A 265,296-nucleotide genomic window follows, 5' to 3' on the forward strand; every position below is an offset into this window, starting at 1 on the left:
ACTAAAAATACAAAAATTAGCCGGGCATGGTAGCATGCATCTGTAATCCCAGCTACTCAGAGGAGGCTGAGGAAGGAGAATCACTTACCTGGGAGGCGGAGGTTGCAGTGAGCAGAGATTGCACCGCTGCACTCCAGTCTGGGCAACACAGCAAGACTCCGTCTCAAAAATAAATAAATAATATGGTGTGGGTTTTTTGTTTTGTTTGTTTGTTTGTTTCAAGACGGAGTTTTGCTCTTGTTGCCCAGGCTGGAGTGCAATGGCACAATCTCGGCTCACCACAACCTCCACCTCCCAGGTTCAAGCGATTCTCCTGCCTCAGCCTCCCAAGTATCTGGGATTACAGGCATGCGCCACCACACCCGGCTAATTTTTGTATTATTAGTAGAGATGGGGTTTCACCATGTTGGCCAGGCTGGTCTCAAACTCCTGACCTCAAGATCCGCCCGCCTCGGCCTCCCAAAGTGCTGGGATTACAGGTGTGAGCCACTGTGCCCGGCCATAAATAAATAAATAATATGTTTTAAATGTTCTCTTAGCCTTAGTGTCATCTTCTTAGAAACCTACGTGCCATGAGAGCCAAATATAGGCTAAAACGCAAAAGAAGAAAGATAGGGCAGAGGTGCAGCTTGTGTACCCATGGAAGCCTAAGGAGTGCCAGCAGCTGGGGACACTGGCATAACCGTTGGACTGCATGCTACTGTCTACAGCTTGTCTTTCAATGGATCCAGAACACCCATCGCCATCTGATCACCAAGAGCACCTCTAAGAGATCCCCCTTGGTCACCAAAGCAGTCCCTTTGGTCCTCTGCCCTGGACCTGGGACAGCCTGGACTAGTTCTGTTCTCAGTGGTGGCTGAGTGTAACACATATACACTAAATCATCTCCTCTGTTGTCGCAGCCAAAGAATCAAAAAAAAAATTTAAAAAGGGGAGGGGATGACAAGTAAAAGAAGAAACACAAGGAGGAAAATAAGGTACTAGAAATGGCGCCAGGATGCAGAATATAAACTGTGCTACTTGATGGAGGTGGGACTCAAATTTGTTTCTAAGTTTTCTAGCAGTGAAGGCAAAGAAGAGGAGGGATATTAACATGATTCCGTGTCCAGGAGCTAGAAATGAAATCAGTTGTTTAGGAAGACCCACTCCTGAGCACATAAGGCTGTTGGTCTCCTAATTTCTCTGGAATAGTACACACCCATTGTCAACAAGATTCCTAAAAGTTAGGGCAGGCACAAGCTATGGTGTGCTCGTAAATGTCTAACAACCAGCTCATGGGGTGGATGCGGTGATGTGCAGTGTCTGCCAGTTTCTGTGGTGTAAATACTCCCACCATAGCCAATTTCAAGCTACTTATGTGAAGTCACTGAACACTAGGTAAAATAACCTCAAGAGTATAAAATAGCAAAATGTAGAAAAATCATTAGGAAGTGGGGAGATTTGAACACTTATTGTCTTTTTAAATATAATCCAATTGTAAGCTTATATAATTTGCTTTTTGGGTTTTTGTTTTTTTTTTTTAGACAGGCTCTCACTCTGTCACCCAAGCTGGAGCACAATGTTGCTGTCACAGCTCACTGCATCTTCATCCTCCTGGGTTCAAGTGATCCTCCCACCTCAGCCTCCCAAAGTGCTGGGATGACAGGTGTGAGCCACCACACCCAGTCTATAATTTGATTTTTAATGCTGCTGGCTCATGAAACGCCTGAAGATTGAACGATTGGATCTCGGTATCTACTATCAACTCCAGCACACCAACTTAGAGGCTGTGGCCAAATCCAAAGTCCCCACGTGTCCCAAGGTCCCATGGTTGGATGCGGAGATCCCAACTGGGTGGCAAGGAAGGTGACAGAAGTCATCTGTCACACAGATGGAGATGGTGCTGTACATGGTACTAAGGTAGGTGTCCCTGGCTGTGCAGTAACAAGGAGCTAGCTGGCTGCTCCGTGGGCCTTCAGGGAGCGACAGACCGGCAAACCCTAAGGGTTAAGTCAGGGGCTCCCAGCTGAACACATGCTTCAGAAATGCCCTCAGCCACAGGAAGTTTCTCTGTGTGTCTGGATACAGACTCACAGGATCCAGGGCAGGCAGGGACTTCTGAGGACAGGTCAGTGAGTCCCTAATGCATGCGTGCTGTCTATGGTAGCTCTTTGCTTGAAAACTTCCACTGCCGGGGACCTCACTGCTTTGCCATCATTCATTCTCCGAGCGCATTTCTCGAGTGCCCACTTGCACCAGGCACTGTGTTAGCACTGACCAGACAGTGGTGATCCTCCATACAGGGAAACTTAAAGTCTTGTCCAGCTGTTACAGAATGCCACGGGGGGCTGTAGAGTCAGACCAACCCAGGCCTTCTCTCAGTTCCACCTCCTCCTAGCTATGCAACCCTGGGAAATTGCTCACCTTCTGAGTCTGTTTCTTCACCTGTGGAAGGAGGCTGATAGACCCTGCTGCAAAGTAATGTTTGAAATGTCTGGTACAGGACAGGTGCAGTGGCTCACACCTGCAATCCCAGCACTTTGGGAGGCCAAGGCAGGCAGATCACCTGAGATCAGGAGTTCGAGACCAGCCTGGCCAACATGGTGAATCCCTGTCTCTACTGAAAAGACACAAAATTAGCCAGGCGTGGTGGCGCCTATAGTTCCAGCTATTCGGGAGGCTGAGGCAGGAGAATCACTTGAACTCAGGAGGTGGAGGTTGCAGTGAGCCGAGATGGCACCACTGCACTCCAGCCTGGATGATACAGCAAGACTCTGTCTCAAAAAAAATAATAAAAGAAATGTCTGGTACAGAGCCTGGGTCACAGTGAATGCTTGCAGGGGGCTTGCTCTGCCCTTCAAAGCCACACAAAGTGTGATTCCTTCTGTACATGAGATCCCTCCAAAAAGTGGAAGTAGCCCTCTTAATAATAGTAATAATAATAACACAGAGAGATCGAATTCTGTGTGCCAGGGACTGTTCTTGAGGCTCTGTGTTAAAACACTGAATGATTTCAGCGACCCTGAAAGATGGCTACTATCATTATGCAAATGAAAAAATGAAGGCCCAGAGAGGTTGAGTAACTTCTCAAAGTCACACAGCAAGGAATTAAGTGGTGGCCTCAGGACTTATATGCAGGGGAAGCAGACTCCAGCCCAACATCCCCTCCTCCTGAAGCAGGGTCAGGTACTGCACCCACCCAGTTTCTGTCCCCTTCCCCCTGCTGCAGAACAGGACTCACTGCTTCACACAGGGTTCTACCACCCCGGTGTGGAAACTGCACGGCTGGTGGTCCCTGCCCATTGCTGGGCTCACTCCACCATGGCTCCCAACCCCTAGGTCCTGGAAAGATGCCTCCCCACTCTCCACTCTGAAAACATTTTCACTGGCTGAAGGCAAAAAAATGTTCTAGTAAAGTTATCAACTTTTCTTTGTTGGAAAACACTGCTTTTTAAACTGGCATATGTTGCTTGCTTTTTTTTTAATGTCCTTCCTTTTATGACATGATGCCTCGAACTGGCAAAATAAACAGGCTGTCACCTCAAGTTGTCCTGAGATTGAGAAAGGTGGATTTTTACAAATCCGTGAAAGCCCAAAGGCCAGGGGCTCGGCTGTCCCCATTGGGCTGGGACTCTCCTCAAAAGTCCGCTAGGGTCCCGGCGCCACCCCAGTGGGATGGTCTCATGGAGGACCCCTGCCTCTTTGGTGTCTGCTTCGGGGTGGCTCAGCCTCACCTCCCTCCCAAGAATTCCAGAGAAAATTACTCCCATCCACCACCACTGGCCCATTTGCAAAAAGGCTCTGGTGGCTCCACTGACCCACCGAGGACAGAACCCTTGCTCCCCGGATGCGCCCTGAGGGCCCAGTTGACAGGTTGGCCCAGAGAAGCCCCACTGTCCCTGGCAGGGGGAGCAGAAGTAGGGCTTCACCCTGTAAGGAGGGCAGTGTGGGGGTGATCCTGAGAACTTGGCCTAAAAACCTGTATACCCAGAGCTGGGGGCAAGGGCAGGAGGAGGAGACCGAGGGAGGTGCTGCTGCCAGGACCCAGGCAGCGGGGCCAGGGGCCAGCATGAGGACAGCTCTGGGACCCACAGGAGTCGGGGATAAAGCCCACGGAGGACCTTTCTTTCCGCCCTGAGGGATCCAACATAATTCCTCTCTGTCCCTCTCATACCAACCCCCCGGACACCCTCAGACATGTGCACACACACTCCTCCTCACACACACATACACACACACACACTCTCACTCATATTCACTCTCACACTCATCCACACACCCACACTCATCCACACGCTCATAACACACCCTCACGCATATATTCACACACACTGACATGCTCCTACACCCACAGCACACACACGCTCATGCTCACATACTCACTGACACACACACACACTAGCATGCACTAGAACACACTCACTGACACTCACTAGCACACATGCTCAGTGGCACACTCACAGTAGCACACACACATATCCACTCTCATATTCACACTCATAGCACACCCTCGTGCATATATTCACACGCACTGACACGCTCATGCACCCAAAGCACATACATGCTCACACTCACACACTCGCTGACACACACACTAGCACACACACATACACACTCACTGGCACACTCACACTAGCACACACATATCCACTCTCATATTCACACTCATAGCACACCCTCATGCCCATATATTCACACACTGATGCACTGATACACCCACAGCACACACACTTGCACTGACACACATACACTAGCACACACACTCACACTAGCACACATTTGCTGACATACACTAGTGCACACACACATTCACTCTCATAGCACACCCTCACACATATATTCACACACACTGACGCACTCATACACTTACAACACACATGCTCACACTCACGCACTCACTGCCACACTCACACTAGCACACACACACACTGACACACAGTCTCACATTCTCACACTCTTACTATTTTTTTTTTTTTTGTAAATGATCTTCAGTAAATCTTTTTTTTTTTTTTTTTGAGACGGAGTCTCACTCAGTTGCCCAGGCTGGAGTGCAGTGATGCGATCTCGGCTCACTGCAATCTCTGTTTCCAAGGTTCAAGTGATTCTCCTGCCTCAGCCTCCTGAGTAGCTGGGATTATAGGCGTCCACCACCATGCCCGGGTAATTTTTGTATTTTTTAGTAGAGATGGGATTTCAGTATGTTGGCCAGGCTGGTCTCAAACTCCTGACTTCAAGTGATCCACCTGCCTCGGCCTCCCAAGGTGCTGGGATCACAGGTGTGAGCCACCGCACCAGGCCAACACTGTCATTTAGTCACACACACTGACACATTCTTACAGTCATATAATCACACATTCTCACTCATATGCACACTCTCGTGCTAACACACAGCCATATTCATTCACCCACTCTCATGACATTCTCACGCATATATTCACACACACTCCACACTCATACTGACACACACTGACACCCACGGCACACATCCCCTTGCTCACACACACCCACACCCTCACACCCACAATCAGGTACACACTGTCCACACTCACACTGACACACTCACACTCAGGCACCCACGGCACACACCCCCATGCTCACACACACACACCCCCTCACCCCCACAATCAGGTACACACTCTCCACACTCACACTAACACACAGACACCCACAGCACACCCAAGCTCGCACACACTCCCACCCACACCCTTGCACCCACAATCATGTCTACACTCTCCGCACTCACATTCACATACACACACACACACACACTCCAAAATCTTTCCACCAAGACATCTTGGGCACACCCCCACAGCTACGCCAGCTATGCCCCAAACTCCCCCCTCCCGGGTCTAATCTGGCTCAGGGAACTGGCTTTCCTGTGGCTCAGACTCAGCCCTGCTGGGGTAACGCTGAACCCTGATTTGACATTTCAGTCACCGCCTGCGTCAGGTCTGGCCCGGGAACAAAGGGACGTCAACAGGGAATGGAGCTGCGCCATCAGCCAGGGCCCCATCCCTGCGTGTCCACAGATGCCTTCCCTGGGGCTGCGGCGGCCACGTGACAGCTCAGGCTGCTGCGGTCAGTGAGAAACGCAGGAGCCACAGGCCTGCTCCTTCTTGCACAGGGGGAAACACCAAGGCCACTTGGCAAATGCCACGTCAGCTCTACACAAATGCCAGCGTCATGAGATGGTGTAAGGTCATGCCTAGTCGGACTCTAGAGAAACAGCACCACCAAAACTTCCGTTCCGCAGAAAGAGACACCGAAGCTGGGCTGTGTTCTGGTGCCCTGCCAGCTGCCTGTCCTCGCTCAGCTCCAGAGCAGGTACTGCTGCAGCCTCTGCACCTGGCCAAGGAGCCGAGGGAAGAACGAAGTCTCAGAGCTCAGCTGCATCCTCCCATCCCATCCTGGCAGCAGCCCCTCCCATCCCATCCTGGCAGCACCCCTCCCTTCCCATCCTGGCAGCACCCCCTCCCATCCCCTCCTGGCAGCACCCCCTCCCATCCCATCCTGGAAGCACCCCCCAGTGCAGGGACTGGGACCGCTCCCATTTTGCAGATAAGGAAACAGACTCAGCGAGGTGGGGTCAGTTGTCCAGTAATCAGCCTGCAGGTGGTAGAGCCCGGAGCTGAGCACGGGCCAGCCCAGCCCAGTGCCCAAGCTGCTCAACACCATGCCTATGGATGAGAGAGTAGACACTCAATTAATATTTGTGGGATGAATTTTTTGAAGTTTCTGGGTGATTCAGAAGAAATTTCCATCCCAGATGGTAAATGGTCCCACCCAAGCTCCCAGTGGACACTGGACTTTCCCACAAAAATGGGGCCCATCCACCCCGCCCCATCCTGATTCCTAATAAAACAGCAAACATGCAGTACTGGCTTCCTCTATGCCAGGCAGGGTCCTGGATGCTTTCTGTGACAGAACTCACCAAATCTCCATTCCAGCCCTGTAGTGTAGGAATTGTTATTATCCCCATTCGACAGATGGGGAAACTGAGGCATAGCACAATTAAGTAGCACAGCCAATAGGAGGCAGGGCTGGGCTTTAGAGCCAGGCAGGGCAGCTCCGCCCTCCACCCTGGGTGGTGACCCCTGGCATTGCCCCCTGGCACATCCCTGAGGCTGCCAGCGGCCAGGGCAGCAGCATTGTTGAGCAGTGTGATTTTTATCTTGACAAGTGGCCCTTTCACAATTGCTATTTCCCCTCCACAGCCCAGGGCGGAAATGAGAAGGGGAGAAAGAGAAAGAGGGGGCAGCGGAACCTGATGGATGTGCCAGGCAGGATCACACCTTGAAACCAAAAATCCATTCTCTTTTGTCCACATAAACAATGCATGCAGGCAGTGGGCCGGAAGCAAAGGCACACCCCAGCCACCCCCAACCAGAGCTTGGCACACCTCTGGTGCCCATGCGGCCACCCTCCTTCCTAGGGACTGTGGGGGCAGGGGAGGGGCAGGTGCACACAGGTTCTAAGCAGATGGTAACGTCAGGGAGGCGTGGAGCAGGTAGCGTGACAGCCCAGAGGACAGGCCTCAGGGAAGACGCCCAAGCGCCCCAGAAGGACAGGCTGGGAGACACCTTTCAAACCAGCAGGCCACAGCCTTCCCACCTGCAAACAACCAGGAACGAGTATCAGGAAAAACCTTTCATATGCAGCCTCAAGTCACCAAGAAACCCCGCCTGCCCCTCCCAGGCTACAAGATTCAGGGAACCTGGGGACCTGGAGGTGTGGGGACCAACATCCACGTCAATTTGACACTGAAGCCTTGTCTGTGCTCCTCCTACATGCAATGCCTAAGGAACACAGAGGTCTTTAAGGGCTCCCAGAAATGAGCTAGATAGCTGGGCGCGGTGGCTCACGTCTGCAATCCCAGCACTTTGGGAGGCCAAGGCGGGTGGATCACTTGAGGCCAGGAGTTCGAGATCAACCTGGCCAACATGACAAAGCCCCATCTCTACAGATATTACAAAAATTAACTAGGCATAGTGGGGGGAGCCTATAATCCCAGCTTACTCAGGAGGCTGAGGCAGGAGAATCGCTTGAACCTGGAGGTGGAGGTTGCGGTGAGCTGAGATCACATTACTGCACTCGAGCCTGGGCAACAGAGTGAGACTCCATCTCAAAAAAAAAAAAAGAAAAAAAAGAGCTAGACACACACATTAAGTCTGACACCAGGCAGGCCGTCTCACCAAAAGGACTGGTAGGTAGTGTCTGATGAGCTGGCACAATGATGATGATAACATAAATAGAAAGTTCACATTTATCAACCATTTGCTACGGGCCAGGCACTTACATGGGTTATCGCATGTAATCCTACAACAACCCTACGATGATGTAGGCACTTCTGTAAAAACCTGCCTTTTACAGATGAGAGAATGAGGCCCAGGGTGGTTAAGAGATGTGTCCAAGAGCACACAGCGGTGAGTGACGGAGCAGGAAGCTGAACCAGGCAACCTAGCTCCAGAGGATGAATGAGTGCCAGCAGGGACGGGAATTTGGAGGGCTGGTGGTGGGGACCAACCAGGGCACGGAGCAGATGGAATCTGGATGGAGGGGCAGTGCCCCTGCCCCAGCCCTGAGACCTGCCATTTAGGAACCCTAAGGATCCATGTCTCTGCTAATACAACCAAGCCAGAGGTTGTTCTAAGTGGGCAAAGTCAGCCCAGGCCGGGGTGGGTTGAGGGGGGTGGGAGTGGAGGCAGCCTGGGAATGGAATAGCTGGGAAGAGCTGTTGGGCAGTGAGGCAGGAGTCACGATCCCAGCTCAGCCCCCTGCCTGCGTATTGAGGGCAGGAAAACAGAGCATAGAGCGCTCCTAGCCCAGTGCCTGGGTAAACAGCAGCGGCCACCAGTCCCACTAAGGGACCACACGCCGTCTCCCATGCTGACTAATCCTTGCTGTCTTTGAGCCACCAGTGTGGCCATCGTTTGCTGTGTTGGGCAACTCCACATCTTCTAATGCCTGCTCTGGTAACCTGTGGCTCCCCCAAAACTATGGCTGGGCCCATAAATCCTCACCCAGCACCTCCAAGATGTCAGCCAGCCCCTGGGACACCCCGCTGAATTTACGAGCTCCAAAGTCCAGATTTGCTCTGATGAGGGAAGCAAAGGATCATGTTGCCCATCAGGGACCTGGTGCTCAGAAGCCATAAACCACACTGGTGACAGCGCCATGACAGGTCGAGGGCCCTCAGCGGGTCATTTGCACGCTGGTTAATGGCCATGATGATGAGGCAGTAGCTGCTTGAGAACCCCTTGTGGGCCACTAATGAAGCTTTAAATCTGTCACGGGAGGTTAAGGGAGGAGGTGCCCAGTTTATCGTCTTTTTGGGGTGCTTAATCCCAGCTCTTGTCTTTTTTCCGTCTTAACTCCTTTTTGTTTGTCCTACCTTGGGAGGCGCAATCTCCTCACGGCCCTCTGAACACACACGACGAATTCTAACTTGAGGGCACTGAGGAGTGACAGCCACTGCATTTCCCAATCTTTCTTTTTTTTTTTTTTTTTTTTTTTTTTGAGACGGAGTCTCGCGCTGTTGCCCAGGCTGGAGTGCAGTGGCCGTATCTCAGCTCAGTGCAAGCTCCGCCTCCCGGGTTCACGCCATTCTCCGGCCTCAGCCTCCCGAGTAGCTGGGACTACAGGCGCTGCCACCTCGCCCGGCTATTTTTTGTATTTCTTAGTAGAGACGGGGTTTCACCGTGTTAGCCAGGATGGTCTCGATCTCCTGACCTCGTGATCCGCCCATCTCGGCCTCCCAAAGTGCTGGGATTACAGGCTTGAGCCACCGCGCCCGGCCCCAATCTTTCTTATTGTCTTTGGAACAATAGTCTGCTGTGTTCCAAAGCACACAGGCTCATCTCAGATGGGGCAAAACAGAAGGAATGGGGAAGTCTGCGGGGAGCAGCGGCTGAGGGGGCAGAGGAGAGAAGGCCGCCTCGGGGCAGTGCCCACCTGGAAGCAACGATGGGGAAGTCAAGGGCGCTCATGTCCTCACTGGTCCTGCCAGTCTTAGCATGGCCTCAGCCACCACTCCCTTGACTCCTCTCTCCCTGGACCCAAACCTCAAGCCCACGGGACTAAATAGCCATTGGAGAAAAGAGCTGGGACTAACTTTCTTGCCTTGTCCTGGGGCAAAAACTATCGGAGTCTTAACCAAGGAAATTACCAACAGCTAGTATTCTTACTTGATCTAAGACTCTGTGGGCGTGGGTGTGGATGTGGGTATGTGAGAGAGAAAGAGAGAAACAGACAGAGCTAGACAAAAAGAGAGAGGCAGAACTGCGGGCAAAAGAGGGGTATAAGAGGAACTATTTATTGGCACAGGAAAGAAAGATCTAGCATCTCTTGGCAGGCTGTGAATACCCTTTAATTAAGTAATAAATTTGTAACCAGGGAAATAAGCATCAGTAGGGAAATACTCGGTTTAATTACCCATTCATCTGTTTGGCTCTGCCAGGGCGCTGCTGGGCCACCGTTGCCAAGACACACCAGCTCGTGGGCACTCAGGACTGAGGCTGCCCAAGCACACATTCCAGTTTGGTTCCAGCTCCTTCCGTGCTGACAGAGAGAAAGAGAAACAGAGGCTGATCGAAACAGGGGTAGAGAGACAGCAACGGCCCAGAGGAGCAGCTATAATTCCATCAAAGGGCTCTGGGGACCCTGACAACCACCAGACACAACCAGAGTGGTTTGTCACCAGAGCCCCAGTAGAATTGACTCAGAAGGCATTGTTGCAGATTTTTCCAACATGAAGCCAAAATACAGAGGCTGAGTGTATTCAAAATGCTGCTCTCAGAGCCACGCGTTACTGCGAAGGAGCAAACCCGGGAGGGTTGATCCCATGTTCACCTCCTATAGCCATTGCAGTGAGCAGTGTAGCCAGCCACACACTGTCTGCACCTCCACCAGGGACTCAGAGCCCCACAGAGGACAAGGCAGGGTCCAGGGAGACAGCCTAGAAATCAGGAGCAAAGATCCTTTGGGATTCTGTTTCTGCATCCAGGGCACAGCTGAAAGACTGGAGGCTCTAGGCCTAATTACAGAGCTTGGGGTCCTGGGTCAGTGCCACAGGAGCCACTCCCAAGGCCCTCCCAAGGGGCCGTGCAGAAGGAGAAGCTGGGAGGAGCTGAGAGGAAGGGAAGACCCCCTGAGCAACGTGAGACTAAGGCGCATCAGACCCACACTGTCTCGTAGGTCTCTGGGGTCTGTGGCTTTGGGTTCTGCAGCATTTCTAGAATCCAAGAGAAGAGAAAAGTGAGGAGGCTTTGGGAGACCAGAGAGGGTCCTTTGCATCTCTAAGGTGCCCAGGGGTGACAGAGGAGGTGCTCCCTGACCTCCACCAGGGATCCCAAGCCTCAGTCCCTTGTTTCCAGGGCTTTCTCCCCGCATGGAGGATGGAGGGAGGTGTGCTTAATGGGGTGGACCACACCTTGCTTGCTTTAGTCTCTGATTGCTAAAATCCACTCCTATAAACAGCTCTCATCCAGCAGGCTCCTTGTGATGTGTCAAGAGTAAACGAATCTGAAACAGCAAAGGAGATCGCCTTCCAAATAGTCTTGTCTTTAAAAATTAAGGCAAAGAAAGCATTTGCCGAAGGACGTTTCCAGTTTGGCCAAATGCAGGTCTTTGGAAAAATATCTTAAGACATTTCACCAAACCCAGAGCAAAGCCAGCAGGGCCCCGCTCTGGTCATTACGAGTTCTTTGCAGCTTGTTTCTTGCTGGAAGAAAGAAACATTTTCTTCTATCTGCAGGCTGAGCTCTTCTGAGCCAGCTTGATTTCTGCAGCTGTTATGCACAACTCTTCGCCTTTACAACCTGACAGGCATTTGGAGACAGTGCTGGCAGGCAGCAGGAATGTGAGGGCCCCCGCTCCAGTCCGAGCCCTCAAGGACCCTGGCCCAGTCTCTTTGGCCCAGACATCCACCACCGTGCCCAGGGACGGCGTGCTCACAGGACATGAGTCGACATTCGCCCAAGCTGGGCATGGCCAGGCTGGCAAAGGGTTGCCTATCTGGGTCAGGTCTGTAGGGGAGAAGTATCTACGGGAGAAGACCAAATACCACGTGGTATCCAAGCTCTGACAGGCAGGGAGTCAGGGCAGATGGCAGGGGCACTGGGAGAGGGTATGCGGGCTCCTGGGGCCTCCGAGAAGAGCCTTAATGAGCAGGCAGGGCTGAGAGGAAGTGTGACTTGGTGGATGAGCAATGGGGCTTTGGCAGCCGATAGGGCTGGATTCAAATCCCCACCTTGCCACTCACAGCAGCGTGGTGTGGAACCTGTAGTGTAAACCTCTGGGCCTTTGCTCCCTTGTCTGGAGGGCAAGGACAACCACAGTGCCCAGTCATAGGGCTCTCACACGCCGAAAATGAGCTCCTGTGTGTGACGTTTTCTCTGTGTGAGTGGAGTGGCTCTTTGGGCCCCTGCTTGGTGTGTGTTTGTCTGTTTGCCTTTTGAGACAGGGTCTCACTCTGTTGTCCAGGCTGAGGCTGGAGTGCAGTGATGTGATCATGGCTCGCTGCAGCCTCAACCTCCCAGGCTCAAGTGATCCTCCCACCTCAGCCTCCCAAGTAGCTAGAACTACAGGCATGCACCACCACGCCTGGCTAATTTTTTTACTTTTTATAGAGATGAGGTCTCACTATGTTACCCAGGCTGATCTCAAAATCCCAGCCTCAAGCCATCCTCCTGCCTTCTCCTCCCAAAGCACTGGGGCTATAGGTATGAGCCACCATATCTGACCCCTCTCCATCTTTTCTACGTTTCCTGATCCTCCCACCCCATCATATTTAGTCCCTCCTCTGTCACAATTGTTTCTGGACTTGCCACTCCCCTGCGCTTCATTCCATCCCACACAGGACTGCCCGTCCAGGAGACCCCACTGCAGCTCCTCTGGCAGTCAAGGCCATCAGCTTCTATGTTCACCCCTTCACCCACAGCGCTGGAGGTCACCTGTTGGGAATGGGCTCTCTGGAGCCCTCCAAGCGATCCCGTAAACAGGTAAACAATTCCGCCGCGGTGGCTCAAGCCTGTAATCCCAGCACTTTGGGAGGCCGAGACGGGCGGATCACGAGGTCAGGAGATCGAGACCATCCTGGCTAACACAGTGAAACCCCATCTCTACTAAAAATACAAAAACTTAGCCGGGCGAGGTGGCGGGCGCCTGTAGTCCCAGCTACTCGGGAGGCTGAGGCAGAATGGCGTGAACCCGGGAGGCGGAGCTTGCAGTGAGCTGAGACCCGGCCACTGCACTCCAGCCTGGGTGACAGAGCGAGACCCCGTCTCAAAAAAAAAAAAAAAACAAAAACAATTCCCGGGAATGTGTCCTCTGAAACTGCCTCCTCCCCCTCAGTAATGTGATCCTAAAGGTCTGTCCCACGCCTTTGTTCTCCAACAGCGTGGCCAATTGAGAAATGGGGAGGACTTGAGGCCAAGGAAGGATCTAATTACCAACACCTTATGCTCATAAGCCACGACCCTACTTCACCTTCCACACTTCCTGCAAAAAATGAGAGTTGGAGGGGGGTGTTGAGACCCAGGGGATATCTTTCTATATGGTTTGGATGTTTGTTTGTTCACCCCAAATCTCACGCTGAAATGTGATTCCTAATGTCGGGGGTGGGGCCTGGTGGGAGATGACTGAACCACAGGGGCAGATCCTTCATGAATGGGTTATCGACATCCCCTTGGTGGTAAGTGAGTTCTTGCTCCATGAGTTCACATGAGTTCCGGTTGTTTAAAAGTCTGGAACCGCCCCCCCCTCACTCTTTTGCTCCCACTCTCATGCCCACTCCCCCTTCATCTTCCACCGCGATTGTAAGCTTCCTGAAGTCCTCACCAGAAGCTGAGCAGATGTTGGCACCATGTTTCTTATATAGCCTGCAGAACCGTGAGCCAATTAAACCTCTTTTTATAAATGACCCAGCCTCAAGTATTCATTTACAGCGATGCAAAAACAGCTGGCAGTGGCTCACGCCTGTAATCCTAGCACTTTGGAGGGTCAAGGTGGACAGATTGCCTGAGCCACAGGAGTTCGAGACCAGCTTGGGTAACACTGCAAAACCCCGTCTCTACTAAAAATACAAAAAAAAAAAAAATTAGCTGGGCATGGTGGCGGGCACGTGTAATCTCAGTTACTCAGGAGGCTGAGGCAGGAGAATTGCTTGAACCTGGGAGGCAGAGGTTGCAGTGAGCTAAGATCGCACCACGACACTCCAGCCTGAGTGACAGAGCAAGAGTTTGTCTCAAAAAAAAAAAACAAAAAAAAACCACACACACAGCCTAGCCCCCTTTCCCCAAGAGCACCCACACACACTTTTGTTATTACTTCTGCCTTGTGCACCTGTCAACACTTCCCAAAACAACAAACATAGAGCACTGGGGACTAAAACATCCACGTGCCCCAGCACATTTATTTCCAGATGCCCTAGTGTGACTCTGCTCACAAAAGGGACCTTTTTTCAGCTGCCAAAGCGAGTCTTGGGGTGGGATCATGAGCCCACTCCTAGGCAGAGTAATGTGTTCCTCTACAGGTCAACACTGAGAGTTAAAAACTAGCCCTGGATCTAACAAATTGTGCTGAAGGTGCAGTTTGATTTTTGTCTCGTTTCGTTCCCATGGCCCGACAACGGCAAGCTGCAGGTACGTCTGTTCTGAAGAGCAGCCTCCCGCCCTTGGTCACCCTGCCTCGTGTCTCTCAGATGTTTAGTGCCACGGACTGGGAATGCTACCCTTGGGCCAAGGCTTCTGGCTCCTCTCACTAAAGGCCTCAATTTAACTTAATGGACTAAATAGGGAACCATTTCTATATGATTAATTCATTAGGGTCCTACTCGGAAGGATAATAATATAATAACGTAAGTAAGACTGCAAGGCCTAGCTACCAGTCTATAAAAAGAACACCAAGAATAGCACAATTAGGAAGACATTCAAGACGGAGGAAGCTTGGAGCAGTGGACTCAGCTCTGACTAATGCCAAGATTGGTTCATGGGGTTCAAATTCAGGGTCCAGCTGGCCTGCCTTAGAGAGTTACCTGACTTTTTTTTTTTTTTTTTTTTTTAAGACAGTTTTGCTCTTAATGCCCGGGCTGGAGTGCAATGGCTCGATCTCGGCTCACCACATCCTCCGCCTGCCAGGTTCAAGTGATTCTCCTGCCTCATCCTCCCAAGTAGCTGGGATTACAGGCATGAGCCACCACACCCAGCTGATTTTGTATTCTTAGTAGAGATGGGTTTCCTCCATGTTGGTCAGGCTGGTCTTGAACTCCCGACCTCAGGCAATCCACCTGCCTCAGCCTCCCAAAGTGCTGGGATCACAGGTGTGAGCCACCACGCCCGGCCAAGAATTATCTAATTTCTCTGAGCTGTTGCCTTCTTCTGAAAGACAGAAGAATTGATGTGTATTTGTCAGAGTGTTGTGAAAATTCGATAAATGCAATATATGAAAATTACCCAGCACAAAACAGGCTCAAAACACCTGGAAAATATTGCTTAAGAAATTCCAGACGGGGCGCAGTAGCTCACACCTGCAATCCCAGCACTCTGGGAGGCTAAGGAGGGCGGATCACCTGATGTCAGAAGTTTGAGACCAGCCTTACTAACAAGGCAAAACTCTGTCTCTACTAAAAATACAGAAATGGTGATGCATACCTGTAGGCCCAGCTACTGAGGAGGCTGAGGCAGGAGAATCTCTTGAACCCAGGAGGGAGAGGTTGCAGTGAGCCAAAATCACATCACTGCACTCCAGCCTGGGCAACAGAGTGAGACTCTGTCTTTAAAAAAAAAAAAAGAAAGAAAGAAAGAAAGAAAGAAAGAAAAAAAAAAAAAAAGAAATTCCAGTGCAGTAGCTGGTACTAAAGATGGAAATAAATGCAAAGAGGTTTTTCTAATGTGGTCCATTCTGTTTTATTGGCAAATGTCTTCTTTTCCTCTGTACTTTTTTTTTTTTTTTTTTTTTTTTTTTCTTAATGGAGGGTCGCTCTGTCTTTCAGGCTGGAGTGCAGTGGCCGGATCTCAGCTCACGGAAAGCTCCGCCTCCCGGGTTTACGCCATTCTCCTGCCTCAGCCTCCCGAGTAGCTGGGACTACAGGCGCCCGCCACCTCGCCCGGCTAGTTTTTTGTATTTTTTTAGTAGAGACGGGGTTTCACCGTGTTAGCCAGGATGGTCTCGATCTCCCGACCTCGTGATCCGCCCGTCTCGGCCTCCCAAAGTGCTGGGATTACAGGCTTGAGCCACCGCGCCCGGCCTTCCTCTGTACTTTTAATCTGCACACTCACAAGTCCTTTGAAAGAAAGTGCATGAAAATTTAAAACATGTAAATTAAAATCCCAACAGGAATCATCTTCATTGATTACAGATGGATAAATAGTTGTTATTTACAGATGAGTCAAGGTGATCCTAATTGGTGGGTCTGCTGGTTGGTATTTGATTTGTGGGCATTGGCATGTCATTTGAAAGTATCTCGATGCCTCCTCTCTACGCCTTACCCAAGCCTCTTATCTCCTCCATACTGCTCCTACTCTCTCCCCACCCCTCAAAAACACTCTTGGCCACTTCACTACTCAATGTCTCCCACCTTGGGTCCCTCAACTGTCCTGGAGCTAATGACCCAATTCCTCAAGGCTTTGCTAAATAACCTCTTCATCTATCTAACCCTTTTTCCGTAAAGGGCCAGATAGTAAATATTTTAGGCCATCTGTCAACTCTGCCACTGTAAGCTGAAAGTAACCACAGACAATATGCAAATAAGTGTGGCTGTGTTCCAATAAAACGTTATTTACAGGCCGGACTTGGTGGCTCACGCCTGTAATTCCAGCACTTTAGGAGGCTGAGGCGGGCAGATCACGATGTCAAAAGATGGAAACCATTCTGACCAATATGATGAAACCCTGTCTCTACTAAAAATACAAAAATTATCTGGTTGCGGTGGCGTGAACCTGTAGTCCCAACTACACAGAAGGCTGAGGCAGGAGAATCACTTGAACTTGGGAGGTGGAGGTTGCAGTGAGCCAAGATCGCACCACTGCACTCCATCCTGGGCAACAGAGCAAGACTCCGTCAAGAAAAAAATAAATAAATAAATTAGCCAGGTGTGGTGGTGCACGCCTGTAATCCCAGCTACTCAGGAGGCTGAGGCAGAAGAATTACTTGAACAATAGAGGCAAAGGTTGCAGTGAGCTGAGATCGCGCCAGTGCACTCCTGCCTGGGCGACAGAGTGAGACCTTGTCTCAAAAAAAAAAAAAAAAAAATACAGATTACTGGGCCCCACTCCCAGAGCTTCTGATTCAGTAGGTCTGGGTGGAGGCCAGAGAATTCACATTTTTAACAAATTCCTGGGTGCTGCTGTTCCAAGGACCACACCATGGGAACCACTGGCTGCATGGGAAAAAAAAAAAAGAAAAAAAAAAAAAAAAAAAAACCTAAGAGTATACTGCCACCTAGTGGATAGTTCCTAGAAGTACCCTATGCCAAATACTGCTTTGATTTTAGCATATACAAAAAAATTGCATTATCTTTTGTCATGGAGAAGAATCAAATTCACAAAGCCAATTTGTCATTCACACACTTGGGATTCCATAACCACATTCCAAGCTTCTTTCAAGAAATGAGGTGTCACATTATTTACAATAACATGGCAGTGATTTTAAATCAAGTTAAACCAGAAACAGATTATTTTCCACTAGGGGAAAAACACTTTAAATAATCTAAATAGAATAAAACTGCTGCTGGCTCTGTTCTCTGGCCACTTTCCCATTGCCAGACGCACATACCTCTCCTGAGAAGCAAAATCCACACCGGGTCCGAGCTGAGGCAGCTGATGAAATTCAGCAGGATATGGGTCCAAATCAGCTCCTGTCAGACCCCAGAGTCTGTGATCTCTGGACACACAGAACTGTATCAGTGGTGAAGGACCCCATTCATAGGCAACTGTTAAATATTTGCTACACATGGTAGAAACCAAAGAAAGTGTCTTCTTAAAGCGGAGAGCTCCTGCTCACCTCTGGTTTTCATTTCTCACATCACATTTACACGAACCCAAATTTGTCACTGGTTTCCACCATGCATTCAAAATTTCCACAAAAGCACTTCTGTTTTCCTCCATGAAAACTGCATTCCGACATGCCGGAAGTGAAATTACCCACTCCTACCTATCTGTCCTAGCAAAAGACTTGGGTCTCTAACTCTACCTCTTACAAAGTAAAAGGGTGTTACAGTCACCAGTTGCAGATGACTTGGGAGCCCATGCTTAGCAAGCGCAGCATGGAGAAACACATTAGGGCCATGCTACAAAAGATGGCCTGGTACCAGGGGAACGGAAATGACAGGGACCGGAATGGTCTTTGAGGCCAAAAATTTATATTTGATCTCCAGATGTGATGCAGCTGACAGCTAATTAGTTTGACTTAGATCTACACAAATCCAACCCCCCTTTCTTCCACACATGCTGTGGGCATGCTGGTGTGAAAATGTGTCTGCCTGAGTTCGTGCTTTGATTGAGAATTCTCTGGAATGAACACAGTTGGAATCCCTGAGAACACTGAAGCCCCGGCACGTGGGACATTGGGGGAGATGCTCTTTCTCCTTTCAGCTTGACTCAAGAGCAGGTCATGAAGCGGCATTCTTTATTCAAGTGACTGATTCCATCCTAACAAGGCTGGCGTAAACTGCTCAGCTTCATGTTTCAGTGTGCGAGACCACCATTAACTGCAAACCTCAGCGGTCTAGAGCTACTGGATGTGAATTCTGCGGCCACTAATGAAAAAGCAATTGTGGTACATTAGCTGCGGAGCTGTTTGTGAGCAATGAGAAAGACACAGAGCAGGACAGGGGCCCTCCCTGGCAGGACACACTGAGGCAGACACAGGTCCTGCCTGTCCAGCTGCCATTCCTCCCTGCTTCCTTGCTGGTTAGGATGTTACCGCTATCGAGGACAGCAGAAGTACCAAGACCTTAGCTACCCCCAGAGGATCCGAGCTAACACTTATGGTGCCTTACTATGTGCGAGGTAATTTTAGAAGCACTTTTTTTTTTCTTTTTTTTTTTTTTGAGATGGAGTCTCGCTCTGTGACCCAGGCTGGAATGCAATGGCACAATCTCGGCTCACTGCAACCTCTGCTCCCTGGGTTCAAGCAGTTCTCCTGCTTCAGCCTCTCAAGTAGCTGGGCTTACAGGTGCTCGCCACCATGTCTGACTCATGTTTATATTTTTATTAGAGAGGGGTTTTCACCGTGTTGGTCAGGCTGGTCTTGAACTCCTGACCTCAGGTGATCCACCCACCTTGGCCTCCCAAAGTGCTGGGATTACAGGCATAGGCCGCCGCGCCGGGCCTAGAAGCACATATTAATATAATCATCACAACAACCCTAAGAGGTAGTACCATAACTACCCTCATTTTACAGATGAGGAACCCGAGGCTCAGAGACAGAAACAAATTGCTCGAGGACAAATAACTAGCAGGGGGAGAAGCTGGGATTTGATCCTAGAAGTTCAACTCTACAGCCCACGCTCTTAACCACTACACCATATAAGTCCGTAAGTTGTGCTTGGACTAAGCTATTCATGGCAATCCCAAATCCTGTTGACTGGTCTCGGGAAAGGCAGGATGTTTGACCTTCAGTCCCCAGTAGGGGAATTATACCTGTACCCCTTATCATGTCTTCATGGAAGACTAAGTGGATTTCCTGCCCCTCTGACTTTGGGCGTAGCCATATGACTTGCTCCATCCCATGGGATATTTCATAATGTCAAGCGGGGGTTTGAAATGTGCTTGTGGCCAGGTGCGGTGGCTCACGCCTGTAATCCCAGCACTTTGCAAGGCTGAGGTGGGTGGATCACTTGAGGTCAGGAGTTCAAGACCAGCCAGGCCAACATGATGAAACCCCGTCTCTGCCATATAAAAAATTAGCCAGGTGTGCTGATGCGTGCCTGTAATCCCAACTACTTGGGAGGCTGAGGCAGGAGAATCGCTTGAACCCGGGAGGCGGAGTTTGCAGTGAGCCAAGACTGTGCCACTATACTCCAGCTTGGGGGACAGAGTGAGACTGTCTCAAAAAATAAAGAAATGTGTTTGTGCCATTGGTGTACCCTCCTTGTGCTAATGGGCCCCAGAATGAGACCCACAGAGCCCACCCAAAATGGACCTGAAGCCTAGAGCCACAGGCAACTGAGCCCAGCCTGAATCAGCAAACCCCAGCCAACCCACTGGGTGTTTATTGCACATCGGCATGGGGCTGATACAGTTCATGATTCTGTTCTAGTCAATGACACCAGGAAAGATTTCCAGAATAAGCAGAGCCGCCAGAGAAACATTTATACTCCTACCCCTCTGCTCGCTACTGGGCACTGCTATGAGGACATAATGATTAGTGCTGGGTCACCGTCTGGTGACCACAGGCAACCAGGACAAAGGCAACGGGCTAATAGGCTCAGGATCCCCAAGCAGAAAAGACTGAGCCTAGGGCCATGATGATCTTGTCCAGCCACTGAGCAATCACCCACCTGTATATTTTTGTGAGAAAAACAATCTCCTCTGTTTCCAAGCCTTCGTTAGTTGAAATTTCTGCTGCTCACAGCCAAAGCCATTCCTTACTACTGTTGACTTTCCCAGGTATGGCAAAATCTTGTACAGATGCTAGATCTTTGTATCTGCCTCTTTTTTCTTTAGATTGGCTGGTTCCCCCACACCTTAGAATAGCAGGAAGGAAGTCACAAATTCTTGCTAATATAATTCGATCCATACCTGCTGCCACTTGCCCCAGAGGGAGTGATTTACAGTTGCCCGTGTGAGAAGCTGCATCCCCCCCAACCTAAAAACATCAACCCTTGAATTCAGAGCTGCTGCATTTCTACTTGAAGCTCAAGCTCAAGTTCTGTTTTCTCTGCTCATCTGGATCCACTCCAGCCACACTGACCTCCTTGCTGCTTCTCAAACACACCAGCCATATTCCTGTATCTTGTTCTATGTTTTCGTTTTGCCATAGCATTTAAAACCTTCGGGCATAGTATATCATTTACTTATTCACTGTTTCTTTTTTATTTGTCTGTCTTCCTGTGCTAGAACGTAAGCCAAAGACAGGAATCTTTGTTCTGTTCATTGATATAGCCCAGGTTCTAAACCACTTCCTAGCATATAATGGGTGCTCAATATAGCTTGTTAAATGAATAATTTAATTGATTTATTGATCTTTCTCTGCATGGGCAATCACATGTGCCTCTTGGGAATCTGTTTTGGCTGCTTTGTCTTTGCCTTCTCAAGGGGCCCCCTAGAAATCATACCCAAGTGAATTCTGCAAAGACCACACAGCCTACATATCAAGCAGACCTTCCAAACTCAGTGGAAGTCTTTTCACAGTATGGTTACAAACAGAAACCATAGCAGTTTTATTGAGACATAATTCACTTACTTTAAAACTTACGTTTCTAGGGGCTGGGCACAGTGGCTCACATCTGTAATCCCAGCACTTTGAGGCCAAGGCAGGCAGATCACAAGGTCAGGAGATCGAGACTATCCTGGCTAACACAATGAAACCTCGTCTCTACTAAAAATACAAAAAAATTAGCCAGGCGTGGTGGCGGGCACCTGTAGTCCCAGCTACTCGGGAGGCTGAGGCAGGAGAATGGCGTGAACCCAGGAGGCAGAGCTTGCAGTAAGCCAAGATCGCGCCACTGCACTCCAGCCTGGGCGACGGAGTGAGATTCCATTTCCAAAAAAAAAAAAAAAAATACTCACCCTTCTATAATGCACAGTTCAGTGGTTTTTACATATTCACAGGGTTGTTCAACCATCACCACAATATAATTCTAGAACATTTTCATTACCCCAAAAGGAAACCCCATGCCCATAAGAGGTCACTACCCCACCTCACCCAACCCCTGGCAACCACTAATGCACTTGTTATATTTTATGTATTTGCCTATTTTGGACATTTCATACAAATTGAATCTTACAGTTTGGAGTCTTTTGTGTCTGACTTCTTTCACTTATCAAAATGTTTTAAAAGTTCATGCATGTTGTAGCGTGAGTCAGTACTTCATTCTGTTTGTTTGTTTGTTTGTTTAGTTGGTTGGTTGGTTGGTTGGTTGGTTGGTTGTTTTGAGACGGAGTTTCACTCTTGTTGCCCCGGCTGGAGTGCAATGGCGCAATCTCAGCTCACCACAACCTTCACTTCCTGGGTTCAAGCGATTCTCCTGCCTCAGCCTCCTGAGTAGCTGGGATTACAGGCATGTGCCACCACGCCTGGCTAATTTTGTAAGTAGAGACAGGGTTTCTCCATGTTGGTCAGGCTGGTCTCTAAATGCTGACCTCAGGTGATCCACCCGCCTCAGCCTCCGAAAGTGCTACGATGACAGGCGTTAGCCACCGTGCCCAGCCAGTACCTCAGTATCTCATTCTTTTTTATGGCTAAATAATATTCTGTGACCCTGGTCACCAAAATCTGTGGAGATTTCTCCCCACCAACCACCAATCAATTCTGTGGCCACGCCAGCTGGATGTCCTAGAATGTGACCCAGTTCTGACAGTATGTACCTGGAGACAGCATCAGATCCCACAGGTAAGGGCTCAGTCCCACAAGACTGTCCCCACTTCACATACCAATTGCAAGTAATAGGTTGTCACCTACACTTCCGACCAACTGGCTATAAATTGGAGTTCCTACTACCCCCTCCCTGGGTTCAATTTCATTTGCCAGGACAAGTCACAGAACTTAGGGGAACACATTTGCCAGTTTATTATAACGGATGTGACAAAGGATAGAGATTAATGGCCAAATGGGGAAGGTAGTGAAAGGGCACAGAGTTGCCACGCCCTCTCTCAGGCGCCACCCTCCAGGAACCGCCATGTGTTCAGCTGTTGGGAAGCTCTCTGAACCCTGTCCTTTTGGGATTTTATGAAGGCTTCACTGTGTAGGCATGATTGATTAAATCATTGGCCACTGGTGATCAGCTCAATCTCAGCCCTTTGCCCCCCTCCCCTCCCTGAGGTCTAGGGGTGGGAGGAAGGAAAGAGGGACTAGGGGGAGGAGTTGAAAGTGCTAACCCTCTAATCAATCACTTGTTTAGTTCCCCCGGCAACCAGCCCCCATCTGAGGCTATCCAGGAGCCCACTAAGTCACTTCGCTAAAACAAAAGCTACTCCTATCACCCAGGAAATTCCAAAGGATTTAGGAGCTTTGTGTCAGATGCTTCTATCACTCAGAAAATTACAAAGGCGTTAGCAACTCTGTGGCAGGAACTGGGGTCAAAGACCAAATATTAAAACAAAAGATTCTCCTAGTGCCTCTTCTACATGGGTTTTAGTACCTCTGTCTCAGGAACCAGGGGCAGAGACCAGATAAATATCTTACAATATCAGCCAGGCACAGTGGCTCACACCTGTAAAACCCCAGCACTTTGGGAGGCCAAGGAAAGAAGATTACTTGAGGTCAGGAGTTCAAGACCAGCCTGGGCAACATGGTGAGACCCAGTCTCTAGCAAAAAATACAAAAATTAGCCAGGTATGATAGTGCACACCTGTAGTCTCAGCTACTCGGGAGGCTGAGGTGGGAGGATCACCTGAGCCCCAGAGGTTGAGGCTACAGTGAGCCATGATCATGCTACTGCACTCCAGCCTGAGAAACAGAGCAAGATTCTGTCAAGCAAGCAAGCAAGAAAGAGAAAGAAAGAAGAAAGAGAGAAAGAAAAGAAAAGAGAAGAAAGAGAAAAGAGAAAAGAAAAGAAAAAAGGAAAATCAACCCTACCAGCATCTTGGTTTAGGGCTTTTGCCCTCCAGAACAGTGAGACAACGCGTTTATGTTGTTTCGTCCACCAGTTTATTGTACTTTTTTTTCACATCGTAAGACCCCTTTATTTGAGACAAGGTCTCACTCCAGTGCCCAGGCTGGAGTGCAGTGATGTGATTAGGGCTCAATGCAGCCTCAACCTCCCGGGCTCAAGTCATCTTCCCACCTCAACCTCCTTAGTAGCTGGAACTACAGGTGCGTGTGCCACCATGCCCGGCTAATTTTTGTATTTTTGTAGTGATAGGGTTTTGCTTTGTTGCCCAGGCTGGTCTCGAACTCCTGAACTCAAGCGATCCTCCCACATCAGCCTCCCAAATTGCTGGGATTACAGGCATAAGCCACTGTGCCCAGCCTTGGTACCTTTCTACAGCAGTCCCAGGGAACTCCTATGTCACTTCCTGATGGAGGACCATCAGCACCATATTGCAAGAAGGGCACAGATGTTGGTGTGGCCATCCTCAGAAACTACAATCCTCCACAGCTCATCCTCTGGCCACAAGCGTTTATAGTCCTCCCATATGCAAACAAAATACATTCGCCCTCCCTCATTCAAAACCACCAGTCTCATCCCTTCTTTCAGCATCAGCTCAAAGTCCGGAATCTTTTTTTTTTCTTTTTTTTTTCTTTTTTTTGAGACAGAGTTTCACTCTTGTCAGCCAGGCTGGTGCGATCTCGGCTCACTGCAACCTTTGCCTCCCAAATTCAAGCGATTCTCCTGCCTCAGCCTCCAGAGTAGCTGGAATTCCAGGTGCGCGCCGCCACGCTCAGCTAATTTTGGTATTTTTAGTAGAGATAGGATTTCTCCATATTGCCCAGGCTGGTCTCAAACTCCTGACCTCAGTTGATCCGTCTGCCTCAGCCTCCCAAAGTGCTGGGATTACAGGTGTGAACCACCACGCCCAGCCCAGAATCTTGTCCTCTAAATCAAGTCCACCTGAAGTTGCGGCTTCAGAGAACAGTTAAAGAAGACGACTCCTCTCAATCTAAAGAGTTGTCAAAGAGACAAGTTATCTGCCCCTCCCTGCGCCTCCGGACAAGCCACACCATCGTGGGACGAGTCATTGAAGACATCACCTTTCAAAGTAATCATCATTCTCCTGAAGAACCTGAAGCCATCAACTCTAAAACGACATCAAGGATCTCTCCAATTTTATTCTTCCCTCATTTCCTCCTTCCTTACAGAATCAGACAGTCTCAAAGTTAGAAAGCAGTTTAAAGTTGAAGCTAGTCCTACACACAGCCTGGACAAACTTCACAGACAAAATGCTGAGCAAAGAAAGTCAGACTCAAAAGAGTAAATACTGTAGGATTCCATTCGTAGGAAGCTCAAAAACTGGCAAATGAATCCAAGGTGATAGAAGTCAGTACATATTTCTGGAATTTTCCACTTTAAAAAATGCCTGTAGTCTCAGCTACTCAGGAGGTTGAGGTGGGTGGATCACTTGAGCCCAGGAGTTCATGGCATTGGGCAACATGTTGAGACCCCATCTCTATGAAAAATAAAAGTAAAAAAAAATGCTTATAAAAGAGGTCAGGGCCAGGGGCAGTAGCACATGCCTATAATCCCAGCACTTTGGGAGGCCAAGGTGGATGGATCACCTGAGGTCACGAGTTTGAGACCAGCCTGGCCAAGATGGCAAAACCCCATCTCTACTAAAAATACAAAAAAGTAGCCAAGCGTGATGGTGTGCACCTATAATCCCAGCTACTCAGGAGGCTGAGGCAGGAGAATCACTTGAACCGGGAGGTGGAGGTTGCAGTGAGCCCAGATTGCACCACTACACTCCAGCCCGGGCAACAGAGCAAGACTGTTTAAAAAAAAAAAAAAGAGGCCGGGCGCGGTGGCTCAAGCCTGTAATCCCAGCACTTTGGGAGGCCGAGACGGGCGGATCACGAGGTGAGGAGATCGAGACCATCCTGGCGAACACGGTGAAACCCCGTCTCTACTAAAAAAAATACAAAAAACTAGCCGGGCGAGGTGGCGGGTGCCTGTGGTCCCAGCTACTCGGGAGGCTGAGGCAGGAGAATGGCGTAAGCCCGGGAGGCGGAGCTTGCAGTGAGCCGAGATCGCGCCACTGCACTCCAGCCTGGGCGACAGAGCGAGACTCCGTCTCAAAAAAAAAAAAAAAAAAAAAAAGAGTCAGAATAATGGTTACCTTTGAGGGGTGGTTTGACTGGGAGATGTCCTGAGGGATCCCTCTACAGTTTGAGCTAGTTGGTGGTTACACAGATTCACAAGTATGTAAAACAAATATAGACTCAAGAGTGTGTAGTTTATGGTTTGTAACTTTTATCTTAGTATTTTTAAAAGAGGTATAAGTAGTCCTGTGGTTCCCATACTAAAGTATTTCATAAACCAATAAGACTTCATACTTCCCTCCATCCCTCTCTTCAAAATCAGAGGAAGTAACTTTATACAATGACTATGGATTAATATTATAACTCAGAAAAATACCTTTTTCTTCCTAAGGCTCTCCCATAACAACACCTCTGGTAGAATGCTTGCTGCCTGGGTTTTTAAAATACAGAACTGGGGCCAGGCACAGTGGCTAATGCCTATAGTCCTAGCACTTTGGGAGGCTAGAGGAGGCAGATCACCTGAAGTCAGGGGTTCGATACCACCCTGGCCTACATGAAGAAACCCCATCTCTACTAAAAATACAAAAATTAGCCAGGCGTGGTGGCATCCCAGCTACTCGGGAGGCTGAGGCAGGAGAATCGCTTGAACCCAGGAGATGGAGGTTGCAGTGAGCTGATATCGCGTCACTGAACTCCAGCCTGGGTGACAGAGTGAGATTCCATCTCAAAAAAAAAAAAACCCAGAACTGGGCCAGGCAAGGTGGCTCAAGCCCATAATCCCAGCACTTTGGGAGGCCCAGGTGGAGGATGGCCTGAGCTCAGGAGTTCAAGACCAGGAAGACCCCGTCTCTAAGAAAAAAGAAAAAAAAAAGAAAAAACTTTGCTGAGCATGATGGTGCACGCCTGCAGTCCAGTCTGCTCGGGAGGATGAAGTGGAGGGGTCACTTGCGCCCAGAAGTTCAAGGTTATGGTGAGCCATGATTGTGCCAATGAACTCCAGCCTGAGTGACAGAGTGAGATGCTGTCTCAAACACACACAAAAAAGATTTGATTTTGAAACTATGCTTCTCCAATCCCATAAGAGGGTGATAAACCTTTGCTGTACTCACTTGGAGGAGCTGTTTAATTTTCCCCAGATTCCCAAGGAGAATGCTCCGTCACTAAACACAAGGGCCTCTGAGCAGCAGGAGAGGGCTAAGCTGGTCTTTATTCAAAGATTCCTACTATAGTAATAAGAATGAGAAATGGCTCACACCCGTAATACCAGCAATTTGGGAGGCCGAGGCAGGCGGATCACCTGAAGTCAGGAGTTCGAGACCAGCCTGGCTGTCATGGTGAAATGTTGGCCATCTCCTCTCTCTACTAAAAATACAAAAAATTAGCCGGGCATGGTGGGATATACCTGTAATCCAGCTACTCAGGAGGCTGAGGCAGGAGAATGCTTGAGCCCAGAAGGTGGAGGATGCAGTGAGCCAAGATCGGGCCTGGGCAACAGAGCAAGACTCCGTCTCAAAAACTCGAAAGAAAGAAAGAAAGAGAGAAAGAGAGAAAAGAAAGAAAGAGAAAGAGGAGAAAGAGAGAAAGAAGGAATGGCTGAAGGAAGGAAGGAAGGAAGGAAGGAAGGAAGGAAGGAAGGAAGGAAGGAAGGAAGGAAGGAAGAAAGAAAAGAAAGAAAGAAAGAAAAGAAAGAAAGAAAGAAAGAAAGAAAGAAAGAAAGAAAGAAAGAAAGAAAGAGAAAGAAAGAGAGAAAGAAAGAAAGAGAAAGAAAGAGAGAAAGAAAGAAAGAAAGAAAAGAAAGAAAGAAAGAAAGAAAGAAAGAAAGAAAGAAAGAAAGAAAGAAAGAAAAGAAAGAAAGAAAGAAAGAAAGAAAGAAAGAAAGAAAGAAAGGGAAGGAAGGAAGGAAGGAAGGAGGAAAGAGAATGCCAAGAGGGATTTGAAGATTATATTTTAAATGATGACCATATATGGTGGACAGGGGTCTGAAATTACTGGGTGTTTGCGTTTCTCTCTGCATCTCTCCCCAGTGGACCGTTTCCAACTGAAGAAACACACACATCTGCCCCCTGACTCACATACACTCATGCACCAGACAGAGGAGATGTCAGTATCTCCCAATTTCTTGTGGTCCCTCCAGCCTGTAGAGCTCCCAACAGCCTGTAGGTTTCCAAACAAAAACCCAACAACCCCATCCACAGGGACAAGATTGAATCCAAAGCTGGGTGCTTCATCTAAAAGGAACTTTTTTTTTTTTTTTTTGAGACAGAGCCTCACTCTGTTGCCCAGGCTAGAGTACAGAGGCATAATACCAGCTCACTGCAACCCCCACCTCCTGGGTTTAAGCGATCCTCCCACCTCAGCCTCCTGAGCAGCTGAGACTTCAGCCGTGTGCCAATAGACCCAGCTAATTTTTGTATTTTTACTAGAGACAGGGTTTCAACATGTTGACCAGGCTGGTCTCAAACTCCCAACCTCAAGTGATCCACCCACCTCCGCCTCCCAAAGTGCTAGGATTACGGGCATGAGCCACCGCGTCTGATCTTAAAATGTGAACAGTTTTTAAAGATATTTTGGATTGTTGTTTTTAACAAACTGACCTGAAGTGCTGCTTCTGTTCCAGCAAAAAGCCAAGGAGAACCTCCCGCCCTCAGATCCCTGGGTTCTGCAGGGAGTCGCCATTTCTCAGAAACTGGATTTTGACTCTAACTGCTTGAGACTGGGGAAGCCAACCAGGGAGCGTGTAAAATTAATCTTGCATAAGTGATGAGCTTATAACGAGAGCCCCAGGGGAATAAGGCTAGTACACTGCAAAGCATCACTTAGCTACTGCTACCTGGCCGAGTGTTGCAGGAGAAGAGATCCTGGGGAAGGGAGGCTTCAAAGCTCCTGGATGTCCTATTGTTTCAAACCATCAGATTAGCAGAAAGAAGTCTCCGCTAGTTCTCCTTGAGAAAACCGCCAACACTTTCACGAGCGGGGAGCAAGTTACATGGGAATTCTACCCCCCTTGATGATTTCTGAAAGTTCCATTTGGCATTACCTCGATTTGGAGGTGAGGAAAGAAGAGCAGATGGAATGCAGGAAATGTCCATGAGGATGACACTACTTACTGATTGTATTATGACTATATATGGCGTCTCAGCCTTTTGGCTAAGATCAAGCGATTATTACTAAAATGACTCAATCCACCGTGCCCAGTGGCTCACGCCTGTAATCCCAACACTTTGGGAGGCCGAGGCGAGCAGATTACAAGGTCAGAAGCTCAAGATCAGCCTGGCCAACATGGTGAAAGCCCGTCTCTACTAAAAATACAAAAAAAAAAATTAGCTGGGTGTGGTGGTGGGTACCTATAGTCCCAGCTACTCGGGAGGCTGGGGCAGGAGAATCTCTTGAACCCAGGAGGCAGAGGTTGCAGTGAGCCGAGATCGCACCACTGCACTCCAGCCTGGGTGACAGAGTGAGACTCTGTCTCAAAAACATAATAATAAAAAAATGAAAATAACAACTCATACCATGCCCACTTTGAAGCAGGCACTGGTCTGTACATGTCACACTCATCTGATGCTCACAATAACCCTCTGAGGTAGGTATTAATAACACGTTTTAAATCTGGGGAAAATGAGGCACAAAGTGGTTGGGTGATAATATGGACTGAATTGTGTCCCCCTAATTTATTTGTTGAAGTTTTAACCCCCAATGTGACTGTATTTGGAAACAGTGACTTTCAGGAGGTAATAATTAAGGTCAAGTGAGGTCACGAGGGTGGAGCCCTAATCTAATAGGACTGTTGTTGTTGTTGTTGTTGTTGTTGTTGTTGTTGTTTTGAGACAGAGTCTCCCTCTGTCGCTCAGGCTGGAGTACAGTGGCGTGATCTCAGCTCACTGCAACCTCCACCTCCCAGGTTCAAGTGATTCTCTTGCCTCAGCCTCATGAGTTAACTGGGATTACAGGTGCCCGCCACCACACCTGGCTACTTTTTGTGTTTTTAGTAGAGACAGGGTTTCACGATGTTCGTCAGGCTGGTCTTGAACTCCTGACCTCGTGATCTGTCCACCTCAGCCTCTCAAAGTGCTGGGATTACAGGCGTGAGCCACCATGCCCGGCCATGGACTGGTGTTCTTATAAGAGGAGGAAGAGACACCAGGAGTGTGAAAGCAGAGGAGAGGCCACGTGAGGACACAGGGAGGAGGCAGCCATCTGCAAGACAGGGAGAAGGATCTCACCAGAAACCAACCCTGCCCACACGTTGGTCTTGAACTTCCTGTTTTCCAGAACCGTGAAAACATGAATTTCTGTTTTTTGAGCCACTCAGTCTGTGGTATTCTGTTATAGCGCAAGTGGACTAACAGAGTGAGTTGCTGAAGATCTTTCACCCATCAAATGGAAGAGCTGGCATTTGAATCCAGGCCATTTGGCACCTGAGTCTGTGCTTTTAATTAGCTACTGGAGTGCTTCGGAGAAAGGAGAGAGTAAGAGCGAGAACTATTGGAGAACACGATGATGATCACAGGAGCCGCCAACATTCATGGACATTGACTCTGCACCAGCCCACCTCGAGAAGCACTTCCCATGGATTAGCCACTTACTCCCAACAACAATTCCATGAGGTTAGTATTATCATCGCCCCCATGTCACCAAGGCCTGAAGAGAATTCCAGTGGGGCACATTCCCTCCAGAGTCATCCCAGAACATGATGCTCTACTGCAAGCCATTCTAACGATGAGACCATTCGGTTGTGCTCAGCTCCACCACCTGGCCGAAAGCTGTGCAACTGCGCCTCCGAGTGAGAGAACCGTGTTGAGTCAAGTCGTAATAAAGCCCCCACATCTCTGAAGAGGTCTTTAAAATAAGTGGGCTAATGAGGAAGGCATCTTCACCAAGATGTCACACCTTGGAGAAAAAGGGTCCATGGGGAGGCAACCCTGCCCTGATGGGCAGGAGCAGGGCAGAGGGGAGCACCATGAGAAGAGCAGAATTAGCTGGGACTGTTGCAGTTGAGGGCGAACAGAGCCGCCCTTCTTCCCTTGGAATAAGCAATGGCTGACGAGGACCCAGCAGCAGTCAGGTGAGAGTCAAGGGTGGCCTAACATCGTCCCTGTCCCCAGCCACATCCACCTAGAGAGAGAGAGAATACCCCCATTTCCATTTCCACCACTCTCCTGTACCTCCCTGCAAATAGGCCTTGTTTCCTTGTGTAGGTGCCCAATTTTGTCAGTCCCATGGATAGGTTAGGAAGGACTGAAATAAAAGCTCTCCATTCTGTGGGCACAGCATTTTCCAAAGGGTTAGATGTGTCTCGCAGGTAGGCACACCTGAGTAGGCCCTTTGCAGTTCTTCCTCACTCTTGCCCATTCAGTGCCCAGGAGAAAGCCTCAACTTGGTGCTAACGTATCTTTTGTATACCTCTCATATTTGCTCATATTTGAACAGTGATCAGATTTGAGATCCAGAGCCTTCCACGGGGAGCAGCGTCTGCCCTCCTACCTTTGAGGAACTCCAGATCACATGTACAGAATCCCACGATTCACGGAGGCTTTGTTTCTATTTGTTCATTCTTTTTACTCTCTGTGCTTCACGTAGGATGGTTTCTGTGCTATATCTTCGTTAATCTCTTCTGTGATATGTCATCTGCAGTCAAATCCATGCCGTACATTTCCTATCTCAGAAATTGTGGTGTTCATGTCTAGAATCTCAGTGTGGGTCTTTTTTGTATCCCGTGTCTCTTTTTAACTTTTCGATCATATGGAGTACAGTGATCACTTTTAATTTCCTTGCTTCTAACATTTGTGTCAGTTCTTGGTTAGATGGATTGATTTTTCTTCACCTTATGGGTCCTATTTTCCTGTTTCTCTTATGAGATGCTGGGCATTGTGAATGTGACGTTCTTGGGTACTGAAGGTTTCTGTGTTTCTTTATAATTGTTCTTGGTCTTTGTTCTGGAATGCAGCTAAATTATTTGCAAACAGTTGGATTCTTTCAGGTCTTTGAAGATTTTTTGGGCAAGTCTCAAGCAGTGTTTAGCCTAGGGCTAATTATTTTCCACTGCTGAGGCAAGAACCTTCTCAGTATTCTACCCAATGCCCCGTGAATTGTGAACTTTTCCATTCTGGCTGGTGGGGAAAGCACTATTCCTGGCCATGAGTGCCAGGTACTATCCCCTCTAATCCTTTCAGGTGGTTCTTTCCCTCGCCTTTCGGAGTTCCTTGCATACCCATGCTGATCAGTACGCTGCCTGGTATGATGTCTAAAGACATCCCTGTAGCTCTCTTCTCCCCAGTGCTCTGTACTGCGAGCTCTTGCCTTGGTTCCTCTAGACTTTCAGCTCTAGCTCTTAACTAAGGGTGTCTACTGGGCTCCTCTGGGTTCTCTCCACACACCACAGCCTAAAAGTTCTCCAAAGATAGCAAGCTGGTGTGATCACAGCTGGCTTTCCCCCGGGTGTCACTCTTCTTCCATGTCTCATTTCCAGTATCTTGAAAACTGCTGTTTCATATATGCCATCCTTTTTTGTTTTTTTGTTTTTTGTTTTTTTGGTTGTTCCACTGGGAAGGTAAACCCATTCTCTGTTAGTCCATCTTGGTTTGATGCAGAAGTCTCCTATTTACTCTGTTTTTGTTGTTGTTGTTGTTGCTGTTGAGACCGAGTCTCACTCTTGTCACCCAGGCTGGAGTGCAGTGGTGCAATCTCAACTCACTGCAACCTCTGCCTTCCGGGTTCAAGCGATTCTCCTGCTTCAGCCTCCCGAGTAGCTGGGATTACAGGCGCGTGTCACCACACCTGGATAATTTTTGTATTTTCAGTAGATACAGGGTTTCACCATGCTGGCCAGGCTGGTCTCAAACTCCTGACCTCAGGTCATCCACCCGCGTCAGCCTCCCAACGTGCTGGGATTACAGGTGTGAGCCACTGTGCCCGGCCTTGTTTACTCAATCAGATTTTATAATCTTCTTTACATAGATCCTGCGCTTTCTCATTAAATTTGTGCCTGAATATCATTTTTGTTGCTCTTATAAGTGGACTATTTATTTCCCCCCCTTCTCCATTTCTAGGTACGTATTTCTAGAGTGGAGAAAAACTATTGTTTGCTATCATTTACATTTAATTTGTTGACATTTGCCCTGAAATTGAACCATCCTTGGGTAGGCTAGCACAAAAATAATTGCGGTTTCTGCTATTAAAAGTAGAGGCAAAGGCTGGGCATGGTGGCTCACGCCTGTAATCCCAGCACTTTGGGAGGCTGAGGCTGGCGGACAACCTGAGGTCAGGCGTTTGAGACAGGCCTGGTCAACATGGCGAAATCCCATCCCTATTAAAAATACAAAAATTAGCCAGGCGTGGTGGCGGATGCCTGTAATCCCAGCTACTTAGGAGGCTGAAACAGGAGAATCACTGGAACCCGGGAGGTGGAGGTTGCAGTGAGCCGAGATTGTGCCACTGCACTCCAGCCTGGGTGACACAGCGAGACTCCACCTCAAAAAAAAAAAAAGAAAGTAATAGCAAAAACCGTAATTACTTTTGCACCAACCTAATAAATTTATTCAACAGCAAGTAAGTGTAAAAGAAGTGAGCATCTAGGTGCAGAGGCTCAGCACTGCAAACCAAGCTCTGCTCCACTCTCCTCTTCATGCTGACTTTTGTCCTCATGCTTGCTACTTCATGACACAAAAGGGCTTCTACAACTCCAGGCCTCCTGGATGTGATCCAAGGAGGAAGGAAGGAGAAAGGGAGAAGTAGCCACCTCTTCCCATATCAGGAAAGAAAAGGTTTCTCAAGATAAATTTAGCTTGTGTCCTATTAGCCAGAATTATAACATCTAACCACCTATAATAGTCGACCTGGGGAACCAAGCGTTTACCTGGAAATATTACAACAAATTCACAAAAAAAATCTGGGTGCTGGTTGGTAATAAAGAATTAAATTAGGCAGAGGCAGGCAGATCACAAGGTCAGGAGTTTAAGACCAGCCTGACCAACATGGTGAAACCCCGGGCACAAATACAAAAATTACCAAAAAAATACAAAAATTAGCCGGGCGTGGTGGCGCGTGCCTGTAGTCCCAGCTGCTCAGGAGGCTGAGGCAGGAGAATCACTTGAACCTGGGAGGCGGAGGTTGCAGTGAACTGAGATCATGCCACTGCATTTCAGCCTGGGCAACAGTGCGAGACTGTCTCAAAAACAAATTAAACCAGGCAACTCATAGTCTACACACTACTCTTGCGTTCTTAGAACAAACTCTGCTGAGTCACAGTGAATTGTTCCTTTAAATACATTGCCATATTCTATTCAACAATATTTTTAAGGTGTTTTATAAGGCTATTGTGATATGCAGGATCAAAGAAGACGTAAGGTAGTGGAAATGGGAATAAAAAGATTGAAACATAGTCAAAGTATTTTCAGAGGCATCAAGGCTTTGTGATAGATCTGTGATTAAATGCACATAGAAATGGCAGGAGAGGAGCTGGGCTCAGTGGCTCACATCTGTAATCCCAGCACTTTGGGGAGGCCAAGGCAGGAAGACAGCTCGAGCCCAAGAGTTCGAGACCAGCCTGGGCAACATGGTGAGACTTCATCTCTACAGAAAAATAACCTTCTGTTATGTCCTTTTTCACGCTGCAGGTGGATATGAAAAATAAATAAATAAATGCCAGGAGAGGAAACAAAGGGAGAACAGAAATTTTTTCTAAAGTGCTGTTAATTTAAAGAGAATAATTAATCACCAGTGGCATCATATATTATGCTGTCTTTAAACACTAAAGTTGAAGTATTTGAATTTTTTTTGAGACAGAGTCTTGCTCTGTTACCCAGGTTGGAGTACAGTGGCGTGATTTTGGCTCACGGCAACCTCTGCCTCCCAGGTTCAAGCAATTCTCCCGCCTCAGCCTCCCAAAGTGCAGGGATTACAGGCACCCACCACCAAGCCCGGCTAATTTTTGTATTTTTAGTAGAGATGGGATTTCACCATGTTGGCCAGGCTGGTCTCGAACTCCTGATCTTAAGTGATCCACCTGCCTCAGCTTCCCAAAGCGCTGGGATTACAGGCATGAGCCACCGCACCCAGCCAATATTTGAAATTTTCTGAGCTTCAGATTTCTTTGAATTTAAAATGTCCCAATTAGATATTTAGCATTTCATTCAACATATAGAAAAAACAGCAATCTTTCTATCTGGAGTTTTATAAAAATACATCTATTGCAGTGATAATAGTATTGTGGTCATTTAAGTTTTTATCTTTCAGAGATACATACTAAAATATTTATAGATGAAATTACACACCTAGTATTTGCATCAAAATAAGAGTCATGAAGAAAGTAAATGGAAATAAAGATGAAGCAGGACTGGCCATGAGTTGATGATTGTTGAACAGAGTACTGGGTATATGGGATTCACCAAGGGTATTGGGTGTATGGAATTTCCCATAATAAAACGTTCTTTCAGTGTTTGTAGAATGGAAGCATATATGTGTATGAATAAATGTATACATACAAATATTTGTTTTAAATAATAGATTTAAAATGTTAGGAATTCTAATCCAAAGCATTTTATTGCTTTTTAAAAAGGGAACTGCACATGGTCAGTATCATGGGAGAATAGCTCCACTCCTCCCTGACCTCGGTCACAGGCCACCATGAGGAGAGACTGCTCTAGCCCTCCAGTGGCCACTGCCATCTTCCTCATCACTGTCCGTGGCTTTGGAGTCCATAACCCCAAGTGGCCCCTGAGTCTAGACTCTATCAAATTCCACAATGATAGCAACAATGACTGCATCTGATGTATGCTGCTGGCAATCTTAAGCCCAAAATGCTTCAAAGATTAAACAGCCATATACATTTAAAATACATAGAAAAATAATATAATTAGAATGTATACAAAGTAGATTATTACAAAACAACTTCACTACAAGAAATACATCTTATATCCAAACACAAAAATGTGGAAATATACATGAAAGGATATATGTTTAAGAAATCACATTTTTATTTCTAAATGCTGAGTGAGAAGGCATAGACTACTAAATTCTGGATTACTGATAAAATTTCAAAAAGAACTTGATTTTGCTATCAGAAATTTTTACCCCATTCTCAAGCTTCTATAAACAGTTCTTGAAGGGATTAGACAGCTGTTCCTCTTTCCAAATTCTGTTTAATTTCAGCTGTGTATTTCCCATAGAATCTTTCGGCTTTCTTGTTGAATTTGGCATTCCTTTCATTAATGTAGTCGATATCTGCATCATCGTTATAAGGACGTCTCCGGCTATATTTGTCTCGTTTTTCAATCCTGGAGAAAGAAGAAAATTTACAAAATTCAAAATTGCCTTCTCTTTTGATCTTAATAAAACGTGACCAAACAGGAATAAAATCTACATTTAGACTAGCACACATTGTGAAGGCTGGAGGAAACCAGGCCAGTTTTCATCACATTCAAGTTGAAACTGAATTAATGGCACAACTCAGAATATGAACTGTGAAATCCAGTAAATACAACAAATTCATCTTCAGAATGCTAGAGCAATCATCCCTTGTTGGGAACTTGACTGTACTGAAGAACCACTTAAAAGAAGATAACTATTGGCTGGGCATGGCGGCTGTAATCCCATGCCTGTAATCCCACTATTTTTGGAGGACAAGGCCTCCCAAAAGGTCCTCTGGGAGGATCACTTAAGCCCAGGAGCTCCAGACCAGGGCCTGGACAACATAGGGAGACTCCATCACTATAAAAAAAAAAAATGTAAATACATTTTCTAAAAAAGAAGATAACTATAACAATATTAAATAGGCCAGGCACAGTGGCTCATGCCTGTAACCCCAGCACTTTGGGAGGCCAAGGCAGGTGGATCACCTGAGGCCAGGAGTTTGAGACCAACCTGGTCAACATGGCAAAACCCTGTCTCTACTAAAAATACAAAAATTAGCCAGGAGTGGTGGCACACGCCTGTGGTCCCAGTTACTCAGGAGGCTGAGGCAAGAGAATCACTTGAACCCGGAAGGCAGAGGCTGTGGTGAGCCGAGATCATGACACTGCGCTCCAGCCTGGGCAAGAGTGAGACTCTCTCAAAAAAAAAAAAAAAATTATATTAAATAATAACCACAGCTAATACTGAGGGCATGATATGTGCCAGACACTTTTTTTTTTTTCCTGAGATAGGGTCTCGCTCTGTCGCCCAAGCTGGAGTGCAGTGCTGCAATCACAGTTCACTGCACCCTCCACTTCTTGGACTCAAGTGATCCTCCTGAGTGAGTCTCCCAAGTAGCTGGGACTACAGGCACACACCACCAAGCCCAGCTAATTCTTGTATTTTTTTTTTTTTTTTTTTTTTGTAAAGACAGGGTTTCGCTATGTTGCCCAGGCTGTTCTCAAACTTCTGGGCTCAAGCAACCCTTCTGCCTCAGCCTCCCAAAGTGTTAGGATTATAGGCAGGAGCCACCACACCCAGCCCGGACACTATTCTTAATACTTTACATGTATTAACTCTTAAAATATATTTTCATTCTGCTCTACCTAATAGTCACCTCTATCAGTATTAAGAAACACAAAACTAAGTGAAGAACATTTACTACAACATTCTTGCTTCTTCAAATCAAACAGGGGAGTGGTTGTTAAAGTAAAACACTTAAAGAAGGATCATTTTTTTACACCTTTCCTCTTCAATAGTAACAATTCAATTTCATCAATATTCTGCATCTCCATTCCAAATCAGATATATTCAACCCATACTTGCTATTCATCCCCAAACCACTATAGACAGGTCAAAAATTAGCAAGTATAATTTCTATCTTGTGAATTCATTCTAAGCACATCAGATTTAGGTGCATATTCCAAGTGCATTTTGTCATGAAGTATTTACAACGTCAGGCTGCTCTACTGAATGCTTACTGTTTTTCCAGATCTATGACCATCCTGTCAATTTCCTCTGTGGAAGGCACATGTGTTCCATGAAGAAGACTATTGGATGTTGGGAAAAACTCTTCTCCACTGAAAAGACAGCAAAATGAACTTATGGTAACACTATAAATGCTCCATTTTCTTTTTTTTTTTTTTTTTTTTTTTGAGACGGAGTCTCGCTCTGTCTCCTAAGCTGGAGTGCAGTGGCCCAATCTCGGCCCACTACAACCTCCGCCTCCTGGGTTCAAGCGATTCTCCTGCCTCAGCCTCCCGAGTAGCTGGGACTACAGGCGTCCGCCACCACTCCCGGCTAATTTTTGTGTTTTTAGTAGAGACAGGGTTTCACCATATTGGCCAGGCTGGTCTTGAACTCCTGACCTTGTGATCCGCCTGCCTCGGCCTCCCTAAGTGCTGGGATTACAACTCCTGACCTTGTGATCTGCCCACCTCGGCCTCCCAAAGTGCTGGCATTACAAGCTTGAGCCACTGCACCCAGCAAATGCTCCATTTTCAAATTTCAAACTAAACTACCATACACGATAAGAAAGAAAATATACACATGTATTTACTGTGAGATCCTACTTTAATTTTTTCTTTAAAAAAAATACAGGTTGGGTGCAGTGGCTCTCGTCTGTAATCTCAGCACTTTGGGAGGCCAAGGCAGGTGGATCGTTTGAGGTCAGGAGTTCAAGACCAGCCTGGCCAATACGGCAAAGCCCTGTCTCTACTAAAAATATAAAAATTAGCTGGGCGTGGTGACACACACCTGTAGTCCCAGCTACTCGGGGAGGCTGAGGCAGGAGAAGTACTTGAACCCGGGAGGTGGAGGCTGCAGTGACCCAAGATCGCCCCACTGTGCTCCAGCTTAGGCAACAAAGTGAGACTCCGTCTCAAAAAAAAAATTTTTGTAATTAAAATAATAAAAATAGGGTAATGTGGAGGCTGGGCACGGTGGCTCACGCCTGTAATCCCAGCACTTTGGGAGGCTGAGGCAGGTGGATCACCAGGTCAGGAGTTTGAGACCAGCCTAGCCAAGATGGCAAAATCCTGTCTCTACTAAAAATACAAAAATTAGCTGGGTGTGGTGGTGGGTGCCTGTAATCCCAGCTACTTGGGAGGCTGAGACAGGAGAATTGCTTGAACCTGGGAGGCTGAGGTTGCAGTGAGCCGAGATCACACCACTGCACTCCAGCCTGGGCAACAGTGCAAGACTCCATCTCAAAAAAAAAAAAAATAGGGCCATGTGCAGTGGCTTATACCAGTAATCCAGGCACTTTGGGAGGCTAAGGTGGGCACATCACCTGAGGTCACGAGTTCGAGACCAGCCTGGCCAATATGGTGAAACCCCATCTCTACTAAAAATATAAAAAAATTAGCCAGGCATGCTGGTGGGCACCTGTAATCCCAGCTACTTGGCAGGAGAATCACTTGAACCTGAGAGGTGGAGCATGCAGTGAGACGAGATTGTGCCACTGCACTCCAGCCTGGGCGACAGAGCAAGACTCTGTCTCAAAAAAAATAAAAATAAAAATAAAAAATAAAAAATTACAGAATTGAAAGGAACCTAAGTCATCAACTCCTCCAACACCTTCACTCTACAGATCAAAGAGCCAACAGGCAGAGAGGCTCCAGGACTTATCAGATGTCACAAAGTGCTAGGGACAGAGTTGGGATTAGAGCTCCATCCTGAGGTTATTTCCTTTTCCACTAAAGCAAACTGCCAAACTACAGCAGCCCACCACCTGTTTATGAAAAGAGGATTCATTTATGAATCCTCTGCAGCCGCTTTTGCACTGCAGCAGCACAGCTGAGTAGCTGTGACAGAGATTATCTGGCTCACAAAGCTGAAAATATTTACTATCTGGTCCTTCACAGAAAAAGTTTACCAACCCCAGCACTAAAGCATTCTGCCTCCTAAAATAATATCTCAGTAACTACAACAATCAGAGTGTTAACCAATCAACAACCAGTCTTAGAATGCCCAGTTAAGAAAAAAAACAAAAAACAAAACACAGGTGATTAATTTAATTGCTGTGAAGTAAGCAATAAACAGTGCTGTCAAAACAGAGACTAGGCCTGGCACAGTGCCTCACACCTGTAATCTCAACCCTGTGGGAGGCCAAAGAGAGCGGATCACTTGAGGCCAGGAATTTGAGACAGCCTGAGCAACACAGTGAGATCCCGTCTCTACAAAAAAATTAATTAGCCAGGAATCATGGCACATGCCTGTAATCCTAGCTACTGGGGAGGCTGATGTGGGAGGCTCCCTTAAGGCCGAAGTTTGAGGTTACAATGAATTATGATGGTGTCAATGCACTCCAGCTTAGGCAACAGAGCGAGACACTGTCTCTTTAAAAAATAAAATTAAATTAAAAAACCAGAAGGGCCAGGCAAGGAAGGGCCAGGCACAGTAGCTCACACCTGTAATCCCAGCACTTTGGGAGGCCGAGGTGGACGGATAACTTGAGGTCAGGAGTTCAAGACCAGCCTGGCCAACATGGTGAAACCCCATCTCAGCTAAAAATATAAAAATTAGTTGGGCATGGTGGCGGGCACCTGTAATCCCAGCTACTCGGGAGGCTGAGGCAGGAAAATCACTTGAACCCAGGAGGCAGAGGGTGCAGTGAGTTGAGACTGCACCATTCAGTGCACTCCAGCGTGGGCAAGACAGCAAGACTCCGTCTCAAAGGAAAAAAAAATCCAGAAAAAACAAGAGACCACCCTTAGACAGCTATTAATAACCCATACCTTAGCATTAAAGTATGTTTCTATTTATGTATACATACACACATACAAACACAAACACACAAATATATCCACATCAGCTCAGGATGAAAAAGGACTCACTGTTTTTCTCTCAGTCTCTCATATGTTTCCATGTCAGGTTTGATCTGCTTGGTCAACCGATGATACTGGCGTAACTGGGCAGCAGCATAATCTAAAAATATAAAATCAGAATCTGAGATAATATATTTCCTTGTTTGGACCTTCCTATTGAGAGAAAAATCTAAATTATCACAGGTAAGTATCGTTTATCCAAAATGCTTGGAATCGGAAGTGTTTCCGATTTTTTTCAGATTTTGGAATATCTGCATTATACTTAAATTCAAAATCTGAAATGCTCCAATCAGCATTTCCTTTAAGCATCACAGCATCATGTTGGCACTCAAACAGTTTTGGATTTTGCAACATTTTGGATTTCAGATTTTCAGACAAGGGACACTCAATCTGTGTGAAGTAATATATGCCCAAAACACTATTCTAAGCATAGCTTCTATCCTGAAGATGCTGACAAACAGACTTTGATAAATTTTACCATCAAGTATTTAAAAATCCAGCTAACTGAAGCACAGCCTTTTTTTTTAACTTCTGTCCTAAGAGACGTATTTGTACTTTTCTTGGTCTTTAGGCCTCATCAAGAATATCCCATGAAGCACAAGAGGCACATCCTTTCTTGAAACCAGAAACAATGAAGGAAATGACTAACAGCCCAGTCAATAAAGTTCAATAAAGGTCAATCTGACCTGAAAATCCCAGATCAGGGTTTTTCCTCTTCTTTTTCCTCTCCCATTTTTCTGCATCTTCTGCACTGATCTCCAGCAACTTCACTTTCTCATAGTCTTCTCCTCTTGATGCACATTCCTAAAAAGAAGAAAAAAGCTGACACCTACAATTATGATACAAGCAATAATTTCATCTACTTTACATCAAGAAAGATCCAATAAATATTAACCAATATTTTAATAGTATTTTTTTTAGTTGGAGTTTCACTGGCTCTGTCACCCAGGCTAGAGCTCAGTGGTGTGATCTCAGCTCACTGCAACCTCCACCTCCCAGGTTCAAGGGATTCTCATGTCTCAGCCTCCCAACTAGCTGGGACTACAGGCACATGCCTCCATGACCGGCTAATTTTTGTATTTTTAGTAGAGATGGGGTTTCGTCATGTTGGCCAGGCTGGTCTCAAATTCCCGACCTCAAGTGATCTGCCTGCCTCAGCCTCCCAAAGTGCTGGGATTACAGGCATGAGCCACTGCACCTGGCCACTGTAATAGTATTTAAAGGAAATTTGGGAATACACTATAGTATATAAGTGAGCACATGATACTTATTGAGTGTTAATCAGGTGTCAGACCTTGTTTTAAATGTTTTACATGCATTAACTCACTGAATTCATAATGAACTCAAATAATTATTGTTACAGTTCCTGTTTTATTGATGAGAAAACAGAGGTACAGAGAAGTCAAATAAACTCACCCAAAGTGTCGCAGTCGGTACTGAACAGAACCAGAATTTCAATTCTGGCAGCTTGGCCTAAGAGCCAGTGTATTCAACCACCATGTTGTAGTGTCTTGATACAACAGAATGAATGACTAAATCACTTATGAAGATAAAACAGTTCCTAACCTTTTTCTTTTCTTCTTCCTGTAGTTCCCACTCCAAACGAGCTTTTTTGGCTTCCCAATTTGCAGGTAATTTTAGTCTTTTATCTTCTTCCACAACTTCCTGGTGATTTAATTTACGAGCTTCATTCTAAAACCGTAACACAAGAAGTCTGTCAGCCAAAACATGAAAATAAATCCAGATACATTTTGCCTTCTTTGAGGAGGGTCAGGCAGGACATATTAATAAGGTGACCCCATTTTATCCTAAAAGCAACAGACAGCCATCATAGTATTTTAAGCCAGGGAATGGCCTAATAGGGTCTACATTTTTATGTAATCAAGAAAAATGTGTTGAGTTGCACTGGTTTGCTGTTCCAGAGCCCTGGGGGTTAAAATCAGCTTTGCCTCTATTGAGTTGTGTGGTCCCTTTTTATTGGATCAGAACAAGGTTTTGCAATATTGGGGACCATACTATAGTGGCACTTAAGTAGACTTTATTTGGCATTAATATTAAATCGGACAGGCACGGTGGCTCACGCCTGTAATCCTAGCACTTTGGGAGGCTGAGGCAGGTGGATCACCTGAGGTCAGGAGTTCAAGACCAGGCTAGCCAACATGGCGAAACCCCGTCTCTACTTAAAATTCAAAAATTAGCCGGGCATGGTGGCGCACACCTGTAATCCCAGCTACTCGGGAGGCTGAAGCAGGAGAATCACTTGAACCCAGGAGGCAGAGGTTGCAGTGAGCCAAGATTGCACCACTGCACTCCAGCCTGGGTGACAGAGCAAGACACCTCAAAAAACAAAATTACATCACATGATGTGAAAGACACTTTTTTTTTTTTTTTTTGAGACAGAATCTCACTCTGTCACTCAAGCTGGAGTATACTGGAGCATCTCAGTTCATTTCAACTTTCGCCTCCAGGGTTCAAACAATTCTCCTGCCTCAGCCTCCCAAGTAGCTGGGATTACAAGCATGTGCCACAATGCCTGGCTTATTTTTTGTATTTTTAGTAGAAACAAGGTTTTGCAGTTTGGCCAGGCTGGTCTCGAACTCCTGGCCTCAAATGATCTGCCCGCCTCAGCCTCCCAATGTGCTGGGATTACAGGCATGCACCACCACACCGGGCCTCAATTATCTTTTAATCCTAATTCAAGAAAAATGCCTCAATTTGGGTTAGAGGATTTAATACCTATCTTAATGCCTCTAATGCTTTCCAAGTTCCCCTCCTTTTAAAAATATTTTCAGTTTACATTGGCAAATGAAAAATGAAAGGAATTTGAAGTACCATTGAAGAGTCTTTTTTTTTTTTTTTTTTTTTGAAGCTTGGGGTAGCGGGGAGAGGTGTCTATTTTTAAATAAACCTAATTGTATAAAACAAAATGAGTATATCATCTTAAGGAAAACTTAAGTTAGACATTTCTTAGGTCATAAGCTGGTGGCAGTTTGTCCATGAAGCCCTGCCTCCTAATTTCCAAACATGTGTTCCTTACACAATCACTCTAAATATTTAAGCATGTCCTTTTAATTGTTTATTAGATTAACTTTCCCTAGGCAAAGAGAGATACTCCTCCCAACAACCATCCCTAGTATATTCTTGGCTCTGGAAAAGTCCTGCAATTAAAGACACCAAGAACACACATATGGTCAACAAAGTTGAGTCTCTTGCATAGAAGAAGAGAGCAAACCACGGGGAACTGTGGGCATTTGAGTGAAAGGGCGTTAGGAGGGGCTCGTTCCAGGATTTGGGTTTGTATCAGGTGACTAGGGGGAGGGTTAAGGATCTGGATTGAGTACTGTCAGAAAGCAGAGGCTTTCTACAATTAGGTATCTTAAATTTTTATATAGGAGGCAGAAGTAACGGAGACTAATGCTGTATTTGGTAATACCTATCACTGGTGTTAGCCAGAATAAAGAAATATGTGGTCATTCTTGTGCTTCAAGAAGTCTTCTTTGTTTTGTCTCACTACAACAGTCAGAGTGATTTTGGGGTTTTGTGAACTGATGGCCTGTCAGGTCACTCCATGCTGAAATAGGGGCTACTTTTCTCTTTCTCTGCTCCAACTGCAGCCAGCTATTTGCTGGACTCTTCTCCCTAATACAAATTTTCTTTGAATTTGTTCCCTTTGCTTGGATTCTCTTTCTCTAACTCCTTTAGTTGTCTGGCTTTCAAACAGTAGTTTAGGTGTCACCTATTACGAGGCACCCCCTGGAGACCCACAAACTGCATTCATCTCTCCTCCTCTGCACTTCCAGGGCACTTAAGACATCCGATTCCCTATCAACTGGCTGAACTACCACGCTGTAGACTTTCAAAGGTTTCCCATTATTTTTTTAATTTTCTTTTTATTCTTTTCCCCCAGAAGTCCTAGAGACAGATGATTATTTTCTCCCTTTTCAAACAGATTCTGATAGAAGATTATTTTTTAAATCAAGTGAACCAGGTCTCTTACTGACACAAGTTTCTTCCTGTCTCTAGCTCTACATATTTCCCTAGGTAAAATGAAGAATTTGTTAGAATCACAGAGCAGGGAGGTTGTTAGTAATGGAGACTCGCAAACCTAACCCAGATACATTAAATTGGATGTGGGTAGGAGGGGGGCTAGAGTGAACAGGTATATTTTCAAAAGTTCTCATAACGATCCCCATGTGCTGCCAGGGTTGAGTACCACCGAACAGAGCTTTCCTCTCAGATGATCCTGCTCTGTTGGTCTGTCAGACGCAGTGGTGTGGCTTCCTCGTCCCCTCTACAAAAGCGCAAAGGCTTGGCCAGGTGACGGATCTGAGCCGGCCTCCAAGACTACTCACCCGCAACAGGTGCAGCTCCCGGAATTTGCGCAGTCTCTGTTCGCGCTTCTGAGCGGCCAGCTCTGCCGCCGCAGTGAGGGACCCCTCTTCCGCGCTGTCCACCAGCACCTGCGGCAAAGAGAACTGGCTTCAGGCAGAGCCAGCTCGGCTTCTCCCAGGACGGCCCAGGCCGAGTCCCCGCCGGTCCCCACAGGCTGGGCCTAGGGCCTCCACCGCCGACTTGATCCCAGTGTCTGAGCCTCCCTGAAGCGAAACTAGACTTCGCCTCCACCTCTCTCCAGGCCGCTCCCCGGAACCCTCAACAACAAAACCCCCAGTGTAGAGTCGCTCGAACTCACCTCGGATGCAGCGACAGCCGCCATCACAACCTTTCTCTCTTCCCACTTCCGGCAACAACATATAGCACTTCCGTCAGCCTTCAGACAACCGGGCCGATGCGTACAAATGAACTACCATAAGCCCCGCCCCTTCCGGGCGGCCTCCGGAAGTTGGGACCCTTTTGGCTGTGAAACGTTTTGGATTGGGCAGGGTCTGGCGCAGCCGCGAGAAGCCGCGTGGGCAAGGACAGCGGGAGTTGAGTCGCCAAGGAAAGGGTTGGGAAGAGCTCAGAATCGGAGGACTAGAAAAAAATGACCAAAAGGAGTCTAATAGAAACTCCCCTACTCTGAACGCTGTTCCTGGAAACCGCCTTTTCAAAGACAGTGAGAGAAATCTAACATGGCTCACTCCAACTTGCTTCTAGCCTCGCAGGGCGGCTGTCTTCGCTCATTCCTGGGCATAAACCAAGCTCACCATGGGAGAATTTATAGTTTAACTTTTAAGCAAGGGTGAGCATAGCCCCTCCCTTAAACAGTCCCCCGCCTTGTTCGGGGGCTGAAACTGTCTTTATGAAATTAATGAAAGACCGGGAGGTTAGGAATATGAGGGGCGAATTCTGCTAAAATGTAGTAAACGATAACCAGCCATTGTTTCGGAGGACATCGGATGTGTAACTTCCCCAATTACTCCTGTAGGTAACGTCGTTATTGTAGAACCTAAGATTGGTCTTTTGAGGCATTTTTGAGACTTTCGCGTTCTGGTAACTAACTGACCCCACCCGGACTCGTGACTCATGACCCAACCGCTTCCTCTGCCCCACTCCTCCCCCAAGAGGCGGGCTCAGCTGTTGAGGAGTGTAGTCCACACCCCTATGATTGCATCTCCAACCAATCAGCAGCACCCATTCCCTGTTGCTCTGCCCACACCAAACCAGCTGAAAAACCCTAACCTCTGAGCTGACCCTTCAGGAAAACTTACTTGAGTGGTAACCCTTCTTCCCTGAGGCCAACCTCACATTAATACAACTCTATACTGCAGTAGCACTTCTCAGTGAATTGGTTTTGTCTGTAGTGGGCAGGAAGAACCTGTAGTGCCATTCATTCCTGTAAGTGGAAAGTTCTTTCCGTTTAGAGCTTAGCATGTTGTCACCTTCTCCAAGAAGCAGGTCTTGGCCAGGTGTGGTGGTTCATGGCTGCAATCCCAGCAAATTGCCGGGCCGAGGCGGGAAGATTGCTTGAGCCCAAGAGTTCAAGACCAGCCTGGACAACAAAGTGAGAATCAGTCTCTAAATTTAAAAATAATACAAATAAAAAGAATTTTTGTTTGTGTGTGTGTGTGTGGTTTTTGTTTGTTTGAGACGGAGTCTTGCCCTGTGACCCAGGCTGGAGTGCAATGGCACTGATCTCGGCTCACTGCAACCTCCGCCTCCCGGGTTCAGACAATTCTCCTGCCTCAGCTTCCCGAGTAGCTAGGATTGCGGGTGCCTGCCAACATGCCCAGCTACTTTTTGTATTTTTAGTAGAGACAGGGTTTCACCGTGTTGACCAGGCTGGTCTTGAACTCCTGACCTCGTGATCCGCCCACCTCAGCCTCCCAAAGTGCTGGGATTACAGACGTGAGCCACCGTGCCCAGACATAAAAATAAAGTTTTAAAAAAAGAGGCAGGTCTTCCCTGACTACCGTCTCACTTTTAGTACTGTCACTATTTTAATTCTTTCCAATTGCATAAGTTTTCTTTTTGTCTGTCCATTTTCTATTTTCCTCATCAGCGTTATTACTGGAGAACAGCAGGGTCCACCCATCTTGTTTACTCTTACATGCTCAGTGGAGAGGCAATGCCAGAATTACTAACAGTGCTAAAGTTATTAAGATAATTCAGTAAGGTACTGGATATAAGAGGAATATATGAAAATTATTTTTTTCTGCACTAACAACTACTAGTTAGATACAGAAATGAAAAAGTAATCCCTAAAATGAAAAGATATCTAGGTACAAAATGTAAATAGTAACATAAAAATAAAAAATACTTTGAAGTAAATGAAATCTGAATAAATGGCGGATAAGCTATTTTCTGGTTGGAAGACTTAATATCATAAAAACAATTATCACAAAGGAGTATCTCAAATGAGTTTATAAATGTCACATTATTCCCATCAGAATCTCAGTGGGTCATTGTTTTTGTTTTTTGGAACTGTAAAATAATGTGGCAAAAATCTTAAAAGTTCAACAACACACTGTGTTGTTAAGACCGAAGAAAGATGAATCCTACACATATTGCTGATAGGACTGAAGATTGATTCAATCCCTAGGGAAGGCAATTTGGCAGTACCTGTAAAACTTAAGGCATTTACTCTTTGACTCAGCTATCATAATTCTGGGAATTTATGTTACAGTTACACATGTGTGAAAGGAAAATAAATCTTGGGGCCCCAAAATCACTAAGCCAAAGGGAAAAGTCAAGCTGGGAACTGCCGGGGCCGGGCGCGGTGGCTCATGCCTATAATCCCAGCACTTTGGGAGGCCGAGGCGGGTGGATCCCGAGGTCAGGAAATGGAGACTATCCTGGCTGATATGGTGAAACCCCATCTCTACTAAAAATACAAAAACAAAATTAGCTGGGCGTGACGGTGGTCACCTGTAGTCCCAGCTACTCGGGAGGCTAAGGCAGGAGAACGGTGTAAACCCAGAGGCAGAGGTTGCAGTGAGCCGAGATCGCGACACTGCACTCCAGCCTGGGCGGCAGAGCAAGACTCCATCTCAAAAAAAATAGAATCGCTTAGGTTCAGAAGTTCGAGACCACCTTGGGCAACACAGTGAGACTCTGCCTCTACAAAAAATTAGAAAAATTAGCTGGACGTGATGGTGTACACCTGTAGTTCTAGCTGCTTGGCAGGCTGAAGTGGGAGGATTGCTTGAGCCCAGGAGTTTGAGGCTACAGTGAGCTGTGATCACGGCACCACACTTCAGCCTAGTCAACCAAACGAGAACCTGTCACAAAAATTAACAACAACAACAAAAAATACCAAGGAAGGGCTTGCCTTATGAGGAATTAAAACTTAATAAATGGCTTTAGTAATGAATACAATGTGATACACAGGAAATGACACATAAATCAGCAGAACAGAATAGAAAATTTATAATGAGATTCAGTGGAAAAGTGATGCTTCATAGAATAAATAGAGCTTGCATAATTGGCCTACATCTGCACAAGACAAAACCAGTTTCTTATCTAATAGAATATGGAAAAACAACATCACCACAAGTCCAGAAATGAAAAATTAAAACAGGCTGGGTACGGTGGCTCACGCCTGTAATCCCAGCGCATTGGGAGGCTGAGGCAGGCGGATCAAGAGGTCAGGAGATCGAGACCATCCTGGCTAATACAGTGAAACCTCGTCTCTACTAAAAATACAAAAAATTAGCCGGGCGTGGTGGCGGGCGCCCGTAGTCCCAGCTACTCGGGAGGCTGAGGCAGGAGAATGGCGTGAACCCAGGAGGTGGAGCTTGCAGTGAGCCAAGATTGTGCCACTGCACTCCAGCCTGGGTGACAGAGCGAGACTCCGTCTAAAAAAAAAAAAAAAAGAAAATTAAAACAATTAAATGTGGTTTTAGGCTGGGCGTGGTGGCTCACACCTGTAATCCCAGCATTTGGGGAGGCCAAGACAGGCGAATCACAAGGTCAGGAGATCGAGACCATCCTGGCTAACACAGTGGAACCCTGTCTCTACTAAAAATACAAAAAAATTAGCCAGGTGTGGTGGCGGGTGACTGTAGTTCCAGCTACTCGGGAGGCTGAGGCAGGAGAATGGCGTGAACCCAGGAGGCAGAGCTTGCAGTGAGCCCAGATCATGCCACTGCACTCCTGAGCGACAGAGCAAGATTCTGTATCAAAATAAAACAAAACAAAACAAAATTATATGTGGTTTTGTCACTCTTGGATTTTCCAGGAAATCCAATAGTTATTGGGGAAGAGTAGTGCTTGTATCCTTCTTATTTTACTGTTATTAAGAATCCTGGCTGGCACGGTGGCTCAAGCCCGTAATCCCAGCACTTGGGAGGCCAAGGCAGGAGAATCCTTTGAGCCCAGGAGTCCAAGACCAGCCCTGGCAACATAGCGAGACTTCATCTCTACAAAACAAAAAATTAGCCAAGCATGGTGGCCTGCCCCTGTAGTCCCAGCTACTCGGGAGGCTGAGGTGAGAGGATTGCTTGAGCCTGGGAGGTCAAAGCTGCAGTGAGCCCTGATTGCACCACTGCACTTCAGCCTGGGTGACACAGCAAGACCCTGTCTCGAAAAAAAAAAAATTCCTATTCATTCTTTTCTCCATTCCTGCCAGTAAAATTGAGCTCTATATTACCAATTTGTTTATACTGTAAATTAAAATCTGCAAGTCTGACCTTAAAAAAAAGTAAATGTTCATAATTAACTAAAGAAGTTTCTGGAAGTGATAAAAAAAAAAAAGGCAGTATAGAAAGGAAGGGGAAGATTATGTGTGGTAAAAATTGCTCAACAACTCTGATTTTATAAGGATGTATTAAGAATATTCACAGCACTTTCAACGTTACTTTTCTGTGCAACATGGTAATGTATGATTTTTTAAAACTGGGCTGGGTGCAGTGGCTCACACCTGTAATCCCAGCACTTTGGGAGGCTGAGGTGGGTGGATCACCTGAGCTCAGGAGTTCGACACCAGCCTGGGCAACACGGTGAAACCCCGTCTCTACTAAAAATACAAAAAAAATAGCTGGGCATGGCGGCGTTCACATGTAGTCCCAGCTACTCGGGAGGCGGAGGCAGGAGAATCATTTGAATCTGGAAGGCGGAGATTGCAGTGAGCTGAGATCGCACCACTGTACTCCAGCCTGGGCGACAGAGTGAGAGTCTGGCTCAAAAAAACAAACAACAACAACAAAAAACCTGTTCTGAACTGTATCATTTCTCTATTGTGGCATAACAAATTACCCCAAAACTTGGTACCTTAACATAAGTATTACTTTATTATTATCTCTCATAGTTCTGAGAATTGGTGTGGTTCTCACACAGGGTCTCTCATGCAGTTGCAGTCAGATTAGGGGCTGGGGCTGGAATCCTTGCAAAGGTTTCCTCACAAGTCTAGTGGCTGATGTTGGCTGTCTGCCTGAACACCCACACCTGGCCTCTCCATTGGCCTGGGCTTCCTCAAAGCATGGGGGCTGGTTTTAAGAACAAGTATCCCAAGAGAACTAGGTGGAATCTGTGTTTCACTTTTTATGACTTAGTCTCAGAGTTCACACAGTGTCTGTCCCTCCATTGTCACAGATTCAAGGATTAGGGAAACAGACTCTACTTCTAGATTGAAGGAGTGCCAATGTCACATTGTAAAGACTAGCATATACGATGGAAGATCTTCCAGCATCTAGAAAAATTCAATTAGACACATCACTTGTTCTGTTGTTAATATGTATAAATATAATTTGAACAGATTTCTTATAAGATTGCAATTTTTTAAATTGTTGCCATATCCTGTTGAAAAAAAAATTGTGCTAGATATTTTCTGTCTGCCCTGTTAGAACTACTCTCCACTGGTCTCCATGTTCTGTGTCCCTGAGTGCTGGCCTGAATGGACTGCATTAGTAAACTCTCTTGCCCTCTGCCTTCCTGGGTCCTGCCAGTGCATAGTACCTATATAAGATCAAAGGTTTGGAAGAAATGAGGTCAAGGTATTTATTCCCTAGCTGGATTATGGATTTGGCATATTTCTGTAGGCACCACTTCTGTCTGAAGACTATCTTCTATCCCTACATTTTCTTTTTTTTCTTTTTTTTTTTGAGATGGAGTCTCTCTCCATTGCCCAGGCTGGAGTGTAGTGGCGTGATCTTAGCTCACTGCAACCTCCACCTCCCAGGTTCAAGCAACTCTCCTGTCTCAGCCTCCCAAGTAGCTGGGACTACAGGCACCTTCCAACACACCCGGCTAATTTTTATATTTTTAGTAGAGACAGAGTTTCACCTTGTTGGTCAGGTTGGTCTCGAATACCTGACCTCAGGTGATCCACCTGCCTCGGTCTCCTAAAGTGTTGAGATTACAGGCATGAGCCATCGCGCCTGGCCTAACCCTATACTTTCTAGGTTCCCATTGCTGCTCCCTTCTTTTGCCTCTTTAGGGATAGTAGTAGTGATGGATCCCCCTATTGCTAGCCCCGGCATGCTTCACTCTTTGGTTTTTCTTACCCAGTCTACAACTTTGTAAGCAGTAATTACTTAGCATACATAAGCCTAGTAATATAACTTTCAAAACCTCTAATTCTGATAAGGGATCTTACTGAAAATAATTTTATAATTGACTTTATTTTTAAGAGACAGGGTCTCACTATGTTATTTAGGCTGATTTCGAACTCCTGGCCTCAAGTCATCCCTCCATCCTCAGCTTCTTCCTCTGAGTAGCTGGGATTACAGGCATGAGCCACCATGCCTGGTTTATAACTAACACTGTTTTCTTAAAGAATGTAAATACCCATAATATTGCTCTATCAAATCATCTATAACATAGAAAACAATCCTGTTACTCTGCCATATTTGCTTTTTTTTTGAGACAAGGTCTTGCTCTGTTGCCTTGCCTGGAGTGCAGTGGCACAATCTTGGCTCACTGCAACCTCTGCCTCCTAGAGGATCCTCCCACCTCAGCCTCCCGAGTAGCTGCGACTACAGGCACCTGCCCCTATGCCCGGCTAATACTTCAATTTTGGGGGTTGGCACGGTCAGAGGTAGAGACAGGGTCTTGCTCTGTCGCCCAGGCTGGTCTTGAACTCCTGGGCTCAGGTAATCCTCCCACCTCAGCCTCCCAAAGTGCTGGGATTACAGGAGTAAGCCACAGTGCCTGGCCAAATATTTGCTATTTTAATAGAGGTTAAGAAATGTCATTTAAATTAACTATATTAGGCCGGGCTCAGTGGCTCATGCCTGTAATCCCAACACTTCGTAAGGCCTAGGCGGGTGGATCACTTGAGGTCAGGAATTCCAGGCCAGCCTAACCAACCGTCTCTACTAAAAATACAAAACTTAGCCAGGCGTGGTGGCAGGCACCTGTAATTCTAGCTACTCAGGAGGTTGAGGCAGGAGAATCACTTGAACCCAGGAGGCAGAGGTTGCCATGAGCTGAGATCGCCCCACTGCACTCCAACCTGGGTGACAGAGCGAGATTCGCTCAAAATTTTGGGTTAAAAGAAACCCAAAATTAACTAAGTTAAACAAGCAATTACACTTATTTAATTACATTTATGTAAGTGCTGCAAAGATGAAAATGTATGAAGAGCTGTAACAGGGGAAACTGACTTTTCAAGTGGTGAGCTGCCTTCCCTAAAGAAAGGCATTTAAGGAAATCAGAGGAAGGAGGGGGATAGGTTTTTGTTTTTGAGACAGGGTCTCACTGTCACCCAGGCTGAGATCATGGCTCACAGCCTCCTCGTTATCTCCCACACATGTCCAGGTTTCTCCACCCAATGCGCCTGCGCACAGGCCTAGCCCAATCAGACACACCCCAGGACTGCCAGGGGCGGGGACTGTCTTCTCCGCTCTAGAGGTACCCCAGGAAGGGCCGGGTTACGTTTCGTCCGGAAAAGTGAGGCCCGGGGTTCCACTTAATTGTTACCGGAAGTGGGGGGAAGCATTGCCAGGGGAGGGCAGAGACTGTGACTGACCAGGCGGTGGCAGGCACTTGCCTGGGGGTAGCGAAGTAGTGGCGTCTGCGGCTAGGTCTGTCCTAGAGAAGGATGCGATGCCGGCGGAGAGGAGAGCAGAGACTTGTTAGGACTGGGTGTGGGCGAGAGCCTCCGAGGAGCCAAGCCACCCCGGCCCCAGCTCACTCCTCAGAGGCGGCGCGGGAGCCCGCCAAATCCTGGCTGTAGAGAGCATGATGCAGAGTCTGGGGGCAACTCAGATTGCCACCTGGCCAGGCCCATGCACATTGGTAAAGAAATGTTTGAAATGTGTATTATTTCCACGTTTATCTGTGTATTATTCACTTGTGTTTTCTGTGTTTAATGTGAAGCCTAGAGTTGACCTTGGGAGCTTCAGCAGCAGGGTGCTAATTTTTCTTGCAAGCTATGTAAGTAGTGAAAGGAAGGTGACAATGGCTACTGGAAATTCACCGTAGTCCCTCCTCTTCCCCAGAAGTGGTCACAATTATAGGTGCTTTCCTGTCCCCTGCTCTACTGCACAGCCCAGGTGCATTTATGGGAAAAAACCATGGAGATGGAGACTGATCCCTAATAACATTCTGTAAAATGCTATCCTTCAAAAAAACCAAATATCCTTGTAAGAAAGTTAAAACATTTGGTCGAACTATTATTTTAGGCCAGGCACAGTGGCTCACACCTGTAATCCCCACACTCTGGGGGTGCCACAGGAGCAGCATTGCTTGAAGCCACAAGTTCAAGACCAGCCTAGGGTAACACAGAAATCCCACTCATCTCTACCCCCAAAAATTAGCCAGGTGCGGTGGCATAAGCCTATATGGCAGAAGCTGTGGCAGGATTGCCTGAGCCCTGGAGTTGCAGCAAGCTGTGACTGACTACATTCCAGTCTGGGTGATGGAGCAAGAAACCCTATCTCTAAAAATTAAAGAGTCTATCCATAAAAATCAGTCCACTTATTTAGACCAGCCATCTATATTTTCCAGTTCATAAAGTGTAATACCTACTTCTTAAAATTTTATGTGCTGAAGGGTCAGACACAGTGGCTCACGCCTGTAATCCCAGCACTTTGGGAGGCCGAGGCAGGCAGATCACAAGGTCAGATCGAGACCACCCTGGCTAACACAGTGAAACCCCATCTCTTATTAAAAACACAAAAAACTTAGCCAGGTGTGGTGGTGGGCACCTGTAGTCCCAGCTACACGGGAGGCTGAGGCAGGAGAATGGCGTGAACCTGGGAGGTGGAGCTTGCAGTGAGCTCAGAACACACCACTGCACTCGGTCGCAAAAAAAAAAAAAAAAAAAAAAAAAAAATCTTTAGAATACTTTCAAAGGCATAAATGTTAACTACACCACACAGATTTTACAGCTTAATGAGGGATTCTATTTCTCCTCTTTCTGGCTTAGTTTCTTGCCTTGAAGCCCAGTATTCCATAAATTTTTTAGGGCAATTTTTCAAGTTTGAAGTATTGACCTCAACTGGGAATCCTGTTAAAATTCAGTTTCTAATTCAGCAGGTCTAGGGTAGGGACTTGATTGAGATTCGGCATTTCTCAAAATCCCACTTTGGGCCAGTGAGCCTTGGACTTGAGATTAACAAGGCTTTAATCAACACATGCCTCCTTGTATCTCTACAAAGACCCATTAAGTAATTACATATAGAACAGAGACTAAGAATTAAAACAAGAAATTTATTAAATATACAAAACAGGAATACAGTTCAATTACTGTCTAAAAAATTTCATTTTTACATAACCAAGAAAATATTTACAACTATATACAAAAGACTCCCACCTGTGTATAACCTTTGGTCCATCTGTGCTATTTCTCATATCTGCAAGAGAAACCTAAAATGTTAATATTTGAGTATTAAGTATTTACATCTTTTTGTGTTGGTTTTTAAATGTACAAGTACCCCTGAATGGCTCAAAGGGATAGGATAATGCTAGAAACACTAACTTGCAATAAAGTGCAGTTTTCATGCAAACTTAGCCATTAGTTTTCTCCTTTCAGACAGGTATCCACAGTCCATATGGACTTTTTTTCTTATCTATTTTTGGTGATCTTGAAGATGTCTCTTCTGTGGCAGCTTTAGCTGATTTTTGTATTGGTTTTGCTACAGAATTCTGTAAAAAAACAAATTCAGTCAGCTTCCCAAACATATAATTATACATTTTCACACAAAAAAGTACATTAAATAATCCCATATACGAGCCTTAGAGATATCAACTGTTGGGCGTGGTGGCTCACGCCTGTAATCCCAACACTTTGGGAGGCTGAGGCGGGCGGATCATGAAGTCAGGAGATGGAGACCATCCTGGCAAACACAGTGAAACCCTGTCTCTACTAAAAATACAAAAATTAGCTGGGTGTGGTGGTGTGCGCCTGTAGTCTCAGCTACTCGGGAGGCTGAGGCAGGAGAATCGCTTGAATCCAGGAGGCAGAGGCTGCAGTGAGCCAAGATTACACCACTGCACTCCAGCCTGGGTGACAGAGCAAGACTGTCTCCAAAAAAAAAAAAAAAAAAAAATGGCCAGGCGCGGTGGCTCATGCACTTTGGGAGGGCAAGGCGGGCGGATCACGAGGTCAGGAGATCAAGACCATCCTGGCTAACACGGTGAAACCCCGTCTCCACTAAAAATACAAAAAACTAGCCGGGCGTGGTGGCGGGCGCCTGTAGTCCCAGCTACTCGGGAGGCTGAGGCAAGAGAATGGCGTGAACCCGCAGGCGGAGCCTGCAGTGAGCGGAGATTGGGCCACTGCACTCCAGCCTGGGCAACAGAGCAAGACTCCGTCTCAAAAAAAATAATAATAAATAAATAAATAAATAAATAAAGATATTATCAACCAAACATAGTATGAACCTTAATTGTAGCTTGATTCAAAATGTAAAGTGAAGATACTGGGGCAGCAGGGAAACACTGGACATACACAAGGTGTAATGATTTGGGGGCTTCATTTTTGAAACCGTATTTTAAAACATTGTGATTAAGGAGTATTCTGAAGATTTCCCTTTAAAATATTTCAATAAAAATGGGGAGACTTAAAAGAAAGGCAAAATATCGAAACGAATGTGAATGTCAGATAGGTTAGGAACCCATTATAATGGCCACTTGTAAACATGGCTCAAAAACAAACGGTTTTAATTCTATTTAAAAACTGTGTCAGTAGGCCCCCAATTATCACCACGAAGATAAAAACACAAAGATGCAAACACATCCTAAATCCAATTTTTGAGTGATCAATGCCTGGACATACTTACATTAGAGCTAAAAGCTATGCTTCTTTGCTGGGAAGGTTTTTCACTAGGATTTCTAGTTCCATCTTCTGTTACCTTTTCTGACAGCTAGACAGGTCAAGAAAAAGTGTAATTTTAAAACACATACCCTTGGTTTCTAAATCCTATATTAAAAAATAATCTAATTGTATACAAAATTTAGTTGTAGACACAAAAATCAACTTGGATCTAACCATATATTCAACAGCTGAAGTAACAATTATTGAGTTTTCCCCTTAACAAAACTGATTTAATATTAGGCTTAAGACGTTCTTCTCATAATTATTTTAACTTCCCTGCTGGCAAATTTAAGTAATTTTTAAACTAGTTTTTTAATCAGTTTTCTTAGGTTGAATCAAGTTAACTTTTGAAAAGTAAAGCCACATCAGAAATACCTAGCTTTAAGAAGCTAAGACATTTGCCAGTTAGGCACCTAAATCGTCTGAACAAAGACCTTGTCTACTAATACTGAGCAAACCCACATCTGGGCCCAATTACACAGTCATTTAGATACAGCATCTTTTTTTTTTTTTTTTCCTCGAGACGGAGTCTCGCTTTGTCACCCAAGCTGGAGTGAAAAGTACAGTGCAATTTGCTAATGCACATCCTGCACATTTGTGGAGAATTATAATAAACTTATCTGCAAATGAAGCAGGCCTCCTCTTCTGTAATCTCTCAAAACATCTGGAATATATTGCATATATTATGAAAGGGACATCTTTTTCACAGATGCCCCACCATTACAACATGTACCTTTGCTTACTTTAAAAACTGACTTTAATACTTTATACAAATAGTACCTGTCCCAAATTCTAGCATGCACATGTATCTACCAACAAAGAAAACTAAGTTTTCAGTGTGTGAACATAAACTTCAAATTAAACCTCTGATGCTTTAGCCCATGTATCAATTACCAACAGATTTTCTTCATCAATGTCTGCAGACCACATTCATGATTTCTATAAGACAGAAATAAAGCAGATAAACTATACTGTATATGCTGAGTACAGATTTGTGGGAACATAATGCTGCAAATGAAAGCTACGCACTGTAAACAGCTTAGAAAACCTGGTAACAGAATCACCGAAGTACCAGCTACAATATATTAATGGTGTTATAAGAGTACAGTGTTAACTGAAAATGAAAAATTAAATGTATTTTTTGAGACAGGGTCTCACTCTGTTGCCCAGGCTGGAGTACAATGGTGCAATCTTGGCTCACTGCAACCTTAGCATCCTGGGCTCAAAGATCCTCCTGCCTCAGCCTCCCAAACAGCTGGCACTACGGGCATGCGCCACCATGCCTGGATAATTTTTGTATTTTTTGTAAACACGCGGTTTTTCCACGTTGCCCAGGCTGGTCTTGAACTCCTGGACTCAAGCCATCTGCCTCATTACAGGCAAGAGGCACCATGCACGGCCAAATAAAGTTCATTAATCTCCCATTTTCATGGGTACGACCTTGCTTATCTTCAGATCTGCCACTAAAGTTCATTAATCTCCCATTTTCATGGGTATGACACCTTGCTTATCTTCAGATCTGCTACTCTGAATTTAGCACATTATATACATAGCTAGACTTCCCAAAAAGTATAGTCTAAGGTAAATAGTAAGTGGCTTATCAGATTTGACAGTTGGCTTTCTGAACGTTTTGTTGGGACAAACCTAGAATACTTACTTCAGGCTTTGCACCATTACTTGATACACTTATTCCATGGCTTGTTTCTTTGGCTACATGTACAGTTCTGAGACTAGCTGGCAAGTCAATGTTGGTTGTTCCTAAAGCTTTCGCTGCATTGGCTTTTGCTATTTCTAACAGCTCCATTCGATCTGGAAAAAAAAAAAAAATTTTTTTTTATTCATTAGTCTGGTAGTTTTTTCCCCCCAAGAGAACTCAGAATTACAAAATAAGCATGTTATTTTGTGGTATTAAATGTATTAAGTCACTTGTTTATAATACTAAAGTAAGGCTGCCCTTTAACACTGGTTTGAGCTGCGCTGGTCTACTTTATAGTTAGATTTTTTTCTCCCTACTAAATGCAGATAGAAAGTACCACAGTATTTGAGACTGTAAACCCCAAGCATGCGTGACGGTTCCATATGCGTCCTGGCACCAATCCCCCGAGTGAACAGAGGGACAACTGTGTAACTTTATTCACTGAAAACTCAACTCTCCAGCTCACTTCTTGCTGAAAGAAATAAAATTCTTAAATAATCTTAGTTTTCAGTTTTCCTGACTAAAGGCCTGAGCGTCCTACTATTTTGTCTTTTTGTTGTAGCTAATTTTCTCTAGTTAATAGTGGTATTATTTTGCTTTTTCTTCAAAGATATTTCTGAAAACCAGGGTTTTCTGCAACAGATTCTTTATATGGTACAATTATCACAACCACTGAACCAATACTGATACACTCAAGTGTATTTCTACCACCACCCCCGGCTAATTTTTGTATTTTTACTAGAAATAGTGAGCTACGTCGGCCAGGCTGGCATGGAACGCTTGGCCTCAAGTGACCCGCCCGCCTCCGGCTCCCAAAGTGCTGGGATCGCAGGCGTGAGCCACCATGCCGGCCTCCTAAATCATTTAAGATACTCGACAATTCAATTGTATTCAGTAATAATGTCAACTAAAAGGCAGCGTGTTTTGATGTTGTTCTTCCCAATCTATAGTTAAATTTAAAACCTTTAACTTAATCATAACATTTAAAAGGCTCCACCACCAAGAACAGTCAGCCAATAGGAAAAAAGGTTCCCTACATCCTGAGCCATTTAACATCCGATTGACCTTTAACCCTGAAGAGACAGAATGCTGTCCACTAACTACAAGTAATGTCCTCCCCCTCTTTCCTCCAACGAAAAAAATTTCCAGCACCAAAGGAACTAATATTGAAACTACACAGCAACTTTGGTTATACTGTCACCACACATTACCAAAACTAGGAAGATAAATGACCCACCCACCTTTTTCACTTAAGCGAAAGGGGGTTCTGCTCCGCGACCTCGTCCTGGATCTGTCCCTCCATCTGCTGCGCTCCTCCGGGTACACTGTGCGACCAAAGCCGTAGTAGCGCCGCCCCCGCGCCATCGCGTACGCCCTTCCGTAGTACGACCTTTCCCGAGAGCGCGACCTGCTACGGGACCGGGACCGCGAAGGTGACCGGTAGTATCTCCTGGAGAAGCCGTAGCGCCTCTCTCGGTAACGGCGGCTGCGAGATCGCGACCGGCTCCGCGAGTATGACCGCGAGTAGCGCCTGTACTTCCGCTGGTGGCGCCTTCGGGAACGGGACCTTGACCTACTCCTCCGGCTCCGGCTCCGACTCCTGGACGAAAACCGACTCGAGACGCGGGAACGGGACCGAGAGCTTCTGGAAAAAGAACGGCTCCTCGACCGCGACGACAGCCGGCTGGAGCCGCCCGACCGCGAGGCGGCGGGCGAATCCTTCTCCTGCGGCGAGCCCGGCCACATGTCGTTCACGTAGTTGGACATCTTCCGCTGCGGCCTTAGCCTGCGCTTTCTCCGGAAACGATCCCGCAAGCCTCAACTCACGACTTCCTAAAAATCCCAGGGAGAAAAACAAGTCGCGTCGCGGAAGCGGGCGCCCGGCCACCCGGAAGCCACAGTCTGGGGCCCTCCGGCAGGCGGAGCCAAGGCGCGGGAGGCGGCCGCGGCGAAGGGCATCAGCCCTAAAAACTCCCCTCGGCGCCCTGAGGCCGCGGCCTCGAAGCGAAACGCTGCGTTCCCCAAACGCGAGCCCAGCACGTTTCCCGTCCCTCACTCCTGAGAGACCACTGCGGCGGTCCTGAGAGACCCAGTCAGCAGAAAACTTACCGTAGGCCGTCGACGCCTCCCTCACGACTGAGAGAAAGGCCCAACAGACGCCCTCCTTTCGGAACGCAGGACTAAAAGGAGCTTTTCGTGCCCACTCTCGAACAGCGAACTCCACAACCTCCACCTCCGACGTCCGGACGCGCACTGAGAGCCTACGTCAGCAGACGCGTCGAAAGTACCAGAAGCTGGCCCCGGCGCATGCGCAGAGACGTTCCGTAGCGGGCGTGGCTCTCCTTTCGCCCAACCACCGCCCTGCCTCCTCCCTCCCCCAAGCCGCGCCCTTGCCTCCACGGTGCTCATGCGCGATGGGGCTCCAGGGGGCGGTGCTTGGTACATCCGGGTGTCCCGTTGCCCTTGGCTTTTTTTTTTTTCCTCTTCTGTCTCTTCCCGGTCTGAGATAATTGCGGGGCAGAAAACTTCGAAGATGGGACGGTCCCGCCTGGCGCTACACCAGACTCTGGCCTTACTGCACGGGCGGGGCTGGAGTAGGGCCGGGGGAGGAGCGGCCGCAGGCTGGAGAGGGCTGGGAGCGGGTGCCGTCTGACAGGCAGGTGCCCACAGGGTCGTTGCAGCACCCGCCGCCGGGAAGTCGCAGACCCGGCCTGAGCCTCCCTGGACCCTTCCTGGCCTCTTCCTCCTGTCCTGGGTACCGCGGCGCCGGGAGACGGCGACCGAATCCACACCCCGCCATGACGGAGAGGGGACCGCGCTCTCCCCCGGGACACCCCAAGATCCCTGGAAATGCAGTATTAACGTAGAAAAGGTGTTTTACTTCCATGTTTTGGCTAGGAAGGTGATAAGGTGGAGACAAAATAAAAGGACTGACAATTGACCTTTAATCTGGGCATAAGAATGAAGTCTGAGATACCTCTTCCAAAAACTGGGTTTGGTGTAAGAATGTAAACAAAGGTGACTATTTTACTTCTAGGGATCTACAAATGGGATGCATTTCAAACACTTCTTGTAAAGCATAACAATTGCCTTGAAAATTGTGGGTTAATTGCTTTTTTTTTTTTTTTTTTTTTTTGAGACGGGGTCTCACTCGCCCAGGCTGGAGTGTGGTGGGACCCTCACGGCTCACTGCAGCCCAGGCTCCAGAAGAGCTGGAACTACAGGCATGCACCACCACGCTAATTTTTTTATTTTTTTAGCCACGGAATCTAACTGTGTTGTCCAACCTGGTCTCCAACTCCTGGGCTTAAGCGATTCTCCCGCCTCAGACTCCCAAAGTGCTGGGATTACAGGCGTGAGCCACTTTGCCCAGCCTATACATTTCTTTACAAGTACATTTTGACAAAAGCCACTTTGTTTAGAGGGAGATACAAACTCACTCATATCTTATTCATCTTCATCCCACATGTCCGCAGTTCATCCACATCTCCTGAGGATGCATTATGATGGAAGTAGTTCTTAAACAGTTTCTTTCTAAATCTCAAGACAGTGAAGATCCAATGCCCATCCATCAGAAACTTTTGCCGAAAGTTCTCATAAAGCTGTGTGAGTGGACAGAAAAATAACACGAGGCCGGGCGCGGTGGCTCACGCTTGTAATCCCAGCACTTTGGGAGGCCGAAGCGGGTGGATCACCTAAGGTCAGGAGTTAATGCGAAAATTAGCAGGGCGTGGTGGCGGGCACCTGTAATTCCAGCTACTCAGGAGGCTGAGGCAGGAGAATTGCTTGAACCTGAGAGGTGGAGGTTGCAGTGAGCCGAGATCGTGCTATCGCACTCCAGCTTGGGCAACAAAAGCAAAACTCCATCTCAAAACAAATAATAATAATAACACGAGTTTCACATTTTTTTTTTTTTTTTTTTTTTTTGTGGCGGAGTCTCGCTCTGTCGCCCAGGCTGGAGTGCAGTGGCCGGATCTCAGCTCACTGCAAGCTCCGCCTCCTGGGTTTACGCCATTCTCCTGCCTCAGCCTCCCGAGTAGCTGGGACTACAGGCGCCCGTCACCTCGCCCGGCTAGTTTTTTGTATTTTTTTTTTAGTAGAGACGGGGTTTCACCCTGTTAGCCAGGATGGTCTTGATCTCCTGACCTCGTGATCCGCCCGTCTCGGCCTCCCAAAGTGCTGGGATTACAGGCTTGAGCCACCGCGCCCGGCCGAGTTTCACATTTGACAAGTATAAAAATGATGTGTTAGGGGAACTAAAGTTAAACTATGCTTATGATACAGTCTTGAGCTCTTGCTTATGAATAGGAAAGGATGGAACGAGTCTCTGTAGACAGTTCATTGTATCAGTCAATGTGTGCCTAAAAAATGGTGACCAGAAAAATCCTAATTTTTTTTTTTTTTAAGACAGTCTCGCTCTAGTGCCCAGGCTGGAATGCAGTGGTGCGATCTTGGACTCACTGCAGCCTCTGTGTACTGGGTTCACACGATTCTTGTGTCTCAGTCTCCCGAGCATCTGGGTTTACAGACGTGCATCATCACGCCAGCTAACTTTTTTTGTATTTTTAGCAGAGATCGGGTTTCGCCATGTTGGCCAGGCTGGTCTCGAAATCCTGACCTCAAGTGATCTGCCTGCCTTGGCCTCCCAAAGTGCTGGGATTACAGGCATGAGCCACTGTGCCCAGCAAATCCTGGATATTAACAGGATTTTGGAAACAGTGGGAAACATGACTTAGCCCTGGTGCAGAATGCTGGTGTATTTGTCTCAAAAACATATGCGGTCTACCTGAGTTAAAGTCTAAGGATGTCACCTTCCTTTATTTCTCTAAACACTATACATTCTCTGAGCATCTATCCACTCACCTAATTTAAAAAATTCAACTTTAGTTTTTAGAACATCTAGCACTGAATTTGTAGGCTAATTTAGGTGAAAATAACATCTTTACAATAGCAAATCTTCCCATCTAAGAATGTGACAATGTTGTAACCAAGCGAGTTACAGAGAAACGCCACATTTTGGGAAAAATTATGGAGTCCTTTATTAGCCGGTGACTGAGAGACAGCTAGCGCTCAAAATTCTCTCGGCCCCAAAGAAGGGGCTAGATTTTCTTTTACACTAAGGTCTAAATAGGGGAGGGGGGTTTAACTGAAGCAATTTTACAGAAGCAGAATAGGCAAAAAGTTTTAAAAAATTAATTGGTTATAGAAGCAGTTACAAAAAATAAACAGTTCCAGGTGCAGGGGCTTAAACTATCACTAAGAGATATCTTCCACCGAGCACATTCCCAGGAGCTGCTGGTACAGCCTGCCTCAATATCTTATCAGCAGGTGCATTCTTGGATGTGATTGGAGTCAGCTTGCACTAGTTATTCCCTTAAGGGGGATAAAGGGGCCTGCAAGTAAAGAAACTAAAATGGAGTCTGTCCGGTTCTCTGCTAGGAGAGAGTCACTCAGGTTAAAACAAGGTAGGGTAGCGCAACAAGCTTTAAGTGTGCCATTTAAGTTGGGGTTTTTTGTTTGTGTCCTTCATTATGGTAGGCAAACCAATTGCCTCCCAAACATGTCCATTCCCTAATTTCCTGGAACCTGTGAATATGTTACCTTAAGGTGGCAAAAGGCATTATGCAGATGTAATTAAGGTTAAGGATATGGAGATGAGATTATCCTGAAGTATCTGGGTGGGCCCAATCTAATCTCAGGAGAGAGTCAAAGCATGAGAAGAATTCTATGCCCTGTTGCTGCTTTTGAAATGTAGGGCCCAGCGTGGTGGCTCACACCTGTAATCCCAGCACTTTGGGAGGCCAAAGCAGACGGATCACCAGGTCAGGCGTTTTGAGACCGGCCTGGCCGACATGGTGAAACCCCGTCTCTACTAAAAATGCAAAAATTAGCCGGGCGAGGTGGCGTGCACCTGTAATCCCAGCTACTTGGGAGGCTGAGGCAAGAAAATCACTTGAATCCGGGAGGCGGAGGTTGCAGTGAGCCGAGATCACACCACTGCACTTCAGCCTGGGCAATAGAGCGAGACTCCGTCTCAAAGAAAAAAATAATTAAAAAAAAAAAAAAAGAAATGTAGGGGCTTATGTGCAAGGGCAGGGAGAGGACTCTAGGGGCTAATGGTGGGTTCCAGCTGACAGCCAGGAAACAGACCTCAATCCTATATCATAGAACTGAATTCGGTCAACACCTGGATGAGCAAGTGTGGGGATCTTCCCCTAGAGTCTCCAAAAAGAATCAAAATGTGGCTGACACCTTGACTCTAACCTGGTGAGACTCCTCACCTGTAGAACTATGAGATATTAAATTTGCATTGTTTTAAGCCACTAACAATGTGGTTATTTATTACCACACCAGTAGGAAAATAAAACATTCAGTAGAATTTGTAGTTTTCCTTTTATCCTTTTTTTTTTTTTTTTGAGACGGAGTTTCACTCTGTTGCCCAGGCTGCAGTGCGATGGCGTAATTTTGGCTCACTGCAACCTCTGCCTCCTGGGTTCAAGCGATTCTCCTGCCTCAGCCTCCTAGGTAGCTGGGACTACAGGCGTGCACCACACCCAGCTAATTTTTGTATTTTTAGTAGAGACAGCGTTTCACCATGTTGGCCAGGCTGATCTTGAACTGACCTCAAGTGATCCACCCGCCTCAGCCTCCCAAAGTGCTGAGATTACAGACATAAGCCACCACACCTGGCCTTTTTTTTTTTTTTTTTTTGAGACAAGGTCTTGCTTTTTTGCCTAGGCTGGAGTGCAGTGGTGCAGTCACAACTCACTGCAGTCTCGACTTCTCAGGCTGAGGTGATCCTCCCAGCTCAGCTGCCTGCTGGGACTACATATACCACTACATATACCTATACCACTACGCCCAGCTAATTTAATCAATTTTTTGTAGAGATGTATAAAAGCTAACAGTCATTCCCTAGAGGTATAGAATCCTCTAGAAGAGGTCTCCATCCTTCTTTCTCATATCATAGAGATAACCAATGTTAACATTTTAATGAGTGCACTTCCATAGCTTTCTTTGACATGTCAAATATACCCATATATAGATTTTTTTTTTTTTTTTTTTGAGACAGAATCTCACTCTCTTGCCCAGGCTGGAGTGCAGTGGTGCAATCTCGACTTACTGCCACCTCTGCCTTCCTGGTTCAAGTGATTCCCATGCCCCAGCCTCCCGAGCAGCTGGGAGTACAGGTGCACGCCACCACGCCTGGCTAATTTTTGTTGCTGTTGTTGTTTTGTGAGACAGAGTCTCACTCTCTCGCTCAGGCTGGAGTGCAGTGGCATGATCTCGGCTCACTGCAATCTCCCTCTCCCAGGTTCAAGTGATTCTCGTGCCTCAGCCCCCCAAGTAGCAGGGATTACAGGCACATGCACCACACCCGGCTATTTTTTTTTTTTTTTCAGTAGAGACATATTCTGTGTGGGGAGTGCACAGGTAAAAGCAAACAGACAGCACTCACAGCAAGTGCAGATTGTAAAGTACTCTAGGTTTATTTAAGTATAAAAGAGAAGGTGCATTGAGCAAACAGCAGTGAGAAAAAAAAAAAAAAAACAATCAGCGTATATACACTCACCATATGATGGAGGATTCATCACCAGACCGGGAAGCAACAGCCTGGGTTCCAGAGTCGGCCACTGGTCCACGCACAGAGGAGGAGAGGTCTCATGCAGCTTCAGCATAGTCTGGGACCCTGACCTTTTTTTTTTTTTTTGAGACGGAGTTTCACTCTTGTTGCCCAGGCTGGAGTACAATAGCATGCACTGCAACCTCCGCCTCCCAGGTTCAAGGGATTCTCCTGTCTCAGCCTCCTGAGTAGCTGGGATTACAGGCGCCTGCCACTATGCCCAGCTAATTTTTGGTATTTTTAGTAGAGATGGGGTATCACCATGTTGTCCAGGCTGGTCTCGAACCTCTGACCTCAGGTGATCTGCCCACCTTGGCCTCCCAAAATGCTGGGATTACAGGCGTGAGCCACCACACCCGGCCTGACCTTTTTATAGTATTCTCTTTGGCATGAGGCCCAGGCACAAGGCCTTTTGTCACTGGACTCAAGGAACACGGAAAGGTCAGCCTATTTTCAAGGTTTTGTTTATCGCCTCGAGGCAGATGATGTATGTATCAAGAACAATCAGTATAGTCCATCTGTTCCTGAGCCAGTGCCCAGGGACAGATTTCTGGCATGTAACCATTCCTTGTGTTCAAGTCCAGTTGAGTTCAAATTTAATATTTAACTTTTCCTCCACAAGACGGGGTTTCACCATGTTGGCCAGGCTGGTCTCAACCTCTTGACTTCAGGGGATCTGCCCACTTCGGCTTCCCAAACTGCTGGGATTACAGGCGTGAGCCACTGCATCTGGTGCATACAGAATTTTTGATGAATATGGGCTCATTCTAAACAAGTTGAAACTTATAATCAACATCCTTTAGGATAAATCATATCGATCTAATGTGTTTTGGTTTATCAGCTGTATCACATTCCATAGTCTAGAAGTACTAGAAATTAGTCTACCCCTGCTTTTTTGGTTGGTTGGTTGTTTTTGAGATGGAGTTTTGCTCTTATTGCCCAGGCTGCACGATCTTGGCTCGCTGCAACTTCTGCCTCCCGGGTTCAAGCAATTTTTCTGCCTCAGCTTCCTGAGTAGCTGGGATTACAGACATGCGTGACCACATCCGGCTAATTTTGTATTTTTAGTAGAGACGGGGTTTCTCCATGTTGGTCAGGCTGGTCTCGAACTCCCAACCTCAGGTGATCCGCACACCTCAGCCTCCCAAACTGCTGGAATTACAGGTGTGAGCCACGGTGCCTGGCCTATCCCCCTTTTTTTAATTCATGGACATGCATATGGTTTCCAGTTTTTTCACTAAATACAATGCCTCAGAACTATCCATAGATATCAGAGCAGTCACAGAGCTCCTCCACAGGCCCCTAATCCACAAGCCCAAGGTCGAAGAGCCATGTACAAGACGAACTTGGAGCAACTGATTGCAGTGAAAACCCCAGCACTGCTCCAGGAGTTTCCTCCAACGGTGGTGGGGGTCAGCTTAGCTCTTTCAGAAAGGATTAGAGGAGCACATCCAAAGTGTGAGAGCTACAAAGAGGAAAAAGCAGCTCTGAGTGATTTTGACACAGATGACATAGCTGTTGATCTTAGATCAGAGATTAGTTGAGATTAGACATGTCTGTCTAATCCAGTAAAGCATTCGAAGCAATTAACAGATCAACAAACATGCTCGTTTTCAGGATGTCCCAAGGAATTCCTGCTGCTGGGTGAACCATCACCCCATGGGAGCTCACTCCACTGTTTGCAATTACTGAGCCTTGGTATAAGTCAGCTGTTCTTCCTACTGCTCCTCTTAGTGATGGTTTCCTGGGTTGGTAGCTGTATTGTGGAAATACCAGGCTTGCAGTGCAACACAGGAGGCACCCTTGATAAACTTAACACATCTATTCCCTGCCATGAAGACCTAGTATGTGAAGATGCTATGTGTAATATTCACCAGGGAAGCCGATGACTCTGTCCCATTACAGCCACCATAGAGAGATGTTATGAATAGTTTTGTTTGTTTTTTTTTTTTTTTGAGATGGAGTCTCACTCTGTTGCCCAGACTGGAGTGTGGTGGTCTCAGCTTACTGCAACCTCTGCCTCCCAGGTTCAAGTGATTCTCCTGCCTCAGCCTCCTGAGTAGCTGGGATTACAGGCGCCTGCCACCACACCCAGGTAATTTTTTGTATTTTTAGTAGGGACAGGGTTTCACCATGTTGACCAGGCTGATCTCGAACTCCTGATCTTGTGATCTGCCCGCTTCGGCCTCCCAAAGCGCTGGGATTACAGGCTTGAACCACCGTGCCCAGCCGAATAGTTCTGTATCACATCATTCAGCTTTTGGGGTGTCTACTCAAACTAGGGCAAGCAAAAGGACAACACACAAATCCAGATATGTGTTTGCCAATGTTATTCTTGATAAGTCATACAGGTGCAATTACTGGTGGTGTCACTACAACGGAAGAACCGATTGGTGCCTTTGTGTAATTGAGAATGAGACAGTCACGTCCATGCCTAATGGCCACCTGTATTGCTTGAGGACTGCTCTGCTTTGCACAAAATATAACTCTTCCATGCATACTTTTGCTCACAGGGTGTTGCTACTCAGTCAGATGAGCCATCTCAACCATACCCGCCTTAACATCAGAGGAACCGTTATTAACCATATATGGATTATGTTACACAAACTTCACAGGGAATTTAACTTCGGTGATGGCACAGTCATGGGCAGTGGAATAACTGGAGAATGTCAACTAGGTCCAGGACAGAAAAAGGAGAAATACTACAGAAGGCTAAGTTACTGAAGCTGTAAGAGGTTTCTTTTTTGAAGGTTATATGCGGTCCACTTTCTGTCCTACTCCCCCAAATCCTTTCACAGCCTCTACCTGATCATACTTAATTTTTGCAACTTCGACTCAACAACCAAATGATCACAGGTCATGTCTTGGGAGATTTAGCACTTGTCTGGCCCTGTGAAAAGATTAGTTGTTTGATCCTCATCCTGACAACAAATAACCTTTACTTCAAGGTACAATGCAATGAAACCATTATTTTTACAACCAGTGAAATGGGATCTTATAGAGCAGCAGTCCTAACCCTTTCAGCAGCAGGGACCAGTTTCATAGAAGACAGTTTTTCCACGGTCGGGGATGGGAGCGTTGTTCTGGGATGATTCAAGTGCATTACATGTATTTTGCACTTTTTATTATTATTACATTATAATATGTAATAAAATAGTTATACAACTTGCCCTGAGCTTGTTTTCCTGCAACTAGATGGTCCCATCTGAGGGGATGGGAGACAGTGACAGATCAATAAGTACTAGATTGTCATAAGGAGTGGCCCTCTAGAGCCTCTCATGCACAGAGTTCGCTCCTGTGGGAATCTGATGCTGTAGCTGACGTGACGAGAGGAGCTCAGGCAGTAATGCAAGCGATGGGGAGTGGCTGTGAATACAGACAAAGCTTCACTCGCCCACCGCCTGCCTCCTGCCGTGCGGCCTGGTTCCTAACAGGCCACAACCGGGGAGTTGCAGACCACCTTCCATTGGTGAAGGGGGATACATATCAACCCTTTGGGCCAGTAAAACGAATGTGCTCCGAGTAATCACCTCTGAACGTTGCTCCCATGTTCAGCGACTGTTTTGTTAAACGCTATTAATGGATAAGTTTTTCCTGAAAGTCTTCCATCAAGATCTTTTTTTTTTTTTTAATACACAGAGTCTCGCGAGCTCTGTTGTCCAGGCCTGAGTGCAGTGACGCCATCCTAGCTCACTGCAGCCTCAAATTCCTGGGCTCAAATGATCCTCCCGCCTCAGCCTACTGAGTAGTTAGGACTACAGGCATGCGCAACTACACCTGACTAATTTTTATAAAGAGTTTTTGGTAAAGTCCATATAGTCCAGGCTGGTCTCAGACTCCTGGCCTCAGGTAAGATCCTCCATCCCAGTCAGCTAAAGCACTGGGATTATAGGCATGAGCCACCATGCTGGGTCCCATTGAGATTTTGTTGTTGTTATTAGACAGCGTCTCACTCAGTCACCCAGGATGGAGTGCAGTGGTGTGATCACAGCTCACTACAGCCTCAATCTCCCAGGTTCCAGTGATCCTCCCACCTCAGCCCCCACCAGTAGCTGGTACTACAGGCACACACCACCATGCCCAGCTAATTTTTTTGTAGAGATGAAGTTTCACCATGTTGCCCAGGCTAATCTTGAACTCCTGGGCTCAAATGATTCTCCAGCCTTGGCCTCTCAGAATGCTGGGATTACAGGCGTGAGCCACCGTGCCTGGCTGCCCTATCCAGATCTCACAGGAGGCCCTCATGTGCTTGACTTCTTGTATTTTGCTATTGGACCTAAATCTGACTTCTCTGGAATGCATCAGGCATCTCACAATGAGTCCACTCACTTGAACAGTTCTTTATGGCATGTCAAGTTACCTTCACTTGCTTTCCTCAGTCCACTAGACTGGTTTCTGGATTTGACCTTTTGGGCAGCCTGGCTTGGAGGGGTATTATGCTTTGTAACACCTGAAACTTCACTGGGAGCCAAAGCCACATGCTGCTTTAAGTAGTATTACTTTTATTGCTAGGTTACTTTTATTCCTAAAGTGGAACTGCTAGGTCGAAGGAGCTGAGTCATCAATACATTGCAGTATTGCCTTCCAAAAAGGTTGTTACAACAATGCATGGGAATGCCTTCTTGATCTCCCAGACAGGTTTTCCCCCAATTATAGGTTATCTTGCTTTCCTGTGCCTCCTATTTTTAGCATTTATCACACTTGTAATTAAATAACTAAGGTTTTAATTTATTTTTAATGCCTTTCCTCCCAGAATATAAATTACATAAGGACAGAAACTTGTTCTTACTCTACCCCAGCATTCCAGATAGTGTATTTCATTTGGCATTCAATTGGTGTTTACTGAATGAACAAATGAAAAAGAATCTCACGTAGGTCTTAAGGGAACAAGCAGAGGGAAAGTAATATTTTAGAGAGAAACAAAAGTCTTAGCAAACTTGGAATTAGAAATGCCCATTTTAGAATTTGGGGATAGAAGATAAATAGCTTGACTAGAGCAAAGGATTTATTGTGGAGAATTTTGGAAAATAAAGTTAGAGATGTAGTTTTTTTGAGTCAGGGTCTTGCCCTGTTGCCCAGGTTGACTGAAGTGGTGCAGTCACGGTTCACTACAGCCTCAACCTCCCAGTCTCAAGTGATCCTCCCACCTCAGCCTCCCAAGTAGCTGAGGCTACAGGCACACATCATCATGCCCAGCTAATTTTTTGTTGGTGGTGGTATTTTTTGTAGAGACAAGGTTTCTCCATATTGCCCAGGCTGGTCTGGAACTCCTGGGCTCAAGTGATCTGCCCACCTCAGTTTCCCAAAGTGCTGGGATTACAGGCGTGACCCACCATACCTGGCCCAGAGAAATAGATTTGAGGCAGACCGTGGTGAGACATGAATGTGAACATCTACTTATGAAGCAGCAGGATCCTCATTCATCAGAAATAATCTATCTCCTAAAAGCTGACTGAATACACTGAGATGGCAAGCAGCTTTACTTAACTGGATGGGAGGAAAGAAAACGCCTGCAGGATTTGGGGGCAGAGTGTTCCAAAGGCTTTTAACCTTTAACATATGCTTTGCTTAAACAAATACCTAAAACATTTACACTATAAAAATGCATAATCTCACAATGTATTTATTTATTTTTTTGAGACGGAATCTCGATCTGTTGCCTAAGCTGGAGTACAGTGGCACAATCTTGGCTCGCTGCAATCTCTGCCTCCCAGGTTCTAGTGATTCTCCTGCCTCAGTCTCCTGAGTAGCTGGGATTACAGACGTGCACCACCATGCCGGCTAATTTTTGTATTTTTGTAGAGACTAGGTGTCACAATGTTGGCCAAGCTGGTCTCGAACTCCTGACTTTGTGATCTGCCTGCCTGGGTCTCCCAAAGTGCTGGGATTACAGGCGTGAGCCACCGTGTCCAGCCGGCATCTAGTGTTCTCATGGGAGAAGGCTTTTTGGAAGGCCCTGTCATTGTGTTTGTGAGACTGGCTCCTGCTGTCCTCCTCTCAGGGCTGTCTGAGGTTTCTGTTCCTACGACATAAAGAATTAGTTCTAATTATTCTCTCAGTAGGTTCAAAACCTAAAAGTTTTTATCTACAGAATGAACAAGAATACTGCTTTATGTAATAAAAACTCATTTAAACTTTTAATATTCAGTCATTATACCAAGTACTTTCAGTATTAAAGCATACAGAATTTTCTTTCTGGAACCAAACAATGAAATAAATATCTCTTTAAAAAAAACTTTGCATTTGTACCATTATGAGAAGTTTGGTATCATAGGAGATTTGGCCTAGAAAACACTTTGTCATTTTAGAGGTGTTATCCAATGTTCTGCGCAGACGCTGGTGTCACAGAAAATGGAGTTGAATCCTTTCTCTGCCACTCTTTGAGGAGAATCTCACCATTTATTATGCACTGTAGAATACAACAATAAAATACAGCTATGTACCACATAACAACATCTTGGTCAACAACAGACTGCATATATGATGGTGGTCATCCAGTAAGCTAAGGTTAATTTATTATTATTTTTTGAGATGGAGTCTTACTCTGTCACCCAGGCTAGAGTGGAATGGCACCATCTCGGCTCACTGAACCTCTGCCTCCTGGGTTCAAGCGATTCTCCTGCCTCAGCCTCCCAAGTAGCTGGGATTACAGGCACCTACCACATCTGGCTAATTTTTTGTGTTTTTAGTAAAGATGGGGTTTCACCATGTTGGCCAGGCTGATCTCAAACTCCTGACCTCAAGTGATCCACCCACCTCAGCCTCCCAAAGTGCTGGGATGAGAGGCCTGAGCCACTGTGCCCGGCCTTGTTTGCTTTTTTAACAGATAACAGTGTGCTCATAGAAACTGCTTTGACATGACTGCAATCATGTGCTTCATAGAACCTTAGATCATACCATTAGAGTCTTCAGATGGTATAATTTTTTTTTTTTTTTTTTGAGATGGAGTATCCCTCTGTCACCAGGCTGGAGTTCAGTGCCACAATCTCAGCTCACTGCAACCTCCACCTCCCAAGTTCAAGCGATTCTCCTGCCTCAGCCTCCCGAGTAGCTGGGACTACAGGCACGCGCTACCACACCCGGCTAATTTTTGCATTTTTAGTCGAGACGGGGTTTCACCATGTCGGCCAGGATCAGCCCGCCTTGGACTCCCAAAGTGCTGGGATTACAGGTGTGAGCCACCATGCCCGGCCTATACTTCCCTATTTGAGTACCATTTGGTGTTTTGAAGAATTAACAGCTTTGTGAACGTGGCAGTGCTTGTGATTCAGGCTTCCACTGAGACCAAGGGCAGAACCTGATTGCAGGACAACAGATGGACAGTGTGTGGCAGTGTTTAAATGTTCTTCTGAAAGCTGATACCACAGCTCTCTGTGCACTGATTGTATATGCATCCCAGGATTATATTATTGTTTTCTATTGCTATGTGTCACACTTTGCCAAACAGGATGTGGAAAATGAATAAGCAGTTTTCTTAGGTACTTCTTAACAATTGGTCAAAATGAACTCCATTGCTTAAGAAAAGCATAAACACCATTTAGTCACTGAATATAGCTGTATGTATGGTTGTTACTATGGGAAATCTTGTTTTGCCAATTTTCTTTGAAAATTCTGGCAGACCAAGGTTCTTTTTGTTTACATAATACTTGAAAAATAAAAATGAACAAGCTAAACAAACTACCAAGTTTTCACTTACATAAATGTAGTTGCATACAGAAAATGTGACTGTGAATTTATTTTTCTAGGACTTTTAAACTATAAGCATTATTTGTATGAAAGAGGACCAATCTATCAATTACAAACTCACAGAATTTTATAGATTTTTTTTTCCTACACAGCACAGAAAACAGAAAGAATTTGAAGCCACCCTTCAAACACAGGGGAAGGAGGTTGTACATACATCCTCATTGTCTTTCACATTCTAAGGTGGTACCACTCAGTGATTGAAATCCTTAAGCGTTGTATTAGTCTGCTTGGGCTCCCATAACAGCAGCTTAAACTGTTGTTAAGTCACTCAGACTTAAACAACAGAAATTTATTTTCTAATTCTGGACGCTGGAAGTTCAAGGTGCCGGCAGGGTTGGTTTCTGGGTGACATCTCTCTTCCTGTCTTGCAGATGGCTGCCTCCTTCCTGCGTCCTCATATGGCCTGTCCTCTGCTTTTACACTTCTGGTGTCTCTTCTTTTTTTTTTTTTTTTGAGACAGAGTCTCACTCTGTCACCCAGTCTGGAGTGCAGTGGCCTGATCTTGGCTCACTGCAACCTCCACCTCCCGGGTTCAAGCAACTCTCCTGCCTCAGCCTCCTGAGTAGCTGGGACTACAGGTGCCCGCCACCACAACCGGCTAATTTTTTTTAATTTTAGTAGAGAGGGGGTTTCACTGTGTTAGCCAGGATGGTCTCCATCTCCTGACCTCGTGATCTGCCTGCCTTGGCCTCCCAAAGTGCTGGGATTACAGGTGTGAGCCACTGCACCAAGCCAATTTCTTTTTTTTTTTTTTTTTTAATTATTATACTTTAAGTTCTAGGGTACATGTGCACAACTTGCAGGTTTGTTACATATGTATACACGTGCCATATTGGTGTGCTGCACCCATTAACTGGTCATTTATAATAGGTATTTCTCTTAATGCCATCCCTCCCCTCTCCCTGCACTCCACAACACGCCCCGGTGTATGATGTTCTCTGCTTTGTGTCGAAGTGTTCTCATTGTTCAATTCCCACCTATGAGTGAGAACGTGCAGTGTTTGGTTTTCTGTCCTTGCGACAGTTTGCTCAGAATGATGGTTTCCAGCTTCATTCATGTCCCTACAAAGGACATGAAATCCTTTTTTATAGCTGCATTGTATTCCATGGTGTGTATGTGCCATATTTTCTTAATCCAGTCTATCATTGATGGACATTTGGGTTGGTTCCAGGTCTTTGCTATTGTGAATAGTGCTGCAATAAACATATGTGTGCATGTGTCTTTATAGCAGCATGATTTATAATCCTTTGGGTATATACCCAGTAATAGGATGGCTGGGTCAAATGGTATTTCTAGTTCTAGATCCTTGAGAATGTACACTGTCTTCTACAATGATTGAACTGGATTTACAGTCCCGCAGCAAGAGTAAAAGTGTTCCTATTTCTCCACATCCTCTCCAGCACCTGTTGTTTCCCCAACTGTGATCGTCTCATTCTTACTGGTATGAGATGGTATCTCATTTCGGTTTTGATTTGCATTTCTCTGATGGCCAGTGATGATGAGCATTTTTTCATGTATCTGTTGGCTGCATAAATGTCTTCTTTTTGAGAGTGTCTGTTCATATCAACAGCTTACACTTTTGATGGGGTTGATTTTTTCTTGTAAATTTGTTTTAAGTTCTTTGTAGATTTCTGGATAGTAGCCCTTTGTCAGATGGGTAGATTGTAAGAATTTTCTCCCATTCTGTAGATTGCCTGTTCACTCTGATGTTGGTTTCTTTGCTGTGCAAGCTCTTTAGTTGCTTAGATCCCATTTGTCTGTTGCAACTTGATTTGCCATTGCTTTTGGTGTTTAGTCATGAAGTCCTTGCCCATGCCTATGTCCTGGTGTTACTTTCAGAGTTTGCAGTTTTTCTTCTAGGGTTTTATGGTTTTAGGTCTAACATTTAAGTCTTTAATCCATCTTAAATTAATTTTGTATAAGGTGTAAAGGAAGGGATCCAGTTTCCAGCTTTCTACATATGGCCTAGCTAGTTTTTCCCAACACCATTTATTAAATAGGTAATCCTTTCACATTCTTGTTTTTGTCAGGTTTGTCAAAGATCAGATGGTTGTAGATGTGTGGTAGTATTTCTGAGAGAGGGCTCACTGTTCTGTTTCATTGGTCATCTCTGTTTTGGTACCAGTGATACCATGCTGTACTGTAACCTTGTAGTATAGTTACTGTTGGTTTTAAAGTCCTGTTTTATCAGAGATTAGAATTGCAACCCCTGCTTTTTCCCCATTTGCTTGGTAGATCTTCCTCCATCCCTTTATTTTAAACCTATGTGTATCTCTGCATGAGATGGGTCTCTGAATACAGCACACTGATGGGTCTTGACTCTTTATTCAATTTACTTGATCTATGTCTTTTAATTGGGGCATTTAGCCCATTTACATTAAGTTAATATTGTTATGTGTGAAGATTTGATCCACCATCATTATAGGTATGTTGGCTGGTAATTTTGCTCGTTAATTGATGCGTTTCTTCTAGGTGATGGTCTTTACAATTTGCATTAGCTTTTGCTTTTAGGCTGGTATGTCCTTTTCCATGTTTACTGCTTCCTTCAGGAGCTCTTGTAAAGGCAGGCCTGGTGGTGACAAAATCTCTCAGCATTTGCTTGTCTGTAAAGGATTTTTATTTCTCCTTGCTTATGAAGCTTTAGTTTGGCTGGATATGAAATTCTGGGTTGAAAATTCTTTTTTTAAGGATGTGAATGTGGCCCTTTACTCTCTTCTTGGCTTGTAGGTTTCTGCTGAGAGATCCACTTTCTGTTAGTCTGATGGGCTTCCCTTTGTGGGTAACCTGACCTTTCTCTCCTGAAAACATAACATTTTTCCTTCATTTCAACCTTAGTGAAATCTGACAATTATATGTCTTGGAGTTGCTCTCTTCTAGAATTATCTTTGTGGTGTTCTCTGTATTTCCTGAATTTGAATGTTGGCCTGCCCATACTAGGTTGGGAAGTTCTCCCAGATAATATCCTGAAGAGTGTTTTCCAACTTGGTTGCATTCTCCCCATCACTTTCAGGTACACCAATCACACATAAGAGTTGGTTTTTTCACATACTCCCCTATTTCTTAGAGGCTTTGTTTGTTTCTTTTCACTCTTTTTTCTCTTAACTTCTCTTCTCACTTCATTTCATTCATTTGATCTTCAATCACTGATATCCTTTCTTCCACTTGATTGAATCAGCTCCTGAAGCTTGTACGCATCACGTAGTTCTCGTGGCATGGTTTTCAGCTCCATCAGGTTATTTAAGGTCTTCTCTACACTGTTCTTGTCAGCCATTCATCTCACATCTTTTTTCAAGGTTTTTAGCTTCTTTGCAATGGGTTTGAACATCCTCCTTCAGTTCAGAGTTGTTATTACCGATCTTCTGAAGTCTACTTCTCTCAACTCATCAAAGTCATTCTCCATCTAGTTGTGTTCCATTGCTGGCGAGGAGCTGTGTTCCTTTGAAGAGAAGAGGCCTCTGATTTTTAAATTTTCAGCTTTTCTGCTTTGGTTTCTCCCCATCTTTGTGGTTTTATCACCTTTGGTCTTTGATAGTAGTGACCTACAGATGGGGCTTTGGTGTGGATGTCCTTTTTGTTGATATTGATGCTATTCCTTTCTGTTTGTTAATTTTCCTTCTAACAGTCAGGACCCTTAGCTTCAGGTCTGTTGGAGTTTGCTGGAGGTCCACTCAGATGCTGTTTACTGGGTATCACCAGCAGAGGCTGCCAGAACAGCAAATGTTGCAGAACAGCAAATGTGCCACCTGATCCTTCCTCTGGAAGCTTCATTTGAGAGGTGCACCTGGCTGTATGAGGTGTCAGTTGGCCACTACTGGGAGGTGTCTCCCAGTTAGGCTACTCGGGGTCAAGGATCCATTTGAGGCAGTCTGTGCATTCTTGGATCTCAGACTCCATGCTAGAGAACCACTACTCTCTTCAAAGCTGTCCAGGCAAGGGGCGTTTAAGTCTGCAGAAGTTTCTACTGCCCTGTTCCAGCTATGCCTGCCCCAGGGTGGGAGTCTACAGAGGCAGGCAGGCCTCACTGAGCTGCAGTGGGCTTCCACCCAGTTGGGCTTCCGCCACTTTGTTTACCTACTCAAGCCTCAGCTTAATGGCCCGGACACCCCTCCCCAGCCTGGCTGCCTTGCAGTTCAGTCTCAGACTGCTGTGCCAGCAGTGAGCAAGGCAGCATAGGCGTGGGACCCTCAGAGCCAGGCACAGGATATAATCTCCTGGTGTGCCATTTGCTAAGACTGTTGGAAAAGGGCAGTATTAGGGTGGGAGTGTCCCGATTTTCCAGGTACCATGTGTCACGGCTTCAATTGGCTAGGAAAGGGAATTTCCCGACGCCTTGCGCTTCCCAGGTGAGGCAATGCCCTGCCCTGCTTCAGCTCACACTCTGTGGGCTGTACCCACTGTTCAACAAGTCCCAGTGAGATGAACCCGGTACCTCAGCTGGAAATGCAGAAATCACCCATCTTCTGCATCACTCACGCTGGGAGCTGTAAACCGGAGCTGTTCCTATTCGGCCATCTTGGATCCTTCCCCCTCCCCTTTTTTTTGAGATGGAGTCTGGCTCTGTTGCCCAGCCTGGAGTGCAGTGGTATGATCTTGGCTCACTCCAATCTCTGCCTACCAGGTTCAAGCAATTCTCCCACCTCAGCCTCCTGTGTAGCTGGGATCACAGGCACACACCACCACACCCAGCTACTTTTTATATTTTTAGTAGAAATGGGGTTTCACCATATTGGCCAGGATGGTCTCAAACTCCTGACCTCAATTGATCCTCCTGCCTCAGCCTCCCAAAGTGCTGGGATTACAGACGTGAACCACTGTGCTGGGCCAAAAATATGATTTCTTATTTCCCACATTGCCAATTCTATTTCAACTAACTATAATAGCTATGTCTGTTGAGCACTCAAGTGTGTTCTAGAAACTGTCCCTGATTCTGGGGATATATCCAGGAATGAACTGTAGCCCCTGTTATTAAGTAATTTGTAGTCTGACTAAACCATTCGAAATTCAAAAAATAGCTACTTTTGGCTGTTATGGTAGCCCAAGCAGACTAATATAACGCTTAAGGATTTCAATCACTGAGTGGTACCACCTTAGAATGTGAAAGACAATGAGGATGTACATACCTTGCAGAACAAAATCCTACAAGATCCTCATGCTCTAGCTCCTGGCCACCTCCCCAGGAGGTAGATCACTTATCCCTATCTCCCTGGCCCACCCTTCTCTGTCACATGGCTTCTTTGCTGACCCTGATACACACCACACTTGTCCTCTCTACCTGGAAGTTGTATCCTCCATACCCACATGGCTCAATTCTTCACTTCATTCAAGTCTCTGCTCAGATGTTACTTCTTCAGAGAGCCCTTCCTTCACACACTATCTTGCATAGCAGCCTCCCCTACAAGTTGTCTTCTTTCTCCTTAACTTTTGTGATGGTTAATTTTAGGTGAAGAGAATGGCATGAATGGGGAAGCAAAGCTTGCAGTGAGCTGAGATCGTGCCACTGCACTCCAGCCTGGATGACAGAGCAAGACTCCATCTCAAAAAAAAAAAAAAAAAAGGTTAAAGTTCTAGTAATCAAGACAGTCCAGTTCAATTTGGTTGCCCTTTTCTGATGACATTTTTTTGAGTTCTAAAACAATCTTCTTTCCAAAGAGTCATTTTTTTGCTGTATGAGCTTTTGCCGCAACTTACACATAATATCAAATAACTCAGGTGCAGTTAGTGTATCCTTTTCTACGCTCCTTATAACTTCTTCAAAGATCATCAAGCAGTTCTGGACAAAAGGCATATATATTTCTGTTATACTATAATCTTGTTTCTTCATCCTCATCCTTGATGTATTTCCAAATTAGAGAAGAACACTCTTCTTTTCCCATATTTTGAAAATAAGACTTGATGGCAGGCCAACATTTTAACATCTTCTCTATGGCCAGTAACGATAGCCATCTTGTAGGCACATGTTGAAGGATTCTATTTTCATTTCGACAAAGTCAAAAACCTCATGAAGTGTCTCTGCATGTTTTGAGGAAACTGAAAAGCAACCCAAAACTTTGATTGTGAAAGCCTCAGTATCACAGGAAAGCAAATCACAGCCCTTTTTAGCAGTCTTGTATACCAGTTGTGCAGGCCGTTTAGCAGGTAAAACCTTTTCTTTTTCTGTGGTGAGAAGTTTGTAGACTGAATGGAACTTGCCAAAATTTACATTTGCACCATCTGCTGAATATGCAGATAGGTGAGCAAAGTCTAGTTTGTATTTGGACATGCTATCAATAATTGTTTATGTTTTCTGAGGTTTCATAAAAATTTTCATAGAAATCAAGAAGGCAACTTGAAACTCCACTTTTCAAATCAAAGTACCTAAGAGCTAGGGGGAACACTTTTGTATTGCCATGATTCAATACATTACTTGCCATCCTGTAGAAAGCATGATCATTGGTGAGATCTGACAGGATCAGCTCTACACTGTAAGGGCCAGCACATCTGTTACCAAAATCTCCCCTTTTTTTCCACCCACAGGATATTTTAGTTACAACCTCTGAATCAGAAAATGTAATTTTACTCCGTTTCATAGAGCAATCAAAGAAAGGATAGGATAAACCATGGTCATTTGTGTGGTATACCCAAGCTAATTCGCTAGTTCATCAGCTGCTATTTTCTCTTTCTTTTTTTTTTTTTTTTTTTTCCTGAGACAAAGTTTCACTCTGGCTGGAGTGCAGTGGTGCAATCTCGGCTCACTGCAACCTGTGCTTCCTGGGTTCAAGTGATTCTCGTGCCTCAGCCTCCCCAGTAGGTAGCTGGGATTACAGGTGTGTACCACCACGCCTGGCTAATTTTTGTATTTTTGATAGAGACAGGGTTTTGCCAGGTTGGCCAGGCTAGTCTTAAACTCCTGGCCTCAAGTGATCCACCCGCCTCAACCACCCAAAGTGCTGGGATAACACGTATGGGTCACCATGCCCAGCATTTTTTACTTTCTTTTTTTTTAAGACAGAGTCTCGTTCTGTTGCCCAAGCTGGTGTGCAGTAGCACTGGCGCAATCTTAGCTCACTGCAACTTCCGCCTCCCAGGTTCAACTGATCTTGTGCCTCAGCCTCCTGAGTAGCTAGGATTATAGGCAGGGGCCACCACACCCAGCTAATTTTTGTATTTTTAGTAGAGATCAGGTTTCACCATGTTGACCAGGCTAGTCTTGAACTCCTGGCTTCCGGTGATCTGCCTGCCTCAGCCTCCCAAAGTGCTGGGATTACAGGTGTGAGCCACCGTGCCCCACTAGCAGCTGCTATTTTCGATCGACCATTGGTGTCATTTTGGGAAACGAAAACACTGAATTGATTCAAAAGTACGTGATTGTCTCATCCCAGACTTGTTAGATTCAATGTCTGTATGTTTTTTCACATCCCCTTCTCCACCATGCCCAACCTCAAATTCTTTTCTGCATATTATGCAGTATGCTCTGTTTGGGTTACTTACCTCCCTAATCCAGCTGTATGTGTCCTTCCATCTGTCATTAAAATAACATAGCCGTTTATGTTAAACGGCTTTGGTATTGTCTAGGTCACACTGGCATTGGTATTGTACTTGTCATTAGTTTCATTATCTGAACTCTAAGAAAACATGGTCACAATTCACAAAGTTTACTGTCTATCTACATACAAAGCACACAGTCAAGTAGACTGTTAACACTCAAGATTAGGACTCACATTGTACATAGTTAGAACTTAAAATTGCTCTGAGAGGATGCAACAATGGATGATCCATTATTGTGAACCACAAGTCATGGCTGCCAATTCAGAGGTTAACAGAAGGCAGACAATAGCCATATTCACTTAAGGGTTGTCTTCAGTCTCTTTTTGGGTGGGGGGAGGCACCATACAGTTTTTGTATTCCTCCCATCCCCAACTTTCCTCACTCATTGCTGAAAATCAGGACTTTTTGCACTCAGGAGTTTCCTAGAATGTGGGACTTTCAGGGACAGTTCCAGGCTCACCAAAAGTAAAGTTCATTCCCCTCCCATTTTCATGGGTGAGAGCCTGTTTACTATTTCCAGATCTGCTACTTTGACTTTAACAAATTATATTTAGCCTTTCTGAGAAGTATAGAAGTTAAATCAAATAAAAAATTTTAACCAGATCTTTTGGAAGGTTTTGTTTGGATACACCTGAAGAACTTACCTCGAACTTTGTGGCATATAGTACAGCTGTTGCACAGTTTGTTTCTTTAACGATAGGAACAGTTCTGAGACCATCTGGCAAGTCAGGGTTGGCTATTCCTAAAGATTTAGCTGGGCTGGCTTTTGCTATTTCTAGCAGCTCCATTTTATCTACAAAAGACAAACATTCATTAAGTCCCAAAAACGTAAAGAATGACAAATTAAGCATTTATCTTATTAATGAGAGTAATATAAAGATGTTCACTCATGTTTATAAATATTTGACAATCATGTTAAGGTCAGTAAAGATAAAAAAGGGTAGGGGCAAAAAACACAAAGAGAAAGGAGAGTTAATATCTTTTCTCCTGCAGTCATTAGCTTATTAAAAGCTGAAATCAAGGTTTATTTAAAGCTGCTCAGAGCTGGTAAACTAATGTTAAGTCATTAACAGGAATTTAAAAGGTTTCATTAAGAACTGCCTGCACTAGATTCCTCCATCCTGAGACATTAAACAATCACGATAAACCTCCTGAGTGGTAAGAACGTGTCCATTTAAAAATAGGCTATAGATTATACTATGTAGTTTTATCTACTAATCGGTTAATGCCCCCCCACCGAAAACAAACAAACAAAAAACCCAAAGGGATATAAGTTTCATCCATCAAAGGAAACAACAGTCACCATGGTTTCCATCCCACTCATATACTGCCGCCGTACATGTAAATCAGATGAACCTGCGCGTAGCTCTTAACAAGTGACCCACCTTTTTAACTTAAGTGAAAGGAGGTTCTGCTCCGGGACTCTTCCTGGATCTCTCCCTCCACCCTCTGTGTTCTTTCGGGTGCACCATAGGATCAAAGCCGCAGCAACGCCGTCTCTGTGTGATCGCATAATGCCCTTCTGTAGCACGACCTTCCCCCGAGAGTGACCAGCTACCGGACAGGCACCACGGAGGGGTACCGAGCACCTCCCGGACCGGCGGCTGCAGGATCGCGAGTGCCTCCGCTAGGGAGACCGCACGTTGCCCCTGTGCTTCCTCCGGTGGCGCCTTCTGCAACGACACCTCGACCCTGCTGCTCCCTCTCTGGGGCTGGATCTGACTCCTCGACGGCGATCCCAGACGCGAGACCCAAACTGACGGCTTCCAGAAGAGGGGCCAGCCCGGCCACAAGTCGTTCACGTAGCTAACACATCATAGCTTCCGGCTTCTTACCGTCCTCCCCTTTGTAAACGGTCACCTCCCGAAAACCCAGGCTCTCCTCCAACAGTGGTTCTCAAGCGAGGCGATCTTCCCCGAGGGGGAGGATATTTGGCAAAGTCTGGGGACATTTTTGGTTCACTGGGGCTGCTACTTGCATCCACCCGGTAGAGACGGGGGATGCAGTTACACATTCTAAGCAGCACGGGACATTACCCTTCCCAACCCAGACAGAATGAGCCGGCCCAAAACGTCAGTAGTGCCCAGGCTGAGAAACCCTGCCTTAAACAAACAGCAAAGAAAGGCCAAGTCCCATAAGTGGGTCACCGCGCCGGGACTGGGGTCCACGGGACACCCCAGCCACACCGAGCCGGGAAGTCCCCGCCTCCTGGAGCTGAACCCGCCCCTCTCCCAGAGGTGGAACTGCGAGGGGGCGGGAACAGGCACGGAGAAAATAAACAAGACTAAAAAGTCCTGAGTAGCGCTGTGTGGCTGCAAACCGGAACCCAACTTTTGCACCACATGGGACCCGGCACTCTTCCTGCCACCCACACCTGAGACGGCTGGGGGGCCGACCCCAGTACTAGAAAACACTCGTCACCTCAATCAAGACGGGTACAAAGGCCAACGGATGCCTTCCTTTAGAAAGCTCAGCACACAGAGCAACTTCTCACGCCTACCCTCGAAGGGCGTACTCCAAGCTAGCACTTCCGACGTCCAGCAGTGATCCCAGAGCTGCGGAAAGCCCAGCCAGCGAGCGCCCGGGCCTGCGCAGACGCGTTGGCGTGGTGGGCGAGGCTCCCTCCGGACCCGGCGTCCCGCCCTCCGCCCCGTGTCCGCATGCGCGGCTGAGCCGCGGGGGTGGTACTGCTGCATCCGGGTGTCTGGAGGCCGTGGACGTTTTGTTTTCTTGGCTGAAACCAGTGGAGTGAGGCGGCTGCGCGCGGCGCTACACCGGGCTCCGGAACCACTGCACGACGGGGCTGGACGTAAGTGTCGGGCGGGGAATGGGGGCAGGAGAGGAGCGGTTTCAAGGCTGGAGAGGCCTCGGAGCCGGGACCGTCTGACGGGTTGGTGCCTACAGCACAGGCTCGTTGCCGCCACCCTCCGGGAAGCCGCAGACCGGGGCTGAGCCCCTGCAGACCTCTCCTCTCCTGGGTCCTGCGGCTCCTGGAGAAGGCGACCGCGTCCAGACCCGCCAAGACGGAGACGGGACCGCGCCCTCCCCCAGGACATCCCAGGATTCTTGGAAATCCCCCTGTCCCCCACTTTACAGCTGGACAGGCCGAAGCTCCGAGAAAGGAGCGTGGCCCGTCCGGCTCCCTCAGCGAGGGGCGGCCGGGCTGAAGGTGGCTCCCCCATCTTCCAGCCGCGTCCCTCGAGACCTAAAATTCCCAGAGTTTGGAGGGCGGGGTCTGGCTTGAGTGTGCCAGTCGTCGTGCAAGAAAAATGGATTCGGGGCGGGGCCATTGGGATGAACCGAAAGTAACACTGGATTGCAGTTCTTCCCGGGGAAGAATCAAATGAGTGAATTTCCTAAATTGAACTTGTCCCAAAGACATCTTAGCACTGGCTGTAATCATGTATTTTAATATTTAATTTTTGAAAGAAGTTAAAAATGGGAGACGTTGCTCTTTTTTAGGGTGTCATATTTTTGGACAACTATAATTGCTGGCTGCAGAGTAATTTAAGGGACTCAAGTTCGCTGTAGGAATTAGGGTGTTCTCAAGTTATACGTATTTCAGGTTTTTTCATACTCTGAAATAGAGATAACATGGCTGTGTCTCAGGTCAGGTCTGTACAGCTCGGCTTACAGGAGTGTTTTATGTAATTTGTAAAGACAGTTTGGGTCTGCTATATTTAAATAGCAGTTGGATTTTTGTAATCTGAATTAATATTAATCACAATTTTGTGCATTTTTTTGGCTGGAAACACCCTTTAGGATCAGCGATAGGGATATTAAAATCAAGTGGATGTTCTTTACATAGAAATGACACCAAAAGGCAGGCTTGCAGAAAGAAAAACAGTGAAGTGAATGAAGTGAAAGGAAATGATGTGGGTAGAGGTAAGAACTGCAGTGCAATGTTTAATTTCTTAATTTAGGTGTGAAGAAACACACGTTCTGTGATAAAATATGTAAATTAGAGAATTATTTTTCATTTGAATCTGTACTTCCACATAGAGCCACAGTTTATCACTTGTCTCTCTACTAATGTTAGTACTCCTAGACTGTAAATATCAAAGTCATCTAATAAGTTTGGAATCAAAATGATACAAAAGAGCTCTTGTGGATTAGTAATCATATACCTGATATTAAAAGTACCACCTAAACTAATTCAATACCTACTTAGAAATAATGGGATGTGACAGATTTTTAGGAGGAGGTCAACCAGTAGTTAAAATTTTTTCAATATTTGGAGACCCACCTTTGTTAATGTTGCTTAAATATATCCAAATCATTGATTTCTATTTATTCATTATTATTTTTGAGACAGAGTCTTGCTCTGTCGCCCAGGCTGGAGTGCAGTGTCACGATCTGGGCTCACTGCAACCTTCGCCTCCCAAGTTCAAGCGATTCTCCTGCCTCAGCCTCCCAAGTAGCTGGGATTACAGACATGCACCACCACACCCAGCTAATTTTTGTATTTTTAGTAGAGATGGGGTTTTGCCATGTTGGCCAGGCTGGTCTCAAACTCCTGACCTCAGGTGACCCACCTACCACTGCCTCCCAAATTGCTGGGATTACAGGCATGAGCCACCACGCCCGGTCCCCAAACCATTTTTTACATTAAAAAAGATACTAAATGAATCCAGATGTTACTTTCCAAAGTTATAACGTGGAAATTCATCAAAAACTAAATCAAATATTCTGAAGAAGTGTGTGGAACCAAAATAAAGCATTTGTAATTTCACTTTAATTATTCCTGAGCTATTAATTATTTTTCAGGTTTGAAGCAAGTAAATTGAAGTACTTTATTTAATTATTTGTTTGTTTGTTTTTAAGTGACCTGAAAAAAATGTCTGGATTTCTAGAGGGCTTGAGATGCTCAGAATGCATTGACTGGGGGGAAAAGCGCAATACTATTGCTTCCATTGCTGCTGGTGTACTAGTAAGTGTCATTGATAATTTGGACCTCATTTTTTGGTGCGTTTTGTGTTTATGGGTTTTGAATTCTGCAGGATGTTTTAAAATATGTACTATTTATTTTATCTTTGACCACTTTGACCATGTTGATATTTTGTTGTTTATGGAGAGCCGTTAGTTCCACTTTAAGAGTTTATGGTTTAAAATTTGATTAACAGAGTGGTTGGGTTATTCTGCATGGTAAAACTAGCATAATAAAACATTTGTTCATTATATGGATTCTATCTCCTTTTAATGAGTACATTAAGGTACAAGGAAGTGTTTAAGAAGCAATCAGGTCAAAACCAGTCAATAGATATGATTGCATTTCTCCATAATCCAGTTAACTTTCTTCTCAGTCTCATTAAGGAAAAAAAAGTGCTCGCTTTGGCAACAGATACACTAAAATTGGAATGATATAGAGAAGATTAGCATGAATTTTTTTTTAAAAAAAAGCAAAAACAAGGAAACTCATTAAAATACATTGTGTAAAAGTAATTTACAGAATAAAATTTTTATTTACACTTCAGATCCCTCAAGGGATCTGCTATTAGTTTTTTATGATCATAAGGTGTCATAGGCTCTAAAGAGTAAATTTTTTTTTTTTGAGACAGAGTTTCACGCTTGTTTTAGTAGAGACGGGGTTTCTCTGTGTTGGTCAAGCTGGTCTTGAACTCCCGACCTCAGGTGATCCACCTGCCTCGGCCTCCCAAAGTGTTGGGATTACAGGCATGAGCCACTGTGCCAAGCCATTTTTTCTTAAGCTTTAATATTTATTTATTTTCAAGACAGGGTCTCACTCTGTCTCCCAGGCTGGAGTGCAGTGGTGCAATCACTGCTTATTGCAGCCTCGACCTCCCGGGCTCAGGTGATCCTCCCACCTCAGCCTCTGGAGTACCCTGGACCACGGGCAAGGGCCACCACACTGGGCTAATTTTTGTGTTTTTTTGTAGAGATGGGGGTCTCTCCATGTTGCCCAGGCTGGTCTCCTACTCCTGGGCTCAAGTGATTCACTGGCCTTGGCCTCCCAAGGTCCTGAGATTACAGGCCATTGCACCTGGCCAAAAAGCTTTGAGTTTTTAGTCTAGGAAGAAAATATCTTGAATACATTGAGGGTAGAAAGAAAGGCGTATGTACTCGTGTTAGCCACTAAAAATGTTATTAATCGAGTATGGATCTGTCTGTAACCTGATAAAAGTAATTTGACTAGCTTAAAATTGTTATTTTAAAGTAATTGCGAGAAGATGTCAGTTCCCAGAGCTAACTGAGTCAGGGTTTGGTGTGGGGATAGGAAAGGGGGTTACTCTAAAAATCTTCTAAGCTACTTGTCAGAATTTGGTTAAGATAATTTTATTGTAAATTTCTGCTCAGATGATAAAAAACTATTTGTGAAGTTTTGGGGTTATTTTGTTATACCTTTGCCCTTGAAAATATCTAGAGCCAAATTCAAATAAATTGTAATCTGGTGTTGACATTGAATTTAAAATCACACCTGAAACCACCTTTAGACTGCACTGGAATTCATCAAAAGCAGAACCTCAGAACTATTATTTCACAGCAAGAAGATAGCTAAAATTCTGTGAACAATAGTTGTTCTCCATATTAATTTGAATGCTTTTTTCTTGATTTTGGGGAATATTTCTCTGGAAGCTTATGTATCAACAGGACACTTCTGTCAGTTGGAATTTGAGTTACTTTTTTCCTTTCCCCCTCCACAAGATAACTGGTTTCTAGTTTACCAAATTAGATTACAAGACTTTATTATCATAAAATTAAATAATGATTGAAGTAGACTTAGAGAAAAGTTACGTTAATAAATATAAATTGCTGTCAGATTTAAGGGTACCTAGTCAGCTATTAGGCCATGTGCAAATTACATGTCGGAAATAGCTAGAACATTTTTGAAATTAATTGAAAGGGATCTCTTCACTTAAATATCTTGCTGTCTTTTAGCCAGTGAGATACAGAATTGCTGTAATTTCTCATTGGTGTCACCTTTGTTTTAGTTTTTTACAGGCTGGTGGATTATCATAGATGCAGCTGTTATTTATCCCACCATGAAAGATTTCAACCACTCATACCATGCCTGTGGTGTTATAGCAACCATAGCCTTCCTAATGTAAGTGTCATCATAATTGGCATTACTTACATAGATTGCCACAAAATAAAAATGTTTCAAATATAGTTGCATAGGTTTAAAATTCTAAATATTATCAGATTAACATACTGGACATGATTTAAAAGTCATACAGTAGAGATGGACTTACACAGAAAATCAGCAGTCCTCTTTGTTCTTGTCCACCTCTCTAGCCCTCCCAGCTTCTCTCAGCTATCCTTTTATTTTTATACCCCCAGGGTTTAGTAGCTTTACATTTAAGTCAGAAACTGTGTATTTTGTCTAAGGGATAATTCTTCCAACAATATTTATTAAGCTTTTATATTCCAGACTCTGCTCTAGGTACAGGACATACAGTAGTTAATAAAACAGGAAAAATCCATGTCTTTTTGGCATTTAAAATAAGTGCAAAGGAGAAAAAAATAGAGAAAGGAGATATGGGATATCAACAGGAGGGATAGAAATTTAAAAAAAAAAATTTTTTATAGAGAGGATGTCTCATCATATTGCTTAGATTGGTCTCTTGGGCTCAAGTGATCCTCCCACCTCGACCTCCCAAAGTGCCAGGATTACAGGTGTGAGCCACCACACACGGCCAGAAATTTTCAGTAGAGTCAAAGAAGGTCTCACTAAGAAGGTGACTTTGAGTAAAGACTTAAAATGAAAGAACTGACTAGGGGATGGGGATATGTAAGAGAGATTCATTCCAGGCAGGTGGAACAGCAAGAACAAAGGCTTTACGGCAAGGAGACCAGTATAACTGCGGCAGCAAGATCAAAAGAGATAAATTGATGAGGTCAGAGAAGTGATGGAGAAGGGCAGATGGCATAGGGCCTTGAAAAGCATTATAAGAACTTTATTTTCAGCCTGATGCAGTGACTCATGCCTGTAATTCCAGCACTTTGGGAGGCCGAGGTGGATGGATCACTTGAGCTCAGCTCAGGAATTTGAGACCAGTGTGGGCAACATGGTGAAACCTCATCTCTGCCAAAATACAAAAATTGGTAGGGCATGCCTGTGGTCCCAGCTGCTCCGGAGGCTGAGGCGGGAGGATTGCCAGAGCCTGGGAATTCGAGGCTACGGTGAGTCATGATTGTGCCACTGCACTTCAGCCTGGGTAATAGAGCGAGGCCCCATCACAAAAATAAGAACTTTACTTTTTTTTTCCTTTTTTTTTAAGACGGAGTTTCGCTCTTGTTGCTCAAGCTGGAATGCAATGGTGCAGTCTCGGCTCACTGCAACCTCTGCCTCCTGGATTCCAGCGATTCTCCTGCCTCAGCCTCCTGAGTAGCTGGGATTACAGGCGTGTGCCACAACACCTGGCTTATTTTTTGTATTTTTAGTAGAAACTGGGTTTCACCACGTTAGCCAGGCTGGTCTCGTACTCCTCACCTCAGGAGATCAGCCTGCCTCGGCCTCCCAAAGTGCTGGGGTTACAGGCTTGAGCCACCGTGCCCAGCCAAGAGCTTTACTTTCATTGTAAGTGTAATGGAAGCCATTAGAAGGTTTTTGAGCAGAGGAATGAAATGACCTTAGATTTTAATAGGAGCATTCCTGTTGAAAAAATTTTTTAAACTGGTAAACAAAATTCATTGCAGTGCCAAATAGTGTAAGTTTCAATACCATGACCCTGTGCTTCTCAAATTTATCAATATATTTTGAAAATATTCTTGTATTCTTACCAGTTTCTCAAATTCATAATATAGTTTAGTTTGTTTCATACTTGGGCTATGACTTTCTTATTTAGTATTGTTTTTTCCTATAGTTTTTTTTTTTCTTCTTCTTCTTCTTTAATTAAGACGAGGTCTCACCATGTTGGCCAGGCTGGTCTTGAAATCCTGGGCTCAAGCAATCCACCTGCCTTGGCCTCCCACAGTGCTAGGATTACAGGTGTGAGCCACTGCGCCCGACCTTTCCTAGAGTTTCTGATTGGTTTTTTTTTTTTTTCAGGTGGTTGTTGGTAGAAAGAATGTATGTTTTCTTTAGGATTCATTTCATCTTGAATGCTGCAGTTCTAATTTGGACAGTTACTATATGGACTATAGTAGCCTTGTTCAATTTTTTGTTTTTCCTAGAGTTTCTAGCTGCCTTTTCTTTGTTTTCTTGCATTTTCTACTATTACTACATCTTTATTTTTTTTCCCAAATTCTCAATTATATTCTTCAATGTATTATAACCTCTTTTGTTCTAGAAATTGACATCCCAGAAACCCATATCAGGCTGTTTCGTTATGAATTGATTACTGTGGAAGCCTGCTACAGCACTGTCACCATGGGGCTTCCCTCCCCTGTTAATCAGGGTTAAATCCACTTTTTTTCCAGTTAGCACATCTTTTTTTTTTTTCTTTTTGGATACAAGAAGTATTTACTTTGGCCGGGCATGGTGGCTCACGCCTGTAATCCCAACACTTTGGGAGGCCGAGGCGGATAGATCACCTGAGGTCAGGAGTTTGAGACCAGCCTGGCCCACATGGTGAAGTCCCTTCTGTACTAAAAATAATTTTAAAAAGGCCAGGTGCAATGGCTCATGCCTGTAATCCCAGCACTTTGGGAGACCGAGGCAGGCAGATCACAAGGTCAGGGGAACGAGTCCATCCTGGCTAACACAGTGAAACCCTGTCTCTACTAAAAATACAAAAAATTAGCCAGGCGTGGTGGCACGTGCCTGTGGTCCCAGCTACTCGGGAGGCTGAGGCGGGAGAATCGCCCGGCCTGAACCCGGAAGGTGGAGGTTGCAGTGAGCAGAGATCATGCCACTAGACTCTTGTTTCAAAAAAAAATAAAAAATAAAAATAAATTAGCCAGGCGCGGTGTCGCATAGTCCCAGCTACTTGGGAGACTGAGACACAAGAATCACTTCAACCTGGGCAGCAGAGGTTGCCATAGGCCAAGATCACACCACTGCACTCCAGCCTGGGTGACAGAGGGAGACTCCGTCTCAATAAATTTAAAAGAAAAAAGTATTTATTTTAGTTTATTTATTTATTTTTTTGAGACGGAGTTTTGTTCTGTCGCCCAGGCTGGAGTGCAGTGGCATGATCTCTGTTCACTGCAACCTCTGCCTCCCAGGCTCAGTTGATTCTCCTGCCTCAGCCTCCCCAAGTAGCTGAGATTACAGGCATGCACCACCATGCCTGACTGGTTTTTGTATTTTTTGTAGAGACAGGTTTCACCATGTTGGCCAGGCTGGTCTTAAACTCCTGACCTCAAGTGATCCACCCGTCTTGGCCTCCCAAAATGCTGGGATTACAGGTGTGAGTCACCACACCTGGCTGATACATTTTCTTAGAATTCTCATCTATCTTTTTATTCTGTATTCCAGTCTGTTAAACATTTTTGCATTTTAGTTCTCATGTTTCAATTTCTAAGGGCCTTTTTTTGTTTCCTTGATTATAAATGCGTCCTTTAGGGATCAACTCTCTCTGTGGGCCTTTCTTTTTTTTTTTTTTTTTTTTTCCCATGTTAGACGGGTAAGGTACTGATGTAAGAATAAGGTTTGAGGGAGGCACATCTCATACATGCACATGAACACCCAATCATCGTGCCTAGGAACTACAGAAGAATCAGGTTTTCCTTTTTAAATTAAAAAAAAAAATGTTTTAGAAGTAGGGCCTCACTTTGTCACCCGGGCTGGAGTGCAGTGGCATGATCATAACTCACTGCCGTCTCAAAATCCTGGGCTTAAGCAGTCCTCTGGCCTCAGCCTCCCCAGTAGCTAGGACTGCTTGCACACACCACCACACTCAGCTATTTTTTTAAAAGAGTTTTCTTTTTTTTAAAGACAGGATCTCACTATGTTGCCCAGGCTGTTCTTGAACTCCTGGTCTCAAGTGATTCTCCTGCCTTGGCCTCCTGAAGTGCTGGATGACAGGTGTGAGTCACTGTGCCTCTCTGCCTTAATAACTTAAAAAATGTAATATAAAATGCGTTCTGGCTAGGCATGGTGGCTCACACCTGTAATCCCAGTGCTTTGGGAGGCCAAGATGGGCGGATCACCTGAGGTCAGGAGTTCAAGACCAGCCTAACCAACATGGAGAGACCCTGTCTCTACAAAAATCAGCTGACATGGTGGTGCACGCCTGTGGTCCCAGCTACTCGGGAGGCTGAGGTGGGGAATCGCTTGAATCTGAGAGGCAGAGATTACAGTGAACCAAGATCGTGGCACTGGACTCCAGCCCAGGAGACAGAGTGAGACTGTCTCAAAAAAAAAAAAAAAAAAAAAAGGCATTTATTGAGATACATAAAGTGCACAAGTCATATATACATCTCAACAAATTTTTAATTACATATACACCCATGTAAACAGCACCTAGATCACGATTTAAAACATCACCCCAGAACGTTCTCAATCAGCACTTCCACCACACCTGTATAGCCCCTGTCCTGACCTCTACCATTGTCCATGAGCTTTCTGTAGATCTTTTTTTTTTTTTTTTGAGATGGACTCTTACTCTGTTGCCCAGGCTGGAGTGTAGTGGCGTGATCTTGGCTTACTGCAACCTCTGCCTCCCAAGTTCAAGCAATTTTCCTGCCTCAGCCTCCCGAGTAACTGGGATTACAGACGACCACCACTGTGCCCAGCTAATTTTCGTATTTTTGGTAGAGACAGGGTTTTGCCATGTTGGCCAGGCTGGTCTGGAACTCGTGACCTCTCAGGTGATCCATTTGCCTTGGCCTCCCAAAGTGCTGGGATTACAAGCGTGAGCCACCATGCCCAGCCTTCTGTAGACTTTTAATTTAGGTTGTAGAGTCATCTCTTCCAGGCTTCCAGGTAATCCAAGTTGAAAATTATACACATTTTTAAATTATGCTACAGTTACTTAAGTGTAAACACAGTAACTTGTATTTTCAGAATAAAGCAAGTGGCTAAGGGCAGCCAGTTTGACTGTGCGTGGCGTGGGGTCATTGCCAGAGTAGTTATTCATTCTCAGAAGTAAAGGTCTGACTTCAGAAGCCACTGATAGCAAAGGGCTGTGGTCTTTCTCTTTGAAGCTCAGCCATTATGCAGCTATTTCTAGTTCTTTCCATTTTGTTGCAATTTATTTTACTGTAATAATGATGCCGTTAGAATTTTTTTTTTTTTTTTTTTTAAGAGGGAGTCTGACTCTGTCTCCCAGGCTGGAGTGCAGTGGCTCGGCTCCCTGCAAGCTCCGCCTTCCGGGTTCACACTATTCTCCTGACTCAGCCTCCCGAGTAGCTGGGACTACAGGCGCCCGCCACCACACCCAGCTAATTTTTTTTGTATTTTTAGTAGAGAGGGGGTTTCACCATGTTAGCCAGGATGGTCTCGATCTCCTGAGCTCATGATCCATTGAGAGTGCCCAGATCAGCTACACCCCAACACCAGGAGCACACTTACAGCCCCCAGTTACAGAGCGTCATGTTGACAAATACTAGATGCTTCAGGAAAAAGATTATTTAACTAGTAACTTTTCTGTAAATCTGAGAACATACATAAAAATAGTCATAGCAGAGAACAGAGATTGTTCATTCCAAAGTGTCCCTAATAGTGAAGACAAGATTGTGGCGGCTCACAGAGGGCTGTGAAGTTTATTCAGATGGCTCAGCAAGGAAAACAAGAGCCAGGAACCAGTAACCCAAGAACATTTATTTGTGTTTTACTTTTAAATATGAAGCCTGTTTTTAAATATATTTATTTCATATACAAAATAATTTAGTACTGTATAGAGATCACTGAAAATAATTGAGTATTTTGATCATTCTGAAACTTAGCTTTGTATGAATAAATTAAGACATTACTGTGAAAAAAACTAGGATTCCTATATTCAACACTTTTTTTTTTTTTTTTCCCCGTAGAGACAAGGTCTGACTATGTTGCCCAGGCTGGTCTCAAAGTCCCGGGCTCAAGCAGTCCTCCTACCTCAGCCTTCCAAAGTGCTGGGATTACTGGTGCAAGCTACCAGGCCTGACCTAAACACATTTATTGAGCACCTACTATGTGCGAAACCCCTAGCCTTGTGCTAGGCATTGAGAATGAAAATGAGAAACAAGACAGACAATGGCTCCTGTCCTCATGAAGCTTATATTCTAGTGTTAGACACACACAACTAAATGGGTATATGTATCATAGGTATAGTGTTTTATAACTTTAACTTGATGTATTGTGAACGTTTGCCCATGACATTTGGAATGTTTCAAAGGATACTTCTAAAGAAAGCAAGCCTATCTCACTTTAGAGTGGTACGCTATGAAAAGTTGGTAAAACACTCTTATGTTTAGAGCCTGTATCAAGGATTAAAAAAACAAGATTTTACACTTGAGTCTCTATTCAATAATATTTTCAGAGCAAAAAGTTATTGTGTTGTTTGAAATATAGTTATTTCTCCAAACATTTGATGTTAGTACAAAATGAGCACAAAAAATGTTTTCCAAAGTCAATTTAAAGAAATATTTGGATTATCTAGGGCCCATTTTCTCCCTCTGCCATTGCCATACATGAGTACATGTCATGTCTGATATATACAAATGGAAAATCAGAAGCAAGCGAAATTATCTTTTTACCTGTTCATATCTTACCAAAGAAATTTGAAATTCATTCCCTTTTTTTTAAAGGGTGGGGTTTTGCTCTCCCAACAAGCCCAGGCTGGGCTCATGACTAGCCTGATCTCGACTCACACCGCAGTCCTGTTTCCCAGGTTCAAGTAGTTCTCCTGCCTCCAGCCTCCCAAGTGGCTACTGAGATCACAGGCATCAGCCACCACGCTTAGCAACTGATTCTGTATTTTGTGTGAGATGGGGTCTTTCCATGGTGGTTAGGCTGATCTCGAACTCCTGACCTCAGGTGATCTGCCTGTCTCAGCCTCCCAAAGTGCTGGGGTTACAGGCATGAACCACCATGCCTGGCCTCATTCCCAAATTTTAACAATCCAGACTCACCTGAAAGACTTGTTAGAACTCAGATTTCTGGGCCTCATGCCCAGAATGTCTGCTTTGCTAGGTTTGGGTTAGGGCCAGATAATTTTCTTGTCAAATAGGTTGCCAAGTAATGCTGATTCTGCTAGTCTAGGGCCCATGACCACTGCTCTGGAGAGTATCTGGTTGAAGAGACCAGTCATATGAACTCTTTACTCAAGAACTGAAGGCCTATGAGCCAGGTGTGGTGGCACTTTGGGAGGTCAAGGCAAGGAGGATATGTAGAGGTCAGGAGTTTGAGACTAGCCTGAGCAACATAGCGAGACCTCATCTCTACAAAAAATTTTTAAAAATTAGCTGGGTGTGGTGGCGCACACCTGTAATCCCAGCTACTCAGGAGGGTGAAGTGGGAGGATCTCTTGAGCCCAGGAGTTCAAGGCTACAGTAAGCCATGGTTGTGCCACTGTATTCTAGCTTGAGCAACAGAGTGAGACCCTGTATCTTAAAAAAAAGACTTTGAAGCCTAACCTTAAATTTGAGAAACTGTTGATTATTGTTTCTGGTAATTGGTGTCATGGACCCTGATTTCTTGGTTTTATTTTGTTTATACAGGATTAATGCAGTATCAAATGGACAAGTCCGAGGTGATAGTTACAGTGAAGGTTGTCTGGGTCAAACAGGTAAATAGGTGCAAACAGCATCTTATTATACATGCTTAAATCCTTAAGATGAGAATTACACATGGAAGTACCACTTTTCTATTTGTTTTAATATATCTATGAGTAACAGCTTATTTTGAATCTATTGTTTTATGTTTTGGGCTTGAAATTGGGAATTAATATATAACATTCTATTTGCTGTGCTTTATTGAGCCGTAGGCAGTGTTTTTATTAACATGTATTTGTGTTAATTAAAGAGGCCCTATCAGAATTCATTTTAGGCAGTCATGACTCCATTTATTATTTATAGCAAATTTTCATAAACATGTTAATGTGATTGGAAAGTTGGCTGTCCTCCTCTGTTAACATAATTTTAATGCATCTTCCTAAGTTCTGGTCATGTAAATTTGAATTTATTTTGCTGCCTGACTTCCCTGAAAGTGAAATATGGTAGCTTTGAGATTTGTATATCACTGAATATGAATTTTTTACTGTATATCTGTGTTACTGTTTGAAAGTACTCTTGGAGGACTTTATTAATTAATTAATTTATTTATTTTTTGAGACAGAGTCTCGCTCTGTTGCCCAGCCTGGAGTGTAGTGGCGGGATCTCGGCTCACTGCAAGCTCCGCCTCCCAGGTTCAGGCCATTCTCCTGCCTGAGCCTCCCAAGTAGCTGGGACTACAGGCGCCCGACACAACACCCAGCTAATTTTTTATATTTTTAGTAGAGATGGGGTTTCACCGTGTTAGTCAGGATGGTCTCAGTCTCCTGACCTCGTGATCTGCCTGTCTCGGCCTCCCAAATTGCTGGGATTACAGGTGTGAGCCATGGTGCCTGGCAGAGGAGGACTTTAAAAATGTGGAAGCATGCTCCATATAAAAGCATATGGAGAATGAGCCTCTAAATATGGTGAAACAGATTTTATGAGATGTTTTACAGGAAGGTTGAGTATAGGTTTTCTTGGTGTAGGCAGTTGGGGAAGTAAGTATATGCACTTACACAGACTAATAAATAATTTTTAAAAATTTATTAGGCCAACCAAGAAGAAAAAGGCCAACAGCCACACTGATGAAGATGTTTAGTGCATCTTCCACTGTTCTTACATTAGACTTTAATGGCAGCTGCACTTTTTTTTTTCTGTTTGGGTTTTATTTTTGAAAGTTAATTTTACTGCCCTACGCGAAACAATTCTGGTAAAATATTATTTCTTTCAAGGTGCTCGCATTTGGCTATTCATTGGTTTCATGTTGGCCTTTGGATCTCTGATTGCATCTATGTGGATTCTTTTTGGTGGTTATGTTGCTAAAGGTAAGAGAAAACATAGGATACAACTTACTTCAGTGGAATACTGGAATTTTGCATTAAAGTTAGTTATTTTTTTTCCTATAGATGGGCCAACTGCTAGCAATGCATTTATATCTGGGGACCCCCCCCCCACCGACAGTGTTTGGTTTTGTTTGTCTTGTATATTTTTAGTGTTCCTTTCTTCAGGCTTTTTTCTTCTTATCCAGAGCCTAGAAGGGATGAGACAGCTCTCTTTGGCTTCCAAAAATCTCAAAAGCAGAACATATATGTTATCTATCTAGTTAGCAGATGTTTCTTTTGAAGAGATAAGAGTCTTATTGTCATCCAGGCTGGAGTGCAGTGGCATGATCATGGCCCACTGCGGCCTCAACCTCCTGGACTCAAGCCATCCTCCCACCTCAGCTTCCCAGGTAGCTAGGGCCACAGGCACATACGACCATACCCAGCTAATGTTTTCATTTTTTGTAGAGATGGGATCTTGCTATGTTGCTGAGGCTGGCCTTGAACTCGTGGCCTCAAGCTTGGCCTAACAAGTTCTGACTTTCAGAATATCTGTGCAAAGCTGTAACATCGCAGAATTGAGATTTATTCAGTTAAGCCTCCCTGGTAATATGATGTCATCTCCTTTTAGACAAAAAAGTAAACTAACATTTAATATAGTTCTGCTATATAAGGCCAGTTTAAGGCAAGCTCAGGAAAAGGTGTACTGTTAGACCCTGGGAGAAATTTCACCTTGAGGGACCATAGGAAAATAGGAAACCCATTTAATGGTTCAGGTGAAATTGCTGTGGCTGTCGTAGTAAAAATACAGTATTAATGATTTATAAAAACTGGACCAGGTTATATATATTTAGCTCTTTTTTTTTCTTTCTTTTTTTTTTTTTTTTTTGAGACAGAGTCTCGCTCTATCACCCAGGCTGGAGTGCAGTGGTGCGATCTTGGCACTGCAAGCTCCGCCTCCCAGGTTCGTGCCATTCTCCTGCCTCAGCCTCCCGGGTCGCTGGGACTACAGGTGCCCGCCACCATTCTTGGCTAATTTTTTTTTTGTATTTTTAGTAGAGATGGGGTTTCACTGTGTTAGCCAGGATGGTCTCGATCTCCTGATCATGATCTGCCTGCCTTGGCCTCCCAAAGTGCTGGGATTACAGGCGTGAGCCACCGCGCCCGGCCCAGTGTAACTTTTCGATTAAAATAATGTTTCCTAAATTTTTATTAAAATTATTTAATCTGATAGACAGGAGTAATAGATATTTCCAAATATTTGTATTATTATTTATTTATTTATTTATTTATTGAGATAGGGTCTTGCTGTGTCACCCAGACTGGAATGCAGTGGCACAATCTCAGCTCACTGCAACCTCCACCTCCCAGGCTCAAGCAGTCCCCCCACCTCAGCCTCCTGAGTAGCTGAGACGATGGGCGCATACCACCAAGCCCTGCTAGTTTTTTGTATTTTTTGTAGAGATGGGGCTTCACCATGTTGTCCAGGCTGGTCTCAAACTCCCGGGCTCAAGTGATCTGCCTGTCTCAGCTTCCCAAAGTTCTGGGATTACAGGTGTGAACCCCTAGGCCTAGCCCTGTGTAATTTATTATTCATGTTCTCAAAATTGTAGAAAATAAAAGAGGGTGGGTGCAGTGCAATCCCAGCACTTCAGGAGGCCAAGGAGGGACTATTGCGTGAGGCCAGGATTTTGAGACCAGCTTGGACAGCATAGGGAGACCTCATCTCTACAAATAATAAATATTTAGCCGAGTATGGAGGCGTGCACCTGTGGTCCCAGCTACTCAGGAGACTGAAGTGAGAGGATCATCTGAGCCTGGGAGGCGGAGATTGCAGTGAGCCATGATCGTGCCACTGTACTCCAGCCTGGGTGACAAAGTGAGACCTTGTCTCAAAAAAAGAGAAAAGAAAGGCTGGGCGCTGTGGCTCACGCCTGTAATCCCAGCACTTTGGGAGGCTGAGGCAGGTGGATCACGAGGTCAGGAGATTGAGACCATCCTGGCTAACACGGTGAAACCCTGTCTCTACTAAAAATACAAAAAACTAGCCGGGCATGGTGGTGGGCGCCTGTAGTCCCAGCTACTCAGGAGGCTGAGGCAGGAGAATGGCGTGAACCCTGGAGGCGGAGCTTGCAGTAAGCCAAGATCGCGCCACTGCACTCCAGCCTGGGCGACAGAGCAAGACTCCATCTCCAAAAAAAAAAAAAAGAGAAAAGAAAAGAAAGAAAAGAAAAATAAGTAATAGTAATTTCAGCACTCTTAAATATTTTGGTTTATTTCTTTTGTTCTGTTTTCTTATGTTTTTAGTTATTATAATTTTTATCCCCCAGTTGCATTTAACATGATATTATAAGTTGTTCTTTTGCTGCTATAAAATCTGTTTTATATGTATCTATAAATAAATTTGTTGCCCAGGCTAGAGTGCAGTGATGCAATCTCAGCTCACTGCAACCTCCGCCTCCCAGGTTCAAGCGATTCTCCTGCTTCAGCCTCCCAAGTAGCTGGGATTACAGGCGCCCGCCACCACGCCCAGCTAATTTTTGTATTTTTAGTAGAGACAGGGTTTTGCCATGTTGGCCAGGCTGGTCTTGAACTCCTGACCTCAGGTGATCCATCTGCTTTGGCCTCCCAAAGTGCTGGGATTACAGGAGTAAGCCACCACGCCTAGCCATATATATATTTTAAAATGTGGTTGGTGCAGTGGGTCACGCCTGTAATCCCAGCACTTTGGGAGGCTGAGGCAAGCAGATCACTTGAGACCAGGAGTTTGAGACCAGTCTGGCCAACATGACAAAACCTTGTCTCTACTAAAAATACAAAAATTACCTGGGCGTGGTGGCACACACTTGTAATCCCAGCTACCTGGAAGGCTGAGGCACAAGACTCTCTTGAACCTGGGAGGTAGAGGTTGCAGTGAGCTGCGATCATGCCACTGCACTGCAGCCTGGGCAACAGAGGGTGACCCTCTCAAACAAAACAAAGAAAAAAAAAGGGAAAAAAATTACCTTTTTAATCATAGGAATTGCATAATACTTGTTCATTATAGAAAACTAAGAATGTAAAAGAACTCAAAAGAAGAAAATGAAATTACTGATAACTCTTTCCCAGATACAACTATTAATACAGAGCCCCTTTTAACCGGAATGTCTTGTATCTCATAATATTAGGCTATTTTCTTGAAAACTTCTGGAGCAAGGTTATGTTTTGAGAATTATTAGCAGATCTATAATTTTATAAAGTTGGCTTTATAACATTTTTAGAAGCCATTGTAGTGGTAATGGTTATTTAACGAGAAATGGTGGTGAAGACCTATGCAAACCATCTGTTATGTTAATCAGATTAACCAAAGCTGTTCTGAAATGAGAAAAATTTGACAGTTCACCTATTTATTGTGCCTCTGTCAGTGAGCAGTCATTGACAATTCCGGTAGAAATTTATGAGAATTTCAACTTCATTTCTAGATACAGTCAGAAAAAAATGTTGCTCCAGCAGTCCTTCCAATCTTAGTTAATGGCTGGCTACTCTATCTTTCCATGTGTTTAGGCCAAAAGCCGTAGATGGTGAAGGCCTGTCAAAGATGACACTTGTCTTCCTCCCATGCCCCACATCCAGTCTATCTGCAGATCCTGTTGACTGTGCTGTAAAATATATCCTGAGTCTAACCACCATTTACCATCCTCCATTGCTACCACCCTGGTTCAATCCATCATAATTTCTCACCTGATTTCCTGGAAGAGCCTCCTAACTGGCTTCTGTTTCCTCTCTTGCCTCCTTTAATCTACCCTCAGCACAGCAGCCAGAGAGATCCTTTTAAAATATGTCAGCTCAAATCACTTTTTTGCTCTCAACCCAGTGGCTTCTCATCTCACTCAGAGTAAAAATCAGAGTCCTCACTGTGACAGCCAGATCTCCACCGCCCAGCTGCCCTCTTTCTTTACCCTTTTCCGGCTCTTCCCTCTTGTGCCTATGTGGCTGTTCCTGTAATACACTGGCATGCTCCCTCAGGGCGTGTGCATGGCTTCTGCCCTCACTTCCTGCGTGTCCTTGCTCCAGTGTCACCTTCTCATGGGGTCTTCCTGGCCACCTGTGTCCGATGTCACACTACACTTCTGTACCTTTCCTGCATTATTTTATCTTCTTTTTATTCAGTATGTTCTCTGGTTCCATGAGGGCAAAAAAAATTGTACCTGTTTTGTTTATTGCAGTATCCTCAGCATTAAATAGGGCCAGCATGCTGTATGCCCCCAGTAAATGTTTGTTAAATGAACGAAGGGAGCTATCATTTACTAAAGCCATGCTAGACTCTGTCACACATTATGTCATTTTAATACTCAAGCCAACCCTGATTCCAAGAAAAATCAATTCTTCCAGGCAGGAAAACTGGTATTTGCCAATATATCTGAATCTAAATGTTTTGAGATCATAACCTTCTGAACACTGCAATTATTTTTTACAGAAAAAGACATAGTATACCCTGGAATTGCTGTATTTTTCCAGAATGCCTTCATCTTTTTTGGGTAAGTTTGTTTTGCATTATCTTACCTTTTTTAAAAAAAAAATAGCTTTCTTTATATCATTTGCTATATTTAGTTGCTTAATTACTCATCCAATACCCCTCCCCCATGATATTTTCATAAAACATGAAGAGTAAGGTTGAAAAGGATATTTTAAATAGATGAGTTGGTTTGCTGCCAACCTTAGGAGCATATATTAATTTTTAAGTTTGCTACCACGCCCCCTTTTAATGAGTGAGTAACTATGATTCATGAAGATTTAGTTACATAACACTGATGATGTTCATTTTAAACTTAGATCTCTAACAGTTGCTTTAAATGAAAGCCTGCCTAAAACCATTTATCCTTAAATTTTGGTTTCTGATATATTTTATAGTCTGTCCTTGATATTGTAGAATTTGTGAGATTTGAGGTGTGGAGGAAAAGCCCATTTTTTATCCTTCCCTTTCAATTACAAATGAAAAGATGATGAAAACCTCTAAAAACTTCAAGGCTTTTATCAATAATCTCTGATGTTCATCTTTCCTAGAAATTTAGGGCCTGCCCTTTACCCATACTGTTCCTCCAACCACTACCCACCCCCTCCAGCCCCCATAACCTACCCCTGTCACTGGCCGAAAAACCCTACAAACAAAATAGCTCAACAGCTCTTAATCCTCTGCATCAGGAGCTTTGTTGTTTTTTGTTTTTTGTTTTTTTGTTTGTTTGTTTGTTTGTTTTCGAGACGGAGTCTCAGTCTCTCACCAGGCTGGAGTGCAATGGCACGATCTCAGCTCACTGCAACCTCTGCCTCCTGGGTTCAAGCAATTCTCCTGCCTCAGCCTCCCAAGCAGCTAGGACTACAGGCACACACCACCACGCCTGGCTATTTTTTTTGTATTTTCAGTAGAGACAGCGTTTCACCATGTTGGCCAAGATGGTCTTGATCTCCTGATCTTGTGATCTGCCCACCTCGGTCTCCCAAAGTTCTGGGATTACAGGTGTGAGCCACTGCGCCCGGCCTGCATCAGGAGTTCTTTTTTTTTAAATAAAAAAAAAAAAGATGGGAGTCTCGCTCTGTTGCCCAGGCTGGAGTGCAGTGGTGTGATCTCGGCTCCCTGCAACCTCTGCCTGCTGGGTTCAAGTGATTCTCCGGCCTCAGCTCCCGAGTAACTGGGATTACAGGCACCCGCCACCTTGCCCAGCTAATTTTTTGTATTTTTAGTAGAGACGGGGTTTCACCGGGTTAGCCAGGATGGTCGTGATCTCCTGACCTCATGATCCACCCGCCTCGGCCTCCCAAAGTGCTGGGATTACGGGCATGAGCCACCATGCCCAGCCAGGAGTTCTTAACCTTTATTCTGTCAGTAGCCTTCTGAAGGTGAGAACTCACCAGATATTTTCATATGCAGGAAATTGGTGTTTTGCATATTTCTGGAAAGAGTCTGTGGCTTTCATCAGATTTTCAAAGAAGTGGCTAATCCAAAAAAAGGCTAGGAATCTGATATATATTATAGGACTTTTCCTTCCCCTTCCCTTCCCACCCACCTCCGAAAAAGAAACAAAAATCCCATGTCTTCTGAAGCCCTCTTGAAATACTAATAGTTGCTCTTCAGAATGAGCCACCAGTTGATATTCACACCTATTCTATTCCATCACCATTTTTGCTATTTTGTAAAATCAGTTTGGAAATAAGAAAAATGTAAACTTAGATGTGACAAGATGCACAGCCTCTTTGGGTTATACCTTGTATCCTATAAGCAAATCGAACTCCAGGTAATGGACACAGTTAGCAGAGTGGTTGTAGCAGATTGCCTGTCGTTATAGTCCATTTGCATTGCTATTTAGGGGTACCTGAGGCTGGGTAATTTAGAAAGAAAACAGGTTTATTTTAGCTCATGGTTCTGCAGGCTGAACAGGAAGCATTAGCATCTGCTTCTGCAGGAAGCTTCCAGTCATGGCAGAAGGCAAAGTGGGAGCCAGCATATCACATGAAGCAAGAGAGGGAGGAAGAGGAGGTACCAGCCTCCTGTAAACAACCTCTCATGTGAACTAACAGTGAGAATTTACTCATCACCAAGGGGATGGCACTAACCTACCATTCATGAAAAATTTGCCCCCTTGGCCAGGCACGGTGGCTCATGCCTGTAATCCCAGCACTTTGGGAGGCCAAGGCAGGTGGATCACGAGGTCAGGAGTTCAAGACCAGCCTGGCGAACATAGTGAAACCCCGTCTCTACTAAAAATACAAAAAATTAGCTGGGCATGGTGGTGCGTGCCTGTAGTCCCAGCTACTTGGGAGGCTGAGGCAGGAGAATCTCTTGAACTTGGGAGGTGGAGGTTGCAGTGAGCCAAGATCGAGCCACTGCACACCAGCCTGGGTGACAGAGTGAGACTTCATCTCAAAAAAAAAAAAAAGAAAGATTTGCCACCATAACTAACACCTCCCACTTGGCTTTAGCACCAACATTGGGGATCACATTTCAACACGAGTTTTGGAGGGGACGCCTGCCATTCTGATTCGTAACAGAATGGTACTCAGCAGCAGCATAGAATTACTATTTCAGAAGTCAGAGTGGACAGATGTCAGTACCAGAGGTGACCATCTGACAGTGTAGGAGGGACTGGTCCTTGGCTCTTGCCCAAGAAACTCTTCAGATTGGAGTTCATATCTTGTGACGAGTATTCTGAAGTTACAGCGTCTCTTTTAAGCTATTTGGACAGTAGAGGCCTCTAATAACCAACTTCAGTTTTTCTTTGTTACAGCAGTAGAGCCGATATTAACTAGAAGAGCAGAGATCTGGGATTACAGGCACATGCCACCATGCCTGACTAATTTTTGTATTTTTTGTAGAGACGGGGTTTTGCCTGTTGCCCAGGCTGGTCTCAAACTCCTGGGCTCAAGCGATCCACCCACCTTGGCTTCCCAAAGGGCTGGGATTACAGGCATGAGCCGCCATGTCTGGCTCATAGCTCCCATTTCATTTGGTGCCTGGGACTGTGCGCCAGCTGCCCCGTAGAGCATGCAGGCAGGCATCTGCACTCTGGCTCATCTAAGGCACCTGTGGGTAATCTGCCGCCCTCGGCAGTTGGCTTCCCAAAGCCTGGCTGTGTCCATTCCCTGCCTACTCATCTCCTAAACATGGCCAGATTCCTCCTTGTTCTGTTAACACCTCAGGTATCATTTTATGCATATAGTTGCCCTCTTGCCTCTTAAATTGAAGCCTTGAGGACAACTGTAGACATTCCCTCACCTAAACCCTAGACCAGGGGTGTCCAATTTTTTGACTTCCCTGGGCCATATTGGAAGAATTGTCTTGAGGCACTCATAGAATACACCAACAATAGCTGATGAGCTTTAAAAAAAAAATCACAAAATCTCATAATGTTTTAAGAACGTTTACGAATTTGTGTTGGGCCACATTCAAAGCCGTCCTGGGCCACATATGGCCTGTGCTTTGTGGGTTGGACAAGCTTGCCCTGGACTTAAGCTCTGTGAGGGCAAATTCCTGTCATACCAGTCTCCTGGGCTTTTCTGGAAGCCCCATGCTTTTTTATGCCTCTTTCGCCTTTGATGTACTGTTTCCTGTCCCCAAAACACCTGCCTTCATCATCCCGCTAGGTCTTGTTCCTACCAATCTCCCATTCAAACTCCTGTTTTTCCACAAAAGCCCATCTCAAATATTACCACCTCTGTAAATCCTTTTCTAACTTATTCAGGGCAACTGAATTCTGTGTTTCTGTGCCCCCTTAATACTTGGTATGTAAGTCTCCTTCCCCAACCACCCCCATGCTTACCACATCGCATTAGCAAGAATGAGAGCAATTTGAGGGCAGTGGCTTTGTATCTTATTTTATAGCCCTGGCACCAAAAGAGTTTGTTGAATGAATTTGATAAAATCAGACCTGTAGGGCCGGGCACGGTGGCTCACGCCTGTAATCCCAGCACTTTGGGAGGCCGAGACGGGTGGATCACAAAGTCAGGAGATCAAGACCATCCTGGCTAACACAGTGAAACCCCATCTCTACTAAAAATACAAAAAAAATTAGCTGGGCGTGGTGGCGGGTGCCTGTAGTCCCAGCTACTTGGGAGGCAGAGGCAGGAGAATGGCGTGAACCTGGGGGACGGAGCTTGCAGTGAGCCGAGATCGCACCATTGTACTCTAGCCTGGTGACAGAGCGAGACTCCCTCTCAAAAAAAAAAAAAAAAAAAAAAATCAGACCTATAATGGTTACATAGTAAACACTGGTTAACTTTTTAAAAGTCACATGTGTCTTCAGTACTCGAAAGTTAAGGTTGTTGGGAATATGGTGGTTAATAGCACAGTTGAACATAATGGAAGAATTCACTACCTTAGAATCAGTTTCTGTTTTGATACGTTTCGTACCAAACTTTCTTCTACAACTCATCAATTCTTTGTTGCTTGTTTCACACCATTCTCGAAATCTCACATATTCTTTTCTCAAATTCAGGAGTCATGTGGTATTTCTTGTTTTATTCACAGAGGGCTGGTTTTTAAGTTTGGCCGCACTGAAGACTTATGGCAGTGAAAACATCCGATTTCCCACAGCACAACATCCCTGCTTGGGTTTGTTTGTTTTTTTACTGCTCACTCCCAATCTTTTGTAATGCCGTTTTCTAAACTTATTTCTGAGTGTAGTCTCAGCTTAAAGTTGTGTAATACTAAAATCACGAGAACACCCTATTTAAACAACAACCAAAAATCTATTGTGGTATTCACTTGATTAACTTATAAAACGTTAAAGCAAACTTTCACATGAATAATTTTTGTCAAATTTTATCATGGCATAATTTGTAAAAATAAAAAGAAATTACAAAAGAAATTATGGATTTGTCAGTATAAGTATTTGTCATATCTGAGGTCCAAAACCACAATGAAAGTGCTCTGAAGATTTAATGTGTTTATTCAGATGTGGTCTCTTCTGTGTCAAATGTTAAATGAAATATAAACATTTTTTAGTTTTTAAAATATTTCATGGTCAAAATTCTTCCTCACTATAATTGGTATTTACTTTTACCAAAAATTTTGTGAACATGTAGTGTTTGAGTGGCTTTTGAGGGTCTCCCAAGGTGTGAGTGGACGTGTTGGAAGAGAGAAGCACCATGGTCCAGGCACCAGGCTCTCCACGTCCCTTCCGTGGGAAGCTCTTCCGCTGTGCCTCCCATTCCAAGGGCAGGAGGATATGACTCAGCCATGACACGTGGTTCTGGTGGGACGCACAGTCACTCCACACCCACCGTTGAAGGAGAGAGGAGGAAAGGAGAGAGATTTGACACTCTGGTCTTACACAGGGGACAATTTCTTTGTAGTTGTTCTGATAATAAACCGGGTTCCATGTTTCATTTCATCTGTATACTGAACCACTAGCCTAATAGACCGGCACGGTCAACTAGAATGACAAACATTAGCTACTGGAAACTCTGGTTGTCTCTTCCTCTTCGAAACTCTTGTCCCCACAGGCTCCCCACCTCTGCAAGATGGGATACGCTCTTCAGAACCACAGTTTGAAATGTCTTTCATAACGTGCTACAATTAGCCTTCAGAATATTTGCTGGGTGATTTAAATGTGTGGGTCTCTTTTCCATGCTAGCGTCGTCATCTGACAGTCTCTATGCTGTGAATATTGCCTGGCCATCAAGACTCTTCTCAAAGAAATAACTTGCTGTCATCCCACACGAACTCCTGATGTTTTTTCTACAAAAGTCCATAAAATGTGAAAATTGGAGAAGATCTTAGAGGTTGAAGTCTACCTTCTCTTTCACACAGGAGGGAACCCGGACCATGGAAATTTAAGTAACTTCCTCACGGTCACAGAACTAGTTTTTTAATCCTCAGGCAGTGCATCCCCCCACCCTACAACTGAGCACAACCTCTTTCCCCACAGTGCAATTCAGAATATGCTCAGGGAATGCCAGCCACCTTGTAAAACTGCTGGGATAAAAGCATGATTCCCACAAGGACTAAGGATCAGTGATTTGTAATTTTCCTGTTTTGTACTATCTGCTTTGCTCATGTAGACAAGAGTTAACTGGGTAGCATACTTTATTAAGCATGAGAAAGAATCTTAAGAATTGTCAATAAAATTAACCCAAAACTTTAATAATGTGTCTGTAACCAAGAAAATATTGATAGCATCATCCTAATGAAACTAAACATTTATTTTAAACTTATTAAATTGACTCTTAAACTAAGTTTTTAGTCTTTTATTTTTTAATATCAAATCTGTCTCTGACCTTGTTTTATTGTACATAAGGAGACTTTGCGGTCATGAGCATTTCTCACGTACAAATGCAGGCAACAGTGAAAGGAAGTTGTCTTGTTTTTGAACAGGCCTTGTTTTTCTTGGATGCTTTTTCTTAAAATCCAACAGCCAAATGAGGAAACTGTAAAAGCAAAACAAATATTTTTATCGCAGATGAACCCACATACTGATTTTAACTTGATTTCTTGAAACTTAGCCTAAATGTCTCATCACAAAGACCTTAGAAATTCTTTAATAAAATCTGAATTGGAAGAGATCTTAGATAGGTAGGTTTTATTTCATACAGTGTTTTACATGGATTGTTGATAAATGGCCATCTGGCTTTTGTTTGAATGCCTCCAAAGACAGGGGACTCACTATTGCCATATGAAGTAGCTCATTCCATTTGGCAGGGAGTTGAGATTGTTAGAAATTTAAACTGCACCTCCCCTGGGCCTAGTTAAATTCTTTAGAGAAGCGTAGAGAAAAAACATTTTTCTTCTGCTTGCCAGTTTTTGTTTTTTTGTTTTGTTTGTTTGTTTGAGATGGAGTTCCACTCTTGTCTCTCAGGCTGGAGTGCAGCGGTACAATCTTAGCTCACTGCAACCTCCGCTTCCCGGGTTCAAGCAATTCTCCTGCCTCAGCCACCCGAGTAGCTGGGATTACAGGCACCCGCCACCATGCCCAGCTAATTTTTGTATTTATTTTTTAGTAGAGACAGGGTTTCACCATGTTGGTCAGGCTAGTATCAAACTCCCAAACTGAGGTGATCCACCCATCTCGGCCTCCCAAACTACTGGAATCACAGGCCTGAGCCACCATGCTCGACCTACATGCCAGTCTTTCAGGTGTTTGAAGAGCCTTCTTAGGTCTCCTTTGGCCATCTCTTCTGCAAGCTGTGCATGCAGTGAATGCTGAAGTGTTGCCACACCACAGCCCAACATACAACATCGCTGCCTGTGGCGTAATTGGACCACGGAACTCTGAAACCGGAAATCAGGGTAGCTAACACTTGTTTGCTAACATTTCATATACATTATCTCCTTTAAGCCCTAACAACCCAGTGAGAGAGTCACTGTTATCTCCATGTCAGAGATGACGAGACTGAAGCTACAAGATCACAGAGCTGGCAGTGGTAGAACCCAGATCTGTCCGACGCCAGAGCACAAACTCGTAGAACATGGGATTTGATCTCATTTTATAAAGGAAGAAACTGAGCCCCAGAGAAGTGACCTGTCCAAGGGCACCAGCCTGCCAGTGGGTGAACTAGGACTGGAATTCAGATCTGCCTCCCAGAACACTGGCCCTCAGCGAGGCCAGGGTAATCTGTTGGCAGGCTGCTGATATGTTTTCCTACTTTACTTTTTCTTCTTTTTTTTTTAATATATATATTTTTTGAGACAGAGTCTCCCTCTGTCGCCCAGGCTGGGGTGCAGTCACACGATCTCAGCTCACTGCAACTTCCCCCCAGGGGTTCAAGTAATTCTGCCTCAGCTTCCCAAGTAGCTGGGATTACAGGTGTGCACCACCACACCCAGCTAATGTTTTTGTATGATTTTGCTTTGCTTTGTTTCGTTTTGAGATGGCATCTCCCTCTGTCCCCCAGGCTGGAGTGCAGTGGCACGATCTTGGTTCTGCAACCTCTGCCTCCCCATTTCAAGTCATTTTCCTGCCTCAGCCTCCTGAATATCTGGGACTACTGGTGTGCGCCACCACACCTGGCTAATTTTTGCATTTTTAGTAGAGACAGGGTTTCACCATGTTGGCCAAGCTGTTCTTGAACTCCTGACCTCAAGTGATCTGCTCACCTCAGCCTCCCAAAGTGTTGGGATTACAGGTGTGAGCCTCTGCGCCCGGCCTGTTTTCCTACCTTACTTTAAAAGCTGGCTTTCCTTGTGTTGTTGGACAAGCATTTGTTGGACCCTTACTGTGTCTCTAGAACATTTATTTGAAATCAGAAGTACGGGTGATAACACTGTAACAAGAGTAGGTTTTTAAAACTTTGCATAAAACAGCAAGAGGGACTCTTAACACACTTTGTTATGTTTTTGTACCAAAACAGTAGTGTTTATATTTCTTGGCAATAAAATCTTTTTTAAAAATAACCTGCAAATACTCAGAAGTCAATGGATAATCTTCAGCACATTGCAGTTACTTCAGAATCCGCCCTACACTCAATCCAATCACTCTACTTCACTCTCAAACTTTCACTGTAGGCATCACTTCCCCACTCAAACCTTTGGGAGTTTCCCATTTGCCTCAAGGATGAAATTGAAGTGGCTCTAGCCACCTTTCAGCCTTTTCACACACTGCCGAGCCAGGTTGCTCATGCTGGTTCTGTTCCCTGCCCCTTGCTTGGAATGCCTTGCACTTCCTGCTGCTTAGCCAAATCCAACACAACTCCATGCTCCATTCTCCCTGACCGCCCTAAGACCTCTCCCTCCTCTCACTCCAGCAGCTACTGCCAGGATTGCTTGTTTCGTTTTACATTATTTGTATTTATTTATTTTTTTTGAAACACAGTCTCGCTCTGTCGCCCAGGCTGGAGTGCAGTGGCACGATCTCAGCTCACTGCAACCTCTGCCTCCCGGGTTCAAGTGATTTTTTTGCCTCAGCCTCCTGAGTAGCTGGGGTTATAGTCGCGAACCACCACACCTGGCTAATTTTTTATATTTTTGGTAGAGACGTGGTTTCACCATATTGGCCAGGCTGGTCTCAAACTCCTTACCTCAGGTGATCTGCCCACCTCAGCCTCCCAAAATGCTGGGATTATAGGCGTGAGCCACCATGCCCGGCTAGAACTTCAGTTAATAACACAATCTTTCATGTGTCTTCTGCTTTCATTAAAAGAATAAACCTTTCCCTTTTTTATTTCAGTTTAATAAACCATGGATTTTATTTCATGCTTAGCAAAGCACAAGGGCTCACTGACATGCATTTCTTAAAACTAATTCTGGCCGGTCGCCTGTAATTCCAGCACTTTGGGAGGCTGAGGCCGGCGGATGACTTCAGCCTGGCCAACGTGGTGAAACCCCATCTCTACTAAAACTCCAAAAATTAGCTGTGGTAGCAGGCACCTGTAGTCCCAGCTACTCAGGAGGCTGAAGCAGGAGAATCGCTTGAACCTGGGAGGCGGAGGTTGCAGTGAGCCGAGATCACACCATTACATTCTAGCCTGAGCTACAAAGCAAGACTCTTGTCTCAAAAGAAAAAGGTAATAAAATAATAAACAAACTGAATTTTTGTAAATAAGTATCTGGTGAGGACCACGGTAAGGAGGATAGGAGATTAGCATATCTGGCTCCTGGAGACCCATAACTATATTAGAATTATCTCTCTGGTACTTCATACCGTGTCACAAATTGGGTAATACATGTAGTGGAATGAATTAGCAAATGAATGAGTGCATTTTAATAAACCATCGGAGGATGAGATGGGTGCCCTTGGGGAGTGGTGAGTGCTGCCTCCCAGAAGTGCCAGGCGTGGTCTGGCCAACCAGTGAAGCAGTGGCTGAGCTGGCTTTAATGTCCTTCCAACCCTGGCAGTCAGTTCCATGAAATTCAGTAAGAGTATTTAAAATGTCTTGTTGGATGGTTTGCAAAGAAATAAAAATTTTTTTAAAAATCACCTCTGGATTTATCAGCTTTGCAAGTTTGCATCCTTGCCTGTTTAATGGGTATTTGGCTTTCAACTGCAAGCTGAGAATGGTACACTGCCGAATAAATGGTCCTACTCAACCACGAGAAAACAAGTCAGAAGATTTCTGGGGGTGGGGTGGGGGTGGAATAACTTTTCTCTAGTAACTGTACTCAACACATATGTGGGGTGTCTTTGGAGCCAAAAGACATCAAATTTCTTCTATGCATTAGTTCTGTCATTTTGGGCAAGTTACTTAATCTCTCTAGGCCTCCGTTTCATCATCTTCAAGACTGAGATACTTAACTTTTTTTTTTTTTTTTTTTTTTCTTGAGATGGAGCCTTGCTCTGTCACCCAGGCTGGAGTGCAGTGGCGCAATCTCGGCTCACTGCAATATCCACCTCCCAGGCTCAAGCAATTCTCCTGCCTCAGCTTCCCAAGTAGCTGGGATTACAAGCATCCACCACCATGCCTGGCTTTTTTTTTTTTGTATTTTTAGTAGAGACAGGGTTTCACCACATTGGCCAGGCTAGTTTCAAACTCCTGACCTCAAGTGATTTGCCCACTTCAGGCTCCCAAAGTGCTGGGATTATAGGCATGAGTCACCTCACCTGGGCGAGATACTTACTTTTATGCAGGGTTGTTGTGAGGATAAAATCAGGTAATGTGGAAAAGCACCTAGCACAAAATCAGAAACTGTAGGCTTGCAATATGATAGCTCTTATGCTCACACATTCCTTCGTGATTGGCTAAATCCCTAGTAATAAACTTTCACATTGATGTGGTGGTTTGTATTTTACAGAATGTTGTTACAGACATTATTACCTCACTTGATCTTTAAAATAACCCACTTTCTTAGATAGAGCAAAGATTACTACTCTTATTTTACCAGTGAAAGAGGTCGAGGAACTTGCCTACATAATACATACATTACATAATATAATACAATACATTATACACTACATTACATAATATATGACATTACAGAATGATGCTAACATCGGGTTTCCTCATTCCAAATGCACACTCTTTCTGGTTTACCTGTTGCTGCAGTGGCTAGTGTTAGATAGGGTTCCTCGGATTTCCTTAATTTATCTAGCAAATTTTTTTCAGAGACGGGGTCTTACTGTGTCACCCAGGCTGGAGTGCAGTGGCAGGATCATGGTTCTCTGCAGCCTTGGCCTCCTGGGCTCAAGAGATCCTCCTGTCTCAGTAATCCCCAGAGTGCTGGGATTACACGTGTGGGCCACTGCACCTGACCTATCCAGCAAATATTTATTGCAACTCAAGTGACTGAGCTGGAGACCTGTCCTGTTTGTGGTATCCTTGGTTGATTAGCGTAGTACTTGGTATAGAATAGTTATTCAATAAATACTTGAGGAATGAATGAATAGATTAAACCAATTTTCTGAGTCCTTTCAATAGAGTACCCTGATTCTGCTAAATAGGCAAGAACCCTTGCAGGGGACAAAGAGAGATTGGCTGTTAGGAGAAGCCAGGAGCTGACAGCTGCAGAGAGAAGCTGATAAAGTCAGTTACATGCAACAACACGGATGATTCTTAGAGTAATCACGCTGAGCAAAAGAAGCCAGACAAAGGGGAGTACGTGCTGCATGATTCCCTTTGTATAACATTACAGAGGGCTGGGCACAGTGGCTCACACCTATAATCCCAGCACTTTGAGAGGCCAAGGCAGGAGGATTGCTTGAACCCAGGAGTTCGAGACCAGCCTAGGTAATACGGTGAAACCCCATCTCTACAAAAAAAAAATACAAAAATTAGCCTGGCATGGTGGCATGCACCTGTGGTCCTAGCTACTCAGGAGGTAAGGGGGGCGGATCACCTAAACCTGGGGAGGTTGAGGCTACAGTGAGCCATGATGGCGTCACTGCACTACAGTCTGGGTGACAGAGTGAGACTCTGTCTCAAACCAAAAAATTACAGAAAATGCAAACCATCTGTAGTGACAGAAAGTAGTTCAGTGGTTGCCTGTGGGTGGAACCAGGTGGATAAGGAGGGAGGAATTTCAAAGGAGCAGGAGGAAGTGTGTGGAAGTGATGAGTGTGCTCCTTGTTTTGATGGTGGTGTTGGTCTCTTGGGTGTACAAATACGTTAAAATGTATCAAATTATATACTTTAAATATGTGCAATTGTTTTGTTTTTGAGACAAAGTCTTGCTCTGTCACCCAGGCAGGAGTGCAGTGGCATGATTTGGGCTCACTGCAAACTTTGCTTCCCAGGTTCAAGTGATTCTCCTGCCTCAGCCTCCCGAGTAGCCGGGATTACAGACGCCTGCCATCACATCTGGCTGATTTTTATATTTTTAGTGGAGATGGAGTCTCACCATGTTGCCCAGGCTGGTCTCAAACTCCTGATCGCAAGTGATCCACCCGCCTTGGCCTCCCAAAGTGCTGGGATTACAGGCATAAGCCACCACACCCGGCCTAAATATGTACAATTGATTGCCAGTTATACCTCAAAAAGCTATTTGAAGAGGAAGAAGAGGAAGGAGAAAGGAGAGGAAGGAGAAGGAAAAGAAGGGGCAGGGTCTCTCCTCAGGTTCTCTCTGCTTGATCCCTCAGGCACAGGTGTCCAGGCCCATAATAAGGCTGCTTCTCTGTCCCTTTAGTGAGCGACATCTTGGATGCTGGGTGGGGCAAACATTGGCCTGGGATTCAGAAGGCCTGGGTTCTGGCTTGGCTCTGCCACTCACAAAGGTACAACACCGGGCGGCAGTCTGACCTCTGTTGGCCTGGACTTACTGTGACAATACAGGTCCCTGCTGGTCCAGCCTACCCACAGCATTGACTAGAGGATGGCCTAAGGGGACACATCAGAGTGCTGCGTGAACTATGAGTAGGTCAAAGGGAGAAGAGTGGGAAGGGGGCAGGGAGTGAGCCCCAACCTTCTTTACCTTCTTTCTAGCACAGTCTCAACAACAAACACTACAATGTAACACGGGACCCTCAGCAGCTGCTGAGTTGTTTGAGCTCTACGTCCCTTTGCTAAGTGATCTCAGACTCCTGTACAACACATTTTTTTGTGCCTGCCTGTTATCATTTATCAAGAGCTGTGTTCAGGACTCAGCCTGGATACTCACACACTGTAAGTTTTTTTTTTTTGTTTTTTTTTTTTTTTTTTGAGACACAGCGTCAGCTCTTGTCGCCCAGGCTGGAGTGCAGTGGCGCGATCTTGGTTCACTGCGGCCTCCGCCTCCTGATTTCAAGCGATTCTCCTGCCTCAGCCTTCCGAGTAACTGGGATTACAGGCATGTGGCACCACACCCAGCTAACTTTTGTATTTTTAGTAGAGATGGGGTTTCAACATGTTGGCCAGGCTGGTCTCAAACTCCTGGCCTCAGGTGATCGCACCACCTCGGCCTCCCAAAGTGCTGGGATTACAGGCGTGAGCCACCGCGCCCAGCCAGCTGTAAGATCTTGGTAAGTCATATCTCCACTCTTAGCATCTGTCAGAAAAGGGGTTGGACTCCAAGGCTTGAGGTTTCTTCCTGCTCTTGCCTTGCGGGGTTCTGCCACCTGAATGTCAAACTATTTGGCTGTGTTGAGGACTGCAGATGGGAAGGGGAAGTGCAGCCAGTGGCAGCTGTCTCGTCCCTGACTGTGAATGAATTTGAGGCATCAGGGAAATGGTGACTTTTGCCACCTCCCCGCCATCCTCCCCCACACACGCATATCATGGATTTGTTCCTCCTCCAGTTCCTCCTGCTGTTCCTTACTTCATTTTTTTTCCATTTTACTCAAAAACAGCAAGTCAACATATATACCCAGGTATGTTTTTAAGTTCACGCACTCAAAATCTATCACATTAACAGGTGACAAATCTTACCTCCCAGAAGGCTTGGTCATCAAAATATTTAGCTACATGAGGTCCTTTCCATATTTTGAGATTTAGAAGCAAACCTGTTTAAATGCATAATGAAATGTTAAAACTTTTGGAGCACAGGATTTTTAATCTCAAGATTAATCGAAATATTGTGTGTCAAAATGACAGTATCTCCATAGAAATCCTTTTTCTCCCACAATTGAAAGACAAATAAAAGGAAGCCCCGTCATTCCTGGACCAGCTTAATTCTGTAGACATTTTATTTTATTTTATTTTATTTTTATTTTATATTTTATTTTGAGACAGAGTCTCGTTCTATCGCCCAGGCTGGAGTACAATGGCATGATCTCGGCTCACTGCAACCTCTGCCTCCCAGTTTCAAGCGACTCTCCTGCCTCAGCCTCCCAAGTAGCTGGGATTATAGGCGCCTGCCACCACATCCAGCTAACTTTTTTTTTTTTCAGTAGAGACAGGGTTTCACCATGTTGGCCAGGCTAGTCTGGAACTCCTGACCTCAGGTGATCCACCCACCTTGGCCTCCCAAAGTGCTAGTATTATAGGCATAAGGCATAGCATCTGGCCAATTCTGTAGACATTTTTTTTTTTTTAAAGAACTGGGAATGGCAGTGCACTGAGCAGTACATGAGAACCACACATCTGATGTCCTTCCCCAGATGGAGTAGAAGGGCCCCCTGAAAGCTGATCCGTGTAAGACATACAGGCTACTACAGAGGGTGACTCCAATTGGGTGCTCCTATAGGTCTGTCTTCTCTGGCTCCAGTCAACTCCCGAGAACCTCAGTTTAAGATTCCACTTGTGTAGTTAGGAAAGTAGCTTATAATATGCTTTGGTGCCTGCCCTTCCTTTTCCCCATCTCTTTAAGTATCTTTTATTTTTTGTTTTTAGGACAGGGTCTCATTCTGTTATCCAGGCTGGAGTGCACTGGCACAATCACAGCTCATTGCAGCCTCAAACTCCCGGGCTCAAGCAATCCTCCCACCTCAGCCTCCCAAGTGGCTGGGACCACAAGTGTGTGCTACCATAACCAGCTCATTTTTTTTTTTTTGTATTTTTTGCGGAGACGGGGTTTCGCTGTGTTGCCCAGGCCGGTCTTGAACACCTGAGCTCAAGTGATCTGCCCGCCTTTGCCTTCCAAAGGGTGCGATTACAGGTGTGAGCCACTGTGCCCAGCCTCCATTTTCCGTCTACTCTCTGCCCAGATAGCTTGGCCATATGTATTCCTCCAGCTTCTGGAAGTTGGCTGAATTTCACGGGACACATGGAATGAGTGCTTCCTTTCACAGGAAGCAAGGAAATGCTCCTGATAGATTTATCTGTGTATTATTAAGGATGATCAGTTCCAGCGTGGTTAACGTGAATGGGCGAGTGCTTAGTGAGATTCAAATTTCCCTTTCGCGGTGCTTCCCTTAGGTGATATTGGCATGCAGGGTACCACCAGCATATGACGCAGTTAGCTTGAATTACTCAGTAATGATCTCTGGCACCTGCATGAATTTTGCAGATAGCTGAGGCTTACTCATCACTGAGGAATATCTGTCTAAAATATATTTTGTCTTCTGAGACAACACTAAACATATTTAGACTTTTTCTAAAAAAAAAAAAATCAGAACTATCACTAGGAATACCCACTCATAACGTGCCATATAATGTGGAAAAGGTGTGTAGCCATGGAGGGTTGTTGGTCTAATCTCTCAGCAGCCCAAGCGTTTTGTGTTCGTGTGTCCAGTTTTAAGAATTTCTCGGCCGGGCGCAGTGGCTCACGCCTGTAATCCTAGCACTTTGGGAGACCAAGGCGGGCAGATCACCTCAGGTCGGGAGTTCAAGACCAGTGTGACCAACATGGAGAAACCCTGTCTCTACTAAAAATACAAAATTAGCCGGGCGTAGTGGTGCATGCCTGTAATCCCAGCTACTCAGGAGACTGAGGCAGGAGAATCACTTGAACCCAGGAGGCGGAGGTTACACGGTAAGCCGAGATAGTGCCACGGCACTCCAGCCTGTGCAACAAAAGCAAAATTCTGTCTCAAAAAAAAAAAAAAAGAATTTATCTTCTTCTGTTAGGCTCTTTGCTTTCACTTCTAACTTCTGCTGGTGTACTTTACCTCTAGAAACCTAGCCCACCTCTAATCTGCTATTTCTAATCTACCTGAGCTGAGAAATCCAATAACTATGCTTGATAGGATTGTTTCTTAAATAAGTACAGACAGGCTCCAAATAGAGAGGTCAATTAACAAGTTAAATGCTTGGCTTCTGGGAATCCATTTGGTGCAATTTTGGCTGCTTGAGGGAATTTTTCCCCCTTCCATTGTCCAAGTTGTTTTGTTTCCTTTTCTGAGATAGGGTCTCACTCTGTTGTCTAGGCTGGTATGCAATGGCACGATCTCAGCTCACTGCAACTTCTGCCTCCAGGCTCAACTGATCCTCCCATCTCAGCCTCCGGAGTAGCTGGGACTACAGGTGTACCACCACATCTGGCTAATTTTTTGTATCTTTTGTAGAGATGGGGTCTCACTATGTTGCCCTGGCTGGTCTTGAACTCCTGGCCTCAAGCTATTCTCCTGCTTCAGCTTCCCAAAGTGCTGGGATTACAAGTATGAGCCACCCAAGTTGTTTTTAATCACCGGTTCGCTAATGTCAAAAACAACATATAAAGAGGAAAGCCTGTTGGTCTTAACTCTTAAAGGAACAATATGATTGTCTTTTCCTCTGTTCATCTTTTTTGACTCCAGTGAAGCATAAGACCCCTAGGGCCAGGCGCGGTGGCTCATGCCTGTAATCCCAGCACTTTAGGAGGCTGAGGCAGGCGGATCACGAGGTCAGAAGATCGAGACCATCCCATAACACGTGGTGTCCTCGCCTCTACTAAAAATACAAAAAAATTAGCCGGGCATGGCTGGCGCCTGTAGTCCCAGCTACCGGGAGGCTGAGGCAGGAGAATGGCATGAACCTGCAGAGCTTGCAGTGAGCTGAGATCAAGGCCACTGCACTCCAGCCCGGCACAGAGCCGAGACTGGGCTCAAAAAAGACTCAGCCTCAAAGACCAGAATTCCATAAGACAGAGTACAAGTCAGCACCACTTTGAACATACCAGTGATAACAGTGAACAGTGTGATTCCCGGGATAGAGTTGCCAAATAAAATGCAGGATACCCAATTCATTTCGAATTTAAAAACAGACACCTTGCAGTTTTGCTAAATCCGGCAGCCTTTCCCAGGGTTGGATTGCCAGCTGCCACGAACTGAACGTTAACTTACGGAATTAACTCTACTCCGCCTCTGCTTCTTCACACAGACTCTGCTAAGGCCCAACATTGGTATATTAAAGGAATTCTAGCCAATCTCATGCTCAAAAATTACCCAGGTAACTCCAAAAAGTACCTCCATATAGTTTGTTAAAGCTGGAAGGAAGCCAGCTTAGTTATTATAATCCTTTCATTTTACAGAGAAGCTAACCAAGGCTCAGAAGGAGTGAAGTGACATGCCCGACGTCACACAACTCATAGTGTCTTATGTCATTTGTCTCTTATTTGGCATCCACCTCCTGCTTAGGGACACATATATGGGTGTCTAACCAATAAAAGATGTTTGCTTATAGAATAAAGGTGAACAGTTCTGGATGGAATGTATATTTTCTTTCTTTTTTTCTTTTTTTGAGACAGTCTCACTCTCGCCTAGGCTGGATGGCAGTGGTGCAACCTCAGCTCATTGTAACCTCCACCTCTTGGGGTCAAGCCATTCCCCTACTTCAGCCTCCCAAGTAGCTGGGACTACAGGCACATGCCACCACGCCTGGCTAATTTTTGTATTTCTGGTAGAGACAGGGTTTTGCCATGTTGGTCAGGCTGGTCTCAAACTCCTGACCTCAGGTGATCTGCCCGCCTCAGCCTCCCAAAGTGCTGGGATTACAGGCGTGAGCCACTGCTCCCGGCCTGAATGTGTTTTTTCTTTTTTTCTTTTTTCCTTTTTTTTTTTTTTTTCCAGACAGAGTCTCGGCTCACTGCAATCTCTGCCTCCCGGGTTCAAGCAATTCTCCTGCCTCAGCCTCCCAAGCAGCTGGGATTATAGGCACCCGCCACCACGTCTGGCTAATTTTTGTATTTTTAGTAGAGACGGGGTTTCACCATGTTGGCCATGCTGGTCTCGAACTCCTGACCTCAGGTGATCTTCCCAGTTCGGTCTCCCAAAGTGCTGGGATTACAGGTGTGAGCCACTGCAAATAGCCACATAGCCACATATTTTCACCTGGCCTATAAGTAAAACTGACTAATTAGCAACTCCCCAAGATTTTTTGCTGTTCTATTGTATTGCAAGAGCAGAAACATACTTTACTCCTTTGTTGAAAGATCTCCAGTGGCTTCCCATCTTTTATAAGGGCCTGCTCCTCGCTACCATTCTGCCCTCAACCCCTGCCACTCCTTCTCACTCCATTCACACCAACCACACTGGTCTCCTTACTGTTCCCTCAACACACAAAGCATGCTCCTGCCTCAGGGCCTTTGCACTTGCCATCCTATTTTCATGGAAGGTTCTTCCCCTAACTAAATGCATGGCATATCTCCCTCCTCTTCACTGGGGCCTCTGCTTAAAAGCCAACTACTCAGATAAGCCCTCCCTGACCACCCCTCTAAAAGAACACCCCATCCCACACTGACTCTATGTCTCTCTAGTTTGCTCTGTCTTCACAGCCACTTATTACCATCTGACATAGTAGACACTTATTTGTCTATTTATTGTTAATACTTTCCCCCACTAGAAGGTCAGTTCTATGAAGTCAGAGAATTTGTTTTGCTCACAGCTGTGTCCCCAGTGCCTGGCTCATAGTGGATATTGAATAAATATCTGTTGAATAAAATAGTATTATGGGTGTCCTCAGAAATAAAAGGTAGGCTTTTGTGTGTAAGGATTTTCTCAGGCTTCTGTGCAAAACTGAGTGTGATCATCAGCCCTGGGTTCAAAAGTCTGCAATGTTGCCACTCACCCTACTTATAACCTCAGGGATGTCCCTTCCCTTCCCTGGCCTCACAGTCCACATCAGCAGCAGGTGACCTCTAAGGACCTTTCCAATTATGAAATTATGTGATCCTCAGGGAAGGAGATGGGCCACAAATACATCCAGCCACATGGCAGGGTGTGCTCTGGATGTAGGTGCTATGTCCTGGGCAATGGTGGAAGAAAGGTGGCCTCACACTGACCTGTCAGGAGACCAGATGTGATACTCATCGCCATGGCCAAGCTGAGTGTCCCAGTGCTGAGAAGGACCTGGAAGCCGATCCTAGAAATGACAAAGCAGAGGTGGTCACTTGGGCATCAGGCAGCAGAGGTCATCAGGGACAAAAAGGACTGTTGGTGTCAGTAGTGCCATTGCCAGGAAGGGCCATGAGGAAAACAAGGGTCCTCTTCCTAGCTGGTACATTCCCCTGTCATTTTCCCCAAAAGCCATGCAGACCTGTGGGAGGGAGAGAGGGGAAGGAGATTCCAAGATCGTCTGTGGCTTATTTTAGTTCTCAGCACCTTGTGGATAATGAACCAGACCAGGAGTCAGAAAACCCAAGCTCAAGTGCCAGCTCTGTCACTGACTAAGTGCAAGACCCTGGGCAAGTCCCTTAACTTCTCAGAGCCTCCAGTTTTCTCTCTCTCTCTTTTTTTTTTTTTTTTTTTTTGGTTGTTGTTGTTGTTTTGTGAAACGGAATCTCACTCTGTCGTCCAGACTGGAGTGCAGTGGCACGATCTCGGCTCACTGCAACCTCTGCCCCTCAGGTTCAAGCGATTCTTGTGCCTCAAGTAGCTGGGACTATAGGCACATGCCACCATACCTGGCTAATTTTTGTATTATTAATAGAGATGGGATTTCACCATGTTGACCAGGCTGGTCTCGAACTCCTGACCTCAAGTGATCTGCCCACCTCAGCCTCCCAAAGTGCTGGGATTACAGGCATGAGCCACCACGTCTGGCCAGCCCCCAGTTTTCTCATCAGGCAATTAAAGATGAAGGTTCTATTTCTCTTGGGGCAAGGTGGGTGGGGTAGAGCTTGGCTTTCAGACCCATCTCCCTGCCCATCCTTACCCCTTGAACATACTTCCAGGACCTCTCCCCTTCAAGGCAACCCCAGGGGTTCAATTCAAAGATTATTACGGGGGCCCTTGGATGCTAAATGTGATTGTGCCAGGGTTCAGCCTGCACCTGGGAACTGCCTTCACTGCAGCCCCACGGATAGTTGTACACAACAAGCCAGTTTTTTAAGCCTTTCCTATTTCTTGTCTCAACAGGTGGGCAGCTCATCTTCTCATTTTTAAGACAAAGCAAAGCCCCAAGCCTGCAGCCTCGTGGGGTGGACCCCTCTTGTATGTCATTTGGTTATCTTACCTGTCTTTACTGATTGTTCCTTATAAAGTGGGGGAAATAATGGCAATTCCTACTTCATGAGATCATGGGGGAGTGGAGAGAATTGAAAAGAACTACCCTGAGACTAGAAAAATAAATTAAAAAGATAGAAAGAGTTGCCACCCTGCTGCTCAAGTAGTGAGTGCAGATATCAACAACTACCTGCCCAACCATTCAGGCAGCCATCCCCCCATCCGCATGGCAAGCTCCAGGCCCTCATCTTTGCCATCTTTGTATATCTTCAATAGTTTGCTTCCTCTCCAGCACCAAACACAGTTCAGGTTATCAAAACCTCAGGGAAATGTTTATTGAATGACTGAAAAATGGAGTCAATTACTCAATTCATTGATCTAATATTAAGTGATTTTTAGAAAAAATTCAGGGGGACATCTGCATGACCTTGCAAAATTTCTTTTTTTCTTTTTTTTTTTTTGAGTTGTGAGTCTTGCTCTGTCACCAGGCTGGAGTGCAGTGGCGTGATCTCAGCTCACTGCAACCTCTGCCTCCCAGGTTCAAGCTATTCTCCTGCCTCAGCCTCCCAAGTAGCTGAGACTACAGGCATGAGTCAGCCACCAGGATGATCTTGATCTCTTGACCTCGTGATCTGCCCGCCTCAGTCTCCCAAAGTGCTGGAATTACAGGCATGAGCCACCACGCCAGCTGCAAAAATTCTTAAACAGGACATAAAAGAACTAAACATAAAGGGAACAATGATAAATTGGACTATATTAAAATTAAGAGTCTCTCTTGTTCAAAAGACACCATTAAGAAAGTAAAAGGTGGGCTGGGCACGGTGGCTCACAACTGTAATCCTGGGACTCTGGGAGGCCAAGGTGGGCCAAAGTTGAGGCCAGGAGTTCAAGATCAGCCTGGCCAACATGGCAAAACCCTGTCTCTATCAAAAATTATTTCGTCTATACAAAAGTTAGCTGGGCATGGTGGCATGTGCCTGTAATCTAAGCTACTCAGGAGGCTGAAGCATGAGAATTGCTTGAACCTGGGAGGAAGAGGTTGCAGTGAGCTAGCGCCATTGCATCCCAGCCTGGGTGACAGAGGGAGACTCCTTTTCAAAAAGAAAGAAAGAAGGAAAAAGGTAACCCACAAAGTGGGATTCATATTCAGGATACGTAAGAAATTCCTACAAATCAATAAGAAAAAGACCAAACACCACCATAGAAAATGGGCAAACTAACTTGAATAGACATTTCACAAGAAAAGATATTCAACTGTCCAAAATCAGATGAAAAGTGCTCCATTTAGTTAGTTATTAGAGATAGCAAAATTTAAGCAACAGGTTTGATTCCTAAATGACTAATCATAAAGCAGGAAAACACCAAGTGTTGGCAAAATGTGGAGTAAAAGGAGCTTCTGGGGATTAGATTGGCACAAACTACTAGAGAAAATTGTTTAGCAGTAGCCACTAAAGCTGACTGTGTGAATACTGTATAATTCAACAATTTCACGTCTAGGCATATAATCAATGGAAGTGCATTCGTGTGTTCCAAAAATAAAAGTGCTAGAATGTTCATAGGAGCAATACTAGAATATTCCTAATAGCTCCAAACTGGAAACTACCCAATCTTCCTCAATAATGGATAAATAAATTCTGCTGTATTCACACAATGGCACACTTGTTCCAACTATCTTTTCTCAGATTCTCTATTTGTCTACTTGGCATTCATTTATCACGGGGCCACACTAATGGCCAAAGTTGTTTATCTCATTTTCTTGCAAGTCAGCTTTCTCAGGCATGGGAAATTCATAAACCCCTCAGCTACAAACTCCAACATAAGTGTTTTCACTTCCTGGCCATTAGTGGATGCCCTCACCCAGTTACTCTCCCACCACTCTTTTTCATAAAGGCGTAGTCCCAGTTCCCCCTCTCCTTCTGCTGCCTGGTCCCTGGGTGATACAGTTTTGTGTAGCCCTGCATGATGTGTTCTGCCTCTTATTTACAGGGGAACTGTGAACAACAAAACTTTCCTTCCAATAATACTAGAAGAAAATGTCACTCAGTCACCTTTATAAATTAAGACCCAAGCATAACACAACACTATATCCCAGTGGAAAAAGGGTACAGCAATGCTTAACAACCTGGATGAATCTCACAACTACAATGTTGAGTAAAAAAGCATACAAAAGCACAGACTTACTGTATGATTCCATGTATATTATCTCAGTTCATTTTCGGTTGCTATAACAGAATACCACAGAATGGGTAATTTATAAAATAAGTATATATAGCTCATGGTTCTGGAGGCTGGGAAGTCCAAGAGCATGCTGCTGGCATCTGTTGAGGACCTTCTTCTTGTGCCATAACATGGCAGAGGGTATCACATGGCAAGAGGGCAAGAGCATGTCAGTTCAGGTCTCTCTTCCTCTTGTAAGCCACCAGTCTCATCACAGGGGCCCCGCCCTGGTAACTTTATCTAATCCTAGTTACCTCCCAAAGACCTCACCTCCAATTTCATCAACACATGAATTTAGAAATTAAGTTTCCAACACATGAAATTTGAGGGATGCATTCAAACCAGAGCATTCTGCCCCAGCCCCCAAAATGCATGTCCTTCTCACATGCAAAATTCACCTCAATAGCCCCAAAGTTTTTTTTTAGAGATGGGATTTTACTCTATCATCCAGGTTGGAATGCAGTGGCATGATCATAGCTCACTGCAGCCTCAAACTCCTGGGCTCAAGTAATTCTCCTGTCTCAGCCTCCTGAGTAGCTAGGACCACAGATGTGTGCCACCATATCCAGCTACGTTTATTTAATTTTATTTGTAGAGACAGAATCTCACTCTGTTGCCCTGGCTGGAATGCAGTGGCATGACCATAGCTCACCGCAGCCTCAAACTCCTGGGCTCAAGTGATCCTCTCACCTCAGCTTCCTAAGTAGCTAGAACTACAGGCACATGCCACAATGCCTGGCTAATTTTTTTATTTTTATTTTTTTGCAGAGACAGGTCTCACTATGTTGCCCAGGCTGGTCTTGAACTCCTGGGCTCAAGCAATCCTCCCACCTCGGCCTCCCAAATCACTGGGATTACAGGCATGAAACACCACATTTAGACAACCCCCAAAGTCTTAACTTGTTCCAGCACCAACTGAAAAGTCCAAAGTCCATGGTCTCATCTAAATCAGATGTGGGTGAGACTTAAGGTACAATTCATTATGGGAGATTCCCTCTGGCTGTGAGCCTGTAAAATCAAAACAAGTTATCTACTTCCAAAATACAACAGTGGAACAGGCATAGGACAGACATTCCCATTCTAAAAGGAGAAAGAGGCAAGGAAAAAAGGGTAACTGGTTCCAAGAAAGTACAAAACCCAACACAGAAAACAACATTAAACCTTAAACCTTCAGAATGATCTTTTACTCTATGTGCCACCTCCTGGGCACACTATGAAATTTGGACCCCCGAAGCTTTGGGGAGCCCTGCCCCTGTGGTTTTGCTGGGCTCTGCCCATGCTGCAGTTCTCACAGGTTGGAGTCTCATGCCTGCAGTTCTCCCAAGGTGGCATTGCACTATGATAGCTCTCCCGTTCTGGGGAATTGGCAGTGGCCCCACCCTTGTAGCTCCACTAGACACTGCTCTGCTAGGGGGCTCTCTGTGGTGGCTGTTCATAGCATCCTTTGAAATACAGGTGGAAGAAGGCAATGCCCCCTCAGCTTTTGCATTCTGCACACCTTCAAAATTAGTGCCATGTGGATGCTGCCAAGCTTTATGACTTTTACCTTCCACATCACACCTGGGGCCACTTGAGCCACAGCTGGGATGGCTGAGGAATGCTGCACCAGAATGTGGGGAGCAGAGACCAAGGCAGCCTGGGCAGCAGCTGCCATTCTGCCCTCTTAAAACTCTGGGCCAGTAACAGGAAGGGCAGCCTTGAAGATCTCTGAAATGCCTTTGGAGTTTTTCTCCCTTGTCCTGATGAACGGCCTCTGGCTTTGTTCTATGTGTACTAATTTTCTTATGAATCGGTAGCTTGGTCACATCCTCACTTTGTTTTCTCAGCTGAAAATGTTCTTTCATTCTCTACAACATGGCTGACCTACACAATTTTCTGCCTTCCATAAATCACTCTGGCACAGATGAAGTTCAGCTAAGATCTTTGCTTCTTTATAAAAAGGATGACCTTTGCTCCAGTTTCCAACACGTGGTTCTTCAGTTCCACCTGAGACCTCATCAGAATGGCCTTTACCAGTCACATTTCTATCAGCATTCTGATCTCAGTGACTTAAGTAACCAGTAAGAAGTTCCAGACTTTCCCTAGTTCTGGGGTCTTCTTTTAAGCCCTCACCAGAACTGCAGAACTGTCTTTAATGCTCCATTCTTTTTTTCTTTTTTTTTTTTGAGATGGAGTTTCACTCTTGTTGCCCAAGCTGGAGTGCAATAGCACGATCTCAGCTCACTGCAACCTCTGCCTCCCGGGTTCAAATGATTCTCCTGCTTCAGCCTCCTGAATAGCTGGGATTACAGGTGTGCACCACCACACTCAGCTAATTTTTTGTATTTTTAGTAGAAATGGGGTTTCACCATGTTAGCCAGGCTGGTCTCGAACTCCTGACCTCAGGTGATCCTCCTGCTTCAGCCTCCCAAAGCGCTGGGATTACAAGCTTGAGCCACCATGCCTGGCCTAAGCTCCATTCTTCACAATACAGGCTTTTTCTAGCCTGCTCAAAACTCTTCCAACCTATTCCCATCACCCAGTTCCAAAGCCACTTCTACATTTTTGGGAATCTGTTACAGCAAAAACTCTACTTCTTGCATTAACTTTCTTTCTTCGTCCATTTTCTGTTGGTATGACAAAATATCAAACTGGGCAATTATAAAGAAAATAAATTTATTTAGCTCACAGTTCTGGAGGCCGGGAAGTCCAAAAGCATGGTGTCACCATCTGGTGAGGGCCTTCTTGCTGTATCGTAACATGGAGAAGTCATCACACGGTGAGAGGGCAAGAGCATGCCAGCTCAGATTTCTCTTTCTCTTCTTCTTAGTCACCAGTCCCATCATACCTCACCCCATGAGCTTGTCTAATCCTAATTACCTCCCAAAGGCCATTCCTCCAAATACCATCAACATATGAATTGAAGGATTAAGTTTCCAGCACATGAAATTTGGGGGACACATTCAAACCATCACATATATAATGTACAAAAACAGACAAAAACTGACTGATGCTGTTAGAAGTCAGGTTAGTGGTTATCCTAGAATGAGGCATGAAGAGGTTCTGGGTGTTGGTTATGTAGGGATATCAGAAGATTCATCAAATGGTACTTGTATGATATCTGTACTTTTCTGGATATAGCTTATACTATACAAGTTGGGGTTGTTTTTTGTTGTTTTTTAAGTAATAAGTGGCAGAATAAAGGATAAACCCAAATCTGCTGACTGCCACCCCACAACTCATTCTATATGATGCTGTCTGGAAAAAGAAATGAATGAAGCAGAAATCCATCACCATGATAACAGTCTCCCTGCACGGGGTCTTTCCTGGCCAGACCTCACTCAACACACGTCCTCATAGCAGCCCTGTGAGTGAGCTATTAGTGTCCCTATTTCACAGAGGGCAAGTTCAGGTTAGGGAAGTGAACCAAGAATTCCAATGTTTTGTGGCTTGGAATGGGTGGCTCTTGGGATTCAAACTAGGCAGGCCTGTCCACAAAGCTTGGCCAGATGCTTCCCAGATTTCAGCATTTGAGGACAACATTCATGAATTTAGCCATATTGGCATTCCAGAGATGCTATTTAAATTTTTTTTCTCCAAATAGACTTATTTTTACATTTAAATAAATGAATTTAAAAGAAAACTGTGTTACTAGCTTAAAATGGAAGGGAAATGGGAGGTAGCTGCAAAAAGAGATATAATGAAAACAAAATGTTGCTAAAATCTCTCCCAGATATGGCAGCCTGAGGTTTTCTCTGCTATTCAAAAGAGTGGTTAACAAGAGCTAGAAGGGTACAGAGATTCTCAGCCTAAGTGGGGACTTTCTTTTCTCCCTGATGTAATCAGAGGATTGAGAATTGAAAAAGAATATCTGCACCTCATGATTCAATGCCATTTCAGTGTGCCTTCCCATCACTTAAAAATCCCACAGTTTGTGAGAAATGCTCCATCCTGGCTCTGATCACAGCATCTGACTCAATCACATATGCTCATCTGAATAGGAAATTGGGAAATATTGTTTGTGGAATTAATACAAAGTTAACTGACTTGCCCAATGCCACCAAGTAGCTAATCCACAGTTCCTATTAAGTGTTCTGACTTTGCCCTTAATCCTCTCTCCATCTTTCCATTACATAGAGATGTCCTCATACTGATGCAGCATCACTCATCATAGAGAAAGGGGCTATGTTCTGTTGCTAAATCTGCACAGCAACCCTGTGACACAGGTCTTATTTTCTCATTTTACAGATAGAAAACTGAGATTTAGAGAATTTGAGTACCATGACCAAGGCTGCAAGGCTGGCTTCACGCCTGGTGAAGCCCACACCTTTTACTCTCAGCAGACCAAAGGCCTCTGGATGAGAGATCATCAGTCACTATGCCCTTCCCTTTGCCTGGGTCCTGCAAAGGCAAGAGGATAACTGCTTCTTGGTCCTCAACTCACTCACCCTGATGAGAGTTGACTTGCAGAGATGTGCTGGAGCCAGTTCCCATAGGCTCAGTGGGCTGATTGTTCTCATCTCTTCCCAAGTCCATGTGCAGTGATGTCTCCTTGACAGCTTGAACTCAGTCATGTGGGAAGCGTTTGTACCATAGAAATTGCAAGTGTTACCAATCAAGGCTTTATCTTCTTGGAGAGCCAGTTGTTAAGTTAATCCTTTACCAGCAAACCACTGATTGGTTTTTTCTTTTTTGGCTATAGGTAAGTGGTTCTAAAACTTGAGCTTGCAAGAGAATACCTGTGAGGCTTGTTAAAACATGAACTGCTAGGTCCCACCCCCAGATTTCTGACTGGGTAGGTCTGAGGTGGGGCCACAGGTAGGGCTTGCATTTCTAACAAGCTTCCAGGTGACGCAGGCGCTGTGGAGAACCAATGCTTCCAGAGAACCACAGAATCATAGAATTGGGGATCTAGACAGCCCACAAGCAGAATTTAGCCACACAGTGTTACTAACAATCTTGAATTTTCCGCCAGTACTTGGGAGAGCACATGCAAAACTCTAGATTTCAAGCTTCTCTTGAGAAGTCATTGGATCCGGCAACACTGAGCCTGGGTCCCTGCACTGTGATGGTGGGTGCGAGCTGAAGAGCTCCCTTCCTTCACGGGCTTTTTTTTCCTAACCTCCCCTGCCTGTTCTCTACAGGCATCCGAGTGGGACCTTGCTAGGTCAAGTCCTCATCTTACGGAGGGGAACTCTCAGGCCCAGAGGGAGGAAAGCTTCTGCTTAGAATTGCAGTTATTAAGACAGTGGCAGACACATCACTGGAACCCATGACAGAGGCGCCTTGCTTCACACAGGTCATCCCCTCCTCACCCCAAGCAAGGATGTCTCACCCACTGTTATGTGATCCCTATAATTTGGGGCTATGGTTGTCTCTGTATAAGGCATCCAAGAACCAGAAGGAACCCCAGCACCTCCATGATTTCTCTGAGACACCTCCAAATACATCAGCTCCTCATCACCTGCTTCAGCCATTTTTACAGCCAGGTTCCAACCCAGTGATCTTGGGCAGATAACTTCTCCTAAATATCATTTCTTAGAGTCTGAGAATACCTCAGTAGGCAGTTGTGAGAATTCAAGGAGATAACACATATAATGGTTTTTAGCCTAATGCTCAACACTTATAAAGCAGTCAATAACAGTAGTAAATGTTATCAGTGAATATGATTATCATCAGGCTATCAGTTCATCTTTAAAAATCCATCCCTATATTGCACCCAATTCACTTTTTCATTTTATATAAGCCATGTCCAGAAAATATTCACACAACATCCAGGAGGTAATGGCCAGGGCTCTGGTGTGTCAAACTGACCATTGCTGTCCACTGTCTAGGGGCCACAGGACCTCCCTCTGGTCTGGAGGCCCACATTCCCACCTCACAGTGAGACCTCAGCCAAAGTCCACCCCTCTCTGGGCCTCAGGGACGGGCTGTGCTTAGCATGTTCCTGCATTCACTTGTTAAATCCAGTAGCATCCCAATAGCCCTATGAGCGGAGACAGTATCATTATCTCCATTTACAGTGGGGTGACTGAGGCCGAGAAAGGTTAAGCCGCGTGCCCAGCTAGTACGCAGTGGGAGCAGGTCCACAGCAAAGCTCTGCATCATGACCTGAACCACAGTCTTAATTGGCTTGGGCCTATTTGACCTGCTCTGTCTTTGTGGGGTCTCAGATTTCGCGCCTTTGTCCTACACCTAGGCTGCCCTATTTGGAAAGAAGAGGTGGCCTGGAGAGGTGATAAATCCATCCAAGGTAGGGGCTGGGCAGAATTTCTGAATAAATCAGCCAACAAACATTTACTGAAGCCAACTGAGCACCTGGCCCTGAATGCACACGCCCCAGCTAAGGACTCTGCGCACATTTCTTCCTGAGTTGGAGGGGAGTGCTACGGGGATGGCGGGTAAGCCCAGTGACCCACATGTTACTGCTGGCCCAGACGACACGAAGCGCCATCAGCACAATGCAGGTGATCTCTCCAAGCAGACCCGGCAAGCCGAAGGTGTAGTGCACGCTGTGGCTCTCGTGAATCCCCAGCACTCGGTTAAAACACACCTGTGGACAAGTGTTAATATAAGCAGATTGGCAGGTGAGACCCATATTCCCTACCCACCCCTTTCACACACCCTTGGCATCTGGGGCCACCAAAGGGGGATGGGCACTAAGGCTCAACTTAAAGAAGCCCTTCTCAGATTGAATGTGCACTCACATCATCGGGGAGTTTGTTGAAATGAACAGTGGGCTTTAGTGGATGTGGGGTGGGGTCTAAGAGCATTTCTAACAAGGTCCCAGGTGATGCCAATGCTGCTGGTCCACGGGCCACACTTTCAGTAGCAAGGGTCCAGTGTAGGCACTATGCACAGTTTCAGCTGATAGTTCCTTGTGATGGGGGCTGCCCTGTGCACTGTGGGATGTTAAGCAGCATCCCTGGTCTCTCCCCACTAGCTGCCAGTAGCAGCCCCCACCCCACTATGTCAACCAAGAATGCCTCCAGACATTGTCAGATGTCCCCTGGGGGTGACCGAGACCCACTGGTGTAGCCCAAATTTAAGCACCATTCCAAAGACAACACAGCTGGTTAGAAACAAAGCATGAGGCCACACCTCCAGATCCCCATTCAGTAATCCTTCCTCCCCATCACTCAGCCTCCCACACAGCCATGAGCCAGCAGATGTGGACACAAATGCAAATTCTATCAGGCTGGTTCCTTCCTTAGAATCCCCATTAGTCTTCAGAATAAAAATCCAGGTCGGGCGTGGTGGCTCAAGCCTGTAATCCCACCACTTTGGGAGGCTGAAGTGGGCGGATCACCTGAAGTTGGGAGTTCAAGACCAGCATGTCCAACATGGCAAAACCCCATCTCTACTAAAACACAAAAAATTAGCTGGGCATGGTGGTGGACGCCTGTAGTCCCAGCTACTCGGGAGGCTGAGGCAGGAGAATGGCATGAACCCAGGAGGCGGAGCTTGCAGTGAGCCAAGATCGCACCACTGCACTTCAGCCTGGGCAACAGAGCAAAACACCATCTCAAAAAACAACAACAACAGCAAACACACACATACACACATACATGAAAATTAGCCAGGCATGGTGTTGGGCACCTGTAATCCCAGCTACTCAGGAGGCTGAGGTAGGAGAATCACTTGAACCCAGGAGGTGGAGGCTTCAGTGAGCCAAGATTGTGCCACTTCTGCCTGGGTGACAGAACTAGACTCCATCTCAAAAAAATAATAATAATAATAATAAAAATCCAGACTCCTCAACTAGCCCAGGAAGTGTGCCTGAGCACCTCCCATCTTTCAGGGATCTGGGTCCACCATGCTCCTGGGTGGACCCTATGCCTTTAGAATGTCTGTTTCCTGGTTGGGCCACACACTCTTCTTACCAATAACCTTTAATACACATTGTTCCTTCTGCCTGGAATACATTCCCCATGTCTCTCCCTGGCTAATACTACTTATCTGTCAACACTTGGCTGTCAACTATTTCCTCTGCTCCGGGAAGCATTTCCGGACCCACCCCGGGCTAGCTTAGATGTGCCCTGTAACTGTTCTCACACTGTATTGTGTTTATCCATTTCCCTCACTAAACTATAGCTTGAAAAGCAGGATGAATGTTAAAACGTATGTGTTGAATGAAGGAATGATGAATGAATGAATATATGGATGAATGAGTGAATCATCTTTGAATAGTCCTGCCAGGGATGAAGTCAAGGAAGCAGGCTCAGGGAATGTGATGGGCACTGAGCCTGATGATAACTTGCTATGTGTTCCTTTTTCTGCCTTTCCTCCTTTCATTTCAGGGTTTCAAAGCCAGATGAGATAAAAGAAATTTGCTCCCCTTGCAAAGATGAAAATCAGATTTGCCCTGGTTTTGGTCAAATCAAACTATTGATCAGTTTTTCCTTATTTATTTTATTTTATTTTTTAATGGCCTCCAGTTCCATCCATGTTGCTGCAAATGACAGGATTTCATTCTCTTTATGGCTAAATAATATTCCAATGTGTATATAAAACACTTTTTTTTTTTTTTTTGAGACAGAGTCTTGCTCTGTCGTCCAGGCTGGAGTGCAGTGGCACGATGTCGGCTCACTGCAACCTCTGCCTCCCAGGTTCAAGTGATTCTCGCATCTCAGCCTCCCAAGTAGCTAAGATGACAGGTGCCCGCCACCATGCCTGGCTAATTTTTGTACTTTTAGTAGAGATGGGTTTCGCCATGTTGACCAGGCTGGTCTTGAACTCCCGACCTCAGGCGATCTGCCCGTCTCGGCCTCCCAAAGTGCTGGGATTACAGGCGTGAGCCACTGCGCCCGGCCAGTTTTTCCTAATTTCAGGTTGAAATGGACTCCCTGTATAATCACTGTTCATCAAAATCCAGCCTTCAAAAATATACTCCTTTTTCCACCATCAAGTCTTCAAACCCATGAAGATTTGTTGTCCCTAAATATTTAGGGACACACATTATAACCTTAGAGAAGCACATTATAACCAATTGGCTATAATGAATTATTCTGGAATGATCAGGATTTGCTGAGTATTGAAGAAAGATCCATCCACTTAGAAGAATAATTAAACAATCAGAAGTGGACACGACCTGGACATCCGCCCAGCGCCCTCTTCCGGGTGATGCTCCTCTCACATCATCTACATGGTTCCCCAGCAGCAGCCATGTATGCACAATGTGCCCACCCCCAGCTGAAGACAACATTATCCAAGTTAAACCAAAGAGCCTCTTCTCCAGAGAATTTGGGATTGGGGCCAAGAGATTCCACCAGGCTGCTTTCTCGAAGCAAAAACTACATCCCACCATGTGGGGTGGAAGAGGAGGAAGCAGGTCTATAGAGTAAGAATAAAGCAGATATTCAGGAAAAGCAAAGAAAGAAGTAAAACAGGGGCTTCTGGGCTCCCCACAACACTCCAGTCCCTGTCCTTGAGTTCTGTGACACCCCAGTAGCCTTATAACAAATTCTCCCCAATGCCCAAGCAAGCTCAAATGGGTTCTGTCACCTGCTCCCCAGCATCCTAACAAATGCACCACCGAGCCAGGGTGGATCCCCCCTCACTAGGTGTTGAAGCCAACATGAGAATGCACCAACACCTGCCTAATGCAGCTGTGCACTGCATAGTGGCCCATCAGGTCCCAGCACCCTGCTGGCCTTCAGCCAAAGCAGAGGGGGTTAGTTGTCTAGTCTCTTACCGGCAGGCACTTGGCTCCCCCGATGGAGATCAGACCAGCCACAAGACCCAGCACCATGGCAATCCAAGGAGAATGGATCTCGTGACATGAGGCACTCACAGCCACGCCTCCTGCCAATGCTGCATTGTGCATATAAGTCTGCAAAGAAATAGCTTGTGGGTAAAGAAAGCAAGGTAGAGAGAGAACACCATCTTGCTACAAGTGACCAGCACGCTGGGAACAAGGCAACCCTGTAACATCCTCCCTGCTTTGCTGATCCTGAAACCACCTCTCCCCTGTGTTAGAACTACATGTCCTTCATCAATGGACATGATGGGCCAGCACACTACTGCCTCTTAGGCCCAGGGCACAGTTACCTTGATTGTGCAGCATTTAGGGAATGAGCTGGGAAGTCCAGGTGCTCAGCATCCTGGCATCCATTGCACTTATTAGTGATGTGTCCCTGGGCAGTGGGAAGAATGGGTTTTTGTTTTATTTTTTAGAGACAGGGTCTCGCTATGTTGCCTGGGCTGGTCTTGAACTCCTGGCCTCAACCAATCCTCCTGCCTCAGCCTCCCAAAATATTGGGATTACAGGTGTGAGCCACTGCACCTGGCCTAGAAGAATGGGGTTTTGGATGTATCTTCTTCATAAGGTTATTGTAAGGATTAAATGACTTTCCACATATAAAGCTCTTAGCCCAGTGTCTGGCATAGAACATGAATAAATGCCCAGTAGACACAAATCATTGTTATTGTTTTTATTATTATTATTGGCTACGTGGTGCCTGTGCCACCCTGTATGACTGGGCCCAGTTCCAATAAGCTGGGCCTTGTTCCTGGGTCATAGCTCTGCTACGTCCTTCACTGCTCCAGAACCGGAGCCTTGCCTTGCTCTCGTCTAACACCCTTAGCTCTCACCTAGGATTAACCTCTGGGCTTCCCTGAGCTGACACCCACTCCTGCCTTGCTGGATGTCTTAGACTTGCTGTCACCATGGAACCCATGGCCACTCACTTCCTCTTAGCACTGAATTCTGCTGTGAAGCTGTCATCTGTGGCCACATTCTTTCCACTCCAGCCCCTCCCACCCCAGCCCCACCACTGGTCTGTCCAGATTTCCCTCCAATACCACCGGCTGGACCCCCTGCCCCCATCATCACAAGAATCTGTTTTGTCTCCCCTCTCACCTATCTTTGCCCACAAGACTCACACACACCATTTCCTGTCTGTATTAACAGCAGCAGCTAATGTTTGCCTAGTACTTACTCCCCGTTAAGCACTTTACATGCACCATTTCTTAATTCCCACTTTACAGATGAAGCCATTGAGACTCAAAAGGTTGAAGTGGCTTGACCAGGGCCACATGGCTAGTGTCATATACTTCTCTACTTCTGATTCTGATGGTTCCATTCTTGAAATTTGTTGTGGGGAAGAGAGAGGCTGGCAATTTCTAGTCTAGTCTGTTGCTGCTGACTCTCGCTCACGGTGACTGGCTTTAGCAACTAGCAGAAACGAGGTTCAAACTCAGGTGTGTTTCATGTTAGCATGGATGGATTTAACCACTCCCCCCAGAAAGCCTTTGATCACTGGACAGTCTCCTGAGTCCCAGGCCCACTGTGACCACCCAGCGTTCTTCCTAGAGCTCCACTGTAGAGGCAGACATGGCTCCACCACCTGGCATGCCCTCTCCCAACCCACGCTGGCCCTGGGGTGGGAAGGGGCATAAATACGTTAGTCCTGTTAGACCCAAGTGCTGCCCAAGGGCAGCGCCCTCCTCACCATGTTGATCTTCCCTCGGGGGTGAGCCAAGGATGACACTGAGATGGCTGTAACCGCGCTGACTGCTAGAGCATAGTAGGTGTTGAACACGGCATTCTTCCTTTCGATTGGATCTATCAGCAGAGCAGAGTTGAAACTTGGCCAGAACATCCACAAGAAGAGGGTGCCTGGGGGCCAGAGAGGGTGGTTGGTGAGAACCACACTCCTGCTCCAAAGGTCTGAGCCTTGAGGGCTTTTGGATGAGAATCCTAGGGCTGGAGAGTCTCAGCCTTGTCACTTAGAGCTAGATGGGCAAGTCACATCTTCCTTCCAAGCTCTCAAGCTGATACCAGTTAACCATATTTTATAGACAAGGAAACAAAGGCCAAGAGGGTTGAAGTCTGCATACCCCACGCTTCCTGAACCTGGTCTGTGATGGTCAAATGCTTATTTTTATTTATTTTTTCTTTTTAATTGAGATGGAGTCTTGCTCTGTCACCCAGGCTGGAGTGCAGTGGCGCGATCTTGGCTGACTGCAACCTCCGCCGCCTGGATTCAAGAGATTCTCCTGCCTCAGCCTCCCAGGTAGCTGCTATTACAGGCGTGTGCCACCACGCCCAGCAAATTTGTTTGTATTTTTAGTAGAGACGGGGTTTCACCCTGTTAGACAGGCTGGTCTCAAACTCCTGACCTCAGGCGATTCACCCGCCTCGGCCTCCCAAAGTGCTGGGATTACAGGCTTGAGCCACCGCACCTGGCCCAAATGCTTATTATTACTATTATTTTAATGAATGTGCTGCTTTAATTTGACCCCGTGGCCTGATAGTCCTTTGACTATTATCAAGCTCACTGCCCGATTTTCTATAAGCCTCTCCCAGCAGTCTAAGTTCATCATTTTCACAGATTTTCAAAGTACAACATTATTACTATTCCCACCCTTGTTCCTTCACCCTGGGCCCTACTTTCTTCACTTGTCCAATTCCCTCCTTTCAGTTGAGAACAAAGGATTTGGATAAACTTATTTAAACTCACACATAATGAGTGTCTCCTTTCTAGTGGATATTAATGAAGAGAGGTCCCTAAAAGCAAATGCTTGATTCAAAGGTATGAATTTAGCAAACACTACTCAAAGAAATGAATCATGACGGAAGGGTTTCAGACACCAAGGGGAAGTTGGTAAAGGAGGGAGATTTTTCACCCAGAGCCTTTTCTGAGCCATTCTGCTCAGCCCAAGTATTAGACTACTCACCCCACCTTGTCCTTACCCAGCATGGCAAACAAACTGGGGCTCGTTGCTGCCTGATATTTATCCTCTGTTCCCTTGGGTAGAGGCTTTGGCAGGCACCAGGCCACAGTCAGCCCAAAATAGGCTGCAAACACGTGGATGTGCATCATGTTCATGCGGTAGTCTACCTGCAATAAAACCCAGCAAAAGCAGTGAGTGTCGGCATCCTCTGCCCACGGGCGAGCCCTGACGGTCCTTGGAGAAAGTTCAGAGCTTCACTTAGGAGGTGTGACTTGAAGCCACGAGACTGGTGTTCAGAGCTTACCCAGCCCAACCCAGCAGGCTTTGCCCAGGCTGGAGTGCAATGGTGCGATCTCGGCTCACTGGAACCATCAGCTCCCAGGTTCACGCGATTCTCCTGCCTCAGCTTCCCTAGTAGCTGGGATTACAGGCATGTGCCACCATGCTGGGCTAATTTTGTATTTTTAGTAGAGATGGGCTTTCACCGTGTTTGCCAGGCTGGTCTTGAACTCCTGACCTCAGGCGATCCACCTGCCTCAGCCTCCCAAAATGTTGAGTTTACAGGTATGAGCCACTGCGCCCAGGTTTTTTTTTTTTTTTTTTTTTTTTTTTGAGACATAGTCTTGCACCATTGCCCATGCTGCAGTGCAGTGGTGTGGTCACAGCTCACTGCAGCCTCCAACTCCCAGCCTCAAGGGATCCTCCCACCTCAGCCTCCTGAGTAGCTGGGACTACAGGAATGCACAACCATGCCTGGCCAATTTTTAAATTTTGTGTAAAGATGAAATCTCCCTATGTTGCTCAGGCTGGTCTCGAACTCCTGACCTCAAGAGATCCTTCCCTTCCAAAGTGCTGGGATTACAGGCAGGAGCCACCACACCCAGCGGCCCAGCCTATCAGTAGCTCTTATATACTTTTGACCAAGGTTCGCTTAGGTGTGCCAAAAACCCACATAGACATGCACCTCACTGATTCCTACTTCTCAGCAGAATTTTAACTCTGCAGGGAGTGATGAGTGATATAAAATTTGCAACATGAAGTAGCCAGACTTCTTATAATACCAAACTAAAGTCTTTGGTACATTCTAGATATATTCTAATTTTGCATCACGACTATCACACTTTAGTAATGCTTAATAACTTAGTGGGCTACTGGTGAAGGCTGTCAGCTGTGCCTTCTAAAAATACCCAGAATTGGCAGGATTTTTAGCACCATTTCCCACTGACCCCATCTTGGTTTAAGCCACCATCACCACTACCCCAAATTGTTACAATAACCTCCTAACTGGTCTCCTCATTTCCACCCGTCTCCCTGTGGAGTGTTCTCCACACAGCAGGCAGAGTGACCCTGTTAAAATGCAAGTCAGGCTGGGTGTGGTGGCTCACACCCGTAATCCAAGCACTTTGGGAGGCTGAGGTGGGCGGATCACCTGAGGTCAGGAGTTCGAGACCAGTCTGGCCAACATGGCAAAACCCTGTCTCTACTAAAAATACAAAAATTAGCCAGGTGTGGTGACGCTTGCTTGTAATCTCAGCTACCTGGGAGGCTGAGGCAGGAGAGTCACTGGAGCCTGGGAGGCGGAGGCTGTAGTGAGTTGAGATCGTGCCACTGCACTCCAGCTTGGGCGACAGAGCGAGACTCTCTATCAAATAAATAAATAAAATAAAATGCAAGTCAGATCATGTTACTCCTCTGCTCAGAAGCCTCCAGCGGCTCCCATGTCACTCAAAGTCAAGGTCCATGTTCTTGCCATGACCCTACAGGATCCACTCTCGCCTGACCTCTCTAACATCACCTCCTATTGCACTCCTCCACTTGCTCTTCTGTCATCCTCAAACCCACTAGTGTGTTTCCACTTTGGGTCATTCAGCTGCCTGAAATGCTTACCCCTAGCCAGGATGTAACAAGGGCAGGGTGAAGGGAGTAGTCCACCTGGGTGCAAGCAATCGGGGTGCCTTTTCTGTAGAGGGTGTCTAACAATTCTAAAGCCAACTAAAAAGTCTGTCTGTTTTCTATTTACTTTTTTTTTTTTGAGACAAAGTCTCGCTCAGTCACCCAGGTTGGGATGCAGTGGCACGATCTTGGCTCACTGCAACCTCCACCCCCTGGGTTCAAGTGATTCTCCTGCTTCGGCCTCCCAAGCAGCTGGGATTACAGGTGCCCACCACCACACCCGGCTAATTTTTGTATTTTTAGTAGAGACGGGGTTTCACCATGTTCCCCAGGCTAGTCTCTAACTCCTGACCTCAAGTTATCCATCCGCCTTGGCCTCCCAAAGTGCTGGGATTACAGGCATGAGCCACTGCGCCCAGCCTACTTTTTTTTTTTTTTTTTTTAATCACCATGTGCTGACAATTCTAAACAGCGTGGGTGATAAAACGGCCCTCCCAGCATCCTGCCATTGTTCTGCCACTGTTCTCAGGTGCCCATGTGGCTTGTGCACTCGCTACCTTCAGGTCTGTACTAAAAAAAAAATCACCCCCTTGATGAGATGAAGCTGCCCTTGGCCACCCTCTCTCACAGTTATTCTCTCTCCTCAACTTTTCGTGTTTCCTTTCTCCATTTCATTTTTCTCTGTGGTACTTACCACTCTCTAACATGCTATATCTTTTGTCCATTTTATTGCTTATTGGCAGTCTTTCCTTCTGGAACAGACGTTCCATGAGAGTTGTATTTTCCACTGCCACAAGAGTGCCTGGCATATAGTAAATACTAAATAAATATTTGTGAAGTGAACAAATGATGATAAAAAGCCCTCAGTCATACACAAAGAGGAAAGTCTATGCAATTCCCTGATAAGAACTGAAAAGCAGGCTTGCGTTTTTCATCTCTTTGAGCTCCACTAGGAAGGAGTTCAGGAAGAACACTTGGGGATTCTTGGCCTGGTATATTCATTTCTTAAGCTGCCTGCACTGAAATGACTCTGGTCCCTGGCTCTGGTTCCCCTGAGCCCTCCTGCTGAAGAAACCCAGGCTGAATTGAAGTTTTGAGGAAAATAAACACCCAAAATCAGTGCTAAGCCCTCCTCTACACCAGTTCAGTTAGCAAGTCAAAGCTGCAGAGAAGAGAGGAGATGATGTTATATCAATGCAGTCTTTTAAAGCAATCGTTATGAAGACTGCAACAAAGCAGGAAGAGGTTCGGGCTCGCAGGGAGTGTTCCACCTCTGAAATTTACCCCTCTTCTTGATAGCCATGTTTTCACTGTGTGAACCATCTCCCACGCCAGCTACAGCTGGTTGGACCAGAGTGGAAAAATAACCCAGGAGACTGATCCGATTCTCTCTCCCTGGACTGCAGAATTGAGACTAACTGAGAGAAAAGAGTTGTTTTCTGCAGGATCTGGGACAGAGAAATGCAGGAACAAGTGGAGGTGGGTGGGTGGGTGGAGGGGACACGTTTTTCGCTCAAGAGAAAGCTGGTGTACAGAGACATTAGATGTACAGAGAGAAACAGAGCCAAAAGATGGAGAGCACAGACTACCTGGGATCTCAGCGGCTTCTCATAGACAGTTCCAGTGCCCTCCTGAGTCTGGCAGCACCTCCTGCCCTTGGAGGTTCTTTTTGTTTGTTTGTTTTTTAAAATTGTCCATACTACACAGACATACCTTTATGGTTCTTATACTGAATTCTCTCCATTCTTCCTAAGAAAGCTCTGGTTACATTTTCTTCCTGGGAATCAGGGAGTTCTCATTAATCCTTACATTAAGCAGAGAGAAAAAGCAGAAAATGGAAGTGTGCAAACCGGAATCCAGGAGCCCATGGTGATATAAACAAATACAGAGATGAGTGGATGAACAGAGAAGTGAAAACTTTTCCTTACAGAAGAATGCCCACTATTGAAGGGAAGATGGAATTAGAAAACCAACATTGGCAATTATTATAGTACTAATTTATTCAGGGAAGAATCAATGAACACTAAAATCAGTGGGTGAAAGTTGAATGATAAACAGGATTCCTATAGGAAATTATCTCCTCACAAGATGTTTATTAATTACAAAGGAGAAAATAGTAACTTTGCAGTGGAAGATCCTGGCAGGTACCATCTTAACCCAATGATCACAGTTAACACACCTAGTAATGGGGCAAACTGACAGTCTGTCTTCTGATATGATATACTAAGAAGGGCGCACACGGCTTCTGTTGAATTCCTACCAAAAATGCATACCCACCATCTAATCATAAGGGATGGCAGACAAACCCACTTTCTACAAAATAACTGGCTCAAAACTTCAACATATGTCAAGGTCATGAAAGATAAAGAAAGATGAAGAAACTGTTCCAGATTGATGGAGTTTAATAAGACATGAGAACTAAATGCAAGATGTAACCCTCAACCACAAAATATACATATATATTTTTCTAGAAAGGATATTATTAAGACAATTGGTGAAATTAGAATAAGGCAATCATAATGTGTCAATGTCAATTTCTCATTTTTGTTAACTGAACAATGGTTATATAAGAGAATGTCCCTGTGTTTTAAGAAATTGTATTAGTCTGTTTTTACACGCTATAAAGATACTTCCTGAGACTGGGTAATTTGTAAACAAAAGAGGCTTAATCGACTCACAGTTCAGCATGGCTGGGGAGGCCTTGGGAAACTTATAATCACGGTGGAAGGTGAAGGGGAAGCAAGGCACATCTTACGTGGTGGCAGGTGAGAGAGAGAAAGAGAGAGAAGAAGTGCCACACTTTCAAACCATCAGCTCTCCTGAAAACCCACTCACTATCACAAGAACAGCATGAGGGAACCACCTCTGTGATCCAGTCACCTCCCATGAGGCCTGGCCCTCAACATGTGGGGATTACAATTCGAGATGAGATTTGGTAGGGGATATAGAACCAAACCCCATCAGAAATATACACTGAGGCTGGTTATGGTGGCTCACACCTGTAATCTCAGCACTTTGGGAGGCTGAGACAGGCGGATCAACTGAGGCCAGAAGCTCAAGACCAGCCTGGCCAATATGGTGAAACCCCATCTCTACTAAAAACACAAAAATTAACTGAGCATGGTGGCACATGCCTCTAATCCCAGCTACTCGGGAGGCTGAGGCACCAGAATTGCTTGAACCCAGGAAGCGGACATTGCAGTGAGCCGAGATCACACTACTGCATTCCAGCCTGGGTGATGGAGCAAGACTCTGTCTTACAAAAAAAAAAAAAAAAGTAATATACACTGTAGTATTTAGGGGTTAAAGTCACATATACAAATGAAGACAACTAAAAATTAATAAATACAAACTTCCAGGTTGGGCGCAGTGGCTCATACCTCTAATCCCAGCACACTGGGAGGCCAAGGCGGGTGGATCACCTGAGGTCAGGAGTTTGAGACCAGCCTGGCCAACATAGCGAAACCCCGTCTCTACTAAAAATACAAAAGTGAGCCAGGCGTGGTGGTTTTCGCCTGTAATCCGAGCTACTTGGCAAGCTGAGACAGGAGAATCACTTGAACCTGGGAGGCAGAGGTTGCAGTGAGCCAAGATTACACCACTGCACTCCAACCTGGGTGACAAGAGCGAAACTCTGTCTCAAAACAAAAACAAAAACAAAAACCTTTCCATATTCCCTCCAAGACCATTGTTCTCTTTTCCACCCCAAACATCCCCAGCTCCCTTGAAGAAGATGCCATCACACTGTCCCTTCCTTGCTGTGGTCTAAGCCTCCTGGCCGCCTCTTGGTCCCTGATGATGTCAGCTCCTGCCCTTTAGCCTTTCTCTCCATCGCTCTTCCCAGAAATTATCTTAGTCCACCCAACTCCTTCCCTTTCGGTTCCTTGACCGCTCGTCTATCTTTCCCTATGTTACACTTCTGCCACCCACTGTCAAGCCTTAGACCTTGTCATTACCAGTAACTATGTTGCCTCCGTAGCCTGTTTCAGGCATTGTACCTGATAACCACCACCACCTCCTATCTGTCCAGCTCACTTCCTTAAATTGCCTCCCTTCAACAGTTCCAATCAATGGAGCCTGAGAGCAATGGTGATGATGAAAATAACAGCACTGCCACAACACTTACCCCATGCCAGGCACTGTTCTAAACGCTTTAGAACAGTGTTCAAAATTGAACACGTGTTCGCTCACTTGTTCAATCCTCACAACAGCCCTAGGAAGTAGTATTATTCTTATCCTCATTCTATAGATAGGGAAACTGAGGCACAGAGAGGTCAACTAAGGGGCCCAGATGGATTCAGCTAGTGTGGGTTGAGCTGAGATTTGTACCCAGGCTGCCTGGCTGGGCTCCCCCATTTTCACTCTCTCTCCTTTCTTAACCAGCTTAGATTTCGTGGGCTACTGTTATGCTTCCTCCTTTGCAAACAGCCCCATCTCTGGTCTCCCTTGGGCTTTGGGCTCACTCTGGGCAGCACCCCAGGCTGGGCAAGTTCAACTCTGCTTCTTCCACACCTGCCTGGAGCAGCTGCACACAGCCCTGGTCACTGACGCACTTTCCACTAATTACAAGCCCTAGGGACCCTGGTGCCAGCCTGCAGTCCCGCTGCACCCCTCCAGTCCTCTCACTCTCTTCTACTCCCACAGATGACCATACCACACTTTCCCTCTCCACAAACCCCATCCCTACTTCCCACCCTCACATGAGGCTGATGACGGTGCCTCTCGTTTCTCTGCGAAAATACAAGTAATTAGTAAGGAATTTTCTCTTCTCCCTGCAGGAGACTGAACCTGTGGCACCCACCACCAAATCTGCCAGTCTATTCACAGTCCCTGCCATTTCTCTCGTTAAGATGAACTGTCCCTGCATCAGTCTAAAGGCACAAAATCCTACTCCTGCTTTCCAACTCAAAGGCTTGACTCTTACCATTCATCTCTCTTCTGTTTCATCAGAGTTTTCTTCTCTCTATCGGATTATTGCCCTCCTGCTTCTTCTCCATTTCTCTGTTCCCCTTTATAGCAAAGTCCTTGGCAGGGCTGCTTCTGCATGCTGTCTCCACTTTCTCATCTCCCGCTCTTGAATCAGTCAAGCCAGGCTTTTGCCTTCATCCTCCTTTAAAACCACGCATGCCAAGATCTCCTTGCCAAATCCAATGGCTACTTCTCAGCCTCCATCCTACTTGACCTCTCAGCAGCACTCAACCCACCTGAGGCCCTCTCTTTCCTTGCCTTCCAGGACCTCACCCTCTCCTGGGCTTCCTCCTGCCTCTCCAAGCACAATTCTGTCTCCTTTGCTGGCTCTTCCACATGTCCCCACTCCAAAATGCCGGGTGTTCTAGCACTCAGTTCTCAGACTTCTTCCCATCTCTCTTTATCCTCACTCCTGAGTGATCTCCTTGGGTCTCATGGCTTTAAATACCATCTGTAGGCCGGGCGCGGTGGCTCAAGCCTGTAATCCCAGCCCTTTGGGAGGCCAAGGCGGGTGGATCACGAGGTCAGGCGATCGAGACCATCCTGGCTAACACAGTGAAACCCCGTCTCTACTAAAAAATACAAAAAATTAGCCGGGCGATGTGGCGGGCGCCTGTAGTCCCAGTTACTCGGGAGGCTGAGGCAGGAGAATGGTGTAAACCCGGGAGGTGGAGCTTGCAGTGAGCTGAGATCCGGCTACTGCACTCCAGCCTGGGCGACAGAGCGAGACTCCATCTCAAAAAAAAAAAAAAAAAAAAACCATCTGTATCGTAACAACTCCCAAATTTGTATCCCTAGCCCTAACCTTTCCACTAAGCTTCAGACCTGTACATTTCCATTCAGTGTCTCCACTGGGATGTTTCATACACATCTCTAGCCCCCAACCTTAACCCTAACGCTACCACATTTGACACTGAACTCCGGGTTTTCCCTCCCAGATCTATCCCACTCCAGTGTTCCCCATCTCAGTAAATGGCACCAGCAGCCGCTGAGTCGTGCCAGATCAGAACCTTGAAGTCATCTTGACCCTCTCCCACCCCATGTGCAGTCTATCAGCAAATCCTGTCAATTCTGCTATTAAAATACAATCAGGATCCAACCACTTCCCACCACTCTCACAGCTATTGTCCTAGTCTGAGTCTGGATGATGGCAATCGCTGCCACTCTGGTCTCCACCTGCTTCCTCCCTTGCCCCTTCAGTCTTTTCTGAACCCAGAAGCCAGAGTGATTATCTTAAAACATAAGTCAGATCATAGCTCTCCTCTGCCCAGCTCTCCTTTGCTCAACACTCCCTAGTGCTCCCTGTATTTCTCAGAGTAAACTCCAAAGTCCTTTGGGATACTGAGGCACAGTAAAGGGGCTTCAAGTTTTTTTTTTTTGTAAACATGCATCATCTTATGTGATTAATTCAATTACTCCCTCAAACCCTATGTGGTAGTACTGCTACCCTCATATTACAGATGAAGAAACTAAAGCTCTAAGAGGTTAAATTGTCCAGAGTCACACAGGGATTTATGGCAGAGCTGGGATGCAAACCCCAGCCTTTTACTCCAAGTCCAGTGCTCTTTCTTCTAAGCCAGGCTGGAACTCTGGGTTCTTGCTTGGGTCCTGCCACTATCTTGCTATGTGATCTTGGGCAGTCCCCTCCCCTCTCCAGGCATCAGCTTTCTCACCTGCGAGATAGGAAAGTCGGCTATGTCCTCACTCAGGGCCAGGGTTACAGCAGAGGACTGTAAGGAAGATGCTGGCTGTACAAACTTGCTGGACCCACTGCTGGTGAGGCTCTGATAATTAATTACTTTTATACAACCATAATTATATCATGAATAGCACAATCCGACAGGATTATACTGTAGTAGTTAAAGGCACTGGTTTGTTGTGCTTAAACATTTGTACAGACCACACTTTTGCAACCTCATTTGGGCATCTATCTATTTATCTATCAATCTTTTCTTTTCGTTTCTTTTTTTCTTTTTGAGATAAAGTCTTGCTCTTGTGCCCCAGGCTGGAGTGCAATGGTGCCATCTCGGTTCATTGCAACCTTCACCTCCCGAGTTCAAACGATTCTCTTGCCTCAGCCTCTTGAGTAGCTGGGATTACAGGCTCCTGCCACCATCCCCAGCTAAATTTTGTATTTTTAGTAGAGATGAGGTTCCATATGTTGGCCAGGCTGGTTTTGAACTCCTGACCTCAGGTGATCCGCCCTCCTCGGCCTCCCAAAGTACTGGGATTACAGGTGTAAGCCACTGTACCCAGCCTGTCTGTCTATCTGTCTGTCTGTCTGTCTGTCTGTCTATCTATCTATCTATCTATCTATCTATCTATCTATCTATCTATCCACCTACCTATTTATTTAGAGATGAGGTCTTGCTATGTTGCCCAGGTTGGTCTCCAACTCCTGGGTTCAAGCAATCCTTCCAACTCACACCTCAGTCTCCTGAGTAGCTGGGACTACAGGTGCATGCCACCACAACTGGATAATTTAGAAAAAATATATATTTTTTAGAGATGAGGATCTTGCTATGATGCCCAGGCTGGTCTCAAACTCCTGGCCTCAAGTGATCTTCCTCCTCAGCCTCCCAAGTAGCTGGGATTACAGGTTGTCTTTAATTTTTAAAACCCCAGAAACCCCACCAAATGGGGCTTTTGGCCCTTTTCTCCCCGGTCCCTCCTCGCAGCACCATGACTCACTTTGAAGATACTATTGATGACTATCCTCATGGTGCCAAAGACTGTCAGCTCCACCAGCTCCATCACCACCAACTGCACCAAGTTGACCTTCCCCAGGACAGCATTCATTGAGATCAGCATCGACATAGTGCTCCTGGTGGCCAGCCGAATACTGAGGGAGAGAGGGAGAGCCAGGATGACTGAGAAGGAAGGATGCCTCTCATTCATTCATTCATTCATTCAACAAACACTGTTGGGCACCTACTTTCTGTGGGAATAGAAGACAAGATTTTTACCCACCTGGGCGCTGATGCTGTGGACTGGAGTGACCATCTCTTCCTCCGTCAAGGTGACCTCTGCACCCTGAGCCATGTGGTCTGGCAGATGACGTAACCACTCTGTGCCTCAGTGCCTTCATCTATGAGGCATTGATCTACACATACTCATCTGACTGAGGATGATCGGGGTGACTGCTCCCTCAGGGGACCTGACAACTGGGATTCTGCCCAGTCTTCTTTTCTGCCGCCATCATTCAGATGCTCAACAGAGGGCACTCTTCCCTCGCGGGCCTGTCCGCATCCAGTCACCCCATCCTCATCTGGAGCCACTGTCCCTTCTCTCCCTCTCCGTGGAAGTGGAAAGAAACTGGATTTGGAATCAGGACAAGCCAGGCTTCCAGTCCCAGCCTTGCTACTGGAGTGGCCATTTCATCTCACTGAGCCTATTTCTCCTTCTGCAAATTAAGAATGATGATCAGACGTGTCCCATGTTGGTGTCCTGGGGATGTGAAGGAGTATTCTTCCTATCGGTGTGTCTAGCACCAAGACTGGCACAAAGAACCAACTCCTGAAAAGACGCTAGCCTTACTAACACTATTACGATTCCTTCCTTCCCTCCACCAATGAGCATGCTCAGGAGGAGAAAATGATTTTTGTCTTCAAGGTACTTATGATCCAAAAAAAAATGTACTTATGATCCAGACAGGCTACACCATGAGCCTGTCAACTAAGAATATCTGTGATATCAAAAGGTTAGTGGGGTTCATTGGAAGGAGAGGATGATGCTGACTGGACTCATCAGGGAGGACTTCCTGTAGGAAGTGGTACTGAGCTGGACAATCCATGGACATCCAGTCTCCCCTGAGCACCTTGCTCTGAGTCTCCCTCCTCCCTCTGGGAGTTAATGATGACGATGCTACAACCACAGCAACAGTGATGATAATGATTTATTATAAGAGCATTTTGTAAAACAGGCTTGTAACAGCATCACCTCTTTTACATTTTAACCCTATAAGGCTGGGTGCAGTGGCACATGCCTGTACTCCCAGCACTCTGGGAGGCCGAGGCAAGCGGATCACTTGAGGCCAGGTGTTCAAGACTGGCCTGGCCAACATGGTGAAACCCTGTCTCAACTAAAAATACAAAAATTACCTGGGCGTGGTGGCGCATGCTTGCAATCCCAGCCACTCTCGAGGCTAAGGCACGAGAGTCACTTGAACTCGGGAGGCAGAGGTTGCAGTGAGCCGGGATCTCACCACTGCACTCTAGCCTGGGTGACAGAGTGAGACTCCATCTCAAAAATAATAATAAATTTTTTAAAAAATTTAACCCTCTGTGCGAGTCTCTGTAAAATCGTGCTAGCTTACCATTCGGTATCCCCATTTTACAGAGGGTCACGCAGAGGATTATAATGGATTTTTCGGAAATAGTCACACCAGCTGATCACAAATGTGAGATTCAAACCCAGCTGGCCTAGATCCAAAGCCTGTGCCCTGAAGTCTGGACTTAGCTTCCTCAGTGTTTGCTGCAGACTATGCCCGCTTAAGCCTCCAGGACTTTAGGGAAGATCAGAAAAGGGCAAAGGGCATGGGGAAGGAGTCTTACAGGGACCAGGAATTTAGAATAAGGGGTTACTCAATGTTCCATCGTGCCTGGACAAGTTATTCCTTTTAAGTGGGTGTTCATTTCATTGACAAAGGCTTAACTCAGGAGTATGTGTGCCGGCAGCAGTATTTCATTCCTCAAGGGCCAGTTTGTGCTGGGGAGGTGCTAAGATAGTGACATGCAGTGGTTAGGAGCGCGCTCTCAGGTCTAGGCTGCCTGGGCTGGAATCTTGACTCAGCCACTTTCTGGCTGTGTGATCCTGGGCAACTTATTTAATCACTCTGTGCCTTGGTGCCTCCATTTATAAGGTGGACCCAATGCCTCTGGAGCCACGGTAAGGGCAAAGTGAGTTGATATATGTCAAGTGCAATAAAGGAGTTGGTTATTGCTATTATCTTCTAGGGAGAGTCCTAGAGATTTCAAAACACAACATTAAAAAATCACACTTTTAAGGCCAGGAATGGTGGCTCAATCTTAGCACTTTGGGAGGCTGAGGTGGGAGGATTGTTTAAGGCCTGGAGTTTGAGACCAGCCTGGGCAACACAGTGAGACTTCATCTCTATTGAAAAAAAAAAAAAAGCTAGTGTGGTGGTGTGTGCCTGTGGTCTCAACTACTCAGGAGGCTGTAATTCCAGTACTTTTGGGAGCCGAGGTGGGCAGATCATTTGAGCCCAGGAGTTTGAGACCAGCCTGAGCAACACAGTGAGACCCTGTCTCGGCAGAAGACAGAAAAATCAGCTAGGCATGGTGGTGTGCACCCGTAGTCCCAGCTACTTGGGAGGCTGAAGCAGGAGGATCACCTGAACCCAGTGAGGTTGAGGCTGAGTGAGCCATGATCGTGCCACTTCACTCCAGCCTGACAACAGAGTGAGACCCTGTCTCAAAAACAGTTTTAGGCTGGGCACGGTGGCTCACACCTGTAATCCCAGTACTTTGGGAGGCCTAGGCAGGTGGATCACCTGAGGTCAGAAGTTCGAGACCAACCTGACCCAACTGGTGAAACCCCGTCTCTACTAAAAATACAAAAATTAGCCGGGCATGGTAGCGGGCACCTGTAAAAAAATTTAACTCAGGAGGCTGAGGTGGGAGGATTACTTGAGCCCAGGAGGCAGAGGCTGCAGTGAGCTATGATTGTATCACTGCACTCCAGACTGGGCAACAGAGCAAGACCCTGTCTGTAAATAAATAAATAAATAAATAAATAAATAAAATTTTAAAACATCCCACTTTTAGGGTTCTGTTTATTTTCATTTTTGCTCCTATAGCTATTTGCTAAGTTATTAGTATGTGAAGAAAACAAAGAACAACGTTGAATAAGACAGGCCCCTCCCCTGAAGGGACTCAAAACAGAACCAAATCAGTCCCAAGTTAAGTGGCACAAGCTGGAGTGTTGCCAAGGGAGAGTACCCTGTGCCCAGGGGCAGGCCTGGGCACCAGCCATCAGCACAGCCCTGATGGGAACCAGTCAGGAAGCCAGTTTCAGCAGGGGTCACCCCTAGGGGGATCCAAGCAGTCAGGGGTCAGGCGGGAGAGTTGACTCAGGCTGCCAGTGACTTCTCTCCCTTCTCGTCTTCCTGGATTGAGTCAAGAACAAACAGGTCCCTGTGGACATCAGACAAAAGGAGCAGTCGTAGATGCTTCCTGCCCCATTCTGCTGTGGTGCAGAAGGTTGAAGGCTGGTGTGACCTTAAGCTAAGGCAGCAACACCAAACCAGGGCCACCACCGTTTGAATTCCCCCAGGGTGCCCTTTGTCACTTCCCAGGTGAATGCAGTGTATGCATGAGCGTGTGTGTGTGTGTGTGTGTGTGTGTGTGTGTGTGTGTGTGTATTGAATCCCCGTGGGAATTAACTCTAAAACTGTGGTTTTTTGTTTATTTGTTTTTTTGAGATGGAGACTCACTCTGTCGCCCAGGCTAGAGTGCAAAGGTACAATCTCAGTTCACTATAGCCTCCGCCTCTCGGGTTCAAGTGATTTTCCTGCCTCAGTCTCCCACGTAACTGGGATTACAGGCGCCTGCCACCATGACCAGCTAATTTTTGTATTTTTAGTAGAGATAGGATTTCGCCATGTTGTTCAGGTTGGTCTCGAACTCCTGACCTCAGGTGATCCACCTGCCTAGGCCTCCCAAAGTACTGGGATTACAAGCATGAACCACCGCGCATGGCCTAACACCGTTTTTGAGACAGGGTCTCACTCTGTTGTCCAGGCTGGAGTGAAGTGGCACGATCATGGCTCACGCAGCCTCAACCTCACTGGGTTCAGGTGATCCTCCTGCCTCAGCCTCCCAAGTAGCTGGGACTATGGGTGCTCACCACCACACCTAGCTAATGTTTCTATTTTCTGCCGAGACAGGATCTCACTGTGTTGCTCAGGTTGGTCTCACACATCTGGGCTCAAGTGATCTGCCCACCTCGGCTCCCAAAAGTACTGGGATTACAGGTGTGAACCATCACGCCCAGCCTCTAAACCTTTTTAGAAAGAAAAATATGTAGAGTTTTCTCCCCCAGGGCCAATCGGGAGCTGGCTAGACTGTGTTTCATGTTCTGACCACTCTGGAGTATATGGAAAAGGTTATAATAAAAAGGTGGAGCCATCTCCACCACTTAGCTGTGTGGCCCGAGACAAGTGCCTTGCCCTCTCTGAGCTTCCACTTCCTTATTTGTATACCAGGTTAGATCCCTACCTGGAAGAGTTAAACAAAATTATATTTGTTGAGTGCTCAGCACAGTTCCTGGCTTATAGAGAAATGTTTAACAGCAGCGCCCAGAGGTTTAGCAGGGTCTTAGAGGGGGAGGCTGGAATGGCCTTGAGAGGCCTTGAGAGGTCCCCAACATGCCTAGGATGACATTTACCATCATCTTGTTAGCACAGAGATTCAGAGTTGAACAAAACAAAACAATGTTTCAGGAAAAAATTTAGCCTAGCTCCTCCCATTAAGTGCCAATGCCCTTTTAAAACGTGTATAGTTTGATGTGTAACCATCACCTGGGTGAACACAGAGAACATTTTCTGCACCCCATGAGGTTATTTTGTGTTCCTTCCTAATCAATATCCACCTCCTGCCCAGGTAACCACTATTCTGACTTCTAGCACCATTAAGCATTAGTTTTGATGGTTCTTAGCATTTCACATAAATGCATCTAAACGAAGCACAGGTAATTTAATGAAAATAAAGGCATGGCTATTTCTTGTCTAGCAGCATTAGAGGGCTGAAAGTCATTTCTTTTCAAAAGAATGTCTCTCAGGCCAGATGCGGTGGCTCATGCCTGTAATCCCAGCACTTTGGGAGGCCGATGCGGGCGGGTCACCTGAGGTCAGGAGTTTGAGACTAGCCTGACCAACATGGAGAAACCCTATCTCTACTAAAAATATAAAATCAGCCAGGCGTGGTGGCACATGCCTGTAATCCCAGTTACTCGGGAGGCTGAGCCAGGAGAATCACTTGAACCCAGAAGGCTGAGGTTGTGGTGTACTGAAATGGTGCCATTGCACTCCAGCCTGGGTGACAAGAGTGAAACTCAGTCTCAAAATAAAAAAGAGAATGTCTCTCTAGGTGTGGCATGTCTATTTCTCTCTGTCTAATGTGTTTCCTTCTTACTTTTTCCATAAACTTATATTGATTATGTAACTTTACAAAATCATAAACAACAATAACAGAAAAGAAAGGATGCAGGAGGAACGTAGGCCTGGACTCCTTGCGATACACAGAGTAGGGCTGCCCAGTAAAATACAGGATGCCCAGTTAAATTTGAATTTTAGACAAACAATGAATAATCTTTTAGCATGAGGATGTCCTAAATATTGCACAGCATTGGTGCTAGACAGAGAAGGGGCAATATCCCAGATCTTCTGGAACCTGTCCTTTTGGGCTCCATTCCCTCTATGACCCAGAAGTGATCCAGCCACCATCCCAATACCTGAGCAGTTTGATGACCACCTTCTCAGGAGAGAACTGGCTCAGGAAGACGTCCAGCAGGATTGCCCACTGCACACCAAGGGCCAGCAGGACGAGGTTGAAGGCCACACTGCTCCAGCTGTTTCTCCGCAAATTCGAGGTGAAGAAGCCCAAGCCAAGGACCGCCATCACGGTCAGATCTTGGCAGACTGCTCAGTGAGGAGATGGTGAGAAGGAGGAGGGGGAAGCAGACGAGATTTAGGGTGGTGTGAAATTAGAGTCTTACAAAATGGCAGCTGGAAGGGACACGTGAGATAATTTACAAGTATTTGGTCAAGTTACTTTGCCTCTTTAAGCCTCAATGTTCTCATCTGAATAATGGGGATAACACACACATGCCGTGTGGGGTTAAGGTAAGGATTAGAGGAGCTAAAGCTAATTAAGCACTTAGGGCAGGGCCTAGCCCATAATGAGTGCTCAGCAAATGTGGCAATTACTGTATTATTAAACCTAATCATAAGAACAAGTGTAAAGCACACATGCTTGACGCACATGGACACTCAGTAAAGGTCACTGCTGCTGTTATTGCAGATCAGGGCCAACCCCCTGGCCGTACACATGAGAAAATAAGGCCACAGAAGCCAAGTGACTTGGCCCAGGATACACAGAAAAGAGAGGGCAGAGATAGGCCCAGGGCTGTTGTTGTTGGGAACCACATAATCTCCACAGCAAACCTCCCTCCCTTTGCCACCTATGAGGGACCTGGTGAGCCAGCTGGCAGAAAACATCAGGGCCACCTGGGTAGCCCTCACCTTTCCCAGTCTCAGAGCCTGAGCAGAGGCTGCTGTGGCAGGTGAGTGGAAGAGATGCACCTGAGGGCAGGGAGGGGCCCAGCAAAGCGAAGAGGGTGAGTACTTTGGTTTAATTCCAGTTTTGAAAAAGGGTTAGCAGCTTGAGCTCCAGAACGAGACAAACTTGGGTTCAAATCAGGTCTCTGGCACCCTCTGTGTGGTCTTGATCTTGTTACTTAACATCTCTGAACTTTATAACAGCCTACATTTCTTAAGTGTTTACCATGTGCCTACACTGTTTTAATCACTTTACATAGACTATCTTGTCTCGTTCTCACAACCACACACTGACGTGGGCACTATTACTGTCACCATTTTACAGATATGAAAACCAAGGCACAGAGGAGTTACGTAACTTGCCCCGGTGGGTAGAGCTAAGATTGTTGTTTTAATTTTGAGATGGAGTTTCACTCTTGTCACCCAGGCTGGAGTACATTGGCAAGATCTTGGCTCACTGCAACCACCGCCTCCTGGGTTCAAGTGATTCTCCTGCCTCAGCCTCCCAAGTAGCTGGGATTACAGGTGCCTGCCACCATGCCCAGCTAATTTTTGTATTTTTAATAGAGAAGGGGTTTCACTATGTTGGCCAGGCTGGTCTGGAACTCCTGACCTCAAGTGATCCGCCCGCCTCAGTTTCCCAAAGCGATGGGATTACAGGCATGAGCCACAGGGCCAGCCTATAGCCAAGATTTAAACCAAGAGAGTCTGCTGGAGCCTGTGCCTTGGACTACCACGCCATCTGCCCTCCCTCTGCTTATTCTCGTCTGTTAAATAGGGAAAATGATCATACCTCCTTCATTAGGTTGCCAGAATCAAATGGTATATGTAATGCACATAATTGCTCCAAATTGTAAATGCTATTTCATCAATAATCACCAACTGTTTTCACACATGAATAAATGACTGGAGAGAGAGATCTTGAAGAATTTTTTTTTTCCATCATGAATATTGTCTCTAAGTTTGGGAGATGTTTTACTTTTTTAGTTTTAGTGTTTAAATTTTCTGCAACCTGCATGTAGACAATTTTTGTTTTTGTTTGTTTGTTTGTTTGTTTGTTTTTTGAGACAGAGTCTCTCTGTCGCCCCGGTTGGAGTGCAGTGGTGCAATCTCGGCTCACTGCAACCTCCGCCTTCCGGGTTCAAGTGATTCTTATGCTTCAGCCTCCTGTGTTTCAGCGGGAACCACAGGCACACCCCACCATGCCTGGCTAATTTTTGTATTTTTAGTAAAGACAGGGTTTCACTATATTGGCCAAGCTCGTCTCAAACTCCTGACCTCATGTAATCCACCAGCCTCTGTCTCCCAAAGTGCTGGGATTACAGGCCTGAGCCACCGTGCCCAGCCTAGACAATGTTTTTTAAAAAGGTGGAAGGGAAAACATAGGCTTTGAGTTCACATAGCTCTGTTCGATCCCAGCTCTATCATTTCCTATTAGATTAAACCTCACTAAATTGTCACCAGTGGACTGTTTTGAACATATAAAAATATCAATTCAGGAGGCCGACGTGGGTAGATCACGAGGTCAGCAGTTCGAGACCAGCCTGGCCAACACGGTGAAACCCCGTCTCTACTAAAATTACAAAAAAATTAGCTGGGTGTGGCAGTAGGCACCTGTAATCCCAGCTACTCAGGAGGCTGAGGCAGGAGAATCGCTTGAACCCAGGAGGCGGAGGTTGTGATGAGCCAAGATCACGCCATTGCACTCCAGCCTGGATGACAGTGCGATGAGACTCCGTCTCAGAATAAATAAATTTAAAAAATATATGAATTTACATGTTTCAACTTCATAGCCCTGTGGTCTTGTAAGTTGCTTACTTTCCTTATGAGCTAAATAAGGGTAATTAGACCCACCTCAAAGGGTGCTGGGAAATCCGAAGAAAATAACGTTTTGTTCAAGTGCTTAGTACAGTATGTGGCACATGGAGAACGCTCAGTAAATAGTGGCTATTAACCAACACCATCAGGACAATCACAGCAGTAGGAACTCACCTGCCACTGGTCTCCAGCCCTGGCTTTGATAAGAATGAGAAGCTCTCATTACTGGAACTCTCCAAAGTCTCAGAAAAAGTCTTTGATTTATAAAGTACATTTAAATTCACTTCCATTGAAAAATACACACACGTAGGGTCTGCCAGAGAGGACAAGGTGGACACTGACATTTCCAAATCAACTTGACACCACCAGGATAGAGGAGGCCCCCAAGGACCTCCATGGGACCTGGGGATTTGGGGCGTGGGTGAGAAGTGGGCATTAGGGAGGATTCAACTCTTTGCACCTCTTCTGACAGCAGGGAGGGAGGTGCAGGGAATGTTTCTGTCTCCTGCTTGCGTCCTTAGGAACAGAAGTGTGTGGCCAGGGGACATTTTATACAGGGGTTCCTCTTGGGATTACTCAAATTCCCTCAGGAGCCAAGCAGGAAATCTGTGTATGAAGGTGCAATGCACATGTGGGAGCAGTGAGGCTCGTGTTCAGTTGGAGACTGCACGCCCCACTTAAGGTATGCAAATTCAACCTTTTATTAAACACGATTGTTAAAGTGCATCTGCCATTTTGCAGCAATGCTATAATGCATAGGGTCCAGACTTACTGAAGATTCCATGAGTGGGGCAATTCTTCCATTTTCCTTTCATTTTACAGAAGGGGACCAGAGACAGCCTGTGAGGGGCACCCATGACTGGGCCCAGAGGAGAATGGTACATTCTAAGGAAGGCCTTCAGGAAAAGTTTATGAAAGCCCCACAACTTGGAGAAAGAAAATCTAACCTGGTCTAACCTGGTAGTTCAACAGTGAACCAACTCCCAGGCCCCAAAGCATGCCGGCGGCAGAGCCCAGCTCTGAATGCCTGGAACTATGTCTGTACACAGGCTAGGCTGTCTCTAGCTCTTTTTTCCCCTCACCTCACTAAGCGATCTTAGGCAAGTCCATTATCCTCTTTAGGCCTCAGTTTCCCTGTCTGTAACACATAGGAGTTGGGCTTGATACTAAGGCTTTTACAGCTCTGGAACATTCCAAAGAAGTTAGTGGAAGATGGGGAGAGGAGAGTTGCCCAGATAAGGGCAGAGTTGGGGCCCTAAAGATGAGGAAGTCAGACAAGGTGTGGTAGCTCACATCTGTAATCCCAGCACAATCCCAGCACTTTGGGAGGCTAAGGAGGGAGGATTGCTTGAGCTAAGGAGGGAGGATTGCTTGAGCTGAGGAGTTGAAGACCAGCCTGGGCAACATAGCAAGACCTTGTCTCTACAAAAAATACAAAATTACTTGGGCGTGGTGGCGAGTGCCTGTAGTCCCAGTTAGGAGGCTGAGGTGGGAGGATCACTTGTGCCTAGGAGGTTAAGGCTGCAGTGAGCCACGATCACACCACTATACCCCAGCACCCTGGGCGACAAAGGGAGAAAAAAAAAAAAAAAAAAGGCCGGGTGCAGTGGCTTATGCCTGTAATCCCAGCACTTTGGGAGGCTGAGGTGGGTGGATCACCTGAAGTCAGGAGTTTGAGACCAGCCTGACCAACATGGTGAAACTCCATCTCTACTAAAAATACAAAAGTTAGCTGGTCATGGTGGCACATGCCTGTAATCCCAGCTCCTCAGGAGGCTGAGGCAGGAGAATTGCTTGAACCAGGAAGGCTGAGGTTGCAGTGAGCCGAGATCACACCACTGTACTCCAGCCTGGGTGACAGAGCAAGACTCCGTCTCAAAAAAAAAAAAAAAGAGAGATGAGGAAGTCAGAGAATCCTGGGTAGGGGCTTTATCGGGCAGAGCTGCTGCCCCAATCCCAATTCCCTGATTCCAGGTATAGGCGCTCAGGACCTTCCTCCCCAAGGCTCCACACCGTCCCTGAGAGAGGAATTGTGCCTCAGCCAACAAGATGAAATTAGGGCAGCAGTTTCCATGAGCTGTTGACAGAGCTCATGCACCCCAAACTGGTCAGGAAATAACATTTGTTTTCAGGCTTCTCCTCCCCCTGCCCCCTCATCCTCCCACCTCTCCTGGGCTCCAGGCCCATTTCCACCCCTCATTATCTGGGCTCCCGCTTCAGGGCTGGGCCCCAGCTCGGAGCATCCTCACTGGTGTCAGCCTCCACCTCTCACAGTCTGCTCTGCACTCACATCAGCTGCTGGTTTGATAAGCTAATGGGCTCTAAGGTGTTCAGGGGTGATAAGAAGTGGATGTACTATCCGGGCACCCATGCCTGGGCCCAGAGGGGAATTGTACATTCTACAGAAAGCCTTCAGGAAAAGTTTATGAAAGCCTCATGACTTGCAGAAAGAAGTCTAACCTGGTAGTTCAGCAGCAAGAGATAAGGCAATACTCGCCATCATTGTAATAGTAGGCATATAGACAGCACCCAACATTCCAGGCACTGTTCTACATGCCTTACACACTTAGCCCACAACAGCCTCATGCAAGAGGTACGATTTATTATCCCCATTTTACAGACGGGGAAAGGGAGGCACAGAGAGGTGCTATAACTAGTCCCAGTCATAGAGCTAGTAATGGTAGCAGGAGGATTCGAACCCTGCCTACCTGGGTTTAACCATTATGCCATGCTGCCTTTCTATATAGCATATATAACGTGACTGTGATGGTGAAGAGTGTGGGTCTCTGAATCCGGTTGTCAGTGTTCAGAACCTGGCTCTTCCTGTGTCCCAGCTTCCTGAGCCGTAAAATTGGGATGAAACAATGCCACCTGTTCAGAGGATTGCCATGAGCATTGAGTTTGCTGGCTCATGCAAGTCACTTCAACCAGCATTGGGTATGTAGTGAGTGTTAGTAACTATTACCCCTTGCCAGCCGCTGATTAGCCGTGTGACTTTAGGCAAGACTGCTCTCCCCCAGGCCTGTTGCAAAGAGACCACTCGCGAAGAGTTTGTTTGGATAACAGCACTTTGGCCTTCTGGAACATCCCCATAGGCAGCTGCCTCCTCTGGTCAGCTGCCTCTGTGATTCTGGATCTGCATCCCCTCCCACTCTTGCCCCTCCCTCTGGCCTGCAGAAACTTCAGCACCAACAGCTCTGAAGGCAGACCCAGCTTCATTCACCCAGGCTCTAGGGTTGACCTCCACACTGTGCTCCCACTGCTGCCTGGGAAGACCTCTGCAGCCTCAGGCTGCCACCACCTCCTCCCCCACAGCTTCTACTCTACCCACAACTCTCACCCTGCTGCAGCCTGGGAAGAAAAACAAAGATTTCCCAAAGGGGCAGATGGAAGCCGCAATGTGGAAGGTGCCAGGGTTTGGAATGTTTACATGTCACTGGGAAAACCCCTCTGTCTTCTAGTAGCCCCTCTCTCTGCCTCTGAGGAGTATGGGGTGGGGATGGGGGACTGGGTGGTATCCACAGCACAGGACCCAGCATAGTCTCCCAGTTTGGTAGCCTTAGGGAAGCTCTGCATGGCAGGAGATTGTTAACAGTAATGGCCCCCAATGAATCACCAACTGCCAAACATGTGAATGAGGTCATCTGAGGCCATCCCACCCCAAATTGCAGATGCATGAATGACCCTGGGTGAAACCAACAGAAGAACTGCTCAGCTGAACCCAGCCCAGTTGTTGCACCACAGAATCATGATCATGAATAAATTAAAAGGTTGCTATTTTAAGCCACTAAGTTTGGAGTGGCTGTTATGCAGCAATAGGTAATTGATACTCTCTGCTTCCCCTAAGCATCTCATAGGTCCCTTAACTCCAAGCCCAGAATGAACATATCATGGTTGATTTATCCTCACAACCTGTCCCTCCCCTTCTGTCTCTCATCTCAGGAACTGACACCTCTCTATGCCAAATCATACATCTGTAGCCAGCTTTAACTCCCCACTCTTTCCATCAAGTACAGCTGATTTTATCTCCTAAATTTCTCTTGAATCTCCTCCACTGCCCCTGCCCATCTGGTCTCATCACATGTCATCCAGACCAGCAGTCATTACAGCAAAGAACACATACTGTAGAAAATGCTCAATACAATCACTAGGGTAGCTGGAAGAAAACAAGCAGTTCTAGTTTTATTTTTATTTAAAAAATTAAGAAATTAAAGCTTTTGATAATAAAAGCTAATACTTTTTATGTGTGTTAATTCATTTAATCCTTTCAACAACTTAATGAAACAAGTACTATCATCCTCAGAAGCTGAAACAGAGACAGAAAGAGGTTGACTGATCTGCCCAAGGTCTCTAGGATACAGAGGCAAGATATGAATCAGTCTAGCTCCAGGAATCCCTGAACTTTCATGCACAGAAGAATCACCCAGAGGGCTTGTGAAAACACAAATTGCTGGGCCCCAGACCCAGAGCTTCTGATCAGTAGGTCTGGCTAGGGCCTGAGAATATGCATTTCTACTAAATTTCTGGGGGATGCTGAGGCAGCAGGTCTGGGGACCACACTTTGAGAAACATGGATCTAGGCTATTCTACCTCTAAAGGTACTTTGTGAAGTTTTCAGCTCTGCAAATATTTAATATTCAGATTCACCCAGAAGCCGCCCCTCACTTGCTCAGGATGTCACACAGCCTTGAGTCTCCTAGCTTTGGAAGGTACCCTAAGGGAATATTGGTCCAATGGGATGGATTTGATATGCAGTTCTCTATATTCATCATGTTGCAACTAATGGCAGGGTTTTATGTTTTATTTATTTATTTTTACTTTTATTTATTTATTTTTTTTGAGACGGAGTCTCACTCTGTTGCCCAGGCTGGAGTGCAGTGGCGCAATCTCAGCTCACTGCAAGCTCCCCCTCCCAGGTTCACGCCATCCTCCGGCCTCAGTCTCCTGAGTAGCTGGGACTACAGACGCCTGCCACGACGCCCGGCTAATTTTTTGTATTTTCAGTAGAGATGGGGTTTCATCGTGTTAGCCAGGATGGTCTCGATCTTCTGACCTCGTGATCTGCCCGCCTCAGCCTCCCAAAGTGCTGGGATTACAGGTGTGAGCCACCACACCCGGCCATCTCAAATATTTTTATTTTTTTTGAGACAGGGTCTTGCTCTATCGCCCATGCAGGAGTGCAGTGGTACAATCCTGTCCCACTGCAGCCTCAAGCTCCCAGGCTCAAGCAATCCTCTCACCTCAGCCTACCTAGTAGCTGGGACTACAGACATATGCCACCATACCAGGCTAAATTTTAAGTCTTTTTTTTTTGTTTTTAGAGATGGGGGTCTCCCTGTGTTTCCTAGGCTGGTCTTGAACTCCTTGGTTTAAGCCATCCTCCCAACTTGGCCTCCCGAAGTGCTCAGCCAGGGTGTTTTCTTTTTTCTTTCTTTTTTTTTTTTTAATTAACTATTACAGAACTTTTAAAGCATATACAAAAACAAAGAGTACAGCACAATGACCCTACATGCCCATCTCCAAACTTTGATGACTGTCACATGAGACCAATCTTGTTTTTATAAACCTTCTCTACTTTTTCTTTTTTTTCTGGCATAAAGCAAACGCCAGATATCATGCCATTTCAATGTGCCTCTCTAACAGATGGAGCCTTAGAAAACAACAACAACAAAAATCCACCATGCTTTTATCACACCTAACAAAATTAACAATAATTCTTGTGTATCATAAGATATTCATGCTGTATTCATATTTCCTGATTGCCTCAAAATGTCCTTTTAGAATTGGCAGGTTTGAATAATCTATTGTAGTTTACCAGGACTGAATTCAATTAAGTGGATTGACAGGTTAAGTTACCTAAGTTTAACTCAACTAACTTTCACAAAATGAAGTAATTGCTTAAACAACTCGTGCAGAAAAACACAGATTGGAAGCACAGAAACAATGGCAGCCAAGTGAACAAAAAGGAAAAGGCAGAGTGAAACTTCTCCTCACACAAGCTGTCAGTCACATTCGAGATTAAAAAAATGTCGACCTAATCAGATCTGACAAGTCAATCAAGACAATTTCAAATTATCAAGAAGACTCTGAGGAGTGAATTTTCATCCACTATCGTCAACTGTAGCAATGGACCCTGCCTGGAGATTGACACCATTATGATTAGTAATTTGAGAATATTATATATTTCATTTTGATCTCTTTGAATTTTCCTAATTTGTATGTATTTATTATAACATACAAAACATATTAATGCAGCAATACTTAAAGTAATACTTAAAGTGTAACATATAACCATGGTACATGCTCAAAAAATGGTGTGTACACCATCAGAAGGTTGAAGCCCTCGGGTCAATACTACACTACAGCCTCCATGCTGGTCTCGTGTCTCAAGCCATGTCCCCGTCTCCAACACCAGCCCTGGCATGGCTTCCTCCATGACCAAAATCTAAATTTGTCACACTCCTGTTCACTGTTTGGACCTCAGACTGAAGCCAAACTCCTTATGCAGCCCCGTGAGTCTACCACCCACTGCTTCCCTCTTTATTTTTATTTATACTATTTTTTTTTTCAGATAGAGTCCCACTCTGTCACCCAGGCTAGAGTGCAGTGGCATGATCTCAGCTCAGCAACCTCTGCCTCCTGGGTTCAAGCAACTCTCCTGCCTCAGCTTCCCAAGCAGCTGGAACTATAGGCACATGCCACCACATCTGGCTAATTTTTGTATTTTTGGTAGAGATGGGGTTTCACCATGCTGTCCAGGCTGGTCTCGAACTCCTGACCTCAGGTGATCTGCCCGACTCGGCCTCCCAAAGCGTTTGGGATTACAGGCATGAGCCACCATGCCTAGTCCCTGCTTTCTTCTTTGTTTTTTGTTTTTGTTGTTTTGCTTTTTGAGACGAAGTCTCGCTCTGTAGCCCAGGCTGAAGTGAAATGGCCTCCCAAGTAGCTGGGATTACAGATGTGTGCCACCACACCCGACTAGTTTTTATAATTTCAGTAGAGATGGAGTTTCGCCATGTTGGCCAGGCTGGCCTGGAACTCCTAACCTCAGGTGATCCTCCAGCCTCCTCCGCCTCCCAAATTGCCGGGATTGCAGATGTAAGCCACCTCGCCTGGCCCCTTGCCTTCCTTTTTAGGCTCCAGGGCAATGCAATGTTAAGCCCAGGCTCAGTCTGCTCCAGTGTGTGCACATGCAATGGCACCCACTGTGCCCTCACTTGGATGACCCTCCTTTGTCCCATAGGTAACTCCTACTGAGCCTTCAAGACCTGGTTGGGCAGTCACCTCCCTCCAGAAGCCTTCCCTGACACCATCGTCTCCCCTGCCTGGGTTGTGGACCCTCCTGTGAGCTTCTGTATAAAGTGAGTTTCTGAGGACATTTTGTACCTATGTTAGTAGCACGGTGCAAGGGTAAAGAACATGGACCCTAGAGTCAATCTACAGGGTTGGAATAGTGGCTGCTATACCTACTGGGTTATATGACAAATGACTCAACCCCACAGTAAAATGGGGCCATGATGCATAATGGTTAAGTGTAAGGAAACTAAATCCAGGATGGCTAAATTTAAATATGCTGTGCTATTGCTAGCTGAGCGACCTTGGGCAAATTACTCAACATCCATATGCCTAGTTTCCTCATATGAAAAATGAAGATCATAATAGTACCCACCTCATGGGGTTGTTGTGAGGGTTCAATGTAAAGCCCTTAGAATAGTGCCTGCTACATAGTAAGTGCTCATAAATACCAGCTCTAATCATCATACGTCTGGATCCCACATTGGCTGTCATATATGGTTGAATGAATGGAATGCATTGAATTGTATTGGATTGAAATGAATTAAAATTGTGCCAACTCTTGTTTGTCTGTCACTGAGGGCTCCTCTCTGGGCCAGCCCTTTCAATGGTATAAGGTCTTCCCTCCCTAAGTCCTACTTGTCACTGCCATGGGCCCCAGGATGACTTCTCTTTGCTTTTAGTTAACTGGTCGTTAATACCACCTGGGAACAAGCAAGCACTCAACCAGGCTCGAGCTTCAGCTTTGTCTCAGGGACGTTCTTCAAGGAGGCCCTGTCCATTATCAACAACGTATCAGCCCACTAAAATGTCTGAAACTCATTTCAATATTTTTAAAAAAGCGAAGTCACACCATTGTGGACATCTGTCTTATTTACAGTTGTCTCATCACAGTCTGGGAATATTTTTAGCTGAATATAAAATAACTATCACCCTACCCTCCCCTTCAGCCATACCTTCTGGTTCTGGATTTACAGAGAGCGTGCAGACTTCCCAGCCCCTAAGTGAGAAGAAAGCTGGGGTCGGTGGGGGTGGGGATGGGGGGTAGCAACAGGATGACGCTTCCAAAAGAAAAGTAGTATAGAAATGAGCAAGAGAGCCGGGCGCAGAGGTTCACGCCTGTAATTCCACACTTTGGGAGACTGACGCTGGAGGATCACTTGTGTCCAGGAGTTTGAGACCAGTCTGGGCAACACAGGGAGACCCCCATTTCTACCAAAAAAAAAAAAAAAAATTAGCCAGGCATGGTGGTGCACTCCTGTGGTCCTAGCTACTTGGAAGGCTGAGGTGGGAAGATTGCTTGAGCCCAGGAGGTCAAGGCTGCAGTGAACCATGATCATGCCATTGCACTTCAGCCTGGGTGACAGAGTGAGACCCTGTCTCAAAAAGAAATAAGAAATGAGCAAGAGGCCACAAAAAGGAAACAAAAACCAAAAACCCAACAACAACATGAAATTGCTTGCATAAGAGATCTGCGCTTGTATCCCTAAATCTATAAAAATAAAAAATTTTTTAAAATAAAAAAAAAATTCCTTGCCATTAAGGAGAGAGAAGGGGAAGTAGAGAAGCAGAGAATTATGAAGACCATTTGGCAGAGGGAATTTGAGGAACACCAAAGAGGACGCCTCTCACTGCACTGAAAAATCAAGGCAGGTTTCACGGAAGGAGGAATATCCAGGCTGCTTCTAAAGGAAAGCTTACATTGTTGGCTGAGTTTCGGCGCAATCTATGGAAGAAGATGGGAGAATCCTTTTCCTTGAGATTTTGTAGAAAGGAACATCTGTGCCCCTGGAGAACCACAGGCCTCCCCCGCCCCTACCCCTGCTATTTGCCTGTGTGATCACTTTTCCAATGAACCCTCACCTTGATAGGACGCCACGAGCCCCTTTTGATCCTCTAAGGAAGCGTCGTAGTAGGTAAAAAAAAAGAAAAGGAGAATGAGAGCTGCTTCCAGTGTTAGGGCCCAGAGGGGCAGGCAGCACCGGACAGACCGCGGGTACTTAGAGCTCATCCTGTGTCCGTCTCTGTGCAGGGGTTCCACCAGCACCAAGCATCACCTCTCTCTCCAACACTTACTTGAGGGCTTGAGGGAGCGATAGGGGAGACACCCGCCAAAGGCCTTATCTCAGGCTGCAAGGCTGGCTGTGCTGGCCTGTCTATGGAGTTAACACGGAAGCAGAGGGACTATGATGGGGAGGGGAGGAAATGTATGTTTTCCATAGTTGCTGCATTCCTGTTATAGGTTCCTGCTGTGCTCAGTTTAAAAGAGGGCATTCTATTCCTTCGACACCCAGACATAATCCTTCTTTACTCTGGACTTCAGTCATCTTCACCATAACCTTGTAAGAAAAGCAAGAAACGGATCAATACTCCTATTTTATGAATAAGGAAACCGAAGCTCAGAAAAGGCATTCTTTTTAAAACTTCACTACATGACAGAGAGGTCACCCAGTGAGCTCTTAACAACAATGTATTGAATGAGAATGGATGAAACCAAAGAATGGAGCTGAGCCCTGGGGAGGACACAGATAGGACCCATGTAGAACTGACTCCTCATAGTTACACAGTTGAAATTATTTACATTTGAATTTATATTTAAATCTATGTGTTTCTAAGCACTTTAAGGGTGGGTGGCAGAAGAGAAAGGAGGCCGGGGTTTGGCTCTAGTAAAAACCTGGAGGGGATCCTGATCCAGCCTTAGGGTAAAGTTGCTCCTACCTCTGGTCACCTCCTCACAGGGCAGCCCAGGACTCTGCCTGGGGCACTACAGTGCATTTGAGGAAGGCCACCAGCCTCAGCATCCCCATCCCACAGTGGTGGACAGTCCGGTCCCCTGGCATGAGCTTTAAGGGGCTGAGGACTTATTTCTAACCCTGCAGCCAACTTCCCCTGTGGCTCCTATCCATGTGCCTGGCTGAAGGTCTGGAAGGTCTGGTACATGGTAAGTGTCAAGGAAGGAAGGAATAGAGGGAGGGATGGAGGGAGGGAGAAAGGGATGAAAGAGGAAGAAAAGAAGGAAGGAATTAGAGGTTCCTTACTTTCTACAATGGCCCCAGACACTGGCCACTGAGTGTAAACCGAATGTGTGGAGCCCCAGAGAACAAAGCCAGGGCCAGGAGCTGCAGGAAGGCGGAAAGTGGAAAGTGGATACTTTATTGACCATTACAGTTGTCCACTGAAATAAATACTCATGAGGTACTGAGCACCCTGTCACTAGGGGAATGCAAGCAGAGGCTGATAGTTACTTGTCAGAAATGTCTTGAAAACAATTCCTATGTAGATCAGAGGAGATTTTAATCACCCAGTAGAGTCCCGTCATTTTGATTTTAGATGAAGAAACCAAGACCCAGAGAGGTCATACCCAAGGTCATCTAGTCATTTGGCATCTGTCACTAAGAAGTGCAGCTTTATTTACAGAAGGAAAAAACTGAGACTAACCTAAATGTCCACTAGCAGGGGGCTGGTTAAGAAAACTGCAGGACATGTAACTTGCTACCAATATGATGGTTCTGAACATATGCAGGAAAAGCAAGAGGAAAATGCTTTTATCAAAACTGACACAGAAGATATACTGTTTAGTGAAAAAGCAAGTTATATAACAGTATATACAACATATTCCCACTCTTATAAAATAATATGTTAGCACATGCATAGAAAAAAGTTGGCTGCAAACCACCAAAACATTGGTTACTTTTGCTTTATACATTTTCAGAGCTAACTGTTATTAAGTACTTGCTGGCCACCATTCTAAGCACTTTACATATATGAACTTAGTTCATGACACTAGGATGGGTACTAATAGGCTTATATTACAAATGAGTAAACTGAGGCACAGAAAAACTACGTGACTTGCTCAAGGTCGCAGGGCTAGTAAGTAGTGGAGCTGGGACTTGAACCGAGGTAGCCTAACTTCAGGACCTGGGTGTTTGACCACTAAGCTATAACCTAGATCAGAAGTCCCTGACCTTTTTGGCACCAGGGACCGGGGTTGGAGAAGACAATTTTTCCACAGACCGGGGTGAGGTTGGAGGGATGGTTTGGGGATGAAACTGTTCCACTGCAGATCATCAGGCATTACTTAGATTCTCCTAAAGAGCACACAACCTAGATCCCTCTCATGCGCAGTTCCCAATAGGGTTTGTGTCCCCATGAGAATCTAATGCCGCTGCTGATCTGACAGGAGGCTTAGCTCAGGCGGTAATGCCTGCTGGCCTACCCCTCATGCTGTGCGGCCTGGTTCCTAACAGGCCACAGTCTGGAGGTTGGGGACCCCCGTCCTAGATTACTTTTAAGTCTTCTTCCAATTCTGAAAGTCTAGGAATGTGGGGTTCTAAGCCCTCTGCTACCCCAACAGCAAGTAAGGGGGAGGGTACCCCAATCTCCAGAGGTCAGAAGTCTCCATTCCTCTCACAATTGCCTCCTGGTTCTGATTTCTGCTCTATTTCTGGCAGTCAGTACGTCTTATAAACTGGGTTTCCTGAGAAGGAACTCCCCTATGCAGTGGGATAAATAGATGTGACCCCTGCCAACCTGGGCCCAGTGCAAGCTCTGTAAACCAGGCAGCCAACTGCACCCACCTGCCTGAGGGCACCAGATGTCAGCAAGATGAACACTAAAGATTTCCAGGCAATGCCAACCCCCGTACCTGACGGGCATGTTTACCAGCTGGCAAACAGTGTGGGTGGTAGCTGGTTCCAAGGCAATCCAAATCCCTATGCATCCTGATCCTGCCCCAATAAGGAAGCAGCAGGGACTGACTGCTTGACAAGAGGACCCCGCTCCTCGCAGAACAGAAAGGCTTTCATTAAGAAAGGGAGGTATCCCTGCAGTTGGCCTCTTACGACAGATTTGTCAAAAGCGGAGTTTTTGCTCTTCCCCTCTGACTCATAAAAGGCCCCGTTTTCTGACTATAGTTCCTGATATTCTGTCTTTAAATCTTCAAGGCAGGTCACCTGCTACAGAAAGCACAAGGGATCTAGGATCGATAAGTCGAAAACCAAATACAGTAAAATGTTAATTGTTGATTCTAGCTGTGAGATGTGTGGCTTTTCACCGTACAAGTCTTTCAACATTTTTTGGTAGATGTTTGAAATTTTTCATAATAAAATGCTGGGAAAAAAGCACTCTGTGCACCTGCTGTTCTGTCTGAAACACTCCTCCTACCAGATACAGATGGCCTCCGACTTACGATGGTTTGACTTAACGCTTTTCAACTTTATGATGGCGCGAAAGCAACACACATGCAGTAGAAGCCACGCTTAGAGTACCCATCCCACCACGCCTGTCTTTCACTTTCCGTAGAGTACCCAGTACATTACATGAGATATTCAATACTTTATCATGAAATAGGCTTTGTGTTAGACGATTTTGCCCAACTGTAGGCTAATGTAAGTCTTCTAAGCATGTTTAAGGTAGGTGAGGCTAAGCTATGATGTTCGGTAGGTTAGGTGTATTAAATGCATTTTTGACTTACAATATTTCCTACTTACCATGGCTTTATCAGGATATAACCCCATCGAAAGTCAAGGAACAACTGTACTGGCTTGCTCCCCACCTCACCTCCCTGGATCTGTACTCCACCATCCCCTTCTCAGGGAAGTTTTCCCTGACTGCCCTATTTTTTTTCTTTTTTTTTGAGATGAAGTTTGGCTCTTGTTGCCCAGGCTGGACTGCAATGACACAGTCTCGGCTCACTGCAACCGCCACCTCCCAGGTTCAAGCAATTCTCCCGCCTCAGCCTCCTGAGTAGCTGGGATTACAGGCGCGCGACACCACACCTGGCTAGTTTTTGTGTTTTTAGTAGAGATGGGGTTTCACCACGTTGGCCAGGCTGGTCTTGAACTCCTGACCTCAAGTGATCCGCCCACCTCGACCTCCCAAAGTGCTGGGATTATAGGTGTGAGCCACTGTGCCTGGCCTCTGACTGCCCTATTTAAAAGGACAGCATCAACTCCCCTTTCTGCTCCCATTGACAAGGGTTCCTTGTGTTCCCCTTTTACTTTCCGTCACAGCACTTACTAGCATCTGACGAAGTGTATATTTTTACTCGTGTATTTAGGTTTTTTTTTTTTTTTTAGATGGAGTCTTACTCTGTCACCCAGGCTGGAATGCAGTGGCACGATCTCGGCTCATTGCAACTTCTGCCTTTCAGGTTCAAGCGATTCTCCTTCCTCATCCTCCCAAGTAGCTGGGACTACAGGCATGAGCCATCACGCGGGGCTAATTTTTGTATTTTTAGTAGTGACAGGGTTTTGCCATGTTGGCTAGGCTGGTCTCGAACTCCTGACCTCAGGTGATTTGCCCATGTTGGCCTCGCAAAGTACTGGATTACAGGCACGAGCCACTGCGCCCGGCCTTGTATTTGTTTATTATCTACCTTCCCCTATGAGAATCTGAGCAACACGAAGACAGGGACTTTTGACTGCTGTGGTTGCTGTTGTATCCTCAGCACCAGGGAAGTCCACAGTAGGTGCTCAATAAATATTTGTTGGCTGAATAACAACAGCTACCATTTCTGGAATGCCAAGCATGGAACCAATCATTTTGCATGTTATTTCATCAGCTCTCCCTCTCAAGCCTGTGAGTGTAGGCATCATTATACTTACAAAAGAGGAAACTGCTGCTCAGAGAGGTGGCATGAGTACCCAAAGCCACACAGCTAATAAATGGCAGAGCTGGGACCTAACCCAGATCCATTTGACACTACGGCTTGTGTTGCTAATTACTTTGCAATTCTGCCTCCCAAGTTACTAAATCGCCCAGTCTCAATTTCCGTGAGTCAAATAAGATGATGTGCTCTGGTCTCCTCACAGGGTTATTACAAATGTGAAAATTTGTCAGCAGGCCTGGCAGCCTGAGTTACGGAAATGAAGCTGAGCAACTGCTGCTATGACCACGGTGTCCTGCCCTGAGCAGCCAGGCTTCCTGCAGGTGTGGTGAATCGAGTCAGAGAGCCCATAGCTTTCCTGTGTAATCATGACTTTTCCGTAAAAACCAGACTCCCTGAGAATACCTGCCACGCCCTCCTACCTGAGTCAAGCTCAGTCATGGGCCGTGACCAATGAGGTAGGAGGTCCTCCAGTCCCTCCCTGGAAATGTGTCCATGCCAAGGGTGTGACCTTACTCTGGGCACGTTTGGCTAAAGTGCAGCTAAGTCAGTCATTCATTGATTTAACACACATGAGCTTTGGAGTCAGGCAACCTGGTTCAAATTCTGGCTTTGGAATGAGCTGTGTGACCTCGGGTAAAACAGTCAGTGTCTCTGTGCCTGTTTCCTCATCTGGAAAGGCAGAAAATCAGAGTGTCAATCTCACTGGGTTGTTGTGAAGATTCAACAAGGCAGTGCATAAAGTGTCAGATGTGTAGAAAGCACTCCATAAATGTTAGCAATTATGATTATCACACAAGCTTGGCAAGTTTACTATAGAAACCTTTGAAAATACAGATGCATAAAGCTAACATAAAATGTCCATTTCAATCTCTCCAAAAACTAGCACTACGTTTTGAGTGTATATCCTTTCAGATGTTTTTCTATTTCTGTCGATTTAGGCCTTGTTTTTCTCCCTACAAAAATGGGATTACACAGCACATACCGTTTGGTAACTTGCTATTTTCATGAACTCTATATCATAAGCAGTTTCCGAACCAGGAAAATCTTTCTACGACACTATAACATGGTGGTTAAAGAGTCCGGGCTCTGAAAGCAGACTGCCTGGATTTGACTTCCCAACTCTGTTACTCTATGTGACCTTAGGCAAGTGCCTTAACTCCTCTGGGCCACAGTGTCCTCATCTGTAATATGGTGCCAGTAATCTCTATCTCACAGGATTCTTGTGAGGATTAAAACAAAATGTATCTGTTACTTGGAGTGGTGGCTGCAATATTAAGTGCTGTGTATAATCATCCTCCATGCTACACTGACTTCTATGGTAAGGATATGTGATAAAGTCTTTGGTCAGTCCTCTTCCAAACTATCCCTGTTCTAAACACTACAGTGAACATCTTCCATTAACATGGTTCTGGCCTGGCGTGGTGGCTCATGCCTGTAACCCCAGCACTTTGGGAGGCTGAGGCAGGTGGATCACCTAAGGTCAGGAGTTTGAGACCAGCCTGGCTAACATGGCAAAACCCCATTTCTACTAAAAACACAAAAATTATCCAGGCGCGGTGGCGTGCAACTGTAGTCTCAGCTACTCTGGAAGTTGAGGCAGGAGAATCACCTGAACCCAGGAGGTGGAGGTTGCAGTGAGCCAAGAATGCACCACTGCACTCCAGCCTGGGTGACACAGTGAGACTCTGTCTCAAAAAAAAAAAAAAAAAAAAAAGGTTTCTCTAGGGGATACAGGTACACGTGTAAGAGGTGGCCATCCAAATGTTTGGACTTTTCTGTGATTCCTATAGGGCAGGAACAAAGCTCAAGACAGCTAGTAGGCTTGACATGATTGAATGGGCTGACAGAGGTGGGAATACCATTTCCCTTATATGTGAAACAGGGTTTAATGATCTGGCCTCTAGAGCTGTTCTGGGCTCAGCTGAAGCCCAAGTGCAAATCCCTTCATCAGAAAGTCCCAGAAGGAGGGACGAGCCTAAATTCCTATGTAGGCCTTGGTCTTTTGAATAAGGGCAAATTACTTCCCTTCCTTGTTTTACTCATTTGTAAAATGGCCACTGCTGATCTCTGCTTTCTGACTGGTGAAGGTGTGGGGAGCTGGGGCCTTGTGGCAGGAGGCCTGCGTCAGGTCAGCCCACTTCTGAATCCCAAAGGGCCATTTCAGGTCTCAGAGGAAAAAGGCTGGCACTTGGCTGGAGCCAAAAGGGCTTGTGCTAGAGTGGGTCGTGGAAAAAAGAGCTGGGTCTGGAGGAGTGAAAGAGGAAGAGTATGGAGATGGGCAGTCTTGCTCTGGCCTGTTCTTGGGTCCTTGGTAAGAAGGCCATTCCCATCACCTCACCCCAACTCTACCCATCAATAGCCATATACAGGCACCACAGCACATGCCTGTGGCCTCAAGGCTCAGCTCAGATTTTGCTCAGCTTGTGTTCTGAGCTAGATTGCTCTACCACACCTATTATGTGACCTTGTTTCCTCTGAGCCTGTTTTCTCATCTGTAAAATGGAGCTAGCATGATCTGCTTCTAAACACAGAACTAGAAGCACCACCTCCAGAGGAGATCTTGGTACAGGGTGGGCTGGTGACTCAACCAAAGACACTGGTGAGTTGCCATGTGAATTGGGATTGGAACCTAGACCTCCAGACCTTCAGATTGTTTCTCAGGCCATCACCCTGAGATATTCTCTGCTTCCACGTAGTCCTAGAGCTCAACAGTAACTCTTAGCCACACCCTCCATTGCTCCCAGCCACTCCACACTTTTGCCACAGCATGAGATGCCCTGTCAGGAACCTATTTAAGAGTAGGCTAGACAGTGAGCTTCAGAAAGCTGGCATGTGTCCCCAGTGCTTCTCATCTTTTCTTTGGATTACTCATCTATCCATCCCACTTAGTCTCTGGCCCAGGTAATCTGGAACACTGCAGTCATGGGGATGAGGGATATGTAAGTCTGGGGTTCCCATGGAGTCTGAAGCCAGGACTTTACCATGTACCTGTTCCTGCCCTCCCCAATGCCTTTAAGCTTCCATTTTCATTTGGTTCCCACCTGTATCTTCCTCCATGAACCAATCTGCCTTGGCAGCTGAAGCCATTTTCTGCTGCTCCACACAGAGCATTCTGTTCATATCCTTTCTCGATGATGTGCAGGCCTTGGTGAAACTTTGAGCTCACAGAGTTTGTTTTCTTGGCCACCCAGTGCCACTTGATCAATATGCTGAAGTAGAGTTAAGGCATGAGAAACAAGTATACTGCTAACAGCAGTTACTTTCTGTTACCTACTGCTTGTCTGGCTCTGAAAGCTCATTGTCCTCCAAGCCTTAAAACAAACCTGAGTGGAAACAGACTCTGAAAGATTTAGTAACTTGTCCAAGCTAGTAAGTGGCCAAGCTAGAATTTCAGCCCTAGTCTGAAAAAGCAAGTACTCTGGCCATTTTTCTGAACTGTATCTCTGCAGGGTATAGATTTGATCTCCAAGAAGCTTTTTGCCTAAGTGGATGGATACGCCTTGCCTAAGAAACCACACATCAGAAGCGGCACTGACAGGGATGCTGTGTTGGGGCAGAGGCAGGGAGGAAAGATCGGTTGCAGTGGATTTAAGGATAGTGAGAAAAAAGGTTTGTTTGCCCGGTGTAGCCTGGAAAAGGAGGGTGGGTCACCATTGGGACCAGTTCTGGATGCCATTCTAAACAGAATGGGTTTTCTCTTCCAGGCACTGGGAGATCTTTGAAGGTTTGTGAGCAGGAGAAAGTAACAGAATCATGATTGAGGACAATGCATTTGGTGTAAACTAAAGTGTCTCCTTGGGGTAGATGTTGATTAAGGGAGGGCTGATCACAGGCCAGAGAGAGTTCTATGTGTCCCAGGACAAAACAAAATGGCATCTACTTCCTGGGAAGTTTTACAAATGCACTGGAAGACTAACTGCCCCACTGTCGTTGAGGGATTACACTGGTAAAGCTACTGGATAGGACATTCTGCTATATTTTCAGAAATATTTATAAAAGCTGCATTAAAACATGTAAAAATGCTTATATTAAAGTACAGTATATGACCACTATTCTATTTAATAGCAATAGTAACATTATCATCCATGGGGGAAAATTGGAAAACAAGCAAATACAATAAAATGTCAACAGTATTTGTGTTAATGTGATGAGACCCATGGGTGTTTTCTCCTTTTTGGCCACTTTCCTATATTTTCCTCAGTTTTCTCTAATGATAAACTTCTTTTTCTCTTAAAAAAAAAAACACACACAAACACCGTGCTGCCTTTTCTAAGTGTTATTTTGCCCTACGTACGTGGCAGGGGAGTTATGAGGAGTAAATGAGCAAATACACGCAAATTACCCAGCACGGTGCCTGGCATAAAATCGGCGCTCAATGAGTATGAATCGTGAAGGGTCTCCAGTCCCGCGTCCCCGCCTTTGAGGAGCCCGGACCCGCCAAGCAGGCTCCCGGCCCGGCCCGGAGGTCGATGCTTCGCGATAGTGCCCTGGCGGGTCCTGCCGACTCGGGGCCCGCGGGCCCCACGGCGCTACCCAGCCTGCGGACGTGGAGCCCGGGCCGTACCGCCGCACACGCCCCGGGCATCTCTGCGCGACGTCGCGCGCACCCACGGCTCCGCCCCGTGACGTAACCCGGGGCGGGGTCGCCACCTCCGATTGGCCGGCGCGCTGTCACCACGTCGCGGGAAGCTGGCAGGGTGTGTGTCTGTGTGCGTGTGGGGTTTGCTTTGTCATTCGTACCCCCTGTGCGCGCTGACGCGGCCGGCCTGGCCGAGCTCTCCAGCATCCCCAGAAGGGTCCCCAGCGCTGTTCCTGGGATGCTCCCTTACATAATGACGCGACTGGCTGAAGCGCACGTCCGCGCAGACACCGCACATGCCGCAAACCCGGGCCTCCCGATTTCATACATTGCTAGACGAGAGCCTACAATGCCATGTCGTACGGTATGCTCTAGTAGGGATTACAATACAGTGAAACGCAACCCAATAATAATAAAGCATACCTTCGCAACAAGGCGTAATATAGGATGTTATATTTATAGGGCCTATTTATAAGCCTCTATTTAAATCTTTCTGATAGGCTCAGCCGCGGACCCAGACACCATAATGATTGGCGCATTCTTCTGTCCTTCAAAGAGGCGGGTTCTAGAAGCAGTTTTGCTTCAGCAGGCCCTGGGATTGGTCGACAGAGGTTTACCGGTGGCCTCGATTGGCCCCGCGGGCCGTCCATCGGAGCTGGGGAGGCGGGGCAGGCGGCTGGCTGGTGCTGGGCGGGCGGGCCCCGGAATTGTCATTTCTTTGTTTCCGAAGGCGAAGGAGGCTCCGAGCCCCCCCTCCCCGTGCCACCCCCTCCCCCCGGGTGCTGGCTCCATGTCTGTGTGACCGGCCCCAGGGGTAGAGTCCAGGCCCGACGCGGGGCGGGCCGGCGGCGGCGGCGGCGGCTGAGGTGAGAGACGGCGGCGGCGGCGCGGGCACCCGGCCCCCCAGCGGGAGGATGAAGCGGCGGAACGCGGACTGCAGTAAGCTCCGCCGCCCCCTAAAGCGGAACCGGATCACCGAGGGCATCTACGGCAGGTGAGCGGCTGCGCCCCTACTCCGCGGGCGCCGGCCCTGCGGTCCCCCGCCAGCTCGGAGGGGCCCGGCCCCGTTATGTAACCCCGACTAGGCCGCACTCCCGCCCCGGGGGCTCTCCTGAGGAGCGCTGGCCCGGGAGCAGCTGGCTGGCCCACCGGGGGTCCCCCCCCCGGGGGCGCGGGGCGTGGCGAGGGCTGGCCCGGCCTGGCCGGGTGGGGAGGGCGCGGCGGGCGCTAGCTGAGGGAGCCGCCGCGCCGCCGTTGGAAGCGCCGGGCCCGCCGGGGGGAGGGGCGGAGAGCCCCCCAACCAGCCCGGCGCTCCCGAGCATCCCGGCCGTGCCGCTGGGCCCAGAGGGCCGCTCCCGGGAGCCCTGACTTGCAGCCTCTGGCCCCCGAGCCCCCCGGTGGCTTGGGAGTTTGCCGGCCTGAGCCAGGAGGCGCGTGGACCACAGCGCGGGGGGTGGGGGAGGCTGACAAAGTTCAGAGCCCACTGTGGCCCCTCGTTCCCCCAAGCTGCCAGCAGAGTGGCCTGGAGCCATGCTGTCACTTCTTTCGCCTTCTACTTCCCATATGGGATTTCAAACTTGGCACCGAGGGCTGAAGCTGATACCCCCAAATCATGCCCTGTGGCCCTGCTCCAGACTCGAAAGGGTCTGATGACCAGTTTTTCAGCAAATACTGTTTTGACAATTCCAAGCAGATAGCTTGCTTTGAACGTTTTTAAAAAAGGATTTTCTCCAAACTCTCTTTTTTTTTTTATCCGCAAGAAAAGCAGTGTCCCTTTAAATAGAAGTTGAATTCAGTCCACCGGTAGAGAAAGACGACAGGTTCATGGGGCAACTTACTATCATAGCTTCCCCAAGTCGATTTGTGTACGACTGTTTTCTGGTTCTTCTCAGAATGTTAATTGTAAATGGTATTTGCCTTGATACAGATTTCGGTGGAGAGGTAATTAGTTTACAAAGGAGAATTCTCAGCATGTGGATATAGGCTTAATTGAGTCCTCATGGTGCTTTACAATTAGCTCTTCTAGCTGTGGGATTTCAAGAAATACGTGAGGTAGCTGATGACACCCAAGTTGTCTTAACATAACTGTACACCTTGCACATGCTCTTGTTTACAGATGTGGAATGATTGCTTTCCACAAGCAGCTGACTGTTGTAAACACTGGGGATTTTCTTCAAGTTTAAAAACATTGAGAAGTCATAGTAAAAAGTTCTTAGGTATATTCTTATAAAATAAGCTATAGAGCATAGGAGTAATTCATTCATTCAATGGTTATATGTACTGTGTGCCAGGAACTCTTCTAATTAGTGAAGATAGAGCAGTGAATAAAACAGATTCGAATCTATGCTGAATCAATCAAACTTGACCATTTTAACTGAAACTGTAAAAGCAAACAATTTTTCCTACACATAGATGGAGGAAAGGTCTCTTAAATGCACGTTACATATGCTGCACATTCTTGAATTAAAGAAAGTTTTTCCCCCTTGGCTATTGAAAACTGTTTGACCAACTTATCATTAATGGTAACATAAGAATAGGAAAGGGATATTAAACAGAGTTGGTAGACTTAGCACAACTGTGGCATTTGAATAGCTGCTATTTACAGTAACATAAGATGATGTACCTCCATTTATAGCAAGAAGATCGAGAGTTCCATATTGTTTACATGTTTTCTGCTGTATTTCAATTTCTCTTTGTACTTGAACAAATAGACCCAGTTTACAACCTGCGCCATAATAGCTACTCAAGTGTGAATCTATGTGAAGAAGTGAATTCATTGTTTAATGAAGATTTATCATCATTAAAAAGCCATCTGATGGCTTTTGAAATTTGAATTTCTTACCCTAAAGGGTTAATTGTAAATACTCCATGCAAGTTATTCAGAGGTTCATCTGCAAAATTTTAAAAACCAACAGTGCATTAGCCTTAAATCTTCTTACACTTCTCTTTTGCATTCTTTAAGTTAAATGTTAATGAAAGACCTAAATGTATTTCTACCTGTCTTTCCTGGTTGGAGCATCATATATCAAATGAGCGTTTCAACTCACTTATCTGTTTCTTGGTTTATATTATGGAGTATTGGACTGAAGAACAAGATTTTTTTCCCCCCAATTCTGTTTTTAAAGAGATTTAGAAAAATTTCCTGTTATTTCTAAAGCAAATAGGATGAGTGGACTGATTATAAACTAGAATGCTTGAGGATTCATGAATATCAGATTTCTGGTGATCCTCAAATTTAAGTCTATACTAAGTTGTTTTTCACACCATCTATTGCCCATTTTGTTTCTCAACAACATCTGGCTGATTTTGGATTCATTAAACAGAGAGCCTTGTTTTTTTCCTGGGGCCGTGTTGACAGTTTTGATAACCACTGTCTACTGTTTCATAGCCAAACCTTTCATGGACTTATTATTTTCATGTTCTCAGTCTGTACAACTTTCTGAGCCTTGGCATAGGAAGGAGGCAGCTGTGGTGAAAAGCGCACTGGACTGCAGGAATCAGGAGACCCAGGATCAGACTCGAAATACCAGCTCTGCTGCTTTAGGCAGACAGGGCATCCACAGCTTTAAGCCCCAGTTCTCCCATCTTCAAGTGAGTTTTGAGGACTAAAGGAGATATGTACAGTTTGTGAGATGCCTTATAAATCCTAGTGTAGTTTACAGATACTGTTTACCATGTTGTTACTATCACAGTTTAACATGTGTGGCTTATTTTTTAAGTAGGCAGGAAATACTGTAAGATTTGGTGCAACTGTAAACAAAAGTTGAGGAGCCAAAACAAGGGGTCAGTTGCTGTTTGGTCTTGCTTTAAAAAATCCTGTTGTGGAGACACTTTTAAATCATGGGCTGCAGTCCAACAACTGTTGCTGAGGTGACTGTCAAATGATATCATTTATTGTGAGTATCATGGCTGTCTTGGAATTCTGTTTCAGGGCGAGATACAAGGAAAATTAATTTTAGGCATTATATTAATGTAATCTGCATTTATACCTATGAAACATCATTTGAAAATTGAAACATGCTATAGAAATATTTTAATCCAGTTAATAATTAAAAATAGGAGAAAGGAAATAGAAATAGTGATCTTTTCATCTTACTGGGGGCTAAAGTTCAATGTAGTTCTAAAAAAATCTGACCCAGCCCAGAGCCTGACACAGAGTAGACATTCAGTGTTCAATAAATGTTGAGTGAGTAAATTAATAAATAAATGAATATAAGCTAGTCCATTTCATTCATGAAGTGCCTACGTTGTTCAGGGAGTTGTGGAGGATACAGGATAACACATGGCTCATTGTCTTCAAGGGATTGATAGTCTAGTAGGCCGTAGTAATACCGTCTTAAATTTGTACAGTGGTTTAGAGTTTCCAAAGAACTTTAAGTTCTGTTCAAGTAAAAATATTTTTGTTGTACTAAATTTTAGCTTACTGTTTTAGTGGTTCACCTGACACATTAACAGCTGTATTTTGCTCTGTGCTATTTTATGATAGACAGTTGCCACTAAATGGGGGAATCTTTTCTATCTCAAATGAGATAGATATGAAAGTACTTTAAAAATTATGAACATAAGTTATTAAGTACCTAACTTTTGTATATCTAGGGTCCTTTGGTTTTCTGGACTGGGTTCTCTCCCAGTGTCTGCCTTGACACATGTGCACCAGACATTCCCAATAGTAATATCTCATTGCAGGCGTGATTTTCCAGGTGAGGTGAGGTTAGGGTACTATGTAGTTTTTAAAAGCCTTAAGGGGATTCTGTATGGTTTACCCCCACCTCTCACCCTACCATACTTTCCACTCCCTTCCCTCAGAGAATTACTGACTTTATAATACAAAAATGAGATAAGATGTAGTAAGTAGAAGAAGGAGGCAGAAACATTTGTGTTTAAAGTATACATATATTCCAAGTTTCTACAGTTAAATGGTTATTTATACAAGTAAATACAATACGAATTTTAAGTAAGATATATGTTTTAAGCTTCTGGAAATGATTTTATATCTGCGTTACTGGTAGCTGAAGGAAGCACCCCTTCACTGTGTATTTAAGACTGCTTCCTGTCTTCGTGTACTGGATTCTGCTTGTAGTGCTGTGTGAAGCTTAGGCAGTGCAGTATTGTACCTGTCATATTTTTGCAGCTTAATGCCTTAAAACTAGGACTAAGAACTCAGCACTGGTGTGTATGTTATTATTTCCCATTTTTATTTCAGAGAAAAATTCTCTGGTCCTTGGGGCTCCTCAAAAGTGACTTTTTAAAGTGATTAAATTTTACATTCTTCTCAACTTCCCAATTTCCTTTTTCAGACCCTTGTCTACATCTGATCTCCAGAGATTTCATTTGACTGCTTTTTCTGCCTCCTTAATGATGTTTTCTAAGTCTAGTTTTAGACTCCTTTGGGCTATGCTTATTAAAGTCACTGCAGGCTGTCATGACCCTTGGCTGCCTTGATTGTACATGTGTTCTGCAACTGAAACCCCAGATACCTGTGTTGCAACCTCATAGCCTAAAAGCATTTTGGTAATCTTGGTAGGCTTTAACGATCCTGGACCTGGCGCAAAAGTCTATATTGTTTTAGAGGAGTGTTGGGGAAGGAGAAATGGAAATGTTTTCATTAACCTGTGCAGTGAAGTATTTGTTAGCTAACCTCTTCTATTTCTGGTTTTCACAAAATACACTTTAAAAATTGGCCACACTGGGATGAAAAAGCACTTTCCTCCAACTTTCATTATGATTCTTCCTGTCTGAGCAGTCTTGGCAGTTTAGTTTCATTAGGTGTTTTGAAAATCCCTTTAAATTGCTGCTGGGTTGAGGAGGGGAACAGGAGAGAATGTGATTCACTTCACATTATTTGCTTAAAAGCTTCCTGTTTGATCAGTGATAGTCTCCTTTTTCTTCACATTGATTCCTCATGGCCCCACTTGAACCTCACTAGATTTAGACTGACCTTAATGGTAGGTTTAACAAATAATTATTTTCATTTTCTTACTGGTTATATGCTTGTATATATCTCATGGACCCAGTCCGTGTTCTGTAAGCATTTATGTTCCTAGAATCTTTTTCTTTGGCCATGTCTCCCAGATCTCCCCACTGATACTGTTAACCCTTTGGGGTTTTATGTATATAAATGTGCACCTTGTTTTATCTGTTTCTAGGCTACCATCTTGTGGAGTTTGGAGGGCAAGTAGAAATTTCACAAACATAGTTAAGTGAAATACTGTAATTAGGTTACTTTTCTTCATAAAATTTAGTGTGCTCTTCAAATATACTGATTACTTTATTCCCAGGCTTACTAGATTTGGGCATAATTATTTTACTTGGCTCTTTCTCAAGAATTAAGTCCAGAAGAAAAATAAGTTGGCTGTCCAGCAAGCTGCATAAGTAGAAAGGTACATACAACAGTAGATACACACATCCCTGTTAGACTTTTTCCACTGTGAATTTCTTCAGATACTTAAGTAGTGACTTTTCAAAGCCTCTCACGTTGCATCTTGGCAATGGGAACTTGAAAAAAGTTAATCAACTTTTAGAGAATATTGAGGCTTTGTATCTTTGATTTGGCATTTAACTGACATCAAATAATCTCAGCTGATGAGCCTTCCAAAGCACTTTTCATCCCTGGCCTTTGAAGACATTCATAGTACTGACCTTGATTACTTTATATTTTTTTCTCTGCTGCCTTTAAGGATATGATATGCCCACTTTGAGTCATGGGATTGTGGTACCAAAAACAATGTATCCCTCACCCCATCTCCTGTTACCTTCTGTTTTTCAGAGCTTTTGCATTTAGTGATTAAAATGGTGTGACTGGTCCACTTTTATTTATCTATTCGTATCACTGATGCATTTGAACTGTTTAGGACCAATTTCCCACCCAGCACAGAGGAGTGGTTAGAAATAATCTCATTCTGTTTTTTAATTATATTGTTACATTGTTCATCTTCAAAACACTTTTTTTTTTTTTGAGACAGGGTCTCATTCTGTCGTCTAGGCTGGAGTGCAGCAGTGAGATCGCAGCTCACTGTATGCTTCATCTCCTGGGTTCAGGAGGTCCTCACACTTCAGCTGACCGAGTAGCTAGGCCCAAAGGCGTGTACTACCGTGCCTGGCTTTTTTTTTTTTTTTTTTTTTTTTTTGCGTTTTCATAAAGATGGAGTCTCGCCAATTTGTATAGGCTGGTCTTGAACTCCTGGGCTCAAGTGAGCCACTCACCTTGACCTCTCAAAGTGCTGGGATTATAGGCATGAGCCACGGCACCCACCCAACACTTTTAAAAACCAAATAAGTGGCTGAGTAGTAAAGTCAGTAGTTTGCCTATCTTGTAGCAAGAACGATTGAACATTAAAGAGAATGAATACTATGTTCATGTCCAAAATAAGGATTCCTGTCTCAGAAAAGAGAGGTACTGTCTGAGGCTTGAGTCTTCTTTCTCAGATGTAATAAGAATTTTTGGCCAGGTGTGATGGCTGTAACCCCAGCACTTTGAGAGGCTGAGGCAAGAGGATCACTTGAGTCCAGGAGTTCAAGACTAGCCTAGGTAACAGAGAGAGACCTCATCTCTACTAAAATTCAAAAAAATTAGCGGGGTGTGGTGTCACATCCTTGTAGTCCCAGCTACTCGGGAGGCTGAGGCGGGAAGATCATGTGAGCCCAGGAGTTTGAGGCTGCAGTGTGCCATGATCGTGTTACTACACTCCAGCCTGGGCAATAGAGCAAGACCCTGTGTCGAAAAGAGAATTGGCTGGGTGTGGTGGTTAATATAATCCCAAAGTGCTGATATTACAGGCATGAGCTACCACAACCAGCCCCCAATTTAAAAGAAAAAAAAAAAAATCTAGAATGGAAATCGCTAAAAAAGATTTTCACAGTTTTGTGGTATAACATTTTTATAAAGGTCTGTATAGACCACAGAGATATCAAGGACAGGTATTGTAACCTAATGCAGGTGGTGAGTTTTAGAATTTCTGTTTCAAGAATACTTTTAACAGTGTGGAGTCTATGGGGTTTAGGAAGGGGAGGAGTGAAGAAGCATAGGAGGGAGAGAAAAGAACTCACAGGCGCGAAAAAAACCCTGTTAACATTATATAAACATTAGAAATTCATTTCATAAGGGAATCAAAATTATGCTTCATATAATTGATAGTAATAATCTGCTTAATCACACCTTATATTTGTATCATACTTGTAACTTTTCCAGATGTTTTCATATTAATTATCTCATTTTATCCTCACAAGTGTGAAATAGGCAGAGTAGTTATTGCCATTTTATAGGAAACAAACCTGAGGAATAGAGAACTAAAAAGCTGCAAGGCACGGTTGAAAGAGTACAGAAAGAGAAGTCAGGGGACTGCAGACAACAGTGTAAATTCTATGTGGAACACTATGTTGCTGCTAAAATGAATAAGGGAAATTTCTATATAAAGAAGTGGACATGACTGGGCCTGGTAGCTCACGCCTGTGTAATCCCAGCACTTTGGGAGGTCGAGGTGGGTGGATCACCTGAGGTCAGGAGTTCAAGACCAGCCTGGCCAACATGGCAAAACCGCATCTCTACTAAAAATACAAAAATTAGCTGGGCGTGGTAGCATGAACCTGTAATCCCAGCTACTTGGGAGACCGAGGCAGGAGAACTGCTTGAACCTGGGAGGCAGAGGTTGCAGTGAGTCGAGATCGCGCCACTGCACTCCAGCCTGGGCGACAGAGTGAGACTGTCTCAAGAAAAATAAAATTTAAAAAAAAACTAAAAAAAAAAAAAAAAAAATGGACATGTCAAACAGAAACCTGTTTTTGTTAAGAAACACATTTGTTTATATAGAAAAAACAAACTATATTTATGAATTATATAACAGCAATCATCTTGGGGCAGGGCTACCAAGGGCTTTTATATTATTATATATTATATGACCTTTTAAATAACAAGTATATGTTGCTTCTTTTTAACTTTTCATTTTGAAATAATTTTAGATTTAAACAGAAAAGTCACAAAAATAGTACAAAGTACTTACACCTTAGTGAAACGTACCTTATTTATTTATTTATTTATTTTTAAAGAAAGAAAAATAGCCAGGTATGGTGGCTCATGCCTGTCACCCTTGCTACTTGGGAGGCTAAGGTGGGAAGATTGCTTGAGCTCAGGAGGTTGGAGGTTGCAGTAAATTGTGATTGCACCACTGCGCTACAGCATGGGAGACAGAGTAAGTCTGACAAAAATAAACAAACAAAAAAGGGCATATTTCACACAGATTTGTTATTGCAGTGGCTGCACATGTACGTGTGTGTGTGTATAATTGACACTAGAAAGGTTCCCTTTGCAGTATGCAGAAGGCCTAGAATAGAAAAGAGAATTATGGAACAGATTGGTCTTCTCGGCCTGCTCCCCTTTTTTGAATTTTATACAAGGAGGTGCCTGCAGAATGCAGCAGTAGTTCCAGTTTATTTTATCTTAAGGCTCACACGCAACTTTCTATAGTTTTTTTTTCTTGTCAAAATTTTTTTTTGTCTCTGGATCTCTTTACACTCTTAAAAATGATTGAGGCCGGACACTGTGGCTCACGCCTGTAATCCCAGCACTTTGGGAGGCCGAGACGGGTAGATCACCTGAGGTCGGGAGTTCGAGACCAGCCTGACCAACATAGAGAAACCCCGTCTCTACTAAAAATGCAAAATTAGCCAGGCACATGGTGGCACATACCTGTAATCCCAGCTACTTGGGAGGCTGATGCAGGAGAATCACTTGAATCCGGGAGGCAGCGGTTGCGGTGAGCAGAGATCGCGCCATTGCATTGCAGCCTGGGCAACGAGCAAAACTCTGTCTCAAAAAAAAAAAAAAGATCGAGAACATCTCAGAGATTTGGTTTATATGGATTATATCTACCAATATTTACTGTATTAGAAGTTAAAACTGGCTTGGCTGATGCCTGTAATCCCAACATTTTGGGAGGTCAAAGTAGGAGGATTACTTGAGCCCAGGATCTTACTTTGTTGACCAACCTGTGCAACATAGCGACATCCCATCTCTACCAAAAAAAAAAAAAAAAAAAAGCACACCAAAAAATTAGCCAAGCATGGTGGCATGTGCCCGTAGTCCTAATTACTCTGGAGGCTGAAGTAGGAGGATCACTCGAGCCCAGGTTGAGGTTGAGGCTGCAGTGAGCTATGATTGTACCACTGCACTTCAGCCTGGGCAGCAAAGGAAGATCCCAATTCTGGGGGGAAAGAAAGAAAGGAAGAAAAGAAAAGTTAAAACAGAAAAATTTAAAACATTAGTTCACTTAACAGTAACAATAAATTGCCGGGCACAGTGGCTCACGGCTGTAATCCCAGCACTTTGGGAGGCCAAGGCGGGTGGATCACCTGAGGTCAGGAGTTCAAGACCAGCCTGGCCAACATGGTGAAACCCCGTCTCTACTAAATACAAAAATTAGCCAGGCGTGGTGGTAGGCGCCTGTAATCCCAGCTACTCGAGAGGCTGAGGTGGGAGAATCACTTGAACCTGGGAGGTAGAGGTTGCAGTGAGCCAAGATCGTGCTGTTGCACTCCAGCCTGGGCGACAGAGTGAGACTCCATCTCAAAAAAAAAAACAAAAGTGACGGGACGCGGTGGCTCACACCTGTAATCCCAGCACTTTGGGAGGCCGAGGCGGATGGATCGCAAGGTCAGGAGATCGAGACCATCCTGGTTAACATGGTGAAACCCCGTCTCTACTAAAAATGCAAAAAATTAGCCGGGTGTCATGGTGGGCGCCTGTAGTCCCTGCTACTTGAGAGGCTGAGGCAGGAGAATGGCGTGAACCCGGGAGGCGGAGCTTGCAGTGAGCCGAGATGGCACCACTACACTCCAGCCTGGGCTACTGAGCGAGACTCCATCTCAAAAAAAAAAAAAAAAAGTAACAATAGCTTAATAAATTCGTGAGAAGACTGGTGTGGTTTTACATTTTTGCATAGCTCTTCAGTGTGTGACTTACTAGAAGACACTTTGAGAACCACTGTTGTCGTCAGAACCAGTGGCAGGTAGGCCAAGTGGAGTGATAGTCTGGCACCCAGAACAAGGCTTATTAAATTCGTTTCTTCATAGTGAAGAACATTCAGAACAGATGGGAGCAGGTTCATGGTAATCCTTCAGGCAGAAGCTGTATTGGTTATCTTGGTTGATGTTGCTTTCTCCAGACACCTTCCCAGTCGGTCACCTGTGTGTCATCTTTCCCTCTATATTCATTGTAAGTATGTGCTTTGGTAAAAGTCCTACTGTCAGTCCTAAACACTTTTCTACATTACAGATCATTCATTCAACATTTTTTTTTTTTTTTTTGAGACGGAGTTTTGCTCTTGTTGCCCAGACTGGAGTGCAGTGGTATGATCTCGGCTCACTGTAACCTCTGCCTCCCGGGTTCAAGCGATTCTCCTGCTTCAGCCTCCAGAGTAGCTGGGATTACAGGCATCTGCCTGGCTAATTTTTTTTGTATTTTTTAATAGAGACGGGGTTTCACCGTGTTGGCCAGGCTGGTCTCAAACTCCTGACTTCAGGTGATCCGCCCACCTCGGCCTCCCAAATTGCTGGAATTGTACATGTGAGCCACTGTCCCTGGCCTCAAAAAATATTTTTTGAGGAAAAAAAAATAGTTAAGCTCCTATAGTCAGAGTGCTGTGCTGGGCACTAAGGAGATAAAGCAGAGAACAAAATGGGCAGCTCCTTTTTTCTTGTGGACTTTACATCCAAACAGCTAATTACACAAAATATTATTTAATTATCATTGTGATTCAATGTTCTTATAGTACAAGATGCTATGTGAGTATGCAATGGGGTCCTAGTCTTTACTTTGGGGTTAGGGCGGCTTATTGTGAGGAAGTGATATTTGTACTGTGCCGAAGGATGAGTAGCAATGGAAGTGCTTCGTTTAGTTTTAATTGTACTTAGGCAGGGATCTTGGCTTTGACTCAGAAAGAAATGTAGAAAAATGGAAGAACTAACCCTGAACAGTTTGAATGTTCCCAGTTAAGAGGAGGACAGTCAACAGTTTGGTGATAAGCACTGATTATCTGATTAGGGCATTGTCTTTTTTTCTGAGACATCCTGTAATTGAGTGGAAATTCCATGACAATGAGAAATTTATATTATATACCAGTGCTTCTAAAACTTGATTGTATGCACAAGTAGCTTAGGGGTCTGGTTAAAATGCAGGCTTAGATTAAATAAGTCCTGAAATTCTGCTTTTCTCAAAAGCTCATATATGACAGCGATTCTGCTATTCCAGAGACCAATACTTTGATTAGCAAATGGGCAGTATGAGACTTCAGGTAGAGTATAAGCCAGATAAGGGGCTGATTGAATGTTCTAGAGGTGATGTCCAGTAGAGAGAGGTATTGGATAACAGAAAAGATAAAGCAGTTTGGTCTAGGAAGTATGGCAGATACTGAATGCAAAAGGTGACTCACAGTTGCCTTTACCGAGAGGACAGGAAAGCTGGGATTGAGATGGATGGCTACTAGCAGAGCCAGTGAAATATTCCACAGACTCATTTCTGTAGTGAGCACCAAGTGAACTAAATGGCCATTAGTCTGCCTAGGGAAAAGGTCAGGTACTGAGGATTGATGGCCAGCTCGTGGTAATTGTGTGGGCTCCAGAAAATGATCTAGATGATAAGCAGCTAGAGATACTGGAAAAAAGGTGCACTTTACTTGGAATAAGAAAAATGTTGAATACTGCTTCTCATTAATCATAGATGATTAATCTATGGATGGAGAGTACAGCTAAATGGATTGAGGTAAAAAATGGTTGTAAATGGCAAAAGTAGGAATAGAATGGGGGGGAAATCTTATAGTTAATATTCACTTTGATAGAGTCACTACCATTAAGCCTAACAATTGCATAAGACTTCTTAATTTCATTGGCACTCAGAATAGAAGCTTACAAGACCCTCAGAAGATGTTATTCATTTGCCCTTGTTTCAATATATTATTTTAGAAAATATCTTTTTGTTGCAGTTATGCTTTAAAATTTTGTTTAAGATACAGTATAGTCATTAGCAAATTTATTTGAATCGGAGAATCAAGGTAATATCAAATTAGCCATGAGTCATATAATGAACTGTGTATAAAAGTATTTTATATTTAATCATATTTTCTTCATGGTTTAAAAGAAATGTTTTAGAATGCCATGATGGCTTAAATCCCTGTCTAATTTTCTCATCCTTTGGAATATCATCTCTTTAGATTTGGTAAAAATCTTATGACCTTCAGAATATGAAAGGAGAGGAATTAGGGCTTTTACTGTGATGAGCAGTCATTTTAGATTACTTGTCTTTTAACTTCTGTACATGTACCTACAGAAGGTTGAGAGGCATGATTTACTGATAGAGAGGGCTAAGTCAATACTGAATCAGGCAGCTGTCTTAAACTTCCAAAACCTCTAAGACTAAAATGACTCAATAGAATTCAAGATTAGTCTTAGAGAAAGTCAGCTTTGTTAATTAGGTTATCTCTTGATTTTAGAGGCAGGCCTGCCTGAAATGAGAGCCAGAGGAAAGTTGAGAGTATGTTTGTAAAAAATCAAGTTTTATTAGATATCTGTATTTCTAAACCATGACTCAGTAAGAACTGGATGTCAAGGAACATCAAAGGTATGAAAGCAGTTGTTTGAAAAGAAATGTATCAAAAGGAACCCCGCCTTAAAGTTATGCAATTGAAAAAGAATAGTCACTAACAAAGATGGTAATTTTTGAACTGCCTTAGTTTTAAATGATTGAATTATTAAAAAGTACGTATTCAACAGGCTGCCATTCTTTGGATAATGCTATCTAAATAGTGAAGCGGAATGTTGCCATGGCAGGATCTGACTGGGATCTGACTGGGATCCTGCCATGCATTGGGGGCATTTTGGGCAGAAAGCAATTGGTGGTACTCTTTCTTCTCCGCTTTGGGAATGGTAAGGGCTAGACCTGTTGGGGTACCCTTCATGTCTCATTCAGCTACATTCCAGAGATAGCTCCGTAGGGAAAAGGATTAATCAGGAAAATGACTATATTTCCTTGCCCTTTTTTTTTTTTTTTAAGAGATGGGTTCTTGGCCAGGCACAGTGGCTCATGCCTGTAATCCCAGCACTTTGGGAGGCCAAGGTGGGCAGATCACTTGAGGTCAGGAGTTCGAGACCAGCCTGGCCAACATGGTGAAAACACGTCTCTACTAAAAAAATACAAAAATTAGCTGGGCATGGTGTGGTGGTGTGCACCTGTAGTCTCAGCTACTTGGGAGGCTGAGGCAGGAGGATCGCTTGAATCTGGGAAGTGGAGGTTGCAGTGAGCTGAGATCATGTCACTGCACTCCAGCCTGGGTGATAGAGTGAAACTTAGTCTCAAGAAAAAGAAAGAGATGGGGTCTCACTTTGTTGACCAGGCTGGACTTGAACACCTGGGCTCAAATGATCCTCCTACCTCAGCCTCCCAAATAGCTGGGACTACGGGTGCATGCCACTGCTTCTAGCTATGCCATTTAAAAAAAAAAATCTGAAACCATGGTGGAGAGGCTGTTATTCCTTTTTCAAGATGTAGAAACAGTTCTAGACACAAGGAAAAAACCTCTTAGTTTTAAAGTCAAGCACCTTGGAAATCTAGTTTCAAACTAGATTTGTGCTCCCGAATACCTGCATGAGTCAGTTGTGTTTTTTGTTTGTTTTTGTTTTTGTTTTGAGACAGGATCTTGCTCTGTCACCCAGGCTGGAGTGCAGTGGCACAGTCATGGCTCACAGCAGCATGGACCTCCCAGGTTCAAGCAGTTCTTCTACCTCAGCCTCCTGAGTAGCTGGGACTACAAGTGTGTGCCACCACACCTGGCTAATTTTTAAATTTTTTTTACAGATGGGGTCTCACTATGTTGCCCAGGCTGGTCTTGAACTCCTGGACACAAGCAACCCTCCCATCTTGTCCACCCAAAGTGTTGAAATTACAGGTATAAGCCACTGTTCCTGGCTCTCATTTGTTCTAGAATAAAATGTGCATTGCTCTCCACTAGGTCAGTTATGGATTTAATGAGTGAGAATTACGAGGGCTCTGTCTTCATCAGGCCAGCAGAACTCTAGTGAAATGAAACTAAAAGGTGGGACTTAGGATTCAAGACTGTGTTCTGGCCAGGCGCATACCTGAAATCCCAACACTTTGGGAGGGTGAGGCAGGTGGAGCCCAGGAGTTTGAGACCAGCCTGGGTAACATGGTGAGACCCCCATCTCTATAAAAAATTTTTTAAAAAATAGCCAAATGAGGCACATGCCTATATTACCACCTACTTGGGAAGCTGAGGTAGAAGGATTACTTGAGCCCAGGAGATTGAGGCTGCTGTGAGCTATGATCTTGCCACTGCGCTTCATCCTGGGAGACAGCGCCAGACCCTGTCTCAAAAAAAAAAAAAAAAAAAGAAAAAAGATTGTGTTCTTTTGTGATTTGCTTCAGGTTCCTTTACAGCAAACCTCTTAGCAGAAACTTACTATCAAACCTAAATAAGTTCTAAGGATAAATATTAGAAATCCACCGTAGATGACAAATTATGTATCACTGTGAATACTGTATCATTGAGGGTCACATGTTTCTGTTCTTGACATCTCTTACCTGAATGGCTTCAAAGGGCACAAAATAAATCCTCAATGCTGGATCCTGCTTTTTTCCCCTTTTTTCTTTTTTTCCTTTTCTTTTTATTATTTTACTTTTAAGTTCTTGCTTTTGTTTTTGTTTTTTCCTCCAAGTATGTCTTTTGTATCTTATTGGAATATATTTCAAAATTATTTATTAAAAATCTCAATTTTGTTGTTTTTTATTTTTATTTTTATTATTTTTTTTTTTTTTTTGAGATGGAGTCTCGCTCTGTCGCCCAGGCTGGAGTGCAGTGGCCGGATCTCAGCTCACTGCAAGCTCCGCCTCCTGGGTTTACGCCATTCTCCTGCCTCAGCCTCCCGAGTAGCTGGGACTACAGGCGCCCGCCACCTCGCCCAGCTAGTTTTTTTGTATTTTTTTTTTTTTTAGAGAGACGGGGTTTCACCGTGTTAGCCAGGATGGTCTCGATCTCCTGACCTCGTGATCTGCCCGTCTTGGCCTCCCAAAGTGCTGGGATTACAGGCTTGAGCCACCGCGCCCGGCCTTGTTGTTTTTTTAAATGACTAACTTGATCACATCAGTATTGGAATGTTTGTATTTGTCCCAAGTGAAAGTGAATTTTAGGTATTTCCAATTTGTATATTGTGGAAAATATTTTTTAATACCTAAAGTTGACCTCTAGAATTGGCAGGACTAGGATCACAGAAATAGAGGCTTGTTAACAAGTAGAATCTAAAGACTTCTATTGTCCATTATGCAACTAATGAACTGGAAAATTGACCTATGGAGTATATGAAAAATATTTTTTTCTGTGTCCTTACCTTGTTTGACCTACTGCAGTGGTTACATATGTGTCCTAACTGGCTTGTCTGAATGTTTCTGTTTAACACAAGTCCAGAGGGAACTGGGAACACACATTTACATATCAACTGGAGCATGGCTTAGATGTTTAAGGGTTTTTTTCTTTAATGTACATTTTTGTGCTTTCGCAGCCCTTGGTAGTGATTTAGCATCTGCTCCCTAAGTTTGTTTCTATTTGGGGAAGTCATTTGGTTTTTGTTTGGTTAATGCAGATGAATACTATATACAGAGGCAAGAGGAAAAAAGGGGGAAAAAAAGACAGAATTCTTTAGGCATGTAAGGATGTGCATCAAGAATTTCAAAGACTCTTCGAACAGATGTAGAGGGGTGGGGAAACAGCAAATTTGAAGCCTTTCAACTGTGACATTTTCTTCTAATGAAGAACAGCTTGAAAGCTGTAATTTTGAGAGTGTTGCAGTATTTTGAAGTCAGACACTTAGCACATTTTTAAAATAGTGGTGGGATTTAAATGGTTTTTTTCCATCTTAAGTGGAATTAAGCATTTTTGGCTATCATCTTATCTTGATAGTTTTGAGTCTGAGAATGAACACCAGAGAGCATTTAAAGTGCAGATAGGCCATGGCAGCATCTCTTTTTTGTGCTTTATCTCCATTGTTTTCAAGATATGCGGAGGTATTTTTTTGTCGTTTTTAAACAGAAATAGTGAATTTTCTATTTCTAGTTATTCACAAATGACCTTAAATTAATTCGTTATTTTTATATTTTGCAGTACATTTTTATACCTGAAATTCCTGGTGGTGTGGGCACTTGTCCTCCTAGCCGATTTTGTCCTGGAGTTCAGATTTGAATATCTGTGGCCATTCTGGCTTTTCATCAGAAGCGTCTATGATTCCTTCAGATACCAGGGACTGGTATGTTTACTAATACATGTTTTCTGTGTGTGGGGACCGTTCAGCTATTTAAAATAGGTGTTATTAGCAATAGGTGACTTTGTTAGGATTAGCTAATAGGGTCCATTAACTGAAATTGACCTCTAAACTATTTTGTCTAAACCCATTGATCAAATAGTTACATTTTCTCCTGCTGTCCCATTCCAGTGAAACAGAACAGTGGAGGAAGCAATAATTACTCGGTCATTTGGAGGGCGGCAACCTAGTCTGGGGGTGGCATATCCCCTCCCCTTCCATTTCCCGTTGCAACCAATAAAGGCCATTCCTACCTTTAAAAAAAAAAAATTGCTCAGTCCTGCTTTGAAGTGTTTGTGGGTTCCCTGTTGCTAGGTTAGTGGTTGGATTTGAGTTAGAGTAGTGTTTCAAACGTTTTGGTCTCAGGGCCCCTTTTCACTCTTAAAAACTATTGAGGACTCCAGAGAGCCTTTGTTAATGTGGCTTATATCTGTCCAGATTTACTGTATTAGAAGTTAAAACTGAGAAAACTTTAAAATACATACTTATTAATTCACTTAAACATAATAGGCCCATTACATGTTAATAGAAATTACATTTTTAAGTGAAAAATAGCTATATTTTCTAAAACAAACAATATAGAACAGTGGCTTCATTTTTGTAAATCTCTTTAATATCTAGCTCAATGGAAGACACCTACATTCTCATATCTGCTTCTGAAGTCAGTCTGTTACTGTATCACATGTCATGTAACTTACAGAAAATTCCACCATATGCATGAGTGAGTGTAAAAAAGGCAGATAACATCTTAGTATTGTTATGAAAATAGTTTTAACCTCAAAGAGCCTTTGGAGGGATCTCAAAGATACCCCAGAAATCCCCAAACCACGTTTAGACAGCTGCTAGATTGGAGCAAGCATAGGCCTGGGCTTGTTCCCTTGATTAATGTGTTAATTCTGTTGTGTTCTACAGCCACATCTTAAAACTATAACGCTCCCACCCAGGCCTGGTGCTTTGGTCAGAGCAAATCCATGCTTTAAAAAGATAGTTTCAGCTCATGTTCTATTGGCGATTGTGGTGTCCAGAGGAAAACTGCATTATTAAAATTATTATTAGGTTGGTGCAATTACTTTTGCCCCAATTACTTTTGTGCCAACCTAATAACATCAGTATATGTCTTACTAATATTATGGTTCATCTGTGCTCCAGAAAGCCTGTCTTTTAAGAATGAAGCTCTTTAGGAATGGTTTGTGAGGAGAGAGAAGACTTTTCTGTACTAAAATTCTAGTTTTTTCAGGGCTGGTGGTGGTTCACACCTGTAATCCCAGCACTTTGGGAGGCCAAGGCGGGCAGATCACAAGGTCAGGAGATTGAGACCATCCTGATTAACATGGTGAAACCCCGTCTCTACTAAAATTACAAAAAATTAGTTGGGTCTGGTGGCACGTGCCTATAGTCACAGCTACTCAGGAGGCTGAGGCAGGAGAATCACTTGAACCTGGGAGGTGGAAGTTGCAGAGAGCCAAGATCGCACCACCGCACCCCAACCGGGGTGGCAGAGTGAGACTCTACCTCCAAAAAAAAAATAAATTCTAGTTCTTTTAGGTAACCCACATTTATTTGGAATCCAAACGAATTCACTGTGGTCCCACCTCAGTTCATTCTGATCCAGTTCTTTTTCATGATTTGAGGACCATAAAGTAGTAGTATTCTTTAATGTTAAAGTAACCACTACTTTTTAATTTTATTTATTTTTTTTGAGACGGAGTCTCACTCTGTTGCCCAGGCTGGAGTGTGCAGCGGCGCAAGCTCCGCCTCCTGGGTCCATGCCGTTCTCCTGCCTCAGCCTCCTGAGTAGCTGGGACTACAGGCGCCTGCCACCTCACCTGGCTAAAGTTTTGTATTTTTAGTAGAGACGGGGTTTCACCGTGCTAGCCAATATGGTCTCGATTTCCTGACCTCGTAATCCGCCCACCTCTGCCTCCCAAAGTGCTGGGATTACAGGCATGAGCCATCACACCCGGCCACCACTACTTTTTATATGGTTGATTTTAAATGTTTAAAATCTCCTTTTGTGAATTTGCTCTATAGTTACCAAGTTATCTCTTAGCAGTTTCAATAATTTTGTCCAACATACATTTAACAACATGTGGTTGAAAATAACAAGTTCTAAGATGTGTCTTTCATTTTGTTTTCTTTTTCCCTTTAGGCCTTCTCAGTATTTTTTGTTTGTGTAGCATTCACGTCAAATATAATATGCCTGCTGTTCATCCCCATACAGTGGCTTTTTTTTGCTGCTAGCACATATGTATGGGTTCAGTACGTATGGCACACAGGTAAGTCTTAATGATTGCTTAGATGGATAGAAATCTTAGATTCAAATTTTTTAATGTGGTTATTTCTTTGGATACATTATTTAGAGTTGAGTTTAATGTGGACATTTTAAAGTTTTCTTAATAGATTATAATATACCTTCAAAAATATATATATTTTTTTCATTATTTGAATCAAAACTTTAAGTTGTTATGATTTGATATTTCAGTTACAGGCATTGCGGGTACCAACTCTCACTCTGAATATATCTTTTTTTAAAAAAATAGTTGGAGTGATTTCTATCTAGGTATACTTGAAGATAGCCATGTGCCAAAAAAGAAAAAAATGTTCATGGAGTTTCATCATTGAAAGGAATGTCATTTAGATGAATCCTTAATTTGGCACAAGAATCCCCACGCATCCCTGGCACATGGTGGTTTTACCTGTCATGGAAAACCTACAGTAACAAGGAACTTACCTACCATTCCTGGTACCCTACTCTGTTTTTGGGAGGTATAAAATAAAGTTCTTCCTCATATTAGCCAGAATTTTCTTCCTTACATTTTGACCCAGTATGTCTTAACTGTTTTGGGGCTTGTTGATTCCTTTTAAAAAGATTCTATTTATTTATTTTTTTTAGGATGGGGTCTCACTATGTTGCCCAGGCTGGACTTGAACTCCTGGGCTCAAATGATCCTCCCACCTCAGCCTCCTAAGTATCAGGACTAAGCCACAGCTTGCTGATTTCTTAGAGGATCTAAAGAGGTTTTCCCAGAAAAATACAAGGGAATGTGTAAAACTTTTCCTTAAAATGTCAAGGGGGACAGGCGCAGTGGCTCACGCCTGTAATCCCAGCACTTTGGGAGGCTGAGGCAGGCAGATCACCTGAGGTCAGGAGTTTGAGACCAACGTGGCCAACATGGTGAAACCCTGTCTCTACTAAAAATACAAAAATTAGCTGGGTGTGGTGGTGCATGCCTGTAATCCCAGCTACTCAGGAGGCTGAGGCAGGAGAATCGCTTGAACCTGGGAGGCAGAGGTGGCAGTTAGCCAAGATTGCACCACTGCACTCCAGCCTAGGTGACAGAGCGAGACTCCATCTCAAAAAACACAAAAGAAACAAAACAAAAAATATTAAGGGACCTACCAGACCATCCCCTCAATCCCAAACATTGAACCTCTGCATTAGAGCCACACTGAATGAATGTGATCTCCCTTCCATGTTAACATTTCTTTAGAGATTTAAAGACACTGTCATAACCTCTTAAGTCTTTTCTGTAGGCAAGAACATCTCTGGTTTCATCAGCTTTTCTTTATTATTTTAAGAGCTTTTACCCTCCTAGTCTGCCTACCTCAGTGGTTCTCTACACTGTTGCAGGTGTGTTCTGACTAGAGTAGAGCTCCCTACTTCTTAGAGCTATACTTCTGTTACTTTAAACTAAGATCAGATGAGATACTTTGACAGCCTCAGCCCACTGTGAAAGCCAGAGTTTGGTATGCACTAGGATTTGAGGATTGGCTCTCAGAGTCAAACTTGTTTGCAAAGCTGCGTGAAACTTGATTCTTGGGCCCAGCTACAACCTTTAGGATTTTGACCAGAGAGGGAGCACCAAATAATAAAAGCTGTCTGGACCAACGTTCATCCTCTTCTCAGAACTGCTGAGATGATGATGTTGGCCCATGTAGAAAACACAATTGAGCTCTGTTTTTTAAAGTATCTGCTATGAATGAGCATGCTTTTCTCCATGTTTTACACTCTTTCATATCTGACTTGATTTATAAGCTACTATGAAGGTTCTTCAGTCTGCTTTCCTCTAATTAAAGTGATTTTTCTTCCCACCAGTTTTTAATTTGTGTTTCCTTATCCTGGGCCTCAGTTTCGAGTGAGCTGCCTTTTATACTTGTCACTCTCCCTAGGTCTCAACTTCTCTGTTATATAAAGGTGGAGTAATCTAAATAATGGCTGAAGAATCTTCCACCTCAAATATTCTGTGACTCTGAGGAGCTGTGGCGATTTCTTAAATTTCTTTAGTAATATCTTAGTAGTGGAGAAGAAACTAACCATATAACTATTAATAGAACCTATTGGGAACTGGTTCAGTGGGTGACCCACAGGGCAGCAGTGTAGCTAAAGTCATAAAATACTACTGGCCCCTCTTTAGCCCTCGGCTCAGAAATGAATATTGGAATAGCTAAGTTATGAAATATGTTTTAATTTGGGATGACTGGTGCTTAAACAAATGAAACAAAAAACTGCTTTTATTGGGCTGACAAAGATGAGTGCAATTTCTATAACTTGGGGTAGTTTTTCTTACAGTTGTTAAAATTTAAAATTATTTGATGACAATATTAGGAATGGTTGATGAAATTACATATGATTACAAAGAATAATATTGTAGCATAAGCTTTTTTCCTGGTGGTTAAGAGGGGAAGAAAACGATATAAAACTGTATGTACAATATGATTATTATACTTGCTCAAAAAACTTTCAATGTGATTTTGTTTATTTCATAGATGTAGAATACAGGTATTTTGTCTAATTTTTCTATTTTTTCTGTAATATGCTTATTGTGTTTTTTTAACCTTATAAATCAATATAGAGAATAGGGCAGATAAATATTTGAAAATGCATTTTGAAATGATTTTGAAAATGCATTGTCCTGTGTGTTCCTGTTTTTCCTCCTACGTTGTGAAAATACCTATTTTTGGGCTGAGCACAGTGACTCACACCTGCAGTCCCAGCACTTCGGGAGGCCAAGGCGGATGGATCCTTTGAGTTCAGGAGTTCAAAACCAACCTGGCCAAAATGGCGAAACTCTTCTCTACTAAAAATACAAAAATTAGCCGGACATGGTGGCATGTGCCTGTAATCCCAGCTGCTCATGAGGCTGAGGCAGGAAAATCGCTTGAATCCGGGAGGCGGAGGTTGCAGTGAAGTGAGATTGTGCCACTGCACTCCAGCCTGGGCGACAGAGCCAGACTCTGTCTCAAAAAAAAAAAAAGAAAGAAAGAAAAGGAAAAAAAGAAAATATCTGTTTTTGTTGTGTGAAATTCTTAAGAATGGTTGAGACCATTAGCTGGCTTCACAGAGCATCCAGTGTCAACTTCACTCAGGTACTAGGACTAAGGGAGGTTCTCCTCAGAAGCAAATTTAGTACTGTCTCTGAACTTGGGCCCAGTTTGTTTAGACTCTGGGGTTTACTCTTCAACAAAATGAGGAGGTTAGACAAAATGATCTTCCTAGTTTCAAGATACTATGATTTTTCTTTAGTTTCATCCCAAAGATCCTTAGCAAAAAGTCACTGATTTTTTCCCGCTCGTGCCCATGTAGTCCACATTCATAAATACCCCATCATTAGTCATGTCCTGATATAGATGGACCTAGCCTGCAGATTTTGATTCCAAAAGCCAATGGACATTTGCCTTTATTTGCATCTTATTTTGTTGCAAGTTGCTTTTTCCTCCCATGAAAATTGTTTTTAATTACAAAAGGAATATGAGTTTGTGCTTTAGAAAAAAATTTTTTGAAGGCCGGGCGTGGTGGCTCAAGCCTGTAATCCCAGCGCTTTGGGAGGCTGAGACGGGCGGATCACAAGGTCAGGAGATCGAGACCATCCTGGCTAACACGGCAAAACCCCGTCTCTACTAAAAAATACAAAAAGCTAGCCGGGCGAGGTGGCGGGCGCCTGTAGTCCTAGCTACTCGGGAGGCTGAGGCAGGAGAATGGCGTGAACCCGGGAGGCGGAGCTTGCAGTGAGCGGAGATCCGGCCACTGCACTCCCAGCCCGGGTGACAGAGCGAGGCTCCGTCTCAAAAAAATAAATAAATAAATAAATACAAATTTTTTGAACAGTACTTAAGTGCCAGAAACATTTCTTTGTTCTACAACTTGTTCTTACTTATGGATTTTATTTTATTTTATTTTTTTTGAGACGGAGTCTTGCTCTGTCACCCAGGCTGGAGTACAGTGGCCGGATCTCAGCTCATTGTAAGCTCCGCCTCCTGAGTTCACGCCATTCTCCTGCCTCAGCCTCCCGAGTAGCTGGGACTACAGGCGCCCGCCACCTTGCCCGGCTAGTTTTTTGTATTTTTTAGTAGAGATGGGGTTTCACCATGTTAGCCAGGATGGTCTCGATCTCCTGACCTCGTGATCCGCCCGTCTTGGACTCCCAAAGTGCTTGGATTACAGGCTTGAACCACCACGCCCGGCCGGATTTTATTTTTTTTATGTCATTCCATGACAGTGCAGATCTTCCTCATTCTTTAGGAAACCTTCAACATATTTCATTATATAGATTTATCATAAAGTTTCCTGTTGATGAACATTTAAATTATAAATTTTTGCTTTTGCAAATAATATTATGTTGAATTTTATTTTTTTGAGGCAAAGTCTCGCTCTGTTGCCCAGGCTGGAGTCCAGTGGCGCAGTCTCGGCTCACAGCAACATCCACCTCCTGGGTTCAAGCAAATCCTCTGCCTCAGCCTCCTGAGTAACTGGAATTACAAGTGTGTGCCACCATGCCCAGCTAATTTTTGTGTTTAGTAGAGATAGGATTTCACCATGTTAGGCTGGTCTTGAACTCCTGACCTCGTGATCTGCCCACCTCGGCCTCCCAAAGTGCTGGGATTACAAGCATGAGCCACCATGCCTGGCCCTACAGTGAATTAATTAATTAATTAATTTATTTATTTGAGATGGAGTTTCGTTCTTGTTGACTAGGCTGGAGTACAGTGGTGCCATCTCAGCTCACTGTAACCTCTGCCTCCCAGGTTCAAGCGATTCTCCTGCCTTAGCCTCCCAAGTGGCTGGGATTACAGACACCTGCCACCATGCCCAGCTAATTTTTGTATTTTTAGTAGAAACGGGGTTTTGCCATGTTGGCCAGGCTGGTCTTCAACTCCCAACCTCAGGAGATCCGCCCTCCTAGGCCTCCCAGAGTGCTGGGATTAAAGGCGTGAACCACCACACCCAGCCCAGTGAATATTTTTTATGTATTTATCTTAAGGCTCTTTTATGTTTCTATAGGGTAGATTCTTAGAAGTGGAATTTCTGGGCCGGGTGTGGTGGCTCACACCTGTAATCCCAGCACTTTGGGAGGCCGAGGCGGGCGGATCACGAGGTCAGCAGATCAAGACCATCCTGGCTAACACGGTGAAACCCCCTCTCTACTAAAAATACAAAAAATTAGCCGGTCGCGGTGGCAGGCGCCTGTAGTCCCAGCTATTCGTGAGGTTGAGGCAGGAGAATTGCTTGAACCCGAGAGGCAGAGCTTACAGTGAGCCGAGATCGCGCCACTGCACTCCAGCCTGGGCAACAGAGCGAGACTCAGTCTCAAAAAAAAAAAAAAACGAAGTGGAATTTCTGGGTAAAGGAAAGCTACAAGTATTTACATTTAAATGCCAAATTGCCATCTAAAATAGTTGCCCCAATTTATATTATTGCCAAGTATGAAAATGAACCTTTCCCCATACCCTCCCTGTGCTATTATCTGTCTTTAAAAATTTTATCTAATAGTTAAGAAAATGGAATCTGATTGTTTTAATTTGTATTTCTCTAATCAATAGTTAACATCTTTTTGTATGTTTTTTAGCCATCTATAGTTCTTATTTTGCGACTTGTAAATTATTTTCTTCAGTTACCTTTTATTGATTTGTGGGAGCTCTTTGTATGTCAGGGCTATGAATCCTTTGTTTTACATACATTGTAAATATTTTTTGCCAGGATGTTTGTCTTTTATTTTTGTCAGTGATTCTGTGGAATCATTTGTCATATAAAAGCTTTCCGTTTGGATCAGTTTGCCTTTTAATTTAGTTTAGGTGAAGATCTTAATGAAAGTTACTGTCGTTGAATTAGTCTCCCAAACAATCCATCTGTTAGTTACTGTATCATTCATTCATGCTTGCCTCTCTGCTGCTTTCCCACAGAAAGGGGAGTGTGTTTGCCTACAGTGTCTCTCTGGATCCTCTTTGTTTATATTGAAGCAGCCATTAGATTTAAAGATCTCAAAAACTTTCATGTAGACCTTTGTCGTCCATTTGCTGCTCACTGGTAAGTATTACATAAATTGTGTGGTGTGTGTGTGTGTGTATATATATATATCTGTGTGTGTGTGTGTGTGTGTATGTGTGTGTGTATATTTTTAGACGGAGTCCCGCTCTGTCACCCAGGCTGGAATACAGTGGCATGATCTTGGTTATGCAACCTCTGCCTCCCGGCTTCAAGCGATTTTCCTGCCTCAGTCTCCCAAGTAGCTGGGATTACAGGCGCATGCTACCATGCCTGGCTAACTTTTGTATTTTTAGTAGAGACAGGGTTTCATCATATTAGCCAGGCTGGTCTCGAACTGCTGACCTCAAGTAATCCACCTGCCTTGGCCTCCCAAAGTGCTGGGATTATAGGCGTGAGCCACCGCACCCAGCCAGTATTATATTCTTTATCTATAATTCATTTCACTGTAGAATGTTAAGTTCAACTGTAAATTTATTCTTAGAAAGTTTACATGGACCCAGAAAGCAGTACAGCATGGTTGGAAAGAGCATGAGCCCCCTTTTCAGGCAGATGGGTGAATCCCAGCTCTGTCCCCTGACAGCTGTGTTGCCTTGTGTGTGTCATTGCCTCTAAGCCATGGTTTTCTTACCTGCCTCTCTGGGTCATGGGAAAAAGGAACTGAAGTGATACATCTAAAGTATTCAACTTAATGCCAAGCACATAGGTGTCTGATGAATGTTAGCTATGTTTATTATAATCAGGTAAAGATTCCAGAAGGTCTATGGCTATTTCATGAAACTTAAAATAATTCAGAATTTCCTTAGCCTATTTATAAAAGTAAGATAATATTATTAATAATTTTTGAATGAATATTCTCTTTATAACATGCTAATGAATATTAAGATATTATTTATTAATTATTCATCTTAACCATGAAACATTTTTGAAAAATGAGCTTGATTCTTATTTATATCTATTGTGGAACTTACCACCTAATGTATGTTTCTCCTAAACACACCAATTTTTACTAATATTTATGGCAGAAACCAAAATAAACAGTAATCAACTAAAAAAAAATACTGTTTCCAGTATTTTTAGTCTTTTTACAAACAAATTAAATGAACTTGGTCAAAAAACATGTCACCATAAGTTTGTAGTGAGACCACATTTAGACTAATTATAAATTGATACATTTTCATGTTAGTGAAACCTATATGGGCTTGACAGTGTTTGCAGAGGCTTTGAAATGTTGTTAGGCAGGCTGATAAGTTCAATGAAAATATTTAACTTTCAATCCCAGAGATTAGAGTTCTAAGTACAGCTGGTTTAATTTGGTGATACAAACCAAATGTTGGCACTGATCATATCAGATACTTATTTAAATGATTCTTGAATTTATGTATGACAGAATTTATATATGACAGAGTGTTTATGAACCAATCTTCAAGGAATAGCTGGTGGCAGTACCCGTCAGGCAGCAAGAAGATTAAGTTAAAGTAGTCACCTGAATTTGACCCTGCCTTCTAGTGTTAAAAATCAAATGATGTTCTTGTGATTTTTTTTTTTTAACACGTTTACTTTTGGCTATGCATAAAGTCTCTACCCTTTTAGTTTTCAAAAGCATACAGGCCAGGCGTGGTGGCTCACACCTGTAATCCCAGCACTTTGGGAGGCCGAGGTGGATGGATCACCAGGTGGAGAGATCGAGACCATCCTGGCCAACATGGTGAAACCATGTCTCTACTAAAAATACAAAAATTAGCTGGGCATGGTGGCGCTGGCCTGTAGTCCCAGCTACTCGGGAGGCAGAGGCAGGAGACTCACTTGAACCTGGGAGGAGGAGGTTGCAGTGAGCCGAGATCGCGCCACTGCACTCCAGCCTGGGCAACAGAGCGAGACTCCGTTTCAAAAAAAAAAAAAAGGGTACAAATAGATGCCTAAGTTCTAATGCATAAGGTAGTTCTTCAGTATTTCTTCAAGGGATTAGCCACTGTATCTGACAGTCAACTGTGGTGACTCCTTGAATTAATTTGAAGAATGCCAAAGTCTAATGGGAAGTGTCCTCTTATGGTCTAGCAGTCCTGTTGTTCCTGGGGGTTTTGTTCTGTGTGCCAGTTGCTTCTGATTTCCACAGTGGATGTTACATTTATTTGTGTGTCTAGTGAATGCTATTCTCAACTACCATCATCAATTAGAATTTATCTTTAAATTTTAAGCCATAGGTATTCTCATGTGCTTGAGACACACATGGTTCATTTTAAACCTGCAATTACTGGCTGGATTGTCTTCTTTCTAGTATTGGGTACCCTGTGGTAACTTTGGGCTTTGGCTTCAAAAGTTACGTAAGCTACAAAATGCGGTTAAGGAAGCAAAAAGAAGTACAAAAAGAGAATGAGTTTTACATGCAACTTCTTCAACAAGCTCTCCCTCCAGAGCAACAGATGCTACAAAAGCAAGAAAAAGAGGCCGAGGAAGGTAGGTCTTTACCCTAAAGCTGTTGGCTCAATAGGCTAGTCATTATTTTGTCTCTTGGTAGAATTTTCTTTTCTGGAAAAGTAGCGAGGATTTTGTTTTTTCTGTCTAATAGTGTTTCTCCTCAGGGTCATTGTTTTGTTTGGTCAATGAAATACAGATTGTGAATGAAGTTTTTTACATACTGTCTGAAGACTATGTGTTTAAATATGTTTATTTTATTATTTTAAAATATATTGATATCTTTTTTATATTTTAATTCTGATTTTTTTTTTAATTTAGTTTTTTGAGACAGGGAGGGTCTCACTCTGTTGCCTAAGCCGGAGTGCAGCGGTAACAGTTACGGCACACTGCAGCCTCAAACTCCTGGGAGCAAAGTAATGCTCCCTCCTCAGCCTCCTGAACAGCTGCTACCATAAGCACATGCCACTATGCCTGGCTAATTTTTTAAAATTATTTTTTTGTAGAGATGAGGTCTCATTGTGTTGTTCAGGCTGGTCTCGAACTCCTGATCTCAAGCAATCTTCCCACCTCCACCTCCTAAAGTACAGGGATTACAGGCATGAGCCATTTGGCCCAGCCTGTTTTACGTATTTTAAAATATATATTCTGAGCAACAAAATAGTATGGAACTATGTGAATTGGTAATTGAAGCAAGTCAAGAACCAAAGTATAAGCACAGTGGAGATGTAGACATGTAGAATTGAACTTTAGAAGCCAGATGTCTTCTGAATAGAGCCAAGATGGATAGGTCGTATTCTAAATGCTTCGTATAATGTAATGCAGATTTTAAATTGAACCATTTCTGATGGAATCTCTCTCATGGGCATTTGACCAATAGAAATAGGTAATTGGCAGTAACTGGTTTCCATTGGTTTGAGAGTTGAAAGTTTGAGGTCGTGTTTTTATATATTTCAAAATTATCTTTTTGTCTGATGTGGTACAAAAATATCTCTTCAAGTAGATTTTAATAAATTGGAATGTGTAGACCTGATACACAAAATTCTTTCTGAGTGGTCTGGTGAAGGATACAGACTTCCTTATTACCTCAACACTAGAGTCCAGAAAAAGGATAAATGTCCTGTATCCTAAAATTATTCCTCTTCTTTTGTTTCATTTAACCTCTTTCTTTTCAGTAAAGTTATTAGCAGTTCATTTACTCCAGGTACTTAAAAAATATGACTTCTTAGGATCTGCCTTTGTCCTCTCACCTCAATGATAGGCGAGTTTGATTTGACTAATACACAAAGTGTGCCCTAATTATAAAACCCTGATCTTGTTTTCAAGACTAGACCTTTAATGGCCATCATTTTCATAAATGATGGTGATTTTCTAAATGTGGAGTTTCTTAAATGTATTTGGATTTTCTTCTGTTTTTCTTCCTACATCTTCTAGTAAATTATGAGGATTTGCTTCTTGATTAGCGTAATGTACTGTGGTTATTACTTCTAAATGAGTGTGCAAACTAATGTGAATTTCTTAAGTGTAGATAATAGTTTGTTGAATTAATCTGTGTTGTTAAAAAACTAAATACTCCGGTGTGGGCTTTTTGTTTGTTGGTTTGTTTTTGGTATTGTAGCAGCCAAAGGATTACCTGATATGGATTCTTCGATCCTTATACACCACAACGGAGGTATCCCAGCCAACAAAAAACTCTCCACAACTTTGCCAGAGATAGAATACCGAGAAAAAGGAAAAGAAAAGGACAAGGATGCCAAAAAACACAACCTTGGAATAAATAACAACAATATTCTACAACCTGTAGACTCTAAAATACAAGAGATTGAGTATATGGAAAACCATATCAATAGTAAAAGATTAAATAATGATCTTGTGGGAAGTACAGAAAATCTCTTGAAAGAGGACTCATGCACTGCTTCCTCAAAAAATTACAAAAATGCCAGTGGAGTTGTGAACTCCTCACCTCGAAGTCATAGCGCCACAAATGGGAGCATTCCTTCCTCATCTAGTAAAAATGAGAAGAAGCAGAAATGCACTAGCAAGAGCCCAAGTACACACAAGGACTTAATGGAAAACTGTATTCCTAATAACCAGCTAAGCAAACCAGACGCACTGGTAAGGTAAGTGCGCATGCTGTGTCCTAACACTTTCCAGTAAACTCGACGTACTCTCGACATACTCCCATATGGGCCTGTAGGGATTGTTTGTAATCAGATACTGTGACTAGTGACATGTGGTGTTTTACATGAGTTTGTTGGCCACCTTGTGTTATTGTGTTGAAGCATTGACTTCAGCTACTTCCAGTGTTCTGAATAAGGAGTGACAGTGATTACTTCCCACATGTGACAAATTGACCTGTAACTTGATTCTTCTAGTAGTGTTGAAAGGCACTTCTTTGGTCCTTGTCCTTTTCTCTTTGCATGTCCAAAGTTCTTTTGGCAAAAACACAAAAAGAAGAGTTTGTGCTTGTTCGTGCAAATCTCTGTCAAACAGATACACATTGCAGGAGAGGGGTGAGAAAGTTGTCCTTATTACTTTGTGCTTGTTTTGTTTTTCTGTTTGTTTTCAAAATATGAATTATCCTAGATAACTCTGGGAAAGTTAGGTTTGAAAAGCAATTTCTTTCACAAATATCCATGGACAAACACAGTGTTAGTCACGGAGTTTAATTAGGAATGTTCCTTTTCTCATTTTAATTAAATGAATTTTTTTTTTTTTGAGATGGAGTCTTGCTCTGTCGCCCAGGCTGGTACGATCTCGGCTCACTGCAACCTCCGCCTCCTGGCTCCAAGTGATTCTCCTGCCTCAACCTCCCGACTAACTGGGATTACAGGTGCTTGCCACCACACCCGGCTAATTGTTTTGTATTTTTAATAGAGACAGGATTTCACCATGTTGGCCAGGCTGGTCTCAAACTCCTGACCTCAGGTGATCCACCCACTTCGGCCTCCCAAAGTGCTGGGATTACAGATGTGAGCCACTGCGCCCGGCCATAAAAGAATAACATTGTTTTATTATGTTGACTGGCTCAGACTTAATTTTACTGGATTTTATGTGGCTTATGTTAGGCAAACACAAATATGTTCCTTTCACCTCAGATCTTTAATTTGGAAACTGAGATCTAAACTGGAGCTTTTTTGTGTGTATGTAACTCAAGAGGGCAATTGAAACTCTCCCCTTCTAGTAAGTTATATTCCTCTTCCTCTGGCTTGCTTTAGGCAGCCCTTTAGGCAATCCATTTATTCTAGGAAGGAGGCTTTCCAGCATTATAAATGGTATGAACTAGATTATTAATTTGTTTTAATTTTCTGATTGGCAGTTAAACTAAGCGAGGTATATCTGGGTTCTACTAATAGAAACTCTTGAGGTTTCACAGCCCCCAGGCTACTTTGGGAAGCATACTATTGCTGTTGCCTGGCTGGCATCCATATCCATTTGTTATGACATTCTGGCCATTGTGCCCAGCAGAAAAAAATACGTGGAAGAGAACCCTCCTCCTCCAGATGCCCATGGGAGAAAGACCAATTAGTTGACCTTCTATTTCAGAAGGAATATCCCACAAATTCAGTAAATGCTATACATGAAACATCTGTCACAGCTATTTATCATCCTTTCTCCTACACAATTTTTTTTTGAGATAGGATCTCACTGTGTTGGCCAGGCGGGAGTGTAGTGGCGTGGTCACACCTAACTGTAGACTCCACTTCCCCGGGCTCAGGTTTTCCTCCCACCTCACCCTCCTGTGTAGCCGGGACTACAGGCGCATGCCACTATGTCTGGCTAATTTTTAAAATTTTTTGTAGAAAGGAGATCTCACCATGTTGCCCAGGCTGACCCAAGTTTAGTAATAGCAGTCAAGCCACAATACTTTTTCTTTGCTGGTTGTTGCAGAGAAAGCAGTCAGAGCTCGGTCTTGTGCTACCATTGCCCTTGGGTCCCGGTTGTGATATTGATTGACTCTACTATCTGATCTGTTTTTAGTAGAGAAGTTCAAGGACTCAGATGGCTAATTGTCCAGTAAGCTGGGGATGATGACATGGGTCCAGTACCCCCATGCCTACACCTAAGGAGTATGCTTCTTCCTGTGGTCACTAATGCGTACTCTGCCTTGACCTACAGTGCCCCAGGTATTACTCTGTTTTGGAGAACTACTTGCTTTCAAGTGACTAATAGACAACATTGTATTTAAGTAGGTTTATAAGCTCCCACAGTATTATTTTCAACTTTTAATGTTATAAAAAATAAGGAGATGATCTAAATATCTGATAATGGGAGAAATTTAAAATAAATTATGGTCCATCCATTTGGTAAACTTTTAATATGGATATTATAAAATCATACTTTTGAGCCATATTAAAGAATATGGGGAAGTATGTCAAAGCATTTCATGAATAAAGGAGAAAGCAATTTAATGAAAAACAATTTTTTCTAATATATGTAGAAAAAAGATTTAAAGGGAAAAGAACCAAATTGTTAATAGTTGTTACCCCTTGATAATATTGGGCGTTTATTTTTTCTTTTTATTTTCATACATTTTCACGTTTTTCTATGATGAACAACAGTGAAGAATTTAAAAGGAAAGGCATCTATCTGAGCAGATTATCCAGCTTGGTTGGAGGAGGTCTTATCTTACTTCCTTCTGCCCTTCCTTAACTGTCTCCTCTGTTTCCTCTTGTTTGACTTCATGTATGTTTTGATCCATATCAGTGAGACTGTGACTGATTCACACCTGACATGTTTGAGTTGTTAGCTAAAGAGTGAGTTTGTTATCCAGATGAAGAAGGCTGGACTCAGTGGTCTCTAAGATCCCTTCTGATGCAAACATACAGGGCTGACAGTATGTACATGGACTGTTTGCTTCTGCAGGCACACTTGGGGTGGTGCACAGTTTCAGGCTGACAGACTTCCACGGGGATGCTTTAGCGATAAAATTGATCTCTTCTTCCTTTTTTTTTTTTTAATTTTAGATTTAGGAGGTACACACGTGTTCATATGCAGGTTTGTTGCAAGGGCATATTGCATGATGCTGAGCTTTGGGCTTCTATTGATCCCATTACCTAGACAGTGAACATAGTACCCAATAGGAAGGTTTTTCAGCCCTTGACTGCCTCCCTCCCTTCCTCCTTTTCAAGTCCCTAGTGTCTGTTGTTCCAGTCTTTCTGTCCATGTGTCCCCAAGTTGATCTACCCTTTTCTTTTTTTTTTTTTTTGAGACGGAGTCTCGCTCTGTCGCCCAGGCTGGAGTGCAGTGGCCGGATCTCAGCTCACTGCAAGCTCCGCCTCCCGGGTTCCCGCCATTCTCCTGCCTCAGCCTCCCGAGTAGCTGGGACTACAGGCGCCGCCACCTCGCCCGGCTAATTTTTTGTGTTTTTAGTAGAGACGGGGTTTCGCCGTGTTAGCCAGGATGGTCTCGATCTCCTGACCTTGTGATCCGCCCGTCTCGGCCTCCCAAAGTGCTGGGATTACAGGCTTGAGCCATGATCTACCCTTTTCTAAGTGTTGAAGACAAAATTTGAAAACCAGTACTGTATTAACCAACCAGTAACTCTACTGTAATAATAGATTAATTGCAACACATTCTGCAGCTATGTCTGTCTGAAAACTGTGGGTGAGAACTGGTATTTTTGAGCAACCAATTCAGTGACTTTTAGGGGGAAAATTCATTACTGCTCCACCAGTTTCAAGGAGAATTCTTATAGCTTGGTTTGGCTGTCCAGTTAAGGTTTGATGGCTATTCCTTGTAAAAGGGCAGGCAGTCTGGCAGGTCTTTCTCAAGCTCTCTCAGCTCTAGGGATGTTATTTAGTATGCTGTATACCACGGGTTACAATAGCACACAGGCCAAATCTGGCCCACTGCCTGTTTTTGTAAAAATAAATTTTACTGGAACACAGCCACTCTCATTCATTTACATTATATCAATGGCCACTTTCGTGCTACAGTGGCAGGGCTGAATAGCTGCCACAGAGACTATGGCCTGCAAAGCTGAAAGTATATACTGTCTGGACCTTTACAGAAAAAGTGTGCTGACGTCCATTGTATAGCAGTCACTTGTTTTGAAGATCTTTCCCCCTTACTAGATTGTGAGCTCCAGGGAGCGGAAGCTGGTTGTCTTCATTTTTAATATCTCTCTATAAAAATAGAGTGCTTAGTGAATGTTGAATCAATGAATGATATATGGGGACAAGGAACTGGTTGAATGGAAGAAGCGCTGCTTTATGAGGAAATACAGGAGAATGTGGAGCAGAAGGTGCTGGGTGGATTGCTAAGGTAAAGAAATGTGGAGGAAGGTGAGGAACCTGGGAATAAATAGGTGTTACCTATAGGGTCCTTTCTTAGAAAGTTTGGGAACTTGCCAAAGCCAGTCTGGAGTACTCTGTTGGTTTTAGAAACGTATACCTTACAAAATGACCCTGTGTTCTGCCAGCTTGATTTCTGAATTATTTACCTAAGATATTTAAAAACAGACTTAATGTTGGAAGCCAAAAATGGTTTTGATTCCAACATGAGAAAAATTCTAGTCAAAAACAGAAAAATCAATGAGGAAGATCCGTTGTTTTAACTAAGTACTAAGTTGGAAAGGAATAATATAAATTAGAATAAGGTTGGTTAAAAATTTTTCCTCAGTGGTCAATTAAAAATATTTTAAGTGTGAAAAAAGTCTTTACAATTTTAGATAAAAGAAAAAGAGAAAACAGTCCCACAATCATGACACAAATCACTGTTAAAATTTTGTTGTCTTCTCATAGGCTAATTATATATAATTGTCATCATAGCATTTTATAGTGTTTTTTAAAATAGATCTTAATGTTTAGAACAGTTTTAGGTTCACAGGAAAATTGAGTGGAAGATACAGAGATTTCTCATATGCCTGCTGTCCCCACGCATGCCTAGCCTTCCCATTGTCAGCATCCCCCACCAGAGTGGTGCATTTGTTACACAGATGAACCTCCATTGACACATCATTATCACCTAGTCCATAGTTTACTTTAGGATTCGTTCTTAGTGTTAAACAGTCTTACGGGTTTTAATAAATTTATAATGGCATGTATCTACCATTATAGTATACACAGTAGTTTTACTGCCCTAGAAATCCTCTGTGCTCCATCTGTCCATCCCTCTTCCCCTCCCCTGACCCCTGGGAAGTGCTGATCTTTTTCACTGACTCTTCAGTTTTGCCTTTTCCAGAATGTCGTATAGTTGGAATCATATTGCATAGCCTTTTCAGGTTGACTTCTTTTACTTAGTAATATGCATTTAAGATTCCTCCATGTCTCCTATAATTTCTTTTTCTTTTTCTTTTTTTTTTTTTTGAGATGGAGTCTTACTCTGTTGCCCAGGCTAGAGTGCAATGACGTGATCTCGGCTCACTGCAACCTCTGCCTCCCAGGTTCAAGCGATTCTCCTGCCTCAGCCTCCTGAATGGTTGGGATTATAGGCGGCCACCACCACACCCGCTAATTTTTGTATTTTTCATACAGATGGGGTTTTGCGATGTTGGCCAGGCTGGTCTCAAACTCCTGACCTCAGGTGATCCGCCTGCCTAGGCCTCCCAAAGTTCTGGGATTACAGGTGTGAGCTGCCACACCCGCCTATAATTTCTGTCCCCACCCCGAAATAGAATCTTGCTGCTTGTCGCCCAGGCTGGAGTACAAGGCGTGATCTCGGTTCACTGCAACCTTCACCTCCCGGGTTCAAGTGATTCTCCTGGCTCAGCCTCCAGAGTAGCTTGGATTACAGGCACCTGCCACCGTGCCTGGCTAATTTTTTGTATTTTTAGTAGAGACGGTTTTTTAGTAGAGATAGGGTTTCGCCATGTTAACCAGGCTGGTCTTGAACTCCTGACCTCAGGTAATCCAGCCACCTCAGCCTCCCAAAGTGCTGGAATTACAGGTATGAGGCACTGTGCCTGGGCAATTTTTTTTTTTTTTTTAATTTAAATATAGAGACAGGAACTCACTATGTTGCCCAGGCTGGTCTCGAATTCCTGTGCTCAAGTGATCCACCTGCCCCCGCCTCCCAAAGTTCTGGGATTACAGGTATGAGCCATCATGCCCAACCCGCTCTGTGTCTTTTCCTGGCCTAGTAGCTCATTTCTTTTTAGTGCTGAATAATATTCTATTGTCTGGATATACCACAAGTTTGTCCATTCACCTGCTGAAGGACGTCTTGGTTTTTTCCAAGTTTTGGCAATTATAAATAAAGCTGTAAACATCTATGTGCCGGTTTTGGGGTGGACATAAGTTTTCAGCTTCTTTGAATAAATTCCAAGAGGCACAGTTGCTGGATCATAGAGTATATTTAGTTGTAAGAAACTGCCACAATGTCTTTGACAGTGGCCATACCATTTTGCATTCCCACCAGCAATGAATGGGAGTTCCTGTAAATCCTGACCAGCCCTTGATATTGTCAGTGTTCTGGATTTTGGCCACCCTCATAGGTGGATAATGGTATCTCGTTGTTTTTTGTTTTTTGTTTTTTTTTTGAGATGGAGTCTCGCTCTGTCGCCCAGGCTGGAGTGCAGTGGCCGGATCTCAGCTCACTGCAAGCTCCGCCTCCCGGGTTCACGCCATTCTCCGGCCTCAGCCTCCCGAGTAGCTGGGACTACAGGCACCCGCCACCTCGCCCGGCTAGTTTTTGTATTTTTTAGTAGAGACGGGGTTTCACCGGGTTAGCCAGGATGGTCTCGATCTCCTGACCTCGTGATCCGCCTGTCTCGGCCTCCCAAAGTGCTGAGATTACAGGCTTGAGCCACTGTGCCTGGCCGGTATCTCGTTGTTTTAATTGGCATTTCCCTGGTGACATATGATATGATGTTACATCTTTTTATATGCTTGTTTACCATCTGTGCATCTTTTTTTGGTGAGGTGTCTGTTAAAGTCTTAGCCCACTTTTAAAATTTGTATAAATTCATGGGGTACAAGTACAATTTTGTTACATGCATGGATTGTGTATTGGTCAAGTCAGGACTTTCACCCAAATAATATACATTTTATCTGCTAACCAACTTCTCATCATTGACCCTCCTTCCATCCCCTCACCTTTCCGAGTCTCCATTGTGTATCATTCAACTCTCTGTGTCCATGTGTACACATTTTTTAGCACCCACTTATGAGTACGAACATGTAATGTCAGGCTTTTCACGTCTGGCTTGTTTCACTTAATATAATGACCTCCATTTGTACCCATGTTGATGCGAAAGACGTAATTTCATTCTTTTTATGACTGAACAATATTCCGTTGTGTATGTATACCACATTTTCTTTGTCCAATGAAATGTATACCACGTTTTCATTGATGGACACTTAGGATGATTCCGTATCTTTGCTGTTGTGACTAGTGTGGTAGTAAACATACAAGTGCAGGTATATTTTTGATATATTGATTTCTTTTTCTTTGGGTAGTTAACCGGTAGTGGAATTGCTGGGTCAAATGGCAGTTTTACTTGTAGTTCTTGGAGAAATCTCCATACTGTTTGCCGTAGAAGTTGTATTAATTTACATTCTCACCAGCAGTGTTTAAGGGTTTCCTTCTCTCCACATCCTTGCCAACATCTGTTATTTTTTGTCTTTTTGATATTAGTTTGGCCCATTTTATTTATTTATTTATTTTTGAGATGGAGTTTCACTCTTGTTGCCCAGGCTGGAGTGCAATGGTGCCATCTTGGCTCACCACAACCTCCACTTCCTGGGTTCAAGCAATTCTCGTGCCTCAGCCTCTCGAGTAGCTGGGATTACAGACATGCGCCACCATGCCTGGCTAATTTTGTGCTTTTAGTAGAGACGGAGTTTCTCCATGTTGGTCAGTCTGGTCTCAAACTCCCAACCTCAGGTGATTTGCCTGCCTCAGCCTCCCAAAGTGCTGGGATTACAGGCGTGACCCACTGCGCCCGGCCAGTTCAGCCCATTTTAAAATCAGTGTGTTTGTTTTCTTATTGTTGAGTTCTAAGAGTTCTTCCTATATTTTTGATAATAGTCCTTTATCAGATGCCTTTTACAAATGTTATACTTTCTCTCAGTCTGAGGCTTTTTATTCTCTTGACAGTGTCTTATAGAGCAGAAATTTTTATTTTAATGAGGTCTAGCTTATCAATTTTTTCTTTCATAGATCATGCCTTTATAGTTGTTTGTGTAGTTTTTGTGTCCTGCTTTTTTCACTTAAATTATATAAAAATTATTTTCTCAACTTAGTCTAACGCTCGTTTTTACATAGGGTGGAATATTTCATGGTAGGCCTGTGCGATCATTTAGAAACCATGCTCAGCCGGGCGCAGTGGCTCAATCCTAGCACTTTGGGAGTCCAAGGCAGGTGGATCATTTGAGGTCAGGAGTTCAAGACCAGCCTGACCCACGGTAAAACCTCGTCTCTACTAAAAATACAAAATTAGCTGGGCATGGTGGCGCACACCTGTAACCCCAGCTACTTGGGAAGCTGAGGCTGGAGAATCGCTTGAACCTGAGTGGCAGAGGTTGCAGTGAGCCAAGATCGCACCATAGCACTCCAGCCTGGGCAACAAAGCGAGACTCTGAAAAAAAAAAAAAAAGAAATAAATAAATCACTCTCTAAGATCAGGCAGAGCAGGGTGCAGCACCTGAACTGCTGTCCTGAAGTTTCAAGGCCTGCAGACAGAGGAGTCAACAATTTTGTTTGTACTTGCCACAAGGTTCCCTCTCAAAACAGCCCAAGACCAAGTGGTTTCTTGTGGACAATTGTTATGTCTTTCAGTTTCCTTGTTAAGGGAGAGAATTTAACTCTTTGAGGTAACAAAATACTAAGTGATCTATAATCTGTGGAAATGTTGAAGCAAACGTTTCCTCTCTGTTTATTTCCATTCCACTGCCTTTTTTGTTAAGACAGATTGATCTTTTGTATTATAGTGTTTAATATATTATCAACCCTTTAAAGTAGTTGAATTGTGTCTGGTATGAAGAGTCAGAAAGGAAATGTATCCAGAGTTTGCTTGATAAAGTACCACTTAGTAAAACTGAGTAGAATTTAGAATGATTTTTTTTTTTTTTTTTGCAACTAGAAGAGATCTAAGAGCTATCTAGATCAGCTTCCTTGAACTCTGTTGTTTTTCATTTTTATCAGTGTAGTAAATGAACCTTAGAAGATTACATGGCTGCTGTGGGTGACCAAGCTAGGGTGACGGTGCCAGGACCAGAACTGAAGTTTCTTGACTTCTGGAACCCTTTCTGTTATACCATAGTACTTTAAAAATTTTTATCAGCTTGCTTTCTTGTTCTGCTTTATATTTTTTTGAGTTTTTGTTTTGAATGCAAATACAACTAACATTGGCCCAAGGATTGGCACTAGAGTGAGATTCTAGGATCTCATGGCTAAAATCTGTGGAAAAAATGGTTAGAATTTCAGAATTTTTTTTTCTGCTAAGAGAGGTGCTGTTGTGTGTTAAAACTTCTTGCTCTTGCCAAAGACACATGAGTGTACTTACTTATCTCTAAATAGAAGGGGGCCAGCTGCTTGTATCCTTGAAAGCTTACAGGATCTCTGAGACTTCAACTCTGATTAGGGCTAACTTGGGAATTGGTCTGGTCCAGACAGCCTAGAGCCCCACAGCATGGGAATCATTCTTTATATCTGGAGTAGGCTTAGCTTGGCAGCAGCAGATATAAAAGCCCTGAACTAGAAGACTTGAAACCAGGGATGCAACCATCAACTTACCCTGCAGAGAGGCCACCATTAACCTTGTTCCTCATTCTGCTTGGACGGCCTAGAGTCCTGGGGTGTGCACATTGCCATGGTGGTGTGAGTTCCTAGAAATTTTGAAGCCATGGAAGAGGAAAGTGCCTTTTCTTAAGGAGAATATGGAAATCTGGGTAAAGTGTAATATATTGAATACTCGCTCTTTTATTCTGCTCCAAATTCATTTGGTTATTTTAGGTACATCAAAATGATATTACTTATAACTTGGTTTGCTCCCACAATTAGTTCTGTTTATTTAGAGACTTGAGAGCCATTTTCCCAATGGGGGAAATCATTGCTCAGGATTTTTGCAGGAATCTCCAAGCAACTGATAGACCTTCCTCAGAGAAGAGGGAGGCATAGAGAAGCACTTTGAGAGATTTTTAACTCATTTGTTTACACTGAGAAGTGTTTTTGTTTTGTTTTGTTTTGTTTTGTTTTTGGAGACAGAGTCTCACTGTGTCGCCTAGGCTGAAGTGCAGTGGCGCAATCTCGGAACCTTCACCTCCCAGGTTCAAGTAATTCTCCTGCCTCAGCCTCCCAGGTAACTGGGATTACAGGCGGTGCCACGACACCTGGCTAATTTTTTAATTTTTTTAGTAGAGACAGGGTTTCACCATGTTGTCCAGGCTGGTCTCGAGCTCCTGACCTCAGGTGATCTGCCTGCCTTGGCCTCCCAAAGTGTTGGGATTACAGGCGTCAGCCACCACGCCCAGCTGAGAAGTGTTTAACTTACACTCATATGCAAGTACTAATTTAAATTAACAAATCTGAGTCTAGAGAAATATTTTTAGAGCTCATATATTGATAGCAACATAATCTATAAATAAGCTGTATAATGTTCTAGTCATCAGTGAGTATGTTGATTAGTGTTGTGTTTAGTTGTCTGTGGTACGAGTTTTTGTGACTCATTCCTTTCTAGTTTAAGTTGGTGAGTGAGCAAAGTGTCATTGCCCTTCATTGTACTTTCCAGCCCACTTAAACCTTCTATTTATGTTTTATGATTTTAAAACATAAATCTGCCCTTTTTTCCTTAAAAGGAAACGATGAAGATAGCAAATGTTAAAACAATCAGCTTTCTTCTGTGACTAGACTTTCCTGATGGCACACATTGCTCAAATGTGGCTTGACTAGCAATTCACAGACTTTCATACTTCTGAATTTAACCTTGTCTTCCAGCTACCAGCATTTAATACTGCTGTGTAACCTCTTTTTTTTTTTTTTTTTTTGAGACAGAGTCCCGCTCTGTTGCCCAGGCTGTAGTGCAGTGGTCCAATCTTGGCTCACTGAAACCTCTGTCTTCTGGGTTCAAGTGATTCTCCTGCCTCAGTCTCCTGAGTAACTAGCACTGCAGGCGCTTGCCAACATGCCCAGCTAATTTTTGTAGAGAGGGGGGTTTCGCCATATTGACCAGGCTGGTCTCGAACTCCTGACTTTGTGATTCACCCGCCTCAGCTTCCCAAAGTGCTGGGATTATAGGTGTGAGCCACCATGCCCGGCCAACCTCTGACTTTTATAAGACTCCTTGGTGTATTTGGTCTTGCAGTTTAGGAAAAAACTACAGGAGACATTTTATAGTACTTATTTTTTGTTTCTCCACATTATGAGATGTCTACACCCAATTTAAAATTATACATTAGTTGAATAGAAAGGACTATATTTTTATATACTGATTTTTCATAATCAGTGGATTCGATATGATTTGGTGTGAATAACTATAAAACAGAGCAAAGTAAAGAGAGAGAGTCCCTATTTTATGATCTTAGAGAAGCATTTCAAAGCCACTAGTAAATTTGGGGGCCAATACTATTTACTATCTATCTTTCTATCATTCTTTATCTCTTACAGGAAACTGGCCTGGGTCAGGGTTAGGAGTGGATAAGGCTGGCTCCCACCTCCAGGGCAAGAGAGGAAGGTGCTGGTCCAAGTTGCAACAGAAGGTGGAGAAGAAGATTCAGAGCATATAGCCCAAGGTTGTTATAGGCATGAAGCAAGAATAGAATCCAAAGCTAGGACCTGACCATGGGGTTGAAGCAAGACAGAGCAGTCAGTTCAGCAGACAGAGCCTGTGAGCATTCCTGGACTGGTAACCCAGGGGCAGGTGGCCTCTCATGGACGATTCCATCCTTCCTCCAAGACCCTGACAAGTCCTTAGTGGGGAACCAGGAAAGATAACAAACAATTCTCTTGAAAAGTGCAAGCCCATCCTAAGGTAATTAAAGGAACCCAAGATTGTTTGCTAAAGTGGGCTGGGGAGGGGGCAGGTAGCAAAACAGATTGCATAGTATGAATCCATTGAAAAATATGGGTAGGGGCCAGGCGCGGTGGCTCACACCTGTAAGTCCACACTTTGGGAGGCTGAGGCAGGTGGATCATTTGAGGTCAGGAGTTCGAGACCAGCCTGGCCAACATGGCGAAACCCTGTCTCTACTAAAAATACAAAAATTAGCTGGGCATGGTGGCATGTACCTGTAATCCCAGCTACTCAGGAGACCAAAGCATGAGAATTGCTTGAACCCAGGAGTCAGAGGTTGCAGTGAGCCGAGGTTGCAGTGAGCCAAGGTCGCACCTCTGCACTCCAGCCTGGGCCACCGAGTGAGAACCTGTCTTTAAAAAAAACCAAAAAATACACACGGGTAGGGCCGGGTGCAGTGGCTCACACCTATAATTCCAGCACTTTGGGAGGTCAAAGCAGGTGGATCACGTAAGGCCAGAGTTCGAGACCAGCCTGGCCAACATGGCAAAACTCTGTCTCTACTAAAAATACAAAAATCAGCTGAGTGCGGTGGCGGGCTCATGTAATCCCAGCTTCTCGAGAGGCTGAGGCACGCGAATCACTTGAACCTGAGAGACAGAGATTGCAGTGAGCAGAGATCGTGCCACTGCACTCCAACCTGTGTGACAGAGCGAGACGCTGTCAAAAAAAAAAAAAGAGAGAAAGAAAAAAATATATGGGTAGATATATTTCTCATGTGCACAGAAAATTACTTGACATGTATAGCAGATGATCAATTGTAGTTAGCTGTCAGAGACATTTACTTTCTGCATTGTTGATTTCTGTATAGTTTAAGTTTTTATAACATGCTTATTATACCATAATAGAATGTAAGCTCAGTAAGGGCAGGAAACTTATTTTCACTGGTTTGTCACAGTACACAGTGCTTGGCTTGACACAGAGTAGATACTCAATAAATACTTGTTGAATTAATAAATACTCCCTTTGTGCAGGGAAAATACTGGGAAGCAGGGAGGATGGCCCCCAGTAATTTTATCACAGTGCAACTCACAGGCTTTTGAAGTTAGAAAACCTGAATATCACATTAGACCCAATCGAGGACTACACATCCAAACTGTTTGTTATTTTTGAGAAGGTTATTAACAATTTTATTTCTAAATAGAAAGTCTTTTTACTCCAAACCCCTTTTCTTGGTATTTCACAGGGAGTTTTAAAACCAGCACCCTGTCGGTAGTTTTTCCCAAGGCTTTGAAAGAGGTGTAAGAATTTCTGGAAGTTACAAGGGAAAAGAGGAGAAAAATCCTCTGAGACACTGCTGTCAAAAAAGGCATTTGCTCTGGGAGTGGGGCTGGTTGTGCTTCAGGGCCAAGGAATCTAGACACAAGCCTCATCTCAGCCAGGAAGAGGGAAGATAATCTCAGTTTGCCTTATTTTATTCATCTTTCCTGGTGGGTCTAGCCCTCTCTCCTCGCCAGCCCCAGATCATTCTTTGTCTTTGTGGTAGCTGGAAATACAGCTCAGATTCTACATTTAAAAAAAATATATATTATACTTTAAGTTCCGGGATACGTGTGCAGAATGTGCAGGTTTGTTACACAGGTATACACATGCCATGGTGGTTTGCTGCACCCATCAACCCATCATCTACATTAGGTGTTTCTCCTAATGCTATTCCACCCCTAGCCCCCCACCCCCCAACAGGCCCCGGTGTGTGATGTTCCCCTCCCTGTGTCCACGTGTGCTCGTTGTTAATCTCCCACTTATGAGTGGGAACATGCAGTGTTTGGTTTTCTGTTCCTGTGTTAGTTTGCTGAGAATGATGGTTTCCAGCTTCATCCATGTGTCTGTTCCAACCTTCTCTCCAAGGAGATCCTCCGGTTTAGAATACGTATTTGACTGCTTTCTCTTTAGTGCTACAGAGAGAATGGTACATTTGTTTGTTCTCTTCTGCTTTGAATGTATTTTGCTTGCATCAGGAGTAGTTTGTGAAAGAAAATCTGATCTTGGTAGACAGTGATTCAGGCTTTGGGGGTTCCCCTAGCTGCTTTCCCTGCAGGTGGCTACATAACAGAGTGCTGACAGATTGCTGCAGAGTCACCAGCTTGACCCCTCCGTGAGTGATGGTGACCACAGCAGGCCTTTCTGCCTCTGTGAGGCATAAAATAATTTTCTGGAACAGCATTATTCTAGCTGAGAGATAAAATTATAATAAAAATGTATGAAATTTTAGAATGGGAACTGTGAAAACTAGATACTTAGATGTTCTAGCTAGAGTAGATTAAATATGTTGGATATAGCTGCTGCTAAATTATTTGGAAATTATCAAGTGGGAAAAAATAAGTAGTAGAGCCATCTGTCTATTTAGTAAGTTTAGTGTGTTTTCTGTCTCTGTGGAAACATGTTTCTGATTTATGTTTTTATAGCACTATGTCTGAGCAGATATACTTTGTCAGACCTGATTAATTTTCATTTTCTGCTATGCCCATAATATTTTATATACCTATACTTTGACTCTGTTTATATTAATATACAATAAGTTTGAGTTTATTTTAACCATTGTAGGAATTTAAAACTATGGTATTCTGGGATATAAATGTGGTAATAGAGGCATGATTTTATACTTAAACAGGGTTATTTTGTGACTTGAAAACCATGTGGCATTTTAGAAACTAGGCATAAGTGAATTTAAGCAAGCAGTTTACTGAATGTTTCTGTATCTAAGAGGCCAAACAGGAAGGTGATTATGGTGTATGGATTAATTATGAAGTAACAGGTTATTGGGGAGGGGGCTTCTACATAAACATGAAAAAACATTTTTATGTTGAGTACCGAAAGTTTATTCTATCAAAACTGATTTCTAGATAGGCTGTTTGAAAGTTTACTCACTAGAATTGAGAAGGAACTATTACAAAACCTTGAAAGGCTTTGTGTTAAATTCTGAGTCAGTACCTCTGTTGGCATATAATGAATTGAGTTTTTTATCTGAGGAAGTTAGGGGTGGATTCCCTGAAGGGAAGGTAACCCAAGGAAAAGGAACCATATTCTTTAAATATTATTCATGCTATAATTTAGAAACTGGCTATTTGGATACTTTGCCAGCCAATGTGGGTATATTTCAGTCTTTGCAAATCTCTTGGGTTCCTCTTAGATCTTTTCTCCCAGCCAGCTGGGACTCTCAGGATTAAAACCAAGTTTCACTTTCTTTTTTGTAGGTAGAATGACAACTCTCCTCTATCACAAGGTACATTTTGCTTTTCTTGTTAGAGTGTTCCAACAGATTCAAAACAGAAACACAAATTAATGAACTAGAAAGGACCATTGCTCCCCCCACACTCTGCTCCAGAGCAAGTATTGCAGATTCAGACTCCTACAGGAGTGAGTGGGGCAGGTTAGAGTGAGCATTCTGGAGTCTGGTATTGTCCTCATTCTCATTCAGTACTGAACCTGACACCCAGAATTTTGGGAGCATAAACCCTTCCAAAGGGGACAGCCAGTTGTTGCCATGGGGGTTTGTAAGCCCAATGTTGCCAAGTCTTCTGATACTTTGGAGAGATGCTGAAAATAGCTTTACGTGAAACCTCTCAGTTAAAAAAAATTTTTTTTTTTTCAACATCATGTAGGGGGAGGGTCAAACAAAACATATTTATGGGCCATATTGGCTTAACAGTTTGCAACTTCTGTGCCTCACCTTTTCTGTTATACTTGTGTTTTGCTCCCTCTAACACTCTGGCCTCACTAGTGAAAACTTGACTTTCCTTTAGCAAGGACTTTTCTGTTAGGGAATACCTGGTAAACCCTATGAACTAATCTGCCATATATTAATGGGACCTTTTTGCCTTTTCTTCTTCAGTCTTCTGTGCTCCTAGAAAACAGGCCATGTTGACTGTACCTCTCCAGAGTGAAAGATCACTCCCTTTACTGTTATATTCCCACACCTGACTGTGAGGCTTTCATACCGCTTAGAAGGAGAGGGGACAACCTTTTGATAAGAGTGGTTTAGGGCCTTCTGGCATTCCTCAAACCATACTGTGCAGAGAGCTGCTTACTCCATCTGTGTCTAGGACTGGTAACTTCTTCTACATCAATATATTTTTCTACTGTGTTCTCAGAGCACAAAATACACTAAAACTCAGGATGTCGACCCTACTTATTCACAGACATCACAGGGCTGGCTTAGAATTTGAACTTTGCAGCACCGTTTCTTGTAACGTGTGATACAGTGAAGTCTCAAGTCAGAGCGGGACCTCCTCTCCTGCAGCCAGTGTCGTACGTAACCAAGAGATCTTTCCAAAGAGAGCAGGACAAACAGGACAATAAACTGCAGCTACAGAATCTAAATTTAGAAAAACTATTATTTTGATAGGAGCTGATGAATAGAAAGTAGTTGAGGTAGATTTAAAAACTGAGGCATTCTCGGCTGGGCGCACTGGCTCATGCCTGTAATCCCAGCACTTTGGGAAGCTGAGGTGGGCGAATCACAAGGGCAGGAAATCAAGACAATCCTGGCTAACACCGTGAAACCCCGTCCCCACTAAAAATACAAAAAATTAGCCAGGCGTGGTGGTGGGCGCCTGTAGTCCCAGCTACTCAGGAGGCTGAGGCAGGAGAATGGCGTGAACCCGGGAGGCAGAGCTTGCAGTGAGCCAAGATCACGCCACTGCACTCCAGCCTGGGTGACAGAGCGAGACTCCATCTCAAAAAAAAAAAAAAAGAAAAAAGAAAAAAAGAAAAAACTGAGGCATTCTCTATATCAGAAAGTTAAGTTCCCCTTTTTTGGAGTGACCTAAAAAGTTTATGTTGGCTGGGCATGGTGGCTCACGCCTGTAATCTGAACACTTTGAGAGGCTGAGGTGGGAGGATCATTTGAGTCCAGGAGTTAGCTTGACCAGTCTGGTCAACATCGCAAGACCCAGGCTCTACAAAAAAAAAAAAAAAAAAAAAAAAAAAAAAGTAAGAGACTTGGATTTTCCCTAAGGTTTTGGGCTGTTCTAAAAGTGCCCTGTGACATGGGCAAATCTGAGAGTGTCAGTGAATGTGGAACAGAATGGGGAGAAGGTTAGCAGTACCCTCTTTCAAAATTATCAAATAATAAAATGTTAAAAATAAGTTATGCATATTATATCTGATTTTGAAAAGGAAGAGATAAGGTAACCACTATTTTATATCATCCCAGCATTTTTCTCTTGCATATATATTCTTTTTACAAAATTAAGCTCATACTCTGTATGTTTTGTAGCTTTTATTTTTCACTATCATGAACATTCTTCTGTATCATTGAATATTCTTCATTGGTGATTTTTTAATGATTTAATTTTTTAATGACAATCAAATGTGAATGTACTGTAATTTATTTAGCCACCTTCTGTTGAATAAGTGCTTATGGTTTTTTTCTTATTACAACAGACAGGCTTTTACATAAGATATGAATATTAATGACTGCTGATACATACTTGTCAAATCTGGCTAGATTCCTTTATGGACCTTACTAAAATGACTAGTTCTTGGCACTCACAGCTTTATTCTTGAAGAACTTTAAGAAGTCAGTAAGTACCCTATTTCCCTAAATGACCAGTTGTGTGAAAGTCTCTAGAACTCTTTTCTGTCTCTCTCTGCATTCCTTTAGGAAAATTAATGTGTTTGCCTTTTGTGTTTGACAGATTATGGAGCAGAGACATAAAGTACTTTGTAACATGGCTTCACCTAGTAATCAGGTCATCAAGCTCTTGCTTATTTTTGTACACTTATGCCTTGTAGTCACTACAATGACATCTGAGGCAGCTTCATGCCAGTATTTCCAAATCTGTGGTTTATAGCTGCTGCATTGGAACAGGGTCACGTTACTGTAGGCCTCACTTAAGATGGGATGTATCTACCATATACTTAAAACACATTTTTCTGTGAATGACCCAAGCTACCTGTCTTGACAGTGTGAGTGACCTGGAAAGGAGAGGGGGAGGAGTTGGTATAGAGGGTAATCAGTATTTCTTCTGGGGACAGAAGCTGTGTGGTCCTTAAACAAGTCTTGTCTTGTATGATTAATGTGTACCAGGGGAACTCCTAATGGAATTAGGTACTAATCGAGATGAAGCAGTTGCTCTTCATTAATTCTTTTCATGTGCACCTGCCTTCCTTAAAAGCAAACGCCCACTTACCCCTGTTCCCTTCAGCCACTATTTAAATTAAAAATCGGATGGTCTGCTGTAGATAGGTTTCCAGAGCCTCCTATGTCATAACACTGACCCTTTTCTATTGTGATCACTGAGGAGATAGACACAGTGTGAAGATTAGTGACATGATCTATAAGGATTGGAAGAAACTTTAGAGATACAGTCCCAGCTTCTAATTTTGTAGCACAGTCCCTGGCTTCAAAGAACTTATAGTCTTGTTAGAAATACGATACAGACACAGGAAAAGGTTAAACATCAGAACAACAGCAACAAAAAGAAGCCCAACACAGGACGATGGTTTGATGCCAAATGTGAAACACTGACACGGAGAGCTTTAGGGTTTTAGAAGGAGAAGGGACGTTGGGCACCTTGTGCTGGAGAGTTTAATTTTTGTTGTTTTTTAACTGAGCCTTGAAGAATGGGTAAGATTGAAAACTGGAGGCCATTCCTCCCAAGGAGGTAGCATAGTTAAAGGCAGAAAATGTCTGGAAAACAAGGAGTAGGTCATTTTGGCTGATGTGAGGGGTTTGTTAGAAAACCTACCTTTCAATCAGTTGGCTATATAACTTGGAGATGACTTTCTGAAGCCCCTTCTCCTACAGAGCAAGCAGCAGGGTAAGTTCTGTATTGTAGAGCCTAGAGCCTCTCTGTCACTGCTCTTTAGAGTTCACAGATAACCAGCAAAGCTGAGGCTCCTTATCATCCCCAGGGGTTCATGGGGTCCAGCCTGCAGCCCACAGACATATATCCTTAGGTAGTTTTCTGGAATGGGTATGGGCTGTGACTCATAGTCACCCCTAGGTGAAGTCTTGGCTGAGAAAAAGGTCTGCTTCTTTTTTATAAGACTTGATTCCTGGGGAAATTTACTGCCCTGATGCCTTAAACTTCCCCTGTGCTTTCAGTCAGACCTCATAAAGCTGAAGTCAGGCTTTATAAAACCATGAAGTTGTTGGCAGTAGCCACTGAAGACTTTTAAACTTTAAGTGAAGGCATAGTGGTGTGGGCTGTAATTCAGGTAATTCACAAGAGATAAGAATTACAAACATTTAGACATAGTATCTCCCTACCTTTTCAGATACTTAAAAATAATACCCATTTCAACTAAACGCTAATACTCAAATACTGTATTTCAGTTGGGCATGGTGGCTCACACCTGTAATCCCGGCACTTTGGGAGGCCAAGGCAGGCAGATCACTTGAGGTCACGAGTTCAAGACCAGCCTGGCCAACATGGTGAAACCCCATCTGTACAAAAAATACAAACATTAGCCAGGCATGGTGGTATGTGCCTGTAATTCCAGCTATTCAGGAGGCTGAGGCACAAGAATCGCTTGAACCCAGGAAGCAGAGGTTGTAGTGAGCCGAGATCATGCCACTGCACTCTAGCCTGGGCGACAGAGTGAGACCATCTCAAAAAATTTTTTTCAATAAATAAATACTGTATTTATTTTACTACCAGGTGTTCTTCCAGATACTCAAAGATATTTTTCCTATTTAGCCTGTCTGAAAGGCTAACATTTGAACTTCATTCCTTTGGTCAATTAGCAGATTACCCTTTATTAAAATGTAAATCTTTTCCTGTTAAAATTAAATAATTATTAATCATTTACATTACAGTTTATCTTGGTTGGGTAGGATTAGGGAGAAGGTGAGATATAGTTAAGGTTTGGAGTAAGAGTGATCCTTAAACTTGACAATTTTGCTTTGAAGTCAGCCTGGCATCTGACACAGGGACCTGAGAAAGTGCTGCTGTGTGGGTCCCAACTCTTGCTGTGAGTTAGATAATAGGATTCAGAGGTAGCTTCACAACTCTCTTAGAAGTTGAGTGCTGTCTTTTGAAATTATCACTAAAGTGACTAGGAAAGTTGCCTGGACCTGATGTGTAATAATTTAGAACCCTGGCTTGTACAGTTGGACAAAAATTGACATATTTATTGTACATATAAACTCCAGCTTTGCCATGGGCCCTGTCTGTGTCCAAAGTGGTGATGCCATAGGGCAGGCCTTTGTAAGGGTGAAAACTGGTTCCACAAGAGTTAGGCAAGAAGGAAGTGCATTTATTTCCTGACTAAGCCTTACTAAAGCTTAGTTCAGATGTATCTGGCCCTTTTTTTTTTTTTTTAATGAGATTGTAGCTCTTCTGGAGAAAACTTCTCTTTTATCCCTTAAAATTCTATAGTCTAGGGAAGAGTGTGGCCCTTAACTCGGCTAAAAGGAGCTTGATGTTTTCCTCCATTCTTTCTATCCCTATCTGCTGAGATTAGTTTCAAGGCTTATAATCTATTACTTCTGCCTCGTTTTCTTCCTGATCATTGCTTTTAATTTAGCTTTCAGCTAATGACATTTTAATAGAATCATATTAATACATTTGAAGATTTTGCATTAACCTTTTAACACCATTTAATAAAAACGTCTTTATACTTCACACTAATAAGTTATATATCTGTATTTTACCTATACAGTATTGAACTTCAGCACCAAAGCGTTAAGTATGCCATTAAGACAAATAGTAGTTATCTGTTTAATAAATTCTTCTAGCACTTGACTATCTTGATTCAGTTCAATTTGCTAACACATAATTCTTTTTTTTTTTTTTTTGAAATGGAGTCTCCCTCTGTTGCCCAGACTGGAGTGCAGTGGTGTGATCTTGGCTTACTGCAACCTCCGCCTCCTGGGTTCAAGCGATTTCCCTGCCTCAGCCTCCCCTAGTAGCTGGAACTACAGGCACACACCACCACGCCCAGCTGATTTTTTGTGTATTTTTAGTAGAGACAAGGTTTCACCATGTTGGCCAGGCTGGTCTCGAACTCTTGACCTCAGATGATCTGCCCGCCTCAGCTTCCCAAAGTGCTGGGATTACAGGCCTGAACCACTGCACCTGGCCACACATAATTCTTTCAAAACTCATGTCATATATTTTTCTATTGGGCAAATGCAAAAGTTGAGATGTATCTGAGAAAATTGGATTGTATAGTACATCCATATAATGGAATATTAGGCAACAATTAATTATTTATGGAAAATGTCTAATAGTGTGAGAAGGTGCTTATGATTTATAAGCTGTATATGTGGTACTGTCTCACCAATATTAAATATATTTACATGTATGAAGAAATAGAAAAAAAATACAGAAAAGAGGTGCACCAAATAGTGAGCAGTTCTGTCTGCATAAGAGGATTATGAGTTATTTATCTTTTTATTTATACTTTTCCATTGTTTATTCAGTTTTTGATACTGTGACTGGGTATCAAAAATAAACTCAATGCAGGTGGTAAATCATTTTGCTGCCTACCTTAGTAAAGATTTAAAATGTGTAGTGGACATTCAAGGCCAATTAATGCTTTCTGTAGACCGCTAATGAAAAATTGTCCATCATAAATTTTTTTTAATTGCTGAGAATTTTGCCATTTACTGCTTTATGTTATCCTGCATGCCATTAGCCATTAGGCAGTGTTCCTGTAGAGCAGTGTTTCTTAAACTGGGAATGCTGGTGTTAACTCTCAGGCTTGCTGCAGCAGTTTGGAAAATAATTCAGTTTTACAAAATTCATGGTAGCAGTTATGAAAATCCTGAAGTATTTTAGTTTTGTGTCTTGTGAGATTATTTTATTTTTTAAATAAACCTTTTCTTATTGACGTATAACATATATACAAAAGTGCACAAATCAAGTGTGCCATTTGTGAATTTTCACAAAGTGAACACATTCCTGTAACCACTTCATTTTATTTTTGTTGTATTGTACCACTATTAGTCTTTCACAAAATTTTTATAGAACCTTCACATTAAAAAATACATTGTTGGTTGGGCATGGTGGCTCACACCTGTAATACCAGCACTTTATGAGGCCAAGGCGGGTGGATCACCTGAAGGAGGTCAGGAGTTCAAGACTAGCCTGGCCAACATGGTGAAACCTCGTCTCTACTAAAAATACAAAAATTAGCTGGGTGTGGTGGTGGGCATCTGTAATCCCAGCTACTCAGGAGGCTGAGGCGGGAGAACCACTTGAACCCGGGAGTGGGAGATTGCAGCGAGCCGAGATCAGCTCAGGCGACAGAGTGAGACTTGGTTAAATAAAAAAAAAAAAATATACATATATATATATATATATATATATAAAATGTTCTTTTGATCTTCTTCAGTTGTGGTAATTTCTTAGATATTTATGCTTTTGGTCTCATAACTGCTCCTTGGATTTTTACATTTTCAAGGAACTCTAAAATTTCACTCAGAGTAAATATTCTTATTTCTAGTTTGTGGTGGGAAAAGATTAAAAAATGAAAGAAAGTAATAACTACAAAATTCTTGCAATCTAACCTCTACAGATTTAATTTTTCTTTCATTCCCAACTGTGGCATATGTTTTGCCCCAGCAACTGGTTCCACTGGTGTGGAACTTGATTCCTGTGCATCTGCGTGTGATACAGCTCAGTTTGCTAATCTAAAGAGGCAAATCAGCAGCCATCTGTAAGTGTGTCAGGTCTAGAAATCCTAGCCCACACTGGAAGGAACTTTAGAGGTAACAGCCGTAGATGAGGAAACTGAGGCCTGGAAGATTACACGCCTTGTGCAGGGTTAGAAAGTTGGTGCCAGAGCTGAATCTAGAACTCTGATCCTAAACTCTATTACTAAACCATGCTTAGCCACTATTTTCACCTAAAAACTCACCCTTTCTACTGAAAACGCAATCCTCAGACTGTCAAATCAGCTTCTCAAGAAAGACAAATTACCTAACACGTTTTTCAGCCAAATTTTTTTTTTTTTTTTTTTTGAGACGGAGTCTCGCTCTGTCACCCAGGCTGGAGTGCAGTGGCCGGATCTCAGCTCACTGCAAGCTCCGCCTCCCGGGTTCACGCCATTCTCCTACCTCAGCCTCCCGAGTAGCTGGGACTACAGGCGCCTGCCACCTCGCCCGGCTAGTTTTTTGTATTTCTTAATAGAGACGGGGTTTCACTGTGTTAGCCAGGATGGTCTCGATCTCCTGACCTCGTGATCCGCCCGTCTCGGCCTCCCAAAGTGCTGGGATTACAGGCTTGAGCCACCGCGCCCGGCCAGCCAAATTTCTTAATGAAGATAGCCTGACAGCATTGACCTCTTTCAGAATATATTCTTTGGGCTACTTGGGAGTGAATGAGAGACAGTATGGTGATGGTATAAATGCTGATATGTAATTGTTTAGAGCAGTTCTGAGAGTACATTCAACTGGAATAACCCAAGCACTAGGGAAAGTGTGGCATGATGTCGACTTGTGACCTTTCCCTGGGGAGCAAGCTGTCAGGACACCCAGCAGTGTCTTTGGAACAAAAGGTTTCTAGGCCATGCTCCCAGGCACTGGACGGGAGGACTGGCTACTTGCACCTGCAAGGTGACTGTCAGTGTTTTATGATTTGGGGTTTTGGGGGTTTTTTAAGTTGCCTAAAGGTAGATATGTAAATAAAGCTGCTCTGTGTCAGGCAACATTTATTGAGTAAGCGTTGATCACTGTGGAGGGCTCTGGGGATTTAGTGCTTAATAAAATATGTCTCTAAGGACGTAGTCTTTGGAGCTGACAGTTCCAAAGAGATCACCATTGCCCTTCAGAAATCTTGGTTCTGTTGGTATGTTGAATTAGTGACATGAGTAAGAGTCTCGTCAGAGCAAACTGACTTTACCTACCTGTGAGTTTGTATCCTAATGGAAAAAGCCTCTTCTAAATAAATATTTATTTAGAATAGTTTGTGGTAGGAAGATATTTAAAAAATGAAAGTAATAACTACAAAATTATTGAGATCTAGCCTCTGTAGATCTAATTTTTCTTTCATTCTCAACTCCTCCTCACATGGCAGCCATCCTTGACCTGACCTTCAGCACCACTCTCCACAGTCCTGTCTACCAGATCTGTTCTATCCTTTCCTGCTCTCTCCCCAGTACAAGCCTTTCTCAGAAGCCAGACCAATGGCTTGCCCGCACATGTCTATGGCTGTTCTTGCCTTTGAGTTTATTAATACATTTCTCCCCTCATTTAGGATGCCCCCTCCTCCTCTTCTACTTCTCCAAATCCTATCCAAACATCAGGGCCCAATCAATCTCTACCTGCTCTGCAAAGCCTTTCCCAGTCTTCTCTCCTCAGACTCACATAGTACTTCCTCTACCATGCTGTGGATGATGTGGCTATAGTTTGGTCTAATGGTGAAGAGAGTGGACTCTGGAGCTAGACTGCCTGGATGACCTTGGGCTGCATCCTTTCTTAGCCTGGAGTTCTTCATCTGTAAAAATGGGAATAGGAGTTGTATTTCCTGTTTTTGTGCATATTAAATAGTTGTACAGATTAAATGAGTTCATAGGATTAAACACTATAGAATAGTGCCTGACCTGTAAGTTCTCATTAAATAGTAGCTGTTGTTATTATTCCTTCTAGCATATATTTAATCATGGCCTTCCTTGTGTTATTGTTTAATCATTTAAATTATGTATTTCTTGGTTCCTCTCTCTGTCTTGGTTCCTAATTGTGAAGTTTTCCCACGAAAAAAGAGACTTGATTTTATAGTTTTCGTTTATTTGTTTTTTGTTTTTTGCCACTCAGGCTGGAGTGCAGTGGCACGATCTCGGCTCACTGCAACCTCCACCTCCTGGGTTCAAGTGATTCTCCTGCCTCAGCCTCCTGAGTAGCTGGGATTACAGGCGCCCGCCACCACACCCAGCTAATTTTTGTACCTTTAGTAGAGAGGGGGTTTCACCACGTTGGCCAGGCTGGTCTTGAACTCCTGACCTCAGGTGATCCGCCCGCCTCGGGCTCCCAAAGTGCTGGGATTGCAGGCATGAGCCACTGCGCCCGGCCAATTTTATAGTTTTTGTTTACCATTTTCAGCACTACATACGCATGGTAGGTCTCCAATACCTGTCACTTAAAGTGAAACTATTACTGCAGTAAAGAAAATAGGTGAAACAAGAGTAAGAAATTGAGGAGAAAAGATAGGCTTCATTTTATAGATGGAGTTCTCTTATGATTCTTAGAGCATGTAATTCGTTCCTTTTTTCATTGTTGTTGAGTCTCGTGAACTCTTCTGCCGCAATCACAAGAGGGTGTGAACGTCATTCAGCAAGGATGCTAGCAATTTCTGAAGGTCGTCGCAGATAGTTTTCTTCTAGGCCCGTGGTGGGACAGAGTCTCAGACAGTAGATTCTGATCTATCAAAATAGCTCAAAGCATTAAGTGCTAGGTCATGAGCGGGTTGTTTGGACATATTTCCCTCGCTGAGGGCATGAAAAGCCACCAGTAGGAAGGGAGCCTTTAGTCTTCAGCCATCCTCTCTGCCGTCCGCTTCTCCTTTATCAGCAGCTCAGATGGATGTTTACAAGCACCATACTCACCTGTCAATATTCATACACATTTGGGGGAAGTTGAAAGTTACACCCCAGTGGGAAGAGGTAGGGACCCAGGTGGAATCACTCAACAAAATTAACCCAACTGCAGACAGGAGTCCTCATGATGGCAGGAACTGCCAGCAGGGTCCTTCTGCCATTCACCCAGCAGTCCAGGACCCCTACCAGGTCCCTCCCAGCTCTGTGGGTGCCCTCACCTAGATGAAAATGCCGCATTTCTCCTTCTCCTAGGCTGGAACAAGACATTAAAAAGTTAAAGGCTGACCTGCAAGCCAGCAGACAAGTGGAACAAGAGCTCCGCAGTCAGATCAGCTCCCTTTCGAGCACCGAGCGAGGGATCCGCTCAGAAATGGGCCAGCTTCGGCAGGAGAATGAGCTGCTGCAGAACAAGTAGGTGCACCTTTTAGGCCTTTGGCCATAAGCCCAGCAGCTTCACTGCTTTTTTTGTTTCCAGGGGTTGGAGCACAAGATTCATGGTGACAGAGACCCGCTGAGAGGTTTTTAAATAAAATGTTTAAAATACTTTATTTAGTACCAGATACTCAACGTTTATAAAATCTATAAAAACTTATTTCATTGCCACAAAACAGTTTATTAATATTACTATTTTTGTCTTCTCTCATTTAATAACTTCTTAGTCTAAAATAGTTATTGAGTTTTTGGATAGTAAAACTGACAAGAAGTAGTTCTGCCACAGTTTGAAAATTTTGCTCCTTTGAGTGAAAGTTTCTAGAGGATTTGACTATGTTTACTTTTATTGCCAGAACTAAAAGATAACATTGAACTTTGATTTTCTTTGAAAAGGCAGGCAAAAAGCCAGGCCTTCTGTGTGAATTCTTTTAGGCTTTTGATTAGTTCATTCTGGAATTACTTCTTGACTCAGTGTGGGTCTGTCCTTTTTTCTTTTTTTAAATCTCCCAGCAATGTGTGCCCGTGGTAGTGGCAAATAACCTCTCCATTGCCTCTGACCAGCACTTGCGGCCACACTGATATGTAGAGAACATCCCAATGATAAACTCACCTCATGCTGATTGGTAAAGCTGGGGGTGGTAGTAAGCAGGAAATATGACTGAAATTTCTATCTGAAATTAAGCATCCTGTGACTCTAAAAGAGGATTTGGGGACACTGTGAGCAAACATCCTGAGCTGGAAAGGAAAAGCTGTAGTAGGCTACAGCAAAATTGTATTCAAGAAAAATAAAAACCTTCCCCTTTCCACCCCTTACCTCAGTTTCACTGGGGCTGGTCCCATCAGTGGTTCTTTGGTGGGAGTGAAGTTCTTTCGGGGTGCTCTGGAACATTAGAATTAGTTATACAATTATCTTCCCCTGTGTTTGAAATTTGTTTTACCCTGTTTTCTGGATGACCTTCTGTAGATCACTTACTTGAATAGAGCAGAGGCTAGGTCTGAATCTCTGTTTTGTAAGGCAGCTTGTTTATTGGTGTTTAGGAATTATTAAGGAATAATGACAATGTGTTTTCCTCAGGCATTCTGGTAGTTGACATTTTTGACTTGCTGTTTAAACCTCTTGTTTAATTGGCCTTAAAGTGATAAAGAGATGTTTCTCAAGGGTTTATAGTGGGCATTTGTAATTTTAAGACTTTATATGACAATCATTTCCATATAGGTTACATAATGCTGTGCAAATGAAGCAAAAAGACAAGCAGAATATCAGCCAGTTGGAGAAAAAACTAAAAGCTGAGCAGGAAGCCCGAAGTTTTGTAGAAAAACAGTTAATGGAAGAGAAAAAAAGGAAGAAGTTAGAAGAAGCCACTGCTGCCCGGGCTGTTGCATTTGCTGCTGCATCTAGGTACGTCCATGTCACCTGAGTGTTTAGTCCAAGGTTGGCTTTCCTTTGCCAACAAAGACATGGGAATTTGATGCCTTGGGCAGGATTAGATGTACAGCAATCATGCACAGATGGATTGCTTTTAAGTACTGTTTTATTAGCTGGTTTAAACTCCATCTACTCAAGCTTGCACTATCTTATAACAGTTTCATCCCTCAGTGACCTCATCTATAAAGTGGGATGAGGGAATCACCACGTTTCCCATACCTGGGAGGCAAAGTACTGCTCGTAACGAGGTTTCCAGTCACTTTTTGTCAGGCTGATGAATACTAAGTGCATTGAGAGATTCCATCTGGAGGTTCGTTCCCTTTAGAGAGCTATCATTACTCTCCACTCTCAGGTATATGTGTTTCTGAAGTTTTTATCTTAAAATGGAAGAAAGATGAAATCTTGGTTGCCCAAGCACTGTGTACTGGCTGCTCAAATGGATATCAGCAGACTGTCAAATGAAATGGAAAAAAAAGTGAAACATACGTCTCTACTAGATGGAGTTACATTTCTGGCATAATGAAAATTGGGGACTACCTCCTATACCACTGGAAAGTACCCCTGTGTGCAAGTATTCCAAAAACTATTAGATAGTTAAGAGCTTTTTTTTTTTTCCTTTTTGCTTCTACTTCACTTACCACTTTTTCCTTTGTTTTTTTGACTAGTGAAGTCCCTCTGCATATGGGAGTCAGTTAGGTGTTTGCAGATATAGAGCGAGGGTAAATTATTACTTATTTCACTTTTAAATTCCGTCCTAATTTGTATCTACATGGTATAATTCAACTGTAATTCTTCCTTGAATTTTGCTTTGTTGTAATTAAAGTTAAATAATTTAACTTTTGGCATGTTGATAGCCTTCTTTGTGGGTTCTGGCATTTGCAGAATAATTGGTGAATCATTTCACCTTTTAGGAAATAACAGCAAATTAGAACTCTCTCCTGTGTGATCCTGCCTCCCCTCAGCAGATGGCTGAGCTGGCTTGGCCCATCAGCATCTATACGGACTTACAAGGCCCTTGACTAGCCTGCCTACAATGTGGGGTTGTTTGTTTGAAGATGTATCCGCATTCTGAAGCACTTACACTTGCAGGAGATGTTTCTGAACAGTCATCTAGTAATGACTGCTCTCCTCTCTCCTCAATTCATCCAGCACCTGCCCTTTCTGAGAAATTCCTCTCAGGAGGACATAGCAGTTCCTTAACCATATTGCTTAGTGTCTCCCATGCCTGAGAATCAGTAAGTTGGTTTCAATGTCTACCTCAAATTCCTTTTGCTTCCAGTTAAGCTTATTTATCTTATCCCAGACAGTCCTTGTTTGCCATAACTTATTCTTTTTTTCCTTTTTTTTGAGACGGAGTCTCACTCTGTCATCCAGGCTGGAGTGCAGTGGCACGATCTCAGCTCACTGCAATATTTGCCACCCAGGGTCAAGCAATTCTCCTGCCTCAGCCTCCCAAGTAGCTGGGATTACAGGCTCCTGCCACTGCGCCTAGCAAATTTTTGTATTTTTAGTAGAGATGGGGTTTCACCATCTTGGCCAGGCTGGTCTCGAACTCCTGACCTCAAATGATCCGCCCACCTTGGCCTCTCAAAGTGCTGGGATTACAGGCGTGAGCTACCACACCAGGCCTGCCATAACTTACTCAGTAAATCTCAGGGCATAAATCTCTGACTGGACCTTCCTTTTTGGTAGGCAGAGAACACCTACTTTCTTCATTGGGCTGTTTCTGGAACCTAGATAGTTCCAGCTTTGGATTGACCATTGCTATCATCTCTTTTAGCTCAACCTTATGATAGCCCCGAGAAGCAGCTTAACGGTGTGCCCTTATTTTTCTATTTACTTCAGGCTTGTGGCAACTTTATGACAAGAAAGGCAAAAGTCCCAATGCATAGCCCCTCAAAAGTGGGGGGAATTTTTTTTTCTAGTTCACTGCCCCCTGCTGGAGATAGTACATATTCAGTTCTATCTGGCTTTGTGTGTATTGTCTCAAGTCTTATGGCCTGGTGGGAAGTTTGCTGGATTGGGAAGCCAAAAAACCTCAGTTCTTATCCCTGTTCTATGACCTGAAAACTAGGTAACCTTGGACTAGTATTTTATCTATGTAGCCTCAGTTTTCTTATCTGGAAAATGGGATAAATATACCCTAGGTTGTTGTAAGCATTGAAGAAGGTAGTATGGGTAAAGTACCTTAGTGTCTGGCTCATCTAGACACTCAATAATAATTATTGTTTATATGTATGTATTTTGAGACAAGGTATCATTCTGTCACCCAGACTGGAGTGCAGTGGTACAGTCATAGCTTACTTTAACCTCAAACTCCTGGTCTCAAGCTGTGCTGTTGCCTTAGCCTCCTGAGTAGCTGGAACTACAGGCATGTGCTACTATGCCCAGCTATTTTTTAAATTTTTTGTAGAAACAGGGTCTCTCTATGTTGCCCAGGCTGATCACAAACTCTGGGCTCAAGCAATCTTCCCACTTTGGCCTTAGGAGTGCTGGGATTACGGGCATGAGCGACCATGCCCGGCCCAATTATTTTAGAGTATTATTGAAATTATGAAAGGACACAGAGAAGTGAGCAGACTGAGCCAAAAGCTAAAACCTGACAGTCCCTGGAGTGTAAAAGAAATATAAATCCCACAGTATAAGTAAACCTATAGTTTTTTGGGGTTTTTTTTCTCTTTTTTGAGACAGAGTCTCACTTTGTCACCTAGGCTGAAGTGCTGTGACACCATCTCAGCTCACTGCAGCCTCTGCCTCACGGGTACAAGCGATTCTCCTGCCTCAGCCTCCTGAGTAGCTGGGATCACAGGCACGTGCCAATACACCCAGCTAATTTTTGTATTTTTAGTAGAGACGGAGTTTCGCCATGTTGGCAAGGCTAGTCTTGAACTCCTGACCTCAAGCGATCCACCCACCTTGGCCTCCCAAATTGCTGTGATTACAGGCATAAGCCACTGTACCCAACCAACCTATAATCTTTTAAAAAAATTTTTTTTTTTTTTTGAGATGGAGTCTCTCTGTGTCTCCCAGGCTGGAGTGCAGTGGCATGATCTCAGCTCACTGCAAGCTCTGCCTCCCGGGTTCACGCCATTCTCCCGCCTCAGCCTCCCAAGTAGCTGGGACTACAGGCGCCCGCTACCACGCCCGGCTAGTTTTTTGTATTTTTAGTAGAGACGGGGTTTCACCATGTTAGCCAGGATAGTCTTGATCTCCTGACCTCGTGATCCACCCGCCTCGGCCTCCCAAAGTGCTGGGATTACAGGCTTGAGCCACCGCGCCCGGCCTAAAAATTTTTATTTATTTATTTTTTTGAGATGGAGCCTCACTCTGACGCCCAGGCTGGAGTGCAGTGGCATGATCTGGGCTCACTGCAACCTCCACCTCCTGGGTTCAAGCAATTCTTCTGCCTCGGCCTCCCCAATAGCTGGGACTACAGGCACATACCACCATGCCCAGACAATTTTTTTTGTACTTTTAGTAGAGGCAGGGTTTCACCATGCTTGTCAGGCTGATCTCGAACTCCTGACCTCAAATGATCCACCCGCCTTGGCCTCCCAAAGTGCTGGGATTACAGGCCTGAGCCACTGTGCCTAGCCCCAACCTATAGTCTTTTAAATCATTTTATTTCCTTCTCTTCTTTTTCAAAAGGGGAGAATGCACCGAAACCTTACGGAATCGGATCAGAGAACTAGAAGCAGAGGGCAAGAAGCTCACAATGGACATGAAGGTGAAAGAAGACCAAATCAGAGAACTAGAACTGAAAGTCCAGGTAAGGGGGGAACAAAAGACTTCCCTTGTACTTGAATTCCACTTTTATGCTAAACTTGTGCTCTGTGTTGCAGTGTAGAGTTAATGCCTTTTAATACAGATCAAATCTCATTGCATCTGAAAAATCTCTATGTGACAAAAAGATTTGAAGTTCTAATCTTGTCCAACTCATTTCAAGTCATATTAATGTAGCCAGATTCTAATACAAGCCAGAAATGTTGACAATCCCTTGGTATGTTTTATACCAGGATTTAACTTGCTGTAGATTCATTTAACTTTTTCAGGTTATAGGCCAGATTAGAGTCCTTTGGAACTTACATACCTCCTTTTAGCCCCAACCCTCTTTCTGTTGCCAGGGGATTGACCCTCCTGCATGGCTCTGAGCCTCGCAGATTGCTGTTCATAGCAGTGAATGATGAGGAAAGGTGCTAGTGCTATGGATATAGGCTGTTTTGTGGGCTGTGTATACTTTAGCCAAGTATTTGTCATTTAAACTAATGTCACATATTGTAAAGTTACAGTAATTTGAGCCAGGTGGGACAAGTGAAAAATTACCCTCAAGTCAGTGGACTAGAATGATGATCTGGAGTACAGTACTGAAAAAAATACCAAAAAAAGCAAAGGTGGCATCAGAGACAGATGGGAAAGGTAAGGATTAGTCAGTAAAAGGCTTTGGAATAGCTAAATGACTGGAGGAAAAAAAATTAGAAGCTCATCTCATACCACATATAAAGAAATTCCAGATGAAGAGCTGACGGCAGAAAAAAACAAAGAATAAATAATTTTTTAAAAACTAGGTGGAAATATACTTGACCTTGAAACAAGGGAAAGATTTTCTAAACATAAAAGCAATGGAAAAAAATCACAAAGCAAAAATCATAATAATAAATGAAAAAATCAATTGGGGAAGGTACACATATTGCAACAAATATTATAAATAAGGAACTAATATTCTCAACATATATGTAGCTCATAAAAGTTGCTAAGGAAAGCTCAAATATATAGAATAATAGGTTGAGGATGTGAACAAATAATTCAGAGGAAATACAGGTGACTGATAAGATCATAAAAATATAAACTCACCAATAATAAAATACATGCAGATTAAAATTAGATATCATTTTTCTCCTATGAAATTAGCAAATAATTTTTAAATGAGAATATCAGTCATGGTGAGGATGCAACAAAATAGGCTTCTTACATTGCTGGTGGAAATGTAACTTTCTGTAAAAGATCTTGCACTTTTTAAGTATTTACCTTTTTTAGGAACCCTGCCTAAGGTAAATAAATATTTTAAAATCTCACCAATGAGTGATGTACAGAGACATTCATTGTAGTGGTATAAAAATGTAAAAAAATTGAAAACAGTCTTAACAATAGGAGAGTCATTTAAATTTTGGTATGTAAACATTGAGGAATATTGCATAGCCAATAAAAATTTTATTTTCAGACAATAGTTGAAATCATTTAGTTTTTAAAAGACTGTACAAAACTGTACATGTAATATTTCACTTATGCTAAAAGATACACATGCATGAAAGATTAAAAGAAATATAAAATTTTTTAGTGTTGGTATTAGTAATTTTCATTTTCTACTTTGAATTTTTCTGTATTCCTAAATTCTCTGTAATAAGTTTGAATTTTTCTGTTAAAAAGAAAAAATTCAAATATCTGTATATATTATCTACGTTAACAAGTGGACTTATTCTGCAGCATGCCCTGTCAAAATAATTAACATTTTTACAATTTTTAGTGCAGGTTGAGAGAAAAGTTTTGGCAAGTTTGATTACAGCATTATAATAATTTGCACATGGCCAGCAAGGAAAAAAGTTCTCCGTGGTTCTGAATTAGGCCTGTAAGAAAAGTGTTTTATTTGAAAGCAGATTCCATTGTTATCTAGACACATGCCCAACACAGTCAAATGATTATCTTCTAAATGTTTTTGTATGTGCATATTGCCATATGAACACATTTAGCACTTGCCTAAACCCATGAAACACCAGAATTTTGTGTTCTAGTGGCCAGACCAAGAATAGTGGGATTTAATTTGTGATTTCAGGCTAATTTATAGACATCGATGCCAAAACTACCTTGTAGCATTGCTGTTTTGATGATATTGATAGGAGCTTCGGAAATATAAGGAAAATGAGAAGGACACTGAGGTGTTAATGTCAGCCCTCTCAGCCATGCAAGACAAAACACAGCACCTGGAGAACAGCTTAAGCGCAGAGACGAGAATCAAGCTGGACCTGTTCTCCGCACTGGGCGATGCAAAGCGGCAGCTCGAGATTGCCCAAGGTAGGAGAGCGTGGGCCCCTGGTGAGGTGGTGTGACTGATAGTGCACGGGGATGCACAGGCCAGACCTCTCCTGAGAGCTCTCAACCAAAGGGCATTTCAGTTTTCTCTTCAAGGGTCTTGGTAAGTGCCCAACATTGAAATATAGGAACTATCACATTAATTCATTTGCAGACATATTTTGAGATGAGAACATGTCAAGTGCAGGGCATACAGAGAATAGTATGATTTCTGTGTTGAAGGAGCTTAGTGTTGTTGAAGTAGAGAACTGCAGAGGCATCAAAAGGTGCTTATGTAGAAGTATATACGGAGTCTGTGGGAACATAGAAAGAGGCAGGGACGAAACTAGTCTGGGGAGTTGGAGAGGGCCCTTCCCCAGGGGAGCTGATGTCTGAGCTGGGGCCTGAATGATGAGGAGTTAGCCCAGTGAAGCAGCAGTATGGTGGATGGTAAGAGGTAGAGGGGTCTAAATGGAAGAAACAGCTTAGGCAAGGACTGGGAGCTGGTGGGGCTTGATGTGTTCCAAGCTGCAGCTAGCCTGTTTGACTGGAGCAGAGGTTACGAATGAGGGAGCCGCAGGGGAGAGTCTGGAGAGTAGGCCATGGTCATCCACTTTGCCGATATTTACTGAGACCTACTTTGTGCCAAGCACCATAAGATTCCTTGAGAATACAGCCCTGGCGATGACAGGTGATGAACAAGCCAGCAGGGAGTATGTCAGTTGGCAGTAGGTGCAGTGATGGAAATAAAGCCGTGGCGAGGCAGAATGTATGTGGCAGGGGTCTCCCTTTTTAACATGGCAATCATGGAAAATCCCTTGAGTAGGTGGTATTTGAGCAGAGACCCAAAGGAAGAGAGCAGGAGTGAGCCGTGTAAAAAGCTGGAGGAAAGCACTTCCCGGGAGGGGGCAGCAAGTGAAAAGCCCGGCGGGGGAGCGTGGGTACTGTGCTGGCAGAGGATGGGGGTTGTAGCCTGTGTGATGATGGGGAGAGTTGTCAGAGCAGGCAGGAGTAGCAGCAGCCAGATTGTGTGGGACTTGAGGCCCATGGAAAGAACTTAGGGTTTTACCGTGAGTGCCATAGGGGAGCACTGGAAGGCTTCTGAACAGAGGCATGGCATGACCTAAGGAAAGTAAATTTGGATTTTTGTCCAAGAACTTGATTAGCTATCCAATCAGAGTACTAAATTGAGTATAGTACTGAAAAAATAGAGTACTCTATAGAGTACTAAATAGAGTACTGCATAAAATAGAGTACTGAAAAGAATTTTCAAATGGTTGACTTAGTGGAAAGAAAAGAATATTTCAAGCAAGGCATGGTGGTCTGTGTCGGTGCCTGCCCATAGTCCCAGCTGCTCAGGAGGCTGGGGCAGGAGGATCACTTGAGCCCAGGAATTTGAGACTAGCCTGGGCAACATAGCGAAACCCTGTCTCTAAAATAAAGAATATTTCAACGGGGACTGACAGAGTAGTCACTGTGTGCAAAGCATTGTCCTAGAAGCTCTGGGGGAGGCAAAGATGAAGACAACATGGTGTGTGAACTTTTGTCTTAGGGACCCCTCTACACTCTTAAAATTATTACCCCAAAGAGGTTTATTTCAAGTGGATTATATCTATCAATATTTACCTACTAGAAATTAAAACTTAAAACATTTATTTATTTATTTTCAAGACGGGGTCTTGCTCTGTCACCCAGGCTGGAGTGCAGTGGCACAATCTCAACTTACTGTAGCCTTGACCTTCTGGGCTCAAGTGACCCTCTCATCTCACCCTCTCCCTGGTAGCTGTGACTATAGGCATGCCACCATGCCCAGCTAATTTTTTTTTCTATTTTTTTTCTAGAGACGAGGTCTCACTTTGTTGCCCAGGCTGATCTTGAACTCCTGGGCTCAAGAGATCCTCCCATCTCAGCCTCCCAGAGTGTTGGGATTACAGGCATGAGCCACTGTGTTCAGCCAAAGTAATTTATTATTCATTTTAAAATAACATGCAAACATATTACATATTAATACAACTTTTTTATTTAAAACTCTATTTTCCAAAACAAAAAAATTCCTGAAAAAAGTGGCATTATTTTACATTTAGCAGATCTCTGTAATGTCTGACTTCATAAAAGATAGTTCCATTCTTTTTTTTTTTTTTTGAGACAGAGTCTTGCTCTGTCAACCAGGCTAGAGTGCAGTGGCGTGATTTCTGCTCACTACAATCTCCAGCTCCCGGGTTCACGCCATTCTCCTGCCTCAGCCTCCTGAGTAGCTGGGACTACAGGCTCCCGCCACCAAGCCCGGCTAATTTTTTGTATTTTTAGTAGAGACAGGGTTTCACCATGTTAGCCAGGGTGGTCTCTATCTCCTGACCTTGTGATCTGCCTGCCTCGGCCTCCCAAAGTGCTGGGATTACAGGCGTGAGCCACCGCACCCAGCCAGATAGTTTCTTATCTCTGTTTCTAGATTCATTCTGTTGTGATTTCACAGTCCACCTAATTTCTAGAAGACTCCACTTACACTTGTGACAGAATGAGCATGAAGAAGGGAAATAACATCTCAGTACTATTATGAAGGTAGTTTTGAGCCTGTGGACCCTGACTGTACTTTGAGAATTGCTGAACTAGGGTGAGCCCAGCAGAAAAGTAAGAGGCCTGAGGTAGAGGCAGGGGGCTAGAACAGCTAGAGGAGAGAGATCAGGGAAGGCCTCGTGAAGGAGGGGCCTTTGAGTGGGCTTTGAGGATGAATTTCAAGAGCAGAGAATGCCAAGAAAGAACATGTTGCCTGAGGAAGTAGTATAAGCAAAGGAAAGAAGGTGCCAGGATGTTCAGGTGAGCAGTCCAGCAGCCTTAAGCTGGGGGCCGGGAAGGAAAGAGTGGGAGGGTAGGGGACCATGAATAAAGCCATACTAGAGAGAGTATTCCCTAGATCTTCCTGAGGGAAGAAGGAGGGGATGTGTTCAGGCTGGTAGGTGGGAAATCTCCCTCCTATAGCAATGTGAAAGACCGATGGAAGGGTTGAGACTGAGTGGAGACAGACTGTGAGGAAGCTACCACTGTCCTCTAAGACATGATAAGTATGGGGAGGGCAGACGGGCCAGACAGGTGAGTGGAGAGTGGAGGTGCCTGAGAATTCTGGAAGGACAGGGTTGTTGGAACCAAGGAAGGAGAGCAGAACAGATTTAATGAGTGAAGGAAGAATAAGTTTGGTTTTGGATGTTTTGATTTGAAGGTACTCCCTAGAAACCCAAGTAGGAAATATTCGTCAGTCAGTGGGAACTTTGGGCCTAAACCAAAGACAGAGGCCCAAACCCCTGGGAGTAAGGGGTTGGATTTAGAAGTCGTGAGAAGTTAGTGAAGTGCAGGAGTGGCTTGGGATGGCACTGGTGATTGAGCAAGAGAAGGAGTTTGAGAGTCACACTGCTTTAATCTGTGGACTCAAGGAAAGGCATTTAAGAAGGTTCCCAGGAATCCTGCTTTGAAGCTGAGCTTCTGACTTTACACTCACTTTTTTTTTGCCTGCCCAGCTTAGCTCCCTGAGGAGTGGCCACCCCTCTCTGCTTCAACCCTGTTTACTTGGTTTTGCAAACTTGGAAAAGATTCCCCCTGGAGTGAAGCAGCACCTGGCCTCAGAGTAGCCAGCAGAGCTTGGCTTCCCAGCTCAGACTGTGTGCTCTGCTGTCAGCCCAGAAATCCTCATAAAGTGACAAAGAAGCAAAAAGAACTTTTTCCAAAGCACTGGGTATGTTTCTGGGTTACTGATTAAAGAAATCAAACTTAAATCTGCAGGGAAAGACACAGTGGCTCATATATCAGATGCTTTTAGGTATTTTTTTCATCTGAGGCTTATTTTGTTCAAAGAGAAGGAGGATATTTGATGCTTCCTTGAAGCTTAGGGGACCTGAAGGAAGTGAGGGGGGCAGTTCCTTTCTGCTGCTTTCACTGCTGTCTTCCCCACTCCCTCCCTCCAGGGATGTGCTCAGGATATTCTAATAAGAACCCAACTTTGTAATTTAAATCAAACCTCTTGTTGCTTTTCTCCTTCCTACTTTCTGTATCATTTGATTACATCCTGGTTCCAAAATGACTTTCAGGCCGGGCGCGGTGGCTCACACCTGTAATCCCAGCACTTTGGGAGGCCGAGGCAGGCAGATCACAAGGTCAGGAGATCGAGACCATCCTGTCTAACATGGTGAAACCCCGTCTCTAGTAAAAATATAAAAATTAGCCAGGCATGGTGGCACGCGCCTGTAATCCCAGCTATTCGGGAGACTGAGGCAGGAGAATTGCTTGAACCTGGAAGGTGGAGGTTGCAGTGAGCAGTGATCACGCCACTGCATTCCAGCCTAGCAACAGAGCAAGACTCCATCTCAAAAAAATAATAATAATAATAGGCCAGGCGCGGTGGCTCAAGCCTGTAATCCCAGCACTTTGGGAGGCCGAGATGGGCGGATCACGAGGTCAGGAGATCGAGACCATCCTGGCTAACACAGTGAAACCCCGTCTCTACTAAAAAATACAAAAAACTAGCCGGGCGAGGTGGTGGGCGCCTGTAGTCCCAGCTACTCCGGAGGCTGAGGCAGGAGAATGGCGTAAACCCGGGAGGCGGAGCTTGCGGTGAGCTGAGATCCGGCCACTGCACTCCAGCCTGGGCGACAGAGTAAGACTCCGTCTCAAAAAAAAAAAAAATAATAATAATAATAATAATAATAATAAACAAAACAAAACCAAAATGGCTTTCATCTCTACTACATCCTTTAAAAAAATATACCACCAAGCTTTCTTATATTCCAAATGGATTATTGTCTTCTATAGGACCCATGAGCAATCTCAAAATAAATGCAACTGAAATGCAACCTTTTTCTTTTTTATGTATTTTTGTGGTTTTCTTTTTTTTTTTCTTTTTGAGACAGGGTCTCTGTCGCCCAAGCTGGAGTAGAGTGGCACGATCTTGCCTCACTACAACCTCTGCCTTCTGGGCTCAAGTGATCCTCCTGCGTCAGCCTTCTGAGTAGCTGAGATTACAGGTGTGAACCACCAAGCCTGGCTAATTTTTGTATTTTTTGTAGAGACAGGGTTTCGTCATGTTGCCCAAGCTGGTCTTGAACTCCTGGGCTCAAGCAGCCCACCCACTGCTGCCTCCCAAAGTGTTGGGATTACAGGCATTAGCCACCACACCTGGCCAGCATTTAAGTTTCTGAAAGACTATTCCTAAGTGTTCTAAGTGCTTTTACATATACTAACCATGTCTTTCTTCTGGTGTCCCTAGAAGACCAGGAAGCTACATAGCATGATGAAAGTCACGTGGGGCTTTGGAACAAAGTGGTCCTGGGTTTAAATCCTGCCCTACCTTTTGAAAACTAAATGACTTTGAGCAAGATACACAACTTGTAGAACTCCAGCTTTCTACTGGCCTGGGCAATAGGGAGCTAGCAATGAAAAAAAAAAGAAAGATAGACACAGTATCTGCCCTCATGGAACTCATGGTCCAGCAGAGAGATGATGGACACAGATCATCACCAAATGAATAGTTGCCAGAGATTGAAGAATGCTGTAGGTAGGAGTGTACACTTGAAACAGACTGCATGGAATTGAATCCTGGCTCTGTTGCTAGCTGTATACCTTGAGCAAGTCACTCAACTTCTCTATGCCTCGGTTTCCTCATCTATAAAATGGATAATAATAATTCCCCCATTATGGGGTTGTAAGAAAGAAATGAGTTAGTATATATAAGCATTTAGCATGCCTGGCATATATGAAGCTCTATGTGTTAACTTTGTCATTGTAAGTGACAGAAAGGGAGTTTAGGGTGTGTTAAGAATCTAGGAGTTAGGCTGGGCGCGGTAGCTCACGCCTGTAATCCCAGCACTTTGGGAGGCCGAGGTAGGCAGATCACCTGAGGTTGGGAGTTTGAGACCAGCCTGACCAACATGGAGAAATCCCGTCTCTACTAAAAATACAAAATTAGCCGGGCGTGGTGGTGCATACCTGTAATCCCAGCTACTCGGGAGGCTGAGGCAGGAGAATCGCTTGAACCTGGGAGGCAGAGGTTGCAGTGAGCCGAGATCTCGCCACTGCACTTTAGCCTGGGCAACAAAAGCAAAACTCCATCTCAAAAAAAAAAAAAAAAAGAATCTAGGAGTTGTAGGAAGCTAATTTAGACAGGAGGCTCAGGGACAGTTTTGCTGAGGAAGTAGAAACAGAATCCTCAAGTGTTAGCTAGCTTCGCAAAGAAAGCAGGAGACACACAGGACAGGAAGTGGCCTGAGGTAGGCAGGAGCTGACTGGATCAAGAAACTGAAGCATAGTGAGGGCAAGTGTGCTGGAAGGCTAAATGGGGTGATGTTGCTAAGGCAAGGGCAAGCAATGCGGGTCCCACCAGTGCTCCCCCAGTGCAGCAGCCACAGAGCTTCCTCTGTTGCCTGTCAGAGAGGCTGGTGGCAGAAGCGTATCACTGTGACTGAGTCTGAGGCCTTGGTTATTCTGTATTCCTTGGTCTGACACTCAGAGATAGTCTATCCTCTCAAAAAAATTCCAGCTCAAGAGGCGGAACCGGAGTTCACAATTACTGGCCCTCTTACGCTGTCATAGGTAACTGCCATGTTCAACACATGGTTCCTGGAAACTGACTTCTTTACATCAATCACACTTATATGAACAGAATCCCTTCTTAGCTTTAAGCCAAGAATCAGTAAACTGTGACCCATGGGCCAAATCTGGCTTGCCACCTGTGCCTGTACTGCGTGCCCATGAAGAATGGTTTTTACATTTTTCCATGGCTGGGAAGAAAAGATGACAAAGATATTACACTATATATGGCCCATGACACCTAAAATATGTACTGTGTGTCCCATTATAGGACAAGTTTGCCTGCCCCTATAAATCACTGAACCTGGAGCTGTTCACACTGAGCCGAAACTACTCAGGGGTTGGCCCCTGGGGGCATTGTGTTGGGTGAGGCCTCCCTTTTCACTAATGGTGGGTCTTTGATCTTACAGGACAAATCCTTCAGAAAGATCAGGAAATCAAGGACCTAAAACAGAAGATAGCCGAAGTCATGGCCGTCATGCCCAGCATAACATACAGTGCCGCCACCAGCCCCCTGAGCCCTGTTTCCCCCCACTACTCTTCCAAATTTGTGGAGACCAGCCCCTCTGGACTTGACCCCAATGCCTCTGTTTACCAGCCCCTGAAGAAATGAAGGCCAGCTGTGTGCTGTGCCCAAACATTCGGTTACCGGAAGGCATTGCAAAGGAGCGTCTCTGGCAGTCAAGATAAAAAAAAAAAAAAACCAGTTTCTCTTGTATTTTGTGGGACTGTATCTGTTGTCATTTTTAAAAAGGGGGGGAAGATAACATCCAAATCTGATTAGAACTGCCCATCAGTTTTTCTTGTAAATTTTTAGAAGACCTCACAGAACTTTACAGTTTATTTTTCTCGGCCAACACATTAAAACCATTCTTGGATTTCAAGTAGCCAACTTTGCCTTTTATGTATTCTTGCATAGTTTCCTCTTGAAGGAAAAAAAAGCAGAGTTTTTGCTTTTCAACCCTTTACGTTTGTTTAGTTTTATTCTTAAATAAGCAAGCAAAACCTGCACATTGGATTCACACGAGATGATAATGAAAACTTTTAGTTTAAGGGTGAAGGGTTAAGTAACCTAACAGAGCTTTGATGTTATAGCTGCATTAAAGAAGGTGATTGTCAATATTACAGAAAACAAAAATGGATTGCCCCTCCAAGGACCAGACAGATTCAAGGAGCATCATTTAAGCTGAGAAGAGACCTAAGTGATGAAACTAGCTGTAAGAATATAACAGGGCTTGTGTTTGAAATATTTATATTCCCATCAGTGTGTTTAGTCCTAGAAAATTGCTAGCAGCAGTCTTCTTCACAGTGCCTTGGGAAAAGACATTTCAAGAGGAAACTTGATAATTTTAAACTCTTTTCCCCCTTTACCGTCATCTATCCTCTATCTGTATCAAGCTCACTGCGGATCCTGCTGTAAAACTAGTGGGTAGCTGGGCTGTCCGCTACCACCACGGCCACATCTCCTGTTTCTTTGAATAGAAAGCACCACAGTGTTTTGCACTTGCCTCCAGTAAAGCGCCCTGGGAAGGGAGCCGGGCAGTGTTTGTGGATGAGAGACTGTAACGATGGCTAATAAAAGCTGCGGGTCTAGGCTTTTTTTTTTTTTTTTTTTTTTCTCATTTCATTTCATTTAACTGTGCTTTCTCCACTTTTCATCATCTTGTGTTTGATGATTTAAAAGAAGCTTGACTATTCCTCAGCTCTTGTGCCAAGGAGGGGTTTTGTTTTTGGGTTTTTTTTTAAGACTCTTAAAACTCTGCACAAAGATTTCAGTTTCAAATGTGTATTATACATGGGTAGAAAAGTGTTTGCACAGGCAACTTTTGGAAGTGTTTAAGAATCAGGGTGGGGGTGGGGGGAGGGACTGGGGCGGGGGGCAATGCAAAATTGTATTTGGAAACTAGGAAAAATTAAGAAACCAAATAAATTGGTTTTGCTTCCTTGCCATGGATTCTGGAAGGACGTAGTTCTTCTAAAATTTCCTGTTAATTGGCATGTACGTCTGATTTAAAGCAAATTAAGTAGGACAAGCAAGTCAGTAAAATAGAAATATTAAAAAGAATCATCCTTTAAATCACAGATCTTATTTTGAGATTAAAAAAATACTTCTAGCTTTAGCCAGGTGTGCATGTTGCTGCCATTTTGCATTTTTGAATCATCTTGTGTAACTGTCACCATGAAAGTGTTACTCAGAATTGTCATAGATTTTCTCATCTTTGTGCAAAAACATGGAAAATTGTCACTGACTTTGTGTTGAGGTTTCCCCCATTTTGCTGCCTTTTGGGACACTTCGTTAAATACTGGTCTTGGCTGCATTCTTTTTTTTTTTTTTTTTTTTTTTTTCCTGTGGGGTTCAAAAGAATAAACATTTTCTTACAGATAAAACTAGTTTTCTGCCTTTTTAACTTTCAGGAGAGCACAGCAAGGTAGATTGCTCTGAGTGGGGCTTAGTGGGTTGCTATCTTCTCATCTCGGCCTGCGTCAGGTGGGGGCCCCCCACACACAGCCGATCCCTGGGTGGGGGGCAGACACAGGATTTGGGGGTGACCCATCAGGATCTCAAGTTGGTTTGGTTTCTGCGCTTAAGACCGTCCATTCTCATTTGTTCTCTCCCTTCTCTGGCATCTGATTAGAACCAAGGCTGACTTGTTTTCTGGTACAGCCCTCGTTTCCTAAGAAAGCAAATTAGGGGTGGAGTTGGGGGGTAGTTGGTGAGAAAATCTTGAGAGCAAATTTCCTTCACCAATGCCTTGCCCTCTATTTTCTAGAGTCTTATTTGGCCACTTAGTGACCAATACTCTATTGGGTTTCCTATCTGCTATAGATCCTGAACTAACTTCCACTTTTATCATCCTCCCTTGTTTTTAGAGGCTTTGTCTGTTTTCATCTTCTGAGAAGCCAACTGCCTCTCTTGGCCATTGTTACAATTGATCTTGGCTCCAGTTTTGGAAAATTTCTAGATAGCCTTTCTGAGTCTTGGCCATCAAGGCTGTTGCAGACACTCCACACTTAATATCATGAGCAGAATTCCCCAGGGGGAACACGTTGGCTTGCCTTGGCTTTTGCCTTTGCCTTCCCTGAAGGAATGTGTCTGCCTACATAACTCTCATTGGCACGTTCTTTTCTACCAACAAAATCTCCAGTAGTTGTCTTTATTTTAGGCCCATCATAAAGCAGCAATTAGCTATGAAAATCAAAAGGCTGTAATCGTGATGAACTAATGGGGACAGACTAGGAGAGAGAGAGAGAAAACTCAGATCTTCAAGTTTCATTGCTAATTTTTCTTTTTTTTTTGAGATGGAGTCTCACACCATCATAGAGCAGCTCCACATCTCAGTACATAATTTATTACATGCTATAAAGCAGTGTTTGCCATTCTAGATGGTTAAATATTTAGAGGAAGAATGGGCTGAGTGTGTTTTGACTGGCCGAAGAACCTCTATTGACATCTCCCAACTTTACATAAGGAAACAGCTGTCTACGTTCATTCTCCCTGTGGCAATCTCCAAGAGATCCTGTGGAATGAGAATGAACAACTCCTCATGACTCCCAGCCTGCAGGAAGGGCATAATCCTTTTTCCTGCCATCCCTCTCCCCTGCCTGTGTTAATCCGGTCTATGAAGAGCCACCTGGGAGGGCTGAACATTTCTAACAGCTGCTCTCACTGCTGCTTTTGAAATTCACACCACAGCAGAGGGAACTAAAGAGGTAAACCAGAAGCCTACCCCAAAGCCACTGGCCAGAGTAGCTAGGCCTGTTTAGATTAAAGGGCCTCTGAGCCCCATAAATGCCTGGTTATATATGACTCTCAAAGATGCTTACTGCTGAGCTGGCCTCTTCCCAGGCCTCACAGGACCTGCCCAAAGGCATCCCCCTCGTCCTTCATGCAGAGCCCTAGGGCCCAGCCAAGCCCTCCAGACAGGGATGGAAGTCATCTCCCAGCTTTGCCTCCACAGGCTCTGTGACTGCCCTCTACCTCTCTAGGATGCCGTTTCCTCACCTGACAGAGTTGCTATGGAGATTGGGTGACATGATGCAAAAGGGTACCCTGAAAACCATCCAGGGTGCTCCCAGGTGGAAGCGCAGACCTGCCGCAAGGAATCATGAGGAGGCCAGGACCTGGCGAAGAATTCCTGCTTGTGGGGCTCCTCCATCCTTAACAGCCTGACTCCTAAACTCGTGACACTCAAAAACGTGGTCTGCAACTGCAGCCCAGCAGCACTGGTGGCCTGTGTGAGCTTGCGTCTGGCTCTTGCCCAGACCCATCTGAATCTGCATTTTACAAGATGTCAATGATAATTCAGTTGCATATTATTTTAGAAGCCCCATCCTGAGCTGACTTTCCTAACACGAAGACTCTAAACATTGTCACCCCCTCTCTTCTGGTCCAGAAAAAAGCTGATTCACAAGCTTTGAAAATTTAGAATTAAAAATTTGGGCCAGGCTCGGTGGCTCACGCCTGTAATCCCAGCACTTTGGGAGGCCAAGGTGGGCAGATCACAAGGTCAGGAGTTCGAGACCAGCCTGGCCAATATGGTGAAACCCTGTCTCCACTAAAAATATAAAAATTAGCTGGGCATGGTGGTGGGTGCCTGTAATCCCAGCTACTCAGGAGGCTAAGGCAGGAGAATCGCTTGAAATCAGAAGGTGGAGAGGTTGCAGTGAGCCAAGATCGCGCCACTGCACTCCAGCCTGGGCAACAAGAGCAAGACTCTGTCTCAAAAAAAAAAAGAAAGAACTTAATGATGAGGGGCCATGCAGGAGATGAACTCTAAGCCTTACCCCTTTTTACTTATTTTATTATGTTTCCCCACCATTAGAATGTAAGCTCTATGAGGGCAAAGATTTTTATCTACTGCTGTAACCCAGGACCTAGAACAATGACTGCCACATAGTAGTTATTCAATAAATACTTATTGAGTGATTAAGGTTTTAGATTAGACATGTAATCTGAAATACCATGTCTTGATTGAATCAAAGCATCTCTGTAATAGTATTATTAGAATGATGAGCATAAACAGAATTGTTTCTAGAAGGAGAAGGATACATTTGAAGTAACATATTTACTATGACATCTCCCATCTGCCTGTCTCAAACCTTGCTTTTTTGTCAGATTTTCTCTACAAACTCCTGCTTGATTTAGCCAGGTGCAACAAGATTTCCTTACCAGCTAGATGTGCTGCAAACAATCACTTCTCTTGGAAGCCTCGCAGCAGGGACCTGCTGGGGCCCTGTCCATGCTTCACCCCTCTGGAGCCTTAGACTGACTTTCCCAAGAGCCAGTACTGCTGCGTTGTGAGTCAGTGTGGGGGTTTTTCATGTCGACAGCCACTGAATTATAAAGCATTTCCTCCTGGAAGGCATCTGGGTGATTGAATGTCTCAGAGAATTCCTTTCCATCCGACCAAGGGTGCCACACTTCTTTTCTCTCCTCCCTCCTTGGGCATATTTTAGGTGTTTCTGTTTGTTCTATCTCAACGTTTGCTTTTAGTTCCTGTCTTTTCCTGAGGTTCAAGTCTTATTCCCCTCAGGATGGGCTCTCTAGGGTTCTGAAACCACTCTGCTGTGATACCTTGAATTTTCTCCTAAGAATCCCAGACTTAGCTTCACACACGTGGCAGGGCCTTTTAAACCCCATTCGAAGGAGCCCGGACCGGTTGCTCTGAGAGAGGTCCATTCTGCCGGCTTCCGAGCTCTGCAGCCTTTGGGTTGAGAGAGAGGTGCAGGTGAGTGCGGGCAGGGACCTCCATGAGCCATGCTTGGCCTGGCACCAGCATGTCCTGCATCCTGTTCTTTGCCATTCCCTTCCCTGTCCTCTGCATGGAGGACAGGGTTTTGCTTCTGGAGCCCTAGGCCATGTTGGCACATTTCTCCAGTACCAGGCCCATACTTCCTCAGAACAATCATTCTCAAACTTGTTCACCAGAACAGCCTGAAGTCACCTGCGGAAACAGATTACTGGGTCTGACACCAGATTTTCTCATTCACGAGGTCTGGGGGAGGGCCTGAAAAACTGCATTTCTAACACGTTCCCAAGTGAGGCTGGTCCCACCTTGGGAACCCCTGGGTTGAGCTTGAGGGCTGAGAGCCCTGCGCGAAGCCACGCCCCAGCTGCCACCAGAGGGCACATGCAGCCTGAGCCAGAGGTCTTGTGTCACCTCCAGCTGCCAGCTCCCCACCCGCCACCCAGCAGAGGTTCTTTCCGAAAGATTTCTTTCTAGTTGTAATTTTTGTTATTATGTATTAGGAAGAAGAAACATGGATCTGAACAATAAGGCGGGTTCTCAAAGTCTGTCTCTGACAAATATTAAAGGTCAGATGGATCAGCCTTTTGAAGGTGTTGAATGTCCTGACCTTTAAGAAATGGAACCGGCTGGGGGCGGTGGTTCACGCCTGTAATCCCAGCACTCTGGGAGGCCGAGGTGGACGAATCGCTTGAGCTCAGGAGTTCAAGACCAGTCTGGCCAACATGGGGAAACCCATCTCTACTAAAAATACAAACATTAGCTGGGTGTGGTAGTGTGCTTACAGTCTCAGCCATTTGGGAGACTGATGTGGGAGGATCATTTGAACCTGGGAGGTCGAGGCTGCAATAAACTGAGATCACACCACTGCATTCCAGTCTGGGTGACAAAGTGAGGCTCTGTCTCAAAAAAAAAAAAAAAGAAGAAGAAGAAAAGAAAAGAAATGGAACAAATGGTTCCCACTGGAGGCTTCCAGGGCTTCCATCACACTAAAGTGGGGACTTCCTTTCAGAATATCATAGAATCTTTGTGTATTCAGAACCCAAAAGGCAATTAAGATGATAGGTGATTTTCATTTTCTTATTTACACTTTATATTCCAAATTATCTAAAATTAATATTACTTTTATAACAAAAAATGATTTTTAAAACACATTTTAAATGTAACTAAAAGCCAAAACAACAACTCAAAAATAATAAAAACAAACCCAAAGAGGAACTTGGAGTGAGCAGCTTGGGGTGAGAAGAAAGCCCCCAGCTGGCACTTGTCCCTCAGTTGGTCCTACTGAGGTATCTGCCTAGGGGTAGGGGTCTATTGGGATCACAGTTGGCCAAGTGCTCAAGAAAGTGATTTAGGACCAAGGAATAGATGGTCACCTGTGAGGACGCAGCCTGTCATCTGTGTAAGTCATGTGTTGCTGCAGCTTGTGGCTGTTTGGCTTCAGGCAGCCCAACGCAAGTACAACACTTCAGCCACATTCAGTGCTGATGTTTGCACTGCCCAGGGACTCCCAGAGGCCAAGGGAGTGGGAGCAAAGCCAGAAATAGGAAAATGTAGACATTTTACAGCCTTAGGTTCCTATTTAGTAGCTTCCAGACATATTTTGTTTGATCTGCAGATAATACATTTGAGCCAACATTTAAAAATTGGGAGATTTCACGTTATCCAGATTCTTTTTGTTTTCAGTTCAAAAATCTCAAGCTCTGGCATCTCAGGACTGGTATCCCTCTCCAGGCACTGCAGAGTTCAAGAGAAGTAGGGCAGTGGGTCTCAACCCTGGCTCTCGTTAGAGTCATCTGGGGAGCTCTTAAAAATGCCCATGGCCAGGGCCCACCCTGAGAGCGCCTGATTTAACTGGGTTGGGGAGGAACCCAGGCTTTGTTTGTTTGTTTGAATTCCCCAGAGGTTTCTAATGTGCAGTCAGGATTGAGAAACTGGGAACCAGAGGGTAGTAAGAGGAAGCCTCCATCCTGCTGGGGCCTGGGACCTCAGAGGATGCATGCGGGTGTCTGGGGGCTGGAGCTGGGGCTAGGACTTCAAATGTTTTTAGCTGGCCAAGTGGAGATATGAGCACTTGGTCTCTGCTGTCTTCCCACCTCCCCTGTGGAGACCCTCGTGTCTCTTCTTCCTTCTGGCCCCTGGGCTTCCTTCCAGGCTCTTGTCCTAGATTCCCCTTGTCATCCACATTTATCACACTGTCTGCAAATATAAATTGTTAGCCCTCTCGTTTCCAAAAAGGAATTCTGTTAGCATCACCCCAGTTTGTGGTTATTATGTGTTTTCTTATGAGGTTTTTTTTTAATGATTATTATTGCAAGGCATAGAAGCTGACTGCGGCCAGAATAAGCCCAAAGAGGAACTGAATGAAAAGGGATGGGGCATGCACATATGGGGCTGTCGAGAGGGCTGAAGAAGCCATATGGGAAAGACAGGAGCCAGCCAGCATGGGCAGTTTGGAGGCAGGAGCTGCTCAGCAGGGCCCAGGGCTGAGTGAGTCCATGTCCAAGCTTCTCGAGTCAAAGTCTTGGGGGGATGGTGGTAGATGTGTGCTACTGCTCCCAATTATCCACTCCATCCCTACAGCGAGGTTGATCCATCCCACTCTACTCAGCGTCCGAGTTGGCCATATAACTTGCATTGGTCAATGGAATGTGAGTGGGCATCACGTGTGCCAGGCGTGGGCAGCCTGAAATGCACCTGAGTGCTTTAGATCAGCCTCTTGCTTCTCTCTGCGGGAGAGGGGCCACAGCTGGATGAGAGGTGAGCCACGTCAAAGCCAGCCCTCAGACATGGGAGCAAAAAATATGTGTTACTCGTCTTAAGTCACTGAGATTCAGGGGCTGTTTGTCACCAGAGCAAAAACTGATATAGACAAAGAGTCCAAGCTTAAGTCATATGTCCTCCCCTTGGCTGAACCTTGGGCTAGAGAACACTAGCTGAGGGAAGGAGATTCAGGGCCCTTTTGTGGTCTGAATGTTTGTGTACCCTTAAAATCCTTATGTTGAAATCCTCACCCCAAGGTGATGGTATTAGGAGGTAGGCCTTTTGGAGGGTGATTAGGTCATGAGGGTGGCTCTGTGGAAGAGGCCCAGGAGAGCCACCTTGCCCCTTCCACCATGTGAGCCATGAGGAGGCACCCTCACCAGACCCCAGATCTACCAGTGCCTTGATCTTGGGCTTCCCAGCCTCCAGAACTGTGAGAAATACAGTTTTTAGTTGTTTAAAAGCCACCCAGTTTATGGTATCTGTTATAGCAGCCTGGACAGACCAAGACAGGCCCCCTTGGCTTCACGGCAGGAGACAGAGCTGTGGCCCCTCCAAGGCTGCACACAGAAACGGGTAGCTTTTTAAAACATTTAACTTTTTCTGAAACAGAGTCTCGCTCTGTCACCCAGGCTGGAGTGCAGTGGCGCAATCTCGGCTCACTGCAACATCCGCCTTCTGGTTTCAAGCGATTCTCATGCCTCAGCCTCCCAAGTAGCTGGAAGTACAAGCACCCACCACCACGCCCAGCTAATTTTTGTATTTTTAGTAGAGATGGAGTTCACCATGTTGGCCAGGCTGGTCTTGAACTCCCGACCTCAGGTGACCCACCCGCCTCGGCCTCCGGAAGTGCTGGGATTACAGGTGTGAGCCACCACACCTGGCCAGAAACTAGTAGCTTTTACAAAAAAGAAATCAAAGTACCACTGGGCTGGAGGGGCCAAGAACTCCACAAATGTTCACCACACCAACAGTTCCAGTGGCCAAAGCTCAAAGCAAAGAGGTTTAGCCTTTCTGCCATGAAGGCCCTTTTTTTTTTCTCTCTTCCAGAAGCTCAGTTTCTTAAGAATTTTGCCAACAAACAAAACTAACTATATGCATTAATTCATTACTAATATTGTATTAGTCCGGGGTATAATTGTTCATAGAACTTCTGATTGGCCGACATGGCCAGTGGAGCTGCAAACAGTCAATCTTTCAAGTCACCTGTGCAACCTTATCATGGCTTTTTGAAATACCAAAAATAGCCCTAGGAGTATACACTAACGCCTTCCCAGGCCTCTATACGTCTGGGCCCCCAGGTGGGAAGTGACAACTTAGTATGTTCCCTCTCCTGAGAGTGCATCATTCTGGCAGCCCACTGGAAGCCAAAAATGTCCTCAAGAGCCAAAGGAATTGGCCCAGCAGGGGCGCTTCAGGCCTAGTGGCAAGCCTTGCCGCAAATCCTGTGGTTAAGGCTGCGCTGCTCTGCAGACTGACTGGCCCTGACTTCCAGTAAACTGAGTTCCTTGTGAGAGCAGAGGGCGTGTGATGTGAACCCCCGGGATGCTTTGTCAGGTGGACAGAGCTTGGGCCAAATGCCTGCGTTTCCTCATCCGTCAAGTGGAGATGATGATATCCCAAAGGTCACAGGCTTACTGTAAGAACTCCGTGAATTGGGATGTGCCAGGCACTGGGCTGGTTAGTACTTCACCTACCACTTCATTCATCCTCCCTGGGTCTTTTAGGAGGAAGAGACAAGGAGTGCGCTGGGGAGCTTCTTACAAGGATGAAGTGAGCAAATGCATGCACATCTCTATGTGCATAAAATGATGTTTTGTGCATGTGTCTGTCTGCATTCCCCCCTCTGCCAGCTGACTCCACCCCACATCCCAGGTGGCAGGGCTTACATCGTTTCTTTCCTGATGACTCCACATTCATAATCTCCAGCTTTGATCTCTCACCTCCTGACGTTTCCACTCACAGCTCATGGGCGTCTCAGGTGCAGTATGGTTTTTTGTTTGTTTGTTTTTTGAGATAGAGTCTTGCTCTGTCACCCAGGCTGGAGTTCAGTGGCACGATCTTGGCTCACTGCAAGCTCCGTCCCCCAGGTTCGTGCCATTTTCCTGCCTCAGCCTCCCAAGTAGCTGGGACTACAGGCGCCCGCCACCACGCCCGGCTAATTTTTTGCATTTTTTAGTAGAGACGGGGTTTCACTGTGTTAGCCAGGATGGTCTCGATCTGCTGACCTTGTGATCCGCCTGCCTCGGCCTCCCAAAGTGCTGGGATTACAGTCATGAGCCACCACGCCCGGCCAGGTGCAGTATGTTTAAACCCATTCCTTATTTTCCCTCATCCTCCTCATCTCATTTCATGTCAGCTCCATCCTTCCAGTTGCTCAGACTGTCCCTGGGTTCTCTTTGACTCTTCTCTTTCTCTCACAGCCCACATCTGACCTGTCAGCATATGGTCAGCTCCACCTACAAAATGTTTCCAGAACTTGCCCGATTCTCACCTCCTGCATGGCTTCCATCCTGGTCTTGCGCACCATCCTCTTGCCTGGACTTCCACAGGAGCCTGCTCACTGTCCCGCTTCAGCCCTGGCCCCACACAGCTTCAACAAAGCAGCTAGAGGAAGCTGTTGGAATACAAGTCAGGTGGTGTCACTCCTGCGCTCAAAGGCCTCCAGTGGTTCCACATCCAAAGGACAGAGTCCTGAGAATGTCCCAGCAGCCTGAACACAGTTCATTCTCCACCTGCCTCTCCAACCTCCTTCCTCCCACTCTCCCTCATGCCTCTTGCTCATTCTGTCAGGCACAGTCCTGCCCCAGGGACTTTGCACTTGCTGCCTCCCCACTTTGGATAAACATTTTATTTTAGAATGATTGTAGATTTACAGAGAATTCGAGAAGATAGTACAGAGTTCCTATAAACCCCACACCCGGTTTCTCCTATTCCTAACACCTTACATTAAAGGTACATTTGGTACAATTCATGAACCAATATTGATATATGGTTAGGAACTAGAGTCCATACTTCATTCAGATTTCCTTAGTTTGTACCTAATAGCCTTCTGCTCCAGGATCCCATCCAGGATGCCACATTCCATTTAGTTGTCATGTTTCCTTAGGTTCCCTTTAGCTGTGACAGTTCCGTTCCCTCTTTTTAGAATGCCTCACTCATTCATTCACCCCTTATGATCTGCACTCAAATGTTACCATCTCAGCTAATCAGACAGTCTATCCCTCTTCTCTGCTTTAGTCTTCTCAGTATTTGGCACTATCATATTTTTATTCTATTTAATTTATATTATTTGTTATCACCATCTGTCGTATTTTTAATTTTACTTTCTTTTTTTTTTTTCCTCAGGCTGGAATGCAGTGGCACGATCTTGGCCCACTGCAACCTCCGCCTCCCAGGTTCAAGCAATTCTCCTGCCTAGCCTTCTGAGTAGCTGGGATTACAGGTGCGTGCCACCACGCCTGGCTAATTTTTTTTCTTTCTTTCTTTTTTTTTTTTTTAGTAGAGATGGGGTTTCGCCATGCTGGCCAGGCTGATCTGGAACTCCTGACTTCAGGTGATCCGCCTGCCTCGGCCTCCCAAAGTGCTGGGATTACAGGCGTAAGCCACCACTCGCTGCCTATTTTTACTTTCTTACTTTGTGGTTTGTCTGTCTCCCCTGACAGAAAAGTCAGCTTCATGAGGGCAGGGGTTTTTATCTCTTTTCACTGCTGTATCCCTGGCACTTGGAATCATGCCTGGCACATAGTAGGTGCTCAATAAATGTTTGCTGAATGAGGGAAGGAGCACTAGGATCTGACTGGCAGCCTCTGGATCCTTTTTCCGTCCATAGTCTGCACTCCTGCCTCTCTTCCTCCTCAGAGCCTGCCCAGTCCTGAAGCCACCAATAAGAGAAAAGCTTTCAAAGCTCCTCCCTCGTGCCAGACCCCACGTGCCCTTCTCATTACTCTCACAGCAATCCTTGGGAGTTGGGAGAGTTGCTGTGACCTCACAGGTGAGGAAACTGAGGCTTAGAGAGGCAAGGAACCTTACCCAGGGTCACACAGGCAGGAAGTGGAGAAGCTGGGATTTAAACTCAGGCTGGTCTGCTCCAGGGCCTGGGTGTTTTAATCTTGTGATTAAACATCTTGTGATGTTTTTAGGGTCAGAGTCTCGCTCTGTCACCCAGGCTGGAGGGTGGTGGCATGATCATAGCTCACTGTAGTTTTCAACTCCAAGGTCGAGCCATCCATTCATCTCAGCTTCCCCAGTAGTCAGGACTACAGGCGTGGGCCACTACACCTGGTTAATTTTTCCCTTTTTTTTTTTTGGAGAGCCCGAGTTTCACTGTTATCCAGGCTGGTCTCATAACTCCTGAGCTCAAGCGATCCCCCTGCCTCAGCCTCCCAAAGCACTACTAGGATTATAGGTGTGAGCTACCAGGCCTGGCCCAAGGCACTGAGGTTTGAACTCAGGCTGCCTCCTGCCTCAGCCAGTGATGAGCACTCATCCCTTCTGTGTGCTCACCCACCACAGGCTCTAACACGGGCATCTAACTGCAGTAAACTTGTCCTGAATAAATGAACAGCAGGATGAGTGATGCCTGCCCTCAACTTCCTCTCCCAAATGAGCTACTGAATAGGACTTGTGTCCCCTTCGGTTGCTCCCTCCCCCATCTCAAATGTCTCTCAGCCTCATTTCCCTCATCTGCATGAGGCGCATAGTAATGGTATCCTAGAATTGTTGTGGGAACTAGAGTTCATATATGTCTGGGACATAGTAGGTACAAATGCCAATTATTATCATTACTATTGGTATTATTTCCCTCCAGGAACTTCAGTTTCCTCAGCTGTGAAACAGCAATTCATTTATTCATTCAACCATGTGCCAGCCATTGTGGTTAAGACCTAGAACAGCAGCAGATGAATGAGTCACGGTCTCTGCTTGGAGGGACTAACCTTCTGGTGTGGCGGACAGTCATGTCAAAACTCAGGCCTGGCACGGTGGCTCATGACTGTATTCCCAGCACTTTGGGAGGCTGAGGCAGGCGGATCTTTTGAGATCAGGAGTTCGAGACCAACCTGGCCAAGATGGTGAAACCCCGTCTCTACTAAAAATACAAAAATTAGCCGGGCACGGTGGTGTGCACCAGTAGTCTTAGCTACTTGGGAGACTGAGGCATGAGAATCGCTTGAACACAGAGGTGGAGGTTGCAATGAGCTGAGAGCTGAGATAATCCACTGCACTCCAGCCTGGGCCACAGAGCAAGACTCCATCTCAAAAAGAAAAAAAAAAGAGTTAAAATCCAATGGGAGAGCCACAGTATATGTAAAGTCTATGTGGAAGTTAGGCAGCCTGGGGGTGGTGGGCAGCTATCTCCAGAATTGGGCTAATTGAGGGGAAGGGTGAGAGCTGACTCTGTGTCCCTTGCTCTTTCTGGCTTCTCGAGTTGGCATGAAAACTTCTGGGGTGGGCTTCACTGGCTGTTGACTATGACCATACAGACAGATCACCAGAAAGCCCAGGCTTAGGGTAGGTAGACGAAAGTTAAGGGTCAGGGAAGAATGAACCAAACTGTATCTCAGGCATTTTCCCCTAAAATGTTACCTTAGTTTTTAAAAAATCAAGTGAAATAATGTATAAATCTAATTCTTTAAAGACTTTTATCCTTTTGAAAAATGAGTGACATATATTTTAATAGAGGTTAATTTGTGATATGAGTAGCCACATTACACCGCCACCTGGTGGCAGCATACTAAAGTCACAGGTTTGTTTTCCTTTGAGACTAAGGGTACACCGCAAGCTCAGTTGTTTTTGGACGTGAGCAAAGATACCAAAGCCATTTTCCCCTTTCCCCTTCTCCCCAACCCCCTACTAAAACCCACTTCCATGGTTGAAGCTCCCAAGCTTCCAGCCTTTTTGACTGAGCCACATCTGCTCCAGTTTCCAGCAGAGAAGCCAACCTAGTTTTCCTCCCCATCTCCTGCCTCAGGCCCATCCTGCCCCCCAGCTCTACATCAGAGCTAAACTCCCCAAGCCCTCGGCCCAGGCCCCAAGGGGAATGTGGATCTAGGGAGAGAACCCTGCCCAAGGGTAAAGGTTAAGAGAGCAGATGCTACATGCACTGATGTGGGTTTGAATCTCCAGCTGACCACTTGCTGGCTGTGGTCTCTCTACCTCCCTACGGCCTCTTTGAGCTTCACTTTCCCCATCTGGAAAAAGTGGGATGCAGTCGGGAATTTTTTTTTTTTTTTTTTTTTTTTGAGATGGAATTTCGCTCTTGTCACCCAGGCTGGAGTACAGTCTTGACTCACTGCAACCTCCGTCTCCCAGGTTCAAGCAATTTCCTGCCTCAGCCTCCCGAGTAGCTGGAACTACAGTAAAGTGCCACCACGCCCAGCTAATTTTTGTGTTTTTTAGTGGAGATGGGGTTTCACCACATTGGTCAGGCTGGTCTCGAACTCCTGACCTCAGGTGTTCCACCTGCCTCAGTCTTCCAAAGTGCTGGGATTACAGGCATGAGCCACTGTGCCCAGCCCTAAGAGAGATTTCTTGTTCTTTCTGCTACATGTCCTTCTACTCTTCTTTCTACAAGAGCTGTAGTGGGTGGAGACCAAGAAATGCTGGAGAGGAGAGGAATGGAGAAGATCTCGAGAAGCAGAATGCCCCTTCACTGCTCTTCCACCCTGTGCCAGAAATGTCTAAGGCCTGTCCTGCAGGACCTCCCTCTCAGGCTCCTCTCCCCATCCCATCCTCTCCGTTCCCTCGCCAAAGTTCCTCTGAGCCTGGTCCCCAACACGCTGGGTCATCTGAGAACTCACTTCGCATTGAATGGGCAGTGACTGCCTCCCACCCACCCTGACCTCCCCACTCCACGCCCAGCGTGGGGCATGTGCACTGTGCTCCAGGCATTCTGGAAGGGGAGAAGTTTTGGAACTAGGCTTCCCCAAACTTGGCAATCAGCAGAGCTCCGTCCTAAAGCTTAGGAAATCAGCTTTCCGCCCAATGGTGATGCTGTCTGGATCTTGTGTGACCCTGGTCAAGTCATACACCCTCCCTTGAGCCCTGAATTCCCCATCCCAATACAGACCAGCTCTGACAGCACAGCTGCTGGGCCTGCTGAAGGAGTGGGCAGCATGGCCGGGTCCTCTCCCCGACCCACTTGCTCCTTGGAGAACCCCAGGATCCTGCTCAGAAGAGGAAGCAGTGCCTGCCCTGGGGAAGCGGATCCCGGGGGACTCCAGAATCCTGCCCCACACTCTGCGGGCAGCCAGCACTAAATGCTGTATTAATTATTACCAGCCTCCCCTGGGAAGCAAATTCAAAGTGAGGTCACCATGGTAACCCAGACATTGCAATGTGACCAAATTTTTAAAGTGCTCAACATGTTCCAGGCAAATTACCTATCAGTGGAAGAGAAAAGAATGAGGCTTCAATCCCACAGCTCAGTGGTCTTAGGAAGAAAAGCCCAGAAGCTTCTTCCTGAGCTCCCATGGGGCCTGGCACCTTTCTACAAAGGAGTGAGGCGGGGTCAGGGATGGAAGATCAGAGCCGCCACCTTGAGAGAGCAGAGCAGAGATGGAAATGACATCCAGGGTCCTGAATGATCTCTTATGGGTGGGCATGAGGCCTGGCCAGAGAGCCAGAGGGCCTGGGTCCTAGGACCAGCTCTGGCACCATTTAGCTCTGCAGCCCCAGGCCAGTCCCTTGCCCTCTCTGAGCCTCCAGTAAAGCCTCACCCAGAAGTGTTTCTTAAAGGACCAGAGAGATGAACTGTAGTGAGTTATTAGCCTCATATGAGGGTATGGGGTGGTAAGAGGAAGGGTGAGGAGTTTTTGCTAATCAGGCTTCTAAGGCAGAGACCTAGATTCAAATCCCACTTCTGCCATCCAGCAGCTGTGTGCCCTTGGGCCAGAGACTTCATCCCTCTGAGCTGGCTTCCTTACCTGTAAGAGGGGGGCCAATCACAGTCCCACCGCCTCAGGGTGGCTATGAAGTTTAAATCAGATAATCCATGAAAAGCACTCGGCACAGCACCCTGGACACAGGAGGGTCCCCTGTCATCATCTCTGCTGCCAATTAATAAGTGTCGCACGTGCCAGGCTCTAAGCTGAGCATGATGAACACAATCCATCACCAAATCCTCGCCACATCCCTCCCATGAAGCGGGTGCCATTGTTACTCCACGTTACAGATGTGGAAATGGAAAGTAAAGCCAGCAGGGCGAGGCAACTCACCAAAGCACACAGACACCCATGGTGGGGGCCTGGATTCTGACTCAGGCCCCTAACCATTCACCCGAGAGTGAAATGAGATGTGTGTTGAGTGCCCAACACAAATGCATGGCACGTTGTTGGTACTCACTAATAGTGGCCACCCACTGGCACATTCAGGGTTCACGTCATAGCCACCGTTTTGCCCCGATCCCTGTCTTTTGGCGCTTGGGAACCTGGATCTGGTGGATTCAGCACTTGCATGGCTCAGGCAGTGATGAGGGAATTAGAGGCAGAGACCCCCGCCTTCTTTCTGAGCAAGGGCCCCCTCTTCAGGCCACGGCCCAAAGGTGCATCACACTGGCCTTGTCTCCTCTCACTGTCCCCGGGGCACTGCTACCCTCACACTCCGGAGACACAGATACCCAGCAGTTGTCTCTGACCTCATCCCACCCAAGCTGCTCTCCGGCCTTGCACAGCCCCTGCCCACCCTTTGCTCCTGGGTCAGCCCCACCCCTCCCACCCCACCCTAACCCCCGGCCAGCCCAGGCGGGACTGGCTTTCCTGGGACAGAATGAGGTCAGGCCTTCTGAGTGATAGACGGTTTTAATAACTAGCCATTCTTACTACCAGCCCGTTTGCTCTTCACTGTCCCAGGCCCACGTAGGGGCCAGAATCAGCCCGACATCAGGGAGAGCATCAGAGGGGCAGGGACTACCTGCCCAGCCAGCTCAGGGCCCTCCAGGGTCCCAGAGCCACTCAAAGCTGAGCCCATGGGAAATAGACAGCCCAGTGCTAGCCCTTCTGCTTGATGGTGGGATGACCTCAGCAAATCACTGCTCTTCTCTGAGCCTCAGTTTCCCCATCTGTAAAGTGGAGTACATGGGTCCTGATGCCTGCGAGGTCACTGCAGGGACTGAGCAGGTGTGGCCTCACTGTGTACATTTCAGTAGCATTAAGAGGCAATTCTGGTTATTGATCATCTTGGCTGCTGTCTGGGTTGGGGTCCTCCAAAAGCTGACCCCGAGACAAGGATGAGCGAGCAGGTAGTTCCCTTGGGTAGTGACCCCAAGAAGCAAGGTGGGAAGTGGGGAAGTGAGGCAGGGAAGGAAGAAACCAATTCAGGCTGTGCTGGTGAACTGGCTATGGCCAGGGACGCTGGGGCTCAATCCTGCTGGAGTCCACTGGGAACTGGACAGGATGTGCCTCAGATTGTCCTAATCAAGGACTGAGAAAGCTGGGGCATTTATCTACCAATTCCCACCCATCTCTGGTTGAGGACTGCTCTGAAAGACAGCAGCTCCCCTGCCCTTCCGACACTCTCTGTAAGGAGGCTGGGCCTGCCCCACGGCCAGAGAAGGTCCCCAGAGAGTCCCAATGACTTGGAGTAGGAGGGTGCCACGTGCACAGGATCAATGCTGAAGTGATTAAGGCAGCAATCCCCATATGTGATCCTATTTATCTTCACATCAACCTTATGAGGGAGGTACTATTAGATCCACTTTGCAGATGAGGAATCTGAGGCAGAAAGAAGTGACATTCACTTGCCCGAGGCCACATGGCTCAGAAGAAACAGGATTAGACACAGCTCCTGGATCTTTGCTTTTTTTCACTGCCTCCCACACAGGCAGGATCTCTCCTTGTGTGGGTCGCAGTCAGCAGTGTGCTGATAAATGGTTAACGAAGGGAGGAAAAAAGCCCTGACTTGGGTGTTTGCTAATTGCCATGGTGTAAATACTCCCACCATGGCCAATTTTAAGCTACCAAAGCAATGTCACTGAACACAGAGCTGGGCAAAGATGCTAACAGTTGGCTCCCATGAGCCAGTATGAGCTGGCTCTAGCACCCCACTAGTTGGAACATATTTGATCTCAACTCCTACCCAGTGTAGCCCTCTGTGCCAATCAGGCTGAATTTCTCTCTAGGGTGCAAACACATCACACCTGTTCCTACTCCCACCCCTTTGCTCCTGCTATTTCTTCCCTCTGTATCCAGATCTTACTCCTTTTCTCCATGTATCCAAATCTTACTCGCCTTTTTAGAGCCTGCTGTGGTCCCACTTCTTCCAGACTGTATTAGTCAGGATGAGTACCACTAGCTGCTATAATGAACAGCCCCATAATCTCAGTGACTTAACACAATCTAAGTTTATTGCTCACTCATCCTGCAGTCCACTGCAAGTAGCAGGGGTGTTCTGCTCCTTGCAGCCACAGGAACCCCAATTCCTTCCCTTTGTAAATGCTACCAAGATCAACACTTCACTTCCAAGCTTCTGGGGAAGTGGATCCCTGGGGACTCCGGAATCCTCCCCCACACAAGAGGAAGAGAAGAGAGCATGGAGGATCCCACAGGAGTTTCATGGCCGTATCTGGAACTGATGCTCATCAGTTACCTACTTTATTGGTCATCAGTTACCTACTTTATGGGCCTCTCCTAACTGCAAAGGGGCCAGGAAGTGTGGTTTAGCTGGAAATGTGGTTTTCTTCCAAGGGAGAGATGAAGCCATGAAAATAAACCAAAGCCAGCTTCAGTTTCTACTTCCCCAACATCCACGGTCCAATCTTTATCTTCTGGATTCTTTCAGAGATGATTTTCTTTAGTGTTTGACTAAAGAAAATTTAGTTTAGTGTTTGACTCAGATTGCCTGGAATGGTTACTGGGTTGGTCTCTTCTGCCTCCATAAACTCACAGAGGCTCAGCTGTTGAAGGGCCCCTGGAGGCAAGGTTCCTAATGCTTGCTTCAGGTGTGAATCGACCTGTGGATTCAAGGTTCCCAGGCCTGATTTTCAGGTTTGGGGAAGAGTCCAGGAATCATTATTGTTGTTGTCGTTGTTTTTAGAGACAAGTGTCTTGCTCTGTTGTCACTGCAACCTTGAATTCCTAGACTGAAGTGATCCTCCTACCTCAGTGTCCTAAAGTACTGGGATTACAGGCATGAGCCACCATGCTCAGCCAGGAATCATTATTATTAATTATTATTATTATATATTTTTTGAAACAGAGTCTCGCTCTGTCACCCAGGCTGGAGGGCAGTGGCATGATCTCAGCTCACTGCAATGTCCGCCTCCTGGGTTCAAGCAGTTCTCCTGTTTCAGCCTCCAGAGTAGCTGGGATTACAGGCGCGCACCACCAGGCCTGGCTAGTTTTTGTATTTTTAGTAGAGAGAGGTTTTCACCATGTTGGCCAGGCTGGTCTTGAGTTCCTGATCTCAAGTGATCCACCCGCCTCTGCCTCTCAAAGTGCTGGGATTATAGACATGAGCCACCGTGCCTGGCCCAGAAATCATTATTTTTAACCAGCTCGTTAGGGAGTTCAGATGCACAGCCAACATTGGGAACCACTGATCTCATCCAAATGTCCCATTCCATGGATGTGGGTACTGACCTTGAGGGTAGGGGAAGGAATTTGCCATAAGCCATGAAGTAAGTTAAAGCTGGATCTGAAACTTAAAGCCAGGACTCCCAACTTTTAATCCTGGGTTCTGTCTACCAAAGTATGATGTGTCTCACCTTAAAGGATCTGGCTGCTGAATCCAGCACAAGACGCAGGTAGATGCTGAATCAGTTGCAGTGTCAAGACGACCTCAGAGGCCAAATATGGTGAGTTGAGTGTGAGTTCAGAGGCAGGCCCACCTGGGTTCAAACTCTGCCTCTTCCACCTACTTGCTGTGGGAGCTTGGGAAAATCTCTTAACCTCTCTGAGCCTCAGTTTCATCATCTGAAAAATGGGGATGATGACAGTGCCTATCCCTTAGGATGGTTAGGAAGACAAAATATACGAGAAGCGCTCAACATGGTATCTAGTAAGTTCTCTATAAATACTCATTGTTGGCTCTGATTATCTGCCGATTGAATGGATATTCTCAAAGATGAGGTTGATCCAGGAGAGAGCCTTGCCTTGGTAAAGTTTCAGCCACTATGCAGACAGACTTTTCTCATGAAAATCAGCTCCCAAAATGTACATGCCGATCATTTGGAAACTCAAGCCGCACAGCTTGATCTCGGTTTTTATCCAATTTGGCACATAACTAATTGTTTTAAAAATACACCCAAGCTGTGTCTGTGCATATGCAAGCCTGGACTCGCTCCTGTGCACGGAGGCTGTGTGGGGCCCAGCCCGCCGAGGGCCAGGCTGGTTAGAAGGGGGACCAGGCTCTGCTGTGGTAACCAAGAGCCCCCACATCTTGGTGGCCTAGAACAACACTGAGACATGCTACAACATGGATGAACCTTGAAAACATGCCAAGTGGAAAGCCAGTCACAACAGGCCACGTAGTATAGAATTCTATTCATGTGAAATGTCCAGAATAGGTAAGTCCTTAGAGACTGAAAGTGGATTAGTGGTTGCCAGAGGCTAGAGGGAGGAGGGAATGGGCGTGACCACTGCAAAATACAGGGTTTCCTTTTGGGATGATGGAACTGTCCTGGCATTAGTTAGTGGGGATGGTTGCACCACAATGTGGATGTTGGAATTAGCTAGAGGGGATGGTTGCAGCACACGGTGGATGTATGAAAAGCCACTGAATGGTACACTTTAAAATAGTAACATTATGTCATGTAAATTATATCTCAATAATACTAAAACCACAGAAAATAAATAATAAAGAAACGATGGGGAATATTCCCTTCCCCGCTACAGAGTTGTTCGCCCCCTGCAAGCACTACCAGCCGCCCACTAGAGTCTTTGTGCTGTCACTTCTTGTGGGCTGGTCTGTCTCCCCGGCCCTGGAACCCTTCGAGGGCAGGGCGAAGCCGGGCTACTTCTGCTCCTGTCTGCAGTCCCAGGCCCTAGCGGGCAGGCAGCATCAGGTGTCCGGCCCGTGCACTCTGGCTCTTACTCCCAAAGCTGTGCCCATGCCCTCCGTGTGCAGCTTGGACTTGGAGCCTACGGGGAACTTGTCTCACATCCGTTCCATGACAGGGACGTCCTCCCCTCTTGGGTCTCCCCAGGCCCATCAACTGCTGCCCCCAGGACCCCATGAGATGCCTTGGCGGGGGAAGCCCTTGGCCACCAAGCATCCATTCCCTTCCATTCAGTGATGAGGAAAGCCAGGTCCAGACAGAGAGATGCTCAGTGTCACACAGCAAGAATGGACCAAGAGCCCAGGCACCCAGTGTCCTCCTTGCTGGTGGCACGCTGGAGGACAGGCCCACAGGGCTGGGCAAGCACCAGGGGACCCTTGCACCAGGCAGGTGGCCCGCCTGGTGTATGAGGATGTGGAAGGACAGAGGGCTGCTGGGATCGGGAGGCCAAAGCCATGCCAACCTCATGGGCTTCCCTTTGCAAACACCCCTGCCTCCCAGCCTTGATCATGTTCCCCCTCCTCCTGCTCCAGGCTCACAGAACTAGGGTTTCCAAGTCAGGGATGGGGCTGGACACTGAGATGAACCAGCCCTCTGGGAGCCATTGTGGCAGCCAGGACCGCAGCTCCCTGAGGCCCAACCTATCCCCTCTTCCAAGGGCTCTGTGTTCGTGCATTTACTGGGCACCCATTGTGTGCCAGCTCTTATACCACAGGCTGAGGTTAAAGGGGATAGCAAAACTGGCACAGGCCTTGCCCTCATGGAGAGCACAGTTGATGGGGAGACAGGCATCCAACAATCCCACAATCAAACTTTCCATCGCCACCGCCCTGACTGGTCATTGTGGACACACAGGGAGCCACGTGTGGGAGCCCCGCCCTGGCCTGGGGGCACAGAGGAGTTCTCTGAGGAAGTGGGGCCTGAAGCGGGGATGGGGGAGTGGGGAGTGTGGAGGGCAGCCCCTCCCTCTGCTCTCCCAGGCTGCTGCCTCCCTCCGTGGAGTAGCTCCTGGGCAGCGACTAGATGAGGAGTCTGTGGGTTTTGTCTATAGTATGTGCATGTGTATGGTGTGGTGTTTGGTGTGTGTGTTGTGTGTGGTGTGTTGTGTGTATGTTGTGTTGAGAATATGTGTTGTTTGTGTATATGTATGTGTTGTGCCTATGTGGTGTGTCTGTATATATGTGTTGAGTGTGTTGTATGTTGTGTTTATTGTGT

At 44.9% G+C, this 265,296-nt stretch overlaps 5 protein-coding genes, 1 long non-coding RNA gene and 1 other non-coding gene across 28 annotated transcripts; 2 read left to right on the forward strand and 5 right to left on the reverse strand.

Moving 5' to 3' along the window:
- Positions 1 to 35,352: 35,352 nt before the first annotated feature.
- SYF2 (SYF2 pre-mRNA splicing factor) lies at positions 35,353 to 46,354 on the reverse strand. Of its 2 annotated transcripts, XM_003891345.5 has the most exons (7): positions 45,241 to 46,277; positions 44,903 to 45,010; positions 42,117 to 42,242; positions 41,237 to 41,354; positions 40,560 to 40,650; positions 37,704 to 37,802; positions 35,354 to 36,107 (listed from the first exon to the last, which is right to left on the reverse strand). In XM_003891345.5, the coding sequence occupies exons 1-7, from the start codon at positions 45,262 to 45,264 to the stop codon at positions 35,942 to 35,944; spliced, it is 732 nt and encodes a 243-aa protein (XP_003891394.1). In that variant the 5' UTR covers positions 45,265 to 46,277; the 3' UTR covers positions 35,354 to 35,941. The 2 variants fall into 2 exon arrangements, with proteins under 2 accessions (XP_021793318.1, XP_003891394.1); XM_021937626.2 differs by lacking the exon at positions 37,704 to 37,802 and having other exon boundaries at positions 35,353 to 36,107; positions 45,241 to 46,354.
- An 8,207-nt stretch (positions 46,355 to 54,561) lies between these two features.
- On the reverse strand, positions 54,562 to 60,196 carry RSRP1 (arginine and serine rich protein 1). 6 transcript variants are annotated; one of them, XR_002521668.2, is made up of 6 exons: positions 59,993 to 60,196; positions 59,125 to 59,716; positions 57,845 to 57,996; positions 56,153 to 56,236; positions 54,850 to 55,016; positions 54,562 to 54,724 (listed from the first exon to the last, which is right to left on the reverse strand). XR_002521668.2 is itself a non-coding variant. In XM_003891351.3 (5 exons), the coding sequence occupies exons 2-5, from the start codon at positions 59,648 to 59,650 to the stop codon at positions 54,900 to 54,902; spliced, it is 879 nt and encodes a 292-aa protein (XP_003891400.2). In that variant the 5' UTR covers positions 59,651 to 59,716; positions 59,993 to 60,196; the 3' UTR covers positions 54,562 to 54,899. The 6 variants fall into 6 exon arrangements, 2 of the variants coding, with proteins under 2 accessions (XP_003891400.2, XP_017813871.2); XR_001902210.2 differs by having other exon boundaries at positions 54,562 to 55,016; positions 56,153 to 56,851; XR_001902209.2 differs by having other exon boundaries at positions 54,562 to 55,016; positions 56,153 to 57,126.
- A 5,593-nt stretch (positions 60,197 to 65,789) lies between these two features.
- Positions 65,790 to 82,276, reverse strand: LOC103882495. 5 transcript variants are annotated; one of them, XR_004183327.1, is made up of 4 exons: positions 82,163 to 82,276; positions 81,422 to 81,570; positions 71,757 to 71,916; positions 71,321 to 71,529 (listed from the first exon to the last, which is right to left on the reverse strand). It is a non-coding gene; the product is annotated as an uncharacterized LOC103882495 (long non-coding RNA). The 5 variants fall into 5 exon arrangements; XR_004183328.1 differs by lacking the exons at positions 71,321 to 71,529; positions 71,757 to 71,916 and adding an exon at positions 65,790 to 66,972; XR_004183326.1 differs by lacking the exon at positions 71,757 to 71,916.
- Positions 82,277 to 83,426: 1,150 nt separating this feature from the next.
- Positions 83,427 to 107,383, forward strand: TMEM50A (transmembrane protein 50A). 4 transcript variants are annotated; one of them, XM_021937705.2, is made up of 8 exons: positions 83,427 to 83,586; positions 85,602 to 85,707; positions 87,728 to 87,840; positions 95,322 to 95,389; positions 96,587 to 96,679; positions 101,133 to 101,193; positions 105,675 to 105,758; positions 106,783 to 107,383. In XM_021937705.2, the coding sequence occupies exons 2-7, from the start codon at positions 85,615 to 85,617 to the stop codon at positions 105,718 to 105,720; spliced, it is 474 nt and encodes a 157-aa protein (XP_021793397.1). In that variant the 5' UTR covers positions 83,427 to 83,586; positions 85,602 to 85,614; the 3' UTR covers positions 105,721 to 105,758; positions 106,783 to 107,383. The 4 variants fall into 4 exon arrangements, with proteins under 4 accessions (XP_021793397.1, XP_021793395.1, XP_021793405.1 ...); XM_021937708.2 differs by adding an exon at positions 84,540 to 84,662 and having other exon boundaries at positions 83,476 to 83,586; positions 105,675 to 107,383; XM_021937703.2 differs by having other exon boundaries at positions 105,675 to 107,383.
- LOC116272486 lies at positions 91,297 to 91,400 on the reverse strand. Its single transcript, XR_004181160.1, has one exon. It is a non-coding gene; the product is annotated as a small nucleolar RNA U13 (small nucleolar RNA).
- On the reverse strand, positions 105,674 to 172,622 carry LOC101000761 (RH-like protein). 7 transcript variants are annotated; one of them, XM_009201986.4, is made up of 10 exons: positions 172,384 to 172,622; positions 151,495 to 151,681; positions 145,714 to 145,864; positions 136,181 to 136,328; positions 134,937 to 135,103; positions 133,178 to 133,315; positions 129,903 to 130,036; positions 120,126 to 120,205; positions 114,917 to 114,990; positions 105,674 to 107,575 (listed from the first exon to the last, which is right to left on the reverse strand). In XM_009201986.4, the coding sequence occupies exons 1-10, from the start codon at positions 172,400 to 172,402 to the stop codon at positions 107,549 to 107,551; spliced, it is 1,125 nt and encodes a 374-aa protein (XP_009200250.2). In that variant the 5' UTR covers positions 172,403 to 172,622; the 3' UTR covers positions 105,674 to 107,548. The 7 variants fall into 7 exon arrangements, 6 of the variants coding, with proteins under 6 accessions (XP_009200250.2, XP_003891396.2, XP_009200253.2 ...); XM_003891347.5 differs by lacking the exon at positions 172,384 to 172,622 and adding an exon at positions 163,295 to 164,085; XM_009201989.4 differs by lacking the exons at positions 114,917 to 114,990; positions 120,126 to 120,205; positions 172,384 to 172,622 and adding exons at positions 128,819 to 128,988; positions 163,295 to 166,804.
- A 673-nt stretch (positions 172,623 to 173,295) lies between these two features.
- On the forward strand, positions 173,296 to 243,538 carry MACO1 (macoilin 1). Of its 3 annotated transcripts, none has more exons than XM_003891353.4 (11): positions 173,296 to 173,614; positions 189,777 to 189,918; positions 192,122 to 192,248; positions 198,151 to 198,274; positions 200,511 to 200,689; positions 202,266 to 202,767; positions 228,339 to 228,497; positions 229,735 to 229,917; positions 233,593 to 233,713; positions 235,836 to 236,010; positions 242,988 to 243,538. In XM_003891353.4, the coding sequence occupies exons 1-11, from the start codon at positions 173,535 to 173,537 to the stop codon at positions 243,188 to 243,190; spliced, it is 1,995 nt and encodes a 664-aa protein (XP_003891402.1). In that variant the 5' UTR covers positions 173,296 to 173,534; the 3' UTR covers positions 243,191 to 243,538. The 3 variants fall into 3 exon arrangements, with proteins under 3 accessions (XP_003891402.1, XP_021793331.1, XP_009200297.1); XM_021937639.2 differs by lacking the exon at positions 242,988 to 243,538 and adding an exon at positions 239,517 to 240,113; XM_009202033.2 differs by lacking the exon at positions 242,988 to 243,538 and having other exon boundaries at positions 235,772 to 235,939.
- Positions 243,539 to 265,296: the final 21,758 nt, after the last annotated feature.

The sequence above is a fragment of the Papio anubis genome, chromosome 1, assembly GCF_008728515.1.
Source record: "Papio anubis isolate 15944 chromosome 1, Panubis1.0, whole genome shotgun sequence".
Lineage (NCBI taxonomy): Eukaryota > Metazoa > Chordata > Mammalia > Primates > Cercopithecidae > Papio > Papio anubis.

Excerpts from the sequence above, each read along its gene's own strand:
- RSRP1 (XM_003891351.3), bottom strand. The coding sequence starts at position 59,650 with ATGTCCAACTACGTGAACGACATGTGGCCGGGCTCGCCGCAGGAGAAG. Across the intron at positions 57,997-59,124 it reads CTTTCGCTTAAGTGAAAAAG|ATCGAATGGAGCTGTTAGAA; the intron begins GTGGGTGGGTCA and ends TTTTTTTTCCAG. Across the intron at positions 56,237-57,844 it reads GTAATGGTGCAAAGCCTGAA|CTGTCAGAAAAGGTAACAGA; the intron begins GTAAGTATTCTA and ends TGACCTGTCTAG.
- LOC101000761 (XM_009201989.4), bottom strand. The coding sequence starts at position 163,442 with ATGAGCTCTAAGTACCCGCGGTCTGTCCGGTGCTGCCTGCCCCTCTGG. Across the intron at positions 135,104-136,180 it reads CAGTTTGTTTGCCATGCTGG|GCACCCTCTTCTTGTGGATG; the intron begins GTAAGGACAAGG and ends TCTGGCCCCCAG. Across the intron at positions 133,316-134,936 it reads CCCGAGGGAAGATCAACATG|ACTTATATGCACAATGCAGC; the intron begins GTGAGGAGGGCG and ends ATTTCTTTGCAG.
- TMEM50A (XM_021937703.2), top strand. The coding sequence starts at position 85,615 with ATGTCTGGATTTCTAGAGGGCTTGAGATGCTCAGAATGCATTGACTGG. Across the intron at positions 85,708-87,727 it reads CCATTGCTGCTGGTGTACTA|TTTTTTACAGGCTGGTGGAT; the intron begins GTAAGTGTCATT and ends CCTTTGTTTTAG. Across the intron at positions 96,680-101,132 it reads TGGTGGTTATGTTGCTAAAG|AAAAAGACATAGTATACCCT; the intron begins GTAAGAGAAAAC and ends TATTTTTTACAG.
- MACO1 (XM_003891353.4), top strand. The coding sequence starts at position 173,535 with ATGAAGCGGCGGAACGCGGACTGCAGTAAGCTCCGCCGCCCCCTAAAG. Across the intron at positions 200,690-202,265 it reads AGAAAAAGAGGCCGAGGAAG|CAGCCAAAGGATTACCTGAT; the intron begins GTAGGTCTTTAC and ends TTGGTATTGTAG. Across the intron at positions 202,768-228,338 it reads AAACCAGACGCACTGGTAAG|GCTGGAACAAGACATTAAAA; the intron begins GTAAGTGCGCAT and ends TCCTTCTCCTAG.
- SYF2 (XM_003891345.5), bottom strand. The coding sequence starts at position 45,264 with ATGGCGGCTGTCGCTGCATCCGAG. Across the intron at positions 45,011-45,240 it reads CGGCTGTCGCTGCATCCGAG|GTGCTGGTGGACAGCGCGGA; the intron begins GTGAGTTCGAGC and ends TCTTTGCCGCAG. Across the intron at positions 40,651-41,236 it reads CCCTGATCTGGGATTTTCAG|ATTATGCTGCTGCCCAGTTA; the intron begins GTCAGATTGACC and ends TTATATTTTTAG.